Raw genomic sequence first — 288358 nt, forward strand, 5'->3', positions numbered from 1 at the left:
ACTGCAGCCATACATGTAGCTCTGATTATGGATGTATGATTTGATTAACTAATTTACATGAGAGGTGGTAAATGAATGTTTGATTGATTGAGTGGGTCTCCTCTCTCCTGTACAGCACCCATACTGTTAATTACTTCCTTCCTGTCATAAATTGTGGTCACATTACCACCATGGCATTTGCTCCCATGTAACATTCCTGCCAAATATCCCACAGCTTACACTAAAAAAAGCATTGACTGTCAAAATATCAGCTAACTCAAGGTTTAAGAGTTTGTGGTCCAACTTATGAAAACACCTGTGAACAAGTGCATTCAGATGTCCAAATAACACTCTGGTGTTGTACAATATCACCTTTTTCCTTTTTTATATATAATGGACTGAGAGTGACACAGGAGGCTTTTAAGCCTGTCAGTCATTTCAGCTTCCATTTCAGTTGATTTGTTCAAGCCAGACTTGATTGGCAGATACTTATGGGGCGACGTTTTTCTGCAGAGGTAGGTGAGCGGGAGTTAGCAGTACTCAGACTGAAAACAGCCCTGCCTTAAAAAAATGTGAGGGGCTGCATTGGTGGGGGTTTACTGGTGAGACGATGAGGTAAAATCTGGACTGGTTTGAGTGATATTGTGGGACCATTAATTTAAAGGCCTGATATAGCTGAACATGGCATTTTAATTGGACTATTTAGTTAATGCTGGAGAGGAATCCAGTCCAAACCTTCCTGTCATAATAGATCAACACAGACAAAACACTATAGGATACTATAGAAAATATCATAGGAAGGTATCATAGGTGACAGGGACTGAGAGAGATGGGGAACATTTGCTTACGTTAACATTCCTTTTTAAAAGGTCTAGTTGTTAATGGAGAGGATGTGTTAACAGTGGTTACAGCATCCACAATTTAAAAGTAATTGTGCGTTTGTTAGAGCCAATGAGGTCATACGGTAACGGTTCACAAGGTGATGCAAAATGACATTTTTATATCACTGTATGAAACCACTCCTCTGTGCTGGCACCCCCACTGTGCCAACCCAGCAGTCTCCATGAAAGGAAGAAGGGGGATGCACTTTTTCACTCATAGTACACATTAGTTTGTGTGTGAGTCTAAGGGAGAGGCTAATATCTGGGCTAACAGCACAGTTAGTTCATCTTCTGCATATGAAATGATCTAATATCATATCACCCTTTATTAAGTAAGCAATAACAGCATGCTGCTCCTCACCCACTTTAAATTATTGCACTGAATGCATATACTTATTAGCATAATAATAAATAAGAATAATTAATATGAAACTAAAAACCCCTTTCACACGTGCACTGCAACCCTGAAATTTTCCAGACATTACCCTGAGGAGCTGTATGAGTGAATGCAAATGTCTGAATCAGTCGGACCGGGCATAAAACAGACTTTACTCTGCCAGCTGCCTAGCACAAAGTCCATGTAATGTCTGATTGAGCCCATTTGTGAATACAGCAGTGAGTTCTCTGGAAAATTCACAGTGAGTGAGTGGGCTACAACTGCTCACTGCTGTAAGTGCAACAAAACCTGGCAGTAAGGGAGAAGATATGAGCAATTTATCAAACAACTGTTGAATGAGCAGAAGAGAAACTTAAATACAATGTCTTTTACTTCCAGCAGTCAGCTCCCCTCTCATCCACAGCCGCTATTCTACACATGCTGCTGGCGCTGGATAAACGCAGCAGGCCTGAACGCTCCGCTGTGAAGCTAGCGCTAGCGCGTTATTTCTGATGAAAAGCCTAAAAACACTGAATTACAACTGCAGTGTACTTTCTGTGTCATGTCCTGCCTTCTGCAGCCCTTGTCTAAACCAAACGGAGTATTTCCAGTAGGTGAGCACAAGTCTGACATAGACAATCTCCTGCTGTATGCTTCATGTGTGAAAGGGCAACTCCGGAAAATGTCAGGACCTGATTCTCCAGACACTGTCCAGAGTTCATATGTGAAAACAGCTAAAGATTAACATTTCTACTGAAGTGAAACAAGACGACTTGTCTTGATGTTAGCAAAGGTTTTTATGTGCACATTTCATTTTATTTTTAAAATTGTCCATCCAAACCACTGTACCTACTGTACATCCAAATTTACTGTGTAAATACTGCATTATTGTTAAACACCTGAATCACAACTGTATGGAAATATTTCACGTCAAACTTTGCAAATTTTGCTATCAATCAAATTCTTATTGTACAATTTCATACTTTATACTTTTTATACTTTTGTTTCAACCAGAGAGGACAGAAAACATAATTTCATTACACAATCAAAAAGTTCTACGTGCATATACATAAAAAGGCTTTGAATCTTGAATCTCTTCCTCTTTTCTTAGCTGTGCTGTCTGTGTTACTTGTAACAATTGGTAATAGTGCTTATTCTAATTACATCTTCCAGCTGTACGGAGCACAGTTCACCACATCTGCTTATGTTGAAGGAAAGGTTCATGCATCACTTCTCCCTGTCTGTACTGGTTGGACCTCCTCAGGCTGCCCTCACATCTGTGGCCAGTCATAGACATTATCACCCGAGCCCCAAGACGCGTCTGGGTAAGGAGTTAGACATCTGTGCTCTCCAGCTGTGATTTGTGTACTTCATTTAAAGCTTGACTGTCTGGCCGACTTGAGGTAACATTTGTCTAAGAAAGATGTGCCCCACAGGCTCTCAGAAGTACCAAATTGCTGGACTTGTTTTAGCTGGTAAAGGTGGAATCTTACGTGTCAGGAGGGAAAAAGAGCAGTTTGCCAGTAGGTGCAGTAAAGATGTGCCTCCTGTAATTTTCTTTATAGGTCTCTTCGGCATTTTTTTCAGAGCGATAAATGCACCCAGTCTTGTAATCATGTTTCCAACTAAAACATTTTCTTGACATTTCTCAACTGCCTTGTCAGCCAAAATTTTTGCTCTGATATTATTATGACAAATTATTTTAATATAGATTTAAACATTAAATTTAACAAGCTTAACTAGCTCAAACTGAAGGTAGTTTTTTTCCTTATTTGAATAGTATCCTTTGTGACTGGCAGTCAGGTTTGACTAGTAATGTTGTACAGTTGAATCGAAACACTGAAGCCCTGAACTTACATCTTCTTTCCCATTTTCTTTTCAACTAGATCATATTTGAACGCTTTAATAGGCTGTGGTTTTTGTGTTTATTTCATATTTGTCATTTCTCTCATTCAGATTTTTGTCTGTGCTTTTAATTACCTTCCTCTGCCCAATTTTATTCCCTTATACTTATACCCTTACTGGGTACATTAATCAAGATTTTGTGCTTTGAAAATAAAATATATATTTAGGAGCTCCTCCATCGTGTTTCTTGTGAGTTATCAGTGGAGTGATAGCCAGACCACTTCCTTCAGAGATTATTGGACATGAAACATCTAGCATTAGTCAGAACAATGGTTGGCCACAGAATAAAGCATTAAAAAAAAAAAAAAGCATATTTGTTATTACCAGTTGACAATTATTATGGCAATTCATACCATGGTCACTCACAATTCTTGATTCTGATTGGCTGGCAGGTGTGGAGTAACTCTAATGCAGTTACCATTTTTAATGAATGTGCCAGTAAACTTTACGTAAAAACAGCAATAGTGAGTCTTAGCTCGCTAGCTAAGTTTTGTTCTGTTATTTATGTAACCAGTAAAATAAACAGCTTCTCAGTAAGGACCAGGCAAATTAAATTCCAAACATGTTCGATATTTGCATAAATCTGGACACCCAAATCAACTAATGGGTAGAAGGAGGAAAGAGAGGACACTGCAGACAGCTACGTTAGCATCAGTGAAGCTAGCCTGTAGGCATGAAGGACAGCTGCAGGGGAAACGAGAGAGGAAACAAACAAAACCACATCGAAAATGAAGAGATGAGGAGAAGTCACTCATAAGAGTGTGAGAAAGAGACAGTGATAGAGAGCTAACACGCTATGTATATGTAACTCAGTATGTATATGCATCTCAGCTGAACTTAGGATACAGCTCTTCATTCTCTATTGTTGCACATTGAGTGTATTGAAGACAAGCAATCAGTGAATTTTCTCTCTTTCTCCTGATTTCAAACTGTGTCAGGATTTTAAATCTCCTGCCTAAGCCTTGTAAAATGTATTCTTTTTCTGTTAAGCTAGCTTCTTAGCAACGCAAGCAGCAGAATTCTTAGAACCAGGAACTGTATTTCATGAAATTTAAAGCAGAAAAGCAAGATTAAAAATGAGGTATTTAAGTAAATGTACAACTGGTATTTTTATTTGATTACATCCTTTTGTGGCCATATGTAATATGTAATCATATACTGTACAGCTTGCAGGGTACCCTCCAGGCTCTGCAGTATATGATTGTAGTGGATGATGTGAATCAGAGGTACTGTCCTTTACTAGTTGACATTGCTGATGTTTAAGTTAAAGTTTCCAAGTTAATTATTTATCTCTCGTTACCATGGAGACATAATTACTAGCATTTATACACATGGAAAATTATGGTCATAATTTGTTTACTGGCTTTTAGTTTGAAGAATGTAAATTAAATTATTTGGCTAACTCAATTGGGATCTTACACTGTTCACATCTGCAGCTCCAGAGTCCTGCATGACAGAATATCCCTCCCTAATTACCAAAAAAAAATTCAACCACACTTGTTTGTTTACTTCATTAAGACAGAGGGGTGGAGGGACACAGGTTCCTTATCGGCCCAACAGGCTTTTTAACCCTGAAATTGTCTACCAATGTCTTCTTTCTTCCTTCACTTAATTCTCTACTACCCCCCATACTGAAGCTCAGCAAAACTCACACCATGACCTTTCTTTAACCTTGACTTTTCAGCCCCTTTCTTAGTTCTGTCCTTGTTCTCCCCTGTTCCCCCCTCACTCCTGTATTTTATCAACATTGTTGTCACCCATTGACAGCTCTGACCTTCTGGGTTATTTACCAGTGCAAGAGACAGAGTAGAACACCATTCATTACATCTTAATGCTTTTTTGCTGTAAAAGAACTACTTAAACGAGTGTAAAAAAACAAACAAAAAAACATGCAGAAATGTATCATGCTACAGAATGCAACTCCCCATTTTCTAAAATGCCAACTGCAAGATAAATATAGAGTTGATATTAAGTTCAATATCCAAATTGACATTAAAAGTTTGTCCTAAAAAGTAATGACAAAAAAATGTTTTGTTATTACCAACATTTCAATCCATATTCATCAGAGACATTAAAGACTTAATACATACCAGGATCTGACTTGGAGAATGTATCTACATCCAGTAGACTCCTGTGGAAACAGTGAAAGTGCAGGTAAAATGGATTCTTTCAGCCATTGTTGCAGGGTTTTAAGACAATGTATTCATTCATTAACATTCACAAAATTCATTTTTTTTCTCTTTTGTTCTTCACTTCTTCACTCTCCTGCACATTTATAGAAAATCTCAGCTAAGCCCTGAAGTTGGGTCAAGGGCAGATTTTAAATGCCCTCTAAATTATTCCCCAAAAATGATTCTGTGACAATTACCATCTCACCATATGCTGCTGACACTTTCCCTGCAATGCAGTAGTATGGTAAATAAAATACTGTAGACTAACATCACAAGTAAAGCAACATAACGTCTTTTATTTTTTATCTTTTAATCTATCGTCACTTTGTTGTAATGGGTTGCAATCAGTTTTGAATTTTTGGTACCACATCAGAGGTGGCATGTCCCTCCAAATTTGAATACAAAAGTTGAATAGATTATTTGATCTGATGTCTAAATAGGAATTTCAAATGAATGCAAAATCCAAGCCATGTTCATAAAGACAGAAGTAGTAAAAACAGTTTGTGTTTTGGAAAAAAAAAGTTGAAAATACTTTTTTCAATGGAAAAGCGTGGAACCCACAGAGTGTAAAATGCACCTTTGTCTACAGGATTCTAAGGAGGCAATTTTTGTTCAAGTCACTGACCAAAATGTGTTGTGTATAGTGAGCAAAACTTTGAACATATTGGCCAAATTTGGTTGCTGTAGGTGTTTCTGATATCCAGAAACTAGTTTAAATTTAGTTTGACATTCTGGGAAAAAATGTTGCTTTCTTGATACCACTCTCATGTTGAGAGTGGTATCAATCTTCTCATTTAGTACTCAGCAAGAAACCATCCAAGCTCAAAGTCAAACTGTTCCTGTTGGAGAGGTGAATCTATTAATGGATTATGCAACCAAACTTCTAACAAGAACCCCATAATTCAAGGCAAAAAAAAGGAAAATACAGCAAATTAGTACATTTTTTGCACAAGGTTTAATGTAATAAATCCTGTATGTAATTCAATTATAGCGGTTTTGAATCTTTGAAAGTTAAAACACCTTCATCTTCTATTCCTCCATCTGAGTGCACTCCCCTCTAGGTCTGAGCAGTGTAACTCAGGTGTCTGGCCACCTCAAGTCTGGCTGATCTCAGGAGGGACTATACAGGTGCAACAGCCATTTATTATTCAGGAGCTGATTGAAAAGACAGTTAGCACACAGCCTGGCAGGCAGACTGACAGTCTGAAAGACCCTGACTGAGTTTTACTGCAAAGTCAGTCAGTCAGTCAGTCTGACAGTAAGCAGAGCAGTCAACCATTCAGCTAAGAGAGCCTGCCAGCAAACACAGACAGCATGGAATAAAATAGAACAGAAGATTCAGGTATGTGTTAACGCTGCTGCTTTGTTTCAGATGGTTGATTTTTTTTAAAAAAAATCAATACTAATCATGTTTTTCTAAGGATTATTGCTATACTTACTGGCAGTATTTCTATATTTTGTGTGAAACATTTATGCTACTGCATCATTTAGTCAGGCAGCTACAACAGAATCTGATGTTATACACTCAAGCAGTTCACTTCAATCAATCATCATTAATCAACCACACGTCTCTGAACATCATCAGTCTACTGGGTCATCAGCCAGACTTCATGCAGAAATCATGAGACTCTGAAGGATTTTTAAAAAATCACTTTGATGCATATTGGATGCATCTGATGGGATTAACCATATACCTGCAAGCAAAGGGCATCAGAAACTAAAAGGTCACAGATGGAGGATAAAGCAGTTAAACACACTGCTAATAGCAAAGGCACCTAAACCACCTGTTTGTGTGAGATAGATAGATAGATAGATAGATAGATAGATAGATAGATAGATAGATAGATAGATATTGAATACATAGAAAATCTACAATCTTACAAAAATTAATGTTTGTTTTACAGTTGATCAGAGGTGCACACTAGGGGTTAACCTCAGCGGAAGGTATGGATGTTACATCAGAGGAAAAAAATAACTATAGATAAAATTAAAATTCACCACACACATCTAATTAACTTGTATCACTTTGATGCTGCTTGCATGTTAAATATGAATTTCATTTCTGAAAGGTTTTACGTGATACAGGTGAAATGACTTTTAATCAGGGTTTAAGATCAACTACATCTGTACATGTAGAAGAGTTTGACCTTACCGGCATGATACGGTAACTTCTATTTTAGTTGCAGGGACTCTGGTGTTGAGAGGATCGAATTCCCCTATTGATGCCATCATCTCGACTCGCGACGCTAATGGGCATCCGCGCAAGAAAGAAAAAGATCTGATCAGTCACTGTAGGATCGTGATTGCAGTAAATCCATTGTCGAGATCTTCTTCTTGGTTTTCGCCTGTGGAGCAGCGAGCAGCGGAGGAGGGAGAGAGAGAGAGAGAGACTGACAGAGAAAGAGAGAGAGAGAAAGAGAGAGAGAGAGAGAGAGAGAGAGAGAGGCAGTGAAAGTTGTGGGGCAGATTTAAAGTTCATTCATCCTTCATGTGTCCACGGTCCGCTGCCGGTGTGTTTCAGGTGCAGAGGAGGAGGAGGAGGAGGAGGAGAGCGCAGCCAACCGGAGGCACCGGTAACAACACGGTGCTCCTCTCTTGCTCTCTCTCTCTCTCTCTCTCTCTCTCTCTCGCTCTGTGTGTGTGTGTGTGTGTGTGTGTGTGTGTGTGTGTGTGTGTGTGTGTGTGTGTGTGTGTGTGTTACTCATCCACTCAACTACTTATTAAATACACTGTTAATGGGCTTAAAATGAGCAAATGACAGGAGTTTATAGCTCAGAAACAACAGTCAGCGTGTATGCCACCTAAACACTGTGGCCTTTGCTCAGACATTTCCTCTCCCACCTCTATCTCTCTGAGGTGACATTTCTCCTTTTGTGTCAAAATGTAATGATGAATTTGAGCGTCTTCTGGTGTGTGGCACCAATAGATAAGCACATCATTTGTTTTGTTCTTTTAAAATCAGATAAGCTAAATATAGTATATTTTCTGTGCTGTGAAACAAGAAGCTGGTTTATTTGTTACTGTGCCATTATTCAAGTTAATTATACTGTATTTCAAAATGTCACTTTCGATAAAATGAAAATGCGTAATGCATTGTGAATAAATTGTGCTGTGTAAGCCGGTGTTTGAATGAAGCAAGTTAACGTTGACAGTGATGTGGAAAGAACTGCTTCAGAAAAGTGAGCTTGGTGTTGAAATAAAGACTACAAAGCTACAGTAACTCACTGTAAAAAAAAAAATCAGACACGGCAGGATGTGAGTGGAACTGGAGATAGAAAGGTCTGGACTTTCCAAATAGATTGGCAAGATAGCAAAAATGTTGCCGTTTTAAATTCTGGAGGTGACCAGGCCTTTAATGGAGGCTTTCTGTTAGAAATATCGAGTGTCAAGCCCAAGCTGTGGTCACCTCTGTTGATTTTTTAAGTTAAGTTTAAACTGAGTGAAAAACAGTTTAAAGTAACAGAGGGGTAAGCCTTGCTTACGTCAAAATAAATCCACTAAAAGCCTGTCAGAGATTAACTCACCTTTGGAGCCCCTGAACAGGAAACACCATCCCATCCATATATGCTTTCCCTCTAACATTCAAACATTCAAGCCACGACTGTTCGGTTACATGATATAGGCCTAGTGCATAACATCTTCATTGGAGCAGGTAATCAAACAGTTGGGCTCGCACACTCGCGGTCAATTATCTTAACAGAAGAAACAACCTGTCATCCTCTAATGAGACGTCTACGCTTCTAAATCTGGAAGGGCTACTCAGTAATTTTCCATTAATCAGCTCTCCTGAAAGCATCATGCCTCCCACTGCGACCCTCTCCAACAAATTACATTTCTGAGCTCCTGCAAAAATAGCTGTATTTTAAAAAGAGTTTTGAGTTGTATTTTTGGAAAGCAAAGCCGCAAAAGTCTTCACGAACAAAACAAAAGGAAGGAGGAGTGTGTAAATACAGTATGCGGTCAGACAAGGAGAAGAGGAACATTGGGAGAAATGAAGGCAATTCTAATGTTTGGTCTGAGATTAAAGGTGATGGAAGAGGTCCAACAAATAGGGTGTCAGAGACTGTTGCTGTTCGATCTCCTGTAGAGCATACAATACAGGGTGAAGCATTAAAGTATGTGTCCATAATAGACTCATCTGTGGATTGATTCAGAAGTAATGGACAGTGAGTGTGACTGTATCACTTCTCTCATTGCCTTGTCACACACCAATAATGACAAATATATGTTATTTCTAGCTATGCGTCTGTGTGTGTCTGCAGATCCACTCAATTTTGCAGCTGATCAGACAGAAATTTAAATTTTTCATGGGCTGAAGAAAACAGCATTGAGAGAAAACGGCGAGTGAGTCTGAAATGGAGGGAAGGCAGAGAGAGAGAAAGGCAGGCAGATGAAGAAAACGTATGTGTGTGTGTGAGAGTGACAGAGAGAGCGAGAGAGTTATTTACCCATTTTCCACTCTCTCGCTTCTGGATGATCCATGAGAGGATGTGTGATCTGATGATAAAGTGGACAGTGGCTAGCAGTGTGTATGAGCGTGTTTGTGGATTGGCAGCTAATTATCCACAGGGGAGAAATCCTGTTTAGTTTCCATTTCAATGTGCAGAACAAAGCAGGTGTCTGACAAACAATGAAGGCTTCCAGCAATAAAGCAAAAAAAGGAAAATGTTTTTCTCAGTTGATGATGTTCTTCGGCATTTTTACCTTCTCCCTTTTCTATCGCTTATTACATCTGCTGCCCCATCTGAGGTCACTGCGCTCTGAAACATCACAAGAGGGATAAATGGTGACTCAGGTTAAAAAATATTCTGGTTGTATTAACTGATCTAGTAAGAGTAAGAAATATATTTTTTGAAATTTTTTAAAGCTGCTTATAATGTTTGACTTTTGTTTTCCTTTTCCCTATACAATCAGTTTAATTGGTGCTGGAGTATAGTGAATAAACTTAAAGGTTCCCTCCAGACATATATTAAGACATATACTCTGATATGATTTTACCACAAAAAAAGGAAGTTAAAATAGATGATAATAAAAAAACTGGGGGATTACACAACCATAAAATAATGAAACAATGTCAAAAAGAGATCATCGCAATGACAATTATATATATATGTATATATATATATTATACAGTATAAATTTACACACATGCACATATAGAGTGTAATCACACACGTCAACACGTCAATCCGTTATGTCAACAGAAATTAAAATAACAGAATAACAAAGTGATGCATCATTCACACAAATAATCGATATATCATTTTTCATCTTAACTTCATCTTTCATCTTATATTTCATCTTAATAACTTTCGTCTTATTATTTTCTTTATGTTGTATGATCTGTATGTTATTAATACTGTAGCACTTTGAGTTGCACTATAAATGAAAAGTGAGGTACACATTAAGTATTATAGATATCATTATTATTATTATTATTATTATTATTATTATTATTATTATTATTATTATTATATCAAGCTAATGTTTTGTATTTGTCTATTATGGTGGAGTTTTTTAACATTCCAAACCTTTTTTTACTAAAATGCATCTGTTTCTTGGAATTTGTCTTGACCCTCAAAAAGATATTATTTTAATAATCTGATGATCAACTAGATTATTCAATTGTAATGTCAGTGGTGGAAAGTAAGTAGTTAAATGGAGTATTTCCATTTAATGCTACTTTATACTTCCACTCCACTATATTTCAGAGTGACATATTGTACTTTCTACTCCACTACATTTATTTGACAGTTTTAGTTACTTTTCAGTTGAAGATTTGACACAATGGATAATATAACAAGCTTTTAAAATACAACACATTGTTAAAGATGAAACCAGTAGTTTCCGACCTTTTTCGCTTTTGACGTCTTACAAAAAGCAGTTTGTAGTCGGGGTCACATTTCAGATGTCTATGAATTGTTAACAGCTCCACCAAATAGTGATTTTTCCCTCTAAACTTCTCACATTGTTCCATTTCAATAAATGATCAGGTGATCCAATATTTCACCAAAAATCAAAGATTAGAGAAAAAGTCCAAAAACAACAGATTTGTGTATCGAAACTTAATTTTATTTATTTATTTGTTGGTTTATTTAACAGGGACAGCATGCATTAATCATTTTTTTCTTCTTTCCTCTCCCATTAATCTCACGACCCCTCAGATTTATCTGGTGACCCTTTGGAGGGGCCTGACCCCCAGGTTGGGAACCACTGGACTAAACTGGCTGACTGTATATAAAGTAGTTGAAACTAGCTCCACCTCCAGCAGCTACAACAGTATCATGCTGCTTACACACTGTTGCTTTAGTATTAATAATCGAATGATGTCATATATAATATTATAACAGTCAGAGGGACCAAACCACTACTTTTACTACAATACTTTAACTACATCAAGCTGATATTACTTGTACTTTTACTTAAGGTTTATTAGGTAAAGGATCATAGTACTTTTGCGACCACTGTGTAATATTAATAATTTCATTAGAAAGGTCCTTTGGTGGTATGTGTACTTGTAAGGGTTTCTCCATATCTATATGCAATAGGTGATGTATGGAACAATAAATATGCAGTACAAAATATAATGTAATGCATTTTGACTTAACGGATCCTTAGGTTTGTACAGTAATAATGATGAATGTTCATCAGCTTTTCTATTGTAGCATTGCCATAGATGTTTTCAAATTAATTTCAGTGTTTTATGCAGACCTGCATATAGGGCTGCTCTAAACAACAGCACATCTTGTTCCTGCTTCATTCACAATTCTCTCTGATTAGGATGTGATAAGCCAGTCTGAGTGTGCTAAATTAGACGCTTCATGGTTTAAACCTACATAACTACCCACAAATACAAACAAGGACATGTTGATTATAGCCACGCAAGCACTAAAACATAATGTGACTCTAGTTTAGGGAAGTAATGCAGGTAGCTGTGAAAAGTAATGAAAGTTAAAAAAGCTCCTAAAAGTCCCTGAGTGCAGTTATCATGACAGAAACCCTCAAAAGAGGGTGTGATGTTTCCTTTTTAAAAAATTTTTTTTTTCTGAAAGAGCAGATGAATGAAGCAGCCTCTTCTTTGTTTGTGTATGTCTGTGTGCTTCTGAGGGTGTCTAGATGTTCCCAACTTCCAGCTCAAATCACAGTTTGAAATGGCTTTGATGATGTGACAGCATATTTGATTGGCAAGGCTTGTGTTTGAACGCCCCAAACTCTGCACAGCCACTGCCAACATGCAGTCTGTGATCAGCTGGACCAGTGTTCTGCAAAGGAGACAACTGGAACAACAGCTCTCCACGCTGGAGGTTTGAAAAAGAGAGAAGTATTGAAGCTGCTAGACGACTATCTCAATCCAGCAACAAAGGAGGCAATATACTCATGACTGATTCTCAGTTATTGTTTCAAGGTCGAGGGTCAGAGTGTGATGTGAATTTTGATGATCTTACCACACGATCTTGTCCGGGTGTCACAATTCTTCATTGAAAATAAGGAGCAGGAGTCAAAACACCCACACAGCAAATCTCTCTTGCAGCATTATTAAACGAGAGTGTGAAAATCAATACTGTGCTAGAGTGTGTATCAGTCCACATTCATCTGAGTTCACTTAACACTTCAGAGTGTTTGGACCAACTACCCCAGACTGCAGCGAGCCATCCACTCAACATCAAATACCGTAAGTGTCACCGTACTTAGTGTGTTTACTCTGGAAAATATGCTATGGAGCTGAATTTCCATTTCCACGTCTGTTTTTTTTCTTCTGTAATTTTCAAAGGCTGAGTTGTGAAAATAATTACTAGTGAAATAATCATGAAGAGCAGACCACCCATGCCATAATCAGGCAGTTGGCAAAGGAATAGGAATAAGGTGCATTGATATGAGGAGCAGTCTCTACTGTAACTGAGGTTTTATAAGCGGCTTTGATGAAATGCTCTCCTCTAGTGTTCAGTGCACAACATTGCAATTCAAACATTGGCATTTCAAATATCCTGTCAACCCATTCATGTGCATCTGATTTTTCAGTCAGTTCCTTTATTCATGTGTCTGTTACATCAATTGTTTTTGAAGACAGAAGAGAAAATGAGCTCATATATTCCTTCATTTATGAGACTGTAAGCATGGACTTATCACAGTGAGCATTTCATAACTGAATAACAGAACCGGTATACAGCTATGTATCTATTTTTCACTCTCAAAAGCAAATTTAGGCAACATAGTAGTTTAGTTTTATAGTTAATTGTAGATGTATGAAACAACACAATGTTTTGATATTAAAGTACATAGAGTTACACCTTTAAAGGACCAGTGTGTAAGATTTAGGGGGCTCTATTGGCAGAAACTGTATATAATATTCATAAGTATGTTTTAATTAGTGTATAATCACCTGGAAATAAGAACTGTTGTGTTTTTGTTACCTTACAATGAGCCCTTTATAGAGTTGGCGGGTCGTCTTCTGCCATGTTGCACCAGCATATTTCCACAGTACAAGTTCACTGAATCTTAAAACAGTTTGAGTCACTGTCTGATTATAATATGCACTTCAAATAAATTGAAATGCAAAAACTTGCATGCATATTTAAAAACATGCATGTTTTATCCAGATTCTAAATGTACAGCTACTGTTCCAGAAGCATCTTAGTGCTCCAATTTATTAACTGTCTTTGAATTGTTCCTGACAAGCATCAGGTTAATAGAAATGAGTAGCACTACATTACCTACTCAGAGGGTTACAATGACCTGCAGCAATCACCACAAATTACATGTTTCATCCAAAGCCTTTGTTGGAAACCACATAAGAAATTAATAATGGAAACAATTTTCACTCCAAGGAAATAAATCATTTGCACACACATAGATACACACATTCATACACAAGTATGAAATTGTGTATCCCTCGATGGACATCTTCCTGTTTCCCCCTTTTCCTCTTTTCCTTGTCTCATTCATGTAAATCTGCTGTTGCCCAGACAGCACTGATGACTACACATCTCATTTTCATTTTATAAAAAAGTAAGTGTTTAGCTCAAATATTATGTTAATCTCATGGCTGAAATGATTCTTTGTGATATTGTTGACATATCTTAGCATTTTCATTCTAATGTTTGTATGCAGCTACTTTACTTTTTATTGTTTAATGTGTAGTACTTGGAGACAATGCAGCTGCCATGTAGCCTATGACCTTCTTTGTGCACTGTACTTAATGGGAACTTGGAGGTGACAGGGTACAGACACCATAAAAACAGAGTGAGGTGGGGGTTCAATAGGGGCCCAAAAGCCAATTTTTGCCCACGGGCCCCCTTTAACAGCTTTATCCAGCAATGGCAATTCCCACTTGCTGACAAAAGGTCTAATGAATGATAGTTAATTCGATGGTTGAATAGCATCACGTACAATTGTTGACGTTAAGAGAGCTTATAAAAACAATCACTATTTGATTTGAGGCTTACTTTTCTCTCATGGGGAAATCTACAGTACTTCGAGCAACAGATGAAATGATAAAATTACACCAATATTATTTTCTCAGACATTCTGTTGTTTTCAGAAACGTGATTTTCTATTGCCTTGTTTGTTTCATTTTTGCTTTGTTATGCTGGAATTTTACTATACATCATAGTTTGCAGAAAACTAGCAGATTTGCTTAAGTCCTCAAAAATGCATTCATCATCCTTTTCAGCACCATGGACAGCAAACGTTAAGACGCTCTTATGGGATTACTGGTGATATTCTGTACTTTTGTTTTTGTTGACAAAATCCCATGAAAAGACCAAAGTCAACAACAAATTGATCCTACTAACAAGTGTTGATTGTTTAGCAAAAGCCTGATTATTCCTTTGTGTCACAGAGCTCCACTGTTATCCAAAAACTATTAAAACCCAATCAATAAGCTACACTGGTGCACTGGATGACATGTTGTTTTACTACCAAGAACACAGGCACTGCAGTTTGTTTCAAGTCAATTCAACAAACATCATCCTGCTGCTATAAATACTCACTGGTGCATATTAATCCACGGCTGAAAATAGTCCCTAAGAAATGCACTATTTCCATCTATTGGTCTAACATTTGCTAAAAACTACAGTGACCTTTATACCGAACCTTTCCTTTTCTAAAAATGAAATCATATTTTCGTTACTATTTTTTTTATATACATATTTCAGTAGGAATTAATGGACCAGGTAGGGAGAGCTACAGACAGGGTAAGGAAGACATAAAGTACAGAGAGACAGACTTGGTTTTGGTCTTTTCATGGGATTTATTGACAATACCAAAAACATAGAATGTTACCAGCCTCATCCTTTTACAGACAATCAGATGCACTGACTGTTATGAGCGGTTTATAGAAGTGTGTAAAGGTTTTCAAGCATTGTAGACTCTTAAAAATCCCCTCCATATTGTATTAAGATATAAAAATAATAATATGTGTGATGTGTGCCTGATATGGTTTATTACCATGTTAAAATCCTTAAAATGATTTTAACATGGTAATTATCCTACTTCACTGTAAAGTCCATTCTCAGTGTATTTGCACTGGAGGCGTCAAGTTTCCACATCACACTTGTCTAAGTTGAATACCGGACCAAGATTGGCTTCCAGACTAGTTGTAATATCATAAATCAAGCTTGTAACCCACCTTTTAAAATCAGATTTTCAATGAGCACAGAGAAACTTTCCACTTTCAGCAGATGAATGTGAAAACACCCTTCTGGTGTCAAACTCATTCTCATCTCATACATCATTCTGTACAGTGAAGCTCAAACATCCAACTGTAGGAACAAATAGAAAAACATATATCCTATTATACTGAGCGGAGGGGGATTTTAACCTCTAAGATGGATCGTTACTGGGGAAACAACCACAGACTTTTCACATTGCACACTTACAGTTCACTTTTCTTCCAACAGATGGCAACCTAAGACAAGTTCATGTGAACAATCATTTAGTAGGCTACTGTGTGATTATGCGTGGAAATACTGTGTGTTTAACACATATACCAAAAGGTCTAAAAATGTGTAATGTATGATTAATATAATGTGATAACAAGGGACAAAAAATATGTCACACGAGGACACACACACTCACACACACAAACACCTCTTACTCTCTGGAGGTGTATGAAGCTGACATCATGTTGTCTTCAGATCTGCTAGCGCCGCCTGCCTCTGCCTGTTTTAGCTCACACACACACACACGCACACACACACACACACACACACATACACACATACATGTGCACTCATGCATTCACACTCAAAAAGCACAAACCCTCTCCCTCTCTCTGAAAACACCTCTCATTCCTCAAGAGGCGTCCCCTCGCTGTGTACAAGTCTATTTTCTTCCACTGACATGTCCTCACTTCAGCAGCTACACTGCACCTTTTGCTCTCACACTACCAATTTTAGCACACACACAAACACAGACACACACGCACACACACGGCTTGTCAACTCCCCTGCTGCTGCTAACAGATGACAGGAGGCCTTGGGATGAAGAAAGATAGTCTGAGCACTGTGGCAGTGGAGGGCAGAAATACGTGTTTGCTTAGACAGCATCCAGATGTGCTACGTGTGTTCTGAGCGTACAGTGCGGCTAGAGGATATGACAGACAGAATGAACCCAGTGCATTATTAATCAGATTTCTATGTCAATCGAGAAATGGAAACGTTAAGAAAGCTGCTCTTTGCTCCTCTAAAGCCTCTGCTGCCTGTTTATTTTGTCAAACTAAATAAAACTTGCCAAAAGACCAAATGTGGGCACAATGTCATACATCATACGCAACAGTCTTTGTCTATTCCGCCTCTAAAACATGCACTCTCTCACACACCACCGTCTTGGCCTAGTTTTGCATGAATGTGCTAGCTTGAGGGCAGATGCGTTTCTCCCCAGAGTGAGTAACAGAGCTTTTAATGGACACAGAATGAAGGCTTCAATAGTTAAGGCAACATCTGGCCCTGAAGAAAGCAGGACTCTTGAATAAAGAACACACAGGAAGTGAATACTGTGATGCACTCTGCTGTGGAGCAGTAATTTCATGCTTTTCATGTGGGGATATTCAGTTATGTTCACCCATTACATATTGCAGAAAGATCACTATATTCTACACAATCATCAAAGTTTATAGAGGCAAAGGAGTAAAAAAAAAAGTGATTTGCTAAAATGGTCACTTTATGGAATATTTATATTTAGAGATACATGTTTTTTTGTTGTTGTTTGTTTACTTTCTTAATCCTGCTGTTGCAAATCTTCACTGGCCTTCATGTGGTCAAATTAGATCAGAAACTTCAGGTCTGTCAGGCTTGAAAGAAAAAAAAATAGTATTTTCACAAACAATTCCTGAAGTGAAATTTACTCGTTTTTTCCAGAGATTTCAACCATATCACACAGTCTTCATCTTGGTGGAGTTTGCTCAGTTGTCATGGAGATGGATCTGTTGATATGCAAGTTCATTAGCTGTTATGTTTTCATCCACACGGCACTTCTTCTTGTCTGTGTTGGCTGTGTGTTCATTCTTGACCTTGGAGTTATTTTGACAATACCAACTAAAGGCCCACTTACTAGCTTTTGAAGACAACTAAGTGAGTAGCTTATGAAAACCATGTGATATGGATGAAAGCTCTTGAAGAAGCTCATAAGTGGAGTTGGAATTGTTTTGTCATTCTAGGTTTGTTGGTCTCAATGAAAGCACATGCTGATTTACAGCATCATAACATAATGTGTGCCTTTGTGGTGTTGTTTATTGTATTTTTATTGTTTGTATATTGGGATTATTTTTTAATGTGTGTAAATGAATTGTCTACATGTACTTCTGCCTGCAAGCTCACTTTCTTTGAGGGACAAATAAAGTAAGTAAAACATATTTCATCCGTTTATCACATGTGGAATACCTTTTCACATGTTAAAATTTCACATAATGGCACATATTTCACATGTCAAATGTGACACATCATACTGTGCTTTGCTTTTAATTTGACAAGTTTACATTATTTATTTCTAATTGAAATTGTGGGTGTATGTGATGTGCTGTTGTGTGTAGTTTTGTTTATGGTTTTTTTATGGTGCGTTCTGTGTGTGTGTGTGTTTTTGTTTGGATTTTTTTTTTGCTTTGTACTGTTTGTTGTTGTACTGTTGTATGTTTTGACTGTGGAGGACTACAGATGCAAATTAGCTTCGAGCTAACTCCGGTGCAGTGCATCTTTAATGATTAAAACTGCACACTGTCCCAATCAATAAATCAAATCAATCAATCAGTACGAATTTCACTCCCTGCACTCTTTTCATGACCCATAGTAAGAAGCATCCTCTCAGTGTGTGTTCCCTGGGTCAAATTAAACGGGATGCATGTTCTGTTTTTGATTTGTCTCTTTGATAAATCACTTATTCATCCAAACGTGAGGAAATATTTGTTGGTCTAATTTCAAATTCAAGGTGAAGAGGGGCGGAGACGCGCTTTGATGCAAATGTTCCCCTGCTGCTACTGCTGCTGCTGCTGCTGTGCCCGCGTACGAGAACGCGCTCCATCGCTGTCATCAGTACAACATCAGCATCTTCCGGGGGGCGCGCAGAGAAACGGGAGGAGGAGGACGGAGGAAGAGAGAGAGAGAGAGGGAGAGAGGGAGAGAGGGAGAGGAGACATACTGGATAAAGGCTACGACAAAAAACCATGATGATAATGGAGTCGAGGCGGTGGAGGATGTCGGATTTACGAGAAAGGACTGTTGAAATTTGACAGAGGGCTCGCGTTGAAACCTGTTCTCGATTTCTTCCCCCTCCCCGCTCCCCCCCATCCCCATTCTGTGTGATTCCCACATGCTGCGTGGACATCTACATTGAAGCCGAGCAGAGGAAGGGGAGCACCCCACGGATGCCTCGGAAGGTAAAAAACGGGCTCCACCGCTGGCGCTACAGGCAACAAGACGCGTCTCATCTCTCGGATGGTAATAAAAGGACATCATGAAGATAGCTCTGGACTGATGGATGAGGATGAAAAACAGCTTTAACCCCCCTCCCACCCGACGACTGTGAAATAAAGAAAATCCTGTTTTGATGGATTTTTTTAATCATTTATGGTGTAGCCCCAAGGAAACGAGCCTTAGAAAGCAATGTTGAATCACTGGTCTTGGTAAATTATTCATTAGTGGTATAGGTAGGCTATGATTTTGAATTGCTTCAATGTAGCATTTTCCCCCATTCATTTTTACAATGTGTAGTCTTGTGAGATCATACACATATTTGCAGGTTACATTTTTATTGTGTGGTTATGTAGGCCCATTAAATAGCCAATAACAGCCACAAAAGATTGCCTATAGCCAAAGCGAGGAGAATATTCGCGCAGGGAAGCTTTGATTTAGAGAACGAAAAAAAAGATCTGGATAGTGAGGGGTGTCGAGCTGTCTGGGAAATTTTTAAGATTTATTTTTTTCTTGTTATAGTCTAAAGAGGAGGAGGACGGGGGTGGAAAGAGAGATATAAGGAGTTAAAACAAAACAAACAAACAAACCACCATCATGTTGCCTTCCCAAGAAGCCTCCAAGATCTACCATGACAATTATATGCGCAACTCCCGGGCCATCGGGGTGCTGTGGGCCATCTTCACCATCTGCTTCGCCATCGTCAACGTGGTGGTGTTCATCCAGCCCTACTGGATCGGCGACAGCGTCAACACGCCGCAGGCCGGCTACTTCGGCCTCTTCCACTACTGCGTGGGCACCGGGCCGTCGCCCAGCCGGGAGCTCACCTGCGTGGGCAGCTTCTCCGACTTCAGCTCCATCCCGTCCGGAGCCTTCAAGGCGGCCTCGGTGTTCGTGCTGCTGTCCATGGTGCTGATCCTCAGCTGCATCGCCTGCATGGCGCTCTTCTTCTTCTGCAACACCTCCACCGTTTACAAGACCTGCGCCTGGATGCAGCTGCTGTGCGGTAGGCACTGTTACAATTACCTCTTAAGACGTTTATTCTGTCTTTTCAGTTGCAAAAACCGAGGTCTAGAAATCAGGTTAAAAAAACACACACACACCCAAAACTCAAATAAATATTGTGTTTTATTCGCACAAATAGCCACCTTGCTTTACCCAGGCAGCCAGGCGCACGCACAGCACAACAGAGTGTTGCTGCATGTAATCATCAAGGCTACTGTCCTTTGAGATTATTCTAGATCATACACTTTACACCTGTACATTTCACATCTGCATTACCATTGTGGATATTAGTTCAGAAGCACCTTCTAAATCCACCATAATCTGTTGGTCTGTATGATACCTATTGAGTCGGTGGAATTAGACCTGTCATACTTTTTTTAAAAAATGCTTGAAACATGATTTTAAAAAGTGAATGAAAAATTGTGAATCCCCACGTGTATGTTTTTGTTGTGCCAGGATCCAACATTGTTACAGACTTCTGAGGTCAATACTGTAGGCCTACTCACTGCTGAGTATCACAGGCTCACGTTCCTGTACAGTAGAAACATCATAGTGGCTTCTCGCAGTAGAAGAAATAAGGTGAAAGGTGTGTGTGTAGCAGTTCCATTGTGTGTTAGTCCACTGGAATTGATATGCTTTAGTCTAAAGGGTATAGGCCCTGTCATGTTACAGTTAACAAGGGCTGTTATACAGATTTTCCATCTCTGCAACAACAGGGAAAGTAGGAATACGATTATTCATGCAACTGAAACGCACCGCAAGCAACAGCAGACACGGAGCTCCCCTGTTACCATTGATATTCTGAGGATACACCACTGCATCTCTAAAGAAGGCAGCCGGATCACAGCTTTATGCTGATGAAATGCAAATTTCATTCATTCATCCATTTCAGCTCATCATATATGATGCAGTGTGATGTGCAATGGAGATATGAATTCATCCTCCTGTGACCAAGGCTTTATACAGAGCTGTATTGCTATTTTGAGGGATGATTCCAGGTCGATTGGATTACTGTTTTCAGGCAGGTGATGTGTGGTTAGATTGCACTTTGTTAAACTGATTGGGATAAATGGTGGCTTCCCAATTCATGTGGGACATACTGAATTATACTACCTTCACGGAATAGCTGAAGCGCTGGAGAAAAGGGATCTGTAACTATTACAAATGGACATATGTGATTCCATCATCGTAACGTTGCAGGTTCAGTTTAGATTTATGAAGGTAAACTCTCTTGGAGATGATGTTTTATTAGAAATATGGTATTTTGTGAGAGCACAAACAGGTTTGACAGCAGGAATAGGTTGATTTAAATTAAAGTTAAATAATTTTTTTAAAATAAAAGCACCAGAAATATAATATATATACATATCAAATTCAGGTTTCATTTGATCATTAAAAGTTTACCTTCCTTCAGTAAGTTACTAACCATTGTTTTTATAATTGATTGTTCTATTGTACAGTAATTATTTTCTCAGTTAATCAACACAGAAAAAATGCTCATCACAAGTTCCCAGGGCTCATGGTGACATCTTAAAATGTCTTTTGTCCACAAACAGTCTGAAACCCAAAGATATCATGTTAGTTATCATAGAAGATGAAGAAAACCAGCAAATCTTCACATTTGAGAAGCTGGAAGTAATACATTTTTGCCATTCTTGCTTAAAAAATTACTTAAACGGTTAATCGATTAGTTGCAGACTATTTTCTGTTGATTGAATAATCGATTAATTGACTAATCAACTAATTGTTTCAACTCTACATTTATTTATTTTTCTTACTCTTATCTTTATCTGGGATAAAGATGCTAATGAGGATCAATTTTTGTTCTGATTTATTGCCACTGCCTCTCAATTTGTCAGCTGATTTTCAGTGCCGCTCTTTGAGGGGGGGGGGGTTGCAACAAAATGCGAGATTGTTGTGTGAGAGAAAGGCTAAAATAACATCTTAATCTATGGTGAATAGATGTCATCAGGCCAAGCGAGTAAGGTGACTATGTCAGCTGGAATGAACCTTGCTTTATGAAGAGCAGAACGTACAGTATCTCACAGAAGCAACAAGAAACCATGATCTTCTCCCACACGCACATTTCCAGCGAGCCTCCTGTGTATATCCGACTTCTTTATAAGCTGATCAATGTGATAAATAGGCCAGGCAGAATAGCGTGGGAGTCAGTTTTCTGTACAGAAACAGTCAGCATACTGAATGAGAAGGAGGAAGAGAGGAAGAGAGAGAAAGGCATACAGAGAGAGAGAGATCAGCACTTTTTTTCCTTCAGTATTGTTCTTTTCCTCATCCTCATCTGCCCACTCTGTCCTCTGTTCTGCGGAGTGTGTTGAAAGGGTTTTGGTGCTCTACAATCAGCACGAATCAGACAGAATAGCAGAGGTACAGATTTTGCTCTCTTTATCCAAATCTTTAAGACTTACCCGGGATTGAACCTACAAACTATTAATCAAGTAAAACAATGATAAAAGGAGTAAATACATCAGTGGAAAACCTCTCCAGTGCAGTGTGGCCTCATCCACTATTGAATATGTGCATGTGGACGTGGATGATGCGTGCCTGATGAGGAATGTTGCATTGCTCTGTAAATGCAATAACTCCGCTGTGTCACATCAGGTCCTTTTCAGCTATCAATACCCCCATAGTCCAACAATTCATCAAAACCTTGCTGATCTGTCAGGAGATCCATCTCTGTACAGCAGGAAGGCAAAGGCCTGCATGACAGCTGTTTTGTCCATGGTGCATGTACAATCTCAGTACATTTTAAATCACAAGATTGCGCTTAAGTTTCCAACATTTCCTAGTGTATTGGTGAGCCTTTTATCATGGATTCAATGACACAAATTTAGAGCCTGTCCTCCCAAGAGAAACGACACTATAGGTCCTAAATTCAGTCGCCAAAAATGGCCTACAGTTACGTTTGAGTGACAGACGCCATCTAGCGGTCGTAGTAATTATGACTTGGGGAAGTGAAAGAGTTAAGATGACGTCAATATAAATTGACTTCCTTCTTAGGGGGAGGTAAACCTAACCAGACCTTGACCACAGCATTGTTAAAATCTATGTGGTTGTTTAATTTAAAGGACTTGTTGCAAATTTGACATTATCAGACAATTATCAGACTATATTACTTTCATGATGCACAACATACTCTATGGAAATTGTAAGACCATAGGAAACACACTTTACATTGTATGGGAATCTTCTAGCAAGTTAATCTGAATGTCAGTCTCAATACATTTTGAATAAAGTGTATACATTTGAAATAAAGTTCAAAATTTTCTTTGTAAAATTTCAGAAAAGAAACTACTTTTTTTAGTACAATATTTTTGGTTGTATTGTACTAAAAACACATATAACAAATATTTATGCTCAAACTAAATTTATACCCATGTTCCCTCTAATTTGCGTATACATATCAGAGTTTGTGAAACTTCAGAAGGTTTTACTGTCCTTTCAGTGGATGTGTGTGATGTGTGGTGAAGGTAAGTTGTCTAATAGGCTTGGCAGATGGCCTAATGCTGTTCACCACCCTGGAGATGATCGTTTAATCATCCCCTCTGCCCTGCTGGGTGTAGCAGCAGGTCCCCTGGCACAGCGCAGGGACAGAGTATACTACAGCAAATACAGTAAGGGCCAATTTGAACTGGTAGTAGCCTAGATTTGCCAAATGGACCAAAAGTGTCAATTAGGGAGTAGTTTAGGCCCTGATCATGATGGTCGCTTGCTACTGCAACAGAGAGGTAACACAGAAATGTTCACCAGATGAAAATTTTGTCATAATCTACTCACCCTCATGTCAGCTGAAACTATAGTAAAGTTTGACCACGTAGGACAGCAATTTTGCTGATCTAGCTTCATGTCAGAACTCTGGAGGAGAAGAATGGGGCTTCTTGGTTTAGTAAAGGTTAAATAAAAGATGACTGGGGAGAAATGGTACCTCACAGGTTTCTTGGCAGAGTAGAGTGACACAGTGTGTCTTGGCAACTATAAGCTAAAAAATGGGCCAACCTTGGCCTCTCTGTGTGCTAAATTGACCAGATTTGAATAAGGTTAATGTACTTGAAGAGGACTATAACATTCCACTCATAACCCTTGGCAATGAAGAGTGTATTTACCAAAAGGCCAAAATGAAGCAGTATTGACCTGGATAAATGTTTACCACTGATTGTAGAGCATACTGGCAACACTGTGGGACAATAGCAAAACCCAAGATAAGGAACAGTCTGCAAAAAAAGCCAGAAAAAATATGTTAAGTTTTTATACGCCTGCACTGTTCCTACATTCATATTTGAAATCCAAGAGATTGCAAAATCCTTCAGTACTAAAGCAGGGGCCTATATCATGAAGAGAGATTAGTGGGTTAGCCAGCTGTCTTTGGGCTTAAATCAGGTTTCCTGGTGTCATGAAGCTGGCTTATTTTTAACCAGGGTAGATCGCCATGGCAACCTATGCTGTTATATTTCAGAGTGTTTGTTGTAGTATTAAACCAAACTTGCAGTTACTACCAGTGATCACGGGTGCAAATCAGCCAGGACTGTAATCTTAAGGATATAGTTTTAAAGATTAGTCCAACTTTTTTCCCCAGTCTGTCTTAAAACAATACTCATATGATCCCTTCCTAACAAAATACCAGTGAAAGAGATCATCATTCCAACAGGGTCCTGACATGGACAAAAGTACAATAGAGTGAGAAGTAATAAAGAGCAGCTGTGACATCTTTAGTAGGCTATATCAATATAATTACTTTGATTTCTATAATGATTATGTTGGAAATAGTAGAAAAAATTTCAGACACTCTTATGTCTAATCTAGGTTGAAAACAGAGCTTCTAACACTTTACCACACTAACATACCAACCAATAGCAATCAGAGCTGCATATTAATTGGTCTAAGTTTCCTGACAGTATAGGAACTTTTAAAAGAGATGTATTTTTATTATATTATATTATTATTTTATTACTTCATTTTTATTCTGGAGTTCTACTGGTATATCTTTGAATGATTTACAGTTCCCCTCTGTTCAGCCTCTGTCTGAAACAGGCCGTTTTAGCACCTGTCTCTTTAAGGCCCCCCTCCCGATAAACCCACCCTGTTCTGATTGGCCAGCTTCCGGAGACTGCCTCTCAGCACGCAAGGTTAAGTAATTAAAAAACAGTAGTTGGATTTCACTTCTTTTTATCCTTCTTTACTCCAAATATAAACTTCTCAAATACATACATACATGTTCAAGCCTGTTCTGATCCAAAGTGTGAGGATGGACAACTTGAACAACCCGCAGAGCAACCTTAGCAAAGAAGGCTACAGAACAGACGTTTGTTGCCATGAACAGTCTGACGTCATCATGAAGAGGAAGTAGAGGTAACTTTGCAAACAAAGCGTTCAGAACAGACTGATGCTCTGGCTTTTGACTTGCAGGGAGCATTTCTACATACTCTCACTTCAGGTTTTGGCCCATATAGATATCCAATATCATATCAGAATCAAACAACAGAAAATCACAAAAAACATGATATGTCCCCTTTAAATTCTTACTCCATCACTGCAGCTCAGGATAGCATTAAGCGACTTGAGTATGAGTATTAAATCTTTTTAGCCTCAAAAAGATGATTGGAATTAAAAATCCACTTTCACCTGTTATTTAAAAAAATAAATCCACTGTATAACTCAGTAAATTATAAAAGCAACATTTCATCAGATAGACCACATTTCTTTTCTTTAGGCATTTTTTGCACAGTATGTATGTATTTACTTCTGTTTTGGCAGCAAACATTATTATTTTATCATTATTATTTTCATTATTATTCCTGATAGTATGTTCATCATATGACAAAAAAGCACCACAATGTCACTATGGAAAATAAATGGATCATTTATGAATAATAGTTTTATTTTCCATAATCAGTCTTCTCAATCAGTCTACTGAGCATGTGCAAAATCATTTTTAACAAGACATATAATCATCCTCACACGTATTTATAGCCTTACTTTTTATTTTGGATACTGTACTCCTCTACCTACTCTGTTTTTTATCACTTATTATTGAATTTCCTTTGGCTATCAGCAGATAAATCAACAGTTAAATGTTAAATGGTTATTTGGTAAACTTCATACGATAACGACGTCAGCAGGGTGAGGCACAAACAAAAATGGCTAAAAGTGGGTTAGGTTAGCGAATCAACAACTACCTGCTAATAGGTGACTTTCCTCCTATCTTCATCCATTTATGTCACAGCTCCATGGGAAAGTGAATAATGGGGTCATTTTACGCTTTGTATCTAGACTAAGCAGCATTTTTCCTCAGACGAAAAGAGCAAGAGGAGGGCTAGATTTCCCAGAAGCACCTGAGGTCTGTGAAGAACTTTGCTGCTTGCACCTTTGAATTTAGATTAATTCAGGGGAAAATGCTCCTGGGAAAACTGCGATAGCTTCAGTTTTAATTTATATTTTCTGAAAAAAGATGAATTTAGTGAAAGAGGTTCTAAGTACATTTGGGCAAGGTTTGAGTTTTTTTCCCTCCTACAGAGACCAAGAGGTCTGTTTTGTTTCTCTCTGTTTCTCACTGCCTCCCCTCTTCCCTTCCCCATTGTTCTCTATCTCTTCCTTTACTTTATCTCCACTTCCCCATTCCTTTTCTTCCTCTACTTCTTTTTTCTCCTTCTATCACTCTTCAGTTCCTATCCTTTTTGTCCATCCTTCCAGAAGAAATGAGATACCATAGGAAAGCCCAGTAGCTCACTAGCCATTGCAGCTTGATGAGTCCCTTTCTCCCTCCTCTCCTCCGTCAGCTCATTCCTCCATCCCTCCCTCACGCCTGTCCCTGTCTGTTGCAATATTAAACAGAACTAAGCAGGACATGGGCCGTGGCACAAGGGAAGAGCCGTCTTGGGAAAAACGACCTGTCAGTTGCTGCTGGGATAAGTGTGTGTGTGTGTGTGTGTGTGTGTGTGTGTGTGTGTGTGTGTGTGAGTGTGAGAGAAAAACAATCCAAAAGATGGAACAAGATAGTATGAGCCATTAAGTTGACAGTTTTATTATGGAATATTACTTAATGTTGTTTTTATCTATGGCTTTATTTTATGGATGCTTATGGGAGCGCTGTAATTTCCATATTTTTATGGATGATTACATTTGACCTTTAACCTTGAACCTTTAAGGGGGAGTACAGTATTGTTATACAGTATTTTAATTAGATTGATATAGATGATATGTGTGACATCATATTATCAAAGCTGCATTTATTGATTATATTATTTATTGATTAAATGTCCAATATTAGTCCAATAGTTACTCTCCTTTTAGCTCTGTTTTTCGTCTTTGCCAGTTGGGGCTGGGCAGGTAGTGTACAGAGGGTTTATCAGACTCTATCACTTAAAACAGCTTCATGCAGCTACAGAGTTGCGTGACCAAAATAACCAAAACAATGAGCTAAAGGGAGCTAAAGCTCAGGTGAACTTATAATAATTTTATATATATTATATATTATAAATAATTTTGTGTGGGTTCAACACTACAAGTGACTCTTTAATACAAAGTAATTTTATCAACTGTTAATATAAACAGATTGATTACTGCAGCTTTTAGGCACTTGTGTGTGAGCCTATTATGCAATAGCTGTTACAAATTGACTCTGATGCTCAGCTACGTGGACAAATATGTACAATCTTTTTGTGTCTTACAGCTAACTGCAATCTGTGGAGCTTTTCTATTTTTGAGGTATTTAAAGGTGCAGTGTGCAGAATTTAGTGGCATCTGGCGGAACAGACTTGGCAGAAATGGAATATAATGTTTGTTAGTATGTTTTAATTAGTGTATAATCACAGAACAGATAAACCAAACACTGGCTCTAGAGAGGGCCTTTCACTGTCACGAGTTTCGCAGCCACTGTAGGTTCTCCTAAACACTTGGAAGGGGAGGGGGAGGGGAAGGGGTATTCAATTGGTTGCAATCTGCAACCTCACAGCTAGATGCCACTAAATCCTACAGACTGGTCTTTGGAGAGAATCTAGAAATTATACAACACTGGGTGATACCAGCAATGTTAAGAAAGAACTATGTTGGATTTTCTTAAGATCTGTGACTCCAAACAATTGTTTCCATAAGCTAGCTGCCCAACTTCACAAGTCAAAGTTTAACAAAATGGCAAACACTAGTTACCAAGGGAATTAGTTAGGACATTAGTGCTACATAACTGCTAATTACTGAATTACTGACAAGTAGTTCTGAACCAAGGATGATAGCAGAAAATGATAATTTCTTAAGAACTGACTATGCTGAAGGTATTACATTTTATTATTATAGAAATGCTTAATGATCAATTGCTACATATAAGTGAATCAGCAGAGTTCATAACTGTCTGTAATTAACTCTGAATAATCTGCTAAGTGGCACATAACATAACCAATACTCACTGCCTTATTATGCACATATTAGCAACTATTTCTGTGTCTCTGTTCCTAGAAATACATCATTATTCCATGATTACACCATTTTTGTATCCACTAAAGTAGATCATTATCCTACCCATCGGACAAAAAGCTGCTGCGTTTTAACTGGAAAGACATTTAGTTCTTGAATGACACAAGCCGAGACAGCAGACTGGGGAAAAAATTATTATTATTATCATTCAGAGCGTTTTTATGCTAAATTGGAAGGTGACTAGATAACATACATGTGTGGACCAAATAACTTGCTGTTTTTTTACTTAATACAATAGCCTTGCAATGCAAAACCAGTGTTTCACCTCACTCATTATGGTTTGGCAACACCTAACACCCATTTGGTTGGGTTTACTGTATATGCAGTGAACATATGTCAAAATTAGTTTGTGGAAACTGGATGAGCCTTTAACCAGTTAAGACTGGAATTACTGTATTTCAACCAGCAAGTTCTGTCAAGTTTCATACTGTATCTGCAAAATATAAAATATAAAACAATATAATAAATTGTTATATATTCAACCCTATCACCAGGCAAAAATGGCAATATTGGGCACTATATGATGGTCAGTGAGTGTTTCTGTATGTCTACTGCCAGCTTTTTAAAAATTCTAGCTTTCTACAATATCTGCACATGGCAACAACGGTACGGCTAGGGTATGGAAAGTAGTTACAGTTAATAAAAAGGCAAATGTTAATTGCAGGTCTGTGACGGGATGCAAAGTCCTGTCTCCTGCATGAAAGTCTAATGTGCTACACACTCATCCACAGCACCAACATTCACACCCTTATTTTTTACCTTTCTACATGAAAGCCACAATTTTTCCTGCATGTAAGCTGGACGTAAATTGCGAAGTGTGGATATGGAATGTAATTCCTACTAGGGATACTAGTAGGAAAATACTAGATTTCCTACCTAAAAACTAGATTTATCCCAGAAATAATGGTTGCCTTCATGGGAAACCAAGTGCTCCACCTTCAATTCATCCAAACTAAAAGAGAATATAAGCTGTCATTGCTTTCCAAAACAACCCTTATGAATGTTTTCTGATCCAACAACATAATTTGTCTCTGCCTTCCTGAGGACCAGAATCATTAAAAAAAAGTGTATATGACTTTATATGATGTTTTCTGGTTTCCCACTTCTTTGGTTAAGGTTAGGCAACTAAAACTACTTGGTTAATGCTACAGAAAAATCATGTATGGTTAAAAGTAAACAATACTGACGTTTAGTAGAGGACACAATGCAATCAGCTGCGTGAAAGTCACATGCTTTGGTGTCCCAAACATCCACACCAGCCTTCTCCCTAAGAGGTACTGCGGTGCTGATAACGCCACCCTACATCTCTCCACACAGAGTCATAATTTGCACAGCCACAAGAGGTCCTTGTCTGGAAAAATGTAAATGTCGGTTGTTTTAAGTGTTTGAGTGAACAACCAAAACAAGCAAGTATTTTTCCCTCTTTGTGCCATCGTGACCATTTTTGCTTTTGCAAGCAGCATGAAGTATACATCTTAATGCATCGAAGGAAAGCAATGAAGCAACAGAAAGAGTGTGTAACAGTGTGTTTGAGAGAAAGGGATGGGTAGACAAGAAGAGAGTGAGTGAAACAAAGCAAGTGAATGAGTTTGTGTGAGCATGTGCTCCTGTGTGTGTGTGTGTGTGTGTGTGTGTGTGTGTGTGTGTGCGTGTGTGTGTGTGTGTGTGTGTGAATGTGTGTGCGTGTGTGTGTGTGTGTGTGTGAGTGAGTGTATGGGTCTGCATGGCCACACGCGTCTGTTCACGTGAGCATGTAAGACAGCGGGTAAATGTGTATATGATGGTGTGAGAGTTGAATTATTAATGAGAATGTTTTCTTCTTCTTCTCTGGAGCCAGTGTGTGTGTGTGTGTGTGTGTGTGTGTTTCTTTCTTTTTTTTTTGCTGCACTAGTAAATGTATAAAGACATACATGTGTAAAGCCTCATATGTGTGTGGGGTAGCATCAGTGCATGTATGTAGATAGATGTGCCCACGTGCATGTGTTTCCAGCAGGAGCTAAATAGATGCTGCAGTGGTCGAGTTAAATATAGAACAACAGAGAGAGAGAGAGAGAGAGAGAGAGAGAGAGAGAGAGAGTGAGAGAGAGAGAGAGAGAGAGAGAGAGAGAGAGAGTTTCCCGGGGGATATCCCTGCCCCCCTCTCTCTATCTCTATCTCTCTCTCCCTGAGATTTCTGTCCGGCTTTTCCCAACCAAACGTACATGTTTTAATTATCAGGCGCTTAATAAATAATTCCAAAGTCACCGGGGTGTTTCTAAAAATACCCTGACAGCTGAATAATGGATTCCTTTGACCCTTCTCAGCATTGTCACTCAGTGTGTGTGTGTGTGTGTGTGAGAGAGAGAGACAGAGAGAGGGGAAGAAAGCAGAAGAAAGAGAGAGAAAGACCCTAAAGCTTGTTGATAAGACACATAAGAATGAGTAAAAATGGAAAATATCTCTGCTTTACATCATCCATGAACACTTTGTGCGTTTTTGTTCTTCATTAATGTGTCATTTTTACAGAACATACTCACACTTTAAAAGGGTGTATTGTTCATTCTCTTTTGTTACACTGGGCTTTAGACTATATAGATAGACTTTATATAGACTATCTTTATATAGATATAAGACTTTTAAGAGAAACAATATCTACATTTTTCTGAAGTTGATCAGCTTAGGGTTTCATCATGATCATGTTATGATCAGGAGTGTTGTCACACATACTGTATGGAGCTGCTCATTCAACAGCCCCATGCAGACCAGGTGCCATTGAACGCATTTTCCAAAATAATATTAACACCTTATGTGTTCTCTTAATCAGTAATTAAGTGAAATAACTACTTACACTTTATATTTTCAGTATTTTTCTGATGTTGACTAACCATGCCTGCATTAGTTGCGTTGCTCCAAGACACATCGACAGGATTGCTGGATGTTGATGGAGAGGTTGCCTCTGTGGGGATCGAACCTGTCAGTGTGATCAGCAATTATCAGTTTGGGATTGACTTGGCCGGGTTTTCAACAATATAACTATGAATAATGTACCTCACTTTGAAAACTTTTTGTTGGAACCACTCTCCCCCAAAGAAATAGTCCTTGTAAAAAAACTGTTAACAGTAGATGTTTCACGGTAAGAAGTTGTTCATGTAGAATTTTTCAAATTCAATATTTTTCAATATTCCATTCACCTCCATTGTACTGGTGTAGCATCAGAACCTGGACAAATAAAACCCAAACTATCTGCATTAGTGCTATCAAAAAATTAACAAACAAATCTTTTGTATTGAGACTTTTTTGAGTTGGTATGTACCATGTCTGCACTGATACACACTGTTTCCAGTAAATATTTGCAGCCTAGGTCTGACACAGACAAAGGCTTCTCCTACCCACTCTATTTTTTATATACTGTATTACCAAATAAACTGCCTGCGATCAACATCACATTGCATTATACAATATTACAAATTCACTTGAGCACTGTGGGACAAAGTTTAGCTTTAATCAGTGCAGGTGGCAACCAACACGTGTTCCCCTTCAGGCATTCAGTAGCTGTATGTGCTTGCTGCTGAGACTGTTTAGCACTACAAACCTGTATACTTGGCTCAACTGCTGCTGATACCAGCTCTGGTACGTACTCGCTGCCGCTGACACTTCCTGCTGAACTGCTGCCCATATGCAAAAGAATATCAAAGATATCAGTTGAGGGCTTTGGGGCTCACAAGATTTGTTCAGATCAGACAATAACAAAGTCAGACAGTAGACTCAGCTTGTTAGCATGTGATGGTATATATAATTGCTTTGTGCACTGAATTGGGTTCTTGAATCTTCTCCGGTTCTTATTTTTGCTACTGTCGTGATATTAAACTTAGGACAAAACATAAGGAAATTTGTGTTTGGTAGATTATTTCTTTGTTGTAACAATACTTCTTGGCAATAAATCTTATACCTTTGGAAAGCCTGTTTATTTCCCTTTTTAATGATGCTACATTTGTAAGGAACTTTTTGCCAAAATTTGCCAAATCTTCTCTGCCAATGCCAAACAACTTATTCTGCCATTGACTCTTGTTTGGTGTTTGGTGGATTGGATGATTGAAGTTTGAAGAAACATGACATATTGGCAATTTAACAATTTATTCATTTAACAAACAGGAGCCTCAGTAGCATGTGGAAGAACCATACACAGCCACAACAGCCTGGCACCTCCTCCTCATGCTGGTCACCAGCCTGGTCACACACTGCTGTGGGATGGCATCCCATTCTTTAATCAGCATTTGTCGCAAGTCCGCCAATGTGGTTGTGTTGGTCACTCTGGCACGAACAGCATGCTAAAGCTGATCCCACAAGTGTTCAATGGGGTTGAGGTCAGGACTGCTGGCAGGCCATTCCATCCTCTCCACTTCCAAATTCTGGAGGTAGTCTCTGATAAACCCCGCTCTGTGGGGGCGAGCGTTGTCATCTTGGAGGATAGAGTTCGGTCCCAGACTGTGGAGATATGGGATTGCTACTGGTTGCAGAATCTCATCTCGATATCTCTCATTGAGATTGCCTCCAATGATGACAAGCCTCGTTTTTCCAGTGAGGGAGATGCTGCCCCACACCATCACACTGCCTCCACCAAAAGATGTTACTCTATCGGTGCAGCAATCAGCATAGCATTCTCCGCGTCTTCTCCACACTTTGACTCTATGATCCAACTGCCGTAGGCAGAATCTGGACTCATCGCTGAACATAACATTCCTCCACATATTCAGGTTCCAGTGCTCATGTTGCCAACACCAGCGCAAACAGGCCTGACGGTGAAGGGCAGTCATGGCAGGCCTCCTGGCAGCCCTATGAGACCGGAGACTGGCTGCGTGCAGTCTGTTCCTGATTGTCTGGGCAAAGAGCCATCGGCCATATCATCCTGCAAATCTTGACTGCAAATTTGTAGAAGACAGCCTATGGTACCCAAGTGCTGACAGGATGAGGAAAAGGTTATCTTGGGGTGTCGTCTTCTTGGGACGCCCACTTTCCGGCCTGTCTCTGACATCCCCCGTTATATGGAACTTGGCCCTCACTTTGGAGATGGTACTAGGGCTCACTCCAAATAATGCCACAACTTGGTTTTGCGGAACACCAGCTTGAAGTTGCCCTATTGTACGGGCCCTATCCAGATCAGTCAAATGTGGCATGCCGATTCTTGGAGCAGACACCTACTGACCACTGTAGCAGGGGCCATGCTCACAGGTGGGGGTACCAGAAGCTCAAAACAAGAGTCAATAGCAACAGCAAAATAAGCTGTTTGGCATTGGCAAAGAAGATTTGGCAAATTTTTCATGGGCACAACCCACAGACTCAGCTCTGCTGCTCATCCCACAAATGCATGTTCCTTACAAATGTGCCACCATTTAAAAGGGCAATAAACAGGCTTTCCAAAGTTATAAGATTTATTGCCAAGAAGCATTGTTACAACAAAGAAATAATCTAACAAACACAAATTTCCTTACTTTTTGTGCTAAGTATATACACTTTTTTACAGATAAAGTAATACAAAGTAGTAATATAAATTAAAACCAACTATTTCACAAGCTATCAGCTTTATTTAGTCTTCAAATAAATGTTTTGGAGGTGCAATAAAGCATATTTCTTTACTTTTACGCAGTATCAGCACATCATGTTAGCATGCCCTACGCCCTTGTGATCTAAAACTTCTAAAAGTCTAATCTTGAACACCTGAAAAACTTTATTGTTCTATATATCTTTACAGGTCTGACCAGCTTTATGCTGGAACAACACTTGAACTAATCTGCATGGTTTATATCACTAGACACAAATGAGAAAAAAAATTAAGATTGGTGAACTGACCCTTTAATAAACAAAGGGGAACAAAATAGTACAACTGAGCATTTGATGTTCATTATGATGTCTATATCTTTATGTTATATAAGGGACTGGCCATACTGTTATATCATGTATCCAATTTCCTATTCATTTCCCATGAGAGGACTTCCTACTATCCATTTAACCAGTTTGAATTGTGGAAGAATTAATTGAAAGAGACTATAACCAATACTGTAAAACCATCTTGTAAAACTCATCAATCACAGAATTTAAAAAAAAAAAAAAATTCTTGGCAAAAGTTTACAACTGTACATCTGACAATAAAGCTCTAAACTTTCACATGACCTTTCAAATCCTTTTATGGTATTCAGAAAAAAATGATGAAAACAACACTAAAATATAGTGTGGAAAGGTTTTCTGTAACAGCACTGGTTCAGTGAGACACTCTTCCTCTAATTATGAATTAGATGGACTGCCAGAGGGGAGTGCTCACTGATCCCTCAGTATATCACAAAACTGCTGCGCGTGGCTCAATGAAAAACGATGCTTGGACTTGTGCGATGACACATTATATGGTTATGTGCAAGCCTCTGTGCGCCTGCCAATCCTCTTTCCAGATTTGGGACTGGTGCCAGCAACTTCCTCCTCAGCGGGTGAAGGACACAGGGATGCACGTGGAAAAAATAAAGGAAGAGAAAAAGAAAGAGAGAGGATGGAACGAAGCAGAATGGGAGGTTGAGGTTTAAAATCCACAGAGAAATGAGTTGGTGAAGGTATCACGTTTTATGCAAAGTCAATAATTTGAACACTAAGGTGTTAATAGTGTATCTGTAAACTTATGAATAAAAAGCAAGATGGGAGAGAGTGGAGCTCAGCTTACATTCCACAAATATAATTAAAGTGGAAGAAGACAACTTTTTTTGCTTTTAATTTATTATGAAGTAAATTGATTGCACAGTGTAATAACTATAGAATAATGACACCATTGGCGTTTAGATTACAATCTCCCAGGAAAAATGACGGCTCAATTTACGGCACAAATTAAGTGTGTCAACCATTGTGCAACCAAAAGAGGAAGAGGACAGAGCTTTTGTTTTCCCCGGAAGCTACTGGTAGCTATATCTCATAATAATTTGTTAGCAGGCAAGCCTCCTTCTATTGTCTTATTGCTATATGATAAATGTGGAATATTGCACAGACAAATCTGATCACACGCTACTTACATCTGCATACCCTATACTACCTGAATAAACTTGTCTTTTGATTTCTAGAGGGTTTTCATCCCATTAGCTATTATAGCTAACAGAAAGAAAGCCCTTTAGAAATCAGTTAGCTAATAGCCATACAGCCACTGAATACTGGATGAGTATCCAGTCAGGCTGGCTGTCAGGCTGATCTACTTGTTCATATGAAAATCAATGGACAGAAAATATGTTATCTGTTGCGCATTTTCTTTCATTTTGTAAAAACTTAAAATATGCTACCAACCCAGTTCACTTCTCTCAACACGTACTTAAGAATTTCTATCTGCTTTCATGTCTCCATTATAGACTACATGAATGAACAAACTCAGGCTTTTTCTCCTGTTACTCCCCTCCACCCCTACGCCAACCCCTGCAGTAGTTACTTGTTTCTGCGAAGCAATAACGTTACTCAAACTATGTCATTACAATGCAATGCACATCATTACAATAGCTTTTACCTGTTCCCAAATTCAACACAAAATTGTGACAATTTCAAATTACCTCCTCAGTGAAAATGCTTCTTTCTCTCTCTTATTTCCAAAGTGATGTTGATCTTTAGTTCACGAAGCTATGCTCTGAGGAAAACAGAAAGCGATTCAGTTGTCTTTGCGACCGCAGCGCAAACAATAATACCACCTGGAAATGCAGGGGGAGGGGGGGAGTTGAAAAGTTGTCTGATTCCACTTTAATTAATGACAAAAATATAATCAAAAATGATGCACAGAGAGAATGCAGTATACAGTAGGTTGAAAGAGTGTAAAGACAAAAAAAATAACAGAGGGTGTAAAGAAAGGAAAGCTGCCTACATGCCAAGTGGGCCAGTGAACCCTGGCAGCAGCAGTATCTTGTAAAGTGCCCCCTCAGCAATACACACATTCACAAATACACACACACACACACGTCAGGCTTGATCCCAACTCCAATAAAAGCTCTGTATATCAGCGAGGAGGCCGTCCATTAGATGGATGGAGGACACCAGGCCAAGGTCTAGACACAGTAGCAGAGGGAAGGGCAGACCTCAGACAGCTTTATTACATTATAGAGCTGGACATGGTGATCTCTTAATGCAGTCATGTTCACACTTTTCCACTCCGCTGCTCTGTGTTAGACTTTAAACTGCAGGAGCTCACTTCCACAAGGAGGCCAGCGGTTTGAACTATTTATAAGAGTTTACAATTAGGTTCAAAATAAAGTTGTTAGACTTTAAATGTCTGGTCTCATGAGTTTTTAAAAAAGGTCTGGTGATTTATCCAAATCTAAAAGGATTTATCCAAATGGCTGAAACAAGCCACCTAGCGGCTGGCGGACCTGTCACTCAAAGCAGCCATGTCCTTCATTATGCATAACTTTACAGCTTAATAAAATTTAAACGAGTGAGTTATAAAAAAATTCACCCCCATACAGTTGTCATGAAAGGGAAAATTAGCTATAGAGACCAAAACCGCTTTTTGTACCAGGCACATGTTTATTTCTGCTGTAAAATTGGACATTTTAACATGGGGGTCTATGGGGAATGACTCGCTTTTGGAGCCAGCCTCAAGTGGCCATTCAAGGAACTGCAGTTTTTGGCACTTCCGCATTGGCTTCATTTTACAGCCCCAGAGGTTGCCGCTTTGGTGAAACTACCCTAAACAGGGTTTAAAAGCAATACTATGTAACTTTTTGAACAAAAAAAAAAAAAATCACTTTCTTCCTCCTACAAATTCAATTCAGTCCACTTGAGTTTTGCCACTACAGTCCCAAAGCCTTTACACACTGGGGGTGTAACAAATAAGCAACACGAAAATGTGAAATAATCGCCTGAGAATAATTCGCATTGAAACTATTAACACCGGCAGCAATACAAATTTGCGACAGAAACACAAATTTGCAACAGCTCATTCTGCTGTCAGTCAGCCTCATGAAGGCAGTCGGACGCTGCTTCTGTGGACAGAGACACTCAACGCAGGTCAGAGTCCGTGTAGATTGAATGTAGATTGAATGGATATAACGCTTCTCTTCTTCTTTTGTCAAGTGAGGAAAAGAAGGACAAGATCATCATCACAGGATGTGGATTTTGACATCATCCTCCAGAGATGATGATGATCTCCAACCTAGATTCACCATCTCTGTCCACAGAGGCAGCCGTCCGTCAGCAGCAGCTCCTGGTGAGCTGAGAGGACAGCGGCCGGACAAACTGCCTTCACCAAGCTGACTGACAGCAGACACTTACTGAACCAAAACAGTTTGCATGTAAGCTCCATGGGAAGAGATCCAGTGTTTGTATTTATAAATATATGTTGATAATGCATTTGATACATGATACATCAATGCATTGATTCCTGGGCTTTATTTCTCCACCCACTGTAGCAAGTGAGCGTAACTGTCTGCCGTGAAACAGGCAAGCTCACAGACAGACCGGGAGCTGATCAATCAATGTAGATACGGTAAATAAGTTCAAAACACATACAGCAGGATATTCAACACCCCACGTGGGCTTTCGCAATAAACAGCTGTCTGTGCAGATCACACTTCATGATTGGTTGATGCTTTTATTTGCTGTGCGAATGGGGGCCAAAATCCACAGTCCTCCTTCTGTGCAAAAATGTAAAAGTGTATCTGAACCTAATATGAAGCTTCAGCCGTCCAAACTAGCCAAATCAAGTAGATATCTTTCAACGTTACAGTCTTTTTAATGCCAAAGTTTCTCTTTTTGTTACTATACTTTCACAACAGCTCAACGGGGAAACAAAAAGGGAATTTGATGCTAAAAAGACTGTAAATGTCTTATGACTCCACGTTCCAAAAACCACATTATTTTAGCCTCAGCTAATATCAGTTTTTCACACTGGTATGAGCAGAGCATGTGCTGCTGGACATGCTGCATTAGGACAACAATTTTTATTTACCTGGAGATTCATTCATATCTATTGCATATAGAGGCATCAATCTAAATGTTAGGGAAAGCCATGTGCTTCTGTATGAATTTGCGTGTGTGTTTATTGGAAACGGGCCCTATCTTACGCATCTTAAGTGTGACGCAAGTGTCTTTGTTAGTTTAAGAGCAAAGCAGTTATCATTTTCCTGTCCAGCGCCCACGTTGTTTAAATAGCAAATGCACTTGTGCCCATCAGAGCGCCCATGGGCGTGTTGGTCTTAAAATGTGTGGTCAGGCACATTGTTGGCACATTGCTATCTTCAGGCAGCAGAGAGTGATTGCGCCATTGACCAACAAAAACCTGGTCTGAAGTCAATGGCGCAGTGTTTCACTGTTATTTTAAGGGTGCATTATCAAGACAGTAATATGAGGCTACATAGAAGGGTGCACAACACACATGCACTCTGCTACTTACACACACACAGATGTGCAGCTGTGCACAGACATGCAAAAGATGACAAATAAAAGGATTACAATGTGAAAGATTATTATTGTGTACATCAACATATTTTAAAAAATATGTGCCATAATGCTTTATCATAGTATTTATCAGAATTAATAATCGCAGTAATACGTGTATTGCCATGAATTGTGGCAATACACATAGGTATTTAAACAGACAGACAACAGCGGATCAGACGCAGATTGACTTTCCTGCAGCATCAGTACATGATGACATGAGGAACATATGAGGAAATAAATGAAGTGAAAACAATTATTAAACTAAAGAAGGAAATAAATCTGGACAGCTTCTAGCTGCTGCCAACAGCAGGATCAGCATCTTGGAGAGCTGATCAAGTCCTGATAACTGTGTTAATGATTCTTAACATGATTAAAATTAATGATTTAATTTTTGAACAATATTTAACAAATATTCTTTAACATATCTGAGAGTGCAGTGATCAGGTTTCCATACTTTCAGCAATTAAAACCCCGCTGATTTGACCTATTACTCCATGATTGAACAAAATGATTTTAAAGAAACTGAAGCTGTAATTAGAAAATAAACCTTATCAAAAAATCAAACGAAAATACTTTCGCAACAAATTAATGAACAGGATCTCAAACTGGTGGTCTGGGGCTGACCACGGGAGGGTCCAGGAGCAGCAGAGGCCAGTGTGCTCTTTATGGATCGTGTGGATTCACTTTGCGCTTGAGCAGATCCGTTTCCTATGCAGAGAAGTGTTCCTTCTTATTACTTGGCAAATGTGCCATCATAATAGCAATCCGCCAAGGTGCAAGTGCACCACGCTTTTAAAGGGAATGGGAGATGACACTGTGATTGGTTTATTGCATGTTACACCCAAAACACACACATGATTAATTAGGAGACTATAGACAACCCCTTCGAACCATGCGCCTGGCGCAGCAAGCATTTTTAAAATAGCAAAAGTGGATTTGGACACACTCTAAATGCACTTGCACCATGTGGTTCAGACCATGCACTTTAGATTGTTAAAATAGAGCCCATACTGTCTTATAACTCAGAGCACACAACATAGTGTTGGATGGCGTCATGGCTGTGTCCACAGTCAAGCTGCTCAGGAGGAATACTGTGGAGCCTGAAGCTGCTCCCATCAAAAATACTTCACACACACTTATATATAGCACATTGATGGTATTTTTAGAGCTCTTATATAATCATTTGTGGCTGTTTGTCTAGAATGAAAAAAAGGATCTGTGTGGACATGTAGATAAGAAAGTCTGACAAAATTGTTATGTAATAAGTCTATAAATGTGTTTAAGGCGCTATAAATAAATTGGTGCACAGTATATTTAACTAGTTGGATCACAAATGTGTCTTGGCAACAAACTTGCAACTGTTTTCATTATTTTGATCTGCTTTGATGCCTTGTTTCTAACAGCGATGAAAAGAAACGACAGGAAGTGATGAACTGAGATGAAAAAAATGCAGACATAATGGAGTGTAGCAACAGTAGCCATCCAGCTCTCCTTCTTCTTCCTCATGCGACTCGTTTTTCCCTTTCATTGTTCAGCTCTGTTTGCTTCCACCCGTCCTCCCTCTCTGTTCGATCCCTCTGTTTGCCGCCTTTGAAGTTCCTCCCCTCCAAGTTCAGAATGCAGTGTCTTGAGAGAGTAGAGGGGAGGAAGGAAGAGGGGAAAAACCCCAACAACTTCAAAGGGCTTTTCTTGGGTTGTGGGAAGGTGGGGGTTATTTTTAGCCTGATGGTGCCCACTCAAACACTCGAGTTGTAAATGGAGGAGAAGGGCAGATAGAGGAGAGAGCACAGATAGATCATGTCACATGCTCACTTTTGTCATGCACTGCTGCAGAAAGGGCTTTTCTCTCATATGCAACCTGTTCTTTTTGAATGAATGTATTGTTGAAATGTCGAATCGCTCTATAAAAATTGTCCATGACTTTATCTCAGAAATATAACTGTAGATCTCAAAATGACTCAAAAGGTGGAAATTATAGTTCTGCAAAGATACACCTAAACGTCTCTGCAGATCTATGCAGAAAGGGGTGTTATGGGTAATCACAGGGCTCACATAGGGGCTGACTAGAGGTGTTCAGTACATGTACAAATGTATCTTTAGCAGAAAAACTTCACACCGGACTGACTGTAGCTTTTAGCAGTGGAGCTCCCCTCACTGAAAGCACTGCAGCTCAGCTGTGATTAATTCCTTGTTAAAAGCTTACCAAAAGAACACAAAGTAAACAAAATGGTTGGCTGCTAAGCTATTAAAGTGGTAAACAGTGCTTGTATACACCTAGTTTTATACTAAACTGAACTTAACAGTTGGAACTCGCAACTGACTGAACTTAAAATTGAACAGATAGAATCACAGCTGAATGTCTGGGCAGTATGAACGCTGATGTGTTTGCATACTGACATGCGTACTGAAGTGCATTTGAGCAGTGATGCATCACTTAGCATAGAAAAAAGTGAACAAACTACAGTCAGCGACAAAAAATCTTTGAACTGAGCTGAACGAAATGATTCGAATCAGCAAAGTGATTCTAAAGGTCCACCTCTAGAGACGATGCGAAAGCCTCCCAGATCTCTACAACGCATTTCTGGGGCGATCTAACCTCATGTCAGGAGGCTGGTTTTGTAACGGAAACATCTCCAAATGCATGTTACGGCCTTAAAAATACTCTTGACTAAAACATGGGTTTTATTTTTAGCCATTGCATTTAGCCGACTGAAACTGGCAGTTGGGATAATAACTTTGTTTTTATTTTATAAATAATACATTTGACTAACCTGGGGGTTTGTTTACAACCATCTGATCGTTCGAACTCTCTTGCTTGTTGCCCCTATGGACCTATTTTAATCGATGTTACCCCACCCTAAGATCTCAGCAATGACTTTGATGAGTACAGTCTTATCATAACAGTCTAAACAAATGGCCAGAGCTATGAAAATGAAACGCAAGTATTAATAAATCGTAATTACGTAATATGTACACAGTAAAATTGAATTACATCGAAAAACAGTATTTTGATTCAGAAAACCTGGTTTTTAATCACCCACAGCACAAATGCACCTAAATACCAAGTGTGTTTTGGGCTGTTCATGGACTCCATCTTTGTTTCACCAGATATATTGTACTATTTTTTGGAATGGAAACAAGGGTTAATAAATATGTAACAAAGGGAAATGATTGGCTAATGAGCTGCTCTGAGGCTGAAGTATTTTGCCCATCAGGTTTCTGCAAGTGGCTCTGCATCCACATTTTCAAAAAGCCCACACTCAATAACTTTGGATGGTTTTCATGGAAGACAGGGATACATTCATCAAAAATTCATAAAACATGTTACCTGACGCTCATTACTCAGTTAATGATTTTATCATCTCTCATCTATGTTAATATCTTGTATAAAGGTCATAAAAGAAGCTAATAATGTGATGATTTCCCACGATGATTACTTCCATTGCTCTTCTATTCTCTCAATACTTACTGTCTTATCGTCATTATGTTCTTTCTCATTACACTTTCTCATTACGCCTGCAATCATTTTGTCAGAGGAGCAGTCACATTTTTGTACACCTCAGCTTGAAATACGACTCTTCATATTTGCACGGTGTTCTGCTTTACACAGAGAGATGGTGACTAATCTCATATCCTCCCTCATCTGCTGCCATGAGTTCACCACCCACCATTTACTTGTGTGTGATGGATGGCTAGCAGGTGAAACAGAGGGTCTTCAGAGGGAATCACTAATGTGACAAGGTTCAGCCATATGACTAATGGACTTCACTTTAATACACTCAGATCCAACACCTTCAGACCTTACAAGCACAACATTCCCCTTGTTGAAATTCATTCATGTGTCAAGGACTCTATTTTTCTGATATAGGGTACAAACGTAAGCGAATTCTCTGGGCGCAAACATGTATAGTCATCACCAGCAGTTTCTTGCAATTTTGGTGACTTCATCACCAGCACTTGAAAAGGGGGAGAGAGGCTATGAGAGAGAGAAAAAAAATTTACACTGAAGCACCTGAAGTTCCAAAATACAAATAAACAACACCCCAAATATTAATGTACATCATTGCAAATATGCTCTCAGTGGCAGCTAATATGGATGCATATCAGTTCTGCAGCTGCAGGCATACTGTACTATATCAGCACAGCTGGTTGTGAAAACTGTTAATAGTCTAATTATTTAAACTCCGTCTTCTGCTCCACCCCTGCATATTTGAAAAGTCTCATTCATGTCTTTAAAGTTTATTAAACATAACTGAGCCCATGCAAAATATTAAAAAAAGATCTTATTCACCAATAGAGAAAAATAGATGAATAAACCGTTCATATATGATTGAAAAAAAATACAAATTGGAGTTCGGAAATTTGTTAGTTTTATTAGGAAAACATAGTCAGTTTCAACAAAATCCCAGTTTCTTGTTGGAAGATTTAAACTAAGAAGGTATCCACACTGTATCAAATGTGAACAAAGTAAGAAGGATTTTGGAGAGGTCAGAGAGCGCTCCTTTGACATCACATTCTACAGCCATGCTTTGTGAGGCTGTATTCAGGCACAGCTGTGCTTTTAATCAAGTCAATTTTTATTTGTATAGCCCAATATCACAAATCACAAACTTGCCTCAGGGGACTTTACAATCTGTACAGCAATACAACAGCCTCTGTGCTTAGACCCTTGACCCTTGAAGGAAACAGTCCCCCAAAAAAAGGTTTCATGAGGAAAAAATGGACAGAATAGATCAAAAAAGTAAAATTACAGAATGAACAAAGAGGATGACAAAATTATAGATAAACTGATAACATATATGAAGAATGTATTGGGAGGACATCAAGCAATTTCCAGGTGCCACATGACCTCCTAACACCAAGCTAAATGGTAACATCAGCATGCTAACACGCTCACAAACTATGCTTACATGCTGTTTAGCTTTAGATATACTATAAGTACATATGACATGTTTACTATCTTAGTTTAGTATGTTAACATGCTATGTTTTGCTAATTTGATTTAATCCATGTGTAGTTTTTTGTCAGTTGTGTTATTACAAATGTCAATGGGATATAACCTGCAAGTCCCAGTTTGACTTTGGCTCTCTATCCTCTGTTTAACATTTCAGCCAGCTGTTGTGTTTGAATGCTGCCCAACATCCATCAGTGCACACGCATAAATGGCACACACAACACTTAAAATATTCACAATTGCACACCAATTGAGTTCCAGACGTGAAATCTTTTGAACATTTATTGGACTGAAGCGTAATAATCACCGACTCAGCCAAATCTGTCTGACTTTTCATGTGTATCACAAGTGATGTTGCCCGTGGAAAAGACATGTCTGGTCTGGAATGAAGATTCAGTGTGACGCCTGCCATGTATGTTCCCCATCTCCCAGTGGAGCCCACTGCTTTACTTACAGCCCCTCAGGCACAGGCTGACTGCTATTTAAACAGTGCTGGTGAGCAAGGGATACGGCATAATCAGCTCCCCAGTGATGCTCACTTTGATGAATGAGCAGAGGTGTAAAGTATAGATTACCGTTTTTGTTGTAGTGTCGAAATTGCATGTATGGATTTCCCTTGAGGGTTTTGTACCTTGTTGTATATGTGCCTGTGTGTGTGATGCATGCACCCTCTCTTGTTTGTGGATGTGAGTGCATGCATTTTTTCACATATGTTTAAAATTTCTCAGTTGTCTCCAGGTGAATAATGTATAGAGGGCATGTGTGCATGTATTCAATCTTTTTTCTGTCTCACTACTAACTCCTCTACAAATGGAAAGCTACTAACATTCACACACAGCTAAACTCTGCTCACATCAGCAGTGTTTAAAGCTGCAGGAGGCAGCTTTTCTAAACATTTTCAGGTAAAACTACAACAATGTTAGCAGCATTAATCTCAAAGTAGGTCTGTAACGCAGTGGATCTGCCCTACCTGCTAAGTAAGAGTTGATAGAACCACATAATTTACCCAAATTAAATTTGAGTGTTGAGTGCGGACACTTCTCTGCACACAGGAAGTGACTAATGGATAGTAAGCAGTGAAATACAAAACTCACCAAGATTATTTCATATATCTGCTGCCTGTCTTGTTTGCTCATTTTCTTTTCCTTCTCCATAATCATATTGTGATTGACAAACATGAAAATACAGTGTGCTGTGTGCTGACGTCACCTCACCAGCACTCTCTGTTGACTCAAGATGAAATTAACTTCTCAATACTAGTTGGACCTAACTAAAAAAGTCAGTTAGCCTGATCGATATCTTGTTCATGTTGGTTGTTGTTGCCACTGATTTCTCTAACTAGTCAGTAGAAAGACATATCTGTCCCACCAGTGTTGTTATCAGTTGACACGGAAGCTGCAGTAATGGTGCTGTTAACTTGAATCATTTAAGAAATAGGTTAAAGAAATAGATTTAAGAGTTGTTATTTCTGTAAATCGACCTACAACAACAACTTTGGGTACAGCTGGGTTAAACAGGGTTTTTTTTTTTCATAATCGTCATTACTTAGAATGTAGCTAGTTAGCTAGCTATGTAGGAAGATTAGATCCCCATTCCTCCTTCTATGGGGCAGCTGTGGCTCAGGAGGTAGAGCAGGCTGTCCACTAATCACCTTGGGCAAGATACAAGAATTGCTCCTGTTGGTCAGGCCATGCACAAGAATGAGCGGCAAATTGTAAATCACTTTGGATGCCAGTTACTTCTGCCCACTAAGCTCTGATTGCAGAACTGTTTCTCCAACTGGCAGAAACAGCCATCAGTCGGTACCAGACTTATATGAACCGCTGAACAAGTCGAACATGTGGGCGGTGATTATTATGTAATGATTAAATAAAGAATGAAAAATGACACTGCATATGATGACATCAAATCATTTCATCATTTAGTATCCCAGTTTTTCATTGCTCATGGGCAGGAGGTTGTGTAACAAAATTAGATTTTTGAAATATGATTGATATTGATAGTCCACTGCTCAAATGAAGGGTTAGAATCAGCAACACTGACACTGTTTGTTTTCTTACCTTTAAAGCCTGTTTGGGGGAAAGAAATGTGTATAGACTGTAAACACATACTTAGTGAGATCAGTCACCTTCATGCACAGTATGGTTAAGGTTCAGGTGTGTATAAACACAGAAACAAATGTACATATTTAAAATGCATGCACTCACAGAAATGCACAAAATACCATAAGCATATGCATAGACATACCCATATACAGTAAAAATGCACACAGAAACACACACAAACACCTCCATGAAATCCCAGATGTAAAGATATGGAAATCAGTGGTAACTTTTCCCCTTAAAATACTTTAATATTGACAAAATTGCTAAATATAACTTTCTGCATCCAGTTCATTGTTTACCAGTTTAGAAGAGGTGAGAGAGGTTTCCATTACAGATACCATATGTACTATATGTATCCTACAAGATGGTGTGTTTTACACAGATCTAGGCATTGAAAAAATAACTGTACTATCACCATCAAAGGGCATGAAGAAAAAGTTGGACTCAGTATGAGATCTTAAGCCTCTCTGCCCTGTGTGGTGTCCTTTGGTATAAAGCAGACCGACCAATATTGCAAACATTCATTTGCTCTGTGCAGAGTACTGGTGTCATCTTGACTGTTTTGCATTTGCTGCAATTTGTCACCATCAGTATACCTGCTGCAGCTTTAAATTGTTATAATCTTTAACAGGTAATTGGTGGTGGATTTATTTATTTAGTATATTCTATATATAATGTGTATTTTCTTGTGTAAATTGAAGCAACATTTTATTGCAGTTAGTTCATGGAAATCCAGCAATGAAATTTCCTCCTCCATGTTACCTCCCTCTATCTTTGTCACGCATCAATTGTACCCTCTCTCTTTTTCCTCATCCTTATTTCTTACATCATCCTTCCTCTCCCTTGTTCTCTCCTCTCTTTCCCTTCCTCCCCTAACCTCTGTTTTTACATCCCACATATTCATCTCCCCAGTCACAAACCTCACTGTAACCGTCCTCTTCCTCTGTGTCCTCCTGCAGGAGTGTGCCTGGTGCTGGGTTGCATGATCTTCCCTGACGGATGGGATGCTGAGGTGATCCGGGACATGTGCGGGGAGCAGACGGGGAAATACTCCCTGGGTGACTGCTCTGTACGCTGGGCCTATATGCTGGCCATCATGGGCATCCTGGACGCCCTCATCCTCTCCTTCTTGGCCTTTGTCCTGGGCAACCGGCAGACGGACTTCTATCTCGACGACTTGCAGACAGACAACAAAGGTAAGCAAAGAATTACTGAAACACAATGCTTAAAAAGTAAAAATGCTTATTACTTACCCTTTCAATGTTTATGTTTGCTCCGCCTTTTCTTGTTCTATTAATACTTTGTTTTTGAATTACTGTTAATTAAAGGATAGGTTTACATTTTTTCAAACAATATCTGTCTTAAACAATAATGAGGTGTCCATATGAACATTGAAGAAACATTTTTAAACATTGATGAGGTCTAGCTTGCTCTAATCACTCCTACTGCTCTGTACTGTACATTAGATCCCTAATGCCCTTATGATGTAAGTGATGGGGAAAATTCACAGTCTTCAATCTGTACAAAAAATGTTAAAAGTTTATCTGAGGCTAATATGAGGCTCCAGTAGTCTCAATTAGTCAAATCAAGTGATATCTCCCAAAGTTAGTCTTTGTAGTCTTGGTGTCCCTCTGAATAGTGTATCCAACATTTTTTCCATTTACAAGCTATGCTGTCAAGCTTAGCTTCTTTCTTGCATAGGACACATGCAGTTCACATTAACCAGCAGATTTGTTACTCAAAGTTCTCACAAATTTCTGAACCAATGGGTCTTTGATTTCACATACAAATACACAAAAATGGGCTTCTTATTTCTAGCCAACAACAGTTGATTTTGTCAGCTGAAATGACAACTATTGCTAGCATATTTTATCAACTGCAGCTAGATAATTAATGCTAAATGAGTTTGTTGAGTTATGCTATAGCTGTCTCTAGCTGACATTTTATGTTTTGCAGCTTAATTTTCTTAAAATGGGAATCCTTTTAAAGGGTCTAAAATATGCACTTGATGTACATGAAATAATGCTAAAAGAATGACTCCAAAGCTACATGTCCTATGGGTTTATGATCAATGCTGAAGATAAGGAGAAGCATTATTCTTGGTTAGGTGGTTAGCGCTTGTATTATAGTACAATATTTTAAATAAATTAGTAATTAAAATGTTAATTTGTTCCATCATAACCCTGCTTGAAAAACATACCTGGACAAGCAACACAGATGTTAGACTTATGCTTTATTTATAATATATTCAAACTATGTTTCTTGGCTTTCAAAGTCACGCTAGGTTGCTAGTGTAGGCAGTAAGCTAGTTAGCCGCTATTTGCAGGTAATGTTAGAACAGACAAAAACACTGTTGTCCAGTGGATGGACAATTCACCTTGATGCTACTTTTACGTTTTTTTGTTTTCATGGATAAAAGATGAAACTGAAAGAATAAATCAATTAATCAAAATTAATTTTTGCACGGTGACCTTTAGCTGCTTTCATCCAATCTATATGATCCTGTTAACTGTCCTTTAAAAACAATATTACTATGTACCTAAATAAGATAATATCAATGAAATAAAAGGAAAATAAACAAGCGAATAATGTAATAACTAAATGCCTTCAAAGTCAGTCTTCCTCCATTTTTTTTTCTTTTTATATTTTTGTGAGGCCATTAACACAAACAACATTTGCCCAGTTGAAAAATGACTACACTCCAACATGACCTCAGTAACTCTGTATTAAAGAGTGGGAGAGAGTCCCCCAGAGTGTTTCTGACAGTTTGCATGATGTTGCATCAGGACAGTTGAATCACATTGTTTTAGCTGTATGAAAAGGGAGAAGAGGAGGAAAGGAATGGCAGAAGAAGGCGGTGAAGGGGCAAGAGTAAAAGATACAGTGCAAAACAATAAAAAGTCTCCTTACATAAGGATTATGTGTTTGACTCCACAAGCCCAATGTGCAACAACACAGAACGAAACAGAGTGAGGGAGAAGGAGAGGCAGAAAGAAAGAGATCTATGACATAAGACATAGTAGTCTGAGAGATATACAGACAGATAGAGAGCGAGATAGAGTAAAGGAGAGAGGAGGAGTGAGAGGAAGAGACTGAAAGATAAAGAGAGAATAGTGACATAAGATGTCTCAGTTCTCCGACGGTCTATCTCTGTGATGGTTTCCATGGTAACTGGAGATATTCCAGGGCGTGGGTGTGTCTTTCTGTTCTTATCTGATTAACCTCACTGACAGTCTCAGTGATTTTACACATTTAATGCATCTAATGCTTCATCAGCTGTGTGAAGTTCCTTTTTTTGTTCACACTTTCATAGAGATCAATGTCCCTTTAGTCTCTGTATATCTACAGTCCATGAAAGCATTTGTTGTCCATAAAACTTATGAAGTGAAATAGTAAGCTTTCTGTGAGGAAAGACTGTATCAGCATTAAGTCAGCAACAAGACAAATATCACTGGGTTTATATTAACATATAAAAAGTGTTACAATTTTTAGTGCACTGCAACATTTTAAGTAGAAATATGTACCGTATTTCCTCAAATAAAAGACAGTAGTCAATTAAATCCTGTGTCTCTGATAATAGCCGGGGGCTTGGTCAACACAAACAAATAAAGATCAGCCCCAAAAACAGGCCAGGGAAAAAACAAGAGTGGATAAACTCCTGCTGCCTGTTATATAATGTGCATGCCAATTAAGCATAAACAGTAGTTACCTGGATGTAACTCCAGTTCTATGAGTACATGCGTAGCCCTCTAGCTGACTGTCACAGAGAGGAGAGGGGGACAAAGGAGACGCAGTATTGTTTAAATACGGGGACATGGGTAACCATTGTAACTTGACTAAACCAGCGAGCATACATCCATGAGCATGCTACTAGCATGCTACAGCTAAGTGGTGCACTGCCAAAACGTTGCAGTTGGAAGTGCTGTAATTATTGTTCTGCATGTCGGAGTAAGTGGATTACTAGTAAGGCAGTGACAATAAAGGCCTCTTTCTAACATAAGCCTGTTTCCAATAAAGGCCTGGTACCCTCTGTAGTCGAGGTAAATAAAGGCCATGGCCACTTTTTGAGGAAATAGAGTAAATCAAAACAAAAAATTAACCAACTATGGAAAATGTGGCCATAAGCTGGACAAAGGTAGCAAATGAATGTATTTTTTTTCACCAGTAGGTGATGCCTAAATGCTTAACTCACACTTACATACCAGTAATCATATTCGTGTTTTGCACAAATATGCACTTTTTCTGTGTATATGCCAACACTTTTGTTCTTTTTTGTCCTTGCAGATTTTGCTGTGTCAAGGGTAAGTTGACATTTCATATGCATTATATTTGAGGAATACCTGCAAAAAAAAAAGTGCTTGCAAAAAGCCTTGTTAGCTTTCGGTCATTGTACTGTGAAAAGGCAAGGCCCATGCAGCCACATTAACTGACGGTGGTGGTGGACAAGTCTGTTCACCACTGGTATTCAACTATACCACAGATTGTGAACAGCAAAAGATTATATGGTAATTTATTGCTGAAGAGCAGGAATACCTGTACTATAAAAGAGTACTAGCAGTTTAGTATTGCGCTTCCGTAAAGTTGGGGGAGGCAGATTTAGAAAAGAAAGATCAAAAGCAATGCAACACAGTCTGTGATGTCCTGACTTGAAGTCTCTAGCATGGGATAAGTTCTAAAAACACAAGATCCTATTTTGAATTTTCTAAGCAATGATCACTTTTCATGTCCAAATATATACATATATAAATACAGTATATGTATATACTGTATATGTGTGTGTTACCGACTGACACATGAAAAATGCAGCAGATCTCAGCTAACATGTCAATTATAGGGTTGGAACAGTCACGCCATGCCATGAGTAACTGCAATTGTGGTTTAGTGATCTGGCACAGCTTGAGTTTTCCATCCAACAGAGTGGCATGGTAAAAAGAATTGTTTATCTCAATGACATGTTGAAGGTGTTTTGACATCTATCATACTGTGCCTGTTTCGTCTTGTACTATTACTGGCTGAAATATTGAAAACTGATCCACAGAAGGAAAAAACAAGCATTTGTACACAAAGTTACAGTGAACAATAGCAGTTGGTTGTAACCTCCATGGCACATATGGTACACTGTACCATGCATTCTGCATGTACCATGTGCATTCTGACTAGTAAAAATTAACAAAGCACCTTTCAACTTTGAAATTCTCTGTGATCAACATAGAACTGCACAAATCTGTCGATTGTATGCATGCGTGCGTCTTTTAAAATTAACGCCTCCGGTATGTAACACAAATTTGTAGTCACTAAATTTATCACCCTGATGACATCACTGGGGTTATTTTGTTAGACTTGACAAAACTCAAGAGCCACAGAGGGCATATTAAAATTGTTCTCACCAAATTAGTAGTACTCCCCATGACTAGTAAACGGATCTTAATTTGTATCATCAGCACCTTATAAATGTAAATGTTGTGAACATCACTGGATTTTATTACAATAATGAATCCTTTCGTTGTTTTGTTCAGATTGAGGTTCGGGACAGAAGAGAGCCAAGGTATGGAGTGCAGCGTCTTCACTGAGGACAACTTCTCTTCTCTTCTCTTCTCTTCTCTTTTTTTTCTTTTCTCTTCTTTTCTCTTCTCCTCTCCTCTCCTCTTCTCTCTTCTGTCGTCCATCTGTCTCTTTCCCTCTCCTCTCTTCTCTTCTCTCCAATGATCAGGATATCATCCAATCGCAATGCAGACACCAAGTGTACAGGATTCTGTAAGATGTAAAAAGAAAAACAACAAAACACACTGGGATAAACTATATTTTGAAAAAAAAAATTATACAAGGTTGTACAGTGCATTTAACACTCGACTTTCTCAACAAATACCTTTATGATGAAAAAAAAAGATTGACTGTATTTAAAGTCTTGATTTCTGTGAGAAATTCAACCCTTACGATGAAGAACCATGATGTCCATCCATGATTTTTCAATGATTTATTTAAAATCTTGCTATTTGATGACTTTCAGTTTATGTGTTGTATACATTCATAGCTTGAGAAAGCAGCAGTTGTGTGCTTTCAAGATTATTGATACTCCTCGTGCAGTGACAGAGTCAAGACTGGCAATACAGCAGCAAGTACGTTATTGAACATTCAAAAAAATACTTCAACAGGGACTCGTATGGCTCTTCATCTAAGCACTTTCAAATGTGAGGAATTTAAAGGAGTACCCCATTGCAGCTTTACAGAACCTAACATCTCTGGGAGATTCTCTACTGTACATACTGAACAATGTAAATAACATTACTGCTGACAAAAACAGCCGACGACAAAACCTCATCTGATTCTAATGCATTTGAGTATAGTATTTCTACCCTTTGGTTTCAGCGTTCCTCGTGCCAGAAGAGCATCAGAGTATGTGCAAATCCATTGTGTTTATATGACTCCTCACTACTGATTTGGTGGGATTAGAAAGATGGGGGTAAAATGGATATCTCAGCTTGATATTCCACAGAAAAGCAGAGCACCATGAATCAAAGCGATTGTGTACGATCACACTTTTTTGACACACAAAAAGAAAACGCTTCCCCTGCATCAACAACCTCAAAATAAGCCCATTATTGTATGATTGTACCCCACAGTCTACTGTAAAAAAAATTACTGAACTGAATTGCAGCTATCAAAGTCAGATTTAGAAATTGTTTGGGTTTTTTTTTTTCTTTTTGTCCAAGTTCACTCCTTTGTAATAACTCTCACAAACCCCTTCTCTAGTGTGCAGTTTACTCCAGTTTATAGTTCCAGCATACAGTGATCAGTTTACTCTACAGATGTCTTAAGACTGTGTGAATATGGCTGTATGAACTGGCCTTCTCTCAGAGGGAAGCCCCAAGTGCTGCATTGTCTTAAGGTGATGTCACTTATATGCCTCTTTGAATAAGCAATGCTGCTTGCAGTAGTCATAGGAATCATAAGTGCAACAAAATCACAGTGAATAAGCCAAAAAATGGAGACAACAGTCCTTAAAGAGTTCTAAATGTTGCCTCTGTAACATATTAGTCAGCAGAATATAATGTGACTTTGTGTCCTACCAGTAAATCCTTACAGCCATGCCAGATATAAGTGTTATGTCATTATGGGCAGGGCCGTAGCCAAGATTTTAGAAAGATTGAGGTCATGATCAAGTCCCCCCCTCCCCATAAAGTAAAGTGGTGAAATTTCAATATTTTGGGCCTCAGGCAAGAACATTTTCTTATTTTTATGTAAAAAGTCTCTCTTACTTTTTTCTTGTGAGATTTGCTCGTACAAGTTTTCTAAGTCAGATTCAGCGGGTTCTCTTTAACGCCCTAATGTGCAGTAAATTGCATGTTTCAGTGTTACGAATGCCTCCTGTTCATGAGGTGTGTGTTCATGAGATTGCGTAATTATAAAGAGCCTCAAGTCCTGCTTTTGGAAATGAGCAGACAAAAAACAACACATTTAGGAGTGTCCGTAGTGGTGTTAGGAGGCCTGAAACAAATAGGAAATATTAATACAGCTGCTAACGACATTAGCGTCATCAGAGTAGTGCTGTACTGTGACAGAAATAAAGAGAGCAGGTGATGTTATCCTGTCTTCCCCTCGACAGTGACCTGCATAAAGACCCTGAAGTCACTTTTGGTGTGAGAGAATTTTTCTTACAACTACTAAACTGTTAGAGTGGCCATGTTAAGACATAACAAAAAAGACAAACATTGCTGAACCTCAGTAAACTGGCAAGCCATGATGATGATGATGATACGGTGAACTGAGCAGAACATTTTCATGAAGTTTATTTTATTTATTTTTATTTTAGTTGATTTCTGTATTTGAACTCCAAATTCATCCACATTAAGCTGTTACAATTCCTAAGTTAAACAAGTGTTCTTCCCCTTTCCTCCGTACCACTACTGAATATTTTTTGTGTACAATATCCCAAATATGATAAAATTGGTGAATGCAACACATTCTCTCAAACCACTCCTTCCTGCCATTTAAGAATGAATCTGTTCATGTAGCTGGTTCTTGCTAACCTGACGCGCCAGATAGTTTGTTACACAGAACCATCTGAGAAGTTGTCCATAGAAACCGTTTGGAAAAGGGGCAGACACTTTCAAAAAATACTTGGCAGGTGATTGGATGAACCATCTTTCTATCACCGTTTTACCTTGGGAGGCAGCTGGATTCGTGATGCTGACTGGTCCGAACCACCAGTGGTTTGGACATGAGCGTATAGCTTGAAGCCTGACAAGATAGATTCTTGCGTGATCCTGTGATGTCGTGATCTCGTGAGTCCAGCTGCCTTCAAGGTAAGTTTCTTGCATGAGGCCCTTCAATTCTAAAATTATTGGAATCAGCCTGTAAATTATCCACTATGTTACAGTAAATTACGTAAATTACGGAGTGTAACTAAATTATTTATGTAGTGTTGTTATTGTGACATGCCACCAATACCACACAGATTATTGTTGCTCCAACAGCAGTGTACCTTGATGTAGCACTTCAGACAATTCCACTAGTGTCACTAGTTATTATTGTAACACCAATGACATGAATTATTGTTGACACGTTTATAACGGTGGTTATCGCTGCACCAGCAACATAAAAGTCTTGTCATACGGGACATTTCAAAGATGATATCTAAGACGTGATTGGCTAGTCATACCCAATGGGTTGCTAGGACAACCAGTGTAGTAACCAGGGAGATACCATAGTTTGTGTTTCCCATTTTAATCACTTTAATTTGCTCTATAAATATCAAAATACTTGCAAGGGCATTCTTTACTTGGGTTAATGGCACTGTCAGTACGAGGCCTGTGACTCACCATTGTACCCATGAGCACAGTTATATGTCTGCATCAATGACACTGATTATCGTGATATCAGTGACATAGCTCTAAAGTGTGACTCTAACATGTGACAAGCTGCAGTTGCCCAGTAAGACAGAGTCGTCTGCTTTAATCCTAAGCACCATGGGGCCCTTATCCCTCTCAGAGCAGCACTTCAGGCTGATACACTGTAACTGAAGTTCTAACGCACCAAACCTGGGATGAGTCACCACGGGAATGAAATTAGTTGTGTAATAACAGCACACGGTTAATTGTTTCATATGAGAAATGGGCATGCTTTGCCTATTCGGGGGGGAAGGCGCGATCATACTGTAAACCCTGAGAAGTAATTGAATCCATTTCACTGAGCAATTCAACCACACAAGGTGATCTGTGCTCTGTGAGACAGCTACAAGCCTCTGACATCTGCAGACAGCAGTTTATCTAACAGGCAACATCACAAGGAAATATTATACTGCATTATATTTAACCATGTTATATTTTGTTAGGGATGCACTATTAACATGTTTACTGTGGACAAGTCAAATGAATCTTAAAATTTAAATTTCCGACAGATATTGGCTAAGTTTATCGGTGCATCCTTTTCACTATATACAGTACATATAATGAGCAGATAGCTAGATGTGCAGTGTGTTTTATAGAATGGTAGCTAGCTAACTCTCAGGAAGCTGTGTACACAGTACTGTATTAAAGGCTCATTATGGAAATAATCTACAAACACAAGCAAATCTTGAAACTGAGGTGACATGCGAGCAAGATTTTTAGTCTATGCTGTTGTGTGTGGATGAATCCATTGTTGGTGACACATTTAGACTGAATATCTCTACTCTGGTTTTCCAAGCTGGGCCTTTAAGACAATATGAAATACAGCCCTTATGCTGAATCTAATGATGCTGTCCATGCAGGCTCTGCGCAGACCTTGTTTAAAAATGTGCCCTTGGCCTACATCTATCTCATCTACCATCTTAGGGTAGGAGTGCTGGGCCCTAATTCAAGAAAAGTTTCTTTAACCTTGAAGTAACTGCGCAAGTATTAGAATACGATATAAATAATTGAAACGGTATCTACAGACCTCATCCATTTGGTATTGCAAGAAATATGTTTTTGTTTTTGATATGTACATGATCATTTGAGAAAATAGTACACATGCTGAGACGTCAGCATGGTAATTTTTTATACCTAAAGTTTGCATAAAGCGGGCAGTAATGTCTCTGGTACAGTATATATTGTGATTTAGACATCTCCTATAGTGTGCAACTCTCATTTGGGAATACTTTTATGGGCCCAGGACATGTTTTACAACAAATCTACAAAGGGTGTCAAAGAAAATAACAAAGAAAAGCCCAGAGGCCTGAGTGGTCACGTCAGGCTTCCAAGCATCATTACCTGTGTGATGATTGGTCTGGTCTCCTTTGCGGGCACCCTGATCCTGAGGACTTGATGATGAACTGAAAAATACCATAACAAGGAACTGACAATACCTTAACCCTGATGAGCACATATTTGTACCACTCCAGGTGCCTCTAAGAACTCTTGATTTAATTCAGATGTGGTGCAGAACCAGCAAAACAAGTAGTGACACTGTAGTTTTTTGTACTAAAGACTACATACTCTGACTGAGCTCTGAAGCTAGATGGGTTTTACTGCAGATTTGAGGTCAATTCAGTTTCAAGGTGAACAATTGAAGCTAAAAATTTACAATGAATACTCAAGAATATTTTCCCCCCTGAATTATTTAATTTGATTTGGGGAAACATTTTGATATTTTGAACAAAAAAAAAAAACAAAACAAAAAAAAAACAACACTTGATTTTCTTATTTTCAGTTTGTGATGGGACTCCAAAGCTGAATTCACCTCAATCTTGAAATGCAGAATCATAGTAAGACATGAAGAAGAATCAAACGCTAATAAAAAAGGACACAGAGTCGATTAAAGTCATTTCCAATCTCTAGCAGCAAACACATGTTTGTTGACTATGTAAATGTCATTGAGTTATCAATGATTTCATCATTGTTTTTATCATGCAATATCATGTATAAAGACATAATGTTGGGGGTGGGATGGGGTCGGGGCAAAGATGAATAATGTCCAGTGACTTATGTTATGATAATAGTTGACATTCTGTTAACTCCTGAAATGCAGATGTTGCCAAAATACCATCAACTATCATGTGTTGACATGAAAAAAAAAAAAGAAATAATCTGTTTTTGTTTTGTAACAAAAGAATGATATACTGATATTTGTCAAGTACTTCTGATGAGATCTTTGTTTTATGTGTTGCTACAGAATTTTTCCTTTCTGTTACAGTTTACTTTCTATGTATTTTGGTATGATGTATGATGATTGTTGTTCTGTCACATCAGACTTAACATCTCAGATTCAATTTTGACTCACTAATGGATGACTGCTTGTTGAAATCTCAACACCCAAAAATGTATAAAAGTCTATTTATAAAGTTGCTTGATAGTGGACAAGTGGACAGAGTCTGAAAGAGGCTTGTTGCTTTTCATGGATTATGATGACATACTGATTTTGGTTTGAAAATTATAATGTCTAATTAATTCCTATTTGTGAATAGTATTCCAACTCACCATGATGACAAATTTCTGTTATTGAAACACATTTTGAGAAGGTCGAATAAAGATATTTTACATTCAAAAAAACATCTGTCTGTCTGTATCAATGAATGAGTTCATCATTTCATTACAGTTTTCAAGCAAAGCAGTAAAACACTGTTCTGGTACATACAGATTTATACAGTACCACATACTGTATATCCTCATGTTCTACGAATAAAGAGTCCTGGTGCCTGTATCCATCGTTATGCACAAAAGTATGGTTGAAACAGAACTATTTATGTAATTAACAGCCAAGCCAGAGCACCCAGGCCTGCTGTAGCATTGAGGGTGAGTCACACAACCAAAAATATCACACAGGGCCACTGCACACAGATGCGCACTAAGAGGGTGGCATTGCCTGAGACTGCCTGTGACTGCCTGTGACTGCCTGTGACTTGGGAATCTGCAGCTAGTGACAGTAAGTTACTGTAATTCATCAGTGGGTTCATCCTTTGTGTGGTCTGCTGTTAGCAACTACCACACTGGTTACCCAACAGTCTTATTTATTCAATTCTGTGTTTTATCCATGTGGAACTGCAAAACAGGATGAGACTTTAGGAAGGCCTACCACAAGGCTGGCTCCACGACTATACAAAGTTATACTTTTAGAAACCCTAAATGGTTTCACTGCTATTCAGGCTTGGAACAGAAATTTAAGTTGATTCGTCACCAGGGATCCAAAGGTACCATGATTTATGTCTGATTGGCCCACCATGGTACATTACATGAATCATTTTACTACTTCTAGGCCTACTGTTTTTGCATAATAATCTTAAAAACCAACAATCTAACTTGTGATACATACCTTCATCTAACCTTTATTACATTTTTCCTGGTTTTGCACCCAAAATAACCAAGCATGATTGTTTCCAAGAGCAGATTAATTTGTTCAGCTTACATAATAAAACAGGACTAAGAGTCTACAACTCTTTGTGGCTGAACTTAGGCACAGCATTGTTTTGAGCTAAATACTAACATCATCATGCTAACATGCCACAATGACAATGCTAACATGCTGATGTTAGGTATAATTTTGTCTGTCTTAGTTTAGTGTTAGCATGTTAACATTTGCTAATTAGCACTAACCACAAAGTACATTTAAAGCTACTGTGAATGTTATTTGTGTTCATCATAAACCAAAACAAAGACCATGCCATTTGAACGGTATAAAAAGTAGTTTTATTTGGATTGTCGAGAGGGTTCAGGATTGGATTAAGATAGTGTATGGTGGGCTGGATGGGGGTCGAGGAGAGGGATGAAGGGGGTCGATGGCATGGGGATGACCGGGAACCAAATGGAATCACAAAGAGGCTGGAGCGTCTAGGAACCTGGGGGTCGAGACTCAGGGTGGGGGACATGTCTTGATGAGCTTTCTGCTCCGCCATCCCCCTGTGGTTCCTAAAATAAGACAAGAAGAATTACTTATGTAAGTAGTAAGTAAGTAAGTATCAACCCTAACAAGCATGTCTTTGTTGGTGGGAGGAAACCAGAGTACCCGGCGGAAACCCACGCGAACACAGGGAGAACATGCAAACTCCACACAGAAAGGACCTGGGATGGCCAGTGTTGGTGGACCTTCTTGCTGTGAGGCATAAGTGCTAACCACTGTGAGCCACTGTGACGCCCATTGAGAGGGGAGAGAGGAGAGAAATGGGGTTTGGGGGGGAGGGCTGTGAGAACTGAGACGAACAGGAGAGAAAGGGGTTAGACACGCCTATATAGGTATGCACGGATGATTGAATTAGTGAGGCACAGGTGATTGACTTTAGTGAGAGAGAGGGGCGTGGTCTTATTCCTGAACCTTTGTTATAATAATAACTCCATGTATTGAGCAAATGAAAAGTTTGAGTTGATGATCAACAAAGTTATTACAATAAATCGGGGGTCTGTACCAAATTTCATGGCAAACCATTCAATAGTTGCTAAGATATTTCAACAATATCAACATCCTGGTGGAGCTAGATGAATTTCTGTACAATAGGCTATCTCATAGTAATCCATTCAAGTTGCGATATTTCAGTGTGGACCAAAGTGGTGGACCGACCGACCAACATTGTCATCCCTAAAGCCATGCCGCAAGCATGGCCAGTTAAAATAAACTGTATGAGAAAGACTCCAAACACCACAAAGAAATAACAGACTCTATAACCTAATTTCCTTTTTTTCTCCTTAATTTTATTGTTAGAAATACATTTAACCAAACAGAATACTTCATAGGCAGGGCTCCCCACTCTATAACTTTAAACCTTGCAAATGACAGGGTAGGGTATTGGGTCATGTTGCTCCCAAAGAGGATCATCTGAATCCTTCACAAAAGCCAAATTATACAACACAAACTTATTTTTCAACAGGCTGCCATTTAATTTTCATTTTAACTTGACATTAAGTGTAAGGCAATCCTGGATTGAGTTAGTATTGAATAAAAATGTCATGTTGATTCAACCAGAACATTAAACAACTGCCCTAGCTTCTCTAAAACCTGTCTTATGATTGCTCGATTGATACATTATTTCAACATGGAGCATTCAGAGTTCTTGGTGAAATTATATCACAGCTGAAAACACTATGGCACCTTTAAAAAATATGTTCCCATGTGTTACAATAAGTACCCAGTTAGTTATCTCAGAGGAACTGGTGCAAAGACAGGTAGACAATGACGCTTGCAGAAGTAGGTGCTGATCTACAATAGCAGATACGTGTTTAGAGAAGGTGTGAAATGAGGCTAATAGAAAAGCTTTTGACCTATGGCCTCATCATAACACTGTGTGTGTGCCTGTGTGGTCCTTTTCTGCTGCCCTCAGAAGCAGAGAACTTCTTGACCTACCACACTCTTATAGTCCAGAGGCAAAACCTATTTGAGCCAACCTACCACAGTCTTCCTCTCTCACTGGGAATCTGACTGATTTTTAACTACCACACTGTGAGACAGTCGGCCATTTATCAAGATATTTCACTTTTAACTCCACTCTGTTAATAAGCAGCAGGATCTTCATCCAGGATGTGGATGAAAGATGCAAATTACAGGATGTCTATCAGGTGAATATTGTGCATCTAAGTTGTCATGTGATCTGTCATGCATGTATTTTACACAGAACAGCAAAAAGTTGATTCATTAAATTTAACAGTATATGCTAAGACAACATTGTCAAAATCTAGCTGTTACACTATGAGTGTATTATGCATACAATGTATTATGCATCCTGAGGCATGAGACATGTGTAGGTCTTTCATGTTTGAACAAGAATAATATGATGTAAGCTGTATGGTGTGAAATTAATTTATTCAATAATCTGAATTCATAAAGACAAGAGAACAGATCAACTGTGTTCTTTATAAAACAGAAAAACATTGATACACCTGTCCAATCTTTGTTGAATTAAATTTTATCTTATGGACCAAAGTGTTAAACTGTCTTGTCTTCATGCACACTCTAATTCAGACATTTCATAATGTCCTATCCTATTTCCAGGCACTGACTCATAAAATTTAACTCCACTGTGAGACTTGACTCAGCTGGTACAGCTGACTGACCACAGCAGGAATAAAAGGGACCAGGTCTTTGTATCCCAGTTTGGGACTGGCTCATCCTCTGCAAGGGACTCAGCTCAATGCATCACATAGAAAAGTTTAGGGAGGCTGCTGTGTGCTGTTCTCTATCTCAGGTGGGGAAGTTAAGCAAAACAACATTTTCCAAACCAACTAGTTAGTCCTCATCCTCGAGGCCTTCTTTCTTGTGAAACTGAAACGTACTGTATGACAATGCTTCTGACAAAGCATGAATCTTATCCTGTCCAAGTAAGCCCACACCCACTGCAACTACAGTGGATAAGAGTTTAAGTAACTTACAAACTTATTTTATGCTTTATCAGAAACTGTATGTTTTGGTTTTATAATGGCAAATGGTGAATAGACCACATTTATATAGCACTTTTTATCAAAGTGCTTTACAGTTTACCTCACACACACTGATGGCAGTGAGCTACCATGTAAGGTGCTGGCCCAACAGACTTGAAAGAACTTGGGGTTTTACGTCTTGCTCAAGGACGTTTCCGCATGTGGACAGGGAGAGCCAGAGATTGAACCATCAACCCTGCCATTATTGGACAATGTTCTACTTGCTGAGCAGAACTGAACCAGGGACATTGCAATAAAAGTGTAACAAAGAGGGTTTCAAGGATGAGAACTAACTGGTTTGGCAAATGTACTTTCAAATAACTTTCCCAAAAGTGCAGCACACAGCCACTTTCCCAACCTTTCCCACACAGCATAAGGGATGTCTTGCACTTGAGGCTATGGTCCTTGGTGCTGATTTACTTATGAAAAAATGCTTGTAAAGATATGTCTTAGTATAAAAATGCAGGTACTGTATTTTGTTGCTTGCTCTAAAGGACCAAAATGGTGCATCCACCTATTTCCACCCATCTACTGTACGTATCCTGTGCAGGGCCAAAAGCTTATTAGCACCAACCCCTTTTACCAGGTAAGAATGTTGATATTGAACAATTCTGCAAAAACTTGGATTATGTCCAATGGCGATTCTATTAAAATAATTGCTTTTCTTCAATATTTTAGCAAGGTAACTAGGATATGGTTAAGGGAAGATTGTGGTTATGGCAAATAAATTGTGGTTAAGGTATGGTGAGGGTCAGGTACTAAAACACTTGGTTAAGGTTAGGGAAAGGCAGGCAGTTAATAAAAAGGCAGGTTTGTGATGGGAAGCAAACTCTGCTCTCCTACATGAAAGTCAGACTCGCTACTCCCCCAGTCACTACCACTTTCTGCCTCACAACATATGGGCCACACTACGTCCTGCATTGGTCCTGAATGTTGGCATTGGATGTGAGCTGCAGTATTGTTGAATATGAATGTAATTCCTAGGCCAAACAGCCATATTTACACCTACAGGCAGTTTTTCTACATTCCCCCTGATCTGCATGGGAGAAAACACAGGAGCTTCTTGCTGTGTGGCGACACTGCAGACCGCTGAGCCACCGAACACCCGGAAAGTGTTCCTGTGTGACTACATGGTTTGTGGAGATGAGGCAGAGGCAGCGGTTTCTAGCTGGAGCCCCTCGGCCACCACAAGTTCCTTCCAGTCCCTTGATGTCCAGTTTGTTTTTTCTTTTGTCAGAGCGCAGCGTGTTGACCCGTTACTGGCTGGAGGCTCTGCGGAAGGAAGGAAGAGAGGGACCACAAACTGTCCTGTGGTTAGTCACACATCCAGCAAAATCTGCCTGAGTGTGTGTGTGTGAATGTGTGTGTGACACAGACGTAAGACCCAACAGTTTTCCTCTATTGGTCTATATTTTATGACATTACACCATCGACACATGCATTGAGTCACACCTGGGAACTTTTTGACTCGGCCCTCAAATATTTGAGGCATTTTTCCAGATGTCAGACTACATGTACAATTTATATAAAGCTAAAAATATGGGACATACGTTCTTGGCAGTTCAGCACTCATGTTAATATTGTGGTCATGCTTTGTGTACTGCAGCATATGTAAACAGTTAAAAGCACAAAATGTCAAACCATGATACTCTCATCATTTTCCTTCTGAATATCAAATGCCTCTGACTTCCCAGGTGGGAAAGGTACTGACACTGTGCTGCAAAATCCTTGTATCTCCAAAGGTTAAGTTACTCGGAATAAGAGAAAAAATAGATTTTGAAGTTTGCAGTGTTTTTCATGCATTTTTGTTGTTCCAGAATGCAGTTTTGTGATCATTTGGCTTGAACCGATTTCCCTCACACAAGGGACAATGTCAGCACAAAGAGTTCTATTCTGACAATGTCAGCAGTCATAAAAATAGATTTAGCTTTAATAGTCAGCATCTGTGCACATCAGGAGGTGGTGAGTTGATAGAGAGAGGGGAAAGGGGGAATGTGTATGTTAAAGAGAAAGAAATGAAATCACAGTGCTAGATAGTAAACAGGCAGACAAAAAGAAACAACAGATAAAGACGCAAATGTATTTTTTTTTTTTTTTTAAAGGACAGAAATCTGAAAGAATCCATCACTGAACCAATCGACCATCCTGTTAGGGCACCATTGTTTCACCCACGCAGCCTTAAACAGCCAGCAAGGGCCAAAGGTAATATTTAGGGATGCATGGGTACACAGCCAAACTCCAAACACACCTCATTCTGAAACAAAAGTTGGACACTGGGAGGAAACCAGGAAATTAAACATGTGGATATACTTTTTTTTCTCTCTCACTCTCTCTCTCTCTCTCTCTCTCTCTGCTCAGTAGAGATGTGAGACTATAAATATTAGCCAGCGTCTACTGGGTCATAACAAGGACTTGACTGGATTTTACTGAACAGTCACATAAGATTAGACCAAATCTCTTGATAGAGAGTCAGAATTATTTTTTAGGGGATACAATAACTTGATATCTTCTTTGAGAAAAGAAGCTTTGACAGTATCAAATAGTAAATATTTCTTTCTTCAATTGAATTTTTTTCACAATGTTACATCCAATAAGTAACGTTCATGGATGCTCCCTATCGCTGGTGTTTGCTTTGAGCTTGTCCCTCATTCTTCTGTTGAGCAACGGATGCACAGAAGCCTCCGTATACCACATAAAAGGTAAGGTCTAGTTCTGTTTCTCTGTAGATTTATCACTCAAAATCATGTGCGTCACATTTGTACGCCCTATCCCAGGTTGCGACTGCTACATTTCCGGCCAAGAATCATAAATCAACACTTGGTACCCAACCAGCTGACCACAGACTCTGTCCTCTATACCCTGACCTTGCTTTAAGCCCCGTGGGGCTCTTCACAGCAGATCAGTGTGTTCCTATTGATCCCACTCTCAAGGTGACAGACGTACTCCATGAGGATAGCTCCCACAGCCTGCAGGAATAGGAGGAGAATTCACTGTAGACGCTAGATTTAGGCATTATTGTGCTAACCTCTTGCAGCGGGGCTTTAGATGTTCTGCCATAAGGACAGATGTTTATAGCCTCTGAAACATTTTGATGTAACCTGTAAAAGGCATACATTTCACCCAGAGGGCTAAAGCCTGTAGGTTAAACTGTAAAGGAAAGGAAAACATAAAAATCTGGACACAAGAGATAGATATGTCATTGTGGTTCTCATTTCTTTCACAGGTATCTGCTCATATAACGACAAGTACTACAGACCAGGAGACTCTTTCTGGAGAGGCTGTGACAAGTGCTCCTGTCATGAGTTTGGTTTCTACTGCTTTACGTGAGTTCATCATTCACTTCGTCGTATTAATTGATTTCAATTATATAAAGTCTCGCTTATGGGCATTCTGTCATTGTGGCTGGTTCTTATAGTCTCACTATTTCTGCTCTTTTCTCTTTGTCTCTCTTTTCTTCTCTTCATTCCTTTCAGGCCAGTGAAGCCCACCTCATGGCCCAAGAAGTGTCGTCGCGTCAAGACAGAATGTGGATATACAGTTGTTTATAAAGAAAACCCACTGGTGGAGTGCCGAGCCTACAGCTGGATAGGATGAAAAACTGGGAGACAGACATGTTATTATTAAACAGTTTTACAGTAAATATGTAGTGTATAATCTACATACTGTAGTATATACTGTGTATATAGTTGTCAAATATGGGTTCTAGACAGAATAACCTTGATGATACTATTGTGATTAATATTAATGAGGACAAGTCAAATCATTATTTGATGCTTACAGTCTTGCTAGAAACAAGGAGAATGAAGGAGGGGTATTATCTTTGTCTAAAAGTCAAATTGTCATAATTTGTACATTTTAACGAAACTGTCACAATCGGTGTGATATGTTGAAATGTTTTCTAAGTGGGATTTTTATTATTACTATTTTTTTGTATAATTCAAAGTTTGGTTAAGTACAGTGTAACATTACTCCTCTTTTTAAACAGTGGTCTGTTGATTAACAGTGTTCATGGTCTTCAACATGAGTTTAATCTGATACTGATCATTTTATCTGATGTGGAAGTTACATGCTTTGTGACAGAAGAGGATAAACATATTGAACAGTTATAGGTTATGTTTGAGAACATGTACAGAATATTTCAAATACAGTACTGCATGGTGTATGAATGAAACTGTATTTATAGTAAAAAAGCTGATGTCATCCATAGTCTGAACTCTGATGTATGACTGTTTACACTGCCTGTGTATGTCATGGCTAAAAGGACAAAAGGACAATAAAAGTAGGACTGTATAAATATATCTTTCTTTAATGAAATTTAGCCATGAAACTAACCAAGGCAAAAACTCAAATATCAAAATCATCCCAATTATGTGTGCAGGCAAGCTTTTTGATTTGATCAATTAATTTTTAGGCTACTTGTGGGCAGCAGAACCTGCCATAAACACATTAGCAAGAATTTGTCAATTTACACATCCAGCACACATAGAGAAACATTAGTATTTGGAGTCGTGTTTCTGGACACCTGATTAATGAAAGTCCAATTACAAATAAAACTTTTGGAGCTTTACCTTTAGCACACTCCACTGTGTTCAGCAGTTAGTCACTTGTATGTTGTCTGGTGTTTGGTGGTGGTTAGGTAGTGTACAGTGGGTTTTTCACTGAAAACAGCTGCCTGGTACTGCTGGAAATATGGTTCATGAGAGTGGGGTTAGCAGGCCAGAAAACCAAAAGTTTTGGGATATTGGGGGATATTTCTCTGTGGGATGCCACCCCTTTCATGTTATACATAGTCAGTTGATCCATTGTTTAAATACAAATATTTGAAAAAAAGTGCAAGAATGTTTACTATGTTGATTATATAGTATAATAGTTAACCTGTGGGAGCTGCCTCTAATCTAGACATTTAATTTTAATACAGGCTTTAAAAAATAAAGAATAGAATATAAGAAAAGGGGTGTTTAGTGGTCAGTGGTTTATATGCATACCATGTAACAGCAATGTCTTCAGTTTGATTCCAGCTGGGGACCTTTGCTGCATGTCTGTATCTCTACTTTAACTATCAAATAAAGATAAAAAAAAAATCTTAAAAACAAATAAAAACAAAAATAATTTTGGACTAAACTTAAAAATTTGACTTGACTTACTTTTGCACTGCAATTAATCAGTTTTATTCTTTAAAGCTGTTCATTAAATGGTACAAAACATAAGTTAAAAGAAAAGCATTCAGTGTGGAAGTTCATTTCATGTATACATTTTGTATTCTCTCATTCCATTGCACATTCGATCTTAGTGTAAAAAAGCTGCACTCAGAGTTAGCATCATATTGACAACTTCACACTGGCTAGCAGTGACAGGCCTGTGAGTGTAATAGACAATACACAATCATATTCTCTTCAAAAGAGCTGCTACAGTACAAATAAGGCTCAAAGGTTGGGCAGTCTAGCAACCTTGCTAACCTAGGAAAGATCTACAGGTGAGGAAACACCTTTGCAGCATAAAGTGCAAAAAGGGGCAACAGCGGAGAGAAGACTGTTCTCTATCTGGTGTTGAATAAGAACAATATGACACATTCCAAAAAATCTTACAAAACAGAGTGAGTGAGATATACAAACTGTTGTCTAAATAGCTCTTTTGGATTCTTTTAGTATAAAATTTCAAAGATTCCCTGTGGATTTTTAGCATCCCACAGATTTTGTGGCTGGCAAGTTCAGAAATTGGCCACGTCAGCCATGTCTGTTTGGACTGCAGATGGGGATGAGGCCTATAGGGCCTTTAGGAATTTCTCAGGAGGTCAGCCAAGGGTGGCAGAGGCATTGTGCAGCAGTGGCCCTCCTCTCCGGATAATAATCCAACATGCAAAGAAGGAAGTCTGAGAATCCGGAGGCCTCCTCCAACAGGAAGTGGTATTTCTCCACCAGAACGTCATAGAGACTCCAGAACCTCAGCAGTCCAACATGTCGTAGATCACCTGGATGATGACATATTACACATGGGTGCTCATGAGTATCAATTATAAAATCATAAATTTAGAAATAATTGAATCCTTAACTGCTAAAAGAAAATGTATATGGGTCTCTAAATTATCAGCAATTGCACTAGCAAACAAAGTACAAAAACCAAGTTGCACTCTTACCTCTGTGATTGAAGTATTCTGCAGAGTATTTACCAGACAAAGCAACAGCTGGTGGGATTTTACCAAGCAGCTCCATGATCTGGGCTATATGGTCTGACAGGGATGGAGGGAACACATGTAGGCATGAGACACACAAAATTACAGCATACATTAGCAAACACTGCATCAACATTTACAATAGGGGCTCAATGAAGTCACAGTGTAATCTCATTTAATCCTGTGTGAGTACTTGTCACGCCCATATCAGTGTCAGCACACTGTATTGAACAGTACCTTCCTCCAGGGAGAGGGACCCACTGGCTTTGGGTTCAAACAAGGAGTCTCCAGTGACCAACTCAAAGGCCTGAGTGAATGCAATAGAAAATTACAGAGTGAGATGTGTGGCCAAGTTAGTGTCTATAGAGAAGACCAATCCTACCACACTGAGCAGTGACTCAACTTTTTGTTTTTTAATTGTGGCACAAACTGCTACAGCCTATGTTTATCTCAACAGCTACTGGATGGATTGCCATGACATTTCATACAGTCATGGTCCCCAGAGGATGAAGCCTACTGCTTTGGTGATCCCCTGACTTTTCCTGTAGTGCCACTATGAGGTTGACATTTGAGTAAAATTTCTCGAAAACTATTGGATGGATTGTGATGAAATTTCCCCTTCAGGAACTATAATAACTTTGGTGATGCTTTAAATTTTCATCTAGCATCATCATCAAGTCAACATTTTAATTTTTCCAATACTTTGGTTATGACTAAAAACCTGCAAAACTAATGACATTCCCATCAGCCTCAGCTGTTTGTTTTTAGTGCGAATTTGTGAATGTTAGCCCGCTAACATGCCAAACTAAGATGGTGAACATTCAAATCATTATACCTGCTAAACATCAGCATGTTGGCATTCATTTGGAGCATTTTAGAAGATAGCATGTAACTCAATGCACAGCTGCGTCTAAATAGTCTCACAGAGCCACTAGCACGGCTATAGACCCGTTGGCCGCATTCAGGGCGACATTAACCTTGCGTGAAAAAACTCCATTCATCTGAATGGGGTGCATTGACACAGTGGGGGCGCAAACGCAGAGAGCTTCAGCAAAACAACACAGGGTCATCTAGCAAAAAAGTTGAACCTGGCTCAACTTTTGCTGCAACGCAACATGACATCATGCTGCAAGGTGCTGCACTGGCCAATCATATACATGCAAGCACACATTCCTGGTGGATTACTTTGTAATGTGAAAGCTATGTTTCTGCTGTTTAGAGTTGTATTATCCTGTCTGTGAGTATTAAAAACCGCTGTGGGGTGTTTTGGCGTCTGATAAGCCACATTAAACACATTATTATTCCAACTGGACTTCTTGGATTGTATTTCATTGTCTCACTGGTACTTAAACAACACGGCCCCACCAAGGCGGCTCCCTACACTGTTTTAATGCAGGGCTGATTTTAGTATGAATCCCGCTTAGTCATTAATTTTTCCTTTGTGGTAGACAGCTACATGGGTAAAGCATAGAATTTGTATTGAATTGACATTTCTAATACTGCCCTCATGTCAGATTTTAGAGACCTAGTCGGGACCCAATGGCCTCAGGCAGCCCTTTAACAGATCTGGCAAAACTCTGCCTGTTCAACAGTCAGTACAAGCTCTTGCTATGCAACCAAACTTTGTTCGAACTCCTGGAACTTTATTTTAAATTCTAGCAGAGATCCCAAAGTTTCCAAGGATATAAAATGTGTCAGGCTGAATTTTGGGGAGAAGAGTTTATAAAATGATTTAGAGGACATCTGTAATATTTCCATCTGATAAAATGGGGTCAGTATAAACAAGATGGAGTTTTGGATTTTAATATTTCACTCAGTGTCAGCATCTTATTGGTTTGGTTTGTCTCTCACCATACAGGCGACGCTCCAGATGTCAGCAGGCGGGCCGTACTCAGATCCCAGTAAAACCTCTAGAGAGCGATACTGGCGGGTCTGGATCTCTTCACAGAAATGCTTGTACTGCTCAAAGAAAGAGAAGCAAAACAGATAGAAAGGTTTAATTCAGGTCTTTGTTACGTGCAACAAATTAGGGTTTCTACATAACTGAGAGTTAATTGTTAAAAAGAGGACTAAAGTGTAAAAAAAGTTAATCCTGAAAATACATATAACTTCAATTAAAGGTGCAATGTGTAGTTTCGTCAAGTTTAGTCAAGTTTCTCAGCCACTATAGGTTCTCCTACATGTTTGGGGGGGGGTGTATTTGTGATTCAGATGGTTGCAATCTGCAACCTCTCCTCACGCTAGATGCCACTAAATCCTACATACTTACTTACTTATTTTTTTTGATACCCTGAAAGCAAGGTTTGTAATCAAGTATTTCCCCGTAAACACTGTTAATTACTATTTATAAATAGTTTAACACTCATAAACTCAGCTAATGTGCTTCACTAGGACTGTGTGATTATGGCTTTATTAGGTGTAACTGAAGGTGCTACAACGTAAGAAAACAATCCCGCAACTGACATCACATTTGGATTCAAATGTTGTTAAATCCTGATTGGTCCACAGAGATGCTTGACATCATCTCCACACACATCATAGCAATGAACTAATGGACAAAAAAGATATTCAGTGCCTTAAAGCCCCTGGCTATTCCCTCAATTAGCTTATTACTATGGGCAATCGTTCAACATTAGCACAATGAGGTTTGAACAGTTTAAGATATTTTACATGAGAGATTTCTGTATTTGTGTTTTTATTCCTGCCTTTTCTCACTGGTTTTGAGTGGGTGGGGCTCAGTTGAGAAAAGGTGATGTCACATGCTTCCATACACCAATCGGAATACATTGAATGAAAAAAGTTGTCAGGGGCTTTAAGATTATATGAAACCAAAACTCTTGTATAGTCCCTCCTGTAGGTCTAGAATTGCAAGATTTTACAAACAACTTCATAACTATAGGCTAATATAATATATCAAAGTGAGAGCTCTATTAATGACTGTATGTAAAAGCACAGAGCAACTACTGACCACCCAGCAGGAGCTGCCCAGGTCAGCGATCTTCACTGTATTTTCCTTTAATCTGCAGGGGTTCATCTGCTCCTTTTCTAAAAGAAACAACAATGAATAACATTTATTAGAACATTTAACCCATACCAAGGAAAAACAATAACAACAACACTATCCAAACATTAAATGTAAATTGTGGCATGTACAGTATATTTATGTACATGAGTTTGCTAGAGATTATGCTGGAAGCTTTTATGAGAAATTGAGACACTGGACAGTTAGGTAGTCCATATCTGATCATTTGGAAATGATACAATGTGTTTGATTACATATAAAATGATTATAAATAGATTTTTTATTCTTATTCCTTTCTTATCTTTTTTCATGGTATAACATGTTCTGATTATTGATCGTGCTGCTTTTTAATGGCAATAATATCAAATATATCAATATAGGCCCAAATTGTGTGGCACTAGGCAGAGTTTTTACATTAAAAGCTTAAATTTGGCACAGAAGTATATCTGCTCTGTACACACATTTGATGAATTCTATATGGATGCAGCTCAGCTGTAAACTGTGCAGCCCTGAGACTTCACTCTTAAACAATCTTCAGCATCTGTTGCAATAAAAAAACCAACTGTGCCTGTGGACTTGGCTTCCTTCCCAGTCAGTACAGAGACAGAGGAGGAGTTGCTTCCCCCTGCTGGTACTTTTTGGCACTGCTCCTCCAGACACAGCAGGATGTTCTCTGGCTTGATGTCCGTGTGGATGATTTTACACTGAGTGTGAAGGTAGTCCACACCCTGCAGAACCTACAGAAAACAAAAACCAGTTATGCTGATGATTTCTTACATACAACTAGTACTAAACCATTCCTTGACCTGTGTGACTTTATCTATGAAAACTGTTAGCTCAAAGTAATGAGGATGCCAGGGCTTAACACTAATATTTCAGAGCAAATAAACAAAAAATGTGCACGACCATGTGTAACCACATATGTACCAGCTATTTCTGATTTTCAGTTGTGTGAACCCATAATGTTTTTACGACATTAAAAAATCCATCGATTATTGCCCATTAAAATAGTAGTTTCACATTTTGTAAAATATTTATTTGCTTATTTGCTTTTTTGCTGTAAATTGTAAGTTTTGCTGTCCACTATTCTAGTGCCAGCAGGTGATTAGCTTAGCTTAGCATAAAGACTGCAAGCAGGGAAAACAGAAAACAAACAGTGTACAATTGTAGACAAACAGAAATGAAAAAACAAGTCAGATGGTCAGGTTTTTCTTCAGGGGAGTTTTTTTGTGGCTAAATTTCATCAGCCTTTTAAAATATTACTCTGAATCTGCAAGCAATCAGCATCCAAAGAGTTCCTAATTTCCTGCAGCTGACAGTGTTCAATAAAATACAGTTTTTATCTCTTAAACTCATATTCCTTACTTGAGTAAGTATTTGTTTGACCCATGGCTGCGGCAGTCCTGGATTTCCAAAACATAGCTGCCAGCTCCTCAGGTCAGGCCCCAGCAGCTCCAGCACTAGGCACATGTCTAATCAGCAGGCATTAAGGTCAAGCTATTGGCTAGCAGTATTCACAATATGATCCAATGCAATACAGTGGGCCATAATGCTATCAGCATATTATCTGTCACTACATCTCTGAAAACACTGTTTTGTTAAAGTTTGCAGAGTTAAATTATTTATGAGGTATGTACATTTTATCATACTTCGATATTGACTGTCTAACCATTTGGTATCTGGTACCATCCACGATAATGGTAACTATTTGGTACCATCTGGTAGCTCTTTTATACACAAGCACACACCTCCACACATGATAACTCTTTAGTCCTCGGTGTCAGGTTCAGAATGCGAGGCCAAGAAATGACAGTCTGTAAAAAGGATACGGACCCCGTTGACCCCGGCCAGCTTGAACTCATCTAGCAGCTGAACAATCCTTTGACTGGCGGGATGACGGCTCGAAGGACCACTGGCCTGATGAAAGAGAGAAGAGGAGGTGGAGGAGTGAGAGTCTGTTCTAAACTGCAAATATATATGTAAAATCCAAAGAAATGACATTTGACAGTAAGAGTAAGACATGTTCAGGAGGAGAAACAGAAGTCACGGGTGACTAACACATCGTAGGAGAGCCAGTTCATCCTGTCCTGCCTCGGTGAAGCCTGCTCCGCTCTTCAGCACCTTCACAGCAACGCGCCGACCCAGCCTGCTAACACAGATGTCATATCACACACCACATCAGACCAGCACACGCTATACAGAGAACAGAATAGTTTAATCTCTACTGAAGCCATGAAAACTGAGATTTGGTGTCATTAAATATATTTATTTTATCATTATATGATAATGAAATTATAATCATGAAACACAAAGTTCAATGTCTCAGTGTTAAACGAATGAAGAAACTTTGTAAGGGACTGAACAATAATGGGGAGAAGGGTAGTTATTATGTATTTTTGTTTGTTTTTTGTTTGTTGAAGGGAAGGTTCCTCATCTAAAACTTACATTTTACCCTTCCCTCAAGGGATTAATTTTATTTTTCCCATCACAGTCACTAGCAAACGGGACCATTGTGTCAGTTTTGGGAGATACATATATCTCTTCCAGTAGTTGTTTCCTTCTTCTCTTTAGTCTGCATCATAATAGGAAGGGAAAAAATGTAACATATAAAGTTGGCCCATTCTTTGATTTTTATCTAATATCTCTTAAATTAAAAAATAGAGTGTAGCTGGAATATTTAAGTTTTTTTGTTTGTTTGCTGTGAATTGGGGAGTTACTGTTGCAATCTTTACTGTGCACAGTGGTGGTTATTGTGAAAACTGAGACCCACAGAAAATATTCATAATGCCGCAGAGGCTCTAGCTTTGTGAAAAGTGAAATGTAAGATTCACCCCCCTTCCCATTTCAATAATTTTCAAACATTCCCTATCTAAGCCTACCTGAGGTCCAGACAGAGCCACACAGTGGAGAAATAGCCCCAGCCAAGCTTAGAAACCACCTTGTATCTTCTGTTGAATGTGTCACCTATTTGAACAGGGTGGTACCCACCTGAGGAGATACAAATGAATATATGGATTCAAATCTATTATTCAACTGTTTGCATGACATTTTAATTTAAGTATCTGTTGCAGGGTTGCTCTCTTGATGTTATAGCCATATAATGACTGAAATGTAAAATCTTCTCATCATATAGTATACATTTTTCATCTGGTGTTTAGAGAGCTAACAGAGAGAGGACTAAAGTGTGGCACTAAAGCTATTTCTGGCATTACAACTTCCTCTAAGCTATGTCTGTAGTGAGTAAGACATTCAAATCTGCCAGTGGGACACTGAAAAATGATGATGCATAAGCCTGTATCAGTTCTCTTCCAGCCAGAATGACACACAGGTCCTGGACATTGTCAGAGATCTTGACATTGAATCTCTATTTCTGTTAAAAGTGAAAATGATATAAGCCGGTATATGATTTATTGCTGTGTCAGGTATCTGTGGTATCACTACCTAGCAGCTTATCTGCTTTTAAGAGGTACACGCAGAGACCTGCACAGCTAGCAGGTAAGGAAGGGAGAACATTGACCAAGGTCAGGATGGCAAGTTGCCAAGAAGATACTGCAAGTTAAAGTTCATGTGAAGATGAAGTGGTGATGAAAGGAGAGAGTGTAGTGACGAGGGTTGAGAAAAGCAGCTCTTTGCATTTACAGGTCACAAGCTAGAAATATTCATATATTCATTCATCTGTTTTGTAGTTGTATCTATTGCCAAAACAAGCTCACGTGTTGCCTAATGAGGGCACTTCAGACTAAAGGATGTAACCTTTATATATGGTTACTGTGCCATCAGAAAAGAGTTCGGAATACAGTATGTGGGTGATCAAAAATGAAGAGCAAGAATCACACAACAAACTTTTTTGTTTGTGTCATCCATGAGATCTAGTTAAAGCAAAGTGATATTTCCCTGTTACAACAGTTTCATTTTTAACTATTTTAGAGTAAAGGTAGAGTAAAAAGTATCCAAAAAAACTCTAGTGTGTGTTAATCATCTCATTACTCCTCAGATTTATCTTGCAACCTCTTAGAAATCCACAGCACTGCCTTGTTATTCCATATTAAATATTATCTAATCAATCCAGAAAACTTTTTGAGCCAAAGTTGATATTAGCTTATTGGTATTGGTGTATAAATCAGTTGATAAGTGACAAGAAATTGGAAAACAGAAATACAGAAGACATGTCTGACATAGTTTAGAAAAGGTGTCTCCATTACATGGTTTGTCCACCAGAGAGCACTGACATGTCTATTTTTGAACTGAATAGATATCTTGTTCACAATTCTTTAATATACAAATTTAAGGGGTCTTCATGTTCGTTTTTGTTGTGTCTGTAAAAAATACAATCACCTGATATATAGATTTTGGACTTTTTAGTCATGCTAGCAGTGTGCCCTGCTGACAAAAACAGCATAGACCAGCATCATGCTGAAGAAGAAATGACAACTAGTACCAATGCATAGTATGAATTAGAAAATGTTAGCATGCTAACACACTAAACTAAGATGGTGAATATGGTCAACATTATACCTGCTAAACATCAGCATGATAGTGTTCTCATTATTGCCATGTTAGCATGATGCTCTTAGCATTTAGCACAAAACACCACTGTACCTGTCAATATAACCTCACGGAGACAGCAGAGACTTTTAAGTCTTATTAAACTACTTAGTTTTGGTTCCTTGACTGAATTTTGACAATCATTTTCAATAGAACTGTAGAGCAACTTGTGATAAGTGGAGTAACTGAAGACAAGCACATAATTATGTCAAATGTTTGTTTGTAAGGTGGTTTTTTGTTTCACATATATATGTTTTCATGTCCCCATACAAACATGAGGCACGTCTTGTTTTGAGTAGTATACTGGAGCTACAACTTTAGAGGGAAGGAAAAGAAAAAGCCAACTTTTTCCAGGAGAAATTTCAGAATTTAACAGCAACATGTTCTCATACTGTGTTTGAAGACTGTAGAGATTTTAAGCTTCATTCACATTGAATGGCCACCATTGCAGCCTGAGCCATATTACAACAGGATAGTCTGCATTGTTGGTGAAAGAATCATTTAGCACGCACCAAGTGAGTGCTGCTCTGAGGGGATGGAGAGGCTGACTATAAAAGTGTAGAAACAGTGACAGCAGTTAATGAGTACATGTGCAGATGATGGCGTGAGTTAAGAGACTCTGCCGTACCGTAACAGTATTCTCTGGGGTCCTCAGAGTCCTGGCTGTCCTTGGGATCCAGCTGTTCGTGGCATCCTAGGGCCTGAAAACTATTAGACGACCCAGCTTTACTCCTGTAACACACATAAACACACACACACACACACACGCGCACACACACACACACACACACACACAGTTGTGTTTCCATCACTTCAGAGGACATTACTCTACTACACTACACAACCACTACTTGCCTAACCCTAAACCCTACCCTTAACATAACCCTAAACTAACCTCAACTTCAAACCAAGTCTTTACCCTAAAATTAATGATTTATATTAAGGGGACTTGCTTTTTGTCCCCATAAGAAAGGTGAGTCCCCACAACATGATTGTGTATGTCCCCACAACGTGAGGAATACCTGGACCACACACATACACACACGCAAACACAGATGTAAAGGTGTGTGAATCAGTGAATGCATTATTCTGTGGGGACACAACAACAGCATGTAGTCTCCTGCGTTACTGCCTGTGCATCCTCTTCATATGTGAATGTGTCAGTGTTGAGTTGCTAGGGGCAGCCAGGACAGTTGAACTACTTTTAGAGTTTCTCACAGACTCAACCTCCCATGGAAACTTGTCCCACTGCCTGGCTGAGAGCGGGCAAGCAGCATCGGAAGTTACACTATTTCTGACTCAGCTGTAAATCATTTTGCATTTCGTTCACGCAACCTGATAACCATGTATCCCAGCTGCTGTAGATATCTACCGTATGGCCAATGGCTAGAAGAGTCTTATGTCATGTCATATCTGAAAATACTGAACACAAATCTGATTTCTATGACATACACTAGAATTTGTATTATTCTTAGATGTACAGTACATACGGTACTAGAGAGTGTATTTTTGAAAATTTTGTAAACATTAATTTTAGCAGTTATTTTCTTTTTTCCTGCAAAATTTGCAACATGAAGACCTGGGAGGACTTGGCACTGTGATAACCCATCTGAAACTCTAAACTACCATTTAAGTCAACTCCATGATGCTTAAAGTAATGCTGGCATGCTTTATTTGTACACTGCTGTGCTAAACTTAACTGCCTCATACTGCATTGCAGCGGCCATGGGAAAAAAGGTTTATGAGCCAGGCTACATATTAATGAAATCAATAAAAGAATGCAAGGAAATGCAGTGTAAATTACTTCCAGTTTCTAGTAAAAATGTTCATGCAGAAAAGAAAATTACCAAATTTTCACACATCTTATGTGTGTTCAGGATTTAAACACAGTCTCTCTGCAGTTACATTTTCAAGTGTTGAAAGTTGAACAATACGACTTTTGTACTATCTCATGAATAAAAAGTTTCTATACTCACATGTGATGCTGTTGAACAGCTCTAGCTGAGTGGGGACTCCTCTGCATAGTGCGGTTTAGCCTGCAGAGACAGCAGCCAGCGGAACAATCAAAGAGCCGGTATCTCGAAGTAAAAAGATGGATATCTGTAGCCTGCAGAGGTCAAATATCTGGCATAAACTGAGGAGAGAAGTAGATACAGTAGCAATAGTAAGTGAAACTGCACCTTTAATGTTGCACCACTTGAGAACAGTTGAGCAGTTGAGAGGTTGGGGGATATGGAGGGGGGTCTGCTGGATCTGTCAGGAGACTGGGAACGGCAGCAGCAAGAGTCAGCAGGGTCTAAACATGGAAATCCCCAACAGCCTCCTACTGCAACTCACTGTGAAGCCTTTACCTGCTTCCCTGTGTGATTTATATTCTTCTTTCACTCCTGCTCTGATGCTCCGTCTCTCTCTCTCTCTTCCTCAATTTCCTTGTCCTCTACTGTGGGAAAGCCATGACAGAGAGAGCAAAGAGCTTAAAAGATGAAAGGAGTGTCGCGTGAGGCCAAACAGACTGTGGGAAGAGAGGGAGTGACAGCTGCTGATTTTTTTTCGCACTGTCTCGCAGGCAGTTTGACCCACGGGCCACAGGGATCACAGATTTCTAAACCTGGCTTGAGAATGGGATCCCCGTTCTCCAACACGATATAAAGTATCACAATAAAGTCATGGGAACGAAGGTCAAATGAGGAAGGCTCCCTTTTTTTGCCAACACTGGGCATCCCCTTCTGAGCTGTGATATTTTACCCATTAGCTATTGATGTTTGAAGGGGTAGATCACAGGTGTGAATGCATGTTAACTGTAATCTGAAGCACTTTAAAACTCAAAAAGAACTTTCGGGATCTTTTGAGGAAAACAGCATTTTGTGTTAAACACGCGGTGTAATCTTTCTAAATATACACTAGATGTTTCAGCCTTCTCAACTGTATGTGTGAGTGTGAGTGTGAGTGTGTATGTCACGCGTGTTCGGAAAACTTTCCACATCCCAAAGACTGATTCTCTGCTTTCTGTTGCCATCACCAAGCTGTTAACACTCCTTCTCTGACATAGCACAAGATTACCACGGAGCCAAAGGGCTGCTGGGTAACAAAGCACAGAATACAAAGAGAAAAACTGAGAAAAATATGATTAGGGTGAAAGGAGTGAGACTAGGTGAGATGAAATGTGTGTGTGTGTGTGTGTGTGTGTGTGTGTGTGTGTGTGTGTTGGAAATGTGATGGGACTTAAATGTGAGAGCAGTTGGCCTTCACCTTTCAGATATCAAAGGCCTCTCAACCTCACGTGCATAACTGTTTATAGTCAGACAGGTTCTTATCTGGGCTCCTTAACAGTTCTAACTGGAGCACACTATGGATGAAGTGGTGGACTTGCACTGTGGGCATGTTAATGTATGTGAAAATACACATGAAAACTAGTAAGGCCAAACAGACTATAATGAATTTTGGCACATGTATTTTTTCTTACTTCAACTAGAACCTAGAAGTATCTTTCTGCTCCCACATTAGTTTAAAGTCCCCTCAATTCAAAAATGCGTTTGGCTTATTGTTACCTCATTTGAATGTTTGAGCTTCACTGTGCAGAATGATGTATGTGCAGAGTTTGACACTAGAAGGATGTTTTCACATTCATCTGCTGAAGGAGGAAAGTTTCTCTGTGCTCACTGAAAATCTGCAACTTACACTTGAATTCTTGAATTTTTGAAATGAACAATACCCGGATATTCAAAGACATTCATTCATTGACTTTTCAATGAGGGAGAAGGAGTAAATATCATCTTCAGAATTTAATTCATTACAAGGTAATTTCACATGACTGCAGGTTTAAGATATAGACTTGAAAAAATGTCCAGCTATCCTTTAAAAGTCAGATGTTTAAGAATAAGCAACACAGAACACACACTGGGAAACAGCAGGTAGTTCTGCAGGTCCAAAAGCCAAAAATAAAGATGGTCTTTGAGGTGGGGTTTATATATGGGATGCTTGATTTGAAAGCTTTAGAGATTTAAATGGGGTCAGCGGATGAATTCAACTACAGTATACCATCGTTTGTGAGACTGCAGTTATTGGCATTGTTACATTTTAATGGACCAACATCTCTGATAAAAATTCTCAAAGAAAACTTAACCCAGTAAGCTGTTGTATTGCACTGCATTAATGTTCCAAGATTTTTTGTAATCCATCCTCCTGTGTCCTGCTATTACTGTGTAATCTTGGAAAAGCCCCTGCTGGCTCTTACTATTTTCCATTTACAGAGAGCTGTAAGAAGACGCTTCCAGCAGGACCAGAAAGCATGTGTGTGTGTGTGTTGTTGAGAGACATCAAAACAGCATCTGCATGGATCTAGATCACTGGGTTAGTGGGGGATAAATATCAGGTGATTATATGACCATTTTTGTTCCAGTTTTACCTCTGAAAATCCATTCTAATATTTCATGATATAACCTGATATTCATCATAAACACTGAAAACATAATAGGATGAGAAAGCAACTGGTTGATTCACCTTCTTGTACTTTTAAGTTCTTAAAACCATAAATAAATCATGTTTTTAGTGTTGGAGGAGCCGCTTTACAGAACTCTTACTAACCTGTAGAAGTCAGCTACACACTCAAGCCAAGTTCACACACGTACACTGTAAAAAAAAATAAATTATTTCACAGAAATTTACTGTATTATTTTACAGGGGTTTTTTTTTTGTTTTTTCTACATTAAGTGTAAATGCCATAAAAACACAGTAAATTATTTTTATTAAAAATATTCACCATAAAATAAAGTCTGTAATCTATAAATTAATATAATGGAATATTATAGTTTTGGATTGGATTGGAAATGTGTTTTTACTTCTTTAGGGAAGATGTCAATCAAAGACAGTCTATACAGGAGCAAACACTGCTAAGTAGAGGTCTAATCAAGCAAAATAGGCAAAAACATCTTTGTGGGTCTATCATCAGGGACCTTTAAACTGGGAGAAGCAGAAGATTTTAAAAATACATTGTTATGACCCGGCCTAGGAGAAACCCTGGCGCAACATGAAAATGACACTCCCTCTACCCAGCTCCCAAGAAACAGCAGCAACAAGGGATTTTGCAGCCTTTAAATGTTTATTTCATAGTTGTGGTTTCAGGGTGAGTTCACAGCAAAACAACAAACAAAAGGGAACTAAAGCTAATCAACCTAAAATTACCTATTTAAACATAAAGAAACAAAAATACAAATCACTGACATAACTCCTAACTTAACAGAAACAGGAGGAAAGATATTAAACAAAAATGCCATCCACCCCTACAGAAACTGGGCTGTTAAATATATTTACAAAATTATTTACAATACTGTACACAGTGGGACAGAGAAGCAGGACAACAACAATAACAATAGATACATGACTAGCAACAGCAGCAACCGCAGGAGAAGGACATCCCCACGTCATCGTGGTCCGTGGGGTTTCCTGCGGATGAGAAAGCACAAAGAACTCCGGGGAAGAAGTCAAGTTAGTAACATGCATTAATGGTAAATGAATACATACAGATGGAGAGGAGGAGAGAGGAGCTCAGTGCATCAATGGAAGTTCCTCGGCAGTCTAGGCCTATAGCAGCATAACTAAGGGCTGGTCCAAGGCGAGCTTGGTCAGCCCTAACTTTAAGTTTTATCAAAAAGGAAAGTTTTAAGCCTTTTCTTAGAGAGGGTAGAGAGGGTGTCTGCCCCCCCAGACCGAATCTGGAAGATGATTCCACAAGAGAAGCCTGATAGTTGAAGGCTCTGCCTCCCATTCTACTTTTGGAGACTGAAGGAACCACCAGTAAGCCTGCATTCTGGGAGCACAGTTTTCTAGTGGGGTAATAGGGTACAGTTCGGGTCAGTTTGGGACATCTCATCCAGGTAGCATCAGTTAGAATCAAGCTCTCAGTGGACAGTGGCCTCCATCAGCTGTGATCATGTGGAGCCACTTGATAACTGGCAAAACACACTCAATGTAATTCTGCAGACCGGTTAGAGATTCATCCTACCTGATAGGAAGGGAATGCTTTACGGCTATTATGGAGATAGGAAGAATAATTTCCACCCACTAATAACCTTGTCGATATACATTTGACATTTGAATATTGTATTTAAATAGACTTGAAAAGTCCAAACCTATCCTTGAATCTACTTAAATTTTAAGAATGCTACAGGAAGCGTTCAAGTTCGTTTCCCACAATACAATATGTTATGTCAACACTGTACTGATAGATATTGACATTTCTGTGAGTGTACTGAGAAGTTACACTGCTGGTCTTGAAGAATTCAGAGACCCCTCACACTGATACACTGGGAGACTACGAAGGGCCACAATGCATCTCATTTTCATGAACATTTTGTTCGACTAATGTAATTTCCAAAAAAGAATATAATTGTTATGTTTCTATTTTTTTGTAAACAACCATAGTTGCCCAAGCCAGTGTTTGAGAATTATATGTATAAAAATGTTTGTGGTCATGTTTCCTTTACAAACTTGCCAGGGTTGTAAAATACTGACTTGCCGTATTATAAAGTGCGATGCAGTGTTTTGGCATCTGAATAGTCTCAAAACACATGGATCTATCCCTCCAACTGGACTTCTTGTATCATCACTGCTACCTGAAGCAACATGCCAACACTAATACAGACCATTTTTGGTCTGAACAGGGTTCAGACAGATATTCAGTCTGGTAATAGCTCAGTATATAAAAAGTACTGAGTCTACATATTCTTGAATAACTCAATACAAATACACTACTCCTGATGCAGAGAAAATCAAATTTAAAACATACCTCTGATTGCTGTATAAAGGGCAATGTCAGTCAATTTGATCCTGCGGGAACAGATTTATTAAAAAATATGAAATAATTTGTGTTACAGTCCTAATTGCTAATTAGTTAACAAGGACTTCACAATGAAATGCTTTAGTGACTTTTTAAATACAAAATGTAAATATTTATCTGACTTATCAATACAATAGCTGCTTTCTGGTGAGTGAGTGATTTAATCCTAGATGTGCACAAAACACATGAATATGAACTTTTGATTAGTTTACAATATAACAGTCAAGTAAAAACTTCAAATGTAATATGGACAGGGTTTGAAGTGGAGCTACAATTCTAAATTGATAAAGTTGATCAATAGAAAATTAATCAGTTATAATATTGTAATTTTATATAATTGTTTCACAAGAAAAAATGCCAAAAATGTGTTGGTTCCTGCTTCTCAAATATGCGGATTTGCTGCTTTTCTTCATGTTACATCACTGTGAATTGAATATCTCGAGGTTTCGGACTGTTGGTCAGACGAAACAAGACATTTGAAGAAGTTCCCTTGGGCTTCTGCAAATGACACTAAAATTGGTGTATTTTCATACTTTGACAGTTTATAGACCACACAATTAATTGATGAGTCAAGAAATAATCGTTGGAATAATTCAAGCAATACCAACAGTATTTCAGCATACATCATACCGAGATTTCTTTGAAGCTCAAGGAACCTCAGCACTCATGTTTCACTTGAGCCTAAGAGGAAAAATAAATGACAACAGATGTTAACTTAAAATATATGAAGGACTTAGCATACAAACATACAGTATGTTCAATAGTAACAGTTCAGTATTCACTGGTTGAGTCAAGCTATTTGTATCCAAAACCAAATTATTTAGCTTAGTATTTTGATATATTTTGTCTTTATTTGTGTACAATATTCAGACAGACTACACTACTTGTTTGAATGTTTACATTTTAAATGAATTTTGAATGTTTAACTACCTGAATAAACTCCATGCTTTGTTCTATTAATTTATAATTATGTACAAATGTTTAGCATCATTCATTTAAAATGTTAATAAAGTGAGACATGGTTTGAAAGAAACACTTTGAAGTTGTATAATTTTTCTTAACATTTGAGGTCACAATTCAAATGGCTGTATATTCACTGTTGTAAATACTGTTTGAGTAATTATGTCAAGTAACAAGGTTTGTGGAAAAAATATCTAAAATTTAAACTCACCATAGTCCTCACTGTTAGCAGTCAGTTAGTTTAACACAGTGGTCCGAACTGACGTTTCTGCTGCGCTTATTTTATTGCTCTACTAGTGTCTTTGACAAACCAAATCTACTCAACAGTGACATGTTCCATCTTTGGTTAAAGCATGTCTCAGGTTAAAAAAAATGAATATATTCCTGCACTACCTTCTAACCTTTGTATCCAGGCAGGCACGTGGCATGTTTGCAACAAGGTGGTTGACTAAAAACATATAACTAACTGCATCATTGTTTTATGTCCCAGAGAACCACATGCTAGAGGACGTGAATAAGTGTCATCACTCTGCAGGAGAAAGATGTTGATGGTTTGGATCACACTGCTGGGGCTGTTCGAGGCTATGCTGCCGTAGTTTTCCACCCAGTCACTTCTGAAATGGATAATTATGAACTTGGAGTCTACACAGAGAAGGTACTGGAGGCCACCAAGCTCCTCACCAACACGGGTACCACACAAACCAAGAACAGTAATGTGTTTGTTTCTGCCAATAGACTATGCACTTACATACAAGTGATTTGACTAGTTGTTGAGTATTCAGTTGTTGTTGTTAATTGAAACTCACTGTAGTCCTCACTGTTAGTAGTCAGTTACACAATAGTGTGTCGAGTAGTATGTCGTACATTTTGCTGTTTACGGTAAAAATCTGTAAGTATGCCACTTGTGAAAAGTTCAAATTAACAGTAATACACAAGTTACTGTTAATTTACACTGCTTGTAACAGTATTTTGCTGTAAAAGTAGAAAATAACAGTTTTATTCTTTATTTATAAAGGCACCTACAAACTAAATTTCAGTATGACACTGATTTCTGTTCCTGCAGTATAATGGTGAGTATAATGGCATATCCTGGGGTTGTGCGGTGTACGGGGCACAGGAAATTGCTCTTAAAAACAGCATCTTTTTCATTTTATACGTAGAAAAATTTCTTTCCATAGATCTAGAATGGCAAGTTCTGTGGTTGTGCGGTGTATGGAACACAGGCGACATAGGCTCCACAACCCGGTTTTAAAAGTCACGAAACCGAGGATCTTCAGACCTGACTGGCCAGGCTAGGGCAACCTAGCGGTGTTAACAAATAGCCTGCGACGGTCAGGTGGTAAGTATGCGGCCCCCCTGTGTCTCCTTCAAATTTTCTCACAACCCCTAAGTTCTCCATCCCGTAGTCCAGCTTAGGCGGCTAGGCCACGGATGCACCGGGACCTAGGACAACCCTATGGCCCATAGCACCTAAAGAAACTCTGGAGGACGAGTCAACCACAGCCTGGAAGGATCCAATCTCTTAGACTTCCAAAATACCTAAGAAACCTTTAACTTACCTTTAGACATACCTACTCTCGCTCTAGGGCCTCAGCCCAAAATTTCCCTATACAATTAGCTTCAGAATTGCTTGATTAACTATGTACCCAAATGCAACGCAACATTCACCTCCCTCCTACCTTAATACTTAACCCTAATATTTACCTTAATAATTTAAGTTAGTCTGGGACCTACCTTAACCTACAGTAATACCTACCTTACTTACCTTATTCTAAGACTTACCGCTGTGCCAATACTTACCTCCAATACTGACCTTAATAGCTACCCTATTTACCATTATCCTAATGCTTACCTCAATACTTACCGTGATAGAAATACCTACCTAAAAGATACCTACTTACCTTAAATACTTACTGTAGGAACAATTAGCACCTCAACAACTAATACCTATCTTCTAACTTAAATACCGATCGATCTTAGTAACTCCTTATACTTACCTGGACCTACTTACCGAAAGAACGACAGTTACAACTCCAATCAATTGGCTACAGGACACACCCCGGGCTCGACCAACCTCGGCAGGGCCTCCCTTGGATGAGGATGTCTAGTGATAATGGCAGAAACATCCGGTGATCCTGAGGTGCACTACTGAAGATGTGTCCTAAAAAAATAAACAGAAAATGAATACAAAAAATAAATACTATGAGTTACAAGATCGATCCGAAAACCAGAATCCAAATAGTACTTAAACACTTGATATAAAACTAGATCAACTAATTATGAAGTGACCAAAACCTACCCAGATCTTAAACCATTGATAACTAAGATTCTTACAGGGAGATTCTAAGTCAGACCTTTTAGAAAATCCCGATAGCAAGAAAATAGTAAAGACACCAATCAAATGTTAGTGGATAGGAGTTGTGGGCTGCTGATGGACGTGTGTTGGCCAGTGCATTACCTTTGACTCCCCATTTCAATTGCTGAGTCGATGGACGAAGTAGGGGGAGTCATTGAGATATTTTCAATGTCTTTCCCCCCAGTACTACTGAGCAAATGCAGGGTTGCTATTAATCTACAGCAAAATCAACAGTGTCATGCTGAAATTCAGTTTGTTGGTGCTTTTCTAGATACAGCATAAAACTGAAGAAGAAGAAGAAGTCGAAGTCTATTTTCCCCAACCCTGGGCGTCAGTGAAGCGTGTATACATACTTTGACTGCTTTGCAAATAGATTATATATCCATAATAAAGAAATCCATACATAATTATGTTAAACTAATTTTGGCCATCTGCACCAAGATTTCAGTTTCTACTGATAGGCTAGATGATCAGTAATTTAAAGAATTTTCACTGTATTGATGATAAGGATTTAATCACATTATGTTGTATATTTGTTGTTTGTTTTTAATTTTAAACTGTATATTCTGCATAATTCAATCATTATATTGCAAGTCAAAAACTGAAAATCACTCTCTTGCCTAAAGCTTGTGCAAAATACTGCACCAGAGTTTTAACTGGTTCCAAATGTAGAGACTACTACGTCACTCCAAATTAAGCATCCCAACACAGGATACCAGTCAGTTTTACAGATGGTTTTAAGATTTTGTTGATCACATCTAAAGAACAGCTTGTTCTGGCCCCAACCTTAATTTCAGACCATCTTAAACCCTTAATGTCCCTGCACTAAAAGAGGCAAAGTTTGATCATGCTCAATTTCTGTTCAAGTGGCAAACTGCACTCCTTAAGAGCGGCAGCCTCATGGCTCCCCTCTGCCGCTGCTGTGAGGGTCAGAGGCAAAGTTGCCATTGTGCGTACATTGAAAAAAATACAGGCAACAACGTTGACACCTGTTGGTGTGCAGGTACTTTTAAGAGCATGATACATATTTTCTGCTTTTGTATTCTCAGGACAAGGCTTTCTGAGGCTCATTGCAGAGGATCATAGCCATCGTTGGAATTTTGAAAGGAATTACATTCACTCACACTCTCCCTGACCTTCGGATTGGCCTATCTGACCCTCCACCCCTGTCCAACATGGACAGAAACGTGACCTGCATTCATTTGCTGTGATGCTGCTGCTAATTTAAGACACACACACTGATCCTGCTTGTCAGTGATTTAATGGTTGAATGTACACACACACACACACACACATTAAACACTTTCAAGGGTGGGTAGATTTCACAAATTTGAGATTTTATCACCCTCCAGTCATGAGAAAACAAACAAAGACACAGTTGTCCCCAGATAACTCACACACCGACTGATTGGATGTTTAGCTGATCCTCAGTGCTTTAACTGATACTAATGATACTTTTAACTGTTGTCTCTGGCCAGAACACGACATGGAAATTGTTTTGTTTGGGATGCCAACATAACGTCATCCAGAGACCCATACATATATAAGTATAGCATTACCAGCTGTGTGTGACAGGTGTTCACGCTCCCAGACACCACTGAGAGAGGATGTCCAAATATGGAGTCTGCAGCCTGGCTCACTGATGACAGGAAATAGAAAACGCAGCAGAGAAGTAGAACTAGAAAGTTCATCTATTAGTAACAACAAACTTGATGTCTTTCTAAAACACATCACAGACATACCTCTTTTTAAAACAGGCTTTTCATAGTTAACATTTTGACATGTTAAAGCAGGAGAAGCACAGGTATAACTAATAATAATAATAATACCTGTATTCTATTTAGTTGCATGCTGTTGCTGTGCATACTGGCTCACTGACAGAGCTTACTGACACACATACTGCAAATGGACCCGAGCTATTCATTAATGTTATTAGTTTCACCTCTGCTTTCCCTGCTGCATTATGACATGTCAAATTGCCTGCTGAAATAAAAGTATTCCTTTTTCTCTTCTTTCATTGGCATTGTCATGCAACATCAGATGCCATCCATCACAATGCTTTTACTTGTTTTGACCTCTTAAAGACCTTTCTCAAACAAAAATGTTGACCTGTCAAAACAGGTGTAACTCATAACATTAATAATGACTGCACTCCATTTAGGCGTATTGGTGGCAAGGTTTAGGTATTGTGTATGCTGTCTCATGGGTGTGACTTACTGACAACAAAACTGACTGGAGCTATTCATTTATATCATTAGTTACACCTATGTTTTTGCTGCTGTGACATGTCAAATTGTTTGCCTTAAAAAAGACCTAGAACTGACAGTGGGTCAACTTGATTTTTTACAGGCATTGTTATGCAACAATAAACATGCCATCCCTCCTGATACACTCTATCTCATGACCAATCAGCAACAAATAGTACCTTGTTTTGACCTTTTGTAGAACTTTCTCAAGGCAGACATGTTCTATTATTATATTGCCTTGTCCACAAACCAGGTGTAAAGAATAACATTAACAATGGCCAAATCCCTTTTAGGTGTACCAGGGCTGGCTCACGGCCCCTGTTATTGTGCATGGTGGCTCAGTGGTGTGGCTTTCTGGCATACTTGGCAATGGAGCTGTTATTGGTCACACCTGTGCTTTTTCAAAACAAGACAAGACAAAATGTCTGCTATCCATTCAGCATTTATAAATGCTGAAGTGTAATGGTCAAATCATTTCCCCAAGTTTAATTACAATAAGCAAAAATGGAAAAAGGAAAAACATGAAAGACTGTTATAGCCCGAGCCAATCAAAACTGAAATAAAAAGGCAGGAATTATATATGTTTAGCAATCAACAGACAGAAACACAAATGAACTAACAAAAAGGACGAGCTGCAATCAACACTGTCTTTGCCATCAAAATTATTTTCAGAATCCATTGCACAATATAATAATAACTACAGACATTTGTTAACATTGGGACCACTTTATTGCATCACATCACATTAAGTTGTTGTTAGGTTCATCCTATCAATTAGTTAGAGAGTGCTAAAGTCAGGATTACTTAAGAACAGTATGTATCTACAGGAAAATGGAAAAACATCTGAACTGATTTTGCAAGTAAGCCACTAGTAACACTATTGTGCATGGCAAAGCATGGTCATAACTTTTTTTTGTTGTGCATGGTGATTGCTTGCAAAATTAAAATGGAGACTGGAAACTGTACCAGAATTTTACAACAGCTGACTGCAAATTTCATTTTGATTTATGACAACTCACAACTATCTTGAGAGTAGATAAACAAACAAACAAACAAACACCAAAATGTACAAAAATAACAAAGGCTCTTGGTTTTTCTTAAAAAACAAACAAACAAAAAACAAAGAAAATCAGATGTAACATCTGATTGGGAAGGCCATGAATATTTTTATATCTGAAAATACTACCCAACAACATATGTAACAAAATAAATAAACAATAAATTAAATTGGAAAAAAACTAATAAAAGACAGGGAGCGCAGGCACCTTTGTTTCATAACCGTATTTTCTAATCTGATTTTAGTCTTGAGAGATCTGAAAAAGAAGAATTTGTAAAAAGATTAAGAAGTGCAGTGTTGCTCTGTTCAGATCTGGCATCCATGTAAGACTCCAAAATATAAACTGAAATTAAAGCTTTAAATAAGGGCAAAACATGTGGATTCAGCTGTTTAGTGAGACATTGATAACTAGCAGCAATTCTGCTCTAACAACTGTCCACATCCAGTGGAGGCAGCAGTTTCCTTGATTTCCCTCAACCTAGAAAGGGCTCTAACATTGAATGGGCTTTTTTTACAGACTGCATTTGCAGGTGAAGCTGAAATGACTGGCTTCGCTGTAGTTAAGTGACCGTGAGGAAGAGACAGCACTTCACTGGGGTAAGGGTCACATGAAAAGCCATACGTCCAAAAATAAGAGTATATTTAGTACTGGACAAGAGCTGAAAAAACGTTTTTCCAAAACATCTTAGCAATATGGAGGATCAAACCTGCCAGACTCATCAGAAAATAAATAAATGAATGATGGAATAATTGACAAGACATACAGTTAATAGACAAGATGCAGTGTCTGCAGCCATGCTAGCAGCTATGTGACGCTTACTTTGGTATAGAGTTACTTCGTGTAAAGTACAAATGTTAGCGTGCTAACATGCTCTCAGTGACAAATTGACTATGCTAGCATGCTGATGTGCAGGTATAATGTTTACCATGATGACCATCTTAGTAAAGTGTGTTAGTGTTCAAACATTGGCTAATTAGAATTTAAATGGTTTAAACATCAGCAGTGGTTTCATCAATGCAAAGTCCCACTAAACACAAGTACACAAGTAACACAAGTAACACAAGTAAAGCTGAGACTGATTGGAATGTCATTATTTTCAGGTAATAAACCAAAGTATTGGACAAACTTTGGTGTATTACAAACAAAATTTTGACCTGATAATGGCACTAATTGAAAAGTCAGCGGATTGCTAAAGTTATTACAATTCATCTTGAGTGGAATATCGGTGAGGGATCACCTCACTGACAGACCAGTATTGTCTTCCATAAGCGATGCTGCCAGCATGGCTAAAAACAAATATATAAATATATAAAATGCACAAATAGACAAATGACAATAAACAAATAAATGTGTAGTGACTTAATTACACATTATTTATTTTACAGTCACCTCAGGATTTACACTTCTGTTTTTTCAAAGACAACCTATGGCGGTTGCTTGACTCCCCTTAATTTCCATACTTGAGGATTTTTTTTTTTAAGTGGCAGCAAAGGATAAAATAAAAACTGAAGAATTCGTTAACTGCCATATTTTTCAGTTCCTTTGCACATTTTATTTATTCATTCATTCATAAATTTACTTATTTCCTAGTAAGTCAGGCTTGTTCTTGCATGAGCAATAAGATCATGTCTTTTCACTAAATTGGATTAGATTATAATAGTGTTAATTTTGTCTAGATATGGTTTATTATGTGTAGATTTTACTTTCATGGTACTGTTATAAGGACGGATCAGTTTATAAAACAGCTATAGGAACCTCTGCTAAATGGTCATGGGGACAAATGTATTAAACAAATTTTTACAATTGTTTAAAAATGTATAAACATTTGCAAAATATTAGCTAATCAACAGAAACATTCACAATAGCAGTTGGTCAACATGAGAAAGCAGGTTGAATGTATTCATGTATGTACTAATAAAATCAACACTTACAAAACACTGGTTTTCAGTTCCAACTACATAAGGCAGCATCTATAAATAACAGTTAAAGGACAACTGGCAATGAAAAGCTGAAAAAATGAAAAAGAAAGCCTGTCCTGGGAAACTGTTCACACAAAACTACAAACTGTCCAATAACAGCTAACTGAACTCGCATAGAGTAAGACTTGGAAGAATGATTTAAGGAAGCTAAAAGCAGAATGAAAAAACATCCTTCAGATACGATGAACGGCTATTTAGGCCTCCACAGCACTTTGACAGTGTCATTATCTGTTTGTCCCTTATGTAAGACTTCGACGTAATGTGGTAGAAAACTCCACGGCTGTCCATGTTAATGTTCAACTCCACCTTTTCCCTTTTCCTCCATGTTCACTGTTTCTTCATCCAGCCAGCCTATGTTTTTCATTCCTCAGCAGAAGGCTAATAACTGTAGCTGTAAACTTGCAGGAATGTTCTGTGCAGTTTGTCAAAGAAATCTTCAAGTCCATCAAGACAGAGTCAGAGAAAAAAACAAAACAATTTATTTTCATATTATGTCTCCCTTTAATTTGAATTAAACAAAATGGGAAATCCTTTGCGAAAGATATCAAAGTTCAGAGGAGGTTCCTTTGTTTTGATGTGCTTGATTTCACATGTTCTCCTTTTTTTCCCCCCTCAGAGCAACTCCCAGTGTTAGACCTGTGGAAATTTATAGGGAGTCTTACGTCCCAGACATGGGACAGGAAACATGGCCAGTGTCAGCAATCCTCTTGAGATTATATCAGTCTGTCAAAATGACAGCAAAATCACATTATGTGCCACAATGATCCTTTGTCCTCTGTGTAGAAAAGAATGTTGTTTTTTCTCTCCAGGAGACAGGACCTTTTCCCAACTATGTCTTTAAGGTTAACAGAAGAATCTATCTCGTCCTTGGGGGTCATAGGTCTGTGACTTTGTTTTCTACAGCAGCAGCAATCTGTTGGAGCCTGTAGCCAAGCTGCATCTTCTGGGCTGTTGAGTCCTCTTCCAGGGCTGTGATAATCTGACAGAAGATGGAGAGAGTTGGATGAAAATTGTTACGTATTACTTAAATAGACCTGTATGAAGTATTGTGTGATAATGAACTTATCCTTTTATGAGTGGAAGTAGGCTTTGAGGGACACCTATGTTATTGACCGTTCCCTAATGTGATTGTCTTATCATAGCTTAGCAACTGTAACTGGGGATGGCAGGTCTGTCAAAGTTTGGATTTCTCAACATGCCCAAGCTGTGTGCATGGGGCTCCAGTTAGAGTGATATTCAGCATTTCAAAAACCAAAAACACAAGAGCAAGTGTAAGGAATGGATTAAATTGTGTGTTTCATATTAAATTAATGTTTAGTGTTTAAATTAATATTTACCTACAGTGGTACTGCATTACTACTGCCCAGTGCTTACAGGGACTTGATGTTTGTACATGTAATCTAGATTAAAATGCAACAACAGCACAACATACAGTACATACATACTTGCACTTTTGTGACACTCACCTGATCATAGTATTTGTTGATGTACTTGTACAGCTCATGTAAAGCCACAAGACAGTTGACTTCAGCAGTATAATTCTGTATTGGGAGAATAAAAATAGAGAAGTGAAGAAACATCGGGGGGGGGGGGGGGGACTGTTAAAACCGCAATAGTTACCATTCATATTTTATCTCAAACTCCACATATAGCTTGTTAGGCAAGAAAAACGTTATTTTTGCAAAGTGGGAAAACAAGAGCGGGTGACATACACGGGAGAGTTCTGCCAGAGCTGAGTTCATCTCCTGGTCACTGGCAGAGATGGTCTGACGGATGTCTGCATAGTACCTGTGTGGAGAGGAGGAGAGGGAAGAGATGAATAAATATGTATGGAGATAAAGAGAGGAATGATTGGTAAAATTAACACTGTCTCTATTATTTTCCTCTATTTTATTTTAAATACGCTACACAATTTTACAGCATCTGTCATACAAAGCCCCCTAACCTCATCCTGACCGCAAACTGTAGAGAGAACATATGTCCACAGATAAAGTGATGTGAAACAACCGTACTGCAAATTGAATGAGGGTAGAGGAACAGAGTTTTATAAAAAGCAGAGCTATTTATGTCACAGCAGAGCCAAACTCAGGTCAGTTTGTCAGACAAATAGTGCTGTCTCAATTTATATTCATTGAGCAAATAACCATAACATATTAAATGTTGTTTGCTCAATCAGTGTTTGTATCATGTTTTTTGCAACTGCAGTTGCTAATGAATGTGTGATTCAATATTGTAATGGCACATGTTTAATTCATACCTCTAATATTTTTAGCTTAAACTTGCATTAATTGATTTTTGGGGGCAGCACAACATACTGTCAACACAACAATCACATATTATCACCTTATAAAGTTGATATAGTGAAACATGTTAGCAAACAGTCACCTATTTACACATCCAGAAGACATGGAGAAATATTAGCATTCATTTGGAGTCTTGTTTTCAAGTGACCTGACAAATATAAATCCAATATTCTGTTATGTTTTGGAGGGAAATATCTGGCTCTTTGTCTGCTAAATTCTCCACTTGGTTCACTAACTCGCCAGAATGTCAGCCTCCTGTAGTCAGAAACAACAGTGATGAGAGGTGTTAGACTGAATCAAACAGTAAAGTTGGGAGCTGTGAAACCAAAACAATGAGTTGAAAGACACTAAAATGCACCGCATAGATGAGGGGAGCTGCAGAGTTGAGTGATAATTCTCTGTCGGCTCATCACTACAAGCGACTTCTTTCACATTATATTGCATTACACATTAGTCATTTTTTCCATTAGTGATACAATATTGGTTCGAGCAGTTTTAAATATAAGCTACAACAGATGTTTTACTGTAGAGATGTGGTGTTTGGGCTGTTAATGAAACAGACAAATGATAATGACAATAACTGGAAAAAAATTGCTATATTGAGGTTAAAGTCACTCTGGGCAGACTCGGCAATGAGAGGTAACTTTCTGTAAGTAATACCAGGCATAAAGGCATTCTTACACTGACGTCTTTATTCATTTAAGTTCCGTTGCACCTCAGGCCACAACCAGCAGTGATGTCAGGGTGTACTGTCCACACTGTGAGTATACTATATTTCAGTTTCTGTTCAGTTACTCTTAGGGTATTCAGTAATCATGTTTACTGTCCCTCCTATCGCAGTTAATAAATTACCCACAAACTGCAAAGCAGAGAAAGTGAAACTGATAAATATGTCATAGAACAAAAATTAGATGTGTTCATTAAAACAATCCACTGATTTTTAGACATGAAGATCATTTTACACACCATGACAAGTACTGTGCAACTCTGACTGAAATCAAGAGAAAGGTAAAATATGTAACGTTGGCGAGTGCACAGTCTCTATTGATTCAGGTTTAATTTCATTTGAGTAAATAAGATGAATCTGAAGCATATACTATATGTAAGTGGGAATAAATGTAATTAATCATACAGTACTTTGCTACAGAGTGCTGCAGAGAAAGAACAACACCGTTTTCTGCGGCAGCCATCTTTTGTAAATTAGATTTAAAAGTCTAACAAGGCTTATAAAACAGGCATATTTGTTACATAAAAATCTTGTCTAGTGAAGCTTTAATACATCACCAGCGTAATCTGCAGAGTTTAATGTGCAGCAGACAGTAGTAAGTGTAGCAGTCTGCTTTCAGACCATCCATGCATGGAAGCCTTGCAGGCTTAGTCTACCCTCTGTCTGGCACTGACAGATTGTCCTAGGCCTCCCTCTCTCCTTCTCCCCCTCCTTCCCCTCTTTTCCAGAGTGTTTTTTATGCCTGGGGTCAGTGGGGCGACTGGCTGCCATATTCCTACCTCTCCACCATCTGTTTGTAGCGCGGGATGTCTCTGGCATACAGCAACTTGTTGATGGGAGAGTCCTGTGCAAGGAAGACAAATGGGGAAAACGTGTCCTGAATATCATAAAAACGGGTAATATAAAACTTCCCTATCCAAAGTCTTTCTTTGGCTTTGGAATGCATCTTCAATATTTCCTGTATTGAACAACTCTTAATGGTATTAGTGTGTCATATTATTGTGCTAAAGTGCAGTAATATAATTATACCTTATAGTACTGGCATAGTGGTTTTTGGATTTGTTTATTTAATAGTGTGGCTACAACGGTATAAAATAATACTGTTCTATAGTGCCTTAGGATGATTAGCTCACCCGTCCCAGTTTGTGGTCAGCGATGGTGCAGGAATCCATAAAGGTCTGGGCAATGACAGACAGCACAGCATCCACATGGTCTGAGGTCTGCACATCAAAGATGAACTGTGGGTTCTTCAGGATATTGATCCAGAACCGCAGTGGTAAACTGGTAAGAGAAGAAAGTGGATGCACAAGTAAAATACAGATCTGCTGCTTACAATGTATGTTAAGACAGAATATTTACATGAGTAGCAGAGAAAAAAGATGCTTTTATGAATCTTTTCTTCAGATTGCAACCAGGAAACACAAGAAGGTTCTTTAAAGGGGGCTTTCACAACTAACCTGTTAGATTTGGTTCAAAGAACTGAGTGCGCTTTGTTTGGGCTGTCTAAACAACCAGACTAATCAGCTCTGTGGTGTTTGTGGTGTGAAAACAAAGCGGGCCACCCACAGGACTGTCACAAAGTCCTGTGGGTGATTTTAGGATGAATTCAAAAGCAAAACTACTATTAAATTCATGTGCTGACTGTGAACTACTAAGAGCGATCATCTAAGTGAACGGTGTAAGCCATGTAGCCATGCAGTTAGTTACGGTTAGTTCATTTTTATATTTTTTATCATCAAAAATATAACAAGACATCTTCTGATAACACATACAAAAGCTCATATATTGGTGCAAAATATTTTTGTAATCATGGTAACACAAATACACAAAGCACATGAAGGTTGGAACATACAAAATACTTGTACATACAACCTGCATATGATTTTATGTTTATTTTCTTCTCTGTTTTGAACCTGCCTCCCAACAGAAGTGGGATTAAGTAAACAGTTTGAGGCGCACATTGGTCTGTACGATGCATTGCAGAGATTTGGGAGGTGTGTGCACTGGCTCCTCTGGGAGACCTATGGTTACCCACAATACAGAAGCATAATTCCAGTTTGAGTACAGGGGATTATTCCTGATACAGATCGTGAAAGGGGAGGTTTGTTGAGCTTGTGTCCTACTCAGCGTATTTTATCAGTTCCTCATTAGAATGTGCGTGAAACGTTAAAATGTGAGTGAAACATAGCGACCACACAGTAACTACCCATATAGATACTTTATTTATGATATAAATGATAAAAATAACAAAACCCTTGCATTTCAAATTCATTTTAAAATCACTGCACATTAAAACTATGCGATCAACTGTTGTCCATATGTTCTGTGTGGGTAGACTTTACTGACACAAGAGGTTCTTAAACCTTTAGATGAAATTCCCCTTGAAGTTTATAACCTTTCTCACATGGCGGCCCACCAGGAGTTGGCCTGTGACCCATCCTGTCTTCCAACTCTGTCTCCAAACATCCAAACCTTTTTTAAGCTGCTGCTGGGCCAGGTACCTGTTGGTTTTCCAGATGTGGATGGTCTCGGGGTCTGTGATGTTGTGCTGCAGAGCCTGCTCATCCAACAAGTCGAAAAAGTATTTGACTGCCAGAGGTACGGGACGACTGGTGCTGAGGATCGCAGTGAATAAATCATCCACAAACTTCTGCAGAGTGCCCTGAGACAGCAGACAGAGTCAAACAGATAAATAAAGCATGAAACAAAGAAAAGATGCTCTCATTAAACAAAAGCTAAAAAGTTTATATTCCATTCTGCAGCTGGACAGTGGAGTTTAAGTTACTTGTTTACAGTTGGACAGATAACTTACAGCACTCAACTAACCATGTGTAAACAACCAAATTAATTATTTCTTTATGCTGATAAGTGTCAGTGCAGTCCAAGAAATCTATGGCAAAATGACTTTCTGCTCCCTTAGAGCAAAAATGGAGGCATCTCCTGTGAATGATTCCTACTCTGCCGATGTAAAGTTTCTGTTTCTCTATATCCTTCTGTCTCATACATTTGGATAATTAATTCATTTTTTAAGTGTCAAAATTTCAATGTGAATGTTGAAATGTATTGATTTCTTTGTGTACCATACCCTCAACTTTTGTGTGGTATTAGGTGGGTCACATTGAGCCAGGACATAATTGGCATTCGAAGTCAAAACAGACATAAAAATGTGCATTTAAATATATCACACACTGTATATTGGTAGCAAATATAATAGATAACATAATTTATTTTCAAAATCTAATTTTTCTGGAACCTAAAGGGTAAAGTATTATTCTTTTTTTTGTCAAGGAACATGTTGTCTGCTCTGTATATGAGGTGTTATCAGTGCCTTGCCTAACCATCCAGATCACAAAAGCACTGTTTGCCAAACCATCCAGTCTGTTGTAAAAGACATAAAGTGGCCATGGCAAGGTTTTTATTTGCTGCGGCTCTATAAATTGTCCACACTTCTTGAGCCATTATGATCCAGTGTGATCACTGCCTTACAGTGCTGGTAGCCACTAAACTCTCCATCTCTGTGTAGTGTACAGCACCACATTTTTGCTGTCATCTTCCATTTGAGGAGTTCTTGTCCCAGGTTATATGAGGTGAATAAATTATTACAGGAGGCCGTGTGTCATGTCTAACATCGCAACAGATGTGAGTGACAAATATGGGAATTTAAACTTTATCAACACCAGATTAAAGACATACATTTGTAGGGGGATACTGTGTGTGTCAATATACACTGTGATAAATGTTCTTCATAGAAAATAAGCCGGTGTCATGGAGTTCCTAATGAAGAGCCAATTTTTTAATACAGAGAGTTTATTTTAGTAACCGTTTTTAATGGATAATTTTGACCTGAACATCAAAACTTTTCAAATGTGAGTGAGTACCACCATTACTGAATGACACCACTCGCATTCTCTCTGTTACCTTCATGGAAAGCAGTCGTGTGAGGTAGATCTCGGGGATAGCCTTGGCTCTCTCTCCGCCCCTCTCCCTCAGACTGCCTCTCCTGTGCTTGGGCAGCTCGGACTCCTCACTCGCTTTCACTAGATGCCAAAGCCTCACTCCTCCTTCCTCCCCATCATCCAGCATAGGGGTCTCTGATAGGAGGAAGCAAACAGTCGCATGAGTATATTTCTGTTGGTTAACTCCTGTTCAGGTGATGTCAGTGCTTTGAAACTGTGTGAAACCAAGGTGGATTTTTGTGACTACAAACACAAATTCTTAATGTTACAATCATTATATTATTAGGAGCACAAAAGGGTCCAAAGAATACAGGTATCTTCAATAATATTGCTTATTTTGCTACAGTGAAATTTGTTTAAGACTAACTCTAAGCTTCACACTTCACCTCAACCAGTGTAACATGCTGTAAATATACACAGTCAAACAGCGACCTCTCCTGGTTATTTAGACTCTGTTCAGCTGACTGCATAAGGATCTGCATGGATCAACATTTGCTTACCCTTACATCTTGATACAGCTGCTTATGCGCACATAAAGACATGTGTACACGAGTGTGTGTGCATGACACTCACTCTCTCCGGGCATGTAGTCATGGCTGTCATGGAGGTGATGTTTGGTGTTCCTGGGGACCAGGGCGACCGTTGCTCCATCAGGCACCTGTGTTACACCATTGTATCACAACAGTGGGGAAAAAATGGCCTTGAAACACATGAATTTTATGAATGTGGACTAATTTCAGAAATGGTTTTAACCGCTACTTTATTCTGCACATGCTAGGTTGATGTGTGTGTGTATGTTAGTGTTTATGTGACTTGCACTGACCTTGTAGTGTTGCAGTGTATTAAGGCGCTTCCATGAGCCTTGCACTATTGATGTCAGGTCCTCATCTGATAGGATTAGGTGACCTGCAACGCCTGCACGCCACTCTGGAAGGAAAATGTTTGTGTAAACTCATAAAACTGCATATTATATATTATTTAAGACTGAGTCTCAATGATACTAGAACAAAAGCACATATGACACACGTGTCGCTTCTCTACAAGTTAAATTTTTTATTCAGTGCAGAGGATTTTTGTTTTTACTCTGAGTCCAAATTGTAGAGTAATGAAACAACATGTAATCCTGTGCAACAATGTGGCTCTCAGCTTTTAATAGTTTTTGGACAACAATGGAGCTCTATGGCACTGAGGAATAAGATATATCAGGTTTTCAATACACAGACAATACTTGTTAGTAGGATCAGTTCATTGTTACTTTTGTTCTTTTCATGGGATTTGTTGAAAGTATGAAAAACATCTAACACTGCTGACTTCCATCCTTTAATATGATCAAATGCTACCTAAGATCTACTGCCAACTTATCACTGTATCAAGATGGTAAGGAGAAGGTGATAAGGTGAAATAAACTACACTTACCGAGGTGCAACGAGTCAATGTGTGGCCTCTGGGAAAATGAGGTTCCCTTCCATGTTTGTTCAAGAAGTTTCTCCTTAACTTGGGTGATGGTGTCACAATCCAGGACCTTGGCAGGCACTGTCTGGGAAGTGGTGCCTCCACTGGCCACAGCATTTAACATCACAACATTAAGGGTCTGGAGAGATGTACAAGAGGGCTGGTTACCAGTAGAAATGTTGTAAAACATACACCACTACTGTATGTATGATTACTGTGTGTGAGCATGGCCTGAACAAGTCAGCTTAAGTCTAATATGTTTATGTGTGTGCAGTTGCAAAAGACAACAAAGAAAAACAAAAAATAACAGTCAGCCTTTTAAGTAATATACACAATTATTTTCCATGATTGTGTATTCATGACTTTAAATCAGTACATACTGTAATAAACCAATTGTGGGAGACGGAATTTCACTGACACTGTAAACACATTAATTAACCCTGGCTGTGTTAATATACAGTATATAATGTATGTGTGTGTTCTAACCAGGGTGCGGTACTCCACGTCCTCTCGTAGCAGCCGGTTGTCGTTCAGTGTGTACTTGGCCTTTCCTGTCACAGCATCCACGGGTCCCTTGTCCACCTGGTGCTTTATTGCTCTGAACAGCATGTAGAACGACTCCCCTGCTGATTCCTGGCCAAGTATAAATACGGAAGGTCAATTAATTTTAGAGTCATTCGATGGGTCTCCTGACCAAGTGGCCTCCATGACTTCACTTCAGACCTTTTATCACACCTGATGAACTTAGCTTAAAATGCTGGATTGTGGATTACAGTCAACATTTCCTAACATGTACTCTGCCTTAAGGTCGTATCTGACTTCAAGGGAGAATTTTTTTTTTCTCAAAATCCAAGTTTGACTTCAATGACTTGATTGATGACTTCTCTTCACTAAAGGCCAGAAGAAGTCGGTGGTCTGAGTAGAACATTTTTCACTTTTGTGCTGTGATTAGCTGTGTGTCTCTGCATTACATTTGATTCTCATTTGTATTACTTAATTAGTATGTGATACTTTATTTAAATTATTCATGTATGATTTGTTTTGACCCTCAAAGTTAAATATTGTCTGATGTTAATACTATGCACAGAGTAAAACAGAACTAAAATGTAGTGAATGAAATAAAATTATCAATATAACTTCAACAAAATAGATGGTGTGTCTAGGATACATGGCCCTGTGCTTATTGTGCGTTGGCAGAGGGTGTGTAAAACAATATTTACTTCATATCAAGTGTCATTTCAGGTGGTATTTTAGAGGATAACAAGAAAAATCAAAGCGTCTCACAATTTCATCTTCAAGTTATTGGTCTCTAGTCAAGTGTAAAATACTTCACTACATACCCTCAGAAAGGTGAATAGACAAATGGACATCCAGTTTGTTAAGAGCTTCTCAACCACTGATTCAGTTCTGGAAAAAATTAAAGTACACACATAAGTAATACATAACAATCCATGGATAAAGGAAACCCCTTACCCACTAACAAGGATAACTCCAGAAATGGACATATTTGCTCCCTTCCTCACCTCCTGAGCATCAGTTTGGGGTTCTTGGCCACATACTGTTCCACCAAATCATTAAGCAGGGTCTTCAGGATGTCTGTGAAGTACTCCAGTTTACCATGCAGGGCTACAGTTAGCAGAGAGGCCACGTAGGCCCGGTCCCTTGGGGAAAATGTCCGCTGGACCTCCAGAGTGTGAATAAACTGGAGGGACAACAGGTATAAGAAGATGTGAAGCAAATTTGTCCTGTCTACCTGAGACATCAAGTTATGGGGAAAAACAGTGTTATGGAAAATCTGCATTACAGTTTCTACACCAAAAAAAAATGAGAATCTTGATCTGTTGCAGTAACAAATTTAAAAAAAATCACTTAATAACCTACTTCAATTAAGAAAAAAAAACATAAACCTGTTGGCTGACCTTTGTGAGAAAGAGTTTACTGTTGAGCAGATTAGACAGCTGAACCAGCCCTTGCTCCACAGTCTGCCTTCGACTTTCTGGAACATCCAGATCTCGTCTCAGTGGTGACTCCTGGTGACCCGGGAAGAAAATGCGCTCAGCATAGGCCCGGTAATCAAGGAAGGGAATCCCTGAACCCACCAGATCACTGGACATGTCCATCATCTCTGTCATCAGGTCTGAGGGAAGGAAAAGAGATGAAAGCATCAGTTTGAGTATTTTCCTCATTTTAGGACAGCATTGAGCTGATGTTATGTTTAAAAGTTAGTAGAGAACGTCTGGATTGGTACCTGTGAACTCCTTCTTACACCGGTCTCGTACACTGGTTTCCAGGTTCTCTAGCTGTATCTGCACCTTCTTATAGTCCCTCATGGCCTGTTTGCTCTTCCTCCTGACAATCAACAATGATGAATTAGCATCATTTAGGTCAAGAAATAAAGCCTTACTACGTAAGAGTAGGACTACAAACTGCATATACAGTATGATCCTCAAGTGTGCAACCTACTGTACAATGCAGTCTGCTGAGGACAATAAGGTTAAGTCAGTGGAATTAAAGTGAAATAATAGAGTACTGTATGTGTTTACCTGTATATGAGGACTATGATGAGCACAATGAGAGCCACTATGGAGGCTCCCACCCCAACTCCCACCTGGGCCTCCAGGGGGAATGTGGACTGGGCCTGGCTGTCGTACTGCACTCTGCCCAGGGAGAAGTTCAGGTTCCCCATTTTCACCTGGAAAGCAAAAAGGACAGACTTTTTACACAATAAAGGACAAACATTATTTGTGTGGGCGTTAAAGAAAATTTAAGTTAAACAGTAACGAAAAACAAAACAAAATTAAAGCTGCAAGAAGAGATGATCAGGCTCTTGCACCTTTGTGGACGTCAGAGCATACTGCAGTCGAAGTGTTGTTATTGCAGAGCAATACAATGCAGCAATACATTTACCAGAGTACAACAGACACCTATATACATTTTCATGAATATTGGACATTGCATGTAGGAGATAACAATAATTTCCTATGTCCACTATGTGGTGCTAGAAAACTAAATGTACATTATGTTGCTGCATATCAAATGTAGACCACACACTTTAAATTATATGTAAATTAAAGGAAGTTTGTAACATGAGGCTTGCTTCCTGTTGCCAGTAGGCGGCGCTAAACAAGTGGGTCATTAATGCAGCAACACATTAAGTGGAGGTCACCTGACATGCATATACATTGTCATTAATATCGGATGTTGCATGAAGGAGTTAAATATCACTTCCTGTTTCATGGCGAAATATGCAAATTGACTGGTACGCCATGTCAAGGACGTTTCATGAAAACTCAAGAGCTTAATAACTTAGCATGCAAACGTCCTTAGATGACAACGACCAAATTTGAAGTTGCTCTGGTTAATTCTCTATGAGGAGTTTGTTAAAGTACAAAGCCTATAAATGGCAAAAACTGCACAAAAATTGTACAGTAAATTCAAAATGGCTGACTTCCTGTTGGGTTTACGGTATGGCTCCAAGAGGCTTTTTTAAGTCTGGAGATGTTACATCTGCCTACCAAATTTGGTATATCTACTTGAAACCTTATGTGGGGACTTCAACTTTGATATTTTGTCAGGGTGCTATCAAGCCATTTTGCCACAGCTATGCCCAAGACCCCTAAAACATAGTTTTTCACCATTTCTGACACATGTGCAAAGTTGTGTGAGTTTTCGAGCACCTTTAGCCACTCAAAAATGCAATTCATTTGGATAATAATAATTCCTTGCATTACTATAGCGCTAAATACAAGCACACACTGTTGTTCCTTTTACACAGATTTACTACTATATCCTTTACCCACTGAATGTAAATGTGCACCGAATTTGAATTCCAGTTTCTTAGTATTATTACTCACTGTGAACTCAGGCAGACTGTCCATGCCATCCGGTTTCTTAATGGCTGTGACTGAAGGCTGCTGGGCTGGTGGCTCACAGTACAAGTGGTTGTGTGTCAGGGTCTTCACCGAACACACTCCCTCCCCTATCCGAGCCTCCACCTCGTGCTTGTAGATGGCGAGATCCAGGTTTTCTCCCTAGAAGGAAAAGATGGCATAAAGTAGCATGACCTTTCTTTTTCAGTATTGATAATTACAGCACTGTAACGTGTTGAAACTGTGTTTTTATAAAGCTGTTCTTAGGCCTGGGACTATTTCTAAAACACAGTAGAGAGAAGAAGATGAAGGTTACTGGCACCCACCTCAACAGAGATGATGCTGCCGGGTTTGTGGTGGTAGGGTTTGCTGGGGTCATTCTGGTTCAGCGAGTAGAGCTTTGGGTTGGGCTCGTAGCTGAAGGCTTCATTCCCCACAGTGCTGAAGTCAAAATGGAGACTGTCCAGCAGGAAATGAACTTTGACCCTGGCCCTCCTGGCCTCTGGACCGACCGCCGGGGTCGGACATAAAATGAGGGACGAGCTGTTCACTGTGCAACGAGACTCATACTGGAATCGGTGGAGGAGACCAAAGGAACGATGACATGATACGTTAGGCACACTCTAGAAATATTAGTTCATAAAGGAAAATTATGATCATCACAGTAAGAAGTAATGACATATACAAACCTGTTTGACATGACAGAGTGTACCCTCGGGGCAGTCTGCCTCTGGGACGATCCTCCTCCATCTCCTCAGTGGACCCAGATGATCCTGTCCTCTGCTCAGGCTTCCCTCATTCCCCCTACTGATGCTCCTTCTCTTCCTTGGAGGGAGAGTATCTGGAGGACTGAGGGTGACCCTCATTTTTGGCTCTTGGACCACATCCAGGTTCTGACCAGAAACTCTGATGATTCTCCCTCCACTTCAGGGAAAAGTAGTGAAAAAGAAGAAGATCATGGTAGTTAATTTATCATATGTCATATTTAACTGCTGCCTTTGGGGGATATTTAGCAAGCTTGTTGCAAATCACTGTCTTGGGTACAGTATTTTGTAACCACAAGTGTTGAATGTAGTTGGCAATATAAATAAGCTCAGCTGCAGTTCATCAGCTGCAGTCCATCTGATTTGGATAAAATGCAGCTATTGTAAATAAGTAAATAATACTGATGCTGGGCTGTTGTGATGCATGCTGTTCACACCTGGAAAGTAATGGAGCTCTAAAGGAAGTGTTTCTTGCTGCTGAATTTACAATACTAGTTGAAGGGAAGATATTTTTGGAACTGCATTCATCCCGCAAGAAGAAATCAATAATCAGAGATATTGTAATGAGATATTATGTAATAATTTGATGTTGTCAGCTCAACAAAGGGATCAGTGATTGAATAAGTTATGAAAATTAATGTGTGGGATTTTTGGTAAATCTTTTAAATTCCTTTGATTATATAAATTCTGTAAAATAAAAGAGGCTCACTTGATATGTGTTACTGGCTACCTTTGTCGTATCGCACTGGACTGGAGCTGTTGTGAGCCATTAAAAATCAGGACATAAAAGCAGGAGGCCACTGGGAGAAACAAAACGTTTAAGTCGTGTGAGAACAGGTTGTCACCATTGCTTGTTCTTCTTATGTTGTAAAGTAACTTTGTGGTGCATCTTTTCATATGGTGCATACATTTCTCTCCCTCTGCCTGTCCGTCTCTACTCTCTGTTTGTCTCTGCTATAGTCTCTCTCCTTCTGTGTGAGTGTGATAAAAATGTCAGATTTTACATCTGTTTTCCCCCTGATATTAAATTTCAGACACAGTTTCCTGTGCCACAATGGTCAGTCAGCAGTGATAAATCAAGTGGCTACTTGTTCCATCTCTTCCTCTCATATTAAACAGAAACCCCATGAAAATACATACTGAATGAGACCAAACACAATTTTCAGTGGTGCCGCTTTTTTCCATTTTACCAGCGAACAATCTTGAAAGGTTCCTTCAGTAAACAGAATTTGACTGTTAAGCATCTACAAAGGGCTGCAGATCTGTAGTAAATATCCCTCTTAAAGGCATGTCACAAAAGTTTGTCACGTTCAATTTTTTCACTTTTAGACAATGCTACTCCCATACGAATATTCAATATTACTCCCACATATTACTGTACATGTGGGAAATTTTTGGTGTAATTTTTGGTAATTTTGGTGTCTATGCTCACAACCTCTCAAAAGGTAATTTAACAAAAAGGCAATGACAACTCAGCATATTACTGTAACGCATGCTCATCACCTGCTAATTTTTCAACAAATACATCAGGATCCTGAGTTAAATCTTAACCTTTAAGCACCGTAAAAGCCTGAGCACAAGTGGAGGTTTCCTAGCCATTTGTAAATCTAGATTAAAAAGAGATCAGCTTCTTCTCTTAAAGTGGTCTCCAGATGAAGATGAGACGAGACAAACATCATCTTTCAATTTACTTCTTAAGATTGATTCCTTCCTGTTGTTTCTGCTGTTAAACGGTAGCGATTTGGCGTCTTCATCTTACTAAACTCTTAGCTGTATCCAGGCAAAGATTAAAAGTGTCACCACAGCAATTACACTATGTCTTCTACTTATATGGTTTGAATATAGAGTGTCTTGAAAACTATTTGAAAGCCTCTATATTGCTTTATTAAGACTGACAAGCACCTGAGAAAGCTTTTGGATGGAGCGGCCATTGTGATGTTGGGGTTGGGAGTGTAATGATACACCAAGCCCTGTAGATGGCGTTCAGCTCCACCAAACCGCACAGTGATGGCGTGTTCGCCTGTTCTGTTGCTGCCTCTAGTCAGACAGCTGATCTGATCCTCCAGGATGTTTAGCCTAAACAAAGAAAGACATTTCACATTTTAACCTACTCTCCAGATATTTTATCACAAATAAATATATAATAAAAAGTGTGATTTTTCACTCTTAACATTAAAACCCTTTGTCAAAACTCGTGGTAAATTAGAGACACTTACACAATACATGGCACTCCTCCAATTAGGACGCTGACTTCACTCGGGTGTCCAGTCCTCAGTCTCCGGCCTCTGATAGTAAGAGACGAGCCCCCTGCTTTAGGCCCTCTTTGGGGGAAGATGCTGCTCAGTACAGGATCCTTGTAATGGAGCAACAAGGAGAAAAAGACAGATTAAGGACGAGATGCAAAGATGTGCAAGAGAGAAAAAAAAAATACAATCAATAAGCCAATATTGAGTGGAAGATTTATTGAGGAGATAAAAGGGACACCGGGGCATTCTGGGAAACACTATAGGGTTGTCTCACAGCCAGCTAGTAACACAATTAATTTACTTGTCACTTGGGTCAATTAATTAAGACTGTTGTTAAACCTGAAGTCCTTTTACTGTAATGTAAATAGGGAGATTAGTTTATTACTTCATTGCATTGCAGGGGTTCACTTACATTACACAAGGCACAATTTCAAGTGAAGCCTAATTAACAAAAGCCACGTGGGAGCTGTCGTTTCCGTATGTGAGGTAAATGATCATGGAGATTAAACAGCGAAATTTGTAAAATTCATGTCAAAACACATCTCTCTCTGTACTTTCTGTAGTTGTGTCTCATCACAAACAGGTCACAGTCGTATCACTCTATTCAAATGAAGCATTTTGGGATTAATTTAGAAAAACACCAAGGGACTTCACTCTCAGCAAGTGCCGTCTGTTTTGGTCCACACCCAAGAGCGATTACTGTGTTCTCATATATTTACAAACTCAGGGGGAAACACGCCAGAATTCAAAATAACTGCTGCCCATGAACTGGGTGTGAAAATGCCCAAGAGATGTCTTTGTTTTTATAACGTTTGTTTAATTGCCTCTGCATAGTTATACAATTCTGCAGTATGAAGTGAGGCTTGCTGACAGGCTGTAGCAGTAATTTCTGTAGTCATCCTGTGAGTTTACATGCATCTAAGTAAAAGGTTATAGTCTGGTTTCTGCGGTAACCTGATTTAACTTCAGATATATGAGAAATACTGTTTCCGTGGTAGGGTTTTAGATACACACTCCAGCGTATGTTCACTGTTTTCCTGTGTATCCTGGTTTCTTGTGCATGTAAACGTACAGACTGTTGCTGCATTTACCTGGAAGCTAAAGATCTGGGCCGACAGTCCGAGTCCTCCTCCCCTCACTTTGACTGAGGCGTGGCCGCTCTTCTCTCCTCCACTGCTTGAAGTCTCACACACTATCCTAAAAGATAAAAACATACAACTGTTACAACTAGGACACATAGAAAACATTTTACAAGCCGTTCATTTTGTGGTGTAACGTTGACTTGCCTTGAGGAGACTTCATATCTGCTGTGGATTACACTGCAGGGAACCCCAGCAACCGTGACTGAGTTCTGGATGTCTTCAGCTCTCTGGCCGAGGTTAGAGCCTGAAATAGTCACGACTGTCCCTCCCTCCACAGGACCGGACACAGGGTCCAACTGAAACACAAGACATCAAGTATGAAATGTATATACTGCATTCTACCTGAGTTATACAAGATCACGATTCACACACAGACAGTCAGACTGCACCAATCTAATATACTGTAATGCCTCAGATACCATTACAGCAGGGCATAAAAATGGGTGTACAGTAGGGATGTAATGACACAGTCTGCTCATGGTTTGCGAGGATTCATTAAACTAGGTTTATGTTTGATTCATGGTATTTTAAGTTAGACTGAAAATAAAGCGAAATAATTCCCTCATTTATTTGCCACAAATCACAATTACCAAAGCAGATGAATACTGCTGTGTAGTCACTTAAATATGACACAAAACAATATTATGGTGCCCGGTGGCCTGACGTTTAAGATGCCAACCATGAATCACAACGCCCTCGTTTCAGGTGCGGCCAGGGAGCTTTGTTGCATGTCATTTCCCGTCTCTCTTTCCCTGCACTTCCTGTTTTTTGTCTTGTTTTGACATGTTTCAACTGGAGTGGTTCCTCTCTCTTGCAGAATGATGAAGAGGTGATGAATGTGTCTGATTTGCTTGCTGCAACTTAAATTTTCATGTAGAACGATAAAAACTGAAGTGAACTGAATGAAAGGAGTTCCGTCTGCCCATATGAGCTGTCACACAGAAATGAGGAATAAAAGAGACTGCACTAAAAAAAATCCAGCAGTCATGACGAGATAAAAATACCAGACACAAAAATTAAATTTATTATGAAATGAATTCCTCTACTACCTTTTCCCTTCTTCCCACTCCTCTTACTTTTTCCTATCAAGGCAAAAAAGTGTTCAAAGGAAGATAAGAAATTCTTACAAAGTGAATGACAGGTGCAGGACAGATGTGTTTAATCTCATCAGTGCAGGAGTCCTGGTAAATACAGCGAGAGCTAGCAGTGCCACCGCACCAAACGCAGCCATACTTGGGGTCAGCAGTGCGACATCGACTGCAGTCTGACCGTCCAACTGAACAATTGAACAGAGTCACTGAAAAGAGGAAGAGAGGACGTCAGTGAGGAAGCAACATTATTTTAATGTCAAACAAACATACAGTATGTACGTAGTGGCACACACTGAATCTACTGCACATTCTGTATATAAACAGAATATCTCATCATCTCTCACAGACAAATACTATAAACTTGGCTCCCACCATACAGATCCTCAGCGCTGTCGATGAGAAAGTTGTTCTTTCTTCTCACGTTGATCATGGCTGCATATTCCTCCATCAAGACAGAATAGGCATACTGAAACACAAACAGCAATTAACAGTCAATACAACATAAACACTGCATGTTATGAGATGTATGAGGTGATGTTATGCAGAGCCATGTGCAAAGCAGTTACAGTATGTGTCAAATTATCTGCAGATACATTGGTTATGAGAGCTAATGAAACACACTCATGCAAACGCAAAATTACATCATCAAGAGAAGGCAGTTTATTGATTTTTGTTATTATAGCATGCGTCTGGTTTATTGATGTAGTATAGGGTTGTTTGTGACCGCTCTTTTTGTTGATTTATACACATTTACAAACATTATGAATGGTACCATATGGGTTCAGGTTTACTCCATCCCGTTGAGACAGACAGAATCAGATAAATTCTCAAATCAGTTCTCAATGTTTTGTATTGTGGCTGCAGAATAGTGACTCAAATTATGTGTAGTGAGCTCCTGAGAGATGCTTTTGCTTGCAAAAGACCAAAAAAAAAGGATTGCCATCCACAGAAACCTGATCCAAAGGAAACTCAAGAGCCACAATGTTACAATTCTGAACACTATTTAATTAAATTGATGATCATGTAAATGAATATAAACAATTACATTCTGGCCTATATGGCAAAGCTCATCCATCTAATAATTCAGGGACAGGCCCGTTCTTTAAAGAACAGACACCACCACTACTTGAAGCATGTAGCCTAAAAAATTCAAAACATTGTGCTCAATCACTACATTTAGAAATGTCTGACCTGATGTGGTTGGCAGGTGATAGAGAAGACTGATTGCTGAGTGGCATCCAGCTCCACAGAAGCATCCACCACCACTGACTGATTCTCGATGTCCAACACACACTCATACTCCAAATTCTCATCCTAAAAGAACATACCAAATACTTTTAAGTACACACATATTACAAATTAGTGTATTTGACCCATGTCAGTAGGTAGACAGTAGGTGGTACGAACTTTTTTTCCACTGTCATAGTACCACACTGTCAATGCAAAAGCTACAATTCACACTATGGATTTTTGAACAATCGCTCACATAATAATGTCCGTTTTGTTATGACAGTGAAAATCTATTCAAAACCACAGTATGCATTAGAAGTCCCTGTGGTCTAAAGCATTTAATACAAGCTTTTACATCCTTGTGAATTTAGATAGAAAATGTATGCATATCCCCGGACAGTTACTTTTCAGAATATGTTAGCAAAGCTGCCCTTGTACTGCTGCCCTACTCAGTGCTGGTGAAGAAGCTTCAGGACTTACCTATCCATGACAACCTCAAACAAATCCCAGCCCCAAACCTTTGAATTCTGAAGCTACGTATAAGATGGATATGTTGGGTTTTTTTTTTGCTTAAACATGATATGAACAGCTTAAGAGTAGAACTACACTACCCATATGGACAGTTACATTACCTGAAACAGGTTTAGGTGGTGTCCCACCAGAGTGATCTTCCTCTCCACATTGACGGGAAGGAGAGAGGAATCCTGAACTTTCTCCACACATGGACATTCCTGATGGCACATTATTAACCATTATAATATCTATACATAATGGAAAAGAAAATGCAGCCGTATTTTATAGACCGTGCAAATGGAATCTGCTCTAAATGGCCAACAATATGTGGACACCTGCTTTGTGAATATCTCATTTCATGGTTATGGGCATTTATATGAGGTTGCTCCGGGCTGCTAAGACAAAGTTCGCTTGTCTGAGATGGACTTCCCCTTAGATGTTTGAACATTTGTTGGAAGAAGTGACATTAGGGTTAGGTACTTCTGTTATGCAATTTAGCCTGGCTCATGTTCCAGTTCATACCAAAGATGTTTGGAGAGGTTGAGGTCAGGGCTCTGTGCAGGTCACTCAAGTTGTTCCACATAGATCTTCACAAAACTGTTTTGTATGGACATTTCATTTGACTGTTTCTATTTCCTTCCAAACTGGAACCATAGACTAAGGGCCTTAGCATGACTCATTAAATTAGCCTCAAATAATCATTCCTTGGAGGCATAACATTACACTTGGTACTGTGTATCTGGGCAGACTCCATTCTCCTCCCATCCACCAAAGCCAGATTTGCCTGTCAGACTGCCCCCCTGGACCTTTTGACAAACTGAGATGGTCCACATACTGTTGGTCATATACTATATTAAACGTGCTCTAACATAACTAACATAATCATTTAATTCTATAAAAGAAAGGTGAATTCTCTTTCAAAAATAAATCAATATATAATGGGAGATGGAAAACCTTAAACTAATATGCAACCGTTGACAGAAAAACACATCACAGCAACGAAATATTAGACATACAAGTAAAACACAAGGAGGGAGTTGACGTCATAAACAAAGTATGATCAGGGATAGCAACTTTCCTGAATTTGTAGGAGGAAATTCAGGGTCTGGATTAATACAACATTTGCAGCTTGCATTGAATGAGGTGAACAGAAATGGAATGGAGAGGGCAGGCTAGTCAATAAAACCTGTCAGGTTACTGCTTTGAGTTTCATCCTAGCATCTGAGATTACATTGATTTTGTGTCAATCATTTGCCTTTCTTGTTGACGGAAGAACTACTGAAGATAAGAACAAAAGAAGTGTAGTATTTAGTATTCAATAGTAGTAGTTTTATATACTGACTGCTGATTAAAGCTTTAATCTTCCTAAGCAGTATTTTAAAGGAACTATTCAACATTTTGAGAAATATGCTATCTTAGCTCTCTTATGCAGACTCACAAACAAAATATAATGTATTAATTAATGAGCTTTAGAGGTGTTTGTAGGTGTTAGCTGTTTCCCCTTTCTTCCAGGCTTTATTATGAGCTAAGCTAATCACCTTCTGGCTCTAGCTTCATGTCAATGTCTAACTGTTCCTTTTAAAGTTGACATAGTCCTGCAGGGAATTAATTTAAATCACTTCAATGTCTTTAAAAGTTGCTAAAACAATAGTTTCCCGTGTTACGGGGGCAACATTTCTACACTAGCTGCACACATGGCTTCTGCACTCACCAGAAAATAAGAGTCAGTCGTAGAATCTGATTGGTAGTTTGCTGAAGATTCAGAGTTGGGGTCAGTAACTGTGTCAGGTGATTGTGTATAGATTAGCAACTTTTCGCTGGTGCCTGCAACAAATGAACCTGTTGTAGGAAGTAGGAGTGTTTCCCCATACACATCAGCCTCTCTCTCTGGCTTCTCCCACTCCTTCAACCACGGAGGAGAGTCATTCTCTTCAGAGTCTGTCAGAGGAATGGCCTCCTTATGGTTACTGGTAGAAAGGTCTGTTAAAATGACAACTTCGCTGGAGGTGGTTGAGCTTATATCAGAGGAAGAGCCCACTACTTCACCAGATGGCTCTAAAAGACTCAGGTCAGAGTCCACGTGGCCACTAGTGCTGCTGGGTAATGTAGTGTGGGGAATTTCATCAGCGATATCTATGATTTCAGTCTCTATCATCAAATCAACACCAATTTTTTCATCCTCTGAAAAACCTCTGGTAGTGCCAACATCTCCCTCTGTTGCTCCCTCCACATCAGAGAGGGACCCGCCTGTGGTGCTGACGTCTGTGTGTATGGTGGTGGCCTGGGTGAAGATCCTGATGAAGGGGGAAGTTGCGGCCAGGGTAATGGGTGGTGTGGATTCAGCATTAGGGGTGGTGGGTGGAGTCACTGTGGTGGTAATTGAAGAGACAGCTGTTGTGGTAGGGGTAGGTGTCTCTGTGGGTGGTGGCTGTGTTGTTATGGTTGTTGTTTTTGTTGTTGTTGTAGCAGTCAGGACAGTAGGAGGTAAAGGGGTCAGTTTTCTGGTGGGTGGTGGGATGGTGGGTGTTGGCGGTTTGAACTTGATGATGGAGTAGCACAAGTGAACAAGTAAGAAAGGGAGAGGACAAGAAAAAAGGTGAGGGGAAGACAAAATTAGGATAAAACAAAGGGGTATACAAATACATTAAGAAGCAACTTATAAGTGAAAAAAAAGATTTGTGGTAAAAACTATAATAAAAAAGACAAACTGAAAATGGAAAACTGCTCCAAACACAGCAAACATGCACAAACTACTATGTACAGCATGGTTCAAGGTGCAAAATAATGAACAAAAACAAACCTGAATCAACAAAGGATCAGGTTTGTTTTGTATTAATAAAACAAACCTGATCCTTCTGAATTATATTCTGCACCTGAAATCTATTTCATATAAACAGCATCTCAAAACAGTCAAGCACCGTCGTCCCTTTTCAAACTACATGAGGACTCACATTTTGGTTGTAGATGGTGACTCCTTGGCTGCAGGTGTGTTTGTGTGTGCAGACATGCTGGTGAATACACCAGTTACACCCCCAAGGACTGCTAACACACCCATGGCATCTGGCAGAGCCCACAGCAGGAGTAAAAGCAGAACAAGAAAATAATTAATGACAAAAAATTGTGACAATGAAAAAGTCTGGAAGCCCTCGCAGCATCTCCTATAGCATTGCATTTCATCTTTTTCTTGGAATTGAACCTCCTCACATTTTGCTTGTTAAAATTCACTCTCAGACATCCAATGTGCGAACAGGTTGAGATTACAAGCTGATGAGAGACATGATATGTGTGCGTGTACTCACGGCCGGCGTCCAGAGAGCTGCTGAACCAAGCTACAGTTGTAGAAGGTGAATTCCGTCTCTGCTACCGTCACATTTAGGAAACGCAATGACAGGATCACCATCACAAACTCTGCATCAGAACAAACCAGTTTTCAGGGCATGATTGCTACAATACAAACTTCGATTAAGACTTATGTTTGTAATAAATACTGCATTTTTCACTCTTATTTAGCTCTGTTAATGACTTGACTTGCAATTGAGATTTGGAAAATAATAGCCATTGTTGTACCATGGTTTATGTTTTGTATATGCAGAAAAGAATTGGCCCATCGTGTAGCAATGTTGAACAAATACTGTGACGCTCACCATCACCATGGTCAATGGGAGGCAGACTTGTGGCATCAGGGGTGGGGCATATCACACCAGTGTTAGTGAGTGTGGCAGGAGTTTCTGTGTCCTGGAAGAAGCAAGAGTAGGCCTCTCCTTCTCCTAGACCAGGGAGGCCTTCTACTGACACCGTGATCTGAGGGAGGGGGGAAAGAATGGAGAAGGGACATTAAGAAAAACAATGTAAAAGATGGAAAAGGAAATGAACAGAGCAGAAACAAATTATTTTGTTGTCTGCAAAAGTGGCATGTTTTATTTATTATGTAAAACTAAACATAGAAGTGTCGCTCTATGACTCTATCCATTGTTGGTTCAACTCAACCGATAATTAGATACCAAAGATTAATTTTGTTCCTACTCCACCAAGAAAATAGAAAATATTTTTGTAAAGCAAAAAATCCATTCTGTGAGAGACAAGACAAGACAAGAAAGACAATAACAGGCACACAGTAGACAATTATAGTGCATTATTCCCACTCCCCCCGCCCCCCTATATTACATCAGTTTTCTCCCCGCGGCTGATGTTGTAGAGGCTGAGGTGCTGGATACTGAGGCACTGCTGTGTCTGGTTAAAGCTCCACAACCACTGACCCTTCACAGACCCTCGCTGGCACTCCCAGCGCTGGCCACACCTGAAATACCACAGAGAAGTTGTGAGTAAGACAGACAAGGAAAGACCAAAAGAATGCATGAAAACATTCACCACAGCCCAACTTTTTCCATGTTTTTTCACACTGACTCACCGCCCCTCCAGGACACACCAGCCACAGTATGGGTCCTTGGCAGACAGACAGGACTGACAGTCCAGGTGATCCCCACACTCTGCCACTGGACGCTTCTCTACCTGAAAATCACATATAAGTGAGGGCCAATACTCAGACTGCTTTCTGTGGTAAATCGGGTGCATAGCAGTGGTATGCTACTAGTATTGATCCTCTCAATTCCACCATGCTGGTCTCTACTGTATAACAGACTATCTAATAAAGTAGAAATCCATCTAAATGGGCTGCTGCATTAACAATATCTTTTATTTTGTAAACTCACAGACTCACTCTCACTCTCACAGCACTCCAAAGAAATCATTAAGGATGAGCCCTTATAAAGGACTGTTAACTACCAGAGTACCTTGAATTTCATTTGATTGCCAACCACTACCACAAGGTTATGGATATACACACTGGCTGAATAAGCCTTAATATTATGTTAGTTGTTTGTTGCTCCCAAGGAGAACTTGTTTTGAGACTATCCTCCATTTTTGGTGTGTAGGTCTCTTTTTTGTTTAATTATTCATAATATAATATAATAACATAACATACATTTAATGCCATGGTGATGTTAAATAACTTGTAATCATTCATTTACAACAACGTGATGTTAAATAACTTGTAATCATTCATTTACAACAACTCCTTTCATACTCAATTTGCTAACTAGCTTACCTGAATAGCTAAAGGCAATTAATTAATTTCTTTTGCTTGGAGGGAGGGTTAGACCAAACAAGTTTTAAGTAAAAATGCAACTCTTGCGGCTCACTGAAAAAGCAGTCTAGCCTTATGTTATCTAGGTTGACTATCTTAACTAGTAAACATTAGCACTCCCAACCTTCCCAGTTCAAATTAGGCATACTAGCCCACAGACACATTTAGACAGCAAACCTCTCATTAGATAGTCTGTTAAATTTCAAAAATTTTCTTCAGTTACTGACATTATATCATAGTCCATAATATTATCTGTTAATGTTATTATCTGTTTCTATCTCAGTGAATGAGCTTGACTGCAACAAAATGTTAGTTAGCAGTCATGAGCTTGGTTAGCTTTGCCAGCACTATGAGTTTAAATTAACCACGCCATTAGCTCACAGTTATTCAGCTAGCTAGATATGTTAACACTAGCTGAGTCTTTTTAACATGACAATTATGTTTGAAAGCTAATTCATGGAAACAGCTGTTTTGTAAAAAACGTTTATAAAACTAAGGTTACAGGCAAAAAGAATCATTTTAAGAATGATACAATATTATAGTAATGAGTTGGTTCCATAATTATCTGTCTCTTACATTTTGCTTCTTCATGTAGGTTTAGTTTGGCATTATTTAGTCAGAGAAATATTGGTTATGATAAAAAATATTATTTTTCCTCCAAAGTAATAATACTCACGTTGTTTCAGATGCAAGTTATTTGTTATTTACATGTGGCTGCAGCTCTACATTTGGATGAAGATGTCTTGTGGTCTTGAAGTGTGATGGCCCACTTGATGTATAGAGCAGCAGTTTCCCATAACCATTCATCAGCATCTATAGCTACCCACACAGACACTCTGTAGGGAGTGTGCCAACACAATGGAGGCCACTTTCTCTGATCAATACCATTGTTATATCTGACCTTACACCTCCTGCTGACTGTTGTACCCATCACAGTGGGGTTAGTGACCTTTGACCTCGACAGCCAGCTGGCCTCTGTTTTCTTTAATGCTCTTTGCCTCTTATTCTTTTATCCTCTTTTTCTGTGAGAGAGACACAGCTTGAGGAAGTATCAAAGCCTGAAAAACTCTGACAAACGATAAATTGTCTGACAATGAATGACAAGCCATGTTCAGTCTCGTGTATGGAGACATCTGGGTGAGCGGTTGAATGGACAGGCTCACCAAAAAGGCTACGGCTGTTTACACATCTGTTGAGTAGTTTCACACATGAAACCTGTGAAAGCAACTAATCTGCTGGATTCCACATACTGTATTATTTTTTTTAAACAGATAATGACATTTACCCCTTACAACTGTCTGAAAAAAGTGTACTACTGCAGCATCTTTAAGACTTACAGTAGTTTTGGTCATGATGTAGATGTGTGCTCCATTCTGGTCCAGTATAAGGTCACTGTTAATGGGCGAGTTGGGCTGGATGGTTGTGTTCGCATATACCTCCACTTGGCCATCTTGGTCCAGATATACCTGAAGAAATACACCAGAAAAAGAGCAGACACTTCAGAAATTTTGGTATGTGAGATATGATATATGATGACTATAAGTAGCAATGGATTTATATCTGCAGAGCATTTGTTTGAACCACTTCTGTTCTGATAGACTGACAGACAAACATTGTATATTCCTCACACTACAAGACTAAAATGAAGGGCTGACCAAAAAAAAAAAGAAACTAACACAAAAGGTATATTTTCCTCAGCTTGCAACTCAAACACAAATCAAATCACACTTGTGCAGGATCGCAGCAGAAGTGGCAATGAATGTGATTACCACACAGTCAAATCTAATATGAAGCACAGGAAGACACCTCCGGCTTAAGTGATTCCCAGGCCTTCAAACTCTCATGTTACTTCATGTTAATGAGATTATTAGCAGAGGTTTTCGTGCCTCTTTCCAAGAGGCTCTCACTTGATAACTGTAAACAGAATGGAGAATCTGTTGTCCCATTAAGAGGATGCACTTAACACATAATGGCATGAGAAGTTCCTCAGAAACGCATGGTCATTTACATATTTATGCCATTTGTCATTTTTCATATCATATTTAGTAAAGAACGCATTATAATGCATTCTTATATACTAATAATTAAATTCTATAACAAGGTCTGTGTGGAATGTTACAGCAGGTTGTAAAACAGATATTTAGCAGCAAAGTTTAGCAGCTTTAAAAGACATTGCAGTGATTTAGATGAATTCCCCACAGGACTTTCCTCTTTGGTTCAAAAATTTGGGGAATATGTCTATTTGCTTTCTTTCTGAGTCAGATGAAAAGATCGATACTACTCTTTTATCTGTCTGTTAAATACAGTATGAAGCTGGAGCGAGGAGCTGCTAGCTTGGCTCTGTCCAAAGGTAAAAGAATCTGCGTACAAGCACCTCTAAAGCTCACCAACACATTATATCTAATTTGTTTAATTCATACAAAAACCAGTGCTCAGGCACATAACCTCCCATAACGCTGCAACTATTTTTTTTATACGTTGGTTTTTTTAAGGATTAAACAAACAAGATAAAACATGCTAATTGGTGACTGTGTTGGTTGATAGCTGCTTCACACTTCTTTCTAAGTCTGTGCTAAGCTAAGCTAACCATCTCCTGGCTGTGGCTTCATATTTAATATGATATCAGTATCTTCTCACCTAACTCTTGGCAAGAAAGCGAGAGGGTGTATTTCCCGAAATGTCAAACTATTTCTTTCACCCCAGCAGATACACTTCTGTAGATTGTCTGCACCTTCATTGAAATCAAGTTGGTCAGTATATTTGACCCAAGTTAGACTGGCCACCCCAAGTTTGAAGTCAAAAATGGGCTACCATTTGCGGTCTTTCACACACGCACACATACACACACACACACAGTCCGGTATCTGGATGCTCTGGAATTTTTCCTGCTGTGATACGATAATCTTGTTACAATAGCTTACTTCACATGGCTACATGGAGTACTGCTTTGATCTGCCACCTAAAAGTACTATGTCTGACTCTATGTCTCACTCTCCCTTTTTCACACACACATCAAACAAGCACACACACACACACTCACACACAGCAAAACGGACCTGCTAGACGATTACTCACCCCACCAATACCTCACAGCAGAGTTATGTCTGCAATCCTCTTATCTAGAACCCCTCATCTAAAGTAGCTCATCCATGTAGATGTTGCTCTAAAGTTGGTGATATACACCAATTTTTGGACATTAAAGACAAATGTAGCAGTGCTCAGACCTTCACAAACAAAGCAGAGACACCAAAAAAATATTCTGGGCAATACATTCCCAAAAACTTGAAAAGGGTATCACTGCTTTAAAGCATTAGCTCAAAAATGCATGAAGTTGTAGTCTCCAACAATCACATACCGCAGTCCACAGAACAAAAAGCAAATGTATTAAGCATGGGATCATGGTGGTATGCTAGTCTGTGTATGTTGGAACACTGTGAATGTCGGAATGACTGGAATCTTCAAGCTGTAGTCACATAGCGATGTAGAAGTATATGGGAGCTGGCATAGACTTAGAAAAAAATCTCTGAAATTGGTTGCAAATGTTTTATCTGGTATAAGGTGTGTTTGCTTTGCTGGGAAACGATTCATAGGCATCCTTTAAAGGACTAGACGGTAGCAGCCAGATGGGCAGGGCTGATTGTTGCACTGTATGGATCAAAGTATCAAGCAAGTCCTAACACAAAATTAGGAAACTGCCTTAATAAAACATTGCCTAATGGCCCCAAATATTTCCATGATGCACAGATCTTTTTATCCCAGTAATGCACTGGTGATGTGTCCAGGGCAACTCCCTGCCTTCCACCCAGTGCATGCTGGGGCAGGCCTAAAGAAACTGGAACAAAACAAAATAAGTATAACAGTGCATGCAATGAAGAGCTACCTTGTGAAGAATCCCTTTGGAGTCTCCCAGGAAGGCGATGCTGTGTCCCTCTCTGACACTGACAGCAACAGCAGTGAGAAGGGCAGCCGAGGTGTGCCACACGGCTTTAGCTTCCAGAGCCATCCGGCTTGCCATTGGACTTGGGGTGTGGTCAGAGCCACAGGGATACGCCTTAAGGGTATTCTACAACATATGACCGTGACAGAGAGTTTAGTCAACATGAAACAGACCGTTTTATTACTGTCATTTTGTCATCGATTTTCTGTATTCATCTGAACTGAATGCATCCAAAATTACTTTACTGGAAACAGCACCCACCACTTGTAAAGATGATTCTTGTTTTATTGATCACAATACATGGGTGTAGATTTGGGTATGGATGTCCGCTTTAACTCCACATAATGTTAAATGTTACATCTCTGGAGAGTTGCCAGGTCACTGTAAATACTGTTGGTGAAAATTCCTCCCAAAAGCAAATTAAGACATCTGGTCCTTTTTAAAGAAGAACCAAAGTGTCAGTAACAGTTGAGCTTATTTAATAAGAATGTTCTGTAATCAATCCAAACATTAATCTTTGAAATTAGTGGGAGAAATATTTACTATTTAATGTAATCTTTCCCCTTTTCCATGAGTCATGAGCAGAGTATTATTGCATGTGTCATTAAGACATGAACATTATTTCTAAGCTAAATGAGCCATAGCCTGTCCGAAAGTCCTGTCAGCAGCAGCCTGAGCAGCACAGAGACACACAGACAGGTGGGCTGCAGCCTCTCAGATGAGCTCTGATATCATAGTGTAAGATCTAGCCATAAGTTCAAGAGTTGAATGTAAAATAATACAAATAGAAGTTTTTGAGATGATTTAAAGATAGGTTTGAGCATTGCTGTGGCTCTAGTCATGAAACTCTTGAGTTGTGTCGCCCAAATCCACAAACTGAAAGGACAGAATCTCAAGTGAGCTTTGAAAGCCTCACAGCAGCTAGTTGGTTTAAAGCAGTACATTACCTACAGGTTCCTATGCATTTAAAAAATGCCATTTTTAAATATTTATTTTGGTCTCAGGTTTTTAGTTAAGTAGTCTATCAATAAAATAAAACTGAGAAAAAAAATCATGACACAAGTTCAGCAAATGCATATTCAGTAAAGTAAGTATTTTGCAGAGACAGGCTCTTTATGTGTGTACGTGTGTGAGCACATGTGCCTAAGGAAGAGAAATGAGTGATTCAGAGCAAGTACACAATTACACAATTATTTTGGCCGTCTGACAAAAAAATGTCCCTACTATAGTTAAAACCAAACCTGCGCCCTTGTTGTGATATGTCCAACACTTAAAGCATCTGACTAACAAGTTCACATTCATGTCTTTTCAACCAGTCTACCATTCTTTCCTGCTATTGCCTCAGAGCCTTTGAATCCTCTTAATTCATCGTAAGAGGATTGCACCATAGATTACAGTGGACTCATACAGAGACAGCCAACTCGCTTGCTTGGTTTTGCAAAACAACCATTCCAAATCCTGCTTTCCGGTTTCCAAGCTCTGGCCTTAGATAATTGGCCCTGAAGGAGGAGGTAGAATGGGACATCTTTTTTCAGTCTCCTCAGAGTTCATTTATTAAAAAAATAAGATGGGTTATCATTTTTTTTATGGGGAACTATGATCTAATACATGTTTCTCTTCCTCTCTTTCTTCTAGCATCTCATTTTTACCCTCTAGATTGTTTTGTTCTTTTTCCCCGTCACTCTCTGTGTCACAGTATTTCTCTTCCCTTGTTTCTATCCCCCCTCCTCTTTCTCTGTCATCTCATGTCAGTGAGTTTCAAAAGAACTCCTATCCTTCCATGTCAGAGCTCATTAAGCAGCAGCACAGCTGATTCAGGGTTAGTTTGGTTTATTGATCCCTAACGATCCCATTAAATGGTTCTGAGGGCTGGCAGGACCTGAGTGGCTGCAGGACAGCAGAGGGGGTCACTGGAGGGCTGCAGCTGGGCAAAGCTACTCCTGGGGCATCTGGGAGCTCTGGGCTTTTCAATGAGGACCTCATTACAAGGCTTGTCTGTCTAAAAATACGTCATTCCTTCCTGTTATTCAGTTTAATCTCGCTAATCCAGGCATCCTTTGTTACTTGGCTGTAGTTTGCTCTGTTTTGTCTTTCTCTAACCACTGAAACCAATTGAGTCAATAAACCTCAGGTACATAAAGTGAGCAGGAAATGATTCATAATGATGGATAGCCCTAATGTATGTACTATAAGGCCAGTGTCCATTCTGTAACAAGCACACGGAGCTGAAAACACTGTAGTATGCAATTCTACTAAGCAGAGCAGAGAGTAACAGTAATTTGAGTCTCATATCAGCATGTTATTGACAAAGTCCTTGTTTTAAAATCCCATAGCGTCAAATTATTTGCTTTTCTTCCATCAGAGAAAAGGTCAGTATCAACATCAGGTTGATGTTGATGCTAAGATGCAAAAACAAAGCTTCCTCTATATGCTGTGTCCTTACCAGGGGCAGGTTGGCACAGCTGGACTTGACCTCGTACTCTATGTAGGCCACCTCTCCTCTTCCCTCCACCCTTCCATCCTGGGTGTAGCAGAGATCACGGGTGGAGTCGATGTGTCTGTCAAGCTCATCCAGAGGGTAAATGCACAAAGCTGAGGCATCCAAGGGATTGTTGTTTGTGGAGCTGCTGCGGATGGAGAAGACTCCCAGCAGATCCTTGCCCTCCCGTCCTGCACCTTGTCCCACCTGTTGCAACAAAGGCGTGGGAAAAACTCAGGAAAGTTCAACACAGCCAGCGTCAGTGTAATTCTGATGTTAAACCATTTCTGAAAGCATGATCTGAAAGTCACACACACTGATATGTGAAATTGTTACAAAGAAATTCAACTTAATTTTGAGTTGCTGATCCCGTCTAGGCAAGTATTTCTAAGAACTCATGTACGCATGCATAGACTTGCCTGGGCTGCCTGGAGCAGGTTGTAAGTCCTGGAGGGAGTGGATGGTGATCGGCAGACAAGAGGAACTTCCACATAGGAATAGTAGGATGTGTCATCCAGGCACACTCGGGCAGCATAGGTCCGGTACTCCCTCGATGCGGACTTGATGTCACGGCGGTAGAACAAGAAGTACACATATGTGCGGCGTGTGAATGCTGTCACAAAATGGTGGTCATACTCCGACAGACGCCCAGCTACGGCTAGTTTCGCTGTCTCCTCATAGGAAAACACAGGTTCTGATGAAAGGTGGCGGGTGGAGATGGGCGGGTGGCTGGCAGTGTAGCCCCTTCCCACATACATCACAGTCTTTTCCCCGCCGCGAGGCCCCACCACCAGCCCCACAGTTGACACTGACGGATCATTGGCTGCAACGTACTGCGTGTCCACAGGCCTCTCGGTGGAGAAGAGAACTTTCTTGATCGATGCCAGGCTGCGTTTCTGGCAGGTGCCTTGGTGGACGCTGCCGCAGGTGATCAACTCCAACGCCTTTGGATCCACCAGTAGTAATTTGTTGTGATTACTGGTTCTCCTGGCCTGGGGACAGTTGGACTCAGTGACCGGGGGAAGGCATTCTTTGCTGTCGCTCACAGGACCGGTTGTCTCTTCTTGCTCCAGCCGGAGTCCATCCAATCCATCCAGTTGGAAGAGGTGATCCCTGGCCCCCACATACACCGTCCCCACAGAGGGGTCCGGGTGGAGCACCAGGTGCTGGAATTCGGAGTCACTACGGGAAAAACGGGGGTAAGAGCGACCATTGGCAGTGACAAAGATGATGAGGATGAAGAGCAAGAGTAGGGTGGAGTTCAGAGCCTTCCCATGTAGCATGGCAAATATTCTGGGAATAAAACAGAGCAGGGTTAGAGGCTTACACTGGCAGATGTTTGAGTTAAACATTGACATTTAATAAGGCTAAAAGCCCTTCCATATAGTTGAGTTTAGTACAGTTTAAGAGTTTTAGAGAGCTTAGATTTAGGTGGAGATAAATGTTAAGAAGTGGTGAGACCTTCTTAAGGATTTAAGCTAGCAAGAAAATGCTCATACAGTATTCAAAGCCCTGACTAAAAATCATGTACTTTTACCTACAAACATAGATTGATATTCACTTCATCTCTGATAGAGTATATTAAACTATGCTTTTCTTACTGTCAACAAATCCCATGAAAAGACCAAAACCAATAATGACTTGATCCTACTAACAAGTATGGTCTATAAAGTAGGGATGCACGATATTGGACTTTTTGCCAATATCCGATATGCCGATATTTCCAATTCACTGTGGCCGATTGCCGATGCCGATACCGATATATGCACCGATACTGATATATGCACATATCTTTTTTCAGATGGCTGAGGAGACTATTATGCATGCAAGCATAGATTGTACTAAGTATGATCAAGAAAGACAATATATGAAGGAAGAATTTAGGAAGCCTTAAAACTTTAATGGACCTGCCAAGTGGGTGGAGCAGTAGAGTTTTCATTGAGTTCATTAGACAGACAGGATTAATGTGTAGGATTTAATCTCTGGTCCACACTCCGGAGCAGAAGGTGGCAGTAATGCACCTAATACGCTGGTTGCCAACTGCCATTATAAACCAAAAAGATTTTTTTTTCCAAACAGAGTGGTACATCCTGTCAGCCGAGGTGTTTCCTATCTGTGCAGCCGAACTTAGCAGCTTCTCAACAGACTGTTTTTCCCTAACGGTCCCGGTGCTTCCTCCACAGGCTCCGCTTCACTCAAGCTGCCTGTCAGACCCGCTGCTTCTTCGAACGTTAACCTGAATGACGAACCAGGGCTCGATGCTCTGGTTGGATCCACATGGAGAGCCTAGACTAATGTTAGCTGAGAGGCTAGCAGAGCGTTAGCCACAGCATGGCTGGAGGGAAGCACAGCCAGCTAGCCTCTGCTAGCCTCCCAGCTAACGTTAGCCCTGGTTCTGCATGTGGATCCAACCGGAGCACCGAGCCCCGGTTAGTTATTTAAGTTTAAGTGGGAAGAAGCAGCGGGTCTCACGGGCAGTTTGAGTGAAATGGAGCCTGCGGAGGAAGCAGCGGGACCGTCAGGGTGAAACCCTCCATGGAGGGAAGCACAGTAAGGCGGCGGAGGAGATGGCAACAAATCGGCCTCTCATAATAGGCAGAAATGGCCGATGCCGATATTTCATTTTAGAGCTTTTATCGGCCGATACCAATGACATGCCGATAATATCGTGCATCCCTTCTATAAAGCCTGATAGCTGCCATAGAGATGACATATTCCTTCATTACGATGAACTCAGGCACTGTAGTTTATTTTGAATCAATTCCACATAAAGCATCCTGGTGGCATTAATACACACCAGCGCCCCAAATCTGCAACTGAAAATAGCACCTACTAACAAATGCAGTACTCCTGCTTGGGTAACATTTGCTAAAAATAAAGTGCCCAGCTGTTAAGAAAGCTATTTTGGCATTATTTAAAATGAAAGTATATTCAAGACCAGTTTGTCCAAGATGTACATACTTAGATAGAACAAATGGGTTTGGTACTGAGTGCCACAGACAGGCTCGGGAAGTCTGAAAGTATTGAGAGAATGCACTGCTGGTTGTGATCTTTTGATTTCATCTGTTGACACTAACAAAAATATAGACTATTGCCAGCCTTATCCTTTAAATGCAGTTTTCAAGGTTCAAGTATACTTTTGGGAATAACATCTCACCATGGATGTTCTTTGTTAAGCTGAAGACTTCCTCCGCCTTATCACCTGGAATCATATCCCATTCCTGTCTTCTCTGTCTGTGAATATTAACACCATAAAGAATGATTGCTAACATCTGTTCACAAAGTATAGTAAGAGACACAAAGAGACAAACAGATGCAGAAAGATAACTCAGAGGTAGACAGAAGCAAGTTCCCTCAAAATGATTCTCTTTTCACATTATTCATCCAAATGTGACCACATCGATTACTCCCATAGTGTTGATAGCTTTACTCTGTGCAGAGGGATTTCATTGGGATCAAAACACCAGCAGTCACAGTATCCGTTACAGCTGGAGGATTCAGAACAACAACTCTCATTTCCCATCTCCACAGCCATCACTCAACACCTCTAAGGAGAGTGGTTTGTGGACACTGAGAGCCTTCCCATTTGTGCTAAAACCCCTTTAATTATTGAACAGGTTCCGCAGACCTTTCACTGACCTCACGGAGAAAGGTCACATAGGAATAAATAAATAACCCCTGTTCACCATAGTGTATGAAGCATGATTTAAACTGAGGATTTGTAAGAGACAGATACAAGGATCATTATTTGAATTGAAATTCAGCACTGACAAGTATTATTTATGCCCCAACACTCTGCATAATGACAGAAAGAAATGAAAGCTATATAAGGGTGTGATGTAGAAAAATATGCAATATTGTGCACCATTACTTTGACATGTGAATACATTGCTGAGACATTAGATATGCAGTGCCATCTCACCTAACTGTCTACCCCCTGGGGCTGCAATCAGGACAAAGACAAGTGGAGTTGAAAGGGAGGAGACTGGGAATCCATGTGTGTGTGTCTGTGTGTGTGTGTGTGCATAACCACGGGCCATCCAGGAGCAGGTGCATGTGTCTTAGTACGTGTCTGGTAAGTGGTTGAGTGTGTCTCAGGCCTGCTCTTTACTTATTCATGAGCAGAAGAAGAAGTATAATAAGTAATAACCTCCACGCCCACTGTCAAAGGGTTTAAGGGGAGTAAGTGTGTATGTGAAGAGGAATTGCCATTACAGTGTGTTAAACAGGGCTGAAAATCCACACAGTCCTTTGAGACAGAGAGTCTTTATGAAAAATATATATAAAACAAACCAATTCTTTGTGCCTCATGTTTAATTGAGTCAAATCTGCTACAGCCCTCATATGTAATCTTTTTATACATCTTTTTATCAGCGTAACTCTAAGGACGGCAATATCTGTCTGTCTGTCCACCACTTTGGTCCAGACTAATGACTATGAATTTTATACAGTCATTAATGGTCAGCAAGGCATTAAGCCTACTGACTTTAGTGCTAACTGACAAATGTTAGCATGCTAACACACTAATCTAAGATGGTAAATGATAATCACACATGCTAAACATCAGCATGTTAATAATGATTACATACTCTCTAAAGCAAATCTTTAATCAGCAATTTTCTTGAATAACAACTGAAAAGTACCCTGACTAAAAACTTTCAGTTTCGCTGTATATTTTCTGCCCAGCTGCTGTAACAGAGAGAGCCTGGGAACAACTCTAGACAAATTCTCACTGCTTCTCGTCCTCACCTGCTCTTTGACCGGCCAACATGCTGCGGTCAACATATTTATAGCCCACGGTGACCCCATCGCCATGGGAACTTCCTCTTACCAGCCAGCAATGATGGCTTCCTATGAGCTACCATGAGATCAGACTGTATGACTGTGGTGTGGGATGAGTGGAAGAACAGAGACATTAGAAATACAGCGCTGGTTGATGTAAAAGAAAAGAGGGGAAGTCCAATATTGGATATTTCCCTCGACATCTGTGGCCTTTTCAGTGACATCTTCACATCATCCATCAACTAATTTAAACTTGTAAGTGAGTCTTAGAGGAAGTTTGTGCATTTTCAGTGGCATAAATCAAAAGCATACTTAAATAATAATAAAGTTTTTAAGCTAATAACAAGTACAAATCCATTATGTAGACGAGTTTGGATCATAGGGGTCCATCTGTGTTCACTACATCTGGCCCATACGGTTTCTCTCATGCTGTTCACCAATAATCTCCAGAGTTCATCAGTTGTGTCAGGTATGCAGCATGTTTGGTCATGGGGCACAGTCCAACAACCTATAAATAACCTCCATAGACCATTAGACTGTCAGCTGAACTGGGGAGGGGACACAGTGATCACAAAGCAACTATGGAGTACATATGCAGGCCCGGATATAAATAAACATAAACTAGTGAGTCATTGTGGAAAAGCCTCTGAAACAGCAGTTTGACTAAAAGTCTCAACTTAAAACCAGAATAAAGATGATGAATGAAGAAAGATGAACAAGGATGACCAGACCATCCCAATCAACAATAGTAGAAATGTGTGTGTGTCTGTGTGTGTGCCAACAAGTGTATTTATAGACCTCTATAAACTTCTCAGAACGTGGTCTCATCAGTGAACTTTTGCCCTAACCATTCCTATCTGTCTCGCTTTCTCTCTCTGTCCATGTTTATTAATCACTGAGAGACTCTGCTGTGCAAGTTCATTTCTAAAGCTCCTAATGAGCCGTGACAGCCCACTGAACGCCTAAGACCCCATAAAATATGTGGGGTCAGCAGCGGCGGGACAGTGGGGGACATTGGCTCAGAGCCATAGAGCACTGCCTTGCATTGTTATGTTCTGGTGGGTTGGCTGGCGTCTCGCCTCGGGCCCCAGACTCTGCAACACTAGCATCTGTGGATCCCATCCAGAGAGCACAGTTGAGAGAGTAGCAGGGAGTCTGCTTGAGATCAGCAAGGCCTTCAGTGACCACACACAGGCTATCAGTGAGAAGATACAGAACAGGCAAGAACATTATCCAGTAAACACTTGAAGCTGATTTAAAAGTAGGAAATGGAAAGAGTTGGCTTATTTGTTTCAGTGAAGTTCATGAGACTGATAGATTTCACTGAGAACAATATTGAAAAGTTTGAAAATGCAATTCTTGGTGCCTTTATTGTGTGGATAGTGAAAACAACATTAAGGATGTTGAAGAAAGACTCCACAGTCCTCTCCTTCTCAGTAATACGCATCTTGCAAAGTCGTTTCCACTGCTACAGATTGCTCACTGCGATCGCCACTCTGTCTCTTCAATTCAAAGGCCATCGTGGCCTTATATCACAAAGTAAATGACCTACACCGTACATATCTACGGCATAACTCCAGTTAACCCCTCACAATAGATCCAGCTTAAGTGACAACTTGCGGGTCTTGCAGTCACTACCATTGGTTGTGACAAATTTAGTTTGTGGCAAAATATGAAAAGGGATGCTCTACTAGCATTGCTTCTCATCGGCTGAGTGTTTGTTTTTTGTTTTTTTAATAGAATGGTGAAACACAGTTTATGCGATGACTTCCTTCGTTTTTGGACTTTCCACTTCTCTACGTACACTCAAAGGTTAGTATTCTCAAGATGGCATTTTGTCAATGGTGTAAATGAGCTTGTTAAAGTTTACTAAAGTTAAACTACACAGAAGCAGAGGAGAGCTGATTTAGGGATGCTTTCACACCTGTAGGTTGATTCAGTTGGTGTAGGCCACGGGAAGGGGACACATAGTTGCCTTTTAGTTCTGTTCCTCTTCATGTACACACTGGTTTATTACAAACAAACCAAGAGGAGTGAACATGAGGTCAAATTGACTGACTGATAAATCATTCATTGGACTGACGACTGTCATTCTGCATCATCATCTACATGGACCCAAGAGGGGAAATCAAATTCTGACCGACAGCAAGTAATGCTGCACTTTGCTGCGCCGTATGTGTTTATTTATCTTCTTTGGTGTCACAAAAAGCTCACAAAGAAATAACTGATTATGAGAATTATTGGTCAAGACTGCAACTGGACCACGTATATCAAATATTGATGAAAAGGTCAAAACTGTTCAATAAAGAGGCATTTTTTAATATTACAGGGGGATGGTAACTACTACATGTGTCACTGAGTTGCTTTCGTTTCACTCAGTTTTTATTGAGGCATAGGACGTGCATATGTGTCATAATGGTAAACAGATGATATTGCATGCATAAATATACAATATAGGTTTCAGATTGCTTTCTTGATAGCCCATTATCAGAAAATGATTCAATAGTGGTTTCAATTCTTCTTTCAATTCTTCAGAATCCTGTGGTTGACTTGCTTTGCTTTCAAACCACACAAAAAAGCACCTGACTTCAATAGGAAGTACACCAAGCCCTTTACAGGCGGTCTTGGTCCAGTTGTTTATTCCACACCAGAGTTCGATTGATAGCTTTCGTATCAGCCCAAATATTTGTTATTTTCACCCACACCAGCCAGTTAGGTTTGAAAGCAACCTTAGACTGTAAAAAAGAACCTGCTGGTTCACAATTTCGCTTTTAAAAATGCTGGTGTGACTGTGCTCTACTACAGGCGATGAATGTGATAACCAGCAGCTCCTCAAACTTGGAAAGCCAAGCACAACAAAATCACAATTCTCATTTTTACTTTTTTTTTTAAAAATTATGCTCAGCTGAAGTTACATCGACTGGACTCTGACTTCTTTAGACCTTTGTCTGCCAATTAAATCTCTGATGGGACGACAGGTGACCAAAATTCAAATAAACAAGCTACTGTGAGTGTGAACCTAACAGCCGCTGTCAAAACACACCGAACACAAATATCTAGCCTGAAGCATGTTTCCACTCTAGTTCAGGTTTAACACAACAAACTGGAGGTGTGATCTCACCCCTCATATCACTTCCAGTCCACGTTTACATCCAGTGAGTACATCCACATACAGTGTAGCTGCTGGTTGTGTGTTCCTACTTAGACGGTTAGATCGCTAAAAGCGCTAATATTATGAGAGGCAGATGTACACATGCTTGGCCCCTCTCCATTTCCGTCGCCTTCTTTAGGGTCAATGGCCATCTCTCTCCCCTCAGTTCACATGCAGACACAGAGGGTCTCTCTCTCAGCCCCTCCGGTGTGCTGAAGGGGCTCTCTGTCTGCTGCTGCTGGAGGGAATAGTGTCCCTTTCACTGCTCTTTGACCAAGTGGCTGCACTGAACGGACACAGGATAAAAGCCACTTCCCTTGGAAAGAGAGTCGGCACACACACCCACATAAGTGCAGAGACACAACATAGTATTTCATGTGCGCACACACACACACCCGCACACATTCACCCAGCCCGTTTTATGACAGGATCCTTTCACCCTGGAGACAGTAGCGCTGTCCCTGGGAAAAGCAGGTGTTAAGCTTAGCTGCTTGGTACAGCATGACACGCACAACCTGAGATCCACTGTAAGAAACATTCATCTGCTATAATATATTATTGATGATCTTTCAACACATGATATGTTATTCATGATACTATACGGCAACTTCATCCATGTGAAAAAGAGGAAATAATGCACTTTTAACTATATTTTTATGGAGCACCCAAGTGTTTAGTACTTTAATATTAAATAGGAATTTTTCACACAGGAAATACTGACATGACACAGTAGGAAAACTACAGGTGTAAATAATAAAATGAATGATGGCTGAATTCCATTTAGCTGCTTCAGTTTCAGGGTCCTGATGTTGTTCATGCTGGCTCACTGTCACACTGTCTTGACTAATTGGGACACTCAAATGGGACAGATAACTCGTTAATGTTATTAGAAGCACCTGTGCTGTACAAGTACTATGACAAGACAAAATCTCTGCTGTGAAAAAGACCCTTAAGAGATTATGAGAGACATCAATATTAATGAAACAATAACTCATGAGAAAATGTAAAAAACTATTAAAAATCAAATCATTACAATGAAATGTTAATTAATCATTCTTATCTTTTTAAACTCAGTGCAAACACAGAAACTAACCTCTCCTCTTATTTAAATTAACGAGGCTGCACATGCTACCTACCTATGCTAGCTAGCTGAGTAGGTTTGTGAGTTTGGATTATTACTACAATGTCAAAGTGAAGGGTCTGTGTTAGCAGCAGCAGCTAGATGGTTAATTCAGAGTTGCCTCGGCAGCATTTTGATTCTAGCTAAATATGTTCTTCAGGGAAAGAAATGCAACTCTGTGGAAATTAAGTCTTTATCTGGTTGTTGTGGCCAACAAAAGCTAGCTAGTTAGCTGTCAGTTGAAGTAGCTGAGACAGGCTGAGAGCGTGATTGGCTGAAAGTTGAGGGGGCGGTGACAATGCCACTGTTGATAAAATTGTTTACTATAATAGCAAAACCCATAAAGAATAGCAGAATGATGAAATAACATTTTATAATAATGAGCTTTTAGTAATTTATTAAATTATTTGACATTGTAATGCTTATTTATTTCTTTTTATTCATGTGTGTTTATTTCATAATGGTGTATTTATTAAATGTTTTAACATTTTCTATGTTAATTTTCACATCCTGCAAATTTTGGAATCCATGTTACATAGATTCAAAAACACATGTGCTGTATATTAAAACGCAAAATGAAGGCTAATATGACAGTTGTCATTTCTTCTTGAACACAATCTGTAAAAAACATCTCTGGTCTGAGTAATACTTTCCTTTAAGGACAAATTGTGATAAACAAATGATGGATCCAAGGTGTCGCTCTCTGCAGCAGATGTCTAAGCATGGTTCTCTCCTGACCACTCCTGTTAAGTGTACATTCAAATTTTTTCTATCTTAATTCTTAACTTGTAACTATGATGGCAGCAGAGAGAGAAATTCATAGTTGAGTGCAACTGGCTTCTCTGAACACATGACAACACAGTTTTTGACCTTCTGACCTGGAATAGGTGAAAGAAATGGGAGACTAGTGCTGTCATGGAAATATGACAGACTGGAACTGATGGGGCTGTAATTCTTCAGTTGAACATTCAACAGGCACAAGTATCAAAGACCAGTCAGGAGGAAGCAGGGCGTAGACAAGCTTAATGAGACAGAGAGAGAGAGAGAGAGAGAGAGAATGAGAATGATTGACAACAGCAGCTGAAAGCCAATTTAACTTTTTAACCAGGGACAGGCAAACGACTGTGGGACTCAATGCGCCCTGGAGTGCAGGAAAATATGGCCACTTAATAAGCATGTCTGTTATAAATCTTAAAGTGCATGTTTGAATATAGTTTGATGGGAATACATGGTTCTCACAGCCTAAACTACCTCAAATGGTACACTGAGAAGAAAAACTAAAATAGGACCATATAGTTAAATTAAGATAATAATAGTGAGAAATGCTTTGGTGAGCGGGTAAAGTTTGTGCGTTTTCTTTATCTATGTGTGTGTGTATTTGTGTGTGTGTGTGTGTGTGTGTGTGTGTGTGTGTGTGTGTGTGTGTGTGTGTATAAGAGTGTGTTAAGTGGCCAGTGGTGGATCCTTACAAAGGGCCTCTGCTGACAGAGGCCGACCACAACAGCGCGGACAGCCGCCAACAAATCCTGCCACAATTACAGACCTCAGTTCTCTGGCCTCCCATAGGAGAGTCAGCCAGTCGGTCACACTGAGGATGACGATGTGAGAAAAAGGGAGGAATGGATGACAAAGCAAAAACATAATGAAATCATATTAAAAAAAAGTTAAACTTGTTTAAATGTTTGCTTGCTGGGCTACAGGCCATACTGCTTCACTGTAAGTCTTATTTAGATTAATATGGATGTATAAACCGAAGAAACCGAATGCAGGGATGCAGAATATCCTTAAATAAAAAGCAGATGTGATGGGGATGTACCAAACCATTTGGAAATAAACAGACAATCCTCAAACAAATGGCATCCACACTGGGGTTTTTTTGTTTGTTTGTTTGGAGTCAAGTTGCAGTACAGCTCTTTTTACCCCTCCATTGCAGTGCCTTCGATTGAACAGAATTATCATTATTCTACAATAGTAATAAAACACATGTATGTAATGGCTTTGTGGCATGGGCAGGTGAAGCCAGAGTGGGGACGTGTTTCCATCCTAGCCTGCTGGTGCACCTGTTCACACTCAGCATAGGTTTAAGTACACACAGACCCATTAAGCAGGTTTCTTTGTGTGTTAATAAATGGTCAGACTGTGTTTGCCACAAGCTTATTTATTGGCTATGATGCTTTGATATTAAATCTGTGGTTTTGGATATGTGATAAATTATCAATATACTCACATGCCGTTCAGTATGGCTGCAGACCTTAGACTACATGCTTTCCTATAGCCCTCAAATGCATTTATATTCCATTCAGAGTCCCTGGAAACTTTTAATCCTCTATAATATTAAATATTCATGACTAAATGTGCAAAAAATCAAAGTCAAAGCTCAGGGGAAGACATCCTTGGTTATTATTTATTAAGTGTTTAACACTCATGAACTTTGCTAATTTGCCGTTTTGATTGGGTTTGAGGTTTGATCAGATTTGATTGACAACATATGGTAACAACTCTAAAACTGTCATTACATTTGATTCAAATGTTGCTAAATCCTGGTTAATGCATTGAAGTACATGACATCTTTTACAAACTGAGCCCTGTCCGGTTCAAACCAGTGAGAAGAGCTCAGATGAAAAACTAATACAGAAATCTATATAACTTTGGCAAACAATTATGTGTATTTAACTTACGTTAATCAAAATATAAAAGAATATAGAAAAGTTCATTCCAGTCTAAAGACAGAAATTTTACCCTGTTTCAGGGTAATACCTCAGTTCAATTCCAAAGATATAACTATAGTAAACAGAGAAAAATTAACAGACAAAGGCATTGGCATTCTGTCTACAAAGAGACAAAGCCAGCTTAAATAGCCTCTCAGTGGCTAGTTTGCAGTTTGAATACAGACTGGCCATATGCTCAGATGAAGCATCACGTCATCGGGACGCGCTGGTATGGTCATTGTGTGGCAGAATGCTAAGGAGGTGGCAGTGGGACGTGCATGCGTATTCATTTGTTTGTGGATAGTCTGCATACATTACCACCTACGGCTTGTACAGCCACATCTCTCCAAGTCACATGCACACACACACACACACATATACACACATAGCCGCCTCTTCTTTCACAGCACTCAATAGCCTGAGAAAGCCCTTTGTCGTCCCTCGTTGTCGTGACGACGTGCCTGGGTCGAGTGAATAGAGAGTGGAGGTCTAGCTCTCCCAGTCTGTGGGCATTTTAATCAGCTTGTCACACTGTCTGTGGTCTAACAACACTTGTGCTCTCCTCTATCCCTCTCTAAGGGAAGAGATGCTTCTTAGCTTTTTTCCCCCTTTTTATGGAATAAATTCAGCGTATTTTATGATGCAGAGAGCTCTGGGAAACATCAAGCCTGATTTTCTGCTCTTTTATTGAATTACAGACTCTACAATGAAAAAGAAGTGCCATATCCAGCCACAAGGCCACTGATACTGAACCAGAGTATTATTGCTAATATGCCTGGACTGAGAGTAGAAAATCTGGTCTGCTTTCTGCTCAGCCTCCACTTTAATAAGTTTTATGGTTATGAAAACATGCAGTATGACTTCTCAAAAGCCCAGAACAAGCCTAAAGAAACCCCCATCTATTCCCACAGGAACTTGCTGCTGGATGTTTAAGTTTGGAATAGGAATCTGAGAACATGATTTGTTTTATTCATGGACGAGTTTGCAGCACATGACCCCTGGCAAACCTTTGACTCATAACATGCTAACTGGAGCCAGCCCTGCGTCCCCTTCTGTCTCAAATCCTCGCCCCTGTCTCTCGCTCTCTGTCCACCGTGCCTGGTATCTCAGGCGTCTATCTGGATGCCAAGCATTTTCTAAATGTTTAGTCAGGGATGGGATTCTTTGCGGCTGTTGTCCCTGCACAACGGCTTGTGATAAATGCTGCAGCATTATATCATTACATCGTGCCTTAACTAGGGATATATACACAGAAGATTAGACTAGACCATGTATCTATTTAAAGTCAAACAGACATTTTAATCCTCCTCACCTTTTGTCTAAGGGAATCTAAACTGTAATGGTACTGCAGCTTTTGTGCACATTTTTCCATTTTTGCTAAAGAGGAGAGAACTGTTTTAGAGATACTGTATTTGTGGAGGCTTCTAAGCTTCAAGCCTCTTTGTGGGTGTTCCCCATGGCAGCTGTTGATTGACATTTGACAGACGCCACTGCTAGGAGACATGCTGTCAACTTCCGTGGTTTCATGTACAGCCTATCTTATGAACAGTAATAGATGTTTTTCCCCCTTTTTCAACAAGTTCACATGGTGTAAATTATGTACTGTTAGCAAAACATGTCTCCCTTAAAGGACAGGTTCACAATTTTTTAAATCTGTCTTAAAACAACAGTCAGGTGCCTATATGAACAGTGACAGATGTTTTCCTCGCTGTAATCATTCCTCTTGTTCATACTGGCTACTAAAAGATACCCTTCAAATGTGCTTTCAATGTAAGTGATGGGGGCCAAAATCCATAGTGTTTCCACACAGTCATTTGTGCTAAAATGCATTTAAAAGCTTATTTGAAGCTTATATGAAGCTTCAGCAGTCTGAGTCAGTCATATCAAGTGGATATCTGCCACATTCACAGTCTTTTTAGCATCAAATTCCCTCTTTGTGTTTCCTTGGACAGTGTTTCTCTGTTGAGCTGCGGTAGAAGTATATTAACAAAAAGAGGGCCTTTGGCACTAAAAAGACTGTAACGTTGAAAGATATCTACTTGATTTGACTCATTTGAACAGCTGAAATGTCATATTAGCTTCAGATAAACCTCTAAATACATTTTTGCACAGAAGGAGGACTGCATTTTGGCCCCCATCACCTCACATTGTAAGTGCATCATGAAGCGATCCTCTAATGGTCAGTATGAACAGGAGGAATGATTGATTTGGTTGATTTGAGCACCTGACTGTTGTTTTAGGACAGACTAAGACAGTTTGCAATCCACAAGTAAAGTAAAAGCTAGCATGCAAGATATCCTAGTTTGCTAACCAGCTTTCCCACTGTTAGTTTTCAGTGTTCATCCCGCATTAAAGAAAGGAGGGGGGTCTAACAAGCCAACTCTCTGTCATTGGTCCATTGTGATGATGGCAAAGGACCAAATTGTTAAAACTCCCAGCAGTGTGTAGTCCTGTAATCTCAAAGCACTTCATACATTACACCGTGATACAAATCACGTCATGGAGTAACAAATAGATAACGGTTATCAATGTGATTTAATTAGAATTTCAGTTTGTTTTAATGACTGCAAAACGGGCAGTCATTTGGTTTATTGAAGCATTAACAACTAGAGCTTGTAGATACAGTTTATAGACTTTAGCTGTTTATGGACTTTAGCTTGAAACCCCATTGGCAGCCTGATGAAAGAGCTGTTGTGGTCAGTTCCACTAACACACTGCTGTCTGTCTGGAGAGAAGTCAAATATTAGCATGGGAGTGTATGTGTCAGACCTGAAATAAATGAATGTTTCTATGAGGATCTATTATTTATGGTCACTCTGAAATCAATCAATTTGAAATCAAATTTTTTTAAGTTGATTTCTTTCTCTCTGTGGTAGCAAGACATTTATAAAAGCACCTTTTGTCTTTGTCAGCATTTGTTTTTACTTCTTGGTCGTTAGGGGCTACCTGACACCGGTAGACTGTTAAACCACAAGGAAAAAAACAATACAACACAACGCTTGGCCTTAATACCTAACTGGCATGGCTAGTCACCTCGGTGTGTATGCATGCAAAGACTGCCTACTTTCATCCCAGACGTGTTTCATCTGCAGCCAGAGCACCCATGCAGACATAATCCCACTGAATCCCTAAAAAGGGAGCAGTGACAGGCGTTCCTAATTCACCTCTCATTCCGGATGGCACTTTACAGTCCTAAAGGGTTTTTGCTCATTGGGTGGCTACTGGTGGATACATCCTGGTCCCAGTGTGGTCCTTATATAAGAAGAAATGGCTTTAAAATCATCATGCTTTCATGACCAATTTCCAACACCAATAAATCTCAAAACCAGAAAAAGCTTTTTAAGTACAAAGAAATCTATAATTGATTGAGTTGCGTTTATTTGGAAATGTGTCATAGGGCATATTTGCTTACAATTGGGGTGGAACACCTCATTTAACACTTCATATTATCTAACACTGACAATCTTCACGGATCTCCAATGAAAATGAACAAAAAACTATGGTAATTCTATGATTTAGAAGGAAACATCTCCTAATGAAAATCACTATGCAGCAAATACATTTTCAGATTTCAAGTCCAAACATTAAGAATACCAATTCACTTAACATACAACACATAGTCTGATTTTCAGACCTTTAAATCAACAACAAAAATTCATAAATTACTACTGTAATTATGACTTAATAGAGAAATCCAAGTAAAGACTACAGTCATTACATAGTCAATTTTACCTTTTTTTTCAAGATTTTGGGACAAAGTTTGCAAACTTAAAAACATCAGAACTGACCCTGAACAGTAATCATCAGATCACAGATTAGGGACTGTAAATAGGCTCGGCAGCTGACCTTTCCATTACCAAAACCACAAGAGCAAAAGTGAAAGGAATGTATTAAACAACATGTTTGTGTATAGAGATATAACTTTACATAACTACATATATGGTCTGTTCTAAAATAAGCTGCAAATGTTTGCATGCCTGGCTAACAAGCTTCCAGTAGTAACCTGTCATTACACCCAAAGCCAAGGAGCATAGACAAGTAGGTGATTTTGTAGGATTAAAGGTTATGTTAGAAAAATATGGTAATTTTTACAACCATTCCAATTTTTGATCATCTGCATACCACATGATTTCAGGGTTTTGTTGAGCCATTTCATTAAAACATTGACTACCATGATCTGGTAACCACCAATTTTGAGATACATTACTGGAAAATAGTGGTGATTTTGTGTTTAGGGGGAAAACAATGGAAGTGCAGCAATTTCAGTGACAATTATTTGGAGTGGATACATCATGGTGGTGTCTTTCTTTCCATCAGTGTGGAGCTTGTAGCAGGATTTAGTTACATTGTTGTGGAAGATTCACCAACACACTGGTGAGTGACCAGTGAAACAGTGAGTGTATTACAGAGGCTAAATGACGACTTCTTGCCAACAAAAAGCTCCAGTTATAACATTTCAATCAAATCTTATTTCCTATCCTTTTTTATACTCAAAATGACTTCAGCTGGTGTTTTTGGAGTGTAGGCAGGTGGGAGTGATATCCTGGCCTTCTGTCAACAAGCCGTGTGACGGACAGCTTCATTAGAAAGAAAATGGACGCCCCCGGAGACACGCCTTTGTCCCCCCTCTCAGCTTCCTGGGGTTGGGAGAGAGAGGACAATCTGAGCAGGTCTTTTAGAGTGGGAGGTCTTCAATTGTCAAATGCTTAATAGACTGTGCTCTCTCCATCTTGGTCAGGAGCATGCACAAGAGAGTCGGACCTACGCGCAATGAACACACACACACACACACACACACACACACACACACACACACACACACACACACACACACACACACACAATTTCCATACAGACTTTACCCCGCTATCTGAATCTCTGGCAGAAAATCAAAGATGATTGATGAGTGGAGCCTGGCTGTGTTGAAGTTCTGAGGTGTGTGATTGTGATCTTGGGACAAAGGAATTATTGCCAAAGGTTCAGCATAGGATAAGCCCCGTCAGGAGGGCAGACACAGGATTCTAGATGTCATTAATCACATGGACAACACTCTTTTCATTCACACGTCCACACTTTTCCAATCAATCTGACCAACATTGTCAACATTGTCATTGCCACGTTGAGGGAATTAGCTGCAAGAACATCCGCTGTGGTAAAATCTATTTGGAAGTCCATTTAGAGAATTGAACCACTACTCTGTGGTTCTTTAGCATGTGTTAAAGCATAATTAAATATGAAGAAGTCAATGTGCTACATTATAAGTGGCCATACTGCCACCACCAACTGCACCTCCAAGAGGGTGTGTGACTACAAATCAGTAAATCTTGACAAATGCCAACCAAACTGCTCCAGGAAGCATTAAGAGGTCTTTGTTCGAGAAGGGGCACGGGCATGGACCCAACACTAATATGGCTAATGGCTTAGGGAACCCCACTGCTTCTTTAATTGAAGCCGGCTCTCCCACATCCAGCGGGGAGACAGGAGAGAGCGAGATAAGAAAGAGCAAAGGAGGGAGAGAGTAAGGAATACGGTTTAACTCTGATCTTGAAAAGCAAGGAGGTGCTGTGGAGGGGATGCGGGAGTTGTGAGCATGTATGTGTATGTGTGTGTGTGTGTGTGTGGTGGGGTGGGGTGAGGTGGAGTGGGTGTGGGGCAGTCGACATAAGGACTGGGTAGCCAATCAGAATTTCCCCTGAGGTCTCAGGACACCTGGGATCATCAATGATTGATCAAACTAGAGGGTTTAACCAAGGGAGAGGTGGGTAAAAAAAAAACAGTGACTGAAGGGGCAAGAAATACAAAGGAGTGTGTGTGTGTGTGTGTGTGTGAGAGAGAGAGAGAGAGAGAGAGAGAGAGAGAGATAATGAGAATGAAAGAAAGAGAGAGAAGAAGCAAATTCTAACAAGAGAAAGGATAGGAATGAGCAGAAGAAACATCAAAATCAACCAAAGAGAAACAAAAAGAACAAAAGTCTGCAAAAAAAGAGAGCCAGATTCAGTTCAGTGTATCTAAAGCTAAGAGAAGCCACTGTGGAAGCAAACATCCCGATCAAAGCCAAACCGCTGCAGCCCTACAGAGACCCTGCTGCCTGCACACATGGTTGTGGCTGTGCTCAGACCAGCGAAAGACAAACAGAATCTCAAAACCGATCCACATGGACAGGAACATAATGCTTAGGTACACACACACACATATACACGTACACACACACACACTAGTGCCCTCTCTGTGACATACTATATGGGGCCATTTTTACAGGAAATTTGTTTTTTACAGCATGGATCCCTTATTTTTGTAGCTTTTATCATTATGCTTGTTGGTTATAGCACCAGTTTACCTACAATTTATTTGTAGAAACTATAGATATAGGCACTTGACACACAGCTTATTGAATACCATGGAAAAAAATCAATTTAACTCAATTACCGAACAAAAATATGAAAATTGGAAGTGAAAATGAAAAGTTACATTTCTTGCTTTTCTCCCAACATTGAATTAAAATGCCCTTACTGCAAACTTCTACTGTACGACTTGCTATAGCCTGAAAGTAGAACTCTGGTGACAAATCCCATGAAAAGACCAAAGCCAACAATGGTTTGATCCACTAACATGTATTGTCTGTGTCTCCAAAGCCTGGTATATCTTATTCCTCTGTGCTGTAGAGCTCCATTGCCACACTGTTACACCAGGGGAAATGTTCTTAATTATGATTAACATGGGCACTGTAGATTATTTTGACTGTAAATGATGTAATTACTCACTAGCAATCCAAATCCAGCGTTGAAAATAGTCCCCAACAAAGGCCCTATTCACTCCTGTTTAAATAACATTTGCTGTTTTTTAAAACATAAAACAATATATTGGTAGGCAGACTGGGGAAGTCAGAGAGTATTGGGAGATGGACTAACACATTGTTGGCATTTGATGACAATAACTAAAATGTAGACTATTGTCCGCTTTATCCTTTCTGCTGTTATGGCTGACTGTTCATCCATGTTAAAAGGATGATGGTACCATTTTCAGTGGCATAGAAATTTCAGAATAATTTAACCTTCCATTTCAAGGTGGAAAAAAAAACGCCTTTGAATTGGCAAAGACTTTGACCTTCATTTGATTGTAGCATGTTGTTGTGTTATTATAAATACAGATTTTGGACCAGCATGGATTAACCTCTAAACATATTCCATGCAACCTGTTTTTCTTATTGTTTGGAAACCTGAGAAATGGCTGAACAGTGAAACATGCTTTTCTTGGTTGCTGGCTTTCGAGTAAAGCAGATTGGCTCCGAGGGTTGCCTGGCATTGTTGCTGAATCTTTGAATAAGGGCTTGAATCTACTCCCTATGTCAGGACTGCTGCTTAGAAATGCATTATTAATGAGAATAGTCTGACTGATGCTTGGGATTAATTACAGTATCTTTGAAAGCCGGCTCTTTTTTTCTTTCTGCTCAACACAACCAGGCCCAGCAACAATATTTCCATTCAACTTCAGAATTAAAGCATCTTGATACTGAAAGCACCCCAACAGACATTACTGTCTGGTTAAATAATTTATACTCCACACTTTAAAGCCTGTCCTACACTTTATTTCCACATTTGGCAGAGCAACAGTTTCACTGTGCTGTTGTCACCTGCTTGGTCACACAGAGAAAAGCTAAAATCTTCGTCTTTATAACCCACTTGCATCCTCTTTTGACAATAGACTCGCTTACAAGTGCAGCTGGCTGATGCGTCACTGCACAACCAACATGTGTTAAAGTCCTTTTAGTGAAAGAGTTGATTTATTCATGTGTCTCATGTATTTATGAATAATAAAGAATATCATGTGTTTTAACTGTCTGAACCAACTACATGATGCTATAAATAATGTGCTCATGTGAGTTTCAGTTCCTCTTCAGACTTGGTATTGCTTTATAGTTATTTGAGGTACATTTTATAGTTACTTTAAAATGCCACACCTTTTTAAATGCTTTTGTTCCTCCAATTTGGTCTATACTTGTGCTAAAACAGATTAGTCAAATGACTGAAATAAAATCCATTACAGTTTGATACTTATTAAGTTTCTAAATCTAAGGATAAACCCTTTGAGATGAGCCATCTCATTTTCAAGTCAGTCCATAGACATGTAAGCATAGACATTAAGAGACAATATAAGGCAAATAAAAACTTACAGAAAAATGTATAATCAATAAAAAAGGCTCCCCCACGACCACAAAAAACTCTTCAATTACATGCATTATGTGCACAAAACATACAAGAAATCTAATTAACTGACAGTCACATGACCAAATGTCAATGATTTTAATCAAATGAAAATACCAAGTATTTGCTGATTATAGCTCCTTAAAATTTAAGTGTTAACCTGCTTATGTTAGTTTTAAATTTTGAATACTTAAGGGTTGTTTTTTTTAGCTGCTTGTCACACAACAACCAATGTTGAGGCATAATTTCTGTTAACTCTGAGATTTCAGATAGAGCTTCAACTACATTTGCTGTTTGTGAAGCAACTGTAAAGGCTAAGGCTGGTGATCTAGAGCTCATTTGTTGTCCAAAAACTATTAAAAGCACATCAACAAGCCACTGGGTGGCATGTTTCTTCATTACGATGAGCATGGGCACTGTAGTATATTTTTACTTAATCCCAACACTGTCCGGGTCCTGTAAATACTCACTAGCATATATTAATCCACAGCTGAAAATAGTACCCAGCAAATCCACTATTTACTCCCGTTTTAGCAACATTTGCTAAACACAACAGTGCCCCAAAGAAACTATTTTGTTTTTGATTTTAATAAAATTATATATTTGAGACTAGGGATGTCCCAATCAAGGTTTTTTGACCAATACTTATATTTACCTAATTGTTGATTAATTGTGTATCTGAGACATTGAAATAACGTATATATAAATCTTTTAGGTTTTGCACACATTATTCACAAGATTCTTGATCCATACACTGATGGTCCTGGTTCAAAAGGAATATATTTAAGCTTAAACTGAATAAAAGTTTAATACTTTGCACATTTGCACACTCAAATTTTCACTCGCATATGCTGTAAGCTGCTGGCTGAGGTGGATAAAACAAAGTTGAATACAGTAAAGAAAGAATCAGACTTTATTTAGCCTTTAAAATATGGCCGGATCAGCCGCAATAGCCATCCTTCAGATCCACTTAGGACATCTCTATTTGTGTCCCATTATTAAAGATTTACATCATCAGTAAGAATGAATGGGTTTAGTCCCACAGACAGGGTAGGGACGTCAGAGAGCATTGAGACATGGACTAACATGCTATTGGTTTGAGTATTATAATGGGATTAAAATACAGAAACATGCCAGCTTTATCCTTCAAGTGAGATGCTATTACTATTTTTTTAACCCAACTTCAATTTGCCATACTTGCGATACAATCTTTCTCGCTAATTTTGCAAAAAACTGGGGTCTCAACAATAGCTGATGACGGGGTAATCACCATGTGAATGTGGCAGATCCTCCATCCTTCTCATTCATCATCCCAACACACACACACACGCAAAAATGCTCATTCTCACTCACCGTGGGTTGTTGTTCGTTTCAATTAGTGGACCCAACATCTGACACTGGGCCACAGGAGTCTCTATTGATTGGCTGAGGCTATAGAAATGTATGTGTCAAGGGCAACTGGGGTCAAACTGTGCACCCTGGAAAAAGAAAAGACGCAAAGAATGACAGGAGGGAGGGACAGAGGGAGGAGAGAGAGGCAGACGGACATGGCCTATCTAGACATGCCGTTGTAAGATGAGGGGGAGAGGAAGATCCATTTAGTTGGGACACAAAGCCAGAAGGCCACGGTGTGTGTGTGGGTGTGTGGGTGGAAGGGGTATAGGATAATCCGCTTTGTGAAAACCAGTTAGACATTCAAAATATGGACATTTTCGTACAGTGATCCTCAATCCTAAAACCTGATTTTGGCTAGGATTAGGTTAGGCAAGGGTTAAAGTTTCTTTAAGATTGGGAATGACTGTAGCCAGTGCAAAAGTGTGTGTGTCTGTGTGTGTGTGTGTGCAAGCTTGGTAGGGGGTGATTCAGCAGCTGGACAAACAGACTTGATCCAACTACTGTTCAACTAATGGAGATCACTAACGGCCTGAAGAACACACACACACGCACACACACACACATGCAATAACAACAACTTCTGGTCTGTTTCTCATATTGCCATCATCCACTTTCATGTGAAAGCATGATATTACAATAATAAGCATGGTGCATAACTTGTGGGATGATCCTGGTGGGAGGTATCATTTGTGTAATCCCAGAACAACAGAGAGGGGAGGACCCCACCTGGAGACAGACGCACAGTGAGCAGCTACCATCTGTCTATGACCAAAGGCACCATGTAGTCAAGTTCAGTAAATCAAGTGTGTGGCAATGAACTTGGAAAGGTTCTGAAGGTGGTTTATTGATACAATGTTTTAGCCATGCTAGCAGTGTGGCTCTGAGGATGTTAATGTCGGTCCATCAATTTACTCCAGACTGAAATATTGCAACAGCTATTCAATGGTTTGGATAGACATTCATGATGCCAAGAGGATAAATCTTCAGATTTTTTCCTTTAACACTAATGTTAGCATGCTAAATTAAACTAAAACTATGTCTACATTATGCCAACTAAATTCTAAAACACTATCTTCAAGCAGAAATGACATGTGTCCACAGCAAGAGTTTCAGCTCATTTCTGCAAAAAGCTGTTTTCGTGGGAGAAAAAGATGTGTCTACAAATAAAGCCAGCTTAGTGTGGACATGGTTTATGATGGTGAACACGGTACACATTATATCTGCTAAACATTAGCATGTTAGCATTGTAACTGTGAGCATTTTAGCATGCTGGCGTTAGCATTTAGCTCAAAGCACCACTGTAGGCTACCTGAGAGCCTCACAGAGCTGCTAGCATGGCTCTTAGCACCGTCTTGTCATAGCCTACACAGACATTACTTTGGAGTCCTGCTCTAAATTTAGGCACAAGCCAAACACACAGTATGAAGAAAGTCACTGTAGACTACTATAGAAACCTTCTACAATTATTCTATCGCCTATTTACACTGAACAAACTGCTGTTGTTGCTTCAGTAAACATAAAACCACAGGCTTTTTTCACATTTTGACATGTCACAATAGCAGAAACACAGATGTAAATACTAATGCTGCTTTGGTTTCTGGGTCCTGGTATTGCATGTTGGCTCACTGTCAAGTTGGCTCAACAATAAAATCTCACAAAAATGTGCACTTACTCGAGAACAAGTGGCATTCATCAGGTTGAAATGAGCGATTTACAACAATTTTGTGCACTTTTGCCACATTTTGTGTCTGCTGAAACTGTCTTTGCAGCACAAAGAAAAGCACAAGCTGTCTAGGATAAAATTCATGAAGTGGCTAGGTATTATTATGGATTTTGATTACTATTGAAACTGATGCTTGTTTTCTTAAAGAAGTGAAAACAATTTGACAATAGCGTTTAGTTAAAAGTTTCCGAAATCAGTTTAATTTCCTTCATACTAGTGTAGTCATCTGTATTATTCTGCTTTTATTAACACATGAAGCTGTAATGAAATAAAGTAAATATATTTCTCCCTAATGGCAAAAACATACAAAGCTGTTGACTGAAAGACTCGACATTTGTTTACAGTGTAGTCCAACCACTAACTCTACTGTGAACATTTTCCTCAATAGTGCTGAAGAGCACAGAGTGTGACACACTTGAGATACTTGGTAGCAGAGAAAAAAAGAGAGAAAATTAGGCTGTCACACATTCAGGTCTCTATAAAGATCTGGTTTCTGTGTTTGGGCCATTTCCTCCTGTTCTCTCACTGTGCGGTCAGCTGTGCTGTTACCACTGTGAAAATCTATACTCCCCTTCTACACTAAGACACACTGTACTGTTTGGTTAGTCCCCCAGACTGCCAAGCCACTCCTTCTGTTACATCCAGAAACGTTCTTCTAAACACTGAGTAGACTGAGTAGAGTATTAATATCTTAATTTCTTTTAACAGGAAATAATTTTTCTGCTGTCTCGTAGTACAAAATGACTCTAATGCAGAGAACTGCCACACGTTTTCTGGTTCCATCTTCTCCAGGATTTGTTGTTTTTTTCTGTTTTACATCATTATAATTGAATATGTTTGGGTTTTGGAATTTTGGTTGGGTAAAAGCAATTAAAGGTGTCACATTGCACACATTACACTTGACAATTGTTTGACATTTCATAGAAAAATAATCAAATTAATCAACAAAAATGAAAATAACTGTTATTGTTGCAGCACTGTCAACTGCATGAAACCAGCTAAGCTGTGCCAATGACCTTACTTGCCAGTCGAGATCATTTAAAGTCATTACATATTTTAGAACAAGCAAACATGGGTAAAGATAACTATTGTTTCCAATGCAAAATAATTGACTTTTGCTACTTGTGGAGTGAGTCATATTTCAATGCAGTTTCAAGAATAAATCAGGTGGTTGAGCATTAGACACATAAATCTCTTCACAAATCACTTGCACAAGTCTTGTTCTAAATGGCTTGTTAAGATATGATTTATGCAGCTCATAACTGACAGTAGACTTGAATATACACAAATCCAGTATAAAAACAATTTCCATGGAGGTTCTAGGTTTCTTATGTCAATAATCTAGGCTTTATGTTAATAAGCAGGCATGTTTTTATTGTGGCTGACCGCCAACTGGATCACAGAAATGAGGCAGACTTTTTGACTGCCGTGGTCCAACCGGTCAAACAAACCATCTAAATGATTTCCTGCTCTTTCTGCTGCAGCTGCTGCGTTTGGAGCAAACAGGCATAAAATCATAGTTTTCTCTGCCTCTCTCTGCCCATGGGCCAAGGTCCTTTACTAAATTATACTGTTGAGCAGAGAACAGTATCCCGCTCCACTCCTCTCTCCTCTCCCCATCTAATAAAACACTGAGTGAGCAGCCACTCACAAAGGCTTGAAATAGTTTGGCAGAAAAGCATCTATCTGTCAGTTCCTGTGAGCCAGAGAACAGGGTAATTTAAAGCCACTTTTCAGGTTCAATACCAACCTTCCGGATAAATCTCACATAGAATGAGATCAGCATTTCCTAGTGAGCTACCATTTAACAGTAAGTGGAGTGCCAACGTTTGTAATGCAACTTATCAAAATGTTTTCAAGATCATTGCTGATTATGAAATAAATATTGGCAATCATATGTATATATAGTACAGGTGTTTCTACTCATGAAAAAAACAGTAATAGGGCCAATTATTTCCAATCGATTTTGAAAGAAGACTAGAAGAATCAATTGAAGAGTGGCTTTATAGTTTCAGTCATTGCAGGGTATTTGCAATGATCATTAGAAATTTTAAACCCATGTGGTGAAGTATCAATAGTCAACAGACATGTCTTAACAAGAAGTCAATAATCACTGAGGTCAATATCTGTCAGAACATCATGTAGTAACAAATCTGTAACAGTTCGCAATCTCACTTAGAACTATGGTAAAGGCCTGGTCACACCAAAAATGAAAGTGCAAAATTTGCATCAAAATCAATCCACTTCAACAGAATCGTTATGATTCATAGATTCCCTTGAGGGGGCGAAGTAAAAACGCACAAATGTTTCACATCCTGGTAAACTCGAACTTTGATGGTGAAATTTGATGCACGAATTTGCGCCATTGACCAATAGCAAGCCTCTTGACAGTGCTGACCTTGATGAGCCAGAGAGTCTAAAATGTAAGAATCTATTGTAGCTTATTAGCTGTGTGTCACCACCCAGTTTTATTTAATCTTCACTGAGTGTAAACTGCTCCAACAGAGACATGGTTTACAGACAGTTGTGTGACAGGAGTTGATAGTACAAATACATCTTTTGAATAAACTGTTTGAACTTATTATCCCATTAACGAGATAACAATCTTGCTAACTGACAGTTAAGCAATTAGCAAGCTCGTTAGCCCTAAGAGCTTTTTACCCTCTTCAGTAAAACCTTTTATTGAATGAAATGATAAACAAAATGCTAATGGTAAATGGGGTAAATGGCACAGTACAGAAAAAATAGAACAAAGCTCTGAGAGCTATAGTGACTAATAGGGGTGCAACGGATCATAGTTGAACCGTGATCCGTACAGATCGCCCCCCACGGTTCGGCACGCATGTGAACTGCAGATTAATTGCAAAATTTAATATCTCATTTAAAATAAAGTAAACAAACTGCTGTAAGTACAAGTCATAGAAAGACAGCGCGTCACTAACAGGGATTTTGAAGAGCAACGACCAAACCAGCATTTAACGGGTCCGTAGTGACATCTGCAGCTATGTTTACACGCTGTTTAATTTGCTGCAGCAGAGCAGCTAATTAGCTAAGTAGCTGCTAACTGACGTTAGCGGTGCACTTTTCCCCGGTTAATATTTGTTTGGTGGCTTGTTCAACAAACTAAGCTGCAGGACAAGACATGTGTTCATGTTTGTAGGTTATGAAGTTTTGATGATGTGGACACAGGCTGTTGTTTCGTTCACTACCATGTTTAAAGGAAAAAGGTATCATGCTTCATATTGCAATTTAATTTAACAATTGAGCTTTGAATATTTTATATATTTTAAGATTTTATTTAAACATTGGACATCTTGAATGTTGTTTTCATTTAAGACCACGGGCAAAAGTTCCTTGCTGTAATTATTTTACAGAATATATGGAATACAAAGTTTTGTCTCCCCCAGCCAGCTTTATCTACCCTGGACAGTGAGTGGACTTCACACTGGGTGGTTGGCAGACATGCATTGGAGGTATTATGGTTTAATCTTCAATCTTATTACTTTCCCTCAGCTTTTCATTAATCAGTGGGAGACTTAGGAGGATTTTACTTTCACTAAGATCACAACATAAAAATCTTAAGTACTCAGTGAGCTAATTCTCCAGTGTAAACACTACGAGAATCCTCTTAAACACATCTGCATGAAAAGAGAAACATTACAGAAATTGTCAAGACGCAGAATGGATTCATTTCATTTTATCACCAGACTTTATAAAATTAATGTCCTACAGTGGAAGTAACAGAGCTAGAGTTGATATTTTTGTGATTCCTTCATCAGCAAATATACAGCCCAAGAACCAAGTTGATCATGTACTTTGACAATGTTAAATGTTAAAAATAGGAATTAAAACTAAATTTAACTTTTAATTGTCATGGCTCCATTAACCCTTGTCACCCCTCCAACAATGTTCCAATAATGTTCCTGTCTGTTTAACACAAAGTAAATGCCAACAGCATTGTTCATAGATAATCAAGAGTCCTAGACAAATGTGTCCCGGCAGGAAAAGATTCCTCTCATTTCACCCCCTTCTCCTAAGTAGCCTAAGGGGATTTGACCCATCCACTATCTATTGGGATCTAGATTGACACTCTGAAAATCCCTTCACTGCTAATAAACCTGAGGATCAGATGAACCCCAACATAACAGCGAGGCCCTGCAGACAATGAGAGTAGCAAAGCTGACTTAACAATAGCCTCGAGACCTGCTTTCTGTGTGTACAAACATGTAATCCCGAATCCATTAGCTCGATTGACAGCTAAGTAAAGCAGTCGAGCTGGGTTTGTTTGATCAATCAATTCCCAGAATGTTATCATGACTCTTGTGCAAATGATATTGATCATTCATTGACTACTGGTGATTCTCAGTTCTTGTTAGCAAATATAATTAATTCAAGCTTCCATATATTGTTATTTGTCATTGAAAACTAAAAATTAAACAATTTAAATGTTGATGGGATTAGTGGGGGTGTCACTTTCAGGTGGTGCTAAGATTAAGAGCTGACAGTTGCCAGTACCACCGAGCCAGACAAATGCACAGGCATTTCTTCAAGAAAGGGAATGCTCCACCTGTGAGTCAGTCAGATCGCTAGCATAGCTCTACTGAGTGCAAAGCAACTGCGCAGAGGCCTGTGAGTGGGTGTTTGGGGCAACAGATTAGGGCTAAGAGGGTTTATATTTCCGGCTACAGGCAACTGGGCCCACATATGTAACTGTCCAGCAGTCTGCACAGCTCAAGGGCTCAAATAAATACAGAAGTGAAACTAATAGAATGGGAATTCCACTTCAAATTACTATTCTGGCTGGTCACTGAATACTATCAGCCAAGTTCCTTTCAAAAGTGAAAAAGTTTACCACAGACAGACCCTGTCATCATTTCACTAGAATCTGCATGGAACATACACTTTCTCAGTCCTTGGGAAACATCACATATGAAACATTGCAGCTTCCACATGAACAAGATCAAGATTTTATTCCAGTTATCTCAGATGTAGCAATGAATTACCCACATTACACAAAAGGAACATCTACTTATCCTAATTCTATAGTGGATGGGGAGGGTTGGAGCCTGAGGCGGTGATATAGAATAGGGCAGCTGGGGTTTTAAGGTTTTGTCTAGAGGTTGGGTTGCTGGCTGGGTTGAGGCTCTCCAGGGAGCTGGGTAAGGGGACAGGGGCTGTGGCTGAGGATGAAGCCAAGGGCTGTGGCATGGCACATACACAACTGTCCTAAGGCTGAGGGCTGCTTCAGTACAATAAAAACCACACCCTCTGGGTTTAATACGGCATGCCTTCCTCTGATCTAATATAAGCAGATTAGATTACATTAGTGAGGGTTAATCTTGACCATATTGTTCTATTAGATACTTTTAACATCCAAACAAGGACTAATCTTGCTCATGAAATTAAATAATAAAAATTCTATGTAATTTTGGATGCTGTTAATTTTTTAAATCAAAATGTTCACATTTGAGTCTAAACACTTCTATCACCAACTGTTATTTTTGCAATTCACCTGTCCTCAAGAGAAGCAGGCTCGCATAACAGGGTAGCAACTGTCTCCAAGGGCAGGGCGAGCCATTAGACTATGGTAGGCAATTGCCTGGGGCCCTAAATGACTCAACTTGAAGCTATGCTCCTGAAAATATAAAAGAGTGACAATTCAGAGAAATGTGGAAATTGATAAAATATCTTATCAAAGTGGAGGAAGAAGGAGGAAAGCAAGCCACTAAAATTTTCTGCTAACAAAGATAAACACTTCTGCAAGCAAAAGTGGTAAAGCTTTGTGTGGAGACATCAGTGCCAATGACAAGGTAAACACTTCTTTCCCTCATGATGGAAAGAGGTGTTGCAAACTTTGCTTTCACAGTAGCAAAGAAAAGCTACTATAGCAAAGTAAACTTACCGTTGTACCTACTCTTGAACATGTAACATGGCTGTAAAGATTCTTAGTCATCTGGGTCATGGTGCTGTATATCCTGAAGGGTTGAGTCAAGAGCAACTGGACTTACAGATTTTTAAAGACGTTTCACCTCTCATCCAATAAGCTTCTTCAATTCTGAAGAAAAACTGAAGAAGTTCTGAAGAAGAACTGAGGAAGTCTTTGGTGGCGTTCAGATCTAAAACAGTCCTACGTTAAAACGGTGCAAGGGGTGGTGGGGCCAGGAAGTCTAGTTGGAGTCACAGATTAAAGTGTTCATTAAGGCTCAGCAGGAGCCAAGACGGGATTTTACAACTCTGGAGAGTTATCAGAGAGTCAACAGTTTTATCTTTCATCACAATGACCATTAGGTAAACAGCCGTATACGGCGTTCATGTTACAAAATAAACCATCAGGAATGTGTGCTTGCATGTATGTGATTGGCCATCAGGTTGTGTTGCAGCAAAAGTTAAGCCTGGTTCAACTTTTTTGCCGGATAACCTCTGTGTTTTTTGCCAAGCTATCTGCGGTGGCACCCCCACTGCGTCAAAAAACTACCGCCATTCAAATGAATGGAAGGCTGTGTTTTTTCATACAGAGCTGATGTCGTTCTGAACACCGCCTTTAGGGTGAGAGGTGAAATGTCCAGGTTCGACATGAAATACTGTTTCCTGTCCATGAATGTGAGGGTAACCTATGTAAATGCTTGCAAGTGATGTGGACAATGACAGATCTTAAATTTTACATGTTAATGGATGTGTGAAAAAAGTAGAACACAGTTGTACCCTACGACTGAACCCAATAAATCAATTTTTGTACCCCTGTCACTTGTGGCTTAAAAAATACAACTACATACCCCAAGTGACCAATGTGTAGCTTAATGAGTAAACACCTTATGCAATAATGAGAATGGACATCTTCCTTGTTGCTGCTACAGGTAAGTTAACTCAAAAAGGGACCACGCAGACAGACCAACTGGAACGAGTCACTCAAGGATCCCTCACCAGCTTCCCATCTATGAATACTGCCAACAGTGTTTACTGGAAGCACCACTGTGGAGTCTTGTGGGCATCTGGGAACCCCCATCAATCTGCTACTTTAACTGACTTTGTAACTGCATTATTAGTTCAGACTGAATTAGTACACATACGTAACTTTAAACCATCAGGAACTACCCTTATAGTGTACACGGTACATCTGTGAAAGATGTACTTTTGACAGAACTCTACTCATCCTGTACCTCTGTGTGTATGGTCAATGGGATGAAAGAGTGAGTGGGATTTCCATTTAAGTACAGTGGATAGAAGCTTGCTGCTAATGAAAAGAAGTATTTATTAGGCTGCCAATCTGATTGTCAGCCAAACTCCCTCAAGGGCTTATTGAAGCCTGGGATCCAATCTACCCAGCAGATAGGGAGCATATCTGAACCAGGGTCAACCATTTGCGAAGCATTTTGACTATGCTTATAAAAATGATAAAAGAATTGGCTTGAAGTTACAGTGTGGTACGCAGAGGAGAAGAAAAAATGGCTTTGAACAATGCTGTTCAGTTTCCTTATCTTCCCAGGGATGCCTGAGGCCACAAGTAGTGCCCCAGCAAGTGTTCTCTGCTCAATCTCCACTCCCACACCCAATTACAGCACAAACACACACACACACAAACACACACAGAAGAATGTACCATGAGGGACCACCAGCTGTTGTAGTGACCAAGGGGAACGCCCAAAATACTAATGATTGAAATCTGCCATGCACTCTCACTCACACATGCACTCTCACACACACTGAAACACACCTAACATCAACATGTTCAGGCTCTTTACACTCCGGGATTTCTTTCTCTGGCTCGGTTATAGGAGTTAAGTAAACAGTTACAACTGAGATCATACCACACTCATCCAACAAGTTACGAACACTGTAACTCATTAACAAGTAAAGAGCTCATGAGAAACTCCCCAGGTCATCACATACCATCCTAGTCATTAATTTCTCATTGTCCTGACTACACACCACGCAGCTGACTAAATGTCTGTAGTGCTAAAAATATATCTCACATCCTACTACAGTATGTGACACCTGACATGAACAGAATGCTGAGGAGGGCTCACTTGGCGTCTCATTTCAAAACCATTTACACTCCTCTCCCTTTATTATTCCTATTCATTTCCAGTTCTCACGCTGTTGAAAGGCAAACTATTTAACCTACAGTGTGCCCGACACTTGACATCTATAAATCATAACATCCAGTCATTGCTGCATTCATGCCCAGAAGTCTTACTTTTATGATTCATTGAAAGGGCAGGAGAATGGTCGTTTCAGCTGCGGAACATCGCTTTTCAATGACCAGCTGCAGCTGAAGTGGCATTCGACCCATTCCTCTACTGCGTGTGTCTTAAGAGGGTCCGGATGGTAACCTAACCACTTCCTGTATGCCACCTAAAGAGAAAATCAGTCCACAGCGTGATTTCTGCATGAAGAAATGGCAATACTCCTGTAATGTGTTACTGAGGCAGAAAATCTCTGGTTATCTTAAAGTAGCTCACAGGGCAGAAGTGACAACAGTGACTGAAATCTGTGAACAATCCAACTTTTCTAGGCACAAAATTCACTGATAACACCATATCCACGCACACTTTCATTCATGCCCCACAGTGTGGCACAGTCAAGTGTGGGTAATGTGATATCGTGCTTCTGGAACAGACCCTTAGCAAGCAGATGGCTGGCTATTCAAAAATGTCTGGATGCTGGAACCCCAAGCAAAAGCAGAGAAAAGAGGAGATTGAGGTTCAAGGCTTGGCTTTGTCGCCACAAGAATCTTTGCAAAGGTTGCATATGAAATGTGCTCTCAAACATTTGACCCTTTTCAAATATAATTTGTGAGGGTACCTTATTCTCCAATGAGACCAGGAGAAAGACTATTCGGTGAGGATGAGAGGCTTTGATTTCAATCAATTCTTAAACTTCTCATACAAGATAAAATCTGACAGCTGTTATAAAAGAGGCAAACCAGCTGCTGAACTGAACTCCATCTTCCTTTTTGAGCCGTTTCAACTAAATCAAGAACACACCCAGAGTGAAGGCCTTACTGACTTCAGACTCACATGGCAGGCTCACACACTGCTGGGTCATCAGGTGCAACACAGAGGCTGATCTTGTGAGGGCCAAGCCTCACCTACAGTAGTCTCCGAACAGCTGAAATCATAGCACATGACTGTCTCTAAACATGCACACCCTCTATGACAGGAAGCATTTCAACATTCTCTGCTAAGGCTTAAACTTGCTATGATGCTTTGTCTTGAAATTCACAGAAAATAAATGAAGAGGGCCAACTTCAAAAAGCTGTTTCATTCTACCTCATATTTCGCCATGAGCAGTGTAAACAAACACTATCTATCATCACCCATCACTGATATCCATTCCAGATTATAGTAGGACCACACATCAAAAATCCACTGAACTCTTGTTAAGTTCAACAGACACTGTCAAAACAGATCATTTCTGTTTTCTAAAGCAGGCACTAAATAGGCAGCTGTGTATGTCCAGCAGGTGAAGAAGGCATTTGACATTTGGCTCAAACAGACAGCTCACACACATTCCTGTATCAGCTGACAAAAGAGTGTGTGCACCGGGTGTGTGTGGGGCCTGAAGCTCTCCCCATAGTCCTATCGCTACTGTATATCCATTGTAGTATGTGGTCTCGTCTGTGCGTCTGGGGGAAACCGGCATGTAAGATTATAGACTATCTTGATAAATATGGTTGAAAAAGAAGACTGTTCACTGCTCCAGCTGTTTAGACTGTGAGGGGTTTTTTTTACACCCAATTAAAAGCAGAACTTAGCAACCATTTCAGATTTTTCAGCATCATACTACTGTAGCTCGGAAATATTAAGATCTTGTGTTATTCAAGCAAAACTGATGTGAAAAGCAAATTATTTTTTGCACATGGCCGCTTACAATGAATGGACCACAAAGTCTACCTATTCCTAAATGTTTCATTTTAACAACAGATGGTCTTGAACTTACCTGTTGGGTCAGTAAATAGGGTGAATCAGCTGTCCATGATGTTGATTGAAATAGAACCTCACATCCACGGCAACAAGCAGAAAGTGATGAGATCCAGCTCCACTTTACGATACTGGTAGTTTTCCCCCAAAAGCCGGCGCAATTTGGGGAAAGTTACAGTTCTGCAAATAGAAACAAAACTCCGAGTCCTAAAAGTGTGTGTGCGTGTATGTCTGTGGGTGGGTGTGTTCCCCTCACAGGCGGTCTCTGTTGTTTGGCGGTGAGCGCACAGGACAGGCAGGTCTCTACATCTGAGGGGGTTTGAACAACAGCCAGCGCAGCGGACTGCTGAGACAAGTCTCAGTGAGTCTCAGACTCAGTGAGTCTCGGTGAATCACACAGCAGGAGGCAGGAAGCGTAACGGTGACGCCTTCAAAATACAGCCCCAAGCTGTAACACTGTAGCAGCAAGGGTGTAACTGAGAAAACCAAGATTACACTATGGAAATATTATCCATTAATTATATTGCTAACAGTACTTAATCAATATCATATCATATTACATCATATGATGCATAATAACAGGCTATATTATATTATATTATATTATATTATATTATATTATATTATATTATTCACCAAATGTTGGACCTTCCAGACACGTGTGTATTTATTCTATAATTTAAACCCCTTCAATACACACTTAACTAATTATGTGACTTGTGAAACCAGTTGACTGCACCAGTGATGATGGTTTAGGTCTGTCCGATGAAAGGGGGTAAACACTTATATGTAAATAATCAGGCTGTTTTGTGTTTTATATTTGTAATTAATTCAGACTGTAGAGATCTGTTTTCATGTTGGCATTAAATGGATCGTTTTCTGTTGATCAAAAGAGCCACATTAGATCTACTGTGATTCAATGTGTGCCTGTTTGACACTGTCATCTCTTTACTATCCCACAGTATCCTCGATACCCTAACGAGACAATACGCTTAAGGCGCGTACAAAGTAATAAACAAACAAAAGACTGCATTATTTTTTATCCAAACAAATTGGCCATTGAGTATTGAAATACAATGACTGTATTACATACAGCTACCACAGCTAAAGCATTGTGCTTTTATTTGGAAATTTCTACTCAGACATGTTGCTGTGTTGCTGCTGGCTTGAAACTGAAGCTGTGGCTTTGTGCAATGGGACCAGTTCATACTGCAGACTTCTTGCAGTTTGGCACGCTGGATTCATTGTTGAAACATGAACAGGATTAAAACTTGATCCCGAGTGTGACCATTTCTCAAAAGTGCTTTTCAAAACTTACAACACATATCGAAAAATGTGTTTGTGCATGCTCACAGCTCTACAGTGTTTCTGATTATAGCAGAAGGTTGTTTATTTGAACATGCTAGTTTCAATAACGGGTTCAAATTCTAATCATCACTCTTTTTATAACCATATCAAATCATATATTAATTTATGTCTTTACACAATACTGTATGTAGCCTATTCATAACTACAGTTTGTTGTCAATGATAGTCATTTTGTTCTGTTGTGGCAGACAAGTGAGAACATTTTTTTTATTTATCTATATGACTAAACACCAGTTTTATAATCCCTCAAGACGGAAATGAACAATGTCTAGAGTCATAACGCTTCTCTGGGCCAACCAGAATGACGTGTGACTGCCCTCTGCTGGTCAAAGGTTGATTTGTCTCTCAAATATGATATTCAAAGATATTATATAATATACAAACAATGAAAGTTCTATCTATCTATCTATCTATCTATCTATCTATCTATCTATCTATCTATCTATCTATAGCTAAGCTCTACACCTCTAAAAACAAAACAAAACAAAACAAAACAAAAAAACAGTATTTCAGTATCAAATTTATTTATTTATTTATTTATTTATTCCAACACAGATACAGGGAGTGTCAGGTAAGTTATTGAGTTCAGCCTGCTTTGACTTTACAGGCAAGGCAAGTTTATTTGTATAACACATTTTATAAGGCCAATTCAAGGTGCTTTACATAATCTTAAAAGAAACACAAGTTAAGAACAGAGACATAGATACAGGGTAGGTAAAGCTATAAGGGCAGGATGTTAATGAGAAGTATGTGAGATTCAGTCAAAGGCAGCGCAGAATATAAGACCGAAAGGTCTTATATTCTGAGCTCCTCCCTGTGTTTACCTTTTTGACACTAGACGACCTTTGTTGTCAGTCTGTATCATGGCTATAAAGTGGACAAAGCAAATTAAAAATGTCATCCGAGTTTTGTTTGACTAAGATGAGTCCCTAACTCCTGATATGAAATGTTGGTGATATGCACACATTACGCTCTCAGTTGTTCACCAGTTAACGACTGAAATCAGCTTTGTCAAAGTCAAACTTTCTGCTCAAATGTCAAAGTTTCCAGAGTTTCCAAATAAATCGTGGCCATAAACATTTACTTTCCTTCAGGAACCACAGTACTCACTGGCTTTCTGGAACAGTGTTTGGCTGTGAAAACATGATTTACTTTTACAATGGAACTCCTGCAACAACAATGTAGAGAGCAGGACGGAGGAGTTTGACCACAGTCCATATCCTGTGATAGGATATATTCACCCTGACATGTGAATGGCCCGAATAATGTTCATCTACATGGTACAGTCCACTGACACCTGATCAGTAGCACAAACAGGTAGAATAATTTTTCCTTACTGTATATCAATATGCAGGATTTCTGATTCCTACATATAGTGCCTTTGTGTCATTTGTCGTCACCATAGGAGACTTACTGTGATTGTGCCACTGCTACTGAGTTCACAGTAAACTTTTCTCTGGGTAATTTTTATGTTTGTATTGTTATATGCTTTAATATTGTAATTTTATTTTGTAATGTCTGTCTACTTTGTACATACAACCTCTATTTCATGTCTGTCCGCCAACAAGGATCCCTTCTCTGTTGGATGGAGGGCATCATATCCTGTTCAGATTGTAAAGCCCTTAGAGTTAAATTTATGATTTGTAATTTTTGTCTAAATAAAATGGACTTACTTTAAGAGCTTTTTACTGTGTTTCCAATAGGAAATATGTCTGTGAGTTTATGCTGACCTTATTGTATTTTTAATGTACTTTTTTTGCATTACCAATGATATCACGGTACCAGAGATGGAAAGTAAGTACATTTACTCAAGTATTTTACTTCAGTACAATGTTGAGATACTTCTATTTTACTTGAATACCTCCATTGTTTGTACTTTACTTTTACTCTGCATTTCAAGCTTTTTACTCTACTACATTCATCTGCACAGCTATAGTTACTACTTACCTTTCAATTTAAGATTTTACAGTTAAAAAAAGCTTATGACACGCTTATTAAATACATTGATATAGATTGAATCAGGGGCTCCCAACATTTTTTTTTACATAAGTCTACATTACTCAGGGCTCCAGCCTCTTGGTCACATTTCAGATGTATATGAGTTGTTTTTAGACGCTCTACCAAAGACATTTACCGCTACCTTAGATAGTTTGATTTATATAACTGCTTTAGGCCCAATATTCCACAAAGAAGCAAAGTCTCAGTCCAAAAAATGAAAATACATTTCTGCAGTAGAATTTGTTTTTAGTATCATTAATTATCTCATGACCCCACAAATATATTTTGTGACTCACTGGAGGTGCCTGACCCCTATGTTGGGAACCCCTGAACTAAACTACCAAATATATAAAGCACCTCCACCAGCTACAGCAGTAAAATCTTACTTACAGTATGTGCTGATGCATTAGTATCAGTATTATTAGTATGAGGTTGTTAACAGTATGAAATATCAAATAATGTCAATGTCAAATAGCCTATACAAATAAATCCGTCACAGGGGCCATTTACTTTTAGTTTTAACACCTTATGTCCATTCGGCTGCTAATCATAATAGTAGCCTAATAATTTTTTTTCAATTGTTGTATTTGGTAGCCAACCTTTACTATTTTGTTATTTAACAGCACAGGTCAGATGGCAGTATGTTTTTGACAGCCGATGGTGTGACAGCACAGCCATGTGACGGGGGGGCAGGCTGTGGAGAAACGGGGGCGGGTCCTTGCTCTGTTCTTACCTTTACTGCTACCTCACCTGTCAGGTTAAAACTTCAGGGCTGTAAATGTTTTATGACTGAAAAACGCGCCAGTATACTAAACAGCACCATGGAGTCGCCTGTGAAGGATTCCTCCGTCAGACCGGGTTTTCAGAGAGTGGAGATCCAGAAAACGACATGGGACGTCCCGGAGAGATACACTGCGCTGCGGTCGGTCGGCTCCGGTGCTTACGGGACAGTTTGGTGAGTTTACCCGGGCAGGGCATCTGGTATACTGGGGAAGAAAGTGCGGCAGAGTTTGTGTCAGTTGTTTGTCCAGCAAAATGCAAGGTAAGGTTTGTGCCTTTTTCTTTAATAATCCTATAAAACATTTGTAATCCTGTTACCGGGACGGAAGTGTAGCCTATAATTAACCGTGGAACTGCCATAAAATATTCAACATAGAAACAAAAAATTATGACAGTATAGGATGTATTTGTTCCCTGTTTTATACTGATGGTGAATCCCAGTTTAGGGTAAAACTGCCCCTTAGGCTATGAGTATTTTCATGTAATAAAACACATTAAGGCTTAGCCTATATAATGTAAATTATCCACCTCTAACATATTGATAAAGCAGTAGTAGGCTAACACTGATAAACATGATAAAAATGACTAGGTGTGTTGTAATATTTATTTTTCATTCATTTCATTTACATTTCATTTCAACATTGCTCAATGTTCAAAGGTGCTCACCATCAATATTTAAATGCTTTGCATCACAAATGATTTTCTATAGGCTGTCTAGATTCATGTAGGCCTTAAATCTGCATTCCACCTTCAGACTATGCTGCATGCCGTCCAAGAGGCCTAGATTACTCTGACATCTGCTAACAGAAGCACTATTGTCCGCCTGAGGCAAGTCAACAAGTCAATGCAGGTCCTCCGATACGACAAGAATCTTCTCCACCAACATAGAGCAACCCCCGCCTACAGGAACACAAGATATCTAATGATAAGCCACTGACTGACAGTGACTGACTGACATGAGCTTATTACAGTTTTAATGGTATTTGGTCAGTATATAGTTAGATGTTGGCCAACAGAGGGGACATCGACCCTGAGCAAGTTGGATTTCCTTTCTATAAGAACAGCAGGAATTTTAGTAAACAAATCCAATCCACCAGTGCACCACCACAATGTGTCTTTTCACTTTACAAACTCAAACAAAAACTCCAAATAATCCTTAACAAATTATTCTCAATGTACTGCAAAGTCTCAATGCGGAACACATATTATATACAGTATTACACGATTACAACAGTGCTGAAACAATATATAGATTAATCTATCAGTCAACTGTCAGAAACATAATTTGCCAAACTAAACAATTAACTGATTAACAGAAAAAAAGTAACTATATGAGCCATTTCATAAGCACATCGATCAGCCTGCTGTGGGTCTTGTCTCTGATACTGGGTGTGTTCCCACTTATGAAGCTCCGCCATGGACCAGAAGACCAAGGAGAAGGTGGCCATCAAGAAGTTGTATCGGCCCTTCCAGTCCCTCATTCACGCCAAACGGGCCTACAGGGAACTCAGGCTGCTTCGCCACATACAGCATGAAAATGTAAGACCTTGAGTAAAGGATCCAGTCTATTTGTTCAACCCTTATTCAACCAGGCAGGTAAAGCATCAACTAAAGAAAAAGATCTTAATGTGTTATAAATTACAATAACTGACTCTCTTATATAAAGTCACCACTATCAAAGTGGCTCAGTAAACTAAGATCTGTGCTAGCTGGTGTAGGTTTAATCTTGCTCACAGTTTTCCATTTTTCTTCTCCCTCTTTAAAGAAAAGTAGATTTTGAGGATAAGCAAACTTTGTTGACCGTTCAACAAAAGCCCATAATCTTATCCATGCTCCTGGCCAAGCTAGGAGTGTTGTGTATTGTTTGAACCCTCATGGTTTAGTATTTTCGGTGGAAACCTTTGAAGAACTACACACACTTACATCACCCTCTAACTCCTATTTCTTGGCTAATCTTTGCAAGGCACTGAATTCAATGAGATCCAACATTAAATGAAAGTGTGCCATTTGGAGACATATCAACAAAAGCTTTGTAATCTCTTTTATATCTTATATCTTTATATCTGTTGTTGCTTTCTGTTTTATTTAGAATAAATAGAGGAACTGGCTTTTTTTTAGCATGAGCTCAAACTTCATTATCAGAAAATCCAAGGACAATAATGGACGCATGATCTGATATAGATATGATCTCTGTCTGATGACTGTGTAGCACCAAAGAGGCTGACTGTACTTTAGAAACAGAGTTGCAGGACCCACAGAAACATGACTTTTACACCACAGGTCACTCCAGGGTTATGCAGTGTCAATTTGCGCTCCATGTGACCTCTTTAGAAATGTAGAGTGTGTGTGTAAGTGTTTCTGTGTATTAACAGACAAACTGAGACAAATATTTTGGGTTAACCACGGTCTTTGCCACATGTTTCCTTAAAGGTGATTTGCCTCCTTGACGTCTTCACACCTGATTCCTCGCCGGAAAAATTCCAAACCTTGTGAGTTGAGAGTCAGGAACCACATTCTTCTGCTAGCTGTTGCAGCTTGTTGAGACCCTGTGTGCTCCTGTGTGCAAGAGCAAGCTTATTCATGTTTGTTTTGGCTGCTTTTTGCAGTTGTATTTCATCACCATAGCAACAAGGACTTTTATGGATTATTGTAGTCATCCACAGTATTTAGACCTAAACTTTATAGTATATTTCTTAACTATTTATATATTTTTGTTTATCTTCTCTCTCTTGCTGTTTCTCTCTCTTGCTCTTCTTCTCTAGTTATATGGTAATGCCGTTCGTAGCCCAGGATCTAGGCCACATTATGAAAAAGCGGAGATTAACTGATCGCATCATCACATACCTGTTCTACCAGCTTCTAAGAGGACTCAAGGTAAGTGTGTATTTATTTACTTGACTGTAACATGACAGGATGTTTTATTTGAAGCCCATAATGCCACTGACATAAAACATTTGCTGGAAATACTAAGATACATTTTTTAAACCGATGTGTAGGCCTGGTATATAATAAAACTAGAAAAGGTCATATTTTCTGAGAAAAAAAATTGAAGTGTGCTCGCAGCTAAAGATTTGCAGTTGAAACATTTGAAATAGTTGAAATACAGGAAGAAGTGGCAGTCGAAATACAAATAGTGAAAGAAGTTGAAGTGGCAGTTAAAATGGAAATGCTAAAAGAAGCTGAAGTTTCAGTTTAAGTATAAGCACTGAATGAAGTTGAAGTGTTAATTTAAGGGTTAGTGCCAAGTGAAGTTGAAGTATCAGCTGAAGTGAAAATGCTGAAATTAGTTGAAGATTGAGAGGAATTTAAATTGTCAAAGTGTGATAGATTGAGTTGGAAGTGTAAGCTGAAGTGTAATCACTAAGAGCAGACAAAGCAACTGAAATGTCAGTTGAAGAGTACGAGATGAAAGCAGCAGAAATAGTTCCCAGAGATAACTGAAGCGTTTGCACTCAAAATAATTGAAGTGTCAGTTGGTATGTAAGCAGCGACAGCAGTTAAAATGTCAGTTGCATGAGCATTAAATGTGTCAATTAAAAGTTTAGTTTCATTATTGTGTTTTAAATTAAATAATTAACGTGTTATTTCATAGAATTTCCAAATGGATTAGCAAAAGGATTTTTAAAATAAATAAATATAAAAAATATAGATTATTGCTGCTTTAACTTCTCTCATGCAGTCAATCTGCCAGACAGAGGGAGCTCTCAGTGGCAGGATGTTTTGAAATGATATAATTTAACTGTGAATTGAATCAACTGATTCTTATTGAAGCAATTTAAATAAGAAAAAAAAATGTATCAAATGTTTTATTTTGAACACTGAGAAAAGTCTTTAAGTATTCTGCTGACAAACTGCTGGATGCACAATATTAGATCATATCAATTCATTATCAAAGGAATTAGAAGTAAACAGCATGGCAGAGCAATGTGTCAGCATATCAAATGTAATGCTTTCAATGTAGGAACTATGAGTGCCGTTAATGGACAGAAGGTAAAATGTGGACGTTTGACTGCTTTACCCTTTATGCCTTGCCACTCAATGCTAGTCAATGTTTAACCGAGAGTGCTCAGTGGAAACAAAAGGTAAAGCACGTTTTAAAATGGAAACAAAAATACTTTCTCCTAAATGTCCCTTTGTCTTTGAAGTCAGCTTCCTCCTTATCTTTGTGTGATTGTCATCTGTAAGTGCTCCTCTGTGCTGTGAGATCAATGCAGATTTGCTCTATGGGCTGGAAAATACACAAAACACAACCCTCACAATTAGCTGCGGGTGGAGACTTTGTGGTGAATGTGATAATACTGTTTTTTTAAAATGCACGTACCATGAAGTTAACAGCAGGCCATAAGCCTCTCAGAGCATGTGGGTCAGCCCACTCTGATAAACAAACATTATTCTGCATGCTGTTTTATACTCTGTGTTTCAATCTCTGTTTTCCTTCTTTACAGTATATTCATTCTGCAGGGATCATTCATCGGGTTGGTATTTGAACATTTCATAACACATCACTTACTGCAGCCTTTGTGTATCACTCATAATCAGTATGTGTTTACTTCAGCAGTGCACTTAAAGGAATGGTTCGCATTCATAGTTCATATCTGTCCACTAAATTTGAAGCTACAGCAGCTGGTTAGCTTAGCTTAGCATAAAGACTGGAAACAGGGGGTAACAGCTAGCCTGGCCCAAAAGTAACAAAATCCTCCTACCAGCACCTCTAAACCTCACTAATTAACATGTTATATCTTGTTTGGCTAGGTGTAGTAACTTCCTTGAGTCTCCACTTGCTGCCTGGTAACCTCACTGTGACAAAGAAGTCACTGTGTCTTTCCAGGAAAGAATTCCACATACATTGCCCCCCATAAAACCAGATTTTTCTACAGATTACACTATCTGTAGAACTATCCATCGGCTGACTGTTTGTATGACATGACATGACATGAGAGTTGTAGTGCTCTTCTCATCTAACTCTCAGCAAGAAGTCAAATAAACACATTTCCCAAAAAATGTCTAACTTTTTCATAGTGTATTTACTACAAGTCATGAAGAAACTTCTTGTGGTTTGGTTTTAGGATCTGAAGCCTGGTAACCTTGCTGTGAACGAGAACTGTGAATTAAAGGTACGTTTTAAAAAAAAAAAATCAAAACCAAAAATGATGATTAGTTTCACCTTTACATTTGATTAATTCACCTTTTATCCATGACTTAACAATGCTCAACACAGCTAACATTACAAGTGTGTAGACATACAGAAAATGCAACAAAAGAATCTTGAAAAATTGATTATGGCTAAAATAGACATCATTTCATCTTCTCAGTGGTGAGCCTAACTGTAACTATTCTCAGATCCTGGACTTTGGCTTGGCAAGACAGACAGAGAGTGAAATGACTGGTTATGTTGTGACACGCTGGTACAGAGCACCAGAGGTCATATTCAACTGGATGCACTACAGTCAGACAGGTAAGATTATTACCTGCTGCCTTTAATACAAATAGTCATTTTCATTTGTTACAAATATAACAGCATATTGCAGTATGCTATGACAAAATATTACATTTTTGTTATTAAAATTCTCTCTCTGTTCCCCTCCCTCACAGTGGACGTTTGGTCAGCCGCCTGTATCCTGGCTGAGATGATTACTGGCAAGGTTCTTTTCCCTGGACATGACAGTATCCTCACACATCCTGCACACTGTACTGTAATAAAACTGTGTAGGCTTAGTTACAGTAGCCAGAAACTCATACTGAACCTGGCCTTTTTAATGTTTAAAATAAAGAATTCTTGAAAACACGTGCAGCGTTGTAAGGCTTAAAGGTGCACTCCGTTGATTTTACACATAGTCAGTTCACTTGTCATTTGTCAGCCTGTGAAAACTGTTGTATAATATCTTCTGTGGCTCTTGAGGGAGCTTTTTAAAATCTAGGAAAACTACCCTGATGATTATTAAAGCCTGTTAAAGCCATGTTGAGTTGCATTATGGGAAATGTAGGATCCATATTTTTGGGGCTTGACCCATACTAAGGACTAAAGTCATATCTTGGCTGCTTCAATTTTAAAATCTGATCTAAAGTATACGATGTGTTCTGTGCATTCTGAGGCCTCTTTAACCAGCCTATTCAGGTATTGATCAGCTGAAGAAGATCCTTCGTCTGACAGGAACACCAGACTCCTCCCTGGTTCAGAAGATGCAGAGTAAAGATGTAAGTTATGTTACATGTGCAATGCCTTAATATTCTGGCTAACATGAGTATTTCTTAGCCTACCAGTTTTTTGCCTACCATTGCAATTTGTGTCGTTTTGTGTTCTTAATCATAAGCTCTTGCATTGGAATAAAATATAACCATTATTTCCTGTTTTCCAGGCGCAATCATATGTTCAAGGTCTACCTCCGCAAAAGAAGAAAAACTTCAAAGAAGTGTTTCCGTCCATGGACGAAAAGGGTGCGCTGAGCTTCGTCTACTAGTTGACTACAAACTGAAATTGACATTACTTTTTATAAATTGAAAAATAATACAATTTCCTCTAACTTTACCTAATCATTTTGCATGTCTTTGCAACATTTTCTCTACCAAGGTGAATCATCATGGCCAAGATGCACCCAACTTCTCTATTAGAATTTTGACCTAGATTGTTGGGAGCAGTGTCACTTACATTATTATCCCCTGCTATTAATTATTAACTAATAGGAGGTTGAACTTGTATTGAAAGGACTTCTCAAATGTCTCAGCTCGATGGCCAAGGAGTGCATGAGAAATTTTGAAAAACTGAAAAGTATTTTACTTCTTGATGCCTCCAGCTGTGGACCTGCTGGAGGGAATGTTGCTGCTTGATCCAGAGACAAGGCTGACAGCTAAGCAGGGACTATCCCAGCCCTTCCTGGCTGAGTATCATGAGCCAGAGAGCGAGCCAGACTCTGAGCCTTATGACGACTCCTTCGAGAGCATGGAGCTCGCTGTTGGGGAGTGGAAGAGTAAGTATGGCTGCATAGACTGTTACAGTGAGGTTGTGTGTTTTACAATACAAATATGAAGCCTGAAACTTCTATATGTGTGATATAACTGAGAATAAATTTAGTATTTTTCATATAAGCATATTAGACAGATAGAATACTACGTAGTGAAGAGAGGCTTAGAATACAACTATAGAGGTAGTTTTATGGGAACTTTCTAATACTGCTTTCCTTTTTTTTATCCAACCAGGCCTCATCCACATGGAGATCATGACCTTTGACCCTGACAACCCCAGTCAGACAGCCATGTAGGACATGGTGACATGCTGGCACCTCCCAGTGTTTGGTTTCAATACATACACATACTGTAAATGTCAACAACAATGTCAGGTTAAGTAAAACAAATACAAAACAAAAGTAAAAACATATTTGGGCCTGAAAGACTTTTTTCATATTTAATTTTTTGGTGCATTTGATATATATTGTAATTCAGATGCATGGTAACACTTTACTTTAAGTGCCCCTATTTAGCATTTATAATCAGTATAAAAACAGTTAATAAATGCAGTATACTATATAATATAATGTAGTTGTAAGCAGATATAAGTATTTGTGAACAACTTGAACTCCTCCCGTGGACACACATAAGCTGAGGCTGGTATATAAACATAAGGAATGACAAAACACAATAATATAAAATATGTCTTCATAAGAGAAGTTATAATTGCAAAATACAACAAATAAAATTACCATATATCTGCTTAGAACTACATTATGGTGTGTTATAAATAATTTATTAAATGTTCATATACTGCTTATAAGTGGGACTTAAAGTTTTACCAAGTGTATTTTAATGAAGGGAGGTTTTACTTGGTATGGTGACCTGTACAGGACAAATGTCTAAGAAGTTAATGCTAGAAATAAGCTGTTTCTTCTGAAATATTTAGACACTTGCATTGTTAAATGCTGTCATCTCTTTTCAAAAAGTACAAAATATTTCAACAAAAATAATCTTAACTCAAGGTTCAGTAAGTAGGTGGATGTTGAGTCTTTCAAAGGTCAACAATTAACTTTTACGCTCTACAAAATATTTGTTTTATTGACAACTAAAACGCAGCTGTAAAGGAATGTGTGGATGTCACTTTGGAGAACAGACTCATGAACTGTGTGTGTGTGTGTGAGAGAGAGAGAGAGAGAGAGAGAGAGAGAGAGAGAGAGAGAGAGAGAGTGTGCGTTGCTTTCCGTACTTGTCAGGAGATCGCTGTGGGGTCACCTTAACAGCTGGTGTAAAATGTTGACATTACATAATATATTATACCCTGGCTCATGATGAAAAATAGATAGCTACATTTATCTTACTTAGGACTACATGGACAGTAAGTGTATATATATATTTTTTTCTATGTTTTGTGTTATATGATATTCACAATATGTAAAGGGTATGTAGTGTGGTAATTTGTTTTTGATCATTTTATCCTGATTGTTGGAACCCAGTCTCAATAAAATGTTTTAAAATAAACTTTTTCTTTATTACATGTTGTGTTAAATGTGACTAATTTAAGGAGCATGGCTAAATAATTGAATGGGCTCAGATGGAGACAAGTAACATAAATAAATAACATGTCATAGAAGTATTTCTCTATGTGGGTAGAGTAGCCAAAAACTTTATGGAAGTATAAAAAGTATGGAAGTAGAAGTGAATGTAACTGTAAATATAATTATTTGAGAGAGAGTACAAACAATTCAGCTGAAAAAAATAAATGTGAAAAATGTCATGAGTAGAAAAAGGGGGAAAAAGTTACAGAGACACTGCTGTCTTGTTCATGACTGACATTGTTTTGACAACAGATGATCTTCAACTACAGAAGAAGACTTAGACCCGTATAGAGCTACAACAATTAATCGATTAGTTGCCAACTATTAAATTAATTGCTGCCTATTTTAAAATTAATTATGTTTTGATTTTTTAAGAGGAAAATTTCCAAATTCTCTTTTTCCAGCTTGTCAAATGTGGATATTTTCTGGTTTCTTTAGTCTTCTATGATAATAAACTAAATATCTTTGGATTGTGGACTGTTGGTCAGGACAAAAGAAGACATTAAGGATGTCACCTTACACTGTGGGAAAGAGTTATTGACATTTCTCACAACTGAAACCCACAACCGTAGTTGCAGCCCTACAACCGTATTTATAGTTAATTTGTTAAGAAACATCATGCCGTAGATACCAGGACAATTTTCCCAGTCTTCATATTGTAAGTGTGACCACAAAATATTATTCTCTGACCGTACCAGTCACTGTTTGTCTTCCATACTTAAGATATGACAAATCTATTAGCAAAGCAAAGATGAATGGACTGTGTAACCATATTTCCAAAAATGTGAATATAGCCTGAGCCCTTGGTTCAGGCATAAAACCACCACATCCAGTCAAATGAAGACAAGAAGAAAATCTGTCCACAGATGCACATAAGTGGTCAAATAAGTCTATAATCTGGCTGAAAACCTGCATTTAATAACATAATGACCTTTTGTATGCAAAACAGAGACAAACTAGTGAGATCCACTGAGATTCACCTGAATAAAGCACAGCAAATAATAAAACAGTGGCATTTATAGCTCACATAATCATAACAAGAACTTTAGAATACACATATTGAATGGGGGTGTGGCAATTGCAGAACTGTTTCTTATGCAAATAATATGAGGCCAAGAGTAAACTTTTCTGTACCAAGAATGACAAAATATAAAAATCCAGCTTGTAGTCACTAGAGGGCAGCATTATATCACAGCATACAGTCTTTGAGGAGGACACAGATGGGCCGATTGTGTTCTTATGGAAAACTGGTAAATGATTAAAACAATATTACTGTATGTGTGTACATATTTTAAACAATGATATATTTAAGATCAACACATTAGAAGTGTAAGAGTGGGATACCCAAAGACACAAGGACTGGCCAACACACACAAGCAGATAACATTACACCATGTCTGAATGCAATCATGTAATTGTCTTGACATGTCTATCTAATTAAAGTAAAAGGAAAAGAAAAAGGGGTGGGGACACTTTTCTCTGGCAAAAAAGTGATCCCAGTTGGATGCCAAAAACCACAACATGCACATAAAACTAAAATCACAAAAATCAAGTCAAATTCCTTTTAAGCATACGTGTACATATTTGGAATAGAGATGTGCATTAGTGTCATCTTCTTTAATTGGTTGAGAGCAGACGTCCGAAAGAGACGTCCTCTCCACATAGAATAAATTCCATCGAGCATTTTAGGTTTTTAACAGTTTAGTAATGATGTGAGCTTTATCGTGTTAATTGCAAAGGGTTTATTATTGTATGTCATATATGCATGTCGCATATTTTCATTTTGTCTTGTTGGGTGAGTTTGCTTTTCTGTTAGCGTGTATGTTCTATAATGCTCCTGTTGTTGTGAAGGCAAAATAGCCTCTATAGCACGTGTTATTACTTTTATCACTCTGTAAACATTTATTTTTATTTAGTAATGCCAAATAAAATGTGAAAACAACTATATTACTAATGAAATATTTATTAACAAAATAATTCAAGAATTCATTTGAAACTTAAAATTACATCAAAGCAGCAACACACCCATTTAAACCAGAAAAAATGTAAATGTAATGTAAAAATGTAAGGTAATGGAACTGAAAAAAGGGAGAGTCAGAAAAGCGTGCGTGCATGTGTGTGTGTGTGTGTGTGTGTGTGTGTGTGTGTGTGTGTGAGAGAGAGAGAGAGAGAGAGAGAGAGAGAGAGAGAGAGAGGAGTATATCTGGCCTGTGAGGGCAGCATCCCTGGTCTAGCAAGATGTTATCACTCTTTACAGAAGAGAGATGCACTGAGAATTAAAACTAATTTCCATATAAACAGTAAATACATATCAACAGAGTATGCACTCAGTTGAAAAACTTAAATCTAAAATTGTAAAGAAAAAAAAAGATGCACTTTGAATGAAAACAAATTGTCATGCAAAAAGTGAATACAACTATAGAATCAAGGTAGTTTCCAAGTGCCTCTTCAGCTTGCTTGGCACCATTGTCCTTTCTAAATTTGCGTTCTTGTCTGTACTTTGTGTTCTTGTAAAATGTCATCAATTGCAGCCAAAGTACTGTCCCAATACACTTTGACTACACCTCTGTTATATCTAAAATCAATAATCAGTTCCTTGGTTTAGATACATTAAGTCCAAGAATTTGGTATCACACCAAGAAATAAAATCAGTGATAATATTTCTGTGGCCTATTTGAGAAAGGACACTAACGCAGTGTCATCAGAAAATTTGACCAGAGAGCTGCTCTCTGAGTGCAGCTCAGAATGGTAGTGTAAATAATAAAAGGGGCGAAATGATGCACTCTTGTGGCGAGACTGTGGACATACGAAATCCTCTGCTCTCTGTCAGTGAAGAAGTCCAAAATCCATAATACAAGCTAGTGAGGCAGATCAAAATCACAAAACTACCTTTCAACTAAAAGCTGTGGCTGCATCATATTGAATGCAGAGAAATAGAAAAGTCTGCAAACAAAAGCCTGGCTTGGGCTTCAGCTTTTCTATGTGTTTATATACTGTTTTTAGCTTCTCTTATCTCATCTCATCTGAAAATGAAAAATGTATCTTTGAACTGTGAATTTTATCTTTGAACTCTGGCCTTTTCTAAACCACAGCTGGATTGCTGTGTCCAACATTGAAGTAAACAAAGAGAATGACTGTTTTAATCCAAAACTTATCTGTGCTCAGGCATCTTTTTTGTCCTTCATGCATGAACTGCACAGTCATTTGTATTTAGCACCTCCTTTAACTGATTGTTTCTGCTTTATTCTATGTTAATTTTATTTTATTTTATTGTAAATACGATGTAAACTGAACTTCTTCCTCTTGGATGAATAAATTCTTACCTTATATTTCTATGAGTCTGCGTCCTGCAAGACAGAAGCATTTCACATGTTACACCCCATCACAACTCGTGTTTCATGTTTCTGCATGGGTGTGTTGTGTTGATCTCTCCTTACTCTCACATTTGGCAGACTTGTAAAAGACACCTTACCACTTTGTGTTGTTTTCACATATTAGTCATAGGTGTGGCACGTCTTCAATAACCACTGGCATTACCATAGTCAGTCTGCAGCAGCCAGATTAACTTGCTAGCTATCTTTAAAGTAATCAGTCTATCTGTCTGTTAATCTATTAATGCCAGATGCTCAATACAAACAGGATTAAGCTTGTTGCATAGATCAGCTTGAACAGGTACAGACAAGTTTCATGGTGTAGAAGATTAATTGAGCAATTCACTAGCAAGGACCAAGTTAACAAGATGTGTATGAATGATTTTTTAAGAAGAACAATTGATGTGCGTAGTTCTTCTGCTTGCTGACTGTGTTGTGGGGAAGCTTATAGGGAATCCACCATAGGACCCAGGCAATGATGGACCCCTCAAGATCCTATGAAGAAGAGGAAGAATCAGGAAGCAACAGGAAGAGAGAAATAGAGGGGGGTGGGGCACAGAACATGAGAGCGAAAGAGGAGGAGGGTTTGGTGGTATTTATAGGAAGTGGTGCAGTTGAGATGTGGTCCTGCTCCTGAAACTTCGTTAAATAAACTTCAAATAAAATGCACAACTTTGCTTGTACAGCAGCAGTTTGTATATTTTAGGTTTGTTATATTTACTTAGTATGTTTTCATATCAGTATTTGTGCCTGGGAAACTTACTTAAAAATCCAGTTCTTTCACCTTAGAGAACTTGCTGTTGAAGTGCTGAATGATGAAGTCTGATTTGCATGTCAAATGTTATTTTGTGAAGTTGTTATAACTTTACAAACAACACATTCTCATTCACACCTGTCATCAATGGTAATTGTTAATATAGTTGCAATCTCTACAGGTCAGTGAAGATCATTTAATTACACTTAAAAGATCCCCTCCCATACATCTGACAGCATGCTAAGCCAACACTAAAACCTGCCCCAATCATTGCTTACCAACTGCCAAGCTTTGAAGTCTTACACATGCTAAAATAATGTGTAAGACTGGATTACCAACCAGGCAGTGAGTAACTGCCCAAGGGCCCCAAAAGCCCCAGGTTTACCCCATATCATTTGGGCCAATGTAATTTGATCAGTCGCAAATTTGTTAGAAATTTGCACCACTGAAGTACAATATCAGCAATGACAGGTCCTCCATTCTCCATCTTGGGGTCCTGGTCTTGAAGAGGGACTCTGCATCTAAATCTAGTTTTATGACATTAATGCTTTAGTTTATATTCTCATTTGTCTTAGTTGTTGTTTGATATATTTTCTTTAATAATTGATTAATTGTGAGGTGTAAAAAATGTCAGAAAATAGTGAAAAATGCCCATCATCATTCCCTGAATCCCAAGGTTAACACATTCAAATTACTTTTTTTGTCTGACAAACTGTCAAAAACCCAAAGCTGAGGAAATTAGCAAATATTCACATCGGAGAAACTCATAACAATGAATTTTTGCTATTTTGTGTTAAAGTATGATGATGGACTTGCATGGAAGCTCACACTGGTCTGCACCTCACTGTGCGTATGGTCTTAAAACAGAAATTTGTCTAACAACAAACTTTTGCCCTGGGACCACATAGAAAGTTAACCCAGCTATGAAGACCTTGTATTAGAGGTCAAATGATGGTGGATTTTTGAAGGGCAATATAATAGCGATAGATTGGAGCAGGAAAAAGTTCGGAAATCTTTGACTTTCTTAGAGACTGGATAGCTGTTGAACTGAACATCTAAGTCAAAGTAATAAACACCTAAAACCTGCTTATCCTCCCAAAGTCATGGCGAAGCCACTAACCAGCTGTAGGGATGGGTATGTTATCTTATCCATACTCTCATCTTTATCAATACCCTTACCAGTTCTTTTTCATTACTAAAAAAGAATAAATTCAAAACAGGATTAGAATTGATTTATATTTTAAATACAACTTAATACTTTTTACATCTATTGATAGTCACATTGATATTATATCGATGACATTACACCTTTCACTATAGTTTCATGTCTATATATAGTGTCACCAGTGTGGGTCAGCCTGCACGGTGCACGCCGCGGCAGGGAGCCTCTCTGGCAGGGAACTCCAGTGAGAGTCGGTGACACAGAGTTTCTTTTCTTGACTCCTGCTCGTTTTCTGTGATATTAGTTCAAACCTGGACTTGTTTTACCTGCTTCCAGAGGGAGATTAGGTGTGGTTATTTTCCTTATATGTTGTCAGTTTCCCTCCTGAAAGTCAGTTTGGAGGTTTGTTTGTCAGAGTGTGTCTGGCTCGTTTGGGGATTTTCTTCACTTGGAGTGGTGACAGTGGCGGTTTAACTGGTGGAATACTCAATATAATCAATCAAAAAAACCTGTCTTGTGTGAGGAGTGTATGTGGCTGACACAGAAGTAGCCCCAACCAGACCCCACCATGCCCCTCAGAAAGAATGATGCTTTCACCTCATATATTAGCTATTTATTTATTTTTCACAGTTAAGCACACACTTCTTAACCTTTTTCTGTGTAAATTAAATATAAATGAAATTCATTATGAAATGATATGAAACATTCTATTATTGATGGACATTGTCAAAGTCAAACTGTAGAAAGATAGGGCTGGTAGTAGCAGCGCTGCAGCAGCAATGCTGTTTGTGTGGACACCACAGGCCTGCGAGACGCAGTAGTTAAGCATTGTACATGTGCTGCTCAGGTAAAGGTAGGCTGATTGTCCCAGGCATCATTCCTCCTGTCCTCTGTCCTCCTTCTGCTGCTGATGTGATTCACTGTCTGGAGGAACTGCTGATAGAGGTGGGGGGTTGGTTTGCCTCAGCCTGTAGCTTTACAAGTATTTGCCACATTTTAAGATTTGTGGCAAACTCAAATAAACACTTAGACTACATACAGACAGCTTTCATTTGAGCTTGTTTGTAACAATTTACTATCAGCATAACAAGCACACCGTTGTTGTGTAAAACATGCTAGCAGACTGCGGACAGAGCAGGAGGAAATACTGCTTTTCTAAATGTTTATGCTTGGTGAACAGGTGTTTTGATAAAGTACTTATTGTCTTTTTACTTGCAAAGGTTTTATTGCACTTACAGTAACAAGTGTAGTTGTCGTCAACTCGAGTAATCTTCACTTCACCTCAGGGGCAGAGCTAGACTCTCAGCACAGAGGGGGCGAAGCATTCTCAGGGTGCCCTTCTATTAAAGTCATTTTAAAATTCACAACTGTAAAATAGCTGATATAACCTATCCTATTCATAATCACAAATTGTCAGTTATCAAGCCAAGCAAGCCTATGTCTAAGAAAACATACACTGAAGCCACAGTCTTGTTGGTTGCCAGCTGCGTTCAAATGTTTTAGCACTGAGGACAGCACATGGTGCTCTACATACATTGACTGAGCTGTTCAGCACCACCGCTGATAGACAGCGACAAGCCAGGTGCGCTGTCTCAGTACCATGTCTTTCTTACATGGGAATAACATAAACATAAAATAGACACCGCGGTCTACAACACTACAAGGCCTACTCAAATACATAGTGGATTGTCTACTAAACCACAGGCAGTGACACAGACTGGTGCTGAGATGCAGTAAGCGTGGAGTTAAACAACAGATTAATCTAACATCCTGACTGATTTCTTCATAACCAAAATTTAAGTTAATAAAGATTAATTACAGATGTTTCACTCACCAGTTTATACCTATATTATCACCTTTATATATTATATATATCACCTATAATTTATTGTAACATTAGTCCATTTGTGTATTCCACCATCCTCCATAGAACAAAAATAATCCGAAGAGTTTAACAAACTTTGTACATATCCCGGTCCATTTAAAAAGTTCATCCTCCTCTCCTTCATGGTGGCAAACCTGCCAACCACTTTTTCTTTGTCACTGTTTATGTCCCGCTCAACACACAGCAAAATTGAGGTTGGATAGAGTTGTGGGAAATCTTCAGATGGGCCAATAAATCTTCAGGTCACCCACAATTTAGTATTAAACTCAAAACTAATAAGAGAAAGACTAAAAGTTTACTCTGCATAAGAGCAAATACAAAGCAAACTGAGGCCTAGATCCCCAGATAAAGAACCTAATGAAAAATCATAAAACATTAAATTATATACCTCTCATAACCCCTCCTAACATGGAGCTTAATTGCTAAACCCCACCTTGCTTGATCTTAACACTTTGGTAATAATCCAGACATGACTCAGCTTCAGAAAACAAAGGCGTCTCACACTTCTCTAACAAAGGTGTCTAACACTTCTCTAACAGGTATCAGTTATACTTGGCCTCTTCCACATTTCTCCCACTACACATGGCCTAGCGGCCTTTGCTCATCACACACAGAAGATTAAAATATGACATTGCTGATTCTCCCCTTCTGTATTCCCTTGGGAACTATCTCTTATAGATATAAATGTTTTCTTTGCACAATTACTGGCCTATTCATGGAAGGACAGTTTTCCACCACAATAGTCTGGCTTCATCCATGCATGAATGCAAATAGCTCTTAATGAGCCTCAGACAGCTGAAACTTCATCTGGCGAGTTTGATTTACCACGAACATAAAAAGACACAAATATCTCATATTTTGGCCAAAGTTTTCAGCAAAGTTAGTCATAACCTTTGGATCACTGCTTCTGCAGTCTTCACTTCCTGTGGAGTCAACCAGCAGAAATACAAACAGCACCACTCTGCCATTGCAACCCACATTGTGGATAGAGGGGGGATTACACCCATAGTGACAACAACCACATAGAATGAATAGAAGAAGCTGAGAAAGTTAAGCTCTCCTATTCCTGCTGCGCCTGCAGGGTTACACGGGTATCGGCCACTATCAGAGCCAAGTTCTGCCGTTTCCGTTAGTTTGTAAAATATCCTATTTGACCGATCAATCGGCCAAACGGATTAACCGGTTGACTTCTACTTTGTATCTACAGATTTTGGAGAGTGGTGTCTTTCTTTTAGCCTTCACCAAAAACCAGACTTAACCAAACTCAGAGCAAAAGTGTAAGGAATGGATTATTAAATGGTGTGTTTTTCTGCTGTAATGTAAGCTGAAATTGTTAGCATGCCCAGCTAACTAGCTTACTACCTACAGTACAGTATGATTTGTCACTCTGATGATGCCTGTGAGTGGATGTGCAGTACTCAAGTCAGCAAGAGGCAGAAAGAGGAGACAAAAGAAGAGGAGTTCAACCAATCATCATCATCAGTGCTGGATTCATTCCCCCTGCCTTCACCCAAATATCAAGCACTGATGATCATGATTGACAAATGTGTAATGCCCTTTCAAGAGACTGCAAATTGACAGCAACATTGATTGACTGGGGACTGCAGTGGATGTGGAAAGTTGAAATTGTGAATTGAGTTAAGGTAACGCAGACCTGCCAACTTTGGGAAAATATTAAACGTTAATAATGTTAAGAAAGTCTAACAATACGTAAGCTAGCTTGCTTGTTCACCAAGCATTTCAGTTGGCAAAGTAACATTAAGTTATATTATTCGTGTGCCACAGATTGTTAAAGCCAAACCCGTTACCTAGAAAGTTACTGGGAAAAGTGTGTGTGTGTGTGTGTGTGTGTGTGTGTGTGTGTGTGTGTGTGCGTGCGTCTGTTGGCACTGTGTAGCCTATAACTTTGCCTAGTGTAGAAGAATTTCAAAGAAGGGAAACACCCTCCATTGCAAATTAAGTATCATATGTAAGGAGGGATGTGATTGCTTCTCCAGTTTCAACAGCCATGTTCATATTCAGCCTGTATTGTTATTAGGTCATCATACCATTAAGTAATACCTTAGCTATAATAAGAACAGTAAATATTTATTTCAGCATAGCCACAAAATAGTCTGTTTAGGCTGGTTTGGGTTTTACAGCTACATTGTCATCATCTTTTCAAATTAGCTTAAAATCATATTTTCAAAAATCAAATTGGCTTAAAGTTTGATTATTGTGGAGTAGTGTGTAACGATAGAAACTATATAAATGCAGCAGTAGTGGTAGGTTAGTGTGAAGACTAAGTGAAATTGTGTTCCTTGGTAAGCTATGTTTAGGCAGGTGAAAGACAAATGGCCAAAAATGACCAAATAACAGACCAGACCAGATAGCCATCTGCAAATATTTTTGTAAACTATCTGTTAATGATATTAATAATTTTCATATCAGTGCATCCCTTTGTCTGTTTGCTGTATGTATGCAAATGATGTACTGTAATACATTTGTAGGCAAATTATGTACAAAAAATCATTCATTGTACAAACAGCAGTGATTTGCATTTGATGCATCTAGGTTGCCGAAGTGGTACTCAAAATATTTGTCCAGGGTTGGCAGGTCTGACTCCTCTCCTCTTGTAAAAGTGAAGCATAGTGTTTGTAAATCTGAACATTAAACCATGAATCTAAATCACTTCATAGTAAGTATATTAGGCATAACTATCCAGTAATATTAGAATGATTTTTAGAAACATTTATAGTTATAATACTGCACTATAATACTAGAGCTTACTAGCTATACCCTGCACGAGCAATGCTGCTTCATGTCTTCTACATTGTTCATTGGTTGAGGATGCTGATTTTTTGCATAGGACATGTAGCTTTAGCCTCAGTCTTTAATCATTATATCATGTATGGAACTAGCCATCGTGTGTATTTAAGACCCTTTTACATGGTTCTCATTTTAAAATGAATCAGTTGGAAACACTGAAAAGTCAGCTGGAGAATAGTGTTCAACCAACTCATAGAGCTTATGCTTCCTGGCTAGAGCTGATAAAACCTGGCAGCAACAGCATTTCAGTCAACAGAATCCATGAAAAGCCTGATTATGTTTATCTTTGTGTGAAATTGAAAACCCACCGTTGAAAAATTTATTGCAAATTTCTATGTTAACTCTCCATCCACCGTTGTCATTTTAAACTTCATTATGTAGCTACTGTGCTCGAATGGAAATCTCGACGACCGTAGCAACAGTAACTAAGAGGGGTGGGACTTTGCAAACAGTTATAAGCCTAAATTATTTCTATTGTTCAGTGGATACAGTACACCAAAAATCTCAAGGAAGACACAGATGAATATGAATATGAACTCAGATTTATTCCAGACATTAAGATGTTACATATTCAGTTACAATAAATCTGGTTGTCCCAGTCAGCCAGCCTTATCCATGTTTTTTTTCTTTTTTATTCAGAATGAAAATAGAAGTAAAGCAGGATCAAAACAACATTTGTATACTATAGTGGAGAGCTCATTTTCTCTCAGAACAGGAGAAGAAAAAGAGGATCCCAAAAATCAAATGTAAAAGTGTTTAATGTGGCTGCTTTTGATGACATCAAAATGCATAATGACAGATGTGAGACAGCAGTAGAGACATTGCAGAGAAAAGGAGTTGTAAGTGTGACATATGAGTGTCTGCCATGTAACATCTGGACCTCCTTCTGTGCAAATCTGAGAACTGCCGTTGTCATTTTGTGTGCAAAATGAGTTGCCTTGTAAGGATTCTCTGTCATGATACTACAAGTATCCTCTAGTCTACACGACAGCATATCCAGCAACCAAAAGACAGCCAGGCTGACTGATCAAAGAAAGAGTGAACTGACTCAAATCTCTGCTCCTCATTGTGTTTGGTCTAATAATCTCCCTGCCTCTGCTTGTATTTTGATGTAACCTCTGACTCTCTGTAGGCATGTGGTGCCAAAGAGGGAGCAACAACACAGGAACTAAATGCCAAAAAGAACTATACCATTACATGGATTTGCCAGCTGTAAATGGTCAAATGCAAAATGTTTCTGAGGCTGTTCGGTGTCTGCAGGGGGGAGAGGGGGGTGGTGGTGGTATGAATGGTTGTCTGGGGGACTGAGGGGACAAAAGGGTGAGAACAAAATGAGGGAAAAAGAAGAATGGAGAAAAAGACTGCTGTTTTTAGAAACGCTGGGATGACCTCACGCTGCTCACTCTTGAGCTCATCATGCTGCTGCCACCGCCGCCGCCGCCCATGCTCATGTTGCTCATGCCGCCATATCCTCCGCCCATGCTGCTGGTCATGCCGCCGCTCATGCCCATGCCGCCGCCCATGCCCATGCCGCCGCCCATGCCCATGCCGCCGCCCAGGCCCATGCCATAACCTCCACCACCTCCTGAGGAGGCACCTGGAGATGAGAATAAGATGTTTTCAGATGACAGAATAATTTTGAATTTTTATTAAATTATGAAATGAAATTTTGAATTCATTTTTAGTTTTTATATTTTCATGAATATCCTAAACTGGCTTGGATATTATTTGAAAATTCAAGATATGATATATTGTATGTCAATACATACCATAGCTGCTGGTTGAGCTCTGTACGTGGACGGTTGCGGATGCACCACCAGCGGCAATTCTGCAGAGAGATACAAAAATTAGCTATTTTAGCTGCTGATGTTGCAGCCTGCACAGTATACTCTTTCACTCTGTGTTTCAGGTGATTAAATGCCTTGTGAGTTAAAAGTGGCTAAGCTTTTACCTGGATTCCTCTCCTTCCAGAAGCTTCTTATAGGTGGCAATCTCAATGTCCAGAGCCAGCTTGACGTTCATGAGCTCCTGGTACTCGCGGACCTGACGGGCCATGTCCTGTTTGGCTCTCTGCAGGGCATCTTCCAGGTCCTTGATGCGGGCCTTGGCGTCCCTCACTGCAATCTCACCACGCTCCTCAGCCTCAGCGATCTGGGCCTCCAGGCTGACACGCTGAGAGGTTGGAAAGTTAGCAAAAGCTTTAGATGTGATATTTGTCATTCAAAATGCCTTATACATGTTCAGCATCTGGTTTCAAACATAATGTTCAGGAAACTAATACCATTTAAAACATTTTGTGCATAGCTGATATACTGAAAGTAATTACAGCTGTTAAATGTAAGCTTACCTGTGCCTTGACTGCCTCAATCTCATTCTGGAGGCGGCTAATCATACGGTTGAGCTCAGCAATCTCTGTCTTGGTGTTGCGAAGGTCATCTCCGTACTGACCTGCAGAGCTCTGCATCTCCTGGTACTGTGGGAATAAGATTAAAAATAACTGTTATTACTGATTCCATACACCATCCTGTCCCCTGTATTTGTAATCACAAGGTATGTTTTTCATATTGGACTTGTTGATATTGGTGAGATCTCTTTCTCTCTACCTACCTTCTGCTGATACCATGACTCAGCATCAGCACGGCTGCGGTTGGCGATATCCTCATACTGAGCCTTCACTTCAGCAACAATGGCGTCCATGTCCAGGTTGCGGCTGTTGTCCATCTCCACAATGGCTGTAGTGTCCTTGATCTGTCCCTGGAGCTCACGCAGTTCCTGAAAAAGAGGTATATGAATGATGAATAAAAGCGGCACAAAATCTCTATCTCTATTCTTTATCTGTGCCCTCCACTTTAATGAAGATAATAAATGAATCACTGTTTTCCTAAAAATGACAGACATCATAGGACTGAGGTGTAGTTTATTTTTCGTACCGCTTCATAGACAGCTCTGAGGAAGTTAATCTCATCCTGAAGGGCATCAACCTTGGCCTCCAGTTCAACCTTGTTCATGTAGGCACCATCTACATCCTGTAGTTGGAGAATAAGAAAGTCGTTTACATTGGATTCAAAGCAATAATTAATTTAATTGTTGCTAATGACACGGTGGAGTGACAGGCTTTATAATCGCAGATTCACTCGCCTTCTTGAGGAGAACAAACTCATTCTCCACGCTGGCACGCTTGTTGATTTCATCTTCATATCTGACACAAACAAACAGAGGAAAAATTAGATGGTGGAAAACAACTGTGGGCAGAAACTACTGCTCTGTTCACAGATGTGGAGGACCATTTTACACTTATGTTTCCTCTGCTGGTTTGAACTCACTTGTTCTTGAAGTCCTCCACCAGCATCTGCATGTTCTTCAGCTCTCCCTCCAGCTTGATCTTCTCATTGCCAAGCCCATCCAGCTGTCTGCGCAGGTTGGCAATGTAGGCCTCAAACATGCCGTCGATGTTGGAGCGGGTGACGGTCTGGTCCTGCAGGAGGCTCCACTTGGTCTCAAGCATTTTGTTCTGCTGCTCCAGGAAGCGGACCTAAAAGGTAAAATTCAATGTCAAGTTTAGATCCACTGTCAGCTTGGGAAAGGTAAATATGTCTGAATGTGTCAATAGGACTACATAATACACTGGGAATAAAGCAGATTTATTTACTTTGTGGTTAACAATATATTGCTTTCATTTCATCATTTTCAGCAAAATACAATTAAAAGAAGATGAATATATTTGCTGTCTCTTTTTCTTCATGATTAGGCATGCTCACGCTAACAAAGATGTTTGTCTTCTTTGTTTTACTTCTACACCTGTGTGTGACTTTCCCACACAAAATGCCCGGTATGCACTAAAATTGGCAGCTGCACTAAAATGCAGGGCAGGGCTGTTTGTAACTCAATCCACTTTGCAGTCTCTCTGCACAGTAAAGTGAGCTCTAGTGAGACAATTATTTGAGAGCATCTGACATGTTTCTGAGAAGCATGAACACCTGCTCCTAGCAGAAAGTAAATGTATGGGAAGCACAGCTGAAGTGCTCTGCCATTCTGGGTTTGAGGCCCTCAAGAGGGTTTGGGTTAGGGTTAGGGCTAGGGTTAGGGTTAGAGCCCATCCTTCCGTTTTGGGTGTGTAGGTAAGTTTTCTTTGTTTTCTTTTTAGGTAAGGCAAAGCCTACTGTGCCACACCTCAGCCTCACCTCTTCCTTTAAAAACCCGACATTACCACTCCCTGGCCTCCGGGATGCATACTTTCACTGAGTGAACTTGCCTGCACAGTCCTCAGTAAGAAGTGTTTCATGTCTGAAGCAATTAACTGTTATGCCAACTGATATTTCATATAAATATCAAATTAAACACTTAATGCTTTCTTTTCTGTTGTAGGATGTTTGTAACTCTTTGCATTCTAAATTTAAAAAATATTTAATTTTGAATCATATGGTAAGAAGTACTTTGAATGAACACACTGGGATCAGTTCACCTTTGTGAGGACAGATGAGGTGTGGTATGTACACATTGCAGAAAAAGCTAACTGAGCATTTTCTCACGCAGGGTGTGGTTAACTTGTTTTTCATTTGTGCCTGGGAGGAAAATAGTCCCACATCTTCTTTATGAGGTCTTCAATTATACATGAAAGTGAGCAAGAATGAAAAAACTCAATTATTGCATCCTCCCTCATCATACGGAATAAATGACAAGAGGTAATCCAAAGACTTTTGAAACATTACCTCAAACCTCAGCTTAAATTGTATGTATCGTGCAGTGCATTGCAGATAGTTAAGAAGAGGTCTGCTGCACCATCGAAGGCCTGTGAGTCCTTGCTGCCATGGGAATTAATGATAACCTGATCCCTTCTTCCCCTTACACAGAGAGCCATCAGTCACTGGATATGGCTACTCTAGTGTTTCCTGCCTCTCACTACAGAGACAGCTGGCAAGGGGCCAGCTATGGCCAAAGAGAAGTTAGGAGCAGAGGATGGCTTTCAGTTTTAGTGCACAGGCTACCAGATGCACTGTTAGGCTTTGAGAACACTGCTTTAGAAGTGAGGTGCCTACACTGCAGTAAAGACATGTTCCATCCAAACAGACTGAATAAATTATTTTCATAGGCTACTAATAATACTATGCTTGGTAGTATTAGTTGTCAGTGTTAGTTCTAACAAGGCCCATGGTGCACACAACATCCAGGTTTGGATCTGCTGCTGTGTAATATTTAATGAGCCCAGGTGGTCCTTTAGAGACAGTCTGTTGCAGCTATTCAATTTTGCAAAAAACAATTAACTTATTCATGTGAACATCTATTGTATGACCAAATGTTTTTAGAGCTAAAATATCAATATATTCTGGACTGAAAAATGACATGTCAATTTAACGTCAGTGACAATATTTTCTTTTAAAATGGTTTGGGACATAATCTTAAGGCAGAAGATTGCCACTTACCTTGTCAATGAAGCTAGCAAAGCGGTTGTTTAGGGTCTTGATCTGTTCTTTCTCGTGGGTACGGACAGTCTGGATGTTGGGGTCGATCGAAAGGTTCATGGGGGTCAGCAGGCTCTGGTTGACTTGGACATTTGTGATCGGGGGCACTGCGAAACCTCCTCCACCACCCATTCCGAAACCACCTCCAAGACTGTAGCTAGAACTAAAACTAGCACCGCCGCCGCCGCCGCCGCTACCACTACCAAAACCAATCCCAAAACCACCACCACCACCACCACCCATGCTTGACCTAACCATTCCACCTCCAATGCTGGATGATGATATAGAGTATGATGATGGTCTAAGCATAACGGCAGATCTTGAGGAAAATCCTCCTCCTCCTCCTCCTCCTACTGATACACGGCTGCCACCGCTGTACCCGCCACTGCTGAAACTGGCACCACCACCACCGCCGCCGCCTCCACTGTAGCTGGACCTGACGGTTTTCACGCTCATGGATCTCATAGACATGGCTGGTTTAGTTTCTGCTGAAAGGTACACAGAGAAAAGGGGAAGCAGAGAGACAGAGGTTTGGCAGAGCAGTGGAGCCCACTAAGAGGAGAGTCAAGTTCCTCTAAGTATCTTCTCCCTGTCCGTGATGGATTTTTATCTGCCTCCAACTGCAAAGGACGTCCCACTAAGGTCCACCTCCTCTGCACCTCCCCCTCAACCCTTCTCCAATTACCTGGATCCCGGAAGGTGCACTTGCAGGCAGGTAGATTGACTCGGAGCAGCTCAACCTGTCCGACTGTTAACAGTGCCATCCCTGTAAAGCGATCAGGGCTCGACACACCCAGGTACTCACAGAATGGCATCGGAGCCGCAGGGTGAAAGGGGTGGAAAGATGTTGGCAAAGACATTCTTACTTCGATAGCTGGGGGCTTTCTGAGAGGCATGTATGTGGTCGGGGGAGTGTAGTGGGGGGGCTACTTTATTATTACACAAATTCACCTTTGAATGCTAATCATCCTATTGCAAGATAGATAAAAAGTGAAAACTTTAAAGCATCAACAAAAGTTTTAATTAGTTAAGTCTTTTTCACTGGATATGTTGAACTCAGTTTGATCAGCTGATTTTATAGCTTATGTTTGAATGCATGTGTGCAAGTAAAGGTCTGGTGGACAGTGACTATCCAAGTTCTCATGCTCTGAAAGCATCCTCTTTGTGCTACTTAGGGATGCAATTCTATGTTTCTTTATTAAAATCAAATCCAGGATTGGAGGGATTATGTGGGGGAGATTCATATACTCTGCATACTCTCCTGGAAGTCCCTCTTTTTTCTTGTGATTCTGCAATCAAAAATTGAACAAAATACAAAGTAACATACTCTGCCAACCAAATCACCCTTTGTGTTCAATTTAATAAAATTTAATAAAATTGAAAACTGAGACAGAAATGTTCCACAGAACACAGTGTCAACAGTGAAGTATATATTTAAACCTGGAAAAAATCAAACCAAAACTATCTGCATAACTGACTACTTTCTTAGAGAATGTAAGCTGGGGTTTTACTGAATCATCCAGCATTACGTTTGTGGAGTTATGGTGACACATACTGTAGACAGTGAATGAGAGGAGACACATTTGACTAATTAATAAAAGGAAGTTGGGGTGTTGATTGTGTTGGTTGATGGGGTACAACAGTAAAAGCTGTTTTAGATTTAGTAGTAATATAAAGAGAAAAAGACTTGGTAATCCTCAGGAGGGACCTGGTCTTGCAGGAGGTTCCCTGTAGGCAGCAACGTACTTACACTCTGTACAGAATTGCCCATACTGTATGTAGTACAGTAGAGAACATATCTAGAACAGTATGTTGAGTTCAATGACAACACAACTTTGTCCTCAAAAACTAAAATAAACATTAATTTTAAGTAAAATCCACTAGATTCAATTAATCGTTATAAAATATTTTAAAGCAGTGAAGAGAATGGGGGGTAAATTGGTGAAGAACTACACGAAGAAATGAGTCTCGAATTCCAGAGTTATTTGTTTAATTCCACCACCCTGTCATTTATGCGTTCAGGCCTGCAGCTCGTGGGTGCTTGAGGGTGCTGTTCGTGCCGTCTTCAACACTCATACCACTCTATGTCTTCCACCGGTTAGTTTGCCGTGATCACCGAGGTTCAGTTAGCATCACTACTGGTTTTTAAATTCAGTGGCACATTGTAACTATTTATTGCAACTTTTTAAATGTTGCAGCTTTATAATGGAAAATTACATATTGGATCTCTTTCACGCATTAATGTCAGCTTGCAGCTGAACGAACATCAGGAGTTAAAAGAAGACCAGATTTCTTGTTCTGACAGAATTAAATCAGTTGATACTTGTTGAAACCCATCTTAACAGCTCTGGTATAGGTGTTGGCTTCCCAAACTCTTTATAGTAGTAGTAGTCAAAATGAGCTGTAGGGCAACAACTGAGTCACACCCCCCAAAAAAACCAACAGTGCTTCACTCTCTTATCCAACATTGTCGTCTAAGAACTACTGTTAACATTGCTTGCATGTGCTTCTGCAGTTGTTTTCCATACAATATACAGGAACTAAAGCATGGTTTCTGTATGGTTAAGTCTGGGTAACTGAATTGGTTATGGCTATGGAAAGATTGTTACCATGCATTGAAATCTGTAGCACAAAGCATTGATCCAAGGTACAAGACTAAGGGCATTTACAGTAGTTTGTTTGCTCTGGTCCAAATCAGTACTTGGTTTCGTTTGTTATCCCACAAAAAACTTTCAGTGAAACAAAATGCATCACTCAAAGCCATATAGCAACGTTCAATGCGGTAATTGGTCAAGAATGTAAAAATAATAAGAAGGTCCTGAAGAAAAGTCCTATCTGCCCAAATATCAAGGAAGCAACATATGTTTTTGCTGGTCCAGATTGGGCCTTAATTCATGCTCGAGCTAGCTGCTAGCAACTGTTCATTTCACTCATCCACATCCAAGTAATCAAAGTGCACCTGGCTATGGGAGCCATTTAGCTCAAACTTGCATAGTATGCCTTGTAGTCTGGTCAAAAACCGTTCCCACTGCAAACAAACAGCTCCAGTCATCAAGGCAAACAGTCAGAGAAGATCTGATGATGGAAATATATGTAATGCTTTTAAGATGACAGAGGATCGGTATAGAAATGCAGTATTGTTGGGTCCCTACTCACAATAGGTGTTAAAGGAAATGAACAAGCAGATAAAATGGCATAGAAGGCTCTTAATGTATATGATAACAAAGTGATAAAAGCAGTTTGTGGTATGAGAAAAGGCAAACAGACCAGTCATAATTCACACCTAGCAGAAGGAATGGGTTACAGACAATAAAGGGAGGCTGCAAAAGTCAGATAATGTCAAACAGTTTAAAGAAGGATGTCGTAACTGCAAAGAAGAGGTGATCATTACACGGCTAAGGTGTGGAGCATGCAAGTTTTAATTCCACGGTATATTTGATGGGGAAAAGTCCATGAAATCTGTGTCAGTGGTGTTGTAAATATAATACAAAGAAGGAGACAGTTAGACATGAATATGAGTAATCCTTACTGATTATAGGTCAAGACTTCAGGGAAATCAGAATTGGGTTGATATAATAGGATGTGAAAAAGGATGAAATAGGATGTCATTCATGCGTACTGGTGTACAGTAACTATATAATGAACACATAATTGCCACAAAAAAAAACAAACTTACTTGACGTGTCAAAAATGATTGCCCATAACACTCTTGACCTTTTGAAAATAACCGACAGTCATCACAATAAATATCATGACATTTCACCAAGACATGATTATATAATGAAAGCTTTTCACCTTTCCTTAAAAGTAGTGGCACCCACAGATGTGGTACAGGATTGTATTTGATTTCATTGGTTATGACAGATGACATTTCAGGCTTTCCAGTCAGCACATGTAGAGGAATGTTCACAAACTCATTTGCTCTGTGAGAACCAATCATGAGATGGGAGTTTACTCTACTGAAACTTGGCAAGAGGAACTACTGAGAGAAAAGAGTAGAGAAAGAATAATTAAACAAGGATTAATTAGTTCTGTTGTGGAATTGTTTTCTATTTTCTAATGCCAGTTAGGACAGCATTTGTCTTGCATAATGTTGTAATTTGATACTACTCCAGTATTGTACTGTGGTAACTTTTTAAAAATATCTTGCTGTTTGTTTTAGCCAGTGCAAGATCTATTAGGTCATGTGCTTAGGCATGGGAGGTGCGTTAGTGATGTTCAACAATAATGATAAAACTCCAGATCAGCTGACTATGAATGGCTGATTAAACAGAAAATACTGTATATAGGCTTTTTGTGCACTGCGATGTCGGAACACGACTCCAACATGTCTGGTGACATATTGGTCTGATTAAACCTACAGAACATGAGTCTGTCCCTGTTGGGTTGAGTCATATTGAATACAAAATAAATTCCAATAGTTGTTTAGATATTTCAGTCTGGACTAAAGTGGTGGACCAACCAACTGACCAACGGACACTGTCATCCCTGGAGCCTAAAAATTATGAGATTTGTATGCCAAACTCCTGTATTAGGACATTTTCAGGTGTATTGTTAATTTAACATTACTAAACCAAACCAAACCAAAACTTGTCCACAGTATTCAGATGCTCAGCCCATCCTCAGTTAAGTGTGAACTGTCATTACAGATGAACGGAAGCACAGTTAGTCGAACAGACCTTTAAATGCATACATAACCTGCAAAGTCATGCATTCAATGCTGCAGCACAAGCAGACATTTCAGATTGCTCATGTGCAAAAAATGTGCACCAGCATCTGCTTAGATGGTAAGTCAGTTTATCTGTATACTTTATGTTGTTGTTAGGAGCTAGCATGGTAGCTTAACTACTACCTATAGCTACAGAATACCAGTTAGCTGGAAAACATCATCACATACATACAGTAGATGCCCTGAGCAAGGAGTGCATGAAATGATGTATGCTAAACAACAGAGTTGAATATACTGACAGAAATATACACAACATGAGGTAACAACATCTGTAGATTTCCTGATTTACAAACAGTTTGGTATGACACAGCTCCAGGGCAGAATACACAATGTTATGATAGATAGAATAGTTTCAGTCTTTAGATGTAAGACAACATGCTGGAAAACAAAGAAAGTGTCACTCAGGCAACTAATGGCTGCAGTAGCTAGCTAACATGACACATGGAATCCCAGTTAGAAACGATAGCGGTAATAACACCAACACAAACTAAACTAAGAAAGAATTACATGATTCCTGTGTCCCATACCATCAATAAGCATCACAGGTTAAAGGATAGGTTCATAATTTTTCAGTCAGGTTCCCATATGAACACTGGAAGACTTTTTCCTTGCTGTAATCATTCCTTCTGTTCATACTGGCTGTGAAATGATCCCCTTCAAAAGCACTTTCAATGTAAGTGATGGGGGCCAAAATCCACATTTTGTGCAAAAATACATTTAAAAGTTGATCTGAAGCTTATATGAGGCTTCAGCAGTCTGAGTTAGTCATATCAAGTGGATATCTGACACATTTACAGTCTTTTTAGCATCAAATCCCCTCTTTGTGTTTCCTCGGACAGTTTCCCTGTTGAGCTGCGGTGGAACAAAAAGAGGGGCTTTGGCACTAAAAAGGCCGTAACGTTGAAATATATCTATTTGATTTGACTAATTTAAAGCTTTAGGTAAACTAATATAAATGCATTTTTGCACAGAAGGTAGACTGTGGATTTTGGCCCCCCTCATTTCCATTCTAAGTGTATTATGAGGGGATCTGGTAATGGCATGGGCTGAACCAACCACATACTGTACGTCTAGACAACACAAATGCAAATTTCTAAAATTCACTTCAGTTCTCTGTCTCTCTCTTTGTTTTGGTCTGGCCAAATAATTTACTTTTTGTCTTCCATGTGTCATTTTTTCATTAATATCTTGTTTTATATTTAAAAACAATCATAAGCTGTTGTGTCCAACTGAGCTCTTGACAGTCAATGCTACAGTAAATTCTTATGATCAAGGTGTGGTGCTGACATCTGTGCACAGTTCTACTGTTCATCTGAAGCACTACTCCCTTTTTAACATACAAACAAGCAAAATTACATTGTTCTACAAAAGCTACTACGAGGTGTGCTGGTGGACTGAGTCCATCAAGCCAGAGGGGATTTCTCCTAGATTGTATAAAGGGAAGATTATTATGGTTGCCACACCCTCAGATGAATTAGGAAGATTCAGTATGATGTTAACTACCACACTGTTTGAAGGACTCGTGAACCTTTTTTCAGTCCCAACTCAGTTTTATCACAGTTCAGCAGGTAGTAGTGATCAATGACCTAAACATACTAAACTAACTGACCATGTCTGTCACTTGATCTCAACCCAACTGAACTTGCATTTCACTTACTGAAGACCAGACTGAATCCCATGATGAATGAACATGATGACCTCATTTTATTTCAATTTGCCGTATGTATTTGCACCCCTAAAATTAAGGGACTATATATTTAAACTTTTCCTTAACTGTTCATCTTAGATGGATGCAAACACTCAAACTAAAGCAAAAACACTTTAACGTCATAGTCACTGTTTAATTTCAAAACCAATGTGCTGGAGCCAACAAGAAACTGTAACTGTCCTGCTGTCCTGCTACTTGCAGACTGCACTAGTGTCAAACAGTGATACTTCAGATAACTCGTGACATTGCTGCCTCTTCTGCGGGCCATAAATGTGGAGCAAATAGCCTCTGTCAGCATTCTGTAAATGTGTCACAGGCTGGGCTACGCCTTTCTACGATTCAAATCTTTTGCAGCCACACCCAGTGTTATAATAGCCAGAAGGCAACCTGGCATAACCAAGACAAAGCTGAACTTGAAGATACCAGTGCAGAGCCAGAGCGTCACATATTTCTCTGCTTCATTCACTGACAAGCAAAAACAGGGAGGATCAATGAGTTTGTATTTGTGTTACAGATGTTGTGTGTGGGTTTGCTTGTTTTTTTTTATTTCACTTCATTTTTCATATTTTGATATTCATTCATTTGTGTTTTGACCACCCACACTGTGTGTATGTGTGCGTGTGTGTGTGTGTGTGTGTGTGTGTGTGTGTGTGTTAATGGTTAATACATGAGACCAGCATTAAAGCAGCAACTGCAACAAGATTTGGGAAAGATCAACCACACCCTTCCAACAATACCTGCATCCTGAATGTGTGGGAATAGACAAAATAACATTGGCACAATCACTAAATCTGTACCGCTACAGTCACTCCTCTGTATATTGTCTATTTCCCATCATACCCTTATGGACAAGCATCAATTGTGGCTACTGTTCCTCTCTGGCAGTTTCGTTTGTTTGTGTTTGGAACATGTTGTCATGATTATAAAAATGGTTTCCTTCACACATGAAATTATTTTGTTTTGGAGTGATGCATCTGCAGTTTGTGCACAGATATTTGACTTCTTTGGAGCTCTATCAGCTGACTCATGTTGTTTTGAAAGCTCACATATTCAGTCAAAGAGCTAACAGACCTCTTTTATATATAGCTGAAAGACACTATGGTAACTGGCATTCAACATAATGTGACCCACCTTTCTAGCAGTGTACAGTATGTAACTGTAATGATGATGTCAGAGCTAGACCAATGAATGTATTCTCTTGTGTTTATAAAAGTTTAAATGTCTTTATAGCTGCTACAGTATGAGTTCAGTCTGGTTAGAAACCACACCCCTGTCCTAACTTGTTTCCTAACATGTTGTAATATCTATAACTCTTCTGAAAAGCAGAAACCCCTGCTCCTGGGGGTTTCTGTCCATATTCTAAGCTAATGGGAAGCGGCTAGTAAAATTTGAACACCTCTTAATTTTAACTAAGAAAAAAAAAAAGTATTTTGTTAGCATACAGATACAGCTCCCATGAGGGCAGACACTGTATGCATTAAGTTCAATTTTAACCCTGAATTGGTTGCCCACAGTGAATTTTAGAATTGGGCCAAATTTCCGCCTGATCATTTGTTGTTTGACGTGCGGTTTGAGGTCAATCTGGCTTTGGGATGATCAGTTGGATTTCTGGCAGGTCAGAAATTTCGGTTAGCTGTCTTGCAGTTCGAGCACTTCCTCAATCTGATCACTTTCTGTTCAAGAGTTGCACGAAGAGTTTCTCTCTTTTTGGCAACGTTTTTGATGATGTGGTCATCTTATTTGAATAAACTTTACTGGAATTGTTAACAAAACATTTCAGGGTTTAGCTCTTACATTCAGAGTGGTCACCATGTTGCGCTGGTTAATTGCGCCATACAGTGTGAGCATAAAAGTTGCAGGTTCGGGCCGTATGGAAAGACTCGTTAAAGCGTGAGTTAACACAACGTACAAGACTGGTGAAAACACAGAATGTCTGCCCAGTTTAAGAAGCATGGTATTTTGTTATTGCGGGTCAAGGAGTCACCTAATCAACATTAAGATTGATCCTCTAGGGGTTCATACAGTAAATGTCATAGAAATCTGGTAGTTACACATTTGAGACACATTGTCCAGGAGAAGTAGTTCCTACAAGGAAATGTTGACCTGATGATGATGCTACAAAGAGGTCAGGGGGGTTTCCACAATCACAGGGATCAACCCTCTGGGTACCATGAGATGTGCAAAATGGCAACAATATTGTGTGCAAAAAGTGCTTCTTCTGTTCCAAACTTGTTTGCATACATCTTGTTGGAGAAAGGTCAGTTAAGCTGAATTCATCCTCCTGTCAAGACTCTGAGGTGCTCAACGACCGTGGTGCTGGACACACCGGTTATCTGACAGGTGGCCTCTTGGAAGTGAAGTGCTACAAAACCACAAAAATGTCAGCTTGTTTATTCAACTGATCTCTTCAGAAATGCAGGTGTCGGATGGGAAGTGAGTTGAAAAGTCAGCAACAGAAACATGCTGTATGGTCTCATTATTCACATACTCTTACAAACTGTCATGAAAGGTATGGGGACAGGCGTGCAAAACCTTTCTCTGCTGGACCACACCAAAACCAAATTTACAGGCTTATATAACAGCACCACCTCAGGCATTCTGATGAGTTTGTTTCATATCGTAAATCACACTGCATGTGTCCTGACAGTGCATGAAATTTAAAATGAAATCACACACTATAGATGGAAATAATTTATTAAACTATTCATTTTGATGGGGCTGTGCATGAATACCCCAGATATGAGTTGGACAGGGACATGAGGCAACTTGCTCACAGTTCATCTGTTATATAATACTTTTCTTATTGGCAGCTGCATAATCAAAATGCTGAATCCACGTAACCTGTGAAGGTCCACACGCTACAATATCTGGCACAGATCATTTCAGATTGTAATGTTTCAGTATCAGTAAGTTGCAATTTCAGTGTTTGCTGTTACGCTTGGGTAGGTTTTAGCAATGCATCACAGTGGCTTATTTTTTTAAATTTCAGGCAGTCACTGCGTTTGATTGCCACTGATGTGACATCTTCAAAGGTACATTATGCACACACGCACTTAATGGTACTTTCATTTGAACAATAAGTCAGACCACAGTCTAGCTTGAATGAATGCAGTTGGACGGGGCTGGCAGCATATTTGTTTCATTAAAGCAAACGTGTTTTATTGCTTTAAATTTGGACTCACAATTGTTTGCCAGTGCCTCATCACAGGGAAACAAATATTATTTGTTGTTTGCATCTTGAAATTCTGCCTAAGACCACACTGGCTTCACTGGAGGACTATATTTTTCACTCACAAGTCGAGAGAGTGAAGATGATTGACAATGCACCTGAGGGCATCGCTGCATACTGCAGAGTTAACAAATGTTATGTAAGGGCCTGCGTATAAAATTGTGTAACTTGAGGAACAGCAAAACACAAATGCCTATATTGGTTTTTAGCTTAGTTTTTTGGAGCTACTCACATTTTGGTCATTTTGGGACCCACTAGTATTACTTACTGTAAGACCACAATAGTTTGCAATTTAAAAAAAAAGCAAATAAATCCCTTACTGACCTAAATTCACTTATATTGCAATTTTTTTTTTTATAAATGTCTATAAATTAACAATAGATAAACAGGACATCAGGGAGGAGGTGGGTTGTGCAGTAGTGTGTCTGAAAGACAGAATGGCAGAATTGCAGCAATGTTTAAAGAACAGCATCTGGGGACTGATTGGCTTGAGGAACACAGACAGAAAGATCATTGGTCAGGTATGATGACATCAGAAATGTGAATTAAGGCATTTTGACAGCACTTGAGTTCAGAAAGATGAAGTAAATGGTGGCAATGCTTTAACTTCTAAAAGTGTTCTTAACCGAGGTGGCATATACACTAAACCTCTTCCCACATACGCTTCACCCTGCACCATGCCCCCCAGGAACTCACCCTGCAGTCTGCACCCAAGACATTTTATATTAATTATTTCTTCTTTCCCGGAGGTTAATTACCTCTGTGTGATACCTCCAAGTTGAGGATATGTATTAACTTTGAGCAGATACAGTGACCTCAATGTGTGATTGCATGTTCAAAGGTGATGTAGTGATTACATTCCCTGAGAGTCCAGTGAAAGCGCAAGGGTTGCATTTCCTCACAAATGTATTTATTTACTCTGTATTTTCAAACCTATTGCACACATGAATTGTGAATACTGTCAGACCTCTTTCCACCCAAACAAAAATCTTTTTACTGCAAAGTGAAATATGATCACTGAGAGCCCAAACTGTGCAGTTTCATGCTTGAAGTTGGACAAAGACAGACACAAATGAGATAGTTGTGCAGATTTAGTGTTGCCGATGCAATACAGAGGTTTTCTATGAATATGTGCTGCACTGACTGTGATAAACAACTCAAACTAGTCACATCCTACCTACTTGAACTCACGCTTTTTTATGAACCACCATCTTTGCTCATCATCTTTCATTTTGACATTTACTTTCTCGTATGCTTTTGACTGCTGGTCTCTGACACTTTTGATTTCTGCTTTCTCCACCCCACCTCTAGGTTAAGGCTTGGTTTCCTTGGGCAACTACAATGCCATCTCTGTCAGTGAAGAATGCCAACCACCTCAAGGTAAAACCACACCTCTAAGCATATCTGAAATGAGCAGGTTGGGTTTTTCACTCACTCCACGTTCTCCTCCAATCATGACTTGTTCCACTCATTCCGCCTCTGACACATTCCCAAAGGTCAGCAAGATTTAACTACAGGTAGAGAGTGATTAATTGCGTGCTGCTGGAGTCACTTTCACAGACTGAGAAGTCCCTCTCTGCTGGCTTATGTCTACACTATCAAGGCTGACACTGACACTTCTGAATGAAATATTTAAACCCAAGATACATGTTTTGCATTATATAGTTGCATCTCTTTGATATATTCTACGTTGTAGTAATCATTGTATACAAATATATGGAATTTGGAAACTTAAATAAAAGTTTTAATAATTTTAATAATCTTGTGTTCTCTCGTTCTTCAATGACTCGCACTCAAACTCTGTTTTGCTGTATGAATTTGCTGATTATGTGGTGACTTTAACAACTGGTGATGATGACTCAAACTTTGGTAGAGATGGTCAAAATCTCTAAAACTAAAGGAGTGCTTGTTAATTGTATTCTGTGTCTTCCCAGCCGTCTCATGGGAACTTAACATTGTGAATGCCATACAGTCAACAAAGCACTCATTTCTTTGGCAGCTGACGCAGTTTGGTGTTAGTCATGATGCACTGATTTTCTTCCACAGAGCTGTGATTAAAAGTGTGCCACAGGCAAGGCCCAGCCTGATAAAATGGTGCACAACAGTTAAAGTTTGGTGCATGTCAGACAAACATGGAGGGCGAAAAGTAAAGCCCCTCTTATCCAGCATCTTCAGGCAACTCCCGTCAGACAGAAGGCATGAAATGCCGAACTTCAGAGACTGCATCAGACACTTTCAAGTGAGGCTATGCAGCTTTTGCTAAACAGTGGCCACAAATCAAAATTATAGGATAATCCCAAATACTAAAACCTATTCTAACAGCAGCACAAGTGGGGAGCAGTCTTAAAATCAGTAAACAAACTCAGTAACGTCTGTTACACAGCAATATTTACCTAAAGTTTGCTAACATTAGTTGACATTGGCCACCATGAGCTACTGGTCATACCAGACCAAGTAAGGCTGTAGCAGCAAAACCCCTGAGTGTATTGAACTGAGCGAAGGTGTATTTTTATTATATAAATATATATTATAAAGCATTATTAAAGTACATGCTATATACTTTAATAGTTGTAAGCTGAGATTTTCATTGATAACTTTCTATCAGTCTTTGAATTTCTTTGGCTTACACCACCAAGAGCCACTGCATGAAGACATGCTCTGACAAGAACTAAATCTACCAGTAACCCCTTTAAGAGCCACTTTCCTTTTTTTTCACTGGAAGTCAAATCTGATCTTGATATTTGCCGATGCCTTGCCTGAACCTGCTTTCTGCTAGCAGTGGTTGAAACAAGTTTTGCCCACAGGCACCAATCAGAGAAGCTGTAATAACTATGTTGGGCGAGTCTGACATTTAAAAAAAGGACAGTAGTAAGATGGTTTTTATACTTTTCCACACACACTCTTGAGAATTTTTCACGTACTGAGCAAGAGGTAAGGAAATACCCCTGGAGAGACTGTTATGTAAGAGTTCCAGCTGCTCATACTTCCACTGATAAAGATTTACAATTAAGATAAGTTTATCTTATGACTACTTTTTACAGACAAACTGCTGCCTTTTGACCTTTTTCATGTAGGTAGGGGGCCAGGTAGAGGTAATGTTACAAGTCCTCACTTATTACCAGTGGTGGAAAGTAACTAAGTACATTTACTCAAGTACTGTATTTTAGGACAATTTTGACTTGTACTTTACTTGAGTATTTATATTTGATACTACTTTGCTACAGCTATATTTACATTCCAGATCAAGAATTTATATTCAAAACCAAATCATATGATTATCTATCAAATATAATGCACTATTATATGTTAAAACACTCAACAGCATGGCTGGATTAAACTGGAGGGCCCCAGGGCAAAATTTAGTTTTTGGGCTCCTATTGTCCCCCTCCTTCATTATATGCCCAGGGCCCAGACACCAACCAGTACTCCTATGCTTCAGTTTGATACAGGGCCCAGAGATGAGGTAATGATGCAGAACCTGCTTCACTTGATATTATTCTTCTTAAAACAAATTTGCAATTAATCACATCACTGTCCATACAACTAACTGACTATTAACCAACAGTGAAGCTGGGGCCTTGGGGCAGTTGTCCTTTGATATATCTAATAATAGAATGCTCAAGTACTTTTACCTGTATTTACTTTACATTTTGCTGATTATACTTTTCAATGCAGGACTTTTACTTGTAATGGAGTATTTGTACACTGTGGTATTACTACTTCCACAAACCAAACAAAAAAGAGGTCCAGGAAGTCACCTTATGCAAATACAATGAGTGAAAGTCAAATTGAGTGAGTTGTTTTTGTAGTTTTTGGAACATCTATCTGATGCATAAAACAACACCTGTCATCTTCTTTCACGATAGAATATGAAGTGATCCTAACCTCCTTTTCTCTCCTGTTTGCTTTTCATACACACATTAGCATTAACATGTAGCATCTTGGCTGCAAGCCAAGCAAGCAAGTTCATACTTGAACATACAGGTCATCAACATGTCATGTTTTGCATTCTGTATTGTTACGTGGATTTTCATGGGTGGATAACATAGGCCTACTGTAAGTCCTACACCCTTATACACATTGAGGTTAATAGAGTCTAGTCTCTGTTTAAAGCTGAGTAGGTGCCCTTATTTTGGGCCATGAAGCCCACTGGTGCATCCAGATAAACAGTTCACAAACATGGAGTCCCCATGGCGGAAAGATGGTCTGTAATATGGCATAGACAAGTGAACATAGGGATCGAGACCCCCAGAAGAGGTCACAAGATAAATCTGATTATTGCAAGAGTGGAATGAGAAAAAAAACAACTTTCAAAATGATGCTAATTTTGTCAGACTTTCTTCTAATCTTTGCCATTTTTTGTGAATTACTAGGCAATGTTATCTCCCCACCCCTCTAACAATAAATAAATAAAAATATCACTAATTGGTTGAACTGGTCACAGCTGGGGATATTGTTTTGCTTTAACTGGTCATAAGACAAAAAAGTTGGAAACCAATGGCATAGATGATACATTTGTTATATCATATATACTGTATTAATATTAACTATGTATGCAATAATAATATCACTGATGCTAGTTATAACAAATGATCTACATCTCACAAGCCATACCCCTATATTCATGACAAAATCCATGATAAACGTTTCAAGTGATAGAGCTTCAGGCTAATAATGAATCACATTGTCGTAAACACTGTAGGTAGATTCCTGTTTATGTGCTCCCATATTAAATACTCAGAAAATACATCAAAAGTAGGCTACCAGTAATGTGTGGGTGTACTCACATAATAAAAAATGCAAACTGTTTGGTTCAAGGATTTCATTGACAAAACAAGTGCACTTTGAAGAGTACTTAACCACAGTGCAGGCTCGAACAGGCTCTGCAAAATTACATCACTTCTTAGCATGAAGACACAGAGAGGGACTTTCTGGGAAACCATAGCTTACAGAGGCTAGCAGAGGAGCCGACATGCATATCTCCAAAATCTCATGTCTTGTATTTCTCCTATGCATCACAGACATGCTGGTGAGAAGGAAAGAATAGGTTAACATTATTTTCTGCTTTATTTGATTTTATTTTGTGTGCTTGGTCCTCTTCATTTTCAAGTGAATTCTTGTTGTTTCTAGACTGTCCTCTAGTGCTTATGTTGAAATGTTACTGCTGCAACTTTCCGTCTTCAGAGGCGACTTTTAAGCCTCTGCTGAAGACCCACCTCTTCTTGTTGGCTCTCAATTTGAGTTGAGGTTGACACCTTGACCTTATCTTCCATTGTGCAGCAATTCTTTTATTATTACTAGCACACTCACCAGCTTGGTTTTTACCACTTGAATGTGACTCTCAGTGCCGGTACCAATTATCTCTTCTGCTCTCATTTCAAATGAGCTTGCAGTGCAGGGTTAACCTGTGTTTGCTGGGAATAAGAAATATGATCAGCTGGTTAATGTGGTTAGATTAGATGTTGTTTGGGCTATTGGAGTCTAATTGAAATGACAAAAAGTTCATCATTTTGAACATTTATACACCCTATGAGTGTTCAAAATGAAGGTGAATATCTCAATAAATTGGCATGTGTCATGTTTTTTATTCAGAACTATGCTTCCACCTGCATCTATGTTGTTGGAGATATGAATGCTGATGTCTCTGATGTTAATTCTTTATGTGGTTTGATCCTCTCTAGCAAGGTGCTTATGCCTGACAATAGCTATACTTATATCAGTGAAGCTTAGCACACAATTTCATGGCTTGATCACTGCATATGTACAGCTGATGCACTCAATCAGCACAACTTCTATCTGAGTTAAATATTTAGAGCTTTGACTGCAAATTATAAGAAAAGAGAGATTTTGAAACAGACATTAGAATTTAAACACTTTTATTGAATGACTTTTTCCATTTTCATACTCTGGAATTCAATTATCTTTTTGGGGGCAATTTAGACTGAAAAACTGATGAGTTGTTTTGAAGAAACCAGAGAACCCGGGGTAAACCCACGCCACCTCAATAGACAACACACAGACTCAGAAAGGCTCAGGATCAGGACTCAAACCTCACCTTCTAACTGTGAGGAAACACTGTTGACCACTGAGGTGACCCTGAGAGTTCAAGTCCTGCCCCAAATGGAGGTAACCTGGATGTGAGGCAAGACTGAAGCTCTTTACTGCGTTCATGTTGAAGGAAAAAAGTAAACCCCAGCTCACTTTTTCCCTTCAAGTTGAAGGCTACCCACCCCCTAAATAACCCCAACACAAGTTTTACATCTGAAAAAGGGACCCTCAGATGTAGAACCCCTATTAACCCCTGAGATGACCCTGAGAGCTCAAATCCTGCCCCACATGGAGGTAACCTGGATGCGAGGCAGGACTGAAGCTCTCTACTGCGTTCATGTTGAAGGAAAAAAGTAAACCCCAGCTCACTTTTTCCCTTCAAGATGAAGGCTACCCACCCCCCTAAATAACCCCAACCCTGGGTGCACGTCTGAAGGGCCTGGAGAGGGCTGTTCCAATCGTGGAGAAGAACCTGGAGATGGCACTCTTCTTTGCCATAAGGTGGCGGCAGAAACAGGAGGTGAAGAATGTTTCGATGTCTGGCTCCTTTAAACTAATCAAAACCATCACATTTGTTGCACAGCCCCACACCTTCACCAGGTCTTTGAACATCGCCTTGGCGAGTTTTTCAAACATTTCTGGGGTTATTGTGAACTCTGCCCCCGCAACTTCAGCCCATATCATCTGGAAGAGATGCTGGATGATGACGTCTGGCAGTGGCATGGTCCTGTTCACCTTGCTCTTGTTATACAGCTTAGAAACCAGCCTCTCCACAAGGAATAGGACTGACATTCTCTTCGCCTGAGCTGCAACTTCCTGTGAAGATCGGGATCGTGTCTCCTCACGTTTAGAGGCTGGCGCTGCAGTACGTATCAAAGATGCGTGCTCCTCCTCTGTGTTGACCTCTGCTGACTTTGTCTGTGACAGTGCCTCAGAGTGTTGTAAAGCCAGTGTAACTTTGTCGGAGTGGCTAGCAGCCTGGGTTTTCTGCCACCAGTTGATGAGAGCCAGGAAACAGCGGATTTTCTTCTGTATGTCCTCATACATGGCAGCGTCGACCTGAGGAACAGCCACTGCCGTCCTTCTTATGGCTTCTGGGATGATTTCTGGCATCATATTCCCATATTTGACGTAGCAGTAAATCATTTCAGTGAGTTGTTTGGTGATCACCACAACGTTGGTACCAGAAAGAGTTTTGTATCTGGGGAATATGCAAAGCTCATTCCCACCTTTAGCTTTCTTTTCGTCCCCGTCCTCTGCCATTAACGCAAGGTCAAAACCTGTGAAGAGAAGGTCCATCGACTGGCTGCTTTCAGCTTTAGTCTCGAGATGGAATTTGCTCTTCAGCTGTGCCACGATGCGATGTATTGACGTTTTGGCGAGGAGCTTCGTAAAGAAGTTCCTTATAACACTGCCCGCTTCTTTCAGAGACACTCTGCAATCATGTTTCGATTCTCGAATTAAAGTCTCAACCTCACTCTTGATCATCTCAGCAATGTCTTTTGACACAACCTCAATGTCAGAGGAAGTCTCAGAGTGCAGCAGCGTGTACTCCGAATCTGCTACATCCTGCAAAAGAGGCTCTGTGATATCACTAACAGATTTTTCAATGATCTCCTGCACTATTTTAGCTGTTTCAGCCACAAATAGGTCTTGTGGTGACTCCTCTTTGGCTTGTGACTCCTCCTCCTGTGACTGACAGATGTCATCCTCCAGATCCAGCAATACCAGCTCTGAGCTGGTCATCTTTTGAGAGGCAGTCTGGCTCACTGTCTGCTGACGAGCTCGGGGTGTGCACATTTTCATTTTTCCGCATCTGGCCACAAACTTTTTCAGCATTTTGGAGGTATGCTTAATCATGTTGTTCAGTCTGCCAGGGGGAGTGATATGCTGGTTTAGTCCAGGCTCAGCAGTGTTACGAGCAGAGAGGGTTAATGCTCTTTGTGACCTCTTTAGCCAGCAGGTTTGTCAGGCATTCGGAGCTGACACTCTGGCCTTGGTCCTTTATGTCCAGAGCCTCAGCAAAGCTCTGAGCCAGTTTGTCACCCAGTTTGGCCTGAACTTGCTCCTCAGAAATGGTGACACATGTGTTCTTGAGAGAAGACAAAAAGGACTTTGTCACTGCCTGTATAATTTCCAACAGCAGCTCAGCTAACAAGATTTTGGTGGCATTGTCAGGAGAACCGGTTTTCAGCAGAGTCCACTGGTCCTCTGTCATCCTATTAACAAAGGTTTGGATTGGTGGGCGAAAAATTTCAACTCTGCCCTCCAGCATCTCCTCTAAGCACGAGCCTCCTGTTCTATTCATGGTGATTGTTATGATGTGTTATATTTGATGCTTGATGCTTGATACTAAATGCGCTCTGTGTACTGCACTGGGCTCAGTTTTCACGTACTAATGTGAAAAGTTAAACACAGCAAGTAGACAGAATTGAATAGAACACTGGTAATTCAAGTGATAATTGAAGACAATTCACTTGTATATATAGTTAATCAGGGTCTAGATCAAATGGTGAATACGTGATCAAAGTGGTCACAGATCAAAGGAGCCAATTCCATAAACCTCGCCCCAAAGCAGCAACAGTTGCTTTGGGGCAGTTGCTCAGCAACTGTTGCTAGGCGTCGCCAGCACCCTCTGGCAGGCTGTGTTGTAGCCTTTTGTGTATTTTTAAAGTCTGAAATGATTTTCAAAGTTGAAATTAGTTTGATTTGACTGTTTTACTCTCAGAAACAACTGCAGACATTTTGGGAAGTAAACATTTTTCCTGTTTAATCTTCATATTGCAACATAAATGTGATTCTGGTAATGATCCACAAATAAATGAGGTTTTTTTGCTGAATCACACAGTGGTGGAAGAAGTATTCAGATCCTGCATGAAACATCCTACAAAATACTATTTTACTATTATTTTATTTATTAGTAAGTATAAGCAGCTTGATGTAGATAAAGTATTGCCTCTGACTGATATATTATTATATGAAACCATTACATTATTAATACTGAAGCATCGGTATATAAGCAGCATGTTACACACTGCTGCTGGAGGTGGAGCTAGTTTCAACTACTTGTTAGCTAGTTTGGTTCAGTGGTTCCCAACCTAGGGGTCAGGTCCATCCAAAGGGACACCAGATAAATCTGAGGGGTCGTGAGATGATTAATGGAAGAGGAAAGAAGAAAAGTCAAAGCTCAGTTTTTGGACTTTTCTCTAATCTTTGATTTTTGGTGAAATATTGGATCATTTGAACATTTATTGAAATGAGGGGAAAACTACTGTTTGGTGGAGCTGTTAACAACTCATAGACATCTAAAATGTGACCTCAACTACACACTGCTTTTTGTAAGATATTTTTATATATTTATGAACGTGCCTGAGACATGCAGCACTAAGTCTTGAATGTACATGCCAAGTTCTTTTCACACTACACAGTTCAATAAGTAGTTTAAGTCTCTTACATTTTCAAGTCATTAACACTATGGATGTAATCCCACCTCTGACCACAATGTGGGTTGCACTGGCAGAGTGGCACTGTCTGTGTTTCCTCTTGTTGACTTCACGGGCAGAAGATGAAGCAAATCAATTACTGATGAGGTATTTTTATATATTTCTCAAGAACTGCTCATCCAAACACCTTCACATATCGACACTGCACTTCCTCATTTCCCCAGCAATCCACCTGCCAGGTATGAAGTAGATCAAACGAACAGTTCTCGAGATATGCGCAGGACAAACTTACATACATACATACAGACAGACAGAGATTCCTTGCTCTATATAGAGAGACTAGTGCAGTGCCTGTTAAAAACTTATCCTGTCCAGAACAGGCCGATTGCTTATTATTTCTCGAGAACCACATATATATGTATCAATTAACAATTGTATCAATTAAAACTACAAGGACTTAATAAATTAAAATGTTTAAATCCAGACAGAAACTTCACCAGTAAGACTAAACAGAGGTTAAACCTCAGAAGCAGTTTACTGCCCTCCATTGGTTGATTCTGTGGTCAGTCAAATGTGTCTGCGATCCTATTGGCTACATTTACTGCCTCCACCTCTGTTTTTTTCTCCTGTTTATGCTTGTTCTTTCTTCTCGGGCAGTTTAACTCAGTGGGGTGCGTGCCTTTGTCCCGCTCAGCAAGTCAGAGCCCAGAAGCCCCATCCCGCTGTGATGTGACAGTGTTTATATCAAACAGCCCCCCTCTGCACTCAGACATGGAGCTGAGCAGCTTGCTGTTTGCTTGTTTATTCAAAGTTTATCAAACGTGTCGCATGTGCAAACAACTTCATACTCGTCACTGCACGTCCTTTGGTCCTCAGCAGTACACCCACCAAGTTTGAACTCAAGTCAGAGTCCAGAAGCCCCTCCCCGCTGTCATGTGACGGTGTTTATATCAAACAGCCCCTGCTGCACTCAGACACAGAGCTGAGCAGCTCGCTGTTTGATTGTTTATTTTAAGTTTATTAATATTAAATGTGTCGCCTGTCCAAATTGCCCCAAAAGCGCCTGTCTCCTCAGTAAATCACCTGTTGAGTGTTTAATGGTTGTTTATTTGTGCTTCAGAATGTAACCACCATGAAACAATCAGAAAATAACATTTTATTCCTGTCATTAACGGGCTTTCTCTCTCTCAGAGAAAGCTTTCAAGCGCTGTCTCTCTGTCCCTCGCCCTCTCTCTTTTTTTTCTCTTGTCGTTTTTAATGTTATCAAACAAAGAGAGATGTCATCCCCTTGTATCTCTCATGACAGGGTTGTACAGCTCTGATTAGTCACAGAGCCCAGAAGCCCCGCCCCGCCGCTGCAGAGCCGATGAGTGCACCAAATTCAAGACTGCACTCCCTTGTGTCCCCAGCAATGCACCCACCAAGTGTGAAGTAGAACAGATGATTGGTTCTCAAGATATGCAAAGGACAAATGGACATACAGACATACAGACAGACAGACAGAGATTCCTTGCTTTATATAGAGAGATATAGAAAGATTAAGTCTATTGTTTTCTCTTATTCCTATTTGTTATTTACTTTTATATTTATTTATTTTGGTATTTTAAGCTTGTTCAGCACTTTGGTCAACTGTGGTTGTTTTAAATGTGCTACACATATAAAGTTTGACTTGACTTGACTTGACTACTGTATTGATGTTGGCAGACCCTGTGGAAATATCTGCACATCTCTGGGTGTTCAAAGCAGCAACCAGCAGATGCCGGATATGATTCAGGCTTGAAACACAAAAGAAAAATAAAGGCCAGACACTACCTCCTCCCTCTATCTACCTCACCCACTCTGCATGCCCATAAGTGAATGAATCATTTGACTTTTATGGTCTAAAAGGATGACACTTTGGGTGGAACTGCTGTATCTGATGCGAAGGTGAAGCACGCACACTGAAGAGTATTCCCTGCAAAACTGTTCCATTTATAAATGATATGCACATCAACAGTCTTTTGGTGTACCTGGGGACTCTTTCATTGGTCATGTTGTACTGGTAAGACTAACAACACAATACTGCCGCCTTGTGGGAAAATGTAATATGGATATAAGTTCAGGCTGCTACATGCTGAGATGCTGGAGCGTACTGTTCCAACCTCCAGGGAATTCTTCATTAAAGGGGTGATCTTTTTTTTATTTTATTTTTTTTATTGATGCCACATGTAATGACATTCTTAAGTATAAGACTACATATGTGAGACAAGATTTCCTTTTTGTTGTGAGACAGTATGCCAAGTAAGCAAACACACACTGGCATGCATACACATAAACACTTTGTACTCATAATGTCTCACTGTAGTAGCACAGACTCTTAAAACTCTCTAAAAGAGCTCTTTAAGCCTCAAGCATCATTGTTTGGAATTGTTCTGAAATCTTTGACACACCTCTTGCTGCATATTTACTTTTCATTGTGGACAGAACATTTCTCTAATGCTCCAAGTCTCACTGATTTCAAGAATCTGCCAACAAATTTTAAATGTTATTTACTGCAAAGTCATGTGCTATTCAAATTACAACTAGTCTCTATTGAATGCTTGCATAATAGATCCAGTGTTTTTTTCCACAATGTTAACACTATTATTTGGCTGACTATGTTTGCCATGCCTTTACAACGGCTCCTTTTCAGAAGGATGAGAGCTTTACTTTTCATTTTGGGAATCAGGCTTTGTGTTGTTTTATATTTTGTAGTTAAATTTGCGAATATTTAATATGGCTCCGGCTACGGCTACAGAACCAATGCAATAATTTACCGACTACTGGCACAGAACAGGATTCTGTGCCAGTAGTCCACAGGCTGTTGGTCTGGACTGGTTTTCCATGCTGATAGAAGTTTGTTCTATTGGTATGGAATGGGTTTCCGGAATTTATTGCCGGACTGCTTGTCATTTTAGTGCCCTTAAACGGGACATTTTTTTGCATTTTACTGTTTTAACCCAAACCATAAAATTTCCCTTACCGTAATCAAGTGTTTTTTGTACCTAAACCTAACCATTTTAACCTAAAACATGGGAAAGCTGGCGTATCATCTACAAGTAAAAACGTTCCTCCATTTTGAAACAATTTGAATTTGATCATGTGATCTGGCGCAATCAATTCCAATGTGCATGTGTAATAATTCCTTTAACAACAATCAATGGACTATTGACACGGAGGAATCCTTACAAGTAGCCACTTCCTTTTTATATATGCTCTACATCAGTCAGATGTAGAGCATATACACACACACAAAGAGGGTGTGCCTTAATAAAACAGTATCACTGCTCAGTGCTCCTGCACAGTGGCTCTTCCTGATCTGCAGGGTAACATACTCTGGTCACATAATGAGATACTGTCCCCTGGTGGTAAACTGTTGAAAAAAGTTTGACAAAGTATGTTCATATTTTCTCCATGCCTGTCTGTGTCAGTGGTGGCTGGTGACTCAAAAAATTGGTGAAGACAGGAGGAAAATCAACATGGAATCTAACAACAAACCCCATCAGACTATATCATTGTCCCCCCACCTGATGAAATCGGAGGGGTGGGGGGCAATTTTATATGCCAATAAATCAATTTGCTTTCAAAAACAAAAACCCCTGAGTGGCTGCTTCTTTTAAGACATTTAGCATATACATATTGTTTCTAAACAAAGATGTTCATTTTAGCCGTGTAGTGGTTCAGGATGTGTCATTTTACCAACAAAGTGAAATTCAAATTTATAGTATTGTTCTATTGTGACAACAGATTTATGTTCTCATCAAAAACAGACAACATATCACTTGATTTACACGTGTTTCCTGTGTATTTTCTTAGTATACAAAAATATATAAACTACCACAAAGCATATAATGTGATACAGGAACAGATCAGTGCTGAATACTAGAAAGACTGAACACTCAAAACATTCACAGATCTAAAAGTGTAGGTTCACATCAGAAGGTATGAATGCATGTATCAAATACATGACTTACACACTCTGATCTATGTGCACGACATACAAAATATAGTCTACAAAGCTGACATGTTAACACTAGGGGTGCAACGGATCACAAAACTCACGGTTCGGTTCGTATCACGGATTTGAGTCACGGATCAGATCATTTTTAGGATCAGCAAAAAAAAAGTGGGGGGGGGGGGGAGACAAATAAAACGTTTTCCGTTTACGGATCACGAATTAACTACGATCAGTTACACCACAAGTTAACACTTGTTATTCTACTTGCTTTAGGCTTATTACTCAATATACGACTCAGCTTAAAAACGAACTGAAGAAATTGTCACAAGCAAGCAGCCAGACCTCCTGCACACTCATTCACTAATCACACAACATCAACAGGTGACTGAACAACCACTCAATTAAAAACTGGATCAATTCCAAATTAATGAGTGAGTCCAGACAGCTCACTGTAACTTCAACAAGCAAACTACCTACAACACATTACATCATCTCTGCTGCATTCTTGTTAAGGAGATAAATTCACAAAACAGCCACAGAGACATTTAACCATCAGAGATGAAATTAGCGACCAAAGAGACAGAGAGAGAGAAGCTCTATCTGACTCACGTTATCTGACGTCTTCTTCTTTCTATCATGGAGATGAAGTATTCATGTCATAACGTCCATTTGTGGCTGTTGGTCATCTTGTTTGTTAGCTAACAGAACTTTCTGGCTGCTGGTTAACCAGTCTGATATCATTAGCAACAATGACAAACAAGCTAACTCTACTGGTTGTTTCTCTGGTTGCTTCTCTCTCCAGCCTCCCCGGCAGCGTCCTGCTGCTGCTGCGCTGCCCAGTCCAGATCCATCCTCCCGTTAGCTTAACAACAGTCCTTAACAGTCCTCCCATGGATGTATAAAGACTCCTTCAGGCTGCTACAACAAGCTAACTGTCGCATTGGCTAAGCAAGGAGCTATCTACTGCTGCTACTCTGCTTTACAGTGGAGAGAATTGAAGATTAAATCTGGAAACTGTCATTGGACCAACACAATGTCAATATTGCATTCTGGTTGTTGATTGGTTAGGGAGGACGTCCTCCCTGGTAGCGTCATTTTACGTGTCTTGGCATAGACTGTATAAGGTCTTAGCCAATCATAGATTAGCATGAAAAAAATGAAGTACATTAAATTGATGTAAAAGATCCCGCCCTGAGGAGGACAGCAGGCACCCGTCCTCCTCTGCCCCCCACCACTTCACACACACTGCTCTTTCTCCTCCTGCCCTGCAGGTGTCGCTGTTTCAATAATGGATTTTTTCCAAAGAGGAGAGAAAAAATATTTTTTTAAATAATACTGAGATTTGCTAATGGTTTATTGTATGTGTGTCAGTTTGCACTCTTATTCAAGAAGTGTTTATTAAACCTGGATGCTGCTCATACAAATACACTGGAGCTGCACACCCTATAACACAATCATCCTTCTGAAAACACATTTTTTTCTTCCATGATGTAAGCAATAATACATTTTAGAAAGAGATAACTTCATAAAATCAGATCTTGGCCAGAAACTCCATCTTTCAGTTAGTTGAATGGAATGAATGAAGTGCCAACCTTTTCAAGCTGCTGGCTTTCATGTTTTTTTTTTTTTTTTTTTTTCCATAATCCATATACAACATATGATTGTGTCTTGTAAAAAGTCTACAACATCAAATCAAACATTTTATTGTATGAGCTCATTCTGACTTTTTGCAATAATTTTAAAAAGATCATAGAAATAATGCAGACGACCTTAAGACCACTTACAGCAGTTCCAGCAGGTTAAGGTTGTGTCTGAGTTTGCTTTGGCAATGCAGCATGGTGCAAAGTTTGAAGTCCAACTTCTATTTCTATTTTCCTCATTCTCAAAGTCTCTTAATAGCTTCAAATGTGGGTGTTGCACATTTTCTTTTTCAGAATAACCATAACTATTTGAAAATGAAATTATGTGAATAATTCCATTCAAGATTTAAGATGAATTATCAATGGTTAGAATTTAGGCTCAACTAGAGAAATGTATCACAAAATTAGATTTCTGAAGGTGTCAGCTGTGATGGGCCATTTTAGAGCAGTAACACAACTGATGAGTGAAATCTGTGAAGTTTATGGTGAAACTGACAGCAGCAATAGACTTTCAACAGTCTCATAATCAATGAATAACACAGGCAAAACTACAACAACAAACATAGAGTAGACTCATGGTAAATTTTACTCATCTTTTACTAAGGTTTAAGTCAAACCATGCCACTGACCTTTTTGACTTCATGTTGGTGAAGAGTGAACACCTAGTATGTAAATAGTATCGATAAATAACACAAGAAAGCATTCACTCTTTACAGGGTTCACTGAATTTTCCCTTTTTTTCCCCATCCAGAAGGCATATGTGCATATGTCACTTGGATTGCCTACTACTTATACTTATATTTATACTACTTAACTACTTATATATATATATATATATAAATATGTATCAAAAGTTTAAACACACTTTCTCATTTAAGTGAATGTGAAGGTGAGTCCAAACTTTTGACTGGTACTGTATGTTTTAAACATGTAAATAAAGGATGCGTAAAAAGTAATTCATCATTTTCATTGTGATTAAAATCATGACCAAAAACTGCCCTTGATTAAAGATCCCAGACTAATTCAGTTCTTTTTGAGTTAATTCTCTAATACCTCATTTCTTTCTTTGAGTCACCCTTTCAAATGAAAACAAATATGGCAATTATTTTTTCAGTAAACACATTTTATTTGGTTTGGTAGCAAAAACAGCACCTCAGGACAACAGTATGATGTGGGCAGCTTCCTAAGGGGTCGAACAGTTTCAGTTACAGAACACGCACAGGGAAGACATGCACTACCTACTGTAGCAGGCTTTTTTAAGACATTAGTTTACCAACAACACTGACGCACTGTTGCAGTACATTCACATTCCTTTGACAACACCACTGTGCATTCGATGCATCATAGTTTTGAAGGGAACAGCCCTTCATGTGTGGAAAAGCTGTTGCATAGATTAGGAGAGTTATATTTTCTTTCTCATAGTTGCAATTTGCCCAGTTTTCATCTCAGAGACAAAACTTCAACCTACTGTTTTAGTACAGTCAGACATCAGACATACAAAATAATTTCTTTGGTCCCTTTCAGATCTATGATAGTGTTAGGATTTTTTATCGCTTCATGAAAAACATGTTTAGCCCTTATTGTAGAGTGGCTGGCAAGCATTTTACTTCAGACTTGTTTATTGCAATAGTTGGGGGGGAGTGAACTGTAAGTATAAAACTACCAGAGAGGCAGAGGAGATCATAGCAGACAGGTAGCTACAACTTTAAACTAGACAGCTCAATCCTCAATGACCTCAGAGGACTCAGACACCACTCTGCCGTCCTTGGTCTCAATCATCTTGATAACGACGTTCTTCTTGCTCTGGGTAGTGGTGCTATAGCCGCTGCCGCTGCTGAAGCCGCCGGAGCTGCTGCCGTATCCGCCGCCGTATCCGCCACTGTATCCACCGCCATAACTGCTGGAGTAGCCGCTTGAGTAGCTGCTCTTCATGGAATCCATAGGGAAACCGCCGTAGCTTGCTGTTGAGAGAAAGGAGGAAGGAGAAAAGAGTTAAACTTGGAAAAATGTGAAAAAAAGTGTGTTGAAACTGGCTGTGTAACAAAATCCAAGCAATGAAGACCATTTGTCAAGACTTCAGCCAAAACTGACACAAAGACAATTAAAGCAAGGTCATAGAAGACTTACTGCTCTGTTGGGAGATGTTGATAGACTTGATGCCATTCGCCAGCCTGTCCTCCTCTCCCTCCAGCAGTTTCCTGTATGTGGCAATCTCAATGTCCAGAGCCAGCTTGACATTCATCAGGTCCTGGTATTCTCTGATCTGGCGGGCCATGTCCTGTTTGGCTCTCTGCAGGGCATCTTCCAGGTCCTTGATGCGGGCCTTTGCGTCCTTCACTGCCATCTCACCACGCTCCTCAGCCTCAGCGATCTGGGCCTCCAGGTTGTTTCGCTGAGAGAAAAATTATAAAGAATTAACCTTTGGCCACACTCCTGATTGTGAAATCACAGGACAAAAATAAAACTCTAGATATATAAAATGCCTCAAACATTTTTTCCCATACCTGTCCCTTGACTGAATCAATCTCTGATGTCAGTCTCTGGATCATGCGGTTGAGATCTGAAATCTCTGTCCTAGTAGCCCTCAGGTCATCTCCATATCTGCTGGCAGATGTCTGCATCTCCTCATACTAAACAAACATCAGCAAGACAAGACATTACAAACTTGGAAACCTCTTTATGAGCATATGTATTGACTCATGAACTGGTGAATGTTTTAACTTTCTACATGTTATAGGATGATGTACAGTTATAATACAAATGGCAGAACATATGGACATAAAAAACAGCTCCAAAGAGTTTTTCATCACCTTGCTCTTGTACCATGTCTCTGCCTCAGCGCGGGTGCGGTTGGCGATGTCCTCATACTGAGCCTTCACTTCAGCAACAATGGAGTCCATGTCCAGGTTGCGGCTGTTGTCCATCTCCACAATGACTGAAGTGTCCTTGATCTGGCTCTGGAGCTCACGCAGCTCCTGATGAAGAACAAAAAAAAAAGAAAGGAGAGAGATTAGTCCACCCCGCCTCACTGAGGAATCCCATTAAGTTAATGTACTTCAAAGCATAGCACAAGAAGTGAGTCAAGATACTGAACAGATATTGAGAAAAAATACGAATGCAGCAAACCGATTCCAAAATGACACCACAAACATCGGAAGCATGCCATGACTGCATGCATCACAAATAATACTAATGAAAGCAGATCAGATTACAAAGTGTTTTTCAAAGAGGTTGGGGGTTGAAAGGACGGAGGGAGGAGTAGGAAACAAATGACATCAAGCTAATTTTAAGCCGTACCTCCTCATAGATCGACCTGAGGAAGTTGATCTCATCTGTCAGACTCTCCAGCTTGGCCTCCAGCTCAACCTTATTCATGTAGGCCTCATCGACATCCTGGAAGCAATGAAAGTGTTTGTTAGAACGTGACTTCACAAACAACTGATTTTTTTTAAAAAGTATCAGAATGCTCGTTTCTTGTTTACTTCTCGGATTTGGTGTTGTACTGTTTGTAATAATAATAATGACAACAAACAATCGGTTATAAAAAAAGTAACTGAATGCTAAAAGAAAATGCAGACTTGGTATCAAATTTGTAACTCAAAGGAATGTTGAGTCATGCTGACCTTCTTGATGAGGACAAAGTCATTCTCACACTCTGTGCGCTTATTGATCTCATCTTCATACCTAAAAGGAAAAAACACATTTAATTGTTGGTTAGATAGATTGAATATTTAGAAAAAACATCTCATGCTCTTTTGGTTTTGAGAGTCTATACGCTAATGTAACACTAGGAGGTGCAAGTAATCTATCTGTAACTCTTGAACTCCTTTGGGATATTTGCCTCACACAATTTCTGTTGACTAAGGGCCAAGGGTGAGCCTGACATGCTCTATTTGTCTGTGCAGGTAACAAATATGTACAATGCAAGTGTACCTATTTGTCAGACATACAGTATGCATGCCAGCATACACACATCTGTGCTTGTGCCTTCTAGTGTAAAGCTATAGACAGCTTTGCTGACAGCCAACTCAGTCAAGTCTAATTGAGTTATACCTCCATCATATTTACTGTAATGGGTGTTGGGAACATGCTTCCTCAGTGTTGTAATTCCCTAGAGTTCACATGACGCAAAAGAACAGACAGATGTAGGGAGTAGTCCACAAAAAGATTAACTCGCATGGCTCATCTTGAAACTGTATTTTATTCGAGAGTGAAATTTGTATGAATTTTAAAAATCAGATCAGAGAATCCTAAACAAAAAAGATTAATCCAAGACAAACAAGATGGAATAAACTATACTCCTTTTAACAGCTACTTATTAGCCCTCAGCACGCCCTCTGCACTCACTTGTTCTTGAAGTCCTCCACCAGGCCCTGCATGTTGTGTAGGTCAGCCTCCAGCTTCATCTTGTCATTGCCCAGGCTGTCCAGCTGTCTGCGCAGGTTGGCGATGTAGGCCTCGAACATGGCGTCGATGTTGGAGCGGGTGGTGGTCTGTCCCTGCAGCAGGTTCCATTTGGTCTCCAGCATTTTGTTCTGCTGCTCCAGGAAGCGGACCTGATGTGTGGAGAGAGACACAGAATATCGTTTATTAGGATTATTAGTGAGCAACCCAACAAAAAGCCCCATACAAAGAATCAGTGACTTACATGCTTGTTTACTGACACGCATATGTGAAGACTTATTCCTTGTCATCAGTTATGAATAGTTATGAAATGCCTTTTGAAAATTTGATGTCACTGGAGTCTGCTCTGCTCTGACATAACAATCCTGACTCCTGGTTAACATCCTAATAATCAATCATCAGCCATGCTTCCTATTCACTCCATCTATAGTCTTTGTTGTTCTTATCTATCTATGGAGTTTTGTAGGCTGTTTCCAGACCGGCTGTACTTTTCCAAAGGAAGGCCTGACGTATGTGCATCCTGACAGGAGGCAGAGGGGAGGGAAGACAAGACGAGGTTGGAAAAAGCCTGTGATGGAGGAATAGAGCTAGTTTACCCCTCTCCTGCATGTCTTCCTGTTTTTGTATGGCAAGGTTCAACGGCTGCAGGCAGAGGGGACAAATATATAGAGAGAGGAGGGTGAGGGGGGTGGATGGAGCCAGTTTCATCCACAGGCAGATGCAGAAAGGTAAATATTTAATTGCATTAAAGGTGTGATGAGGGAAGAGAGGGTAGCAGAAGAGAAAGAAAGTGGAGGCAATTTATTAGCTGAAGGGGGGAGGAGGGGAGGGGGAGGCGGTAGATGAACAGTCAGGGAGTTCGCATATTTGTGAACAGTAAAAGTGAGATAGTGACAGCAGATATGTGACTCTCTAAGTCAGTGGACTTTGCTCCCTTACACATTGCTCTCTACAAGTGTGATCTAACTAAGAACCTCTTATGGTCTTCATTTGAACTGGAGTGAATACAGATAATAAAGCGCCTCTGAGTGGACTGCCATCACAAGATAACAGGTGATACAGTGGAAGTTTATCTGCGTTGTGTTCAAGTATGCAAAAGGCCGAAAAAGGACATATGCACTTTATCTTCTTTTAATAACTGCGTTTGAAGAAGGAGAGTTGATATAGAGCCAGAACATGAAACCAGCTGGCCTATTTAAATATTAACCTGCTGCTGAGGCCTTTGAGGACAGATAACACAAATGCTGGGCTTCAATGCTAATTTAAATGATTAAAAGTCAATATAGACACTCCGTTAAATGTATCATCATGAAAAAAGGTTTTGTTACTAAGGTAACAATACCACTCAGTACTGACTGTATTTGTATTGGGGAGGGGTGGGGGCCACCAGGGCAGTAGAAAGAACCACACCCCAGCTAAGGGAGGGACCATTCCCAAGGTAACTTGTATCACAAGCCTTGAGCTCTACCCTGACACACCCTTTGCTTTCTCTCTCTTTGTCTTTCTCAGTCTCACTCCCTCCTTTCTGCACGTCTGTTTTTCATCACTATAAAAGGGCAGCCTGAGCCAAAAAGATAGATTTCTGCTTCAGCTGCCTTTGTGGGAAGTGACGAAGGCAGTCAGGGGAATAAATCAACTTTCTCCATACAATGAAAAAGTGAGGAAATCAGCATTACAGGACATGTGGCAAACATATGGACCCAAATATTACCTAACACTGTCACAGCACTGAAACACTCAGCTTTTTGGCCACACTGACTGAGTTTTCACCCATCTGAAGCAGTTTGAAGAGATCTGCCCTCTATTACAAGCTCTTACCTTGTCAATGAAGGAGGCAAAACGGTTGTTGAGGCTCTTGATCTGTTCCTTCTCCTGGGTGCGGACAGCTTGGATGGTGGGGTCAATCTCAAGGTTCAGGGGAGCCAGCAGGCTCTTGTTCACAGTCACAGCGGTGATAGGGGCCTGACCACCCATTCCCATACCACCACCCATTCCCATGCCATAGCTCATGCCCATGCCCATGCCTGCGCCACCCATGCTTGAGCTCAGGCCATAGGCAGAGGAGCTGGTGATGCCAGCTCCTCCAAAGCCCCTGTTGCCTCCTCCATAGGAACTCTTGACACTGTAGCTCCTGCGGGAGGTGATACCGCCTGGTCCAGCGTAGGAACTGCTGCTGAAGCTCCTCGGGGCAGAGGAGCTTTTCACACTGTAAGAGCTGCTCCTATAAGCGGATGACATTCTGAAATCTGGAGTAGTTTTCTTTTGGATGAAATGAGTCTGGGAAGGTCAGACCGACTGGCTCGGTTGGCAAGGCAGGCAGGCAGGCAGGCCAGCAGAGGGGAGAGACCAGAGTGGATAGGAAGAGAAGAAACTACTGAGGAGTTTTAAAGCGCCTGTTGCTGTGGGAGGGGACTGTGGTGAGCTGCCATTGGCTGGGTATGAGACAAGAGGTAGGGCTGTAACACTACACTTCTATGACACATTGTGCAGTCACTGAAAACCATTACCTGGCCTTCCTACAGGCTTCTCTGTGTTGTTAGGGAAAACATTGTCTTTTGAGAGGATTGTCAAGAGGTTTTCTTTCTTTCTTTTTCTGATTTAATCTCTCTTTCTGTGTCTCTCCAGATAAGACTATCTAAACACACCACAGCTGACGCAATTTGTAAGATATTTGTGTTGAATCTGGAGGTCTGGTCAAGTATAAAAAATAATCACTTATATCCAGCAGCAGCAATACATCAATGCTAGTAGTATTTACACCTGTAAATTAAGGTGTGCGTATAATTCAATGGTAAGGTGTGAGTGTGTAAGTGAGGAGCTGCTGATTACTGTATCTTTTGGAACAATGAATGTGGAAGATAGAGCATAATGGTGTTGAATTGATTGTAGTAAATTTGACAACACCTTTTCTTGTTATTTTCTTTCTATTTATCAATTAAATGACATCCTTTCCATAAATATGAGTTTTTCAATTATTTTGTGGCCTCTTTGCACAAAAATGTTACTTCGGATCCACCAGATCCATGCAGCTTATTTATAGCTTCACATTTCAGCACTAAAGTACAAACTCCCTCAGTTATTTTATGTGTTTAAATACACACTTGGACAGGTTTGACCACAAATCATCCTGGTCAGAGTTTTAAACTCTTTCCTACAAATCTTATTTTTCACTGTAGCATCCAGCAATGCAGTTTGTCGTCTTAAAGGGATAGTTTGACATTTTGGTAAATACTGTTTGCTTTCTTTCTTGCCGAGAGTTAGATGAGAAGGTTGACACGACTCCTGTGTGTGTACGCTAAATTTGAAGCTACCGCCAGCAGCCAGTTAGCTTAGCTTAGCATAAAGACTGGAAACAGCGTGAAACTGCTAGCCTGGCTCTCTCTGAAAGTAACAAAATCCACCCACCAGAACCTCTAAAGGTAACTCAATAACATGTTATAACACCTTTATTTGATCCATACAAAAAGTTTTAAAAAGTCTAGTTATGTTTTTCCGGGTCAGTGTTTCCAATAAGGGTATTTTAATATGATAGGTCTTTTTGCTACACGATAGCATACACCATCAAACTCAGCTGTAAACAACATCAGACAAGGCTTTCTGCTGGTTTTCTTAAAAGCACAAATTAAACATTATAATACTGAGAATTACTTGTCATCAACAGTATTCATGCCTTTATTTCAATAATCAAACATCTTTAAAACAGGAGTACATCTATTACTGCAGCAGTGCCTACAACAAGACATTCTGCAGAGTGTTAGCAGTTTTTGCTTGCTTTAGGGCTCAAAATTCTTCAGATGCTGCAGGCAACCTGTGTGCAACCCCTTCAGTACACTTGTTCTGAGTATAATACACACCAAATGTCCTGTTCTGTTGAAACTGCAAACCAGGTGAACTACACGAGCCAGCTGGTTTTCATTACTCTTGAACGAGAAGTATGTTAGGTTAACGCCATTTAGCCTGAGGCTTTTAAAAAGAATGGACACAAGTTTTTTCTTTATACTTATTTACACCCGTGTTCTTATGTGTGTGTGTATGTGTGTGTCTGTGTGTGTGTGACTTTACATGCCACCTTTCTCAGATAAGTTGTGATACGATTTTATTCTCTATAAACACCTTTCCATAATTCATAATTGATGCCCATTCCTGAGAATACTCTGAACTACTCACTGTGTTAACATTAATAAAGAATTCGTTCACCACACCGATAACAGAGCCACTATCACTCATTACTCTGGCCTGTAGTGTAACTTCACCTTTTTTCTCACCATGATGCAGAGCGAAACAATGGCGGTTCAACCTTCAACTGTCCTTCCACCAATACCCGCCCTGCGTTCCTTTCCTCCCTCCTTCATTCCCTCCTCCAGTCTCTCACCACGATGAGTCATAAGCCTTGGCATTAACAATCCCACCCCCACCACCATACCCTCTCTGCTTCATCTTCTCTTAACCTTCTTCCTTCCCGCCAGTGGCTCTTGGCCTCGTCATCGTCATGGCAACGTACCGAAATAAAATAGACGCCCATCTTCCTTTAGCCAAAATGGATGCCAGCTCAAGAGCGGGAGCATTCACGACTGTGGCGCAAAGAATTGCAAAGCGCAGAGGGACTGGCTTAGTCATCCATAAAAGAGAACATGTGGCAATATTAATATGAATCTGAGAAGAAAAATCTGGTAAACTAAAAATAAACAGTGCCAAAGGGGAACTGTTTTGTGAAATTCACATGACTGCAGTGAAATCGCAGTGATCATATATTATCACCAGGTTTTGAATCATGTGGGTTGTTGATTTAAAACCACAGACACAAGAATAGATCTCTCTCAGAGTGCTTAATTGAATTTCAGTAATTCCACCATGAATTATGGAAATGTTTTGGTTGATCGTATGACTCTCATTTACAGTCTAATGAAGTTATGTTGATGTTTTGTAGAATATACCACTTTTCATCTGGTTTAAAGAAGTCAAGAAACCATTGCATGACACCTGAAAAAAAAAGAAATAAGTAGATTCTCATGAACACTGATTTGTTTAATTGACATTTCTGTCGCTTTACTGTTTACTCTGGATATAAATGTGCTTGCAAGGTATCTAAATATGCAGTTTTTAGAACTCTAAAGATGTTAAAGATGAATCCAGTTATCACTTAATACTGTGCAAGCAATCATTGAAACAAAACTGCTCACGACTGGCGCTTCTCAGGGCCTCTGTTTCATTCAGCCCTTTTTGTAGCAGCGGTAAAACAAGCTTCAATCATATTTGGACTCTTACCCTTTTTAACGCTGTAATTATGTGCAATAATAGCAACATGTGTGTCTGTGAGAAGTGTACAGAGGTAAACTGGAGTCTGGAGATGTCTCATTTACTTTACAGAGGGTGATATCAGCCTGTCATTCATTCCTTTCACACCATGACACATGAGGGTTTCATCAGGATATGTTTGAAGAGATTGTCACCATCTGTAATGCAACAATCAATAGCCTGAGCTTGATTCTGTTTCAGCTAGCTAATCACAAGCTAAGCAAGTGGCTGATATTTCTTGTTTGACTGAAGCTGAGTGGTGGTGAACAGGATTTTACAGCAGGATAAGTGAGTGTACACAGAGATGGACCTTTACACTGTGTGTGTTTGTTTGTGTGTGTGTGTGTGTGTGTGTGTGTGTGTGTGTGTGTAACACTATAAACATCTCAAAGAACCTATCACCCGCTGTCAGCAAAGCTGTCAGAAAGGTGTGTCTGAGTGTGTCACAATCGGGTTGTTGATGGGTGTAACTCCTTCTCACCCCTGTGCTCCAGTCCAGGGCAGTGGAGCATTTGTCGCGTTAATCATCATAGAAAATTGATCAAGATGGAAAGAACTGCAGGGTGAACCCTTCGTGACACCGTGTTAAAATGAGTCATTATTGTAAGATTTGGTGTGTTTCTTTCGTGTTGCTTCACAACTATCAGTGAAACTTTGAAAACTTTTGAATTGATGTTTTTTTTTTTGTTACTGGGTGATTTCAGAACACATCCTCATAATGAAATGACCACATAGGTCAATTGTACCTGCACTCCAGGATGACCCTTAGAAGCATTTTCTAATATGCTCCCCTATCAGCATTAATCCCCAAAAAAAAAGTCTTATGGTGTGACAATGCTGTGGTTAAGGTCTGCTTAGGTTTAGGCACAAAAACCACTTGGTTAGGATTAGATAAAGATCGTAAAGACTTTAAGACTACTTCCTTAAAGTTACACAACCTTCAACATCATGGCAACAGTAAACACCACGACAACTGGAGTTACGTTTTTTAAAAAACTGTCCCGACTCGCAGTTGGAAATGAGACACTTGCGGTTGCATACAAGAAGCGAACAGTGGTCTCCTGCAGCTAAGTCCACTTTTTGCCATCAATCTATCAATCGATCAACCCAACCCGCCTCCTCCTAATATGAAAATTTGTCACCTTAAATTGACGTCATCTCAACTGCGTCACTTGCCCATGCGTCTGTCACTCAAACGTAACATAAGGTCGTTTTTGCTGGCTGAATTTTCAACCTACAACTATCGTTTTTTTTGTGAGGACGGGTTGTGTTTTTAATGTCTTTAGTTAACAATAATCTGAGCTATCCAGCAGCCCTTCCTGCCAGGATACAGTACAATCAAAATCTACTCTGAACACCCCTTTGTGTTTTATGGCCCCATTGTGTTGCAATTGAACCTTTTAAACCATGAAGTAGTGTAAGACGACCCTCCCTCTCAGATGGCACAGACCTGTTTTTCTTCACTTTCCTCTGGAACAGCAGGTTCTTTGGGAATTTCTTGATGAATATTAGATTAGAAAACCTGTAGGAGCCAAGCCCGAGGCTGCTGCTTGAGCTTAGACTGAGCCTCTGGTATTCTTGCACTCCATGACACAACAGAGCACAGAATGATCAGCAAAATGATCCTAAATGATCATCATGTGTCAAATATTAAGAACTGTAAATAAAAACAAAATTAAGTATAAAAACTGTATGCTTCTATAACTGATACGTCATTTTGATACTACTTAATATGGTTTTACTTCACTAGTGAATTTCACATTAGTACCATTTCCTTTAGAAAGGTGCAGGTAGACAGTAAAAATGGGGATACCACATACACTGAAGCAGTGCTGTAAGGTAAAAAAATAAAAAAACGGAGTGGAGGAACATCTATATCGCTAACTCTATGAATCATAGTAGCAGTTTGTGTGATTCTTTATTTGTAAAGCTGTTCTTCAATGTTTTATGGCCCTGGTACATATAAAAAGTCGAATATGTGTTGAGATAATGGCCCTGCTTTGATCTCGTATATATTTTGTCCCAAAAACAGTAACCATCAGCATAATTTTTCATAATCTTCAGGTAGCTGTCAGTCTAAAGATCTTTTTAGTGTAACGTAAACATGGATGGATTACTGAACGAAGACTGTCCTCCCAAGAAAAGTGACCAGTCATTTCAACAAATCCCCAAACAGGATATGCATTAATATCCAGCGGCCATAGGACAAATTTCTGCAGATGGAGGCGGTTGGGGTTTGAAGATTTTGTGCCTAAACCTAACCAAACCATAACCAACCTGCCCTAGATCAGAAAGGGTTTTTTGTGTTGTTCGCGAGGGCATGGACAATGTATTTTTTTTTTTACATTTTTTTATCTGAAATACTTTTTGGAACCAACCTACTGGGCACAGATCCAGGGACCCAGAAGATCAGAGAGCCCCTAAAATCCAGAGCGTCTGTTCAACTGAACTGTTAATAAAAATTTCTCACTGAAGAGTGAAAAAGCAAAAGGTTCTTCTGACAAACTGATGAAAAAACCTGATGTCAGAAATGTCCTGTGCTACAACTTTAGAGACCAAGAATTCCCACATAAATAGTTCATGTTTGATTCCTCAGTGAGAAGAATTTTGTGGAGAACATATAATTTTATGCAGACACACACCAACACACAAGCAGACATGCTCTCTCTCTCGGTGTAATATATTCATTAAAATGAACACCATTAAACTAATTTATATTATTAAATGTTATTGTTAATTAAGTTAACAAATCTGATTGTGTCATACCTTGAACAGTATGTAAGTGGATGATAGTCTGTGTTTTGTTGATGGGGGTCCTGGCTGGGGACTGCAGTATTTTGAACGTCCTTAGCATAAAGAAAACAACAGCAAAACTTTATGGACTGCCTGCTGAAATGATGCTCCCATGAGCATTCCCACAGTTTTCAGTATGGGACATTATGTAACTTTCATGGAAAATAACAGTGAGTAAGCAGGCAGCTTCCCTCCAAGTAATGTAATGGTAACAGACATAACATAAAATAATAATACATTTAATTTGAACCACACTTTTCATTCATAGTGAATCTCAAAGTGCTCCTGTGTTAATAACATAGAATGAACATGTAATCCTTTTGTTTGTCATCCAGTAGGGAGTAACACCCAGTGTAAGCTTCAGCTTCCTAGACACCTCGATGGCACACTATGTACATTCTATATTTGAAATATTTTTATAATTGAAAATTTAAAAACTGAATACTGCATTTTATACACAGTAGGGCCTAATTTTGACCAATTTGTTATTTTATATATCTATATTATCTGTCCAATGTAAATTGGCCTCTTTCACAGTTCATGTAAAAAGGGTGGGAACTGTTTTCTTAAAAGACATCACAGTGACAAAAAGACACCAGGTACACAAAATCAATAAATAATTCAGTGATAACAGGCAGGAGAGAGTGATAGCAGCATTAGCAGTGAGTTGGTTGTGTCTAACTGCTACAGTGATCAGCCCAGTACCTTAGCACTAGCTCCCAGCACAGGTGTGCTACTAGCTCCGGTTTGTTCCCCAGCAGTAAATCCTTCTACAGGCCCAGAATCAGCCTCTGCACCAGGCTCTATAACCTGTTATCACAGGCATGCCTATCATTCCTGCCCAAGCACTAGATTGTACACCGAGTTCAGCTGTAACTCCCACATGACTGTTGTTACCGACAATAACACTAAGGCAGGTAATTACTACCATCTGTGGAAAACTGAAAAGGGGTTGAATCAGGTGGGTGTTTTGCAAAAAATATAAGTGGAATTTGATGGGAAATCATTCCACAAAACAACTGACCGTTCACTTAACTCCTCCTCCAAATAGCTATTTTCCAATCATAGCTTAGCAACTGTAAGTAGGCAAGTCAGGGCTGTCAAGTTTTGGAGGGTGTTGCGTTCGATTTTGCCTTTACGACTAAAAACAGAAAAGCAAAAGTATAAGGAATGATTAAACGGTGTGCTCATCAGCTTTAATGTAAGGTACAATCGTTAGCATGTCCAGCTAATTAGCTTAATACCTACAGTAATGTAACAATATTTTGTACAGTATTAACATATTTCCCCTAGTTTATGGGTTAAAGGTTACGTTTCAAAAAATGCCCCTTTCCCAACATCACATCCACTGTAAAGTATTCCCTCACCATAAGGGAGCTGGTCCCAGATCCTGTCAGAGTTTAGGCTAACGTTAGCAGATCTGTCCTACTATTTAATGGATTTGGGGAAGTTTAAAGCCTAGTTCAGATCAATGATTTGCAACAAGACGAAACAATTTTTAGAATGTTGCAGAGAACATTGTAGTGGTGTGAACTGGTAAGTTGCAGAGCATCTGAAGCCGTTATCTGGGGTTTCAAAAGACCTACCTTGTCATTTTGCCAAGTGCAGTTTAAGAACGTAAGGACGTAGCTATTTCTCTTCAGCCAATCAGGAAACAGCACAGGCCAGTATGAAAACATGGCAGATTTCTGGACAGAGGAGAGGGAGGACCAGCTCATCCAACTTTTTGAAGAATAGCATTAAGTTTGTGACTGTAACTCAAAAACATAGTCCAATAAAATAAACAAAAACAACACCTGTTCTCAATTGCAAGTGTCCTGGGTGTGTCCAGTAAGTTACGCCTTGATATTTTTCATTTACATGAAGCTAATGTTGTGAGTTAAGTAAGCTAACATTAAAAAACAAAACACTGGTCACTAGCCAAATGGTGGTAATGTTTAATCTGTTCATAGATAGTAATGTAGCTTGCAGGCTATCAAAAACAAACAGAAATCCAGCTAATCCAGCATCATCCAGGATAGGGTTTAATTTGTCAAACACATTTAGTTGGTCCTCATAAAAGCCTTTTCTCTTGTAATATTGTAAAGGGAAAATATACTATTTGAAATTACAAACACTTTTGTAAGCTCAGCAGACAAACAGGTTAGACTAGCTAGCTCTGCATCACAAAACAAGAAATGAAGTAAAACAAACAACAAATGAAACAAATGAATAGCTTCCTTACATTACAGATTATAGCTTTGCTTTCAAATTACAGAACAATGCATTATGAGGATCACCAAACAAATGAGGCTGCAGCTGTCTGTGTTTACAACACCAGAAGATATTTTGGTTAAAATCCAATTATACCTATCCACATTAAATGGTAAATAGCCTAATTACTTAATTATTTGTTTTAATCAGTGTCAGACATCAGAAGATGATCACGTACTATTATTTGGAACAGTGTGGTGCCGATATTTTATTATACTGTTGAAGCTTATATAAGATATGTACTTATCAACACATTTATATAATTAACATAATAATTATAAATATATATATAAAGTAAAAGGCAACAAATATGAACAGCTTAAGTTATGAACATTTATTAGAGGGTGGTGATGTTGATGCCTCCACAGTGACAGTAGTACTGGGACTTTGTTGTGTAGCTTTGGGAGAAATTCACTCTCAGATGCTTCAGGAATCCCATGTCACTGACAAAGAATTTACATTTTAAAACTCTGTGTGGCCCCTTTTCGTTAAACTCAGAAAAAGACTATTAGGAAATCCTAATGGAAGCCAATTTTGCACAGTGATGCGATATGATGACTAACCAACCAGCTATGCAGTGCTTTTTTTTTACTACACTACCGACTCCTGTCTGATATTTAGAACTCCTTCACAGCAGTTTGAAGAAATAAAATACAGCCTGGATTGAAAACAAAGAAGGAAAAGAGGAGAAAGAAAACCAACATGTTCCATGGAAAAACCTGGTAGTACTCAACTCAGTGGATCTGCGCCCAGTTTACCAGTGCCCGCAAAAAGTTGGGTTCCTTATTTGATTTTCTGTCTTGCTCTCTCATTTCCTGCTTTATAAAACAAAGACTGTATTTGTAGCGTGTGTTAGTGTGTTGATGTGTGTTGGCATAAGTGGGCACCTTTTCCTCTTATTTAGATTAATCACATGTGCATTTTATCCCTCTTCTCTGTTGCTATCAACACACACACACACACACACACACACACACACCACATGTTCCTCTCATGTTTCTGTGTGTGTGTGTGTGTCACTACGTGACCCCTCTGTAACAGTTTTCCTCCGCCCCCCACCCTTGTCACTCTAGCCCTCGCCACACCCACGGTCGCCATGGCAACGGGGTTTACCACAAGCACTGATGACTTTGCCAGATGCATATGCAACTGCCATGGAAATAGTTTGTGTGGTTGCCATGGATACAGAGATACATGGAACCATACACTGTGTAATTACGTATGGAGTGTAGTTATGTGTGGAAACACACCAGCATGACTATGTTACTGGATATTTGTAGTCGCCTGTCTTCCTGGCAGGAGACTGGACAGGCAGACTTATTCACCGACGTACGCCTCGTGTACAACTGATTCATGTTAATGCTCTGAGTCTCATACTGTAAGCCTGAGTGTTCCCTTGGCACTTTATTGGATCGGAATGCCTATGTGATAACACAAACAGTCCTCTAAGGCTGTAGAACAATGCAAAGACAAATAAACACTGGCAAAAGCTTTGAACGGAAAAAGGAAGTCTATGAATTTGTGTGTTTTTTGTGCAGAGGTAATTTAGAGTATTGTTTTTTTTACCTGAGTGCAAGTACAGAAAATTGTTCGTGTCAAATCTGTTTCCAATCAAAGCGCTGCTTACAATAGTCTCCCTTGTTTTAGCTTGTGTGTGCTTTCAATTACTTGCATGTAATAAATAGATTTGTAGGACAAACATGAAGATTTTCAATGATTAAAGACAACAGTGATGGATGATCTGTCTTTTGTACCACCCCGACAAGAGTAAAGAGCCATTCTGAAACGTCCCTCAGGCTGTAATCTTTCAACAAGACAGAATGCAATTGTGCGTCCTCTGCTCCCCTGGAAGTAGCTGTCTGGGCTTGTGGTTTGTCTATATGAAGGTTTCCTTTAACGGTTGAGCGAAACCAGAAATGCTTAAAATAAGAGCTGGTTGAGTGTTATGCAACTTGGCAAAAGGCTGACTAATACTTTGTACAGTAACTCATGCTCCACAAAGGCTTATGATACAGGGAGTCTTTGGAGTTGTGTTTAAGTTGCACTTAAACTTTATAACATTTATACTCTGTATAGTAATCATTAAAATATGTGGTAAATCAAGGAACTTGAGCTCTCAATAAATTGAGTTGAATTTAAAATTCAGATGGTTGTTGTGATGAGTAAATAGATGTCTAGCTCTGTTTTCTCCTTCTTACTCAATCAGTCAAATTAAAGTAATTTCAAGTTAAATTCACTGGAAATCTTGCAAAATCATATAGACTAATCTATGTAATTTCAAACAAGCCACTGTTGCTGCAATGACAACTCACTTGTAAACACTGTAGTATGTAAAAGATTTAACTTTGTACAGCTTTTGCCAGTGAACTTGTCCTGATAGTTAACCTTCTACGTATTGAAATATAGTCATCAAAATGCCTCTGGTTTAACACCAGTGCCACATCCTGCTAACCATTATATCACAGTTAACATTAGGGTCACGTCAGCAGTTATGCTCTGAATTGGATTTGTACATGAGATGAGTTTATATCACTATGACAAAGAATTTGAAGTGGTATATCTATCATTGCTATCATTAAAGGCGTAGTTATTGATCCTGGGGATGGTAGACAAAAGTGGTATGTTGATGTTATTTCTTCTCTCAAATCTTATTTAATAGCCAATTTCATACTGGTGCTTAGAGCTTGAATAACATGTACATTTATATTGGCTATGTTCATTCCTGGAGTCAAATGCCAACAATCGGATGTTTGATCAAGAAATGAAAATATGTTTAGTTCAACTGTACCACCGCAGGGGAGTACAACACATAAATCCTCGTTTAGACATTAAATAGTATAACAGATTATACAATAGATTATATAAAATAGATTTGCACAATAATGAACGATACATGGAGTGAGACGAGTAGCTAAGAAATCCCTTTCTCTCACTCTATCGTACTCTTGCTCTCTCTACTTTGGGGCAAATCCTATATATGTCACATTTAGGTAGTAAAAGTGCAACTCTCCTTGGCATCGTAAACTGAATGACAACCACCCCCATGGAGCCCCAGAACAATACCTACAGTGTGTTTAAAGTGCTAGCGCTTTACATCCAAAAGGCTCAGTGGTGCTGAGAAAGAGCATGGAAAAAAAGTAACAGGAAAAACATTGGAGTCACGCCTGGAAAAGAGTGTTTTGGGTTGCAGTGGGAATGCTCAGAGGAGTATTTTAGAACGTGGTAAGGATGTGACACTTACCTCAACAAGTGGTATTTATCAGACTGATAAAAAGTCCCAGTTTAGCTCATCATCATGTCACAGCTGAATGACAAAATGTTTTAGATGTTTAGTGAAACCTATGGATATAAGAGGAGCGATTAGGGGCTTTTTTGCAAGTGGCATATATTATTGTTGCCTTATGAGGATAGTGTGTGTACTTGTGTCTTTCTCTTCCTCTACAACTGTGTGTGTTTGTGTCTGAATAATTATATGTTTGACTATCTATAATTACATGTCCTGGGTTAAATCTGTAGAAGACACACACATATCTACTCATAACTGGTACGGTGGTTTACTCTGCATGGCTTCTATGATTCATAGTCCAACAACGCTGTTTACTGATATGTGTGAGACATCCATTCATAAAAACCACCCTCATCCTATCTTTACGGTGACAGACACTGATATTTCTGCAGATAACATATGTCAAGGCTTTTTATGCATTGAGGAGGGAGAACCATAATCTAATCATCATTGAGACAAAGCCAGTCGAGAGATACAGAAGTGTCGGCTGAGGTGTGGCTTCGTGTGGAAGGTGAGGTTGTCTGACAGTACAGACAACTTACAACACACACACACACACACACACACACACACACACACACACACACACACACACACAGAATAACATATTGAACACAGCCATGTGTTTATAGCTGGTTTGAATCATAAATCTCAAGAGGAGTTCAGACTGACTGCTGTTGCCAAAGGTTTCAAATCACGTCCACCAGATGGTTGATAAAGGTGTCCCACAAGGATCAGTATTCAGACACTTCTTATTTACTCTATGCATAAATAATATTTATTTCCCAACTGAGCACACTACTGTATTTTCTTACTGACAATACAATCTTGTATACAGTCAGCTCTACAGCAAACCAGATCTTTTTCAGGTTAGAGTCCACTTTAAATGACCTACAGACCACTTTTATCAATTTAAAGCTTGTTCTAAACTTCAAAAACACAATAATTGTGCATTTTAGAAGAGCACATCATTGATGTTCCTTCCCCAAATCATGCACTCAATGGAAATCTAATTGGTAAATATTTAGGAATTTAGTAAAATAGCAGATAATCCTACAAAACTCACATTAAACACTAAGACTAAGATACTGATAATGTTTACCATGTTCATCACCTTAGCTTAGCATGTTATGTCAACATTTGCTAATTAGCACTACAGACAAAGTACAACTGAGGCTGATGGAAATGCTTTGCAGGTTGGTCATAAATATTGTTCAAATAGAAAATTTGACCTGATAGTGGCCCAAGATGATAGCGCTAGAATCCCAAAGATTCATCCTGCATGGGATCTGTATGAAATTTCATGACAATCCATTTGGTAGTTTATGAATAAAAACAAAAATGCTAACCTCATGGTGGCAGTGGAGGAAAAGTCAGGGGATCATCAAAGTCAGAGGGCTTTATCCTCAAGGATCAGAATGATGATGTACAAAATTTCATGGCACTTTATCAGATGACATATTTCAGTATGGACCAAAGTGGTGGACTGACATCCCTAGAGCCATGCAGCAAGTGAGGCTAAAAATTCAAAACTGGATTCTTAAAATGGAGCAAAGCTTGTTTCTCAGACAGAAATAATATTATACTATCCACTATACTATCCACACTGGATTATGGAGTCCTGTATGCTCATGCTGTTGGCACTACCCTCTAACCACTGGGTGCCATGTACAACAGTGCCAAGTACAAGTTCAACACTCAAAACAAGTATTGCACTCACCACTGTGAGAATATAAAAAAGTTGGATGGTCATCACTGACATCTAAAGGCTCTACCTTTTAACATTTATAAGGCTTTGCTGTCTATTTGCAGAAATATTTAACATCTTCAGTTGAGTTCAAAGTGAACAACTATGACACCAGATCACACAGACTGGTTTCCAGTACAACTCACATTACTAGTGGAGTGAACTGCAACACAAACGTAAGTAACATAACACTCATGTAAAGGAGAACCTGACCTCAACAAGACTTCCTGATAAAATACATATTCACATACAATGTATATACTTTGATCTGGCCTTCAAGCCATTTAACCTCATTAAGCAAGTTTATGACATGTTGCAGCTTTTCCCCCCTGGAAACCATTTGTTTTTGTCCTTATCTGCTGTAGCCAAGACATAGATAAAAAGAAATGAGCTGGTACAGTATGCTGCTATGGAGATCAGATCTTTGGGCACTGAAAATGCAAGAGTGACATGACTCTGTCTTCTCATGTCTCTTCTGCTGTAGCTCCACCTCCCACCACATTACCATGATGGACTTCAGCATAGTTTACTTTGAAATATGAGTTGCAGAGGAATAGGGATACCACTGTTCACATTGTATCCTACTTGTCTTTGGTCACTGTTTTATAATTTTTAATTACTTTTATCATTCTCAATTTTTTCCCAAATCATTTTTTAACAAAAAGTATTTTCTATAGCAGTAAATCAAAGTTACATAACACAGTGAATCTTAAGAAATTGTATTACATAATGTAGTTATGCATCAAATAATAATGTTGTCCAATAATAAACAGCACTTATTGTACACACAAAGGGATTAGCATCAGGACACGTTTTATGGGACAAAGCTATGCCTCTACTAGCAAGGTATTTTTGTGTAACACTATACTGCAGACAGCTTTCAGCCAGCAGACGGAAGATTAGTACTTTGCGGACTGGAGGAGCCCATGTGCACTCCCAGTCCCACAACATGTTTTCACATAGTTTTTATCACTGTGTGATCTTGGAGGAACTGGGTGGGTCTGCCACAGGTGAACTGTGTGAGTGGGTGCACAGAAATTCAGACAGTCGAAAGTGGGTTTTTTTCTCTTCTCTTCTCATGAAATTAAAGTTTTCTATAGTGACCCACGGTATGTAGTATGTATGTCCCAACCTTGTTTGCTTTGGCCTTTGTATGTGGCTGGGTGTGTCCGTGTTTAAACTCACACAAAAGTGTATGATATACAAAGCCTGATTGCGGTGTTTAAATTGTGCCTACACTAATGTGTGACCGCTGAGTGAGGCCTCTCTTCATGTCAGTGAAATGTGGGGTAATTTGGGTTTAACAAGAAAATGGAGGCCACTTAGTGTGGGTGGCATGGGCAAGAACAGAGTTACATAATAATTTGGACCATATCTTATCTTTCATACTTTGTATTATGGCTTGGAGTATGTATTATGGTATTAAGTGAGGTGATAGTACAGTAGACACCATTAGTGGGTTTATTTGAATCTCTTATGTTTTCAATATGTTGGGTGAAAAAAATGAAAGAATTTATTGTAACGCATACATATAAAGTTTACAGAGCACAATAAATCACAACTTAAACCTCACTGTTTATAATTCTAAACTATGGATGGTATTCATCGGTACATGTATTGTCTGCCAACAGTTATGAGAAGATTGACACCACACTGTGAGAGTGCTATCAATCTTCTATGCAAGGAAATGAATTAGCACATTTCGCAGAACAATTTCTTTGAGGGTGACTATTCCTTTATTTTCATTCTATTTCAGAAAAAAAAAACCCTAAACAAATTACATCATCACACTTCACAACCACTAATATTCTACCATATTTTATTTTGCTGAAACCACTTCTCTTTTCTGATGCCAGCGGTGCAGCGAATGTGTGACAGCACAAACATCTTTGAAGTATTCTAATGATTTATGAACATGATCGCTCTGACATTCCTCAGAAGGAGCATCTGTCAGCAAGGCTTGTAATACCTCTACTGTATGTCGGGACACGTAACACAAAGGTGTATGAAGAAGATCTGGTAAGACGGTCCATTGTGACTGTGTGCATATGAAAATAACAGTTAAGTGTTGGCTTGCAGAGGCAGAGTTTCTAAAAATCCTCCTCACTGAGAAAGAGGATAACAGAGTTATGAGAAAAATGCCAAAAGGGTCAAGTAGGGCTCCCACTCTGTTCGCCATAAAAGAACAAAGCTCCACTTTGGAAATGCAGTGAGGTAAGACATAAGAGTGTAAGACTTTATTTTAGACGTGTGGCTCATCGTCAGCATCAACATGAACCAAATTATTTAAAAATAAATAGAGCTTTCAGATGACTTTGAGGGTTGTTGTTACTGTTACTGCAGTGTGAGGAATTTATCATGTTTATATGGCAAATTTATAGACTATATGGTGAAAGTTGGGGAAATTGGGACATCGGGATTACAGGTGGATTCCCAATGCTTATTAGGAAACAGATGATTGAATTTCATATAATATATGCCATCAGGTATAACAAAAGATATCAGAGATTTAACATAAATAGGGAGGTATAGGGTAATCTGACTGCTATTGTACTCATGCCAAGGTGTGTCACTTTTGATTCCTGTTTGGTCCCAGGTTACTTGTTCAAATATCACAATTCATCCTGTATTTGCAAAACTTTCCCAAGCATAAAAGCGTGGATGTTGGCATCTCAAACGCAGCATTCATCCTCAAAAACATAACTTGAAATGTGGTTATGCAATTATCCTCTTAACACCTTCCAAAGTAAGCAAAATCGTAAGTTGGCATGCTGAAAGGAGAACAATAAAAGAGAAACACAATGGGGTAGCCAAACAGCAGGCACTCACGGAAGGGAAATAAAGCTAACATGACTCATTCCCTCATGGCTAGTCCTTGGTGAGGAAGAGAAAAAATGAACTGGCAGAAAAAAAAGCTTCTGAACATCTCTAAATCTAAGCCTCAAATCTGGATCTGTGCTGCCCTGACCACGAATGACTCATAAAGGGAAATTATATGTGGAGCGGATAACGTTCTGTTCCTGGTCTGTGCAGCTGAATTTGTAGACTTTGGTGCTGGACTCTGATGCTTTATAAAGCCAAAGAAAATGAGCCTACAAGCTAAACAGTCTCAAGCAACAGTATACACAATGGGAGAAATGAGCATGCTGAAAATCCTTGAAAAAAAAAAAAATCTGCTAATAAAATAACGAATAAAACAACTTTATTATTTATTTTATTATTCTGACCACTTTTTTTTTTTTGCTCTTTCTCTGAGCAGTAGCTGTTAACAGTGGGCCAAGAGTCCAGAGTAACACCAAAGAGTCTTTGTCCAAAACTTGGTTTACTGTAGAGGGGAAAACTTACGGACTGCAGAGCCTGTGTGAAAAGCAGGTATGATAGCATAGGATTGGAATGCGCCAAAATGGGCAAATGGAGCAAAGGAAGACAAGGAACGGGACCAAAAGTCATTAGGGATGGAAGGGAGTGACTAGGAGGGTGGAGGCGTGAAGATAGAGAAAGAAAAGTTTGCAGGATGGATGGCTGAGGGTTGCATGCAGGTCGAGCGGTGATACGTGCCTGGGAAACTGTAGAAGCGGCACAAAAGTTCTGTTAGATGACAAGAATCAGGGAAAAAAAACATTGTGTTCCCATTACTTTACACTCATTTTATATTTAAAATGTTTCTGTCAGCTTTGTGGCAAAGAAAAAGTAAAGGAATAGTTCAACATTTTGCTAAGCTAAGTTAACCATCTTGTGGCTCCAGCTTATTTAACTGACACATATGTGAGCAGTATCCATCTTCTCATCTAATTCTCAGTAAGAAAAGGTAAGAAGTCTAAAATATAGAGCTTTCCTTTGGAGACAAGAGGTTTTAGCAGCTATGTAAGCAAAAGAGGGTGCTACAGAGCACCATAAGCAGAGCGAAATCAAGGCCAGAGAGCAGAGAGAGAGAGAAAATGCCCATGTAACCTCATAAATTGTCTCTCATGCAAACAGCAAGAGAATACAGGCATGGATTATGGGATAAGGAGTGGGAGTGGACTGAAGTGAAAGTGCAATAAAAAAAAAAAGAGAGCTTCAACAAACAAGAGCTTCAGTGTGGAGGGAGAGCCAGATTTATGGGTTTCAGGGAAGAATGTGAGGTGTCCAATTCCTCACTTGTCTTCTGTCCACAACCCATAATCCTGCTCTCAGAAGCTGGCTGAAAAGGAGGGACTTTAACCAGAGCAGACTTGCCACATGACCTTTTATCTTCAGGGTCAAGGCATTGGACACAAAGCCCCAGGTGACTTTAAATAAAGGAAAGGGAAAAAGTGAACTCCCTTACAAGACATCTACCAGAACACCTTCCCCTCTAGGGTTAATGTCAAATCTTTTCCGGATGCCTGCGTTTGCAGGTAAAGGTCTCTGCTGCTGGACTGCACTCCTATTCATGTTGACCCAGGATGAAAAGTACTGTTGATTGAATGTATAATCGGGAAGTTGAGTACTTTCTTTTTAGCTGCTTTAACCAATTATGTCTGTTTTCTTACTTTAAATCTCACTGTTTCATTTTCTATTCCTTTGTCCTCGCCTCCCATCTTTTCACTTCCACCGTATCTTATCATTTATTACATAACTATGATTTACACCAGGCTCTGGAATGTTGCAGCTGCAGTTGTATTTGTGCGGATCATGTACAGTAAGTGCAACAGGCAATTTATTTTTCTGACCGCCCTCCAAAGTAACACAATCCCCTTTTATGTATGTTAAGGTTTGCCCCTTTAACTTTGACAGACACGTACATCAAACTAAAAGTTGTAATGTGACTTTATCGCCTGGTTCAATAATTCAGCCAGACATTTGGAGCACATTATAAGTGGCCTGACCCACAGTGAGAGGGCCCATCAGGGAGTGGTCTTTGTGTGTATTTGTGTGTGTGTGTGTTTGGTGTCAGGGTAAGGGGTGGGGGTAAGGGTGGGGAGGTGGGGGGGGGCACTCAGAGGGAAACCTGCTGCACTGGACTATCGTTATATTTTTGTCATAACAGGCGAATTGTCTTTGAAGTCTAACCCTTTTTTTTTTTTTTTTTTTTTACTTCTGTCACAACCTAAACCACATGTGCACACACATGCAAACACATACACACAATAACCTTAAACCTAAGCAGTTTGACCACAGGTTCACATGGAACACACCCGCACACTAATGATTATCCTGTGTCAAAGAATGTGATGATAGATGTTAGTGGATTTAAGTTGGCTGACCAACAGCTTGAATCACCTTTTGAATAGGGTCAACACTGGATTAACAATTGTAGTGTGTGAGTGTGTGTGTGTGAGAGAGAGAGAGCGAGAGAGAGAGAGTGTGTGTGTGTTTCTTATTGTTTCCACTGACTGAACTGTGCTCAAAGAGGGACAAGATGTACAGTGTATTTGCTCCTTTCAGTCTCTCCACAGGTTTCTAACGTGTTGATATTTAGTTAATTTGTTCAGTGACGTGGTGGATGGGGAGTGGAATTTTGTTTTGGGTTTTGTAGAGTCAACTTCGCCACATGCAGTTAGTGTTTGGGGGGGCCACACAAGGCCAAAGGGATTTATTTGACAGCTTGAGAGGGTGGATTTCCTTGCGTAACAGAATTATATAACTCTAATGGCTTACTGTACTGCCTTTACATCCTGAAAACATATGTTGCTCTATGATATGTTGCTGAAGAGACTTTGCATTCAAACTGTTTTAAAGAATCCTGATGAGCTGCAGAGTTACCTTCAATCCCATTTGCATTAATTCAATTGTGTTCATTTAATTTGATTAAAAATCCATTCCATAACAGTAACAAGGCTTGTGCAGTGTTGATTAATGAAATGGATGAACATTGTGTGTGTATTTGATGTTTGAATGGGTCTTTGCACGCCTGTGTATGCACGCTTCCGTGTGACAGTGCACTATTTGTGAGGCTCTGTGTAAACTATCACATGACTGCTGCTGATACTTCAACATCCATTGTGGTCCCCCTACTGACAGTGTCAATTATTGATAGAGGTCTACACCTGGTTAACGCCTTCACACCCAGCCATGAACACATAACAGTGCCTTTCACAACTTTACATTTCACCCTTATCTAAAAATATATATACATATATATATATATATATAAGAGTGTTTGTTAAGGGGAAATACACACCCTGTGCAAAGAACCTCAGTGGTGCAACAGTTTTTCAAAATTGTGAGCATATATGGCAACATTGCTTTTAGAAATATCTCCTCTTTCGTCTTTTGCAGAAACATGCAGCCGCTGCTACAGTATTTGGAAATATTGATTTTATAGAACCATGGCCTTTAATAACATGCCAGGGTAAAGCACACAAATGTTATCAGTACTGGTGATATTAATCAGTGCAACAGTTGGACATGAGTCATTTGGGTTTGCAATTTTGCAAGTTTGTAATTTTGGAGTTGTTGCAACTGCAGTTGTATTTGTGCAGATCATATACAGTAAGTGCAACAGACGATTTATTTTTCAGACCCCTCCCAAAATAACACAATCCCCTTTTATGTGTGTTGATTTTACCCCTTTAACTTTGACAGACATGTACATTAAACTACAAGTTGTAAGGTGATTAAAGCAAAGTTTGATTGGGCTTTATAACTGGATGATTCTTAATCTTCTGTTAGTGTTGGTAGGTTCCACCCTAAAGACACCTCCTCCTCCTAGTCTTGCTTTAATACGACATTAACATTATGGCTATCTGCTTGTCCAAATGAGACCAAACCTAAATCACCTAATGTAACTTGCCAGCAAAGATGCTATATACTGTAGTGAGCTAAGGTGATTAGAGACACGCTAATGTGAATTGTTAATGGCTTTGTCCACTTTCCACATTCATTCATTTAATAACTCCAATTTAATGTCAGTTATGACACCATATGAGTGTCATAACACTAAAACTAAACTATATAATCAAATCCAAATTTGTACAAAGATTAATGGCCAACCTGGGGCCAAATCCTTTTAAGTAGCTCTCGACAAGAGCATGCTTAGACTTGCTTACAGTGTCTCTTCTGACTCCTCGCATGTTTTAAACAGAAAGTACCAACTTCTGCCCTCTAGCAGGTGATTTAGAGTCTCTCAATTCACTGTTATCTGAATCCAGGTGATATAATGTGAAATGTATGATTGTCATGACTGATGTGTTTTGTACATCATCTGAAAAGAGTCATATGTGTAGCTGTATGATTAATCTGTGTGTAAATCTCTTGAACGGATCTGCCTAAGGATGCAAAATGAATTTCAGTGTAAACTGACAGTAAAAGTTGTATTGTACTGTATCTTATTTTATCATATAATATACTTAATAGTTTATTCTATGTGGACAAAACAAAAACAATAGATTTCTGACACTTATGAATCGTCATATGGTGTCATAATTGACAGAGGTAGTGTCTCACATAAGAGTAAATGTCATGTATACTACTTTTTTCATTCAAATTGTGGTCATTTTTGAGACACTATATAGTAAAAAAAATCACATTCAGAATTTAGACACTCATATGTCATATGTCATGTAAATATAGTGCACTATATAGTACATAAGGAGTGATTTGGACACAACCACTTTCAACTAACGATAGCTAATTGGCTCATGAAACTGTCATGCTAGGTCCAATGTTATTTTCTTTTTTTCCAGGTTATAGTTTACATCTCTAGATATCCAGCTACAGTAACTATCAGTTATCTGTTTACTCTGAGCTTTTGGCAGAGTAAAGAAAGTTTCAGAAGGGGATTAACGTCATGGTGATGTTTGCTTAACTGAGGCAGGACTGTGGTGTAACTTCACACTTGTAGATTACTTTCTTTTCTTTCTATATCTTTGCAGAAGGGTGGATTTTTCTTTCTTTCCATACTTTGTCTGTGGGAGAGCAGTATGTGAAGACTGGGGCTGTGAAGGAAGCATGAGGATGATGATATGAAGTCCATTTTCCAACCATACATGTTTTTTCTAATGATGTTAAAGACGTGGACATCCTGTGAGGAGGTACACAAGAAGGGATGTTCTGATGATTGTCTTTAATGTTACTTTGGGCAATGAGGCGATTTTATATGTATGTTTACATATACTGAAAATTACATGTATATGAATTTTAGTGTCGTCTCAAATGTGAACTCAAAAAGGCACATTTACTCTCCTTAAACACATATTTGGAATTCCATATGTTAATATTTATAATACTGTATATTTCTGTTTTGTGACTCTGCTCCTTCAGTTTTCCTTTAAAGGATCTGTGGGCCAAACATGACCTGCCTCATGACCAATAGTAAGGAGTTGATGTGATTCGCCAATATTAACTCCACCTCCTCTGACTCCACCTGCTAATAAGATATTTCTTCTAACAGGATATACAGTACCCGTCAAAACTTTGGAACCTTTTTCTTATTCAAGTGAATGGGAAGGTACTGTACATCCTGATCCTGCCTCTTTTCCACAGTGTCATGCTGCTCCAGCACTGCACGTGTGCTTCTTGTCACCAAAACTGCAAAAATTAGCCGGTCACAACCACGTGCCACATCAGCCAAGAGCCGCTTTCCATTCTTGGGATCCAGTGTTCAACCCACTGAACAACTGCATGCGGTTTGGGACAACCCTAAACCAGGTAGACAGGTTTAACAACAGAGGTTGTGGCCTCAGGCAGAATACCTGGAGGTCAGATGTGGAGGAAAGGTGTTGCTGATAGTTAGGCACAAAGAGTGAGCTGTTACTCTCTCTGGACAGAGGAAAGATTAAATTAAATGCAAGGCAGAAGGAGAGAGAGGAGTGAAATAAAGAGATGTAAAGGGCTAAAATGAAATTGACGCTCAGAGGCACAGTGAGGGGAGGTAAGAGAGCCGAGCAGGGAGGGGTGCAGTGTACAGACCTGTTATTTCCTAACCAGTCTGTATGCTGTGTTGAGATAACAGTTGGACACTTTTTTCATCAACATGCTGGAATGAATGGTTTATTTTCTCTATAAGGCATTGTTTTGGATACTAGTCACAACACCTTTAATGTGGCTGGCTCCCCCGCCGCTGATAAGAGCACTGTTCCGGGAACACACACACATACACACACACACACACGCCCACACACAAACACACACACACACACACACACACGCCCACACACACACAGACACAGACACACGCCCACACTTTCAAATTCCCACAGAGGTACTTTCTGTTCTCCACTGGATGTCTCTCACTCTCTCTTCCTCACACACATACAAACACACAAACATATTCAGTCAGCCCAAAATGAACCCTCATCAGATACAGTAAGACCATATTTCAAACATTACACAATAAAGGACGTCAACTTGTAAAACCCACACTGAGGGGAGGAAAGGTCTGGGGAAGCCATGTTCCTCACCTGTCTACCTGTGCACCAGACACCTGCACTATACTGCCCCCTTCTGCTGTAGCTGGTGCTGTAAAAGTAGGAGCCACTGACAAGTGGGCACTCATTATTTTTAAGAAAGATTTTGATCAAACCAGCACTGCCGCATGCTAAATAAAACATTTATTTAGAATGATTCTAGTCAAATGTTTCAGATTTAAAATTGTTCATACTGTGCATGCATTATTCCCTCATATGGCGATGCCCGGCTGTCGGTTCAGCACAGTGGCAAAAGAAAATGCAGCCATTGTGTGGCCCGGCTGCACGTGTTTGTAATTCGACACCGTTATGTAACGCCTTACTTGGGAGTTTTGCACATCGGGCGAGCAGGATCCTGAGGATGTTAAGTCTATCTACGAGAGAATAGACTGAATATTTAGAGCAATGCGCAACATTTCCTATTTTTAAAGGAAGTTGAAGGTTTACGCATTTTGGTCAATGAGTCAGCTGCTACGTCCTGTTTCCATGGAGATTGGTGCATCCGCACCCATCATTTCATGGGAGATTGTCACAGGCATCCATGACTAAGTAGTTACATCCAGCTGCTGCTCACCCCAGCTCAAGGTCTCTCTCTCTCTGTGTTACTGAGTAAACCACTAATCAATAATTCAAGGGTAAGGGTTGTGTGCAGACAAAGCAAACAAATCTCTGTCATATGACTGACATCATATAGAAACACAGTTTTAGATTGGTCATCACTGGGTTGACTGTTGCAATAATTATTCTCACACAAATGAGCAATAAAACAATTCAAATGCTATTTTAATATTATCATATTTTAACATTATAATCTGGTTTCATTAAGCAGATATATTAGTAACCACATGATGCTTGTTTTAAACCCCTTTATGTTGGGCTTCTCATACTGAATGCATCATGAAAACAACAATCAGGAATTCCCCCTACTGATCAGGAGCCTATAATATGGTGATTAATCTTGTCTTCCTTCCTCCATGGTTGCCCTGGTAGTACTGAGTTTACTGGTCAGAAAGCTGTCCTTGTGCAGACACGTTCTTATCAGTCCTTTTGCTATGTTTATGTGCAAACAGCACATTCCTGTGGGGGAGACAGGCCTGCAGAACAGGATCCAAGCACAGCTCTGCAGCTGGAAGGTCAGGAGGAGATAGAGGGAGAAGGGGGGTAAAGAGGGAGGGAAAGAGAAAGAAAATGATTACAGGATTCAAAATACCGCACACAAGATCTGGATGGGAAGGAAGGGGAAGGTAAAGAGGGTGAAAAAGACAAGGTGGTTGAAAGATTGATGGTCATGGAAAGGAAAAGGGAGCAGAGACATGGATATTGTATAACAGCAAAATGTAATCTGTGGTTACAGCTAGATAGTAGGTCGGAAGCAATTGAGACAAAGGGCAGATAAGAGGCTAGAATTAAAATAAAAGCATACACAAAGAAAAAGACAGTAAAGAATTAGTAAAAGATTTGATGATATAAGAACTGACACGAAATTCTGGAGAAAAAAGAGAGAGTTTCAAGCATGGGGGAAGTGAGACAGTTTAGGGAGGGAAAGGAAGGTGGGAGGCCCAAAGTCTGGTAACTTCTGCATTCTTCCACATAGTCTCAGGTCATGAGCTGCCACTCCCAGGTCAACGGTCAAAAGAAGAACCAAATTGACATAAACTCCACACCCAGAAGTTATACACGTAACCAATAAGAAGACAAACTAGCGCACATGCACGCAAAAAAAATGAATACAAATGGATGCTAACATACAGAAGCACAAAAGCAGGAAGGCTTGCATATGCATGATGACAGCCACGCACACATGAACACACATTAGGACACAGAGAAGCACTTGGTCAAATAAAGACACATACTGTCTGTATATATACATATGTACGCACACAAATACTCACATTGTGCAGAATGTACACACCGAACTGTGAAGAGTACAATATGTGAGTCATGAGCTTGAGACAACACAGAGAATGTGAGAATTATTACAGAAAGTTACGATGAAGGCGATCTCTCCATTCACATTAAATATTCAGCACCCAATTATGTAATCGCATTTTATTGTGCCACAAAGAGTTTCCATAGCTCTTGTGCCCTACATGAGAGCACAGGGAGGGGCGACTGGAAAGGTCAGTGAATGGCCTCCTGGCTGACTTCCTGACATGCCAACATATGGTTGCCAGACAGACAAATTTCTCCAGGAGCAGACATGAGCAGCCTCCGAGAGGCACTGAGGTTGCTGCAGATTGTTATTTTGAATTTTCGTACACATGTGCTGCTGCTAGTGCACATATCTGATATTTACCAACTCTCGAAATTGGCCAATCTCTCTTTCACTTCAGCTTTGTTTCTTTCCACTTTCAATTTTACTGTCTCTTTGTCTGTGTAAGTGTGTGTGGGTGTGAGGGAGCAGATGTTCACGAACTTCAGTTTGTTTGCTTGCAAATTATAGAAGTGATAACAGCCACAGCAGGAGAAACAGTAAAGAAGAGTGCAGTGCTTTTCCCACCATTTGGAATGAATTAAAACCATACACAGCCACAGTGGTGTGGCATGGAAAAAAAAGAATGGAAAGACCCCCCCTTCCCAAAACAAAGGAGTGGAAAGCAGTTGGAAGGTGTAATAGTTTCCACAAGTGCATATAGTCATTAAGGATGGTGGGGACAAAGAGGGAGAGGCTATATGGAGGGTTTCCCAGGTATGGGGATACCCCCTCCTTAAAGGGATTTCCCTGAAGCGGCCTCAGCTCCCTGCACGTTTCATTTACTGTACAATCTGCGAGGCGACAGTTGGTCAGCCAGGACGTAATTACATGGGAGGAATGAGTCAGCCACTGTACCTGAAATAGACACAGCTTGAAAAAAAGCCGTTAACAGATGGGACAGATATAACCATGGGCTTTGAGAACCAATGGAACAAGGAAAAAAACAGGGATAAACCGACGTATGTCCCTTGGTTTCTAGCTGTTTCAAATTATATTATAGGAAGGAAGGAATATACTTTTCATAAATGAGCTGTCTATGTAGTGTTTTTTAAGTAATCTGATTTTAAATGGTTCATAATTTCAGACCGTTGCCAATATTAACGTTGCGCAGTAATATTTAAATGAATTCCTGGACTTTTTAAAGAAATCATGTAACTTTGAAAGAAGATATAACACATTCTACCCCAAACAAATGTTAAATTCATGAGAAATAAAACATCCTCTTGCTCAGTTAAATAGGCTCTTTGTTCAAATCACCTTTCTTAGTCTGGTATGACCAGTTGCTCATGCTGGCAAATGTTTGAATAGATGTTCAAATAGATACTGCTGTGTAAACGATGTTGCTGAGTCCGTTTGCTGATTCATCATTCTTGTGCTGCTGATAAAGTACATTTTAGCATTTTCTGTTATCTAGGGATGAGTTCCGGCTTGGTCAGAACCATAACACTCATGCTATCAGTATTTGAATGTAATTCATATAATTGTTTTGATGTTCTGCATTTTCATCTGCGCCATCACAAAGCTTCTCTTTTGATTTCAGTTTTTTTTTCTCTCAAGAGAACATAGGACATGTGATTCATAGAGCAGATGTGTATGCTGTTAAAGACAAAAGAAATGCCATTTAATTTCAGTTGGACTTTAAAGCACGTTTATGATACTTTTTTAAAAGAGTTAATACGGCCAAAAGTGGCAATTACACATGTTATGATCATTCTTTTACTTTGTTAGATTACAGGTGGAGGAACAGATTTTGACAAGTCTGAATTGTAATTAGCCACTGATGACACACCTGAGTAGGGAGGGAGACATCGACTTCACTAAAGGGTAATTAATTTTGGACCATGTAACAATTTGAGAACTTTGCCATTTCATGCAGATAAGAAATACTGTCTACATGAATGGTACTACAATCATTATTACCCTCACAGGGGGACATTGCATCACATGGATGATACACAGACCAGTCATGCAGCTACAGGTGAACGAAACCTGTTCTTCAGGCCCAGGACACACTCACGAGAAATAACCAGGAACTTCCTTGCATCAAACTTGTAACATGTAAGGCCAGGTTCTTAGGTTGCCGGTTTGAAAGTGGAGGGTAGGCAGTGTTTTAGAATGTAATGTAACCGTAGTGCAAGAACGGTAAAAAACAGCAATATTTAAGTTTTTCTAACATTAGCCTCCATAAGCTCCTGGTCATACCAGACAAAGTAAGGCTGTAGCGTCCAAACCCCTGAGCGTGCTGAACTAAGCAAGGGTGCTTTTTATTTGTGTATCAATCAACTTTTCATTTGTAAAAGGATTTTATGAAGTTATGATTAGTTATGTCTTGTTTCAAAAGTTACATAGTGTTGCTTTAAACAATCTTTTACATGTGGGGCATACCCACACGTTCTCCATGGCTTCACTTTAAAAGCTTGTGCTGTGAACAGGAACACTTGTCCCTCACACACATTTCAATCAATGGCCGATTCTTCCCGGAGTCAAACATGGCCAGTTTTAACATTCTTTGAGACCAGACAGTGGTCATTCTTTCTCACCCCCTTCTTTTCATTCTTTTTATCCTTGACTGAGACTGAGAGCGCTTTGGAGAACTTTTTTCACACTGTGCCTGTCCACTCAAATGAACCCATTGTGTCTGAAAACATCCAGCACAGCAGCTCAGACGCAGAGGGGAGCAGAGCACAGCTCTGAAAAATTGGACTCTGGCTACTGCAGTGTGTTCTTGCACGCGCTTGTGAAATGTGGTGTGTCAACTCCACCAGGGCTTTGCCAAGAAGAATCTATACGGGCCCATCATGCATGCCCAGAGGGGTCGTAAAAATAACAGTCTCAGCAGAGCGCTTTCCCAAAATGAACTCAAATTTGTTTCCCGTTGCTATGGTAACATGGTAAAGACCCGGTTTGGAACTTTCTTTCCCTGGCAGCCTTCTGCGTCAGAGGGAGGGATTCTGGGAGCAATTACTGAGCGGGAATGTGGGTTGTGATGGGGAAGAGGAGGAGACACAGTGGCTAAGAATGTCTGAATTTGTGAAAGAAAGAAACTGAGGGGGTGAAAAAGAAAGTGATTTAGACAGTGACATTCACCATTGTGCATGTAAGAAAGAAAACAAGAGAGTACATTTTCTAGTTTACTGTCAGCCCCATTGAGCATGTTTGAGTTACATTTCCAATAATAAGGCCCCATGTGTCACATCCAGATCTCCTGTTTTGTAACTGTTACTCTCATCCAGAGCTCCCTGAATGCTCGTATAATGTTTGTCTACTAAAGTAACCTCCACCCTATGGTGCTTTCCTAGAACTGACACACCCCCTATGAGCCTTTTCTGAAGCATCCTTTCAAATCATTTCAACTCTGAGTCAGGAATCACGCACCCTCTTCCAACGAAAAAGAGAGCTCCTATTTAGAGCTCTACATTAATCAATCCTCCTCAGTAGAATATCTTCCAAGCCAGCTCCTCACACACTCCCACACACCTAAATCACTCAACTCAGTATCTGCCCTGAACTGATCTAATCTTCACAGAACACACCCTGCCTCTCCACCTTGAGCTCTAAATCATACTGCATGTCCCAATGACACTGCTGACTTTAATTTAGAATCTTTGTTCTCTTTTATGAACTATTTTATTTTCAAAAATGTTGAAATTAAACAGAAAAAGCACACACAAAAAAATATGTATATGTCAATACACATGTACAAATTATATGTGATCATTTCGAGGGGAGTGCAACTGTTCCTTTTTAAGAACCATTACCTATAAAGAGGGAAGAATCAGACTGGTATGACATTTTCCGGGGGAACAACAAATACATTAGAGCCAGCAAGCTTTTAGCTTAGCTTAGCACAAAACTGAAAGCAAGAAACAGCTAGCCTGGAACAAACAAGATGTAACGATTAAAATTCTGATAATATATAGTTATATTTCAATTATTTATCAATATATAAACAGGGGAAACAGCTAGTCTGGCTCTGTCAAGCTCTGTGCTTTGTACAGCAACCATCCACGTCGACCACCTCCCTATGAGTTATGTGCAGTACAAGAATGCAACACTCTGAGGACTCAAAGGACGTTTCCTCTCGATCATATTTGGCAAACTCATTTAGTTTTATATAAATATAATCTATAACTTGTCTGATAATTCAGGTTTGCATTTTGGTAACCTCTGCTAAGTGAGATAGAGTTGATGACAAAAATTGTAATGAATCATGCTGCACCTCACATTAACTAAACCAAAGTTATGCATCAATTGTGACATTGTACTGATGTATGATTGTAATCTCTCCTTATATTACAAGTCTGGCTTTGGATTTCCTTTGATAAATAAAGCGTACATTTGTGAAATAAATCTACATGTACTTCCCCCACTTCTCCATGTCACTGAGCAAAGTCAGGTCACAGGGTGATTCTAAGTAACAATCTCAGTTGCACAACACAAAATAAGTTATATTTCCTCTTTGGTTTGTTGAACTTCATGAGAAATTCATAACACTCTAAGATAAACTAAGAGATTAAGTGTTCATTTATCTTATTCAGGGTCATAAACTTCAGTCTTTAGTTTCAATTTCACTTTTGATGTTAAAATTTTTTGTGTTGAATCCTGTTGTTTGTCCCATGAATTAAGACTAAATTTTTCCTTTATTTGCTTTGTTAAAACAGCTCAAAACAGCAATACAATCTTGTTACAAACATGAAATTCTGACAAGCATATTTGTTATTTTTTCCATTGCTCCACCCTGAAGACCACATAACCAATTTTTACCTCACTCCACCCAAGTTCATGACCTGTGACCTTACCGTCTATCTATGGATCCATCCTCTCCTCCCCTCCAGTAAACTAGTAGCCTTCCTGTAATGTGGTTGAATCAGGGTTTTGTCATTGCTACAAGTGCTAATTTCTTGTCTTGTCTTGCCCACCTGCTGCCTTACCCCCCCCCCCCCCCCCCCCCACCTGCAGACCTGAACAATTACATCTCTGCCTTACCGGAATCAGGGACCAATCATTCATTTAATCATCCTCACACTCTTCGCACATTGTTTTGGTTTAACACGCACAGAAGAAAAATACCCTCTGACATTGCGTCTGCTCCTGTCGTTTTCTCACACACACACGGAAACACTGACAGAGGCATTTCCCGAGTGGCCACTGCACCTGGTAGGAATGTTCCACACACCTGCAAATTGTCTGCAGACAAGTGTTTCCCATCTGTGTGCCCCAGTGAGTCATCGTGAGCTTCTTTATGACCTTACAATCTCACAATGGCATCGTCGGCAGCGTGGAGAATATGTCTGTCTCTTTCTGAGCTGCATATTCTCACATACAGTCATAGGTGTCACGCAGATATGAGGCTGTCAGATGATGATCAGTAAATTGTGACTGGAGGCCCTTGTGACTGTAGGAGTTTTAATGGTTGCTCCACTGAAATCATCCATGGTGGTTTGTCCTCCTACTGAATGAAGTGTTGAGTGATAAATAGCCAAGGGCTCATTCAGTATCTGACCCGAGGTCAGATACTGACCGAGCCCTTGGCCAGGCTTGTAAAAGAGACTTCTCAGTGGTCATCCTCTCATTCTGTCAGGGCCTGTTCTGATTTAGTTCTTTCGGTGGGTGTTCTGACCCCTGAGGTCAGAACAGAGCAAGGATGGTCTGCCTGAACAAGAGCTCCAGTCTTAATGAACCCTTTGAACCAACCAAGCTACTGATAACCAATGTTACATCAGTGGAAAGAATATGAATTCAGCATTGGCAACAAACACAACCAAGCAGAGCACTGCCCAAACAGAAAAAAAACAGCATAAAAACCATATGTGGGAATACATGCCCAATCCTTTTTACCGCCCGCATATCTAGTTGACAGTTTGGCCACGGCAGAACATTTGCCATACTGCAGGTGTGATGGTTTTGTGACTTCCCAGACTCAGCATCCATCTCAGTCAATGGCATTATTACACAAGGTTGATAAGGGTGGTGGAGTAAACATAGGCTTAGGGTTACAACTCCCATGCCAAGCAATACACACAGTGAAAAATAGCACTCATTTTGAGGTTTTTATCAGTGTTGAAGGTTCTGTATGCCACTTCCATATGTAAATCCAAAATATTTCTCCATTTGCCAAATCATGCACTCAATCATAACTTGGTTTTATTTGACCCTCTACACAATAAAAGCTTATTTCAATGATAAAAAAAACTACCAAGATTCTCTAAAAGGAGTAGACAAGTTCGAGCTGATTTTAAAATAGATTATAAATCCTTCACCCCCCCCCGAATGTGGTTGTTTTTTCAAATGCAAGTTATGCATCCTGCTGTTCGTCATAGTTTACAGTAAATGGAGCTCTTGCTCTTGAAGACAGCTGAAAAAATGTTCACACTAAATGAAAGTAGAATAGAGAAAAAGAAAGGAAAATACAAATAGACTGTTGACTATCCCCAAGAGTCCATCAAAGTAATAAAGTGAATAAAAAAGCACAGGGCAGACTGTCTAGTTACCTGTTTGTTACCATTCAAACTAAATACTGATAAAGCCATTGATTTCTTTAAAAATTAAAAACAAAAATCAGCCAAAAAATGAACCCAATGAACATTCATACCCCACACACTATCTGTACACAATGACTATAACAACATTTTAACACTTTAAAATAAAAATGAACATTCATGATTTGTTAATATAGTATGTATGGGAGAAAAATGCCTCTTGAAGGAACAGAGAATAGTGTGAGGCTGATAGGGGAAACATTCATAGTGGGTGATGACTATCAGGGTAATGACAGACAAAATTCTTGACTTTGGGCCAGAGCCTTTGAGGTAAGTCCTAGGTGGCGTTGCTGCCTGCCAAAACTTTTGACAAAGGACGGAATAATGTTTTACATCAAACGTTTCAGTGGGGTGGCTTCAAAAAGGGCCATTTTTCCCTTTCACATTTTAAAATCACTTTAAAAATATGGAGTTTAATGTATTAGGAAGGTCAACAAGAGTGAGTGAAAGACCTTAAAAAGGCACTGCAATCCATCTGTCAGTTTGAGAAGTGATGGTAATTAGTTGCAACCATTTGTATATAATGGTACCATTTTGTACCATTGTGCAACAGAAACTCAAAAGGTTGCCAAATACACTGTGCATCACCCTTGTCATAACCTGTGTGGATTTCCAAACGCCATGACAATGTTGATTTTATTTGGAATTAACGCTTTATAGACAGTAGACATGCAACAACGGTTACAACGGTCATGCAAAGATGAAACATGATTGAAGAGGTGCAGCAGAAAAACATTACTGCATTTCACACAACTGGATGAAAGGTGTGCTGCTATTAGAAAATATGCAATAAAGACAAAGGAATACATATTTACTGGAATAGTATATCAATTATGTCTATTAAAGGAACAGTTTGACATTTTGGGAAATGCTCTTTTGGGGGTATTTTTGGAGTAACTCAGGAGTCTGGAGGCAATTAGCCTGGTTTAGCATGAAGACTGGAGGTGGGGGTAAACAGTTAGCCTGATTTTCTCCAAGGTACTTAAATATGCCAACACATCTAAAGCTCACTAATCAACACATTACATCTTATTATGAGTTACGAGTTCTTACATGGGTAAGAATTCATCCATTTCCCAGGACTTGTGCGCATCATCTTCAGCTACAGCGCGGGTTGCCAAAAAACCTGAGAAATAGTTCCAGCATGAAATTCTCTTTATAACGACAAACTTTTACATTTCATGTTTATATTTCTTTTTGTATATGTGTGAAACAAATAAGATACATGTTCTTTGTGACCTTAAGAGATTTTGGTAGGCATATTCTTTCACTTTGGAGAGAGTCAGGTCTCCAGTCTCTGTGGTAAGCTAAAATAAGCTAACCATGCCCTGGCTCCAGCTCCATAGTTAACACCCAGACATGAAAGTTTTCCCTCATTAATTCTTAGTAATTCTTCTCTCGTGTTCCCTAAATGTAGAACTGCTCCTTAAAAATAATCTCTTACATCGAATAAGTTTGTTTGAGCATTAAAACTCCTTATGTTGGTTTGCATGGGAAAATGTTGGCACCAAAGCCTACAGTAATCTCCATCATTAATCTTAAACATACAGTCAGAAACTTGACACCCTGATCCGCTCTATACTGCTATCATCTCTGTACCTTAATCTCTGTTTTCTCTTTCGGGCGTGGCAGCCATCAGGACCAGAGAAAACACTGAAGTCATCTCCACCACTGCTAGACAAACGAAACCCCCCAAACAGGCCAACCATTAAAAGATTGTGTGTGACTAGTGCGGGTTTTGTCTGAATTTGGGATGACTCACTTTTGGAAAAAGATTCAGGATGTCTGATGTTTATCAAAAAAAACATTGGTATTCTGCACTGCCCCCTTGATTTTTATCTCTATTTATATATGTCTCTGCCTCGATTTCTCTTTGAATAACAAAGATCTTGAATATAAGAAGAACTTACAAATAGGCTTGGTTGGGGCATTTCATTATTATAATACATGTTTTGAAGCAACGTTTTATGAGGACACTATATTGCCATGCTTAACAGGGATGCCTTTTGTTTGCCTACTCACTGACAGTACAAGAGTGGTTTTGATTTCACTGGGAGCTCTTTATACTTTAATATCCTGCTGCATGTTCCTTCCTGAAAAACAAACAAAAAACTTGGAGCAAGGATAAGACTGAACATGACTCTAGATAAAACTGTTAAGTAGGAGTTGTCTCAGAGAACAAGTTGATGCTGATACAGTGCAATGTGTGTGGGAAAGCAATTAGGATTTCCAAATAACAATTCCTGTTGCTTAATGGTTTCTTCTTTGGAAAACATATTTTAAAGCTTTAACAACAAACACACGCGCCCAAAAAATACATTTCATTTCTTTTTTTCTTCTTCTAACCTTTTACATAACCAACAAAATGAATTGCAAAGAAACCAAAAGAAAAAAACAGTGTATTGTTATAAGCTGATACCATGTAGCTTTAGACGTACTGTGTGTGTGGAATGTGCTTGTGTTAAAAATCTGCAGGGGGGCTTCTGGAATATGTTTACTGGTTTTGAGAAGTCATTGTTCCTACGTTTCTACTAAGGAGATGGTGTAATTGTTCCTTTGTTTGACCATATCCTTTATGGGAGTTGGACGGTCAGACACACATCCGTCTAGGATAGATAACATACTGTACATAACATCTGGAGCGACCAAACACCTCAATAACGCAAATCTGATTTTAGAGGAGCATACCATACTTTTAGCATCTTAAGTACAAATCCTGAATTCTGGCCATTTTCAAGGGAATGTAATACTGTTTTAGATCCTTGATGCACTTTTCATACAGTTTCAGGAAGCCATCGATTTCCATTTATATTTGTACAGTTTTTCATATTGCATAGAAAGGAGTGGAAACCAATGGATGCCTTTAAATTTCTAAAACACATTCACACTGTTAGGTCAGCTGTGATGTAAAGTATGTGTGGTTTTTAGTTAATGGGATAAAACTACCGATATGGTCCTTTACAGCCATTGTATGTGGGTGCTGATCTTTCTTTTTAACAAGATGAGTATCTACACAGTGTTTTGTTGATAGTAAATCTGACGTGTAAATGCACGTATAAGTTCTAGACTAGACTAGATCCAGGGGTTAGAAGTATGTGTGATGCAATAAATTCTTCCCTGAAATGACAACAGCTGAATGAGACGTCTCACATTTCCAGGTGTGACATGATCTGATCTCACCCATCCACAGCGACGATGATGAAACTACGGTGAGTAAATTACCTGAACCGACGCTGTGACGCTTCTCAATTTTATTCTCTATAGGTGATGAAACATGTCAGCGTTTTCAGGGTGGGGGAGTGTGAAGCAATCTGAGAAATATTTGTTCATGCAACTTCATTTTGCTGGATACCTTACCAATGTGTTACAAACGCTAACAAAAAAAATCAGTCTTTGGCATGTGTTATTGTCACCCAGTCTCTAGAAATTACCTACATATGACATATACATATTTCTCTCAACATAATTATTATTGTTAATTAATATAATTGGCAAGTTGCATAACATTGACATCGTACCTAGTTGAGTTTCTTTCCCACCAAAATATTCAATCTTGCAGTACAACATGGTTAAGTAGAAACTACAGCAATATTAATCTTTTTATGGTTATGTTTAGGCGCCGGCATCTTTCACTTTCTTTTTATTATTAATAATGATTCACCTGAAGAGACTAAAACCAACAATGACTCTATCTTAAAAACAATTACTGTCGGTTTAACTGATATAAATTATGCGTCTGTGCCACAGATTCTTGTCCACAGAATGATAAAATACACAGCAGAAGAATTTTATTGTTTATTTTGGTCTCATCTGGGGAACAGTTGGTTGGAACAAAAAAGATAAAACATGTCAACTTTATCCTTAAAAAAGGCTCCCCTAGTCTAAGTTATATTTAGTATATCATACTAAATAAAATTTGTCTAATTCTATTTTCCAAATACAGAAAATCTCCAAGTTATTGAATTCCACTGAGTTCTCCAAATTTACCAACTTAGGAAGGCTCTGAAGGACAAAGGCATGCTATGAGCTGTCCTGCGGTTTGAGCCTGTGGAAAGAGGGCGGTGACTGAGTTAAAGGGGGTGGTTTAAGGGGCGGACCTCAGGGCCCACAAGGTTTATATAGTTTAAAACTTCCCCTCTCCTCCTGCCTTGTGTCTGTGAGCTCCCATTTCAGCCTACCCAGCGTGTGCCTCTCTCTCCTACTCACAGTCTCTCTCACAGAGTCTCACACTCTCCAGCTACAATGAAAACCTCCAAGCAAACTACATACTCTGTGCGCTCCTCCACCAGTAGCAGGCCTTCTGCTATATCCATCACCCGTACCTCTACCCCTGTCTACAGGGCCCCCACCATCCATGGTGGGGCCGGTGGGGCCCGCATTAGCGTCTCCTCTAGTGTGCGCAGTGGGCTGGGAGCCGGTATGGGAATGGGCGCCGGAGCAGGGGGCTTCTCCAGCAGTCTCCAGATGAGCTCCAGTGGGAACAGCGGTGACATCATGGGAAATGAGAAGTTCGCCATGCAGAACCTAAATGACCGCCTGGCTAACTACCTGGAGACAGTGAGGAACCTGGAGCAGGCCAACCACAAGCTGGAGGTTAAGATCAAGGAGGCCCTGGAGAAGAGCGGACCTGACTTCAGAGACTACAGCAAGTACCAGGTCATCCTGGACGACCTGAGGAAGAAGGTGAGATGGGGCTGAGGGAAGAGGGAATGTGCATGTTTTGATTTATTAAGTGTGAACAAAAGCAGGTGAGGGGACAGTTGGATAGAGGGAGGGAGGGAGGCCATGTGGATGGGTGAGTTGAGAGATGAAACCCAGGGTGAGATGTGAGTTGAGAAGATGTGAGGTAGGTGTTTTTGAGCAGGAAATTGGTAATATAGTGGATTAAATATGTGCAAGCAATATAGTCTGTACCTCCTGACCTAAACGTAACCTCATCAGTACTCTGGGTTACTGATTGGCTGTGGATTCTGACAGAGGGGGTAGGGGGTAGACTGGGTTCCTGCTGGTTCTTGGCACAGCGCCCACTGCTACTCTATGGGCCGGGGGCCGAGAGCTAAACCGGAAACAGTATGGAGGAGGAATGTTGGAGGATGAAGAGTCACAGAGACAGGAAAACAGAGAGAAACAAAAAACAAGCAAGTCCAGGGACTTTACAGACTGGAAAGGGTGTACGTGCAGGTCCATACATCAGTGACTTTTACAACCTTTTTCCTCAATGTGTTGTTTGTCATTAGTTAACAGCAGGACTGTTCATACAGAACAATGCTATGTACACATTACACAAAAGCTGATAAGGTAATAAAAGAACTCAACAACGCACATTATAGTTTCAGATCTTATTCACTTGATGTAAGATATGTTGAGGTGGAGCTCAGTTAGTTCAGTGACTTCATGTCCTGCATTTTATATGTGATTAATCTGATAACATTTTACCTGATACAGCCCATACAAATACATCCGGCACAGTCAATGTAGTTAGTGCAAAAAGATTTCAAAATATAAAGGCAAATTAAGGCATTGCACAATCAGGAAAACATGTCATTCATTCATTCCACGTTTTGCCTCATTGAATACCACAAAAAAACATAGAATAATTGAGAGAAAGCTGGGCTGTGTGACCTTCCACTTGCTGCCATTCCTCATTCAAAACCACATTTTCCTTTTCAGAAAATTGAGTCAAGCACAATTTCCATATGGAACATTCCAGTTATTTTGGTTTGATTCATTGGGCCAAACTGGAAAGACACCCAAAAGTGTCTCTTGTCAAAGTTTCATTTGAAAACAGTGTTCTATTGCATGTTCTCACTGTGGGAAAGTGTGCATGCCCACAAAGAGCATGTCTTTTCTAATGTTTTTTTTTGTGGGAGCAACACAGATAACAGCATTAAGGTCACCAAACCCTCCTTTGAAAAGATGACGCAAATAAAATGGGCAAAACAGGAGGCAAAGGCCATGTATTTCCTAAAATCTTATCATTCTGAAAACATTGCACAAGCAATCAAATGAAATTTCTCTTTGAAATAAGGTTTTATTTATTCTGCTAGCAGCCGAGGGCCTCAGTTTATCTAAACCACCCAGGGTTAAAATAACATAAGTTTTCTTTTGGCATGATGCAAAAATCACTCGAATGGTGCCCTCCAGCCCCATCTGAGAAAACATAGACTCTCATGCTAACATTAAGACAGCCTAATCCAGTACAGCACGCAGTCAACTACCCATGCAAACACACACATGCATGCGCACCCACATGGCCGAGCATGCACATACACATCACCACAACCACCATCACCACCTTTCCTCATGCAAATCACCTGCCTCCATCCTGCTGACAGGAAAGATCCTGTTCCTTAGCAGCAACAGGACAGTGGCTGCCTGGCAGTCACTGATTGGCTCCTGGACTTTGTCACCTGGATGTCTCCCCTGACATCCATTCAAGCCCTTATCTACTGTACCGTGACTGCTAAAACAAATACCGCAACCATCTGGTTTTGAAGCAGCCTGCTTGCACTATCCTCATTTACACACATCATATCACAACTTATTTCACAGGAATAATGCCATATCATTGACATGCGTGTCAGTACACGCTTCAAAAATAGACATTTAATCAAGTCTGAATTTTAAAGTATAGAGAGAGTAAAGAATAAAAGTGGCCTACCAGCTCTGCTAAAGCTAATTGATTAATACATCATATCTGCTTTGTTTAATACGTTTAAAAAAAACATGGTGTAAAAAAATGCAAGTTGTGGTTTAGTTATGTGCCATTTCTTGGCTGAGAGCAGCTTGTTGGGTGGATTTTACTACCTTTGACCAGAGCCAGATTAGCTTTTTCCAGTCTTTATGTTAGACTAAGCTAACTAGCTGCTGGCTGTAGCTTCATACTTAGCTTACACATGAGTGTGGTATCAATCTTCTCATGTAACCCAGCAAGAAAGTAAATAAGTATATTTCAAAAATGTCAAAAAATTGCTTTAAAGTATTACTACTTGGTGGCATGAGTAAAAAAAAACAAGTGATTATCTGTGTTTTCTGTCTTTGTTAGCTCTTTATTGTAAATGTTCACCCAACTGTTGGTTGTCTGTGCTGGCCCATGTCCTCAGTTTGCAATCTAAATAACTTCTTTCGTTTGTAAACCTGTTCTAGGTGTTTGATGCCACCACTGACAATGCCCGCCTGGTTCTCAACATCGACAACGCTCGCCTGGCAGCCGATGACTTCAGAGTAAAGTAAGGCCCGCCCCTTGTAACTGTAAAACACTAAGCCACAGTTGTGGGCACACCCAGTTTTACTACTGAATGGGTTGTAGGAAGAATACACAGTGTCATGAACTAAAGAGGTAGTTGTTTGTCATGTAGTCACAAATCATGACCTTTACCACATAGCCAGTGGAGACGTTGCAGTTGACTCATAAATTAAATGTGTAGTTGTGTATATATATATGTATATATATATATAAAGCTAAATAAAAGATAACTGTTAAAAGATTGTTAATGACTATGTATAGGTCTATTCAGTAACTTAGGTTTCTTTTAGCTTACCAATTAGGACAGTCAACATGAGTTAGTTAACAAAAGTTCTAAGTTGGACCAATCTGTACCAGGGTGTAAAGTTATCATCACTGCCCTGCCCTGTGCTGTTTAGATATGAGTCAGAGCTGGCCATCCGCCAGTCTGTGGAGGCTGACATCGTTGGTCTGAGGAAGGTCATCGATGACACCAACATTAGCCGCATGAACCTGGAGAGCGAGATTGAAGCCTTGAAGGAGGAGCTCATCCACCTCAAGAAGAACCATGAAAATGTGAGTGCGACTACATTCAAATCCTAATCTCAATTTTAAAGCCCTTGAAAATGTGTTTTCAAATCTGAAGTATTTCTCTATAATATATTCATAATCAAATAAGCAAAAACCAAAGTTAAAGTTCAGAGAAAAAAAGCCCTTCGGTATTCTTCATTAAGAGTTTAACGTTATAAATCTCCGCATGGAAATATATGACATCACATTTTTCGAACTAAGCCCCTCCCACTTCAAACCAGTAAGAAAAGCAAAGACAAAAACAGAATCACAGAAAAATAGCTTAACCAAAACTGCTAACATTAGCAGAAAAAAGTTTGTTAATGTTGGTCCTGATCACGTATCATAAGCTGATTTGGAAAATAGGTTGTTGAGGCCTTTACCATAACATGTTAAACAATGTGCTAAGGCTCTGGTTTATCATTGAAAGTCATTAGATTAGTCAAAGGTTGTATTCATGTTACTTCAGTGTTGACAATTTTAGTCCTGCTTTCAACAAAGTCTAATGTCTAACTTTCCCAGGTTATAATTACTACAGCCACTAGATGGCGTAACTATAGGTCATTTTGCCGGCTAAATTTTCGACCTATATGTATATGTCGCGCACTGCACCACAACTGCCGCTGACACATCCTAAGAGGCTGCAGGGCGTTCATGCAAACAAGCTTAGGAAAACTTCAGTGGGAAGAGGAAAGTTTTATAAGAGAAATCTGAAATATCTGTGTATGAATTCTTTGGCAAGCCTCATCGTAAAACAGATTTTGTCCATATTTGGCAGCAGAAAAAACACCAAAGCATTCAAATGACTATAATCCAGATGCTTAAGCAAAAACACAACCATTTGTTTACTGACGGAAATATTGAATTAATTGTTTCCTGCCCGAGACACAGGTTTAGATGCTCCCCTTGTATATTTACCTGACCATGGCATGTGATTATGGTTGCAAGAGGCCAGGAGTCAGAGCTGGGTCACATCTTAATAAAAGTATTCTTCAGTGAATCCATCTATAACATCTAAACAGCAATCTGTCAACTTCAACCTCTTTCCATTCTTTTGTCTTCAGGAAGTTATGGAGCTGCGTAATCAGATTGCCCAGTCAGGAGTCCACGTGGATGTTGACGCTCCTAAAGGACAGGACCTGGCTCAGATCATGGCAGAGATAAGGGCCAAGTATGAAAAGATGGCACTAAAGAACCAGGAAGAACTCAAAGCATGGCACGAATCTCAGGTAAACTATTTATGAAAAACGAAAATATCATCTACTAACAGGGAAGTTCTTCTCAAGCACAAAGTCCCTGGTTTAAGGTGTTTTGAAATAATCACAAAAGTTTATATGTACATATATGTATATATATATATGTGTGTGTGTGTGTGTGTGTATGTACATTGTGTGTATATATATATATATACATACATATACATATATATATATATATATATATATATATATATATATATATATTTATTTATAAATCTTGATTTCAGATTACAGAAGTGCAGACCCAGGTCACTCAGAACACAGAGGCCCTGAAGGGTGCACAGACAGAGGTGAATGACCTGCGCAGACAGATACAAACCCTGGAGATCGAGCTGGATTCACAGAGAAACCTGGTGAGAAGCACTCAGTCAGCACACACTCCATTTACCTCAACACACGCTTAACTTAACTCCCTGCAAAGCTCAAGTCAGCACTCTCACTTCAAGTCTCTCACATTTACTTTGTTGACATAAGCGTTACACTTCAGTGACCAGTCACTATGGAGCTGTCATCAGCAAGCTGGGTTCACTGTAAAATTTTAACCTGTTCTTTTTCTTCCCCTTTCCTTCTGTCTTCCTGCTTGCAGAAAACGTCTCTGGAAGGCACACTGAGGGACACAGAAATGCGTTACAACATGGAGATTGAGTCTCTCAACTCCGTTCTCCTGAGTCTGGAGGCAGAGCTCACACAGCTGCGTAACAACATCCAGCTGCAGACGCAGGAGTACGAGTCCCTGCTCAACATTAAGATGAAGCTAGAGGCAGAGATTGCAACATACAGACGGCTGCTGGACGGTGAAGACTTCAAGTATGTAAATCAGTCATTCTGTATAGACAGAGTTGTCAAACCAAGAAAAGCAAAGTTCTGTATTTAGTAGAAACTACCCGAGCTTTAATGTTTTCTTGATCTTCCCGTTCAGGCTCCAGGACGCCCTGGAAGACCAGAAAACAGTGAAGACCAAAGTGATGACTGTCACACAGACCCTGGTGGATGGCAAGGTGGTTTCCTCCAGCACAGAGACCAAGAACCTCTGAATACCAGAAGCAACCACTTGACACTCCCAACAATCACTGTCACTGCATCTTAACACTAACATTCGATTGGCCAAAACTGACCCTTTTCCCAATTGGCTCTTGTTACTTCTACAGCACTAACCATTAGAGTCTCAGCCAATGCTGCAATTAGTTTGATTTCCTGGGTATACAGCTCTTCCACAGGCTGATAAAAAAAAAACTGGATCAGAGGAAAACAAAATCATCTTCTATTTATTTCATCATGATGTTCTTTTATTTATGTGTTTGTGTGTTGACCTGCAGGTGGTCACAAGAGTTCAGATTTGGAGAACTGTAAGCTTTTTCTGAGAGAAACTGACTGATAACATTGAATATTTCAAAGTAATCAAAGAGTCCAATTAAAAATAAACCATCTTTTTTTTTTTAATATTTCATCATTTTTGGTTTTCTTTCTGTCCAGTTGAGTCTTCCTGTTGTGCTGTGATGTTCAGACATATCAATAAAGTCCATTCCAGAAATTCTTTTTGGTGTGTTCATGGTGTTTTGTTTGAAATTAGAAGCTATTCATGTACCAAATATATGAGATAATATCAGAACATGGCAGTTAAGGAACAAAATGAATGAATGAATGAAGCTAAAGGACATAGGACAACAGCAGAGAGAGAGGAAAAAATTACTGCTCTCAGTCCCAATAACAAATTTCATGGCATCCACTGAACCCTTGTCTGTCACTTGGCCCCCTTAATGTTGCCATTATTAAATTCCAGAGTTTAAAAAGCCATCCTCATCCCTCTGAACAGTTTTATAAATTATTTCAGTTACACTTCCTGGATTGTGCTTCATTGTCTCACGGGTACCTGAAGCAACACACAACTAACACATCTCCTTGTGTTTTCAATCTGAATACCAGGTACTCAGTTCTTAATACTTTCTGACTTCCTGTCCCTGTCTGTGGCACTCAGCCTCAATCCCATATGTTCTTACCAAAGACATAAATAATGAAAAATGGCTCACAAGGTTTTGTAGTATGATATATAATATAAAAGACATTATAAAAAGCTAATCATTTCTTAAAAAATATTTTATGTATTTTATGTATTTTTTTAGCAAATGTTATTGAAACAGGAGTGAATAGCTAATTTGTTTGGGACTATTCAGCTGCATTTTAATTAACATTTGGTGCTCTGATGAGTATTTACAGAAGCAGAACGGTGCACCGTGTGTGCGATTGACTCAAAATTAACTACAGTGCGTGTGTTCATGGTACTGAAGAAAGATGTCACCCAGTGCAGCAGTGTGGCTCATTGATGTGTTTTTGGACAACATTGGAGCTCTTTGGCACAAAGGAAGAAGATTTACTGTATCAGGCTTTGGCTACAGAGATAATACTCGTTAGTAGGATCAATTTATTGGTTCTGTTTTTTTCATCAACAATATGAAAAATATAAGAGCATGGCCATCCTTACTGTATCCTTTTAGCTGCCGTTGATATCACAGTTACCATAGATACAGCTCAGTTACTAAACATTATTAATATCACTGTATCTGTCTTTGCTTGGTTTACAGTGGGCGTTGGTGGGACAAAGTCTAAGCAAGAAGGCTAAAGGTAGAAATGCAATATAGATAGGAAAGGTGTGGCAGGAAAAGAATATTGCCTTTCAGAGTGATATATAAGACCCCAGGACTTCTCCGTCCCTTACTCTCAGCTGCCAAACCACTCTGTGCCACTTCTTCATCTAACTGATCAGCACACTTAGCGATGATTAAACGCCAAAGCTATCAATCTTTCAATGGCCATTCAAGAGACACTGCAGGATCCCCACAGAAGAACTATGCCTACAGTGTCACCGGTGGGGCAGGGGGCTACGGGACCAAGATCTCCCCGTTCCACTATTGCTCACAAGTTGGCCCCAGCTTCGACAAACATATGTTTTCAGAGTTCAGTTCAGTTCATCTTCCAGAGTTCACTTCTGGAACCCCTGGAAACCTGGCCATCGGGAATGAGAAGATAACCATGCAGCATCTGAATGACCGCCTGGCCAGCTACCTGGAGACTGTGAGGAATCTGGAGAAGGCCAACAGCGTGCTGGAGATCAAGATCCGAGAGGCCGTCGAGAAGAGCGGCCCGTTGGAGGAGAAAGACTATGGCAGGTACAACACCATCATCGCGGAGCTGAGAGCCAAAGTGAGTCAATGAATCAATCAGTCATACTTTGTGATTTTCTGGATGGTGTCTTATTTAGTCTATTAACTTAATAGAAAACCAAAAAAGTAAGATCAAAACAAGTTGTATTTATAGCATATAGCAGCATTCAAAAAGAAGTGTATGTGCATCTGTGATATGGTAGTATTTCAAAGATTTGTTATGCAGAACTTTCTATTCCTTTACCTTGTAAATGTCACATAACGTTGGGGGCAAAAGTCAGTCCAGACTGAATCAGTTCAACTCCTTTATTATCATACCCCCAGCACTCCAAAGTATTCATGTGTCTCTCGAATTGACCAATTTCACAACATTTATTACCTGTAGTCTGACTCTTATCTTTATTTCCGTGTTGAGCTATGATACTGTAGATAGAATCAAAATGATAGCCTGATTTATTCTTTTATGGTGTACAGCATGTTATCAAAGGCCATTCTTTCACCTGCACAATTCATCAAAGTGAAAATTACAGTTTGCTGTTCATCAAACTGAGTGTGGGAGAACAGAATACAGGAAGTGCCATTGAATATACACAGTCTGTTTATATTTCACACATTTGCAAAAAATTATGTAATTTCTTTCAGATATTTGACATGATCAAGGGCAACGCACATCTTGCTATCCAACTGGACAACGCAGGCCTGGCTTCAGAGGACTTCAGAGCCAAGTAAGTGTTCAGCTTTGTATGAAACAGGTTCTCCATCTGGACTTACCTGGCATACAGTATATTTTATTATCAAGCTATGTTGGTGATGGGTATGAAATAATTCAGTGGTAAAACAAACAGGAGAACCTAAATATGAAGTTATTTTTGCTTTCTTCCAATAGGATGCAGTATGAGATGTCCATGCGTCAGGCAGTGGATGCTGATATTGCTAGACTGAGGAAGGCTCTGGATGACACCAACGTTATTCGTCTGCACCTGGAGACTGACATCGAGTCTCTGAGGGAAGAGTTGATCAACCTGACAAAGAACCATGAGACGGTGAGGGAGGGACCATTTGTCAGAAATAATTTGTATGATAGCAACCAGCCTAATCCAACTAAAAGATGTGCTAGTAAATCAAAGATTAAAAACCATTATACAACACCTTGTTCCGACCAAGCAATCTGATTGGTCAACAAGACATTTAGAACATGCTCAAATCAGCATGACAGCACACCTAGCCGTGCTCAAATGAAAAAAGCCTCATCACTAAAAATATTACTCCAGCATTCATTAGAACTACAGACTGTGACGTCGCGCTAACAACAGCAGTCACTTCTGAGCAACTCGTGGTTGATTTGAATTGTGGAGATATGTTAACTTGGTAAACTTGTTTTTTTTCTGTTGTCATTTTCAGCCGTAACTGTAACGTTTGAAGATATATAGTTAAACATGGTGGTCTGACCTATCTGACATTTCTGCTGGATTTATTTTATGTACTGTGTTGCTTTGCTAGTGTCTTTGGTTTGTTTTGTTTTGTGAAGGGATCTGCATTGAAAACCCAGAGCGGAGTTTTTGAATTATCTTTCTTTATGTTTGTAAAACTGGACTGAACTGAACTGATTAGGGATTGTGGGGAAAACAAAACAGACCCTTTACCAAGCGGATTGAACTGTGAGACGAGTTACACATGCACACACTCTGAACACACTGAAAAACCCAAACACTTCTCCACTCTTTATCGTTACCCCACTACACAGCAAAACTTAGCCATTTTCCCTTCAGTTGAGAGTATATCTTAGCTCCCACTCCGGCATCCTCCATCAGCTGTGCCAGTGTGTCAGTGACACAGCGCTACTAGCTTAAAAATGTCTGTGAAGTTTGCGGACGTAGTAGTTAAATCTATCCATGGAAAATTAATTTTTTTTCAGGGAATATCTTCGTTACAACAAGACTGAGCTAGCAAAGCAGTTTTGAGTTTATATATGTGGTATTTATTCAGTTTGTGAAATCCCACGATCTCCAGAGAGCATTAGCTCAAGTTGGCTGGTTGACTCAGCAGGGACTAGAAGTCATCTCTGTTGCTGGGTCGTTACTAAGATTCAGCCTTCTTGCTGGAGTAGTAAAGTAGGCTTCATTATATAGGAGTTTACTGATGTGAGTGATTGTTTTCCAGGTATTAGTCATACCCCATGTATTTCCATGGAAACGGAGATAACACAAGCAAAAAGTTTTTTTATTTTTAGAGTGAACTGCCTCACAATATGAATACATTTTGTTTATATCTTTTATTTTGTTGGTAAATGTTGTATAATTGCACTTCAGTGATGCTTACGGAACGCGGCGCAAGCATCTTGCTCCTGACCACATCACTGTTGTGCCAACAATGATGGTAAAGTACACCCTCTTGTGTAATATTGCTTAAATATAAACCCAATACTACCGTATATAGAATTGTAAATAACCACCTGTGGCGTGTTAAATTTTAATCAGAAATGTTGATGGTATTTGAAGTGTAACCGAACATAATGCAAAACACAACCAAAGCTGGGATAGTATATTAGTCTCTGCAAGTTACAGATCAATGATAGAACTATGGCTAAAACAAACAATTAAACAGCATGGTTAAATTATTAAGCAATATGGCAATGATGGTGAAAATGGTGACAAATGGTGTGTTCTCACCCACTTTGTCACAGCACCATTGTGGCAATCAGTTTGTTCCTTAACCTCTTTGTACAGGATAACCCCTCTAGCTTTGTTCAGGAAATCACTCCCAAGCTATTTCCCCATCAACAGGATGTTGCTGAATTGCGTGCCCAGATCACCTATGGCGTCCATGTGGATGTTGACGCCCCTAAAGGACAGGACCTGGCCAGGATCATGGACGAGATGAGGGCTAAGTATGAGAAGATAGCACTGAAGAACCAGGAGGATCTCAAAGCATGGCATGAATCTCAGGTACAGCTGAATAGTCAACATCAATGCATGACATGTTCTTGGTTGACTGGCTGTGTTAGTTAAGTACCATTTGTATTTTCATTTTGTATCCAGATCACAGAGGTGCAGGGGAAAGTGGCTGAGAAGACAACAGCCCTGAAGGAGGCCACAACTGTAATAACTGAAACTAGGAGGCGGCATCAGGGACTGGACATTGAACTGCAGTCAGAGCTTAGTCTCGTAAGAATCTTTGTGCTCATTTATTTGGACTCTTACGCATGCTAGTTTTCCACAACATCTTGCTCTTGTGCTACAGATAGCCTAATACATTTACAATTGGCATCTGCTAAGTATTCTACTCATTGGGAATTGTTAGTTGCCTAAAGGAATAGTTTATTCACTTTCATGCCAAGAGTTAGATCAGAAGATTGATACCACTCTCAAATCTGTCCATTTAATATGGAGCCAGAGCCAGAGACAATTAGCTTAGCCAGGCATAAAGACATGGGAGAAGGGGAAAACAGCTAGCCTGGCTCTGTACAAAGTTTCTAAAAAACCTGTTGTTTAATCTAATAAGTCTGAGCTTTAGAGGTGCTGGTACGCATATTTTGTTACCTTAAGACAAAGCCAGGCTAGTTGTTTACCCATTTCCAGTCTAGCTAAGCTAACTGGCTGTATTGTAGAAACATTAGTGGTAAGACAGCTGAGTGATGTAATTCCTCTTCTGCATCAGTCAACCAGATGATCAAATTTCTTTTTCACCTCTTGACAGAAAGCGGCCCTGGAGGCCTCCCTCCATGACATCGACAGGCGTTACAACATGGAGGTGGAGAAGTACAACGCGATCATCCTGAGGCTGCAAGGGGAGCTCACTCGGCTCCGCACTGACATCCAGCACAACACACAAGAGTACGAGCACCTGCTCAACATCAAGGTGAAACTGGAGGCCGAGATCGCTGAGTACAGGAGGCTGCTGGACGGTGGTGCAGACTTTAAGTGAGTATGAGACGAGGATGGAGAAAGCATGGGGCAGAACATACAAGTGCAGTTGATACCGTTGCAGAAAGCCAACATTCAATGCTCTGCATTGTGAGCTGACCAGTATTAGAGCCTTGTTCATCCCAGGGAAGCTTTTGCAAATTTGATTCAAATTAGCGCCATGCAAACCTGAAGCTACATTGATATGGAAAGTAAAAGCAATTTATCTGCGTCAATGCAATACTCTTCCCATCATTTACATTTCAACTGTACAACTTCAGCATGAGGATACCTTTAAGACATAAAATATATTTTAATTTATCCAAATAGTGATGTGAAGGATCTTATTCCAAATTTGAATTGCCTTTACTCTTTTGTCCTTTTTTCCAGACTTGAGGATGCAGTTGATCATAAGAAGGTTCACACCGAAGTGGTGACAGTCACTCGGACTTTGGTGGATGGCAAAGTGGTGGCAGAGAGCAAGGACGTCAAATCCAATGACATGTAACTGGCTGATTAAAAACTGAATGAAAACCTATGTAACAAAAATAAAAGGATCAACAAAAAGTGTCTGTGTCTGTGACTGTTTTTGGTTTTGTGTTTTTGAAAAGAAAGAAAAATATGATCTATGCTGTCATTGCCTATGATTCACTGATGATAAGAAATATTATATTATATTCATATAATTCCCTTAAAGGAATAGTTAGTTCTCCCTGAGAGTTAGATGAGAATATTGCTACCACTCTCATATTTGTAAGCTAAATCTGAAGCTACAGCCAGCAACTCGTTAGCTTAGCTCACCAGGAAATAGTCCCATGTAACCATACCAACCATAAAACCACAACCTGTTACACCTCTTTTTTTAAATGGATAAAACAAACAAGATTTAAGGTGTTAATTACTGAGCTTTAGAGGTGCTTATAGGTGGATTTTGTTACTTTTGGACAATGCTAAGCTCGCTGTTTACCCCTGTATTCATTCTTCATTCATTCATAGCTCTAGTTACATATTTAACGGAGAGATATGAGAGTGGTGATCGATCATCTCATCTAACACTCAAGTGTATTTCCCAAAATATCAAACTAGTGCTTTAAGTCGGATATCAAATTTCACATTCAAATGAGCTTGCATTAACTTTTATGATGAAACAAAGTTTCATACCTTAATAAACTTGCAACACAGATCCGCATGTAAAACAACTCCCCTGTTATGCACACTGATGGCTGTCTGGCCTCCTGCCATAATCCTCCTACACACCAAAGTCTGCACTGACTGCGGGAAATTCTTTTAGCTTCTGAGAAATTCACATTCTGACCCGCTGTTCTTTAGCCTTGTCCCATAATAGGCAGAAGGCCCCTTTTCCCATGCCATGTCCAAGCAGACCCACTCTGTCCTGTGTCTATGCTTTCTGTTTATTTACATTCGTTTTAATCAAATTCCTGCATGCTGTTTGATAAAAACTGACCTCTTTTGGTCTCAGTTGAATCACTACATAACTTTATATTAACAGGCCATTCATATGTTGTTTATAGATATTTGGGGGGCGACAGAGTTTGGTAATGGGCTGGGAACTTTCTCAACAGTAGGGGATGATTATACAGCTTGCAGGCAACCTTTAAAAATCAATGCACTATTCATCTTCACAATGTCACGCTTTTAGGAAATGCACCATTGCAGCATTCCACAGACAGCACTGTTAATCATTCTGCCATATTCTAATCACGACTGGTTTCCCAACCGCAGCTGACAACCAGTAATAGTTTTCTAATTTTTGCCAGTTTTCAGTACAATATTGTATGCTACAGCTGTTATTGTATAAAGTGTGCGTGATAGTGTGTGTGCCGTGAGTGATCGTAAAGCTGTCCTCTCTGATGTTCTAAGCCTTCATTGCAGGGCTCTGCAATCCCATTCCAGAGAAGGTGAAGAAAAGGAAGGATGGATGAACTGACAGACATAAGAGATAGATGGGAAGATAGAAAGTAAAAAGGACACAAGTGCATATTTCTACTGCATGCCTGCAATTCCTCAGTGAGCCCCATGAAGAGGTAACAGAACAATACCTTTTTCCTGAATGGAGAGAGGATATCCAGAGGATTTACTTTGCTCAGTCATGTTACTTGCCAAGAAGCAGTCATGCACTGTGTGGCTGTACTTGAGCTAAATGCTCACATCATCATGCTAACATGCTCACAATGAAAATGCTAGAATGTTGATGTTTGGCATGTTTGGCAGCATGTTAGCATGCAAGCATGTGCTAATTAGCATTAAACACAAACTACAACTGACGCTGACAGGAATGTCCTGAGTTCTGCAGGTATTTATCATAAACCAATACAATTATTGGAGAAAAATGAAACTTTGAAAAGATGATGGCATTAGGTGAAAAGTTAAGATCAAAGTTATTACAATTCATCCTCTGAGGACCATGAGTGAGTGTAACACATTTCGAAGCAATCCATCCAATAGCTGTTGAGATATATCAATAAAAAACTAATAAGTTAACCTCATGGTGGTGCTAGGATCACCACAGTAATTAGAATACATCATCTGGTAACCAAGAATATATATACCAAATACCAAATTGTGCCAATACTTCAAGTAGATGCATAAGTAAAAACTTAGATCCTCATGGTGATGGTAGGGGAAAAGTCAGATCACCAAATTTGCTAGAATGTATCCTCCAGGAACCCTGACTATATGTTGTAAATTTCATGGCAACCCATCTGATAGTTGTTAAGATATTTCATACTTCATGTTGGCAATAGAGAAAAGTTAGGGGATCACCAAAGTCAGTAGGATCCATCCTCTGGGGACCATGAATTACAAAATTTCATAGCAATCTATCTAATTATTTCAGTCTAGACCAAAGAGACTGACCAACCGACATTACCATCACCATGTCACTAGCATGGTGATAAATGATTAAAATCTTGGATCCATTGTCAAAGCAATTTAGGTTTCCTCACATTTTTGCAAATGCATAAACACTGACTCTGAACTGGATTTACAATGTAGATACAGTGAAATGGGCAATGGTTTGGGTCCACTATTTCCACTAAATGCATTTCAACGTTCATTTGATAATCAGAATGATTCACTATTTGCTGTCACATCATTCATTCAGCCTGAAATTGTGTTAATTTTGTCATCTTGTTGGGAGGGGGGATTCGACACATTTCCCTGCAGCTGAGACAAGGACACCTCCACAGACACTGAAGAGAAAAAATTCTTGTGCTAAACTGATCCAAATTCTCTAATAATAAAGGCTTGTAATCTTATGATCTTATAAAGTGGTGACGTGTGTTCCTCAACGTGCCGCTCATGTGTGTTGCAATCACCAAAAAATGTGAATGTTATATGTTAAAGATGAAATCCACAATGTTGCAAGCACATTGCATCACCCGGAGTGTTGCCAGAATCCATGTTCTGCCTCCTTTTTTTCATCTGACAGAATTACAGACCTTTTTATTTAATGTGAACGAGAGCAAGGCTGTAAGAGGTTATCAGTAGCTATTATGAGTTAAGATAAACTGTTTTAGCTAGAGTCCATTCAGAATTCCTCCAAGCCACACATGAGTCACTCATTACAGGACAGAGGCTTACTCTATAAACTGTATAACCTTTCCCTCTCTTTTCTCTAGAAAAGCAGCTAACAAGCCTAGCATAGATAAACCATGAATCATCTCTCCCTGTCACGCTCACGAACAAACGCATAAACAGACATTCTTGATGTTTCCCTCTACCCCACACATCTGTTGGGTGTGTTGGTTGTGAGTTAGTCAGTCATCCAGTGCTCCCAACTCACTGGGACTCCTCCCAGTGACAGCAAAAGTGAGGGAGACGTGAGGGACGAGTGATGGAAGGAGAAGGGTGTGGTGCATGTGCGTGCCTGTTTGTGTATTATTTTTCCTCTACTTGATTACTTTACTTTACTCTCTTTCTGTGTATGTGTGCGTCTGTCCATCTTTCATAGTGAATACTGTATTAAGTAAACAGAACATACTGAACTGGAGCTAAACTTAGGGCAGCAAATTATCTAGAACTTTTTGATACAGGTGCCAAAACAATACCTGAGTTTCAATATTGATACTTTTGATATGTGATATTGAACATGTTTTTGTTTTTACTATTAAACAAAATAAATCAAACTTAAATGAATTCAGATGCATCATGTTTAATTTCATCTTAATGCAGCCCTAAAATCATTTTACCTGAATAAAATACAGTCTAAAATTACCCAAACTTTGATTTAACACTTTAAACCCACTTGAGAATTTGCTTCAAAAATCTCACCTGTTCTTTGTTCTTTTCACAACTCATTCAAAATAGAACATACAGAAATCACACACATACTGCTAAAATCACTGCAACTGAAAATACCTGACAATTATTGCAAAAAGCTGAATTTGTGAAATTCTCCTGAAAACTCCAGAGTGATTTGTGGAAAACCAACAAAGAAAAAGTGATGCAGTGGTGGGACAGGAAGTTTAGTCTTTACATGCTGTTGATAAATGTCTGTGGAGGAGAAGATTGTTGCTATAGTTTTTAAGATCCCTCTTCTGTATGTCCTTTGCATCCATGATTACAGATACTATCAGTATAGCCTCATACTAGCTATTGTTTAAACACACATTACCCTTTAATTGTCCTTCAGTCAAATGCTTTAGCACTTGTCACCTGTCCCACCTGTCCCACCTGTGCATCGACCCATTCAGACTCCCCATGGACAGAGTCTGCCATACTCTTATCACACCTTCTGTTTTCCTGCACACAAACACACACACATGCACAAACACTCTCACACACAAGGTCAAAGACTCGGTAGTGGGTTTATAAGCGTCACATCATGCTTACTCTTTTTTTTTATATCACTCCCTCTCTATCTTTCTCTCTGCCTCGTCCCCAGAGGCTTGCACAAGTCATTTACTCTTTTGCTATATTGGTATTTTAATATGTTGTTTTATGCATCTCTTCTTGTTTCATTTTATTTTATTTTATTCCTTTGTCATGTTCTTAAGAAAGGCTAGTGTATACAAGTAGTTTAAAAATACAGTATATGTGATTAACAAATGATAATAATAAAATGATCATTCTATGATTCAGTGATATTCAATGATGATTCTAATGATTCTACTGCAGGACCAAAGACTGTCTTTGACCACATTATAGCGCCAATAGGCAAATTTTTATTTTAAATCGTGGTCATCATTCCAAAGTTTCCAAGGAATTTTAAGTAAATAGGTATAAAATTATGCAAAAGAAATTTAAAATATCCCCATTTGATGTAGTGGTCCAGCCAATAATATATATGTGTATATATATATATTATACATATATATAAAAATTCCCTCTATCACCTCCCTCCCATGGGGTAGGGGGATGAGAGAGGGAAGCAGCTAAGATGCCGAAATCCACAGAGGATTATTCACGAGTATTCACCTCCGGAGATGAGAACTCTAAGGTCATCATCTTCATGTGTGAAACTATAGGTGCCTGAGACGTCATCAGTTGAGGCAATGAGAGAGGTTGTAAGGTGAGCTGTCATTCTCCTTAACCAAGTCTCCTGAGCTGGGTTTGAATAGTCGTAACAGTCTCTTGCAGAAGCGTCACCCTCATAGGTGTAGCTGTCAGTGTCTGACACCTCAGCATTTGAGTCAGTGATGGGCTCTATGTCCAAAGCATCAACTTGGGAGATGATCATCTCATAAAGGGAAGCATCTACATAGGTGCCCGTGTCAGTGTAGGCTTCCAGGAGAGCCATTGTAATAAAAGGGTGTTTTACGGCTTAAGAATGCCATCCTGTCCTCAAACTCAACAGCGTGGCCCATTTTCTCTGGATCTCTTCACTGCATCTTCCAAATCTCTACCTCTATCCAAATGCCTCCTTGAAATTTGGGGCTGGACACCTGTTGCCTCCTTGTATTCGTCTGGTGAGTCAAGTCTCCACTCTGAATTGATAGAGCCCTGCTGCTTGCTAAAATAGTGTCTGGTGTTCTTCCCAGCACTTAGCAGGTGGTCTCCTGGTTGACCGAGCAGCTGGCAAATAACTTTCATCCAGTGGTATTCACACTCTCCAGGGAAGAGCTTGGTCCCAAAGAACAGGAATGCAATGACACATCCCAGTCCCCACATATCGATGGCTTCAGATATGGGGAGGTCCAAGGTCACCTCTGGAGCCCTGTATCCACAAGCTTGCACAGTCATTCCGATCTGTACTTTGGACACAGGAAGAGCCAAACCAAAGTCGATCAACTTCACCCTGAAGTGCTGATCTTTGTGATTGACAAGCATAATGTTGTCAGGTTTTAGGTCCGTATGAATGATGCCAATACCCTTCAAGGCTTCAAATGCCACAATTAGCTGACGTGTGACAGGCCGAATTTCATTGTGAGTCAATGGCATCCACTCTCTCTCCTTCATCAGGTCCCAAAGGCTCTTGCCCAGCAACTCAAAGGCGAGGGAAGAAAGGCCTTGAAACTTGAAATTGTCTATGAACCTCACCAGGTTTTTCCTCTCTGGGTCAAGAGTCCTAATGGTCTGCAGCATGTCCACTTCACGCTGAATGAAGGAATCTTCACTTCTTTTGTGGGTCTTGATTACCACTGGATGAGCCGTTTTTTAAATCAACACACTTGACAACTTTGCCAGAACTTTTGCCAAAACATCCTTCACCATTAAAACTGAATTAAAACTAAAATCACCTGAAGAGTATATCACGCTTCTGTACCTTAAATGGTACAGGCACTTTCTCCTTGTCTTTTTCATTTGCAGTATCTGAGGTCGAAGTTGAAGATGAGGAAGACATTTTTCCAGTCAAATTTTTCCCTAATAATGATAACATGATAATAAATAATAAAAACATGTGATGGTTAAGTTAAGTTAAGTGAAAAAAGAAAAGTGAGATTTCTGGAAAGAATTTAATCAGTTTAACAGTGTCTCATGGGTAGATTGATGGACAGGTGTAGTATATTACTATTATTAACCCAACATTCATTTTTTTTCAAGGTCATTTTTCCACGGCAAATGGCAGTGGTGAGATAAAGGAAATACACTGGTGGAAAAACAATAACAGAATTGATAAAAACTGCAGTAGGATCAGTACTCTAACTGGCACAAAGTAAATGTTTTGTGCCAGATAACTACAACAGACTGCCCACAGGAAGTAGCCATAATCGAAACCTACAATCAAAATCCAAACAGTGGTGAGTCAATGCTCTGCACAGGAAAAGCTTGACTCACTAACATTAGATCTCACAGCATCAAAGACATGACATATGAGTAAACATTATAACATCACCTTAAATGACTACTGGGAACAGAATTTTTTTTTTAAACAGTTACTATAAGTCTTGCTGACACTATTTGGAACTGCCAATATTTGCTCAGGGTTGTGGAGGTTAAGAGCAGTGGAAAGGTGACAGAAAAAGATCCAAGGGAGGGTGGGGAAAAAGAATTAATGTGAGGGAGAACGGAAGAAAATGAAAAATTAAGACAAATGAAAAGAGGGGAAATCAGGAGTGTGGGAGAGAAATGTGAAGGAGGCAGAGAAGGAGGAGGAGCAAAGGGAAGATTAAGTAAGGAGAGAACTGGGCAGCATGCCACCATCCAACCACCGTTTTTCTCTCTCCATTTTCATTTTCCATTCCTGTTGCATGGGGAGTGAGCTGGAAACCCAAGGCCTGCCTCCTGAGCTGAAGAGCTGAATTGGCTGAACTTGAGTGACTCATTCGTCTGGTTTCCATGGAAACTAAGCAAAAGAACTTGGTGACCAAGAAAGTCGCAAGCAGTATACTCAAAGGAGTAAGATGATTACTGCCTATCCTCTGCTAAAAATACAGCGGTGCAGCTCTCTGGTGTGGATGAATCTACACTAAAACAAGTCTTGCAGAAAGAAGTTCCACAGCTAAGTCCTGAGTTGAGAAAAGCATCCAAGTTTGCCCATGATGAAGCAAATGCTTAATCTTCATGAAATAGCTGAGCAGATTTTTCCTTTCACAAAATGAATCTCTTTATACAAAACAGTTTCATTAACCTTGGCATTCCTTGAATGAGTAACTAACTCACATTCCAGAGCAAAGGGTAAATGATTAAAACAGCAAGTGGGACTGTGCTTCCCTGTTCTGAGGTGAACAGTAGAAAACTTTCTTTAAAAAAGTTCTTTAAGATAGCTTTCTATCCAACTGTCATGCAGATCCCAGCTCACAAGGGACCAATTCATAAAGAATATCACAAAGGTATAATACATTACATTTTCATGCTTTTAACAATTTCATAATACTGCATACAAAAGACAAAATGTCAAAAGAAAATAAAATAGATTCTACAAAACTATAAAATCTCCAAAGATATTAATGCTGAACAACTGCGTCACTTTACTGTGCTTGTATGCTATTCTTATTATGATTTCTGTTTTAAATGCAAACTTTACCAAGTATTTTACCTACAACAAAATGAAGAATCACTAAACTACAGACATGTATGAGGTATAAAATCAGCGAAGTTTTTAGCAGCACTCGGTGGTAAGTAGGAGCTATAAACTTGACTACTCAAGGCCACAAAGCCAGCTCCACCCTAACTTTTCTCTCCAACCTCACTCACACACCCTCCTGTCCACATGATGCAGGGTGGCCCATAGATTTATACAGCATGAGTGACAGAACGCACCATCCTGCATTTTCACATGAGACATGAATAGCTAGGCAAGAAGATACAATTACTGTTGTTGAGATCAAATTCCAATGTTTGTTACAAGCCTAAAATATAAAATCAAAAGCTAGCAAAGCTCAGCTGTCGGCTAGACCAGAGGTCTACTTTGTCTGACTTTGGCCAGTAACAGCACCTTTGCTGTTTACTATCAATATGTTGTTTATTATCATCCTAGACATACACTCACCAAGCACTTTATTAGGAACACCTGTGCACCTGCTTATTCATGCAATTATTCAATCAGCCAATCATGTGGCAGGAGTGCAATGCATAAAATAATGTCATCAGACATACAGATACAGGTCACAAGCTTCAATTAATGTTCACGTCAAACATCAGAATGGGGTAAAAATGTGATCTGAGTCACTTTGACCATGGCTTGATTGTTGGTGCCAGACGGGCTGGTTTGAGTATTTCTGAAACTGCTGATCTCCTGGGATTTTCACACACAACAGTCTCTAGAGTTTATTCAGAATGGTGCGAAAAAACAAAAACATCCAGAGAGTGGCAGTTCCACAGACGGAAATGCCATGTTGATGAGAGAGGTCAGAGGAGAATGGCCAGACTGGTTGGAGCTGACAGAAAGGCTACAGGAAATCAGATAAACACTCTTAACAACCTTGGTGAGCAGAAAAGCATCTCAGAATGCACAACACTTTGAACCTTGACGCGGATGGACTATAACAGCAGAAGACCATGGCTTCCATATTGTTGAGTATAGTATAGTATTGAAGACCACAGCCAAGAACAGAGATCTGAGGCTGCAGTGGGCACATGCTCATCATACCTGGACAGTTGAAGACTGGAAAACTGTTGCCTGCTCCAATTAATTTCCATTTCTACTGAGGCAGCAGATGATAGAGTCAGAATTTGGCATCAGCAGCATGAATCCTGCCTTGTGGCAACAGTCCATGGCTGGTAGTGGTGTAATGGTATGAGGAATGTTTTCTTATTTGAATACCACAGCCTAACTGAGTATTGTTGCTGACCATGTGCATCCCTTTATGGCCACAATTCATCAGTCTTCCAGTAGCTACTTCCAGCATGAAAATGCATCATGTCACAAAGCAAAAGTCAAAGTGGTTTCACAAACATAACAATGAGTTCAGTGTATTTCAAAGGTCTCCCCAGTCAGCAGGGGCCTCATTTATAAACGTTGCGTATGCACAAAAGAAGGCATATGCCACTTTCTAAGGAAACTTTAGGATTTATAAAAAAAACAAACTTAACGGGAGAATGTTTGGTCTTCCACGGAAACTCTGACCCTTGCATACACTCATAAATATAGAGAGATATCTGTTGAACCCCTCGACCCTCACATGCATTTGAGCCAAACGCCACTGCTGTGTGCCAGCGTGTGGATGTGATGCATCGCTTGTAAAAACACAACATATGGATAAACATAACACTATTTATTAAGTAGATCTTTTAGTGTAAAGCTTATCAGAGTCAGAATCGAGTTTATTGCCAAGTACATAAAGGGAAGCACAATTTGCCTTGGTGTTGTGGTGCACAGTAGCCTTAAATATACACAAAAATACACAAAAATTAAGTAATCCTAAAATAATATAAAAAAGAATGAATTTACATATATTCTGTGTGAGAGGAGCAGCTAACAGTATAAGTAACAGTATAATAAGTCTTATTTCTTGAGGACATGGCTGCTGGAGAGTTGAGATGCATGAAGTGCAGTGGAGAAGGCGGGCTGGGTGCACTCAGCTCAGCAGCCGCACCAACGAGCCCACTGAAACACGCAGTGACTGAAAACAACAGAAAATGTCTCATTTCTTTATAAATAAATGTTTAAACACAACTTGAAGGCATTTGGTTTATTCTCTTTTCAAACAAGGGAATACAAATTATGTACAAGGGTCAACCGGTGCATCTTGCATATCTGTGTCCCCCTCCATATCCGTCACTATTCAGGAGGGATTCCCCGATAATTCCTGCAAGTCGCTCATAAGGGAGGTGAGCTCCAGTGTCCCATTTCCCCTGCCAGTGGCACAAACACTCTACTTCTATGTCGGACCACTTCTTTTTTATTTTGGAGAGGATCCGACCTTCTGAGCCAGCAGCATTCACTGTGTTCACCACATGCTGCCACTCTAAAGCCTGTCTGGCATTTGTAATACCCGCACTGACTCCACTAAACAATATTTTTTTTCTTGCCTCAACCTCCCTAACAAGAGCTTCGATTTCACCTTGTGTGAAGTTTCTTTTTTTGGCTTTTCTGTCGGCATTTGCCATGGTTGCCTTCATGCTATCGGTATGAATGAATATTAATTTGGGGCATTTCGCTGACTATTTATGGGCAACTATGTGCATTACAAGAATGGGAGAAGACGCTCTCTCGCGTGCGCCAAATATTGAGTTGATTGTGATTTATAAAGGGAAACCAGTGTAAGACATGCATGTGCACTGTGTTATAAATCAGAATATTTTTGTGCGCAAGCACTTCCTTTGTTTCATCCATATGCCACCTTTTGACGTGAATCCTGCGCACAGTTTTATAAATGAGGCCCCAGATCTGAATCCAATAGAACAGCTTTGGGATGTGGTAGGACAGGAGATTCACAGCATGAATATGCAGCTGACAAATCTTCAGATATTATGTGACGCAATTATGTCAAAATGGACCAGAATCTCGAAGGAATGTTTCCAACATCTTGTGCAATCCATGTCACGAATAACTGAGTCTGTTTTGAGAGCAAAGGGAGGCCCTACCCAGTATTAGTATGGTGTTCCTAATAATGTCTAATTGAGTGTATTTCTACCATAGGAAAAGGTGTCAGTCTGCTTACAGAAACTTATTTTATATCTGCTTAAGCTCATAATGTCATTATACAGTACAGCATGTGTATAACTTTTATCACATAGCCCCAAATATATTTACACCATGAAAAATACAAACCACAGACAGTTTAACAAATTCATTTGTTCCAGATTCATTTAAAATGGTTCCCTGGTTTTTAAAATGTGGTCATCTCATTTTAACGGCCAGACAGAGAAATTACTGACAAATATGTAAATTATGAACCTGAGATGACGTGACAGCAAAGAAAATACACATTTTATCACATATGTGGTTTTTCTTCCTGTTGGAGGATTGGCTTCTATTTTATGGAGAGTACCAAATAAAATTGGGGTCATTTTGGGACATTAATGAGGTACGTTTGGCCTCGGCACAAAATAAGTGGTAGAACCTTTGGTAAGATACGCCCTCTCTCTCTTACCACAGTTTTTCTAATGTGATAGTGTGATAGGAAGTCATGCTGTGGTTCTTGAATGGTTTTAATATGTTCACAATGCCAACTTGGGACAAGAAAAAGGTTTGGTCAAAGAAGAAAAATAAATTAAAACCACCACCTGATTTTGATGAGTTTTTCATGATGATCATGACACTTTGTACAAAGGCTGCTTTATTTCTCTTTATTTAATCCTGGATAATCCATTTATTGCAATGTTGTTTGTGAGAGCACTCTAATTATAGAGACTGTTTGGGGGAATTTTTGTTTTTGACAGGAGGAATTCCAACACAGGAAGGGAGAGTCCGCATTTAAAGGGCCCCAAAGGTTGGAATGACCCTCTGTCATAATAAGCATGCTCAGGAAGGGTGACACATGAACATATATAGGCACACATACAGACAGTTCAAAGACACACACAGGAACACCTGCATACCTCATTTTCCTGCACTGTGCTAGAGCACAAAAGGCGTATGTCACATAATCTTCACAAAGTTTCGGTTTGTTTGCCAGGGTGAAATCTAAGTAAAGTAAGTAAGAGTAAATGAGACGGAGAGAGAAAATGGGGTGTGACTCTGGGAACTAAACTACTGAGGCTTCTCGCTAATGGTTAGGAGTAGAACCAGGGGGATTTAAGTGGGGAATGAGGTCTCCAAATAGACCAGTGCTGGTTGGGACCAAGAATGAATCATCAGTTAACATCTAGTTGTTTCCCACATAATAAATAAATACTATGTTTGTGTGTTACATCTCCCAACAGGGCTGGATGGGAATATGTTTTGAGTTAGCTCCATTCCATCTCATGCAGGATGTGTCATAAAAGGAAGGGATGGAAAACAACTTAATATACACACTGTGTGGTTTTTAAAAGTTTTTTAATCTGTTACATTTATGCAACTAAAAGTGGTTAAGGTCAGGGAAAGATTCTTCATCACATTAGATCCAAAGATAAATACCAATTTAATTTCCACCCTGGGTCTAAATTGTAAAATTCCTAATTACCATATGAGCAAGACTGTGTTTGTGCATATTTGCTTAAAACTATATGAATTGATACCATTTGTTCATCTCTGTTGAAAAATGGTAGCTCAAGGTGCTGAACCCTGAGAATTAACACCCAAATCCACAGTTTTAAATAGTTTGTAGCCTCTTTTTGTACTGTACATGTAATATTATAGACAGTGGTTTCCAACAAACAAGCTCAGACAAATCAGGTATACAATACCCACCCAGCAAAAAACAGCTGATGAGCAACATGGAGAGTGAATATTGAACTAACATTTGCCAGGTGGAGGTGTAAGATCATATTGTTCTGCTATATGTGCAAATAGGTGGTCTTTTGCTGGCACATTTGCCCAAACAATTTGATAAACTGATACATTTCTGTGACTTAAAGGATAGGTTCACAATTTTTTTAAAGTCTGTCTTAAAACAATAGTCAGGAGCCCAAATGAACACTGAAATATGTTTTTGCCATAATCATTCCTCCTGTTCATACTGACCATTAGAAGATCCCTTTATAATGCACTTGCAATGTAAGTGATGGTACCACAGCCTATCTAAGTATTGTTTAATGTATTATCATTATTATTACTAATGTATTTTGTTTTGTTAAAATGTTGTAACCTTTATTTTCTGTGCCTGACGACCTCCTCGAAAATGAGATGGTGCATTTCAAGAGGTTTATCCTCTATTTAAATTTTGAAATAAAATAGAATAAAATCCACAGTCCTCCTTCTGTGCAAAAAATGTATTTAAAAGTTTATCTGAAGCTAATATGAAGCTTCAGCCGTCCAAATGAGTCAAATCAAGTAGATGTCTTTCAACATTACAGTCTTTTTAAAACCAGTGTCCCTCTTTTTATTACTATACTTCCACTGCAGCTTAACAGGGAAACACTGTCCGAGGAAACAGAAAGAGGGAATTTGATGCTAAAAAGACTGTGGCAGATACCCACTTGATATGATTAACTCAGACTGCTGAAGCCTCATATAAGATTCAGATAAACTTTTAAATGCATTTTTGAACAAAATGACTGTGTGGACACATTGTGTGGATTTTGGCCCCCATCACTTACATTGAAAGCACATTTGAAGGGGATCTTTAATAGCCAGTATGAACAGGAGGAGGAATGATTACAGTGAGGAAAACCTCTTTCACTGTTCACATATGGACACCTGAGTGATGTTTTAAGACAGACCTCCGTGTTTCATATGTCAATCCCTGGTTCAGTTACGGTCTGAATGCACCTTAAGGGATTTTTCTTTTCTACCTGTTATACAGCAGCAGGTTGCAACTTTAAAGGGATTTTCATGATCCAATGTTTAAATCCAACATTCCACAGACTTTATGTCATTCTATTCTGTTGCTCTCTGTCAAACATTGCTGACTGAAAGACGAAAAACTTCTACACATTTTTTCAGGCCAATTAAGATAACATATAAAACAAATTTCACTCCAGTTATCAGTAGCTTTCGATACTTACACACCGCATCGATAACAAATTTACATTAAGATGCAAATACTGCACCGAAACAAGACCGCCAAAGTTCTTACAATTCAAACTGTGGGAACATGAATGTCTGTACCATACATCACGCCAATCCATCCAAGTTGTGGAGACGTTTGAGTCGAAATCACAAACATTAACCTCATGGTGAGGCTAGATGAAAAGTCAGAGGATCACCAAAGTCAGTAGGATTTGTCCTTTGGGGATTATGAATAAACACAATTTCATGGTAATCCATTCAAAAGTTGTCGAGCTATTTCATTGTGGACCAAAGTTATGGACCAACAGACCATCAGACAGACCAACACTGCCATCTCTAGAGCCACACCTCTGGTGTGGTTAAAAAAGCTAAACATAGGCTACTGTATACACTGTAACAAGCTACACGGAGATAAGAAGATAGCTATTATATACAGGCACGTAGGTATGAAAATATATGTAAAACAACTGCTGAAAAACAAATATACAGTATCTACTGTATATGCAGATCCCAGTGTCACAGTATACTAAGGTCTAAAGACAAGTAGGATAGTCACACAGCTACCCAGCAGAAAAACAGCAGTCAGTTCCCATGTCAGTTTGTCAAAGCACACAGGAGGCCTGAGCTACATTATGAGGCTGTTGGTGGTCAAGAGAGATTAGAGAGTAGATTTGGCATTCCATCCCCCCTTTAAAGCACTCAGAAGAGTTTGTTATTTGTTGTTCTTTGTGAAAATCCTTGGTCTTAAAAAACCACAAACAAGCATTCCTTTCACGAAGAGGTATTCTCCTTGAAACCTTTTACTTGCCCATATATTCTCATAGAAGAAAAAGCCACAGGATGTTCACCTGACATCATGGTTTACCAGGATGTTTGGAGGGGGGTTGGGTGTCTAGTGAGTGGCAACAAGCTCAAAAACAGAGAAAGAACAAGCAGCAATTAATCTCACTGGCTGGTGGTACGTTTGTAGGTCGAAGGTTGGGTTCATTCAGGGATCCTGTTGCGCTGTGTTTACTCAGTTGCCATGGTAACATGCTGACAGGAAGAAACTGTCAAATTGTATGCTAAACATTGCAGCAAATCATGACTTTTGGGGTTTGTTTGGTTTTGTTGCGTGGAGAAAGCTCACATGTCTGACAGCTGGACCGCATATGAAGAGCCATTTTTTTCTTTTTCTTTTTCTTTTGAATCTGTTTTCCAATGAATCCTTGATATTTGTAAATGCAACAGAATCTATTCAAGTGGATGTGTGTGTGACGTATCTGATCTTTTTGTGTCTGCATTTGTAGCCAATTGTGCATGACAGTCAACGTTTACATGACAGTCGACAGAGGCCAGCCAGTGTCTGTCATCACATCGACACCTCCCTATTACCTCACAGAGCGGGGGGAGTGACAAAACCTTCACAGTCCTTTGCAGGCCAGTCATGCGGGACAGCTTCTTAACTCCTGAGGTAGACACAAACATACAGGTTACCTCGAACCAGTTTCTCCAAAATTATGGAAAATAGAATGTGAGATTGTACTTTTTTTGTAATTTGAACTACTTCAGCTGGGTCAGGAATAACCATCTACCAGCATCTTGTGGTAAACGTCGACCCATTCCCCTATTCTTTAACACATCCTCTCCAGAGGAAGTGTTTTCCCCAAGGAAACACTTTTAGCAATGACTAATAGGCAGGAAGTGCCACAATCTGCTCCTTTTATCTGTTAGTGCCATACCGGATGTGCTGCTGGATTTTAACAAGTGCTACAGGACAGCGCACTTTTCCCACTCTGACATAACTTTCATTTCTGAAATAGATGAGAGGCAGTTGATATGGTAATAATGGGACCCATCACTCCAAAGCCAGTTTACGTAGCTATCCCTCATTTGGTCAATATTTGCACTTCACTCCCCCTTGTGTCTGTGTAACTACAAAAGTCTGGTCATTACACAACCCACAAGAAAGCAAATAAAATTCTTCTGATGTCATGCCCTGGAGAAAGAAAGTCTACTGTTTTATAAATCTTCATTTAATCATCGGGATCTAAACTATTTCCTTAATCCAAATCTCCAAAACAACCCCTCTCAGACATGCATGCTGATGAATTTTGCCAGTGGTAGGTCAAGCAGCAGTAATGAAGCTCAGTGCTGAGTCTACAGAGTTCTTCCCAGCAGCTGGCTTATTTGGCCTCGGATTACTGTGATATGACCAAAAAAGGCCTTTCAGTGCTCGCTGCTACTGGGAATCCAGCCCTTATCTCTCACCCACATGGAGTTGGACTGTTGCAAAACTCTGCTAAAGGTTAACATAGGACACTTGGAAAAAATTGCAACAAATGAGGAAGACAGGATGGGACAGGATGGGATGGGAGGTAACAGCAATTATGCGTGTATATGTGAGCTTGTGACCTTTGACAGCAACTAGGTAAATGATGAGACCTTTTGGAGCACTTAAACACAGGTCGTGTAATTATTAACCACCTGACAGGTATGTGGGAACAGAAAACAGTTAAACATTTACAAACCCTGGCAATTACCTTGATATGACAAATATAGCATTAACATATAAGAGTTATGGCCTTAGCTGAGGTAACAACCAAACCAGGCGCCAACCTTTTCCTCTGGTCAATGTTCTCTTTAATTACATTGTGCAAACAAGTCCTTAATATGAAGAGGAACAACTTTGAAAGAGTGTGAGAGCTTGAGGCAGAGCAAGAGAAAATTAATACAAAATGCTAGTAGACAGCTTGATTACAGTTTCTTAAAGAGCATCAAACTTTCAGTCTTGGCCCAGATACTGTGTTCTTACGTAAGCAGGCTAAAGAGCGCTCTGGTCCTCCTGTGGTCTTTGGGGCCAACTTGTGCTTCTGGACACAGAAAAAGCTGAGACTATGTAAGGGAGACTCCCGGAGTGATCTCATTGTAAAGGCAGCCGACTAGGTCGACCCCTCAATGTTTTGTCCTGACTTTGCCTAATCTGGTGTGCCTCCGGGGAGTTGGCTCACCTCTGCATAGCCACAGCTCTTCATCCTCCACTGTGTTCAATTTAGGCTGCCTAACTTCACAACAAGCCATCCTTATAAGAGCAGAGAGGAGAGTGCCACTTAGAAGCGCTTCCCACTGGGAGAGTGTGAAAGGAGTAATATCGTATTTAGTTCGCTTCTGACGCAAAATGTGACTCAAACAGATATGACCGCATTAATATTTAAACTTTCATGGTTCAATGCACAGTGATAACAGATAACCTGATCCATTTCAAGCCACCAAAATCCAAAAACCAGAACCAGATGTATGACGCACAATCAAAATGAAGGGGAAGAAGAAAAAATATTTTTCTACTCATCATAGTAATGTTGCCTGGTCTAGGGATGGCAATGTTGGTTGATTGGTCAGTCAGAACACTACTTTTAGACTGAATTATCTCGATATTGGATGGACTGACATGACATTTTATATAGACATTCATGGCCCCCAAAGGATGAATCCAGATCTTACTTTTTATCTTGCGCCACATTTAATTCAGAGTGAAAAATTGTATCTCGACAACAATTGGATGGATTGACATTAATATGTTTAGTGGTAAATAGAGCAAATGTTGGTGCAAATGTTAGCATGCTAACTTGCAAAAACCCTGCTTAAGATCAGCATGTTACTGTAGGATTGTCATTGCTGCAAGTTAGCATGCTGAAGCCTAAACCTGCAGTAATTGGGAGCAGAGCAACAAGCTGTAAACACAATTCTGACTTATTATCACCTTATAAAGTTGTATGCTGCGAACGCATTAGCAAACAGTGGCCTGTTTACACATAAGTTGATGGTAAGCAAGATTATCATTTATTTGGAGTTGTGTGGTGAGTGTAAGCAGCTAGTAGCAGCTAAATGCTCCACTATGTTCACCAGCTTTAGTTGCTGATGTTGTCTGCTGTTTGGTGCTGGGCAAGTAGTGTACGGTGGGTTTATCAGAGCTTTTTCACTGCAAACAGCTGCCTGCTGCCCATCTTTACTTGAACCACAGTATAAGAGTGAGGACCCATTTTATACCCCGGCCTCTCGCCTCATTCTACATTGTTGTTTTATTTATATCTACCGATGTTACCATCATGTCTTGTGATTCTCCCATTCATCTATGCTACTGGACAAGATTATCTGGAGGATTTCTTTTAAACCAGCCTCTTCTACCTGGAAACCCCACGAATCCCAAAATTGGCACTCACGGTGGTCCTTTATCCCATGAATTGTGAAGACAAAAGGACATTTATCTAAACCCAAGACACACACAATCTAATGGGACCTCACCCAAATTCAAACTGACAATCCTACCCAATCTCAGAGAGTGAGAGCAGGATAATGCCGGCCCAACCTTAAACTGAGATCACTGTCTGCTGTCTCCAGACATAACAGCAAAGATGAAGCCCTGACCAAAGCCTGGGCATGTCAGACAACATACTGACATGTCAAATAAATGCAGGCTATCAAACAAAAGCAGTTGGGTCTTACTACTGTATCTCATGTCAACAAATGAAGGATTTAGATGAAAAGAAAATACTGTACTGTACCCACAGGTAATAAAATTGGATTGCATGACGTATACCTGTCTCAAAGAGGGTGTTGGTTTGTCACCTAATGAAATAATAACAAGAATGTTAAGGAAATCCTTCCAAAATAATGATGTCAGTTTGTATAACCCAGCACCTTCCTCCCAATGACATCACTGCATGATACTATAATCCCACAAGCTTTCCTTGACAAGAAGGGTTCACACGGTATGTGTGTGTCCACAGGTGATGTCATCCATAAACCTGGCAATGACATCAGCTTCACAAATATATAAACTTACCACTTTTGACTTGATCTTTGAACTTGAACTCAGGGTAGTCCGGAATGATCGGTATTAGACTCAAATCAGGCATAAAAATATTCAAGGCAATAAATGGGACATCTAATTCCTCCTTTCTGATTCTTGTCTTTCTTTACTTCAAGCAGAATATGTACCAAACTGACATTTCCGTGAGCTGGACCTCTGGAAAACCTCATGAGACCTGTTTGCTTGCCAAGTGTGTGAATAAAAGCAGAGAATGGGGGAGGAAGGCAGGTACGGGAGAGACGAGGGAGTTTGAGAAAGTGTTGAGATAAGGGAAGATGTAATTATGCTGTTAATTAAAATGACTTAGCGCCATCGTAAGCCTTTCACTTGACCGCTTCATGTGATGCGTATTGAAAACATAAACAAGTTGCACCTCTGCAGGGAATCACTGTAAAGCTACAATCAGTGTTATGACAAGGCTGTCAGAGCATGTGGACTTAGCTTTTTTAGTATTTTCTCATCCAACTGTTGGCAAGAAATAAGCCAAGGACATTATTTTGAGCAGCTATATTGGCCTTGTATCCTTATTTAACCCAGTGTTAGCTGATATGATTCAAAGCAAACTTCTATGTAACCAGTCAGGTCAAGTATGACATCATCTCCTCCCATTGTGCAGCAGCCAAGTCATTACTTTAATCATTTTCTTTGTGATCCCATCAGAGCTCACAGTAACTCATATTCTTGCATTTATACACTTACTATTTACAACTGCAAAACTAATGAATACCTGTTTTTGTCTTTTTGTTTATGTGATGTTGGATACCTGCAGGTATAAAAGTCTTACTCTATATACACACATGAATTCTACCATCACATCAGGAAGTTGTCCAAGTGGATTACAAGCATGGCATTAAGAGTCCTCCAGGTGCTAAATTATAAGTGTTTATTTCACTTTGACTATATATACTATAAACCAAATATTTCAAAGATCATATTGTATCCTTCCGACCAAACTCAAATACCAAAATATTCAAAACTTTGGAACAATTTAGCTGATTCACTTGTTCTGAATGTGCCGTAAAAGGATGCAGACAATATAGTTCTTTCACTGCTTGGCCAGAGCACAGCCTGGCTTGCCTAGAGGGGGTAATGTGGTTGGGTGAATCTCAATTTCTGAAAGCCCTTCAGTTCAAGTTCAGCAAAGAGTCTTTCTGCATGTCTCCATGCTGAGGAATCTAAGGGATCACCCTGCCAGGAACCGCACAGTAATCTTACTCAAATCAAGCCATGTTGCCAATTTGCAGTCAGTCAGTGCTGGAGCAGAATCCAGTTTTGAAATATTATCACTGTATGAATTTGTTATGGCAAACGTGTTAGCAAACAATCTACAGGTACACATCCAGCAAACATAGAGCAACATTAGCTTTAATTTGTGTTTCTGATAACTCAGTATCCCTAGGAATTACGTCCATATTGGACAAGTCTGCATCTCATGATTTATATCAGATGCCAACATTCTGTGCAAATGCAAGAAGTATTGTGCACTTTATGTATTTTATATTATTTTTTGTATTACTTTATATTAAGTACAGTAAGGGTGTGGAGGGTGGGATGGTGGATGCAGTCTAGCGTTTTTGGTTTTCATGCTGAAGAACTGAGTTTGTGTCCCATCCAAGTCCATAGCATTTGACATTTTCCTTTTTATTAGCCATAACCATGAACTATTCCCAACCTTAACTTTAACTTAAGTTTTAAGTTTCCTAAACCTAACTATACGTTAACCATATTTTATTTGCCATTTTTGTCTGGCAATAGTGTGGGTTTCTGGCCACCCACCTAATGTTAGTCTAGTATACACTCTCCTTTAAACTCTGTCTTTGTCTCGAGGATATGGGTATTTCCTTAGGGGAAATATCCATATCCTTAGCTGCTAAAAGCTCTGTGTTAACTAGCTAGTCGCTAACTTTGTCTATTGTTTGGTGCTGAGCAGGAAGTGCACAGGGAGTTTTTTCGTTTGTTTTTTGCTGAAATCAGCTGAGTGGTGAGAGTGAATAACAACAGTAAAGTTGTGGCGTGACCCCAAAACAATGATCTGGAACACATTAAAACACCTTGTAGAGTTGAGGGAAAACTACCAAGTTGGATGACAATTTCCCTGTTGGTCGATCGCAAACCCTCTCACATAACACATATATATATGTGTTATATATATTATATATATTATATAATACAATAAAATATTGATTAGTGCAGCGGTAAACACACAATGTGTACTATCTGCCACCTGGGGTCTCTCAATCAAAACAATAACAAAAGACAGAGTTTGATGACGTTGTGATGTAGCATGGGATCATGGGAGTTGTTGTCTTCATTGTTAAACAACAAGATTCTCACGGTTAGGATTGCTTCAGTGTTCATCGTTCAGGATGTTTTTATTGGAAGCCGAATTATCCACAGAGGTCTCCTCCTCTCCAGAACAAACAGACCCAGTGATTCAAACCGGTAAAAACAGTGAATAAAGTAGTTTCACGTTAAAAAAAATCAGTGTGTCTCTGATGCTGTTTAATGGGCAGAGGACATCCGGTAGGGGCTCTGTGTGAGCTGAGTTGCGCTGATGTTTGCTCAGCTTGTTTCTCTGATAACTTAAGATCTAGATGTCGAACTAAAATCCCAACTAAACTAAGATTCACTAAAATCCTTAATCTGGTGAAAAGATATAATTATAAACGACCAAAATCTAAAAAGTTTATCGTAAAAATGTGGCTTAAAACTGAATAAAAGTCCATTTATGACACTTACTGTCGGACAATCACAACGTATCATCTTGTGCATACATCTTGTGCACATATACTCTTTTGTAGAGGGGATATGACACCATTGACAGGCGACCAAATGAAACGGACTGTTACTTTGATTAAAATTACGTATTTCTCTGGGTTTGAAAATTGTTGGAAACATTTGGGACAATGTAAGTACACAACTCAACAAAATATATAACATTGGTCTAGTTGTTTTTAGACATTTTAATGCAGAATAGTTACATATTATAGCTTTAACAAAAATGCATTAGTATTAGTATTAGTATTAGTATTGCAGAGGTGTATTTACTAAGCGCGAACACTGAGGGAGGACAGCTGTTGCACTTCCTTCAACCATTCATCAACATTCATCCCATCATCATTAGACCAGGTATCATACAATGTAACTTATTGTGTAGCTTTTATGTGCATTCTAAATACAGATGAGCTGATGATGTAAACTTAATAGGTTCGATATAAGACTAATTATGAGATGCTGTTGAAAGTGTCAGTCTAGAGTTCAATTGGAAGGCGATGATTGAAGCTTTGTCACTAATGCATTTTAATTAGTATTACTCTGAAAGAAGGCTTTAACCTTTAGTTTTGTCTAGCTTAGTCTGAATGACGTTTCTGGAATTGTGTCACCACATGACAGGCCTCTGCTTAAGTTAAGTTTTGGAATAAAAAAAACAGCACAGGAAAAAGTGACAGAGTCAAAACCACTCTGGGAAATTTTCCACGGAAATGGTAGACACATAGCCAATACACACACACACACACACTAACACACACACACACACACATACATACACAAACACACACGCATACAAAGTCTATTCAAAGCACAGTAATTTATGTCTACCCATCTCCTTTCCAAGCTCCATGTGTTTTTAGGCCTAACGGCTTACTAGCAGATGTGGGGTAAAGACACGGGAAGAAGCATCTCTGTAATGAATTAAAAACTCTAAATTGGCCAGATACAGAATAAACTATGGCAAACATGTCTATACAATTATATATGTTCAGTATATGCCAACAAATAATAGACTGTGTCCTTAGCTTTCACAATCAGTAGAGGGAACTGTACAAAGAGTTGATACCATCTCTCATTATCTTTATTGGTATTATTAATATATTATATTAATTGATATAAAAAGGGCTGACACTTGACTATCTTTTTAATTATTGCAGCACTTAAAAAGTGTCATTTATCACTAGAAACCTTAACTAAAGCTTTAGACACAGGGCCAAGAACTGGCTATGGACATTGTACCACCAGTCTAATAATTGGAGAGCTATCAAGCACCATAAAAGCTCCTTATGTGTGGTATAAATCACAGCATTGTCAGACTAACTAATGAGTTTGTCTGAAGCTATTAAAACACATTTCATCTATATTAGTGTCAGAGCTTTCTCTCTCTCCTTCCCTCTCCCTCTCACACACACAAATGTGAAAACCCCTTAGAATACTTACTAATACTTACTTCCTGTCTAGCACTGACAAGTAACTGACAGACAGTTGTGTTTTCAGTGGTTGTCATGACAATGGAAAATGAATGGGAAGTAAACTGTACATGGGACTGCCCTGTCTGTCCAAACAGTCCAAAAACACATCAGGGTAAATAATGAATTTCTTTCACAATATAGTAACATTTCTCTGTCATCATTGAATTAACTTCCCTTTGCTTTCTTATTTTAAGTTTTGGAATAAAAAAAACTGTACATGGGACTGCCCCGTCTATCCAAACAGTCTAAAAACACATCAGGGTAAACGATGAATTTCTTTCACAATATAGTAACATTTCTCTGTTATCATTGAATTAACTTCCCTTTCCTTTCTTATTTTGCCAATGACAAGACCAGTGAATGACTAGCCAAATTGAAACTGATAAGTCTAGGAGTTATCACCAAACAATGTCAGGTCACATTAAAAAAACGTTTTTTTCCGGGGTAATACATTAATAAAAACCATTTCAAACTGACAACTCTAAAGGAGTTCAGATCCAGCAGCTACTGCTGGAATGTGTGGGGGTGCCACTGTTGTCAAAACAATGATTGAACTGTTTGGGAGTTACCAAGAGTTTCAGGCTTTGGTTTTGATGACCAGAAGGAAAAATCTGTGAAGGAGTAAGAAAATCCTCCATAGCTGGTGTTCTTTTCTTCTCTCTCTTGTCCTCTTTCAGGTTTACCCTCATCTCCACACAGAATTAGCCCCTATAAACAGAATTTTATAGACTTCCCCATTCAGACATGCATTTGCATGTGCACAATACACAACTTGTCCTTTAGGAACCATGCAAAACCCGTTGCCAAGAGTATTATGGTTAGGTTTTGGGCAAAACAGACTAGTCATTGAACCAGTTGGATGTGAAATGAACCTGGCAGTCCTGTGACACCTTACCTTAGTCCAGTATCACTTCAGTCACATGGTACAATAAATCCACAGAACATAATTACTCATTCAAACTTTCACTCATTCAGTCGTATAATAAAAGAAATAGTTTTAAGAATAATGTAATAATATGACTTATTATTATGTAATACATGTCGCCTGTAAATTTAATAGTTCAAGATGCATTAAAGAAAGTATTAAGCAGGAGACCGACACTCCTGTTGCTGAAAGGTGAAGATATTTTCAGAAAATGAAATTCTTGGTCAATAATAATTATCGTGGCATAATGAACTGCTACAGTAGAGACTACAGTAAATTGAGAACAGAGGTTCAGACAAAGAAATCTGATGAAATAGGCAGCATGAGTGAAATAACTCTCAGGTTTCTTCCAGCTTATTTCTTTGCCTGCACTGCTCCCTAGTGATGTTTGAGTAAAAATGTTTAACATGGCTGTATCATCAGGATGTTGAGTTCAACCACAAGATGCCACTGTAGTACACTTCCTGATGTGATGATGATGTGGTCTCAGCATACACTGTAGAGTACATAGGTAGGTACTGTATACATACTTTCTTCAACTGTTGTACAAATGCACAAGTTCAAATCTGATTCACTAAAGTTCATTCTTCACCTTGGAAACAGAAAAGTCTCACTACAAGGTCCATTTAGTAGCTATTCTGGAGTCTCTCAATGATTTTTCTAAGCAGATGGAGTTTTGGTGCTGCAAAAAATAATAATAATAATTAATAATATTTTTAATTATTAATTAATAATAATTATTATTATTGGTTATTTTGACGATTATTATCTCAATTGGTCATTTATCCTATAATATGGCACATAGGCCTATGTTCTTCTATGTCATCAGGGGACACTTAGCTTTGCACATCTTCAACAATGTATATATTTTACACTTTTCTCTGTCTTAATAATACAAACGATGACTAAAACATGTTTTCTTCATAGCTGTAGAGAACATAGGCCTAAATCAGGTGATGTAAGAACTTGTGAACATCAGAACTTTCGCAGGGTTTCACTTTTTTCTGTCAATGAGTTTCCTTAAAAGCTACCAAGCAGATGAGCAACCTCTGTCACTTGTCTGTCAGTTAGACAGAACAGATGGCAGAGTGATAGGTGGATGGCAAGGTAGGCAGAAAAATAGGTCAGAAACCGACCTTAATAACAGAATGTAAATTGCTCTGATATTCTGCTATTTCGATTTTACAAAATGATACTATAACTTTAACAAAATAGTTTAAGCAGGTTGCCTCCAATCTTTGGTAACTAACTGTTCCATTAAGTTAGCTGGCAAGCTCTAGTTTGAGTTAAACTGTCAAGCAAGCTCGCACATACTGAAATCTCTCAGCAGTGTCAGGACAACCGTAGTTTGAGCAGAATATCAGAGCAACTCAAATTACACCATGGCTAGGTAATGCAGGCTAGTTTGACCTTTTCCTAGCTATAACATTAATTTATGAAAGGGAACTAGCTTGTGGTCCTTGTCTTGCCCCTCATAGGAACAAAGCTTTGTTTAATTTTAGTTTATTAAGCTTTTTACTCTCCTATTATCACTTACATATTGTGTGTATGATGCGTAAATGTATTTCCTTGAAACTTTGAAGTTTCATAGGTTAAAATTGCATGTAGAAATGAGTGAAGCAAAGAGGAGGAAGCTTACAGACTTCTTCAAAAGGTACTTCAGACATCATACTGATCTAGCTTAGCTAGGCACATGTGCCAAAGCCATTTGTACCTTTTGTAATATGTTCACCAGGTAATCCAATCATGATTTCATTTCTTGATATAAAAGTACCAAATTGAATGGCCAAGCTAGTTCAAATTTATTGTCCCTTTGTGCATTTTCAATCTGTTGTAAGATTTGTCATCATCATGTCATGCCATCAGCACTTTCACTTAATATGAGGGTTTTCCTTTTCCTTTGTCAATTCCATTTGTCATTTAAATGCAGAGTTGAGCAGAACAGGGCAGGTGATGAGAGCAGAGCAGAAGAGCTTGCACAGGAGAGAGGAGCAGGAGAGGGGAGCAGTGTAGGAGCAGCAAGTGGGAACTTACCTGACTGCTGGAATAGAAATCAATTTAAATATTTCATCAAGACTTACCCATTTCTTATAGTGAAAAATAAAAAAATGGGATACAAATCATGCAGGGAAGCGGGGTCACTTGGGGCAATGACAGCAGGAAAACTACGGTACACATTCTCTAGCCAATGGCAGAACTGTAGGGTGTCTCACATAGTAACAAATCAGCTGAAGACATACTGAAAAGACAAGATGAGAAAGCTCTAGAGTCAAGCTTTCTTAAAACGCAAGCTGAAATTTTAGCTTCAACCTACCTGCAGCGCTTCTGCCACTGGCAGCCCTATCTTTCTCGTCAGGCGATAGGGCTACCAGTGGCAGAAGCACCGCAGCAGACACGCTTCTAGTGTGGACTCTGCAAGCGTGAGAGACGCAGCAGTTCAGCGACACACACGCACCGCTCACGCATCCAGTGTGTCCCAGGCGTAGGCGAGACCTCGAATCTCTAGATGAATCCACGCGCGTCTCACGCGGGCAGTGTGGCCGCTCTAACCTGTTAACATGGGCGCCGAAATGAAAAGCAAGAGGTTCCGCAACGCACACGCCCTGCTCACGCATCCAGTGTGTCCCAGGGGTCAGAGTGGCCTGCTCACTGTTATTGTGGATGA

General features: G+C 39.4%; 8 protein-coding genes and 1 long non-coding RNA gene across 14 annotated transcripts; 5 read left to right on the plus strand and 4 right to left on the minus strand.

Annotated features, from left to right (window-relative positions):
• Window positions 1-18857: 18857 nt before the first annotated feature.
• Window positions 18858-56886, plus strand: LOC137184090 (LHFPL tetraspan subfamily member 4 protein-like). The gene is made up of 4 exons (XM_067591442.1): window positions 18858-20219; window positions 47143-47379; window positions 50468-50484; window positions 51700-56886. The coding sequence occupies exons 1-4, from the start codon at window positions 19811-19813 to the stop codon at window positions 51751-51753; spliced, it is 717 nt and encodes a 238-aa protein (XP_067447543.1). The 5' UTR covers window positions 18858-19810; the 3' UTR covers window positions 51754-56886.
• A 6673-nt stretch (window positions 56887-63559) lies between these two features.
• On the plus strand, window positions 63560-66631 carry LOC137184092 (uncharacterized). Its single transcript, XR_010928618.1, has 3 exons — window positions 63560-64238; window positions 64763-64862; window positions 65013-66631. It is a non-coding gene; the product is annotated as an uncharacterized lncRNA (long non-coding RNA).
• A 143-nt stretch (window positions 66632-66774) lies between these two features.
• Window positions 66775-77807, minus strand: si:ch211-220i18.4 (SRSF protein kinase 3). 6 transcript variants are annotated; one of them, XM_067591444.1, is made up of 13 exons: window positions 77627-77807; window positions 77252-77409; window positions 75904-76007; window positions 73610-73718; window positions 72789-72879; window positions 72560-72647; window positions 72096-72202; window positions 71299-71467; window positions 70677-70753; window positions 69560-69667; window positions 67946-68015; window positions 67673-67765; window positions 66775-67507 (listed from the first exon to the last, which is right to left on the minus strand). In XM_067591444.1, the coding sequence occupies exons 2-13, from the start codon at window positions 77296-77298 to the stop codon at window positions 67323-67325; spliced, it is 1248 nt and encodes a 415-aa protein (XP_067447545.1). In that variant the 5' UTR covers window positions 77299-77409; window positions 77627-77807; the 3' UTR covers window positions 66775-67322. The 6 variants fall into 6 exon arrangements, with proteins under 6 accessions (XP_067447545.1, XP_067447547.1, XP_067447546.1 ...); XM_067591446.1 differs by lacking the exon at window positions 77627-77807 and adding an exon at window positions 77456-77614 and having other exon boundaries at window positions 77252-77311; XM_067591445.1 differs by lacking the exon at window positions 77627-77807 and adding an exon at window positions 77456-77614 and having other exon boundaries at window positions 77252-77382.
• A 10571-nt stretch (window positions 77808-88378) lies between these two features.
• plxnb1a (plexin b1a) lies at window positions 88379-154910 on the minus strand. The gene is made up of 39 exons (XM_067591450.1): window positions 154581-154910; window positions 124719-124795; window positions 121981-122854; window positions 121526-121768; window positions 119026-119208; window positions 116483-116611; window positions 114411-114511; window positions 114167-114299; window positions 113647-113803; window positions 113302-113410; window positions 112954-113062; window positions 111714-112541; window positions 110122-110220; window positions 109451-109573; window positions 108632-108725; window positions 108296-108465; window positions 107313-107464; window positions 107118-107223; window positions 105997-106133; window positions 105683-105856; window positions 103706-103940; window positions 103343-103585; window positions 103002-103178; window positions 101691-101839; window positions 101396-101496; window positions 101067-101284; window positions 100671-100849; window positions 100488-100554; window positions 99634-99780; window positions 99112-99286; window positions 98519-98622; window positions 98269-98353; window positions 97658-97830; window positions 96241-96401; window positions 94873-95020; window positions 94519-94583; window positions 92422-92497; window positions 92176-92250; window positions 88379-91688 (listed from the first exon to the last, which is right to left on the minus strand). The coding sequence occupies exons 3-39, from the start codon at window positions 122842-122844 to the stop codon at window positions 91584-91586; spliced, it is 6594 nt and encodes a 2197-aa protein (XP_067447551.1). The 5' UTR covers window positions 122845-122854; window positions 124719-124795; window positions 154581-154910; the 3' UTR covers window positions 88379-91583.
• A 3767-nt stretch (window positions 154911-158677) lies between these two features.
• Window positions 158678-167183, plus strand: zgc:171775 (STKc_p38 domain-containing protein). The gene is made up of 12 exons (XM_067591451.1): window positions 158678-158881; window positions 160116-160245; window positions 161137-161195; window positions 161469-161580; window positions 163152-163181; window positions 163773-163820; window positions 164047-164161; window positions 164299-164370; window positions 164822-164901; window positions 165063-165141; window positions 165498-165671; window positions 165901-167183. Exons 1-12 carry the CDS (start codon window positions 158712-158714, stop codon window positions 165960-165962), a joined length of 1131 nt encoding a protein of 376 aa, XP_067447552.1. The 5' UTR covers window positions 158678-158711; the 3' UTR covers window positions 165963-167183.
• Window positions 167184-177750: 10567 nt separating this feature from the next.
• LOC137184095 (keratin, type II cytoskeletal cochleal-like) lies at window positions 177751-188522 on the minus strand. Its single transcript, XM_067591452.1, has 9 exons — window positions 182647-188522; window positions 180550-180758; window positions 180365-180425; window positions 180157-180252; window positions 179834-179998; window positions 179574-179699; window positions 179178-179398; window positions 178996-179054; window positions 177751-178823 (listed from the first exon to the last, which is right to left on the minus strand). The coding sequence occupies exons 1-9, from the start codon at window positions 183154-183156 to the stop codon at window positions 178597-178599; spliced, it is 1674 nt and encodes a 557-aa protein (XP_067447553.1). The 5' UTR covers window positions 183157-188522; the 3' UTR covers window positions 177751-178596.
• Window positions 188523-208560: 20038 nt separating this feature from the next.
• LOC137184096 (keratin, type II cytoskeletal 8-like) lies at window positions 208561-214229 on the minus strand. Its single transcript, XM_067591453.1, has 8 exons — window positions 213681-214229; window positions 211806-212014; window positions 211082-211142; window positions 210756-210851; window positions 210269-210433; window positions 209963-210088; window positions 209586-209850; window positions 208561-209419 (listed from the first exon to the last, which is right to left on the minus strand). Exons 1-8 carry the CDS (start codon window positions 214098-214100, stop codon window positions 209178-209180), a joined length of 1584 nt encoding a protein of 527 aa, XP_067447554.1. The 5' UTR covers window positions 214101-214229; the 3' UTR covers window positions 208561-209177.
• Window positions 214230-249255: 35026 nt separating this feature from the next.
• Window positions 249256-255709, plus strand: krt18a.1 (keratin 18a, tandem duplicate 1). Its single transcript, XM_067591454.1, has 7 exons — window positions 249256-249804; window positions 252268-252350; window positions 252766-252922; window positions 253981-254145; window positions 254403-254528; window positions 254762-254982; window positions 255095-255709. Exons 1-7 carry the CDS (start codon window positions 249364-249366, stop codon window positions 255207-255209), a joined length of 1308 nt encoding a protein of 435 aa, XP_067447555.1. The 5' UTR covers window positions 249256-249363; the 3' UTR covers window positions 255210-255709.
• A 1168-nt stretch (window positions 255710-256877) lies between these two features.
• LOC137184098 (keratin, type I cytoskeletal 18-like) lies at window positions 256878-261800 on the plus strand. The gene is made up of 7 exons (XM_067591455.1): window positions 256878-257373; window positions 257976-258058; window positions 258220-258376; window positions 260117-260278; window positions 260372-260497; window positions 261030-261253; window positions 261626-261800. The coding sequence occupies exons 1-7, from the start codon at window positions 256948-256950 to the stop codon at window positions 261741-261743; spliced, it is 1296 nt and encodes a 431-aa protein (XP_067447556.1). The 5' UTR covers window positions 256878-256947; the 3' UTR covers window positions 261744-261800.
• The last annotated feature ends 26558 nt before the right edge of the window (window positions 261801-288358 follow it).

The sequence above is a fragment of the Thunnus thynnus genome, chromosome 6, assembly GCF_963924715.1.
Source record: "Thunnus thynnus chromosome 6, fThuThy2.1, whole genome shotgun sequence".
Taxonomy (NCBI): domain Eukaryota; kingdom Metazoa; phylum Chordata; class Actinopteri; order Scombriformes; family Scombridae; genus Thunnus; species Thunnus thynnus.

Excerpts from the sequence above, each read along its gene's own strand:
- LOC137184090 (XM_067591442.1), top strand. The coding sequence starts at position 19,811 with ATGTTGCCTTCCCAAGAAGCCTCCAAGATCTACCATGACAATTATATG. Across the intron at positions 20,220-47,142 it reads CTGGATGCAGCTGCTGTGCG|GAGTGTGCCTGGTGCTGGGT; the intron begins GTAGGCACTGTT and ends GTCCTCCTGCAG.
- si:ch211-220i18.4 (XM_067591444.1), bottom strand. The coding sequence starts at position 77,298 with ATGCAGAGGAGTCCCCACTCAGCTAGAGCTGTTCAACAGCATCACAT. Across the intron at positions 73,719-75,903 it reads CCCCAGAGAATACTGTTACG|GTGGGTACCACCCTGTTCAA; the intron begins GTACGGCAGAGT and ends GTATCTCCTCAG. Across the intron at positions 68,016-69,559 it reads TCTGGAGCGTCGCCTGTATG|GCCTTTGAGTTGGTCACTGG; the intron begins GTGAGAGACAAA and ends GCATTCACTCAG.
- plxnb1a (XM_067591450.1), bottom strand. The coding sequence starts at position 122,844 with ATGCTACATGGGAAGGCTCTGAACTCCACCCTACTCTTGCTCTTCATC. Across the intron at positions 121,769-121,980 it reads ACCTGCTCCAGGCAGCCCAG|GTGGGACAAGGTGCAGGACG; the intron begins GCAAGTCTATGC and ends TTGTTGCAACAG. Across the intron at positions 119,209-121,525 it reads GCTGTGCCAACCTGCCCCTG|AATACCCTTAAGGCGTATCC; the intron begins GTAAGGACACAG and ends CATATGTTGTAG.
- zgc:171775 (XM_067591451.1), top strand. The coding sequence starts at position 158,712 with ATGACTGAAAAACGCGCCAGTATACTAAACAGCACCATGGAGTCGCCT. Across the intron at positions 161,196-161,468 it reads CCGGAAAAATTCCAAACCTT|TTATATGGTAATGCCGTTCG; the intron begins GTGAGTTGAGAG and ends CTTCTTCTCTAG. Across the intron at positions 163,821-164,046 it reads ACGAGAACTGTGAATTAAAG|ATCCTGGACTTTGGCTTGGC; the intron begins GTACGTTTTAAA and ends AACTATTCTCAG.
- LOC137184095 (XM_067591452.1), bottom strand. The coding sequence starts at position 183,156 with ATGTCTATGAGATCCATGAGCGTGAAAACCGTCAGGTCCAGCTACAGT. Across the intron at positions 179,999-180,156 it reads TCAGAGCTGTCTATGAAGCG|GAACTGCGTGAGCTCCAGGG; the intron begins GTACGAAAAATA and ends CCTCTTTTTCAG. Across the intron at positions 179,700-179,833 it reads AGTCATGGTATCAGCAGAAG|TACCAGGAGATGCAGAGCTC; the intron begins GTAGGTAGAGAG and ends TTATTCCCACAG.
- LOC137184096 (XM_067591453.1), bottom strand. The coding sequence starts at position 214,100 with ATGTCATCCGCTTATAGGAGCAGCTCTTACAGTGTGAAAAGCTCCTCT. Across the intron at positions 211,143-211,805 it reads GTGGAGGACTTCAAGAACAA|GTATGAAGATGAGATCAATA; the intron begins GTGAGTGCAGAG and ends TTTTCCTTTTAG. Across the intron at positions 210,852-211,081 it reads ACTTTGTCCTCATCAAGAAG|GATGTCGATGAGGCCTACAT; the intron begins GTCAGCATGACT and ends CATTGCTTCCAG.
- krt18a.1 (XM_067591454.1), top strand. The coding sequence starts at position 249,364 with ATGAAAACCTCCAAGCAAACTACATACTCTGTGCGCTCCTCCACCAGT. Across the intron at positions 252,351-252,765 it reads GCCGATGACTTCAGAGTAAA|ATATGAGTCAGAGCTGGCCA; the intron begins GTAAGGCCCGCC and ends TGTGCTGTTTAG. Across the intron at positions 254,529-254,761 it reads TGGATTCACAGAGAAACCTG|AAAACGTCTCTGGAAGGCAC; the intron begins GTGAGAAGCACT and ends TCCTGCTTGCAG.
- LOC137184098 (XM_067591455.1), top strand. The coding sequence starts at position 256,948 with ATGATTAAACGCCAAAGCTATCAATCTTTCAATGGCCATTCAAGAGAC. Across the intron at positions 258,059-258,219 it reads TCAGAGGACTTCAGAGCCAA|GATGCAGTATGAGATGTCCA; the intron begins GTAAGTGTTCAG and ends TTCTTCCAATAG. Across the intron at positions 261,254-261,625 it reads GACGGTGGTGCAGACTTTAA|ACTTGAGGATGCAGTTGATC; the intron begins GTGAGTATGAGA and ends CCTTTTTTCCAG.